Source organism: Lissotriton helveticus, chromosome 4_1 (genome assembly GCF_964261635.1).
Source record: "Lissotriton helveticus chromosome 4_1, aLisHel1.1, whole genome shotgun sequence".
Lineage (NCBI taxonomy): Eukaryota > Metazoa > Chordata > Amphibia > Caudata > Salamandridae > Lissotriton > Lissotriton helveticus.
The window spans coordinates 937,154,837-937,443,194 of NC_136063.1; positions in this window are offsets into that span (position 1 = coordinate 937,154,837).

Below are 288,358 nucleotides of genomic sequence, written 5' to 3' on the forward strand. Positions count from 1 at the left end.
AAATCAAGACAAAAATAATAGAGCGCGATCAGAGAGGCAGCTATCCAAACGGCAAAGAAGCAGTGGCAGCGGTCACCGCGGCGCGAACTCGAGCTGCAGCTTTCTCAACGCAGACTGGTAGTTTCTCATCTCGAGCTGTCGCGAGCATACGTGACAACGCTCAATGAGAAACCTAACCTCCCCGCGTTGAGAATCTTGCCGGGAGGTTTATTTTCCACCCTCACGATCGGCAACTTGATGTTGTGTTATGTTATGTTAAATTGCTTTTGTAAGGCGCGCAGCTACCCAACAAGGGTTTCCCGGCGCCAGCCAGGCAGGGAGTAAGCGTTGAAATTATTGGTTAAATAGCCATGCTTTTAGGTTCTTACAAAAACTTGCGAAATTTGTTTCAAGCTGAAAAGATGCAGGCAAAGTATTCCACATAGTAGGACCGACAAAGGAAAAAGAACGACCTCCCATCCGAGTCTAATCCTGGGTACCGCAAATTTTCCCTGAGTAGTGGACCGCATGTTGCTGATCATGAGCAAGGAAAAAGTCTTGCCGGGATGTCATTTTGCTCGCTCGCGTTAGCCAACTTGACTTTGAGGACCGCGAGCAAGTGAAAAATTACCCCTATGCGTTTGCACTGTGCTACGTGCAATTCGTGAAGTGCGAAGTAGCACAAACTCCGCAAACTACGCAAGCGTAGCGTAGTACTTTGCCAAGGGTTAGTTCTTCCTGTATGTCGTGGCGGGGCTTGGTACGCATTTCAGTTACATCTAAGCAATTATGTTTTGCTTCATCTTTCACTTCCTCATAATGTGAGTCTGGTAATAGAGTAGCAGGGTTCACCATAGTACATCTGATCACTGTTACATGTTCTGCTCCCAAAATGATTCTTTCATACTTCATCCAACTAGGAGTAAGATGCTGTGTTCGAGTGCTTGTTAACAGAATCTCGACTGAATGTGGAACATAAACTTTCACTGGATGTCCCATCACAACTTACTCACTTTGTTCTAGGCTCATACAAGTAGCAACTACTGCTTAAAGCGACCAGGTAATGCTGAAGATACAGGATCTAAAGTAGCAGAAAAATATGTGACTGAGCGTCTGCTCAATCCGTGTCTGCGGGTTAGGACTGAAAACGCACAACCTTCTCTTTCACAACAGAACAGTGCAAACTATTTTGAATAATCAGGCATACCTAATGCTGGGGCCTCACATTGATAATTTCACAATTTTACAAATGCTTCCACACTTTCATCATCCCAAACTATTGGATCCTTCACTTTTTTCCATCTCATCTGAATCAATGGTTTAGCTAGTAATGAAAAAAAATCGCTTGTAGACAATACCCCACCACTCCGAGAAACATTCTGGTTAATCTTTGTGTCTGTGGTAACTGCATTTGCATGATTATTTTAATGCTCTCAGTGGTCACTTTCCTCGCTCCTCTTTCCATTTGGTGACCCAAGTATTTGACTCGTGTTCTGCAAAATTTTAATTTTTCTGGGAACACTTTGTGTCCTCCCTCAGCCAAATGATTTAGTAATGCAATTGAATCAGTAACACAGTCGTGTCTGGATTATGATGCTACAAGTAAGTCATCGATATATTGCACTAAAACTGAATCTCTGGGCATAACTAACTTCTCTAAACACTTTTTTAGTATTTGAAAAATTGAGGGACTTTCTGTATACCCTTGAGGAACTCGGTCCCATGCCAAGATACAATTCTAAAATTTAAACGCAAATAAATACTGGCTGTCTGGATGTAAGGGAATTGAGAAGAAGACTTGGCACAAATCAATTACGGTATACCGGCCTGCGTTCCAAGGGATTTGATGAAGAATAACTGCTAGATTTGGCACCAAAGGACAACAAGGCACTACAATTTTATAAATTTTTCTCAAATCCTGCACTATTCTATACTTTCCACTATGCTTTTTGAGTCCTATTAAAGGCGAATTACAAGGACTATTCATTATTTCTCAATTTTAGAAGCCCCTCCTGCTTTCACTTCTGGACTCATTTTGTATTGTCTGGTGTTGGGGTAAACTGCACCTTCTTTCACTGTCACTTTCACTGGGTCTACGTTTGCCATTAACCCTATTTCTTTTTCCGTGAAATCCCAGGCTTCTGGATTCACAGTTGTTTTCGGTTCTTCTGGTAAGTCATATTTTGTCATCAATGAATACATGTCATCTATTTCTGTGCCTTGTTTAGCTAACATTATCTTGTATACCATATCTTAATAAGGGGTTTGAAGAGCAACACCATCTGGTGTACAATACATTGTGCAGTTCATTTTGCACAACAGATTTCTTCCTAGTAAATTCACTGGACTAGAATAACAGACCATTAATCTGTGCATTTTTTTAAAATTTCCAATATGAACCTCCATAAGTTCTGTAATTGGGGTTCTAATCTGTTGATTTAACACTTCGACTACTTGGATCACTTCTCCCAAAAGGGGTAGGTTTGGGATGCCTGCTGTTCTCATAGTAAAACGGGTAGCACCAGTATCCAACAGAAAAGTGATATCATTGCCTTTCACTTTCCCATCAATAAATGGACCTGACTGATCTACCGGCAAAGATGTGCCAAGTACTCACTCCTCTTCCTCCCCCCCCCAGGCACCGTCTTTACTCTTCTTCACTTTCATGGTTTCAGTAAAAGGTATTGTGAAATCACAGAATTTTTCTTACCACTTCCTCCCTGAAATCCTTTGTCCGCACTGTACTTTGGCTGGTTCACAACATTTAGCATAGGGGCTGGTGGCACCTGACACACACACTGCTGATTAACTACCTGCTGGGGCTGAGTCATAAGCAGCTCATTCTGCGTCTGTGGATTTAAATTTTGGGTTGGCCCATTATTATTCTGAATATTCATACACTCGTATTTCATATGTCCAAGCTTTCCGCAACCATGACACGGAAACTTCTTTTTTGCATCCTCTCTATTCATTTGTCCTCTTGATTTACCACCATTCACCGCATGTTCACTCTGACTCTGTTCTTTCATTTGACCTTCTGCCTGACTATTTAATTTAATCGCCTGTTCTTCTGCCAATTTCACTTGTGCCCACATAATTTTCTCTTTTAACTTTTTATGCCTTGCCACAATATCATCCCCACAATATTTAGCGTATTTTAGAATGTCATCAATGGATATTTCCTGTCAACACAACATGTGCTGTTGAATCATCTGACTAATTTCTGGCTTCAAACCGTTCACAAACCGATACACAAAATTACCCATATCCTTATCTCCAATGTTTTCCAAGCCACTATACTTTTTAAACCCTTGCAGTAATCGTTCATAATGTGCATGAACAGATTCATTTGGCTCTTGGGTGGCTCTGTCTATTTTTACCCAATCTGTTTCTTTAGAAGACATTTTGCCTTTCAGGAAAGATTACTGGGTGATATTTATTCATCATATCATCTGAGGGGGCTCCTGTTTTCACATCTCTTGGATACTCTTCACTTGACCAATAAATTGTGATATTACATTCTGTCCATAAATCAGCAGATACCACTATATCAAACAGACCATCCAAGTCTTTCAACAAAACCTTTGAAACCTTCACAAAAATGTTAACCTTTTTGTACCATTCAACAGGTTTCTCTCTCCATTTAGGAAAGTTGTTTGTAAATGACAAAATATCTTGTTGACTCCATGGAACATGAACATATCCACCTCCAGGTACCTCTATCATTCAACACAATCTTTCTACTTTTCCTGACTCTCCTAACATATATGCAGTAGATAATTCTTTCGCCTGCACATCCTCCTTTTTCCTTGTCCACCTCATTCCCCACCTGTCAATGTCTCCCCACATTTGCAAAATATTCAACAACTCCTTTACCAGTAACTTCTTCCCAGACACATTCATGTTTTTTAAATCTTTGTCAGTAAACTCCACTCGATACGGTTTCTGTAGCACTTTTGATCTCCCTATCTCTGTTCCCATCTCAGAGGCCAGTTCCGTCAACTTCTCATGAAATACTCTTGCATTCCTGGTTATACTCTTACAGATGAACAAACTACTCTTCCTCATTGTAAGTGTTTAATCTTTCTATTCCCACATTTCCAGCTATCATCTCATCCAATTCTACTTTCAATTTGTACATATCTAATATTTAATGGGGCTTACTCTGTTTTTCTATTCCCTGCACCCATCTCTCCAAATCTTCTGGAGTTACTGCTGTTGCACTTTTAGCTCCAGAGGATACCACTGATCTTCCTTCTTTTGAACTACTGGTTGTAACTCTTTTTGGGGTTTCACTTACTGAATCTCTTATCGGTAGGTCCATTAATGAAATTACTGAATTGCACTCAATGGATTGATCGTCTATAATCACAGTTTCTTTTCTGGGGTTACTCAAGGGAGCTGTTACAGCTGGTGGTTTAGGGTGGTTTAGGGCAATTAGCTTTGTCTCCCTACAATGTAACAACAGAACCTATAGTTACTGGTATTGTCAATGCTTCAGGGTTCAAACAACGCCTTTAGGTAGGGTCAGAGGCTATTTAGAGACCAGAAAAGGATAAAATGCCCCTAATATGTAAACTTGACAAACAAAGAATATCCTATGGTCTATGAGCTACTTATGAATTTGAGATATTACTCCTGAGTAGTGCCGCCGAAAAAAACTCCTTAAAAAATATCCATTCTTTTTTCGGATTCCCATCACTCACCCAAGTGGGTGACATGCTTCATCATCTGGGTCTCCTCTGAAAGCCAACCTGGTGGCTTTTGGGGCTACAGATTCATCATAGTGGTGAAGGAGCCCGAGGATGTTTTATTATGAGGGTAGTTTATCTAAGTGCCAGAAGTGAGCAGTTAAGTAAGTGAGAAAAAAATGCAGTGCAATGGTGAAAAAGTGATATTAGAAATGAAACGCGGTGGACCCAAACTTTTTATTCTTGTACACCGCGAACCAAGGCTAAACACAGTGCAATTAGACAGTTTCAACAAATAACATGTTTCAGCACATTAACAGCAAAAATTAGCCTTGTGCATTCGTCAGGACCTCTCAAAAATAATTCGCTACTGCAATAAAGTGGAAAAATTATAAGAAAAATATCTTAAAACGTAATTGTCGGTAACCATACAACCTGTTTGCTAGTTGAGCAATGTATACAAATTTCTCCTCAATGATACTCAAGTCTCCTCGAGAAATCTGGAAAAATACAAACATAAAGCAACATTCTGTCAGGAGGAAAACTCTAATTTCTATTTACAATCAGTACAAGTGACACAACGTTGCCACCTAGCACACTTCCTTTGGGGAACCAAGTTCATCTTTCTTACCTCGAATATCTGAGGGAACTACCTCACCCCACCTGGCAACAGCTCAGGTAAACAGGAGGCACCGCTCTAAACGGGAGAAAAGCAGAGCAACATACCATATTAACTGATGCTCTGTCCTACCCTTATATATTCTCTTCTCATTACAATATCATATACAACCCATAAATTCCTGATCACATAGACACATAGCAGACAACTAGCGCTCTACATCATGTAGTGCACTCATGTATATTCCATCATACTCTTGATGTAGCATAAAGAATCTATAAGTTCTTCCATGTCTTATCAGTCATCGTGTAAATGAGTCATTCTATTTCTTATAAGTATGACTAACTGGTACAAGAGCATACAAGAGCATGGTTGTGTAGTCAAATGCTCTTTATTCGCAAAACAAACATACCAGGAAGTGTATATAGATCTTTACATCCTAATATTCCAATAGCTAAAATTCTTAATATTAACAAACACTCCTAATGCGTACTCCTCCACGGGTAAGAAGCTGGCATCATTCTAATAGCGTAACAATGGGACTTTTATTCATGTCACAAATCAGTCAAGTAGCGCTAATCGTGTCATCGCGCCACCTGTAGTAATGTAACAAAAACCGCCATACTAACGAAAATAAACCCACTCAGGGTAAAGCAAGCTCTACATCCAAGTGAGCGCGCGCCTATCTTATTAACTCACCTAACCGTCGGGACCTCGCCGCGGTCGTCCGGGCTGTCGGGGAGGTACCGGGACTAGGTGGAAGCTAGCTAATATGCTGTAAAGACGCTCTGGAGAAGCTATCTCAGTTCCGGGTGCGCGTCACGCCAGCGTGCGTGATGACGTCATCCCGGTACGTTTTCAGTGTAGGGAGTTGTAGTTTTTTAGGGAAACGTTTTGGAATGATACGTCTCAATGTATAAGATGTCAATATTGATACATACATTAAAGAATACATCGCGAATCGCTCATATGTCACCAGAGGATTCAGAAATGGCTACTAATATCCCATCACTGTCTTCATATCGATACAAGAACACAGTGTGGATACAGTTAATAATGAAATTACCGAATATCTTCTTGTATCAAAAGATTTTTATCTCTCTCTAGCGTGAGGCCTGATTGTGGAATCTTATATAAGGCTTCTCTTCTATAGAGTAATTATAAATGGCGAAATACCATAACATTCGTTTTAGACATGACATCAGGTAGTGTATCGTACAGAAAGGCTGGTCAAGGCCAAATATGACGTAATCACAGAAGAGCCCTCTTGTGTGCCATCACATACAATCATATTGTGGAGTAATGAAATAGCTCGCAAGGATGATGGCTCTCAGGGCTAGATTCAGACATACTACTGTCAAGATCCATCTTGTGTTAGGACCAATTATGTGAGACCTTATAGGCAGATTGTTTTTAAAGAAAAGACAATCTACTATTTCATAGCATCACCCAGGGTATAACATCGTTCAATCCTATTTTGTCACTTTTCAGTTTAAAGACCCATTTCTGTTCTTTGCGTAACAAAAATTTGGAAATATCAGTGATGTGTCCTGGGATATATGGTTGGTCTAGCACTGTCCATACAAAGTCATCATGACGATGATTGGCCTCTAGAAAATGACTAGTTAGTTTGGTAGCTTATTTCTTGCACCTCACGGTGCTCATGTGCTACATTATTCTTAATTTGACTTTACGTATGGTCATGCCCACATAGTTCTGCTTGCATGGGCATGTGATTAGGTATAGCACCTTTTCGCTGTTACAATTAGTAAATTTGGTCTGAATCCAGGGTTTGTTAGTACCTATATCCACTGACTTAGATTTCTTTGTTTGTGGACCTACTTTACATGAACCACCCGGGTAATGCCCTTGTACTGCTGGAAGGCTCCATAAGGTGTCAATAGCCTGGGCCTTAGCAGTCCAAGGTCTGGCGTGTACCAGTTTATCCCGTAAATTGGTGGTTCTTTCAAAAGCAAACAGTGATTCCTGAGTGGGTTCTCCTCCAACATTTAATAATTTCCAATGTTTGCACACAGCTTTTTTGATTGCATTTGACGCTGTGCTGAAAGTGTTCACAAACGTTAGTCTGGGTGTTACTTCTTTGGAGGTTGTGTGTTCTAGCAAAGCTTCTCGGTTGTTGTTGAATGCTCGCTTTGCAGAACGTCGTACCAATTTAGGAGGATATTTCCTTTGTACTAGTTGTGATGTTAAATTGTCTGCATGTTTCTGTAAACTTTGTGCAGTAGAACAGTTCCTGCGAATACGCAGGAACTGACCGTAAGGGAGATTGTCTTTCAATGCCCTTGGGTGGTGGCTCTCAAAACTTAACAGGGAGTTCCTTGCCATAGGTTTAGTAAATCAAATCAAATCAAAATAAGCTTTATTCGGTTCCTTTTGTTTAAAACCATAAAAGCAGCAAGTGAAAATACATACATGTATAAATGACTCAGCAGAACATATACAAAATAAGAAGGATCCAACTATTAAAAACAACTAAAAGTCAATTTGACAATGTGCTTGCAAAATCAAAAAGGGTAGATGGTTAGTGGCACAAAATTCTTAGAAACGCCTTTCACCAAGAATTGTGGTTCAATGTCATTTGCGTTTTGGGCAGATTGAGTCGAGGGCCAGGATAGAAATCATGCAGGTCCCAGATGCAAATGGGGCCATCTCCCTCTTTGGGCAGAGAAGATCGCAAATAGGGGACAATGTTCACACTCTTGAATTTAATTAAAATCAAGTCGCCCGGGATGTCTTTGGGCGACGTGCCTAGCCACCCCACCCTCCTGACACTCAGGATTCCATCATCTAAACCAGATGGCAATGGTCTGTTTTGTTGTAGCCAGGAAATGGTTTTGTGTAACAAGTCTTGGTGAGTTTCCAATTTATTCTGCCTAGGTGCAGGGACCCCAGAGAGAACAGCCACATAGGGTGCGGCTTCCGGAGGTAAATTAATCCGGAGTGCGGTCCTGGGAACTCTATGGGGTACAGGTACAGAGTTAAAAGTAATATTCCGGCTTCTTGGATTGGGTATAGGCATAAGGGGTTCAAGAGTTTGAGCTTTCGTACTTGTCGTACATGTCGTAAGCTTAAGCTTTTCATTATTGCTGGGGAAAATGGGGTGGATGGGTGTAGCAGTTTTTTCAGTTGGAGTATAGCTCCTTAATATTGTTTTTTCAATAATGGTCAGCCTGTCTCCCAGGGCGTCGATTTTTGTGACCAGGGGTGATAAAGCAGATACTAACAGTTGCTCTATCTGGGCCAGTATGGTCAAATGAAGTGGTGATACAGAGTCAGGTATTGTGTTCACGGTCTCAATCGGCAATATTAAAGGTGGATTGGAAGGAGATAATGAGGGGCTGGTGCACATTATATCGGCATTAGGTGAATTCCCAGTGTCATTGTCTTTTTCCGCATCAGGATCTCTACCCACTATAGGGGGGTAGACACATCCTGGGCGTAGTTCGTACCACACAAGGCATTCAACTCCTCCCAGATGGACATGTTGAGAGGAAAACAAAGAAAGAGTGCAATGAGAGTTCAAAAACAAGGATTAATAAAAGACAACCCGATACCTCCTCCTTCGTTAGAGCCAAATGGGGAGGCCCGTCCCGGCCTCTTCGTGCCTCTGAGGGCCACAGAGGGCCCGCCCTTTGCCCGGGCTTAGCCCCGGGCGCTGACCCGCGCGCGATCCCGCGACACGGGGGCTCGCGCTGTCCTTAAGCGCACCTCCGGGAGCGGGACAGGAAACACGCCTTCCTAGGCGCTAGTGGTGCTGGGGGATGTAGTCCCCGATCTGCCGCCTCGCCGTGATTGTTTGGGCAGCAGGGAGCCTGGTGAGTGTTGCTGCAGAGCAGCGCTGAGGCTGCGGTGGTCGGGAGCCCAGAGAAAAGAATACCTCCCAGGTCAGTGTCAGCCCGTAGTCCCCCCATAGGTTTAGTATAGAGTTCTGTCTCTAAACCTTTTGGAGAGGCTATAATCTGCAGATCAAGAAATGCAAACCTCTGTTTGTCTATTTCAACCGTGAACTTGAGGAAGTCATTTCTACTGTTCAGCCAGTTAAGGAAGCTGTCAAAAGTTGTTGTATCTCTCCGCCAGACAACAAAAAGGTTGTCTATATATCGCCTCCAAAGGCGTATAGACTCAAGAAAAGGATTGGTGGTACTAAGCACATGTTCCTGCTCGAAACCATGCACGTAGAGATTCGCCAAGTTGGGAGCGAAAAAACTTCCCATGCTGGTACCAGAGTTCTGAAGGTAAATGGTGTTCTCAAATTTGAAGACATTTTCTTTCATAGCGATCTGTGCACAGGCCATAATGAAATGTACCGGTGTTATGGTGCACAGATCTCTCTCTGTTAATAGTGTGGCAATAGCATCCAGGGTCTCATTCTGTGGAATGGAGGTATAAAGGGATTCTACGTCAAAAGAAACAAGCACATCTGTTTCTGCATTGAACTCAACCTCTGGTAGTAGTCTTAGAACATCTTTCGTGTCCTGTAAAAAAGTGGGCATCTCTTTTACCATCGGTCTGAGGAAGTGATCTACAAATGTAGATAGAGGCTCTAGAAGGGATCCGATGCCAGAAATAATCGGGCGTCCCACTGGTGGTCTAGTAGGTTTGTGTACCTTTGGTAAAACATAGAAATAGGACTGCTGGAAGGGGAAACATGGCGGCCGTAGGCTAACGCGGCTCGCGCGCCTAGAAGCAGTCTCCTGAGACCCTCGTCGCTACCCTTACGGATGACGGCTGTCACCGAATATTGAGCGTACCTTTTCACACGGAGCCTCGATAAGGGGAGTCCTGCAGTAATTCCTGAAATGGCGAAGCCTCTGTGAATGTGCCCGCCGTTAGCCTCACCGGTCACCGCCTCTCTCCTGTTCTGGGGGCGGGCAGCCGTGGAGATCAGGCGCGGCCGAGCGGCCGCTGCTCGTAGCACGCATACGGCGGCAGCATTTGGTGGAGGAAAAGGAGAGGAGTCATGGAGAGCTGTGGTATCAACCGGCTTGGCTGTGGAGGAGACGAATGATATAACAACAACTGCAGCAGAGGCTGGGTTTGACGAGCTGAGTGATTGGAACATTTTCTCTCACGACTCAAGTAAGGTCTTTGAATTATCTAAGGGGGGGGCAAAGACAGACAGCGATTTGAATAAAGTCTCACAAGTAAGAATAACCAGGAGTAAAACTAAAAACAGAGGGAAGGAGACAGGGCAAGTTGGGAACGGACTACAGGTCCCAGAAGGCACCTTGGGGGAGTTTAAAAAAAAAAGCCCAGGTTAAAAAAAAGCCAGAATTAGCGAAAGATAGGCATATCACTCAAAAACAGCTCCAAAGCAAAAATAAGAGTAAAAAAATAAAAGCTCCAGGTGACATAACCCCGTCTCTGCGCTCATACTTTAAAGCTCTGCCACAAGTACTGCAGATTACACAAGATATGGCTGCTGCTTTGGAAAACAAAAAATTACGGCAGGGCGAACAGGATAACCTGGATAACCAAACAGGGCACGTTTCATCTACCCCGAGATCAGGCTTACCCCTGGATCCTTCATTAGAGGAGGCATCGCTTGAAGCCGCGGAAAGATCCACTCTGTCTGCTCTGCCTGTCACAGAAATACATTCAGAGAGTTCCACATATAACATAGCCCCTGCCCGACAAAAGGAGACCTTGGAAAATGAGACTCTGATAACTGAAGTGGGGAAGAAGAAAAATGCAACGGGTCAAAACTCAGATTTAGGTTTTGGTAACGCGCTCGAGGCGATAGTCTCCTCTATTGCAGCAATGAGAGAGGAGATAAGACAAGACTTTGTGGTCTCTAAAACTAACCAGGCAGAGATTAGAGTAACCTGTGAGGAATTGGGTCAAAAGGTTGATAGCCTCTGTGGGAGAACGGAAGCACTAGAAAGCTCGGTAGGCCTACTGACCACAAATTTCGAGTCAGTTAGATCAAAAGTACATACTCTCCAAAGTGAGGGCGAAAACATGAGAGAAAGAATTGAAGTCTTAGAAAATTATTCTAGGCGTAACAACATCCGACTCCTAAAAATTCCAGAAGGGAAAGAAGGTGGGGATCTTAAAGGCTTCATAGTACAATTATTAAAAAGTTCACTCACCTTGGAAGAGACTGCTGAAGAACTAGACAAAGACATTCAGCGAATACACAGAGACCCATTTCGCATGAATCCGGCAAGGACCAAACCAAGGAAAGTGCTAATCAACTTTCTGACCTATGCTCTCAAAGAAAAAATATTAAATCTTGCTCTGAAAGCAGGTACAATAAAGGGCCTTGATTTCTCTTTTGAGATACGATCAGATCTCTCGAAAACCACGCTTGATAGGCAGTGGGAGCTGGGGCAGCGTATGGACAAATTTAGATCATTTGGTGCGACAGTACAGATGAGATTTCCCGCATTTCTCCGAGTCATGTATAACAATAAGATGCATAATGTTCGCTCTATACATGACGCAGATGACCTATTAGGCTCCATCAGAGATCACGCCCAAGCTCAGGCTCATAAAACAAGTTAATATAGGTATCGGCAAAAGTAAACAGATCTTATCAAAAGACAAAAGAAAAAGTAAAAAAAAAGAAAGGGAAGAAAGTAAGGAAGAAAAAAAAAGGAACAACTTAGATAAAAGGAGAGGGGAGGAAAATGAAAAAAAAGAAAAGATATATAATATAATAATAAAAAAATAATATAAAAAAAGAGCTACAAAAAACCCAAGCAGCAAAACAATAAAAAACTACTAAATACATTGAAAATAGATGTTTTTTATTCAATAGCACAATAGGGTCACATACATATATATTTTTTTTAAAACACAGAAGAGGTTTAAAAAAAAAAAGGTAATGATAAAACCTTCAGATTAACTTTTAGATTAATCTCAAATATCCCCTCTTGGTATGATAGTCATTGGTGATATCTTTACCTTTATTGGCTCAGTCACAGCTGTTTTTTTTTTTGTTTTTTTTTCTCTCGAGGAAAATGTAGCGGTAGAGGGTCAAAGAAAGGCTGCTGACGGGCGTTCACCTGCCTTAACACCAAGCCAGCATAAATAAGGGAGGGTTTCCAAGGGGGTGGGTGAGGGGGTGGGGTGGTAAAAAAGCAAAAAATCCTCATTTGTCAGTTCAATTATGTGTTCCAGCCTTCAACTTTTCTCAAAATCACATTTTTGACAGGTTAAAACCAAAAAACAATAATCTAACAAAAAATACAAGTAAAAGAATGAAGATGCAAGGGAATGAAATTAAAACATGACAATAACTAATTACATGTCCTGGAACGTGAATGGTCTGCGCGTGAGAGGAAGAAGAGATCGTATCTTACAGTATCTGAGAGACTCACAGGCGCAGATCATTGCGTTGCAGGAAACTCATCTTCTTAAATCAGAGGCTATCACTATATTAAGAAAACAAAGGTGGATAGATGAATTCTGCTCCACAGATCATAACGCGAACATAAGAGGGGTAATATTCATCTTCAAAAAATCGGTAAGAGAGCAAATACAGGAATGTAAGGAAGATAATACAGGGAGATGGTTAATAGTCAGAGTCTCTCTCGATGGTCAAATGAGGACATTGGTAGGTTACTACGGTCCCAACTCAGATGATCCATCGCACCTGGACGCTGTAAGAAATCAATTAATATCAGTCCAGGAACCAATAATCTGGATGGGAGATTTTAATATTGTTCTAGACCCCAGATTAGATAAATCAACAAAATCCAGAATTTGTAGTTCCGTTAAATCTAGAGATACCCTTAAAACCATCATGACACATCTGGGACTGGCAGATTTCTGGAGAGAAAGAGTCGGCAATAAACCAGGTGTGTCCTTTAGGAACAGTAGCTTCAAACACAAATCTAGAATTAACTATGCCTTTTTTAGTTACTGTCTAAAGGACACTCTTCTTTCAATAGATTATATACCATCACATCTTTCAGACCACTCTGCAATAAAATTTACTTTAAAATCTGAAAATCTGGTTAATCACCCATCCTGGTCTTTCGACCGTACATTGCTGCTTGAGGAGGAAGAGATCAAATTTCTGTCGGACGAATCTCTAGCCTTTTTTGAGATAAATAGAAATTCTGCAGGCCCAACAGTCATTTGGGAGGCCTTTAAAGCCTTCCTAAGGGGACAGATCACTTGCAGAGCCTCTTATAGGCGGAAACTATATACTGAAAAAATAAAAAGACTAGAACAAGATATGAAACTCTTAGAATCAAAGATTGACCCGTGTTTAGTAACATCCAAAGAACATGAGAAAAGGACTGAGTTAAAAACCCAACTGGAAAATATTTTACAAGAGAGAATAAACAAAAGATGGGAAGTGAGCAAATCCTCCCAATTTGAATTCGGAGAAGCCGCAGGGAAGGTACTTGCGTGGAAAATAAAAGCGGACAAAGCCCTGAACTATATCAGGGAAATTAGGATACTTGGAGAGTCAGAGACAATATCTACTAACCCAGAAATAGGGAGAGCTTTCTTTGACTTTTTTGAGGAGATTTATAAAGAGGACCTTCCCAATGACCAGCAAGCAAGGGACAGTTGGCTGGATGCCATTACCCTCCCAACTTTATCAACAAGCCAGAGCAAACTCTTGGAGGATAAGATCACTGAAGACGAGGTTAAGAAAGCAATCCGCCAATCAAAAAAAGGAAAGGCGGCAGGTCCGGACGGTCTGCCTGGAGAAATTGATAGATCTCTTGAGGATATTATTGCCCCTGTGCTTATGGCACTTTTTAACGGCATCCTAATAGATGGTGACCTGCCGCCTAAAACTTGGGGAGAAGCTACAATCGTACTCATCCCGAAACCGGGAAAATCACCATTAGAGTGCGGGTCATACAGACCAATATCATTACTCAACAACGACTATAAACTTTTTACAACTATTATCTCTACAAGACTGGCTAGTGTCATCAGCAATATTGTACATTCAGACCAAAAAGGATTCATCAAGGGTAGACAATTAGCGGAGTTAACATATGAAGCTGTGGGGGCTATAGACATCGCTACTGCCTTTTTTTTACCCTTGGCTACTCTGACTTTAGATGCAACCAAAGCGTTTGATAGAGTCAATTGGCTTTATCTTAACGAAGTATTACAAAAATTCAACTGTGGGGAGGGGTTCTGTAGGACTATTAAACAGCTATATAGTGCACCCTCAGCTAGGTTACTGGTCAACGGGTCTCTGGCCGAAGCCTTTAATATATCTAGAGGTACTAGGCAGGGCTGCCCGCTTTCCCCTCTCCTATTCAATTTATACATCGAACCGTTCGCCCAGCTTTTAAGGGACGAGGCTAATATTCCATCTTTTAGCTTTGGAGAGTGGGAAAGGCGGGTAGCACTGTATGCAGACGATATTTTGGTCTTTACATCTGACCCAGTAAAGGCATACCCAGTCGTTATTCAACGGGCTGAAGAATTCGGTCATATATCGGGCTACGACATTAACTCCAGTAAAAGTGAGATAATGGCATGGAACTTACCAAACATACAGCTGGGGGTAAAAATATCTACATCGATGCGCTACTTATGAATAAGAATAACCCAAGAAGTGGGCAGCATTGGGCAAACTAATTTGGACAGGATACACACTGAGAGCAAAAAACTTTTAAAATCTTGGTCACATCTACCACTTTCAACAATCGGTAGAGTGAATTTAGTTAAAATGTGTATCCTCTCAAAATTCACCTTTATTTTTAACACTATTCCAACTGCCTTTGATCCGAAAATGATTGAAAAATGTCAAAGGGAAATCAATTCTTTTATATAGAACTATAAAACCACAAGAATCGCATGGAAAAAGCTAAGAAGAAGAAGAGAAAAAGGTGGCCTTGCACTGCCGGACTTGTTGTATTACTCATGGGCCTTCCAGTTGTCACATTCAAGAATGCTCCTAAAAATGCCATCTAATCTTACAACTGATTCTATGTATAAGGTCATGTTAATGGGGGCTAATCTAGCACTGGATGGCTTTATGTTTAAAATTGGATGTCAGAAATTCTTTAAAAACATCAAACTTAAAATAGCACAATCATGTGCTAAAAACTGGTTTAACATCAGAAAGAAACTGGGCTTGTCATATTACTCCAACTACTCCCCAATCTGGGACTCACCCGGGTTGCCACCATGCTTGCGAGATAGTCTTTCTACAATAATAGAACAATCAGGTATTACAAGATGGGGCCAACTATTTAAAGATGGTAATTTTATAGCTTGGGACAAGCTGTATGAACTAGTTGGCTCAGGGTTGTTCAGATTCAAATACATTCAATTAAACAGCTGGGTGAGATCTCAGACTCGTATTGATGCCAATTTAGGGAAAACAAGCATAACGGAACAATAGTTGGTAGAACAAGCTATAGGAGGGAAAGAAGTAGCTACATGGTACTGGCAGCTGTTGGAGGAAATTGATGGGGAATTCCAACTCCCAGATGAGCTATGGGGAACGGCGATGGATATTCCATGTGAGGAGAGGTGGCAAAACTCTTTCGGACTATTATATAAAACTGTAAAGCCTTCATGGCTAAGACGAAACCACCTCTTCTCTGCACATCGGGCATATATAACTCCTTTGAAACTATCTAAATTTCTACCACATAAAAAATGTAACAAATGCAACTTGATAGGTGCTTGTGATATACATATGTTCTTGGAATGTCCTGACATCTTAAATTTCTGGGAAGATGTGAAGAAAACTTTAAACTCTATCCTAAACATATTTTTGGAAATAACCCTTCCACTTGTCATCTTTGGGTTGGAAGACAACATTAAAGGCAAGGCGAAATCCTTTCTCTTCTACGCAATCTTATTGGCGAGAAGACAAATTTGCATACATTGGGTAGAGAAAACACCCCCATTACACTCTCGGTGGCTTTCATCCTTATATGAAACATCTAAAATGGACCTCAAAAGAACAGCTAGTAAGCGTAACTTGGCTTTCTGGGATCTCCTAATGAACTGGAGATGAACCCGGGGTTTTATTTTTTTTTTTTCACCGCGGGTCCAATGATTATGCCTCGAACACTCCTGGACCAGGGCCAGTCAAGTTTCGATAAAGGTCCTACACGTTGAAATACACCTTGATGGAGCTAAAAGAAAGCACCCTTACTTCTTCTTCTGGGACATCTCTACTACCAAAATATCAAATCACGCCTATAAGCCGTGCAAGGTGGTTGGTATGGTCCTTTTTTTGAAGAAAAGGCAAATGAGGACAAAAAAAACCCATAGAAATAGGGCATCACAGGATGTTTTAGCTGTAGAAAGGCTGCTTCCTGTCCTGTGATCCAGCCCTCACTCACTGCTTCTTCAACCATAATGGCAATATGATTGTCTGTCTCCCAAGTGTCTCAAGCACTCTGCGCGATAAACTTCTGTATCTAAAATGACAAAGGCACCGCCCTTATCGGCAGGTTTGATAGTAATTTTGTCATTGATTGTTAGACTGCGTAGTTCTGCCTGTTCTCTATTTGAGAAATTAGAGAATTTCTTACGGTCTCTTTCAAGTATAAACGTAACATCATCACTCACAGCTTGTTCAAATGTAAGTACCTGTGGTGGAACCTGATGGACCGAAGGGGTAAATGTAGATTTTTTCTTAAGCCCAGTATTGGTTTCCATTCCTTCTGATGAGTCTTCTTTTCCTCTAAAGAAGAAATGTAGCCGAATCTTACTAGAGAAATTGGCTAATTCCCAATTAGTCTGGAAAGCATCCCCCTGAGATGTGGAGACAAAGCCAAGGCCCTTATTCAATACAGTTTCCTCATCTGTGGTTAGTATTCTGGAGCTCAAATTCATAATCAATCCTTCTCGGCACTCGTCCCTGCTTCTCCTGGTGGTTTCTTTTTGTTGCTGCAAAGATTCCGAGGTGATGGAGGTGGGCTCCAATGAACCTGCGCTCTTTGATTTCTTCGTCTGCCTCTCGGGTGTCCTCGGCCAAACCCTAAAAAAGGTTTGTTGTTAAAATTGCCTTGAAAACCCGGTGGTTGAAAGGGGCCCATGGGTCCCATTGGGCCCATTTGGGCTGGAAATGGTGGACATTGCCAAGGATTTGGTTGCCACCAATGTTGGTATTTATTTCGAGGGCCTCCACACCATTTATTTGATAATTCCTTCCTCGTCCTCTTCCTTGTGGCCCTCTCTTAACTGAAGTTCTGGGTCACTTGTATTAGACCCTTCATCTGAACTAGATGTACCATATGAAGAACCTATTCTTCGTCCTCTGTTGTTAAATTCGGGAGGCACGAAGCTGTCACTTGTGTACGGGTACACTTTCTCATGTAAAAATTTGGCAAGATCTTTTTTGAATTTTTCAATCTTTGTGAATAAGATGTTGTTTTTGAATTCATTATTTGTTTTGTTTGATTCTTCTTGATTTTTATTGAAGACTTTAGTGGTGATAGTAGTTTTGATTTGTGCCTCTAGTACTTGGATTTCTATTAAGATGGTATCTGCCATTCGTTTAGCTGTTTTTATAATTAAGATAAGCCAATCTCGCGAGCAGCGCCAAGCAATCATAGACCAATCTTTTAAAAACTCCTTATCTTTCAAAAAAAGTCTAGGAGCATTAGTCACCAATAGTCCTGTGGGGGCACAATTCTCTCTTAAGTATTCAGCCATGGCCATTCCATGGACAATTGTGCGAGAATGTGATTTCTTCAATAGTAATACTTTATTCCAATCGTCTTCATTATTACTACTAATAGATGGAAGGCTATCTAGAATACTAGGGTTTAGAGACAAAATGGATTGTAGTTATTCCTCATCATATGCCAACCCCCACTTGTCTGCCATGTTGGACAATCAGGTAAAACTATGTGTGTGCACAAACATGTAACAAGACAAACAAAACAGAGCTAAATCACACTTCTGATGTGATTTATATAGGTCTAGAACTCTTGCTAAACCAATCAATAGGACCCACAGCCGTAGCTGCTCAAGAACATCACAACAACACCTTTAGGTAGGGTCAGAGGCTATGTAGAAACCAGAAAAGGATAAAATGCCCCTAATATGTAAACTTGACAAACAAAGAATATCCTATGGTCTATGAACTACTTATGAATTTGAGATATTACTCCTGAGCAGTGCCGCCGAAAAAAACTCCTGAAAAAATATGCATTCTTTTTTCGGATTCCCATCACTCACCCAAGTGGGTGACATGCTTCATCATCATCATCATCATCAAAGAGCATTTGACTACACAACCATGCTCTTGTATGCTCTTGTACCAGTTAGGCATACTTATAAGAAATAGAATGACTCATTTACACGATGATTGATAAGACATGGAAGAACTTATAGATTCTTTATGTTACATCCAGAGTATGATCGAATATGCATGAGTGCACTACATGATGTAGAGTGCTAGTTGTCTGCTATGTGTCTATGTGATCAGGTATTTATGGGTTGTATATGATATTGTAATGAGAAGAGAAGATATAAGGGTAGGACACAGCATCATTTAATATGGTATGTTGCTCTGCTTTTCTCCCGTTTAGAGCGGTGCCTCCTGTTTACCTGAGCTGTTGCCAGGTGGGGTGAGGTAGTTCCCTCAGATATTCGAGGTAAGAAAGATGAACTTGTTTCCCCAAAGGAAGTGTGCTAGGTGGCAACGTTGTGTCACTTGTACTGATTGTAAATAGAAAATGAGAGCTTTCCTCCTGACAGAATGTCGCTTTATGTTTGTATTTTTCCAGATTTCTCGTGGAGACTTGAGTATCATTGAGGAGAAATTTGTATACATTGCTCAACTAGCAAACAGGTTGTATGGTTACCGACAATCACGTTTTAAGATATTTTTCTTATAATTTTTTCACTTTATAGCAGTAGCAAATTAATTTTGAGAGGTCCTGACGAATGCACAAGGCTCATTTTTGCTGTTAATGTGCTGAAACATGTTGACCATTTAAAATACCGTATAGACAGCTATTTGTTGAAACTGTCTAATTGCACTGTTTTTAGCCTTGGTTTGCGGTGTACAAGAATAAAAGGTTGGGTCCACAGCATTCCAATTTTAATATCACTTTTTCACCATTGCACTGCATTTTTTCCCACTTACTTAACTGCTCATTTCTGGCACTTAGATAAACTACCCTCATAATAAAACATCCTCGGGCTCCTTCACCACTATGATGAAGTTGTAGCCCCAAAAGCTACCAGGTTGGCTTTCAGAGGAGACCCTGATGATGAAGCATGTCACCCACTTGGGTGAGTGATGGGAATCCGAAAAAATAATGCATATTTTTTCAGGAGTTTTTTTCGGCGGCACTACTCAGGAGTAATATCTCAAATTCATAAGTAGTTCATAGACCATAGGATATTCTTTGTTTGTCAAGTTCAAATTCAGTTGACCTATCTTCTGTATTAATTCTTCTCTATTTTTATTTAACACTTTTTTTCCCTATCTTGAAGTACTCTATTAACTGTTGGATCATGTAAAATTTGTGGAATCAATGTTGTTCCCAATAAAGGTGCACTTGGGGTAACTCTGCTTGGTCCTTCTTGGTATGGGGGAGGGTTTTTAGTTAAAATATCCTCTAGCAACTCATCTTCTGATTCACAATATCCTGTTGTGTTCATGTGTTTCAATGTTTCTTTACACTTACTCTCTGACTTTTCCTCAGCAACTAATATTGGGTGTAATCCTTCTGATGCCATTGCTTTTCTCCATTGTTTCATCTGTCCTTCACGTGCCTCTCACAAGTACCTAGGAAAATGACCCATATATCTTCCACTCCGATTTTTCTCTCGCTCATATGACTCAGTCTCCCATTCTTCTAATGCCTCATACTGCATTAACCTAGGTCTCGGAACTAAATCATTCATACGCATCCTCAAATTCGACACCATTTTTCCATTAAAGGTACTATGCTCAGGAAAAGCTAAAACACCATCATCTTTGGTGTATTTCATCCAATTCTCCATCCATACACATGTATGATATCCACTCTCCATCCTCATAAATGAAGCAGGCGTTTTAGGTGGCGGTATAGGAATTCCCTCTCTAGTCAATACAGGTTTATCTATCTTAAAGAAATTCTTAATTCTTTTTATAAGTGATTTTTCTCTTTTCTCCATACATACTAAACACTTGATACATGAAACAATAATCCACAAATCCTCAAGCTTTTCTGTCAGGACGACTCGTACACAAAGGCATATGGGAATCAAGCATACAAATTTCCATTAACCAATCCAAAAGCAGCTTTCACTCAATTATCCAGGCTCATGCTTGTGATCTGGCTAATGCCAGCACGGCCTTTTCCAATGTTGTCAGTTCTGCTCTTTACTACTGACCCCTCCTTCACAATTCGTGTCAGTCACACGTCTGCTGTTTCAACCTATCCCAGGGCTGCTCTCTATGACGTCAGTGCAACTCTGGTAACTGACCCTCCCTTCACAAGGTAATATGAAAACGTATTTCTTTTACTCTTGCTTTAACTAAATTCTGTTAGTAACAACGTTAAAACATTTGCTACTCTGCCTATTCCACTAAACAAAGGATAGATTTCGACTTATTCTGGGGACTCCGAATTGCTCCTCATACACTGCGAGTAAAACCTTCCGTTTACCATTTATTCAAGCTCAAGAGAACCTGTTACTCCTTCAGTGTTACCCTTTCTAGGTGATATAAGACCAAAGTTTCACCACCGTACCCCTTTGCATTCACTCAGTCCCTGATTTAGCACTAGCAGCCCTGCGTAGCTTCTCAGTGCTATTCCAACAGATGAGTAACCTCATTGCAGTATTGCTTCTATCACCACCCGCTATTCATTTTCCCCCGGGGAATTTTTCCAGACAACATAAAACAGGACACTAACTCTTTTGTTAAAATATAAATCAATAATCGAAAATCAAGATCTATCACCAAACTAGTCAATAATAACCATAGCTCTGCTACCAGAAAACTGATCCAGTGGCTCACCAGCAACAGTTACTCCAATACCATATACTCACCTGGGCCCAAAAAACACACTCATACGACCTGGCAATAAACCGCTGGAGTCAAAGTTTATGGTTTTCTACCATTTCAAGATTAGTCACCTCTTTTTCTCGACTAATCTTTCACTGATCAAAAAGTTCTCTCCTCTAGTCAATGGGCCATTAGTTGAACTAGTTGATGGTGAAATGACATAAAATAATCTTCTTACATTTATGACCACAGACTCAGGAAATATTTTAAATCTTTATCTAAATTAATTTCATGTGAACCATCTGCAAAGTACAGTACAGTCTCCATCACCCATAGGAAGGAAGATTCAATTATTCAATAATTAAACTCATACTTTATATCTTGCAATGACTTATGCTCAGAAAGGAGAGGATAGAGAGAAAAGAACATTGGGACTTTACACAGAAATGTAGTTACCTACGATGGTGTTAATACCAACTCCCTGGCCAAGGAGCTGGGAAAAGATCAGGCGACAAAGGCTTCAGGACAGGAATCAGTACAGGATAGATGACCTCTCTACCACTGACGCTTGCATAGCACCCCTCTCTAACATTCTCTTCCTCCTCGAGATTCTTCCGCGATCTTTTTCTAAGTAAATTAATTTAAGATAAATTGTTCTGCATTCGATTCTTCATCAGCATCTCTCGTCACTCTGACTGCATCCTGAGCTCTGCAGCATTCAGCAAATCTTCGTCTCTGGTACACTCAGACAGCATCTCCATCTTATGCTCTCTAGCTAGCTAAAAACTACTTTAATTATACTCTTTGGTATTCATGTACCACCCATTAATGTTTCAATATCATGAAATTGCTAACTCTGATTGGTCAGGCAAGGAGGGATGATCATCACAACATACTTATTTTTCAATTTAGTCTTTCAGTCTATTATTAAAATATCCCACCCCTTAATTTGTATTCACAAATCTTTATTCCCACCCATATTCACGTCATATTAGAAACAAGTGTATATTTTCTCATGCTTTTCTATTTATCCAAAGGACTTCGGTACTGGTTCCGAGGGTATGTATCTTTTGCTTCCTTGGACTGTGTTCAAGAGTTTATTTATTTATTTATTTAAGGAGTTTTATATAGCGCTGGCTAGACCCGGGGGTATCAGAGCGCTTTACATGAGAATAACAATGTAGCAGAAAAAGATCAACAATTATACAATACGTCAAAAAATAGGCAATACATTAGGAGAGGAAAGAAAAGTAGTGGAGGGGGCAGGGGAGGTCAGAAAGGGAGGATAAGGGAAGAGAAAACAGGGAGAGAGGAAAGGAAGTCTGTCTAAAGTCCAACTGGGTAGGTGACGACAAGGGAGGGAATCCACGGCCCATCTCCCCTATAGCTAAACCAGGTAGCTCCATCGGGCATCAGACAAAATAATTCAGTCTCAATACATTGAGAGAGGAGAGAAAGGAGAGACATAAATAGAGGGAGGATGCGGGAAGAGACCACAGGAGAGACAAAAGGAAGTCTGTCTAAAGACTGACTGGGTAGGTGACGTCCAAGGAGGGAATCTCGAGCTGCCTCCCCTAAAGCTAAACCAGGTAGCTCCATCGGGCATCGGACAAAATAGTTCAGTCTCAATACATTGAGAGAGGAGAGAAAGAGAGACATAAATAGAGGGAAGATGCGGGAAGAGATGACAGGAGAGATGAAAGGAAGTCTGTCTAAAGATCAACTGGGTAGGTGACGTCAAGGAGGGAATCCCTGAACTATCTCCCCTATAGCTAAACCAGGTAGCTCCATCGGGCGTCAGACAAAATAGCTAGATCACAGTTGACTAGGGAAAATTCACAGATACACCGGGTGGGGACCAAGGGCCAGGACAGGTGAGGGCAAAGGTCAGTAGCAGGAAAGTGGAGAAGAGTAGAGTGGGGAGGGGTAGGGGGTAGGGGGAGGAGTGAGATAAGGTCAAGAGAGATGCAGGAGGGTTTGTTGCGGCTGTCATTTTAGGCAGGTACATGCAGTATTTCAGGAGCGATCACTGTGTGAGGTGACGGTATCGGAGAGCACCCAAGGGTGACTGCGGGCCACTGTAAGAGTGTCAGGCTTGGCATGCTAGGCGTAGCATCACAGCTTTTGTTTGTTTCACCCTGGTACCAATGGAAAGCATAGCTGTTCTCGGGAAGCCTCATGTGAGCCTCAGCCCAGACGCCTCAGAGGGTAGAACCGCCGTACGGGAGAAAGGTCCGTTGTCCCCACCTCCGCTTTCACCGCTTCTCACTGCTCATAGCTGTAAAGGGAGAGCAGCCCCAGGAGTAGTGCCATAATCAACGTATCAGGCATAAGCCCCGGCGGTCATCTTAAAGTCAGGCATTCCCAAATAGTCTTCTGGTGGACAAGGATGCAAGGAATATCACTGTGGCTCCCCAGCTCCATTAAGTCATTCACGCCTACAGATGCCCCCCAACGGCCCCCTGGAATCGCTCACCTGTAGTGGGAGGAGGGGGGGTCCCAAACTCCATGCTATGCATCCTCTCTGTGCCAGTCTTAGAATGGGTAAGGTTTCTGGGCTGCCATCACACCTTAAGCCCGCTCCTCCCTCGGAATCAGTATACCAGTGGGGGGGCCGTGGGGAGATTGTGGATATCATTCCGCAGGTAGAGCACAGTCACAGGAAGCGAGTAGGGACACTTCTCGCATTACGGTGGGCAGCGCAGTGGGAGCCGCCATTTTGAGTCTTGCGGGGTGAGGGGGGTTCATCTCACCTCACTCTTCGGTACCAGGAGCCATCCTGGTCAAAATATCCGGTGCGTCCACTGCAGCCAGGAATGTATAACACACGCAGCGGCCGGGTCACACAAGCGCACACGGGTAGAAGGAAGCAAGTAGGGACACTATTCGCATTACGGTGGGCAGCGCACGCTGTCAAATTACGGGACGTTGCAGAGCATTTACCACAGCAGCAGTATATATTTAGTTACGTCTCTGTGCTCTGCTGCCATCTTCCGGCAATGCTGTCTGATAGTGCGCACACTGTTATTTTAATTAAATCACACCCTGAAGCAGAACGAGGGGGTGCACATTTGGGCTCCTTTTGCAGCCTGGTTTCACTTTGGCTGATTACGAGTTGCTCCTCGCCACCATTTTGTTACAGATTGAGGGTTTGTTACGCAGCCGCTTCAGAGTTGTTTTTGCATCGAAGGCACAATATCCTGCCCACTCAATGCCAGCATATTGTAGTGTAGGCGTTCCGCTGCAATATTCTGTGCTTTTTACACCAATTACTATCCAGATTATGTCCCCGACCCGGCTCCCACTTCCGCCTCCTCCGCCCAGCCTCCGCTCACGGAATGCAGGGCGAAGTCCAGGGAAGTAGCCCACGAGCCTGCCTTGGAATCCTTGTCTCGGAGCAAGAGGGGGGGACCCACCTGCCGATACACAAGTCTCCCGTCCAAATCCAGGGAGTTCGGGAACGACGAGCAAAGAAGGGAAGGTCTCAGAGCCCCGGGAGCCCTGCACCAAGGTCCAGAGGGAAGCACCAGGGACTTCTTAGGTCAGGTGGTTAACAGACTCTAGACTCATACGAGAGGCCCAAAATACACACTAATAAAAGCGTCAAAAAGAAAAATGTAAATTTAAAAAATAAATTGTTTCACTGTATACCATCTATCTCTACTCTAATCCCATACATTATTAATGCCTTCCCCGCATTAGCATTAGTAAAATAGCTTGTGTTAGTTTCAGCAAAGCAGATGCTAAGCATGTGAGCTTCCAAGCAGGCATCTTAATAGCCTCTGCGCATGTGCAATAAATTCCCTCCAAGCGACAGCTCGTCATACTGCGTAGGTACACTTGATGCCTGGCAATAAAGATTTGCCGCTAGCAGCAATTTTAGAATTTCGCTTGAGTTACTTATTAGTAAAACACGTAGGCAAGCTTCTCTGTCTTTTATATTCAATGTAGTGCATATTAATTTACACAATACGTGGTTAATGCAATATTGAAGTTAAATGAGAGGATTGATTCCAAGCAAGTCTCTTTTCTATGAGTCTTTGCTCAGTTTTAGGCCTCTGGCTGGGTGAGGGGCTGGGTCGGGGTTCTTCACGTAAAAGGGGGACAGTTTATTAGGGCTCAGGGCAGGGGGCAGGGGTTGGGGTCGTTGTTGGCTATGGGGTTAATTTTTAGGGCTCAAGGCAGGCAGAAAAGGGAAAGTTTACAGGGCAGGGAGCAGGGTTGGACTAGTGCAAGGATGAATGGGATCACTTTTAGGGCTCATGGCAGGAGGGCTGGTGTTGGGGTCGTTTTGTGGGCTGGGCTTTATTTTTAGGGCTCAGGGCAGGGGGACAATGGACAGTTTACAGGGCGGGGTCGGGGGTAGTTTAGGGATGTAGGGGACAGTTTAGGGCTCAGGGTGGGGGGATGGGTTCAGGGTAGTTTTGGGGTGTGGGTTTAATTTTTAGAGGGCAGGGGAAAATGGGACCATTTACAGAGCAGGGGTATGATCTTTACCCGCATGCCCCTTTACACATCATGTCTTTATCACAAAAATGCGTGGTAAAGGCATGCGTGCTAATGATGCAGTCGTGGTAGAGACAGCATGGTATAGGTATGCTTTGTTCAGGCATGCGTTGTACCATCATACAACCATTCAGATCACAAAGTGCCTATAGTTTAAATAGGTCAGTGGGTTACTGCTTTTGTCTCAGAGATCCTTTTGTTACTTGTAGTTAAAATCCTAACATAGAGCAGTGAGCTATTAACAGTTATCAAAGAGCTGTATGGAAACTGCAAGGTACAGATTAGAGGATTATGATTTTTCCCCCAGTCTTTCATTATCCCAATTTTGGAAACAGGGTTCATTTGGATAGAAATCAATTCCAATTATTAGAGAGAACCCCTAATCATGGTGATACGTTTTAAATTCTGAGTTTGTGCTTCTCCAGACCAAGCATTATTAAACTACACTGTCTACCAGTATGGAGGGCATGTGACTCTTACCCCTTATAGTCCTCCGTCTAACATTTCATACTCTGATTTACTCACCTATGATTGTCTCTGTGTAATGTGGTTGATGTAAAGTGCTCTGACACACTACACTGGTATGAGTGGCGGTGGCAGTGCTATAGAACTAATTAAACGTATCTGAGAGAGTGATCATTGAGACTTGAGGGGCACTGTTAAAGGGAGGTAGTGAGGGAATCTGTGGTGGAGGTTGTCACAGGGGGCGCAACCAAACATTGTCGTACTGGGCCCCACCAGCACTAACGTCGGCCCTGCCGCGCCCCTCGCTCTCCATACAGCTGCAATATCTGCAGTCAATGATGTGAGAGTCGGTTTGCATTTAGCTGTGCTCTAGATAGAAAACCAAAGGCAGAGAACATGTTTGAGAGTGGCAGGGGTGAGTCAGATGAGATGTGGTTGACAGTTGTTTATAATAGCTACACCTACACACCACCCAAATGCTGGTCCAATTTGGGAAACAGTTGAAGATGCATCTTTTTAAAGAACACTTCATCACAGTGCATTAAGTCTACAAACCAGCTACATTTTCCATTATTCATTTTATGCTTGTCTTTTTGTACACTTCTTCGCTGCCTATTGGCTAGTTTCTCGCTATTGAAATACCTCATACACATACACCTGTGAAATGCAGGATCCCAGTTTAACCAATATACACGAGGAACAGTTGAGACACATAGATGAGGTGGTAGACGGCGCACAAAATCGAATAACAAAAAAATGCAGCCGCCATATTGACAGTTTCCCCATATTAACCCACAGCAAGAGCAAAGAAAGGCTCGAGCTACAAAATGTTAAGGTCATGGAGGCTTGCCAATTATCTATTTTCCTCTCTTATTTACAGGTTGAACAACAGATATCAATTTCTGCCCTCAGGCGCCCGAAGTAATTTCCCTTCACAGGTTCCTCCTGCTGTGAAACAGCGAGCCCTGAACGGCATCCAATTCCTGCAGCTGCTGCTCCTAGATACCTGCTTCAAGCACAGCAGCGCGCGCGTCTGCCATGACAGCGTCGATGAGGTAAACACAGTTCACGCGTTCATTTCTCAGCACCGCAGAAAGCATTAGAAAGATGAGCGGCGGGCTGCTACGCTAAAGTAAGACATGGCCCTGAGGCATTCGAACACAAACTGATCCAAACGTCAGCTGACTGCCTGCATGCATGGCCTGGCCAGAGTCGATGGCTGAAATCTAAGGCTGCACCTGCGCTTGGGAGCTTATTAAACAAAGGTTGTGCTGCTAATCAGACTTCCGGTTTCTACGATGACAGTGGGCAGTGCGCTCTGCGTCTAATTACAATAGAAAAGGTCCACATACATCGTTGGATTTACACAGATTGGTTATCTTTTGTTATGCGTGATAAAGGCCTTAGGTTGCAACTGCGTTGCATCGGGTTACCCGTCTTATTGAGTTCCTATGGTTCTGGTTTTTTTTTAAAAAAAGAAGAAAACGACAACTATGCCGCACAGATAAAGTATTATTATGCTATATACACGGGATTCCGTAATAATTGTACACGCATCTAAGCATCAGTGTCTAATTTCTTTATAGTCGACGACGTGTCACCGGTTATAAAGAAAAAAGTTAGAATTTGACTACATACATTATGGGGATATTGCAAGTCACTGAGAAGATCCATAACCATATAGATGAATGAGGCCAAAGGCAGAGGTCCTTTTTAAGATTATGGAACTCCCAGGGGACTTGCAATATCCTTATCACGTATGCCAAGGGATTCTTTATTTATTTATTTATTTAAGAGTTTTATATAGCGCTACTAGACCCGGAGGTATCAGAGCGCTTTACATGAGGAATTTAGCATTTAGCATATTACAAACTTTACAGAATTTACATGAAAGATCGTTGTGAGGAAGAGGAAAAACAAGGTTATAAAAATACATCTAATGATTAGATCATTACAAAAACAGAAGATATTAAGGAGCAATGGGAGCGAGGGAAAATAGGGGTAGGGAAAAGAGGGAGCAGGGAAACGTGGGAATGAGTGGGAGCAGGGAGAAAGGAACTGACAAAGGACGGAACAAGACGGCAGGTCAGGATCAGAGAAGAGGGTGAGAAGGAAGATGGGGACAAGAAAAGGGGTTCTGAGAGAGGGAGAGGAGGTCATCGGAGGAAGATATAAAGAGACAGCAGCAAAAGGACGAGGAGTGCCATGCACCAATGTCCGGCTGGGTAGGTGACGGCCGCGGGCGCCAGACTCCTCTATAGCCGAACCAAGCGGCTCCACCGGGCATCGGCCATGTCGTCTCAACGTCTTTACATAAGTTTCCACAAAATTATAGAATTACACCAGTTACAAGTAACATGAGGAATTTAGCATTTAGCATATTACAAACGTTACAAAATTTACATGAAAGATCATATGGGGGGTGCCCAGACCACGATCCTTTTCTGATATAGAATATCCTATGTTGATTGATTATCTGTATGCCTTGACTAAAGATCTCCGTTCTATTCATCAGCAGGTAGCATCTGTACTGCATCCGCTGCCGGAGGGCCCCGGACATCGACTACAGCCCGGCCAGTGGGTGTTGGTCAAGAAGTTCGAACGAGACTCCAGCCTGGCTCCAAGGTGGTCCGAGCCATGCCAAATTCTGCTCGCAACCCGGACGGCTGTAAAAGTGGATGGGAGAAAGCACTGGATACATGTCTCCCATCTGAAAAAGCTGCCGCTCCTACTTCCATATGATCGGCAACGCCCAGGGGGAATTCTGACACAGGAAACTGAGAGAGCTACTGCATTCGTACCCTTCTCCGACGCCTACGAGATCGAACAAAGGCAAGAGGAGGGAGTGACAAGATCGGGTGAACCAGTCTCTGCTGAATCCGCAAATGCTTTAAATCCTGTTTTGAGTACCCCGGCAAGCGAAAGTTCTAATGAGAGAAAGGTACCTACAGTGCTGTTTTCTGATCAGGAAGTTCCGGGTCATGTTTGATACAACCTGCGGCCGAGAAAGCATAACGGTGCCTTAGACCCCACCACGAGGAGATAAGGAGAGACTCGATTGAATAGATAGGGTTTGCTAGTTCGCAGGTCTGAGGTACTGATCAAGACACTGGACTGAACACGTTGAGAGCTGGAACTTTGATCACTGTGCTCTGTTCAGAAAGAAAGAATGACTCCGGTGAACGGCCAGGTTGTACAACGGGATCCTTCAAAATCAAAATTCTTTTTGTTTTCTTGAGATGGACGATAGGAGTCTGCCTGTGAGACTCTGACGGACACAGGGAGAAGAACCCTCTGGGAGGACGGACTGCTAGGCCCGAGTTTATTTTTGGACTTTTAGCTAGGAATGTACCCTTTTGGTCGTATTGTACTTGAAGAAGAACTTCCCATTGCACCTCGGCACGTGCTGTTCTATGAGCCAATGTTTTCTACCTGGACCACGAGGGTCAAGGTAGCCTTTGTGTTGGTTATAACAGTTATAATAGCTATTTTCATGGGCTTGTTCGTATATCTAGAGCATGAATACCCTTTGCAAACTCTTTTACCCTCCACTGTTGAACCGCCTGAGCATTTTATGTATACCTTAGCACCCAACAAAGAACGACATCGCCAGACCTATGCGAAAAATGTATTTGTAGAAATGCTTCACCAAACGCACAGCGCTACCAACACCACTGACTGCTGGGTTTGTGGGCTTCTGCCTTCTGTTGTGCACAATCATGATCTGTTCCTCTCGCTACCTCTCTCCTATTTAGGGAGTTGTGAAGCCTGGTTCAAAATGTTTTCCGCCATGTACAATCATTATATAGAAATTCATAGCATTATCTTTCCCACAGCCAACTTAAAACCTTGATGTATAACTCTTTCATATGAAAGAGATGGCATGTTTACAAATATGAATAATAATAAAACTTTTAGGGGCAGATTTATAAGCCCCTTGTGACATATTTATGACACCGTTGCATCACTTCTGTGACTCAGCAGCGTCGTAAACAATGCGCCACTATGTGACATGTTTACAACGTGACTTGTTGTAAAGCCCTGCGCTACATTATACCTGCGTCATGTACAATGTATGCAGGGTAAGCATTTCATCGCAAGGAAGCCTTGTAAAAGTGACACAGTGAAATCAACAAGATTTCACTGAGTCACTTTTACTACCCTGCTGAGTCAAAACCTTATGCCTGCTTGTAGCAGGCATAAGGAGTGATGAGGCACAGCAAGTGTAGGCCGCCCCTAAGCAGTGCTGATGTTGTGTCGCGCTTGCGACAAGACTCCAGTACTGCGTCACCTTTACGCTGACATGCGTCACACATCTGTCTATCCTTACTCCACGGTGCGCCACATTGTAAATGCAGCGGATCCATGGTGGCGCAAGGCTATTTTTCCGTCCCGCACAATAACTGGTGCATCCCTGCTAATATACAGGGATGCTCCAGTTATTGTAAATCTGCCCCTGAGTGCAAAAATTAAATGCATTAACCTGTAAGATATTTGTTGCAAAAAGATACTCATTTTCAAGTGGAAAGCGTGCATGTGGCGGCGCTTTCCGAGCCTTTAACAGGCCCTAGGGGCCCCATAACCTGAAGCAACATTTACTTTTAAGGGTGGGTGGGGAGGTATGCAGCCCCCCTCCCTGAGCATTTTACTGGCTCCAGAGACCCCCACCTCTTACTTACTTCAGGGCACATGTTATAGTTACTCGAGGGAACTATAAATGATGAATTTCAGTGGTTTTTGCATTTAAAATGGCAAGTTTTCACAGACATTTTCACCTAACTATAACGTTCATTTAACCATAGATTTGTCCTAGGGTTGGGCATAACTCGTCTTAGTTCACTTAGAATATTTACGCAAAATCAAACACAAAATTACACAAATTTACACTTAATTATTCAAAACGCATCCCGATCTCAAAATATTACCCAATTGGGGAAAAATTCAACTAAAAAATGTAATTTCAAATAGATTTCCATTCCTTGCAATTGTAGGTGTAAGTTTGTGCTTAAAAAACACAAGAAAGGTTTGCTTAGGTAAAAAATCTAGGTGTAATCTGTGTTGATTGGCAAAGTGCAGATCGCATTCAAAACACTGCCATTTGCATTCTAATTTGTTAGTTTTTGATATAAAATTACCTAAACAGTCCGCTTGGGTAAAAAACTCAAACAGAAATGCCAGTCACGTATAAACAGTATATCTTGCATGAAAATTTCCACCTGAAATTACGCGACGTGGAGCGATGGCATAACTTTCATAATTTTTCCTAACTTTTGTTACATAAAATTATCAAAATTACGCCAATGATTCTGAAGGGGGGGCGCATGTCCCCCTTCCTTTATAAAAAATAAAATATATATATAAATATATGGCCATGCCTCGGGGGATGGGGTCACATGGACCGAAATTGGCCTAGCGGCCCCTTCGCGTTTAAAAAAAAACATGGGTCAGGCAGGCCCTAGGGGATGGGGGTCACCAGGGCCCACAAAACTTTAAGAGAAAGGGGGCCACTCAGTCCCCTTCTAACAAAAAAAGGGAAAAAAAGAAAAGCCGGCATCTCGCCGAAGGCCCTGCCCCCCCTCTCAGCACCACTCTCCAAACTCGCATTCTGGCACGTTCTAAGTTGAGGAATTAAGTCTCCTTGAATCCTGAGGGTCCCTGGGGCCAGCTAGGCCACCAGACACCTCCAGTAAGCCCCACACAGTGGGATTGCTGAGAGGTGGACTGAGGCCATCTCTCTGTTTACACCACTCTGCAAACTCACCTCTTGGTGCATTGCTGGTTGGACGAAGAGGTCCTCTTGCATCCATATATATATATATTACCTACTGGTGGTCGCCAGTAGGTAGTTATAGTCAGGACCTACTTTCCATAGGAAAAGCACAACATTCTATTTGGAATACCTTTGGCGCTGGTGGACGAATCTTCGCGAATCTCTTCAAGAAAATGGCCTGCTCGGTTTCGCTCCTTCCCTGAAAGTTTGGGGGTGATTCGTCAAGTGGGGGCTGAGAAAAAAGGGGGGTCCCAAAACGTGTTTTCCCATTGCAATTTTCCATAGGAACCTTTAGCCAGGGCTACAGCCCGAACGGCTGAACGGAATTACACCAAATTTGGCAGAGAGGTAGAATTCGTTTAGCAGATTGTGCTTTTCATTAAATGGTGTAAATCCGTTCATTAGTTCCTGAGAAAATCAAAAGTAAAATCATAGTGATATCTATAGACGAAGGGCTGCACGCGTACAGAAATCCTTTCAATTACGAGCACGAGCTGCATGCTAATTGGATCTCACTGTCTGTAAACACTTGAAACCAGGGAGTGTTGGCGGCCATCTTGTGACTCGGTAGAACCGAGTCACAAGAAAACAGTAAAAAAAAGTTGAAAAATAAGGAAAGGGGGCAGGGTAGAGACATCCTGACCCTCTATACCTGCTCAGGGGGTCCCACATGGATTTTTAGGTCCAAAGTTTTTTTTTTTTTTAAATGTAGAAATCGGGGGGTACGTGTATCGTATGCGTACGCGGTGGAAAAGGAAAAAAAACTAGCAGTTCGTTTTATTCCTAATTAGCTCCCTGGGGGGCCAAATCCCGGGGGCAATTTTTTTCCATAATGGGGGGCTTGTAAGGTCTTCCGAGTTCCGGGAAAAAGCACTCCCCGGGGTTTTATTTTGAAGTATGCGGGGGGGCTTACAGCTGCTCTCCCCGCAGCCCCGGGGACCGCTACCATACAATTACCATACAAAACCATACAATTACGAGCACGAGCTGCATGTTGATTGGATGTCAGCTGTTTGTCAATACTCCAAACCAGGAAGTGTTGGCAGCCATCTTGTGCCTCTGTAGAACCGAGTCACAAGAAAACAGTAAAAGAAAGTTGAAGAATAAGGAAAGGGGGCAGGGTAGAAACATCCTGACCCTCTAGGCCTGCTCTCGGGGTCCTAAATGGATCTTTAGGCCCCAATTTGGTTTTTTAAAAATAAGAAATCGCAGGGTACGTGTATTGTACGCGTACGCGGTGGAAAAGGAAAAAAAACTAGAAGTCTGTTTTATTCTTCATTAGCCCCCAGGGGGGGCCAAATCCCGGGGGCTATTTTTTTCCATAATGGGGGCTTGTAAGGCCCCGGAGAACGTCACCCACCCGGGGTTTTATTTTGAAGTATGCGGGGGGGGCTCACGGCCCCACCTTGTAGCTCCGGGGACCGCTACTCCCCCAAGATTCTCTAGGGGCCTCGTCCTGCCATCGTCCTGTGTAGGCTCCTACCAGCTGCCCACACAGTTTCATGGGCCTGACAATGAGTTCCACAGCGTAGCGTCCGTTGCAGTGTTCTTAGCCTTTTTGTTTTTTGGCTGACTTACCAGTTATTCTTTAGAGGGAGATTTAATTCCTGAAGAACCTAAAAAGAAGAAGAAAAAAGCTCTAATTTGGAAGTTTTTCTACTTTTCCTGAAGGGCAAAAAAGGTTAATGCTCCAAAAGTAACCTGTAAAATTTGCCAAACAACTCTTTCAAGGGGTGATCCATCTACAAAATACTCCTTTGGCACAGCAAATATGGTGCGACACGTGAAGAACTTGCACCCCAACAACTTTGCTAGAGCTGCAAGACGGAGGTTGCAGGACAACCCACCTGCTACTGCACCAAGCACATCAACTGCTGCAGCACCATTTTCAGCAAGCAGTCCATATCCACAAATTGATCCTGACTTTGGTGAAGTTAAAATTGTATGCATTTATTGCGATAAACTTTTTGTGTTATGGGGAACAGTCTATCGACCTGATAAGACGCAGAAAGCAGGAGCATTGGTGTCCTCGGCATTAGTTCTTTTTTTCATTCTTTTGTTCCTGTTGGACACTTTTTGGGTTTCAGACCCATTTTTTTGGTTTAAAAAAAACTTTGTGACAAAACACAAAAAAAACAGAAAACTAAAAACACAAAAAAAACCTGTTATTTTTAGAACTACCTTCAGAGGTCAACGAAAGAACTATATTTCTATGTTAGTGTATAAAAGTTTCTCACATTGAATGTGTATATTTCATAAATGAATAAATGAATACAGTACTAGTGTATGGAGAATGTGAAAGTGCAGAACTATAAAGAACTGCTACAGCATACATCTATAAGCAGTTTACCTATAGTATACTGTAGTACCTCCGAAGCGCTTGAATGTAACATATGCACATAAATATGTTACAAGTTAATAGTTATGTTACAAGTCTATGCTTCAATTTGCACTGCTGGTGAAAATGCCTGGATGAATTCCTATGTGTTATGGGTGGATTTACAATCCCCTTGTGCCTCTTTTAACACAGATGTTGCGTCACTTTTGTGATGCACTGGTGGTGCAAAAGATGTATAAATTATGCAAAAAAGAAAGAGAGACCTCTGGGTAGTTCTCGAGTTTAGGTGGAAAGCAGTTCTTGTTAGAACACTCTCAACACCACTGTGTCAGGGGTTGCTTTACTCATTTCAGGTTGGCTTGAGTTGGTATTTTATCATTTCAAAGCTGTAATACTGTGCCTGGAGTGATACATGGCTTTTGTCATTTTACAGCTAAGCATGGACAGCAGTGTGCTAGTCCTATGCTTAAAGACTTTGCTGTAGAAATGGCAAAAGACTTTGGGGCAGATTTATGAGGCCCTTGCGGCACGTTTACGCCGCTGTTGCGTCACGCAAGGCGGCGTAAACGTGGCGCATCCCTACGAGGCATTTACAACGTGACGCATCTATGGAGATGCGTCACGGTGTAAGGCCCTGCGCCACATGAAACCAGCGTCAGGTTTCATGTAGGCGTTATGGTGCAGGGGTGGGCGTTCCGTCGCAGGAACGCCCCTGGAAAGTGACTCAGTGAAATCTACAAAATTTCACTGAGTCACTTTCTACGTCAATTCCTTACGCCTGCTTGAAGCAGGCCTAAGGGTGATGCACCATGCAATGTAGGGGTGGCCCCTGTGCATTGCAGGAGTCATGTCGCACTTGCGACATGACTCCAGCAATGCGCCACCCGTACGCCGAAAATGCGTCACGCATCTTCCCTGCCTTGCACCATGGGTGGCAGAGCTGTGGCGCACTGTGGCGCACATTAACTGGCGCATCCCTGGGGATGCGCCAGTTAACGTAAATCTGCCCCTATGTCTTTTTCTCTCGCGACGTGGATGACACTTTGCTAATCCTATGCTTAAAGACTTTGATAGAAAAAAAACATTTGAGGTGAGCAGATCTAGAGTGTCGCTGGTGTTGAGAGTGCTCTAACAAGAGCTGCTTTCCACCTAAACTTCAGAACTACCCAGAGTTCTCTCCTTTTTTGGTGCAAAAAGATGTGCCACGGTGTGTAGTATGTGACACATCTGGAAGGTGCATCACATTATAAAGCCCTGCACCAGAAGGAGGTCCTAGCACAGTACACAATAACTGGCATATCTCTGGGGATGTACCACTTATTGTAGATCTGCTGATTAGTGTTTTAATGTAGTGAATGGATTCTTTTAGAACAGTGTATAGATAAACACATAGTGCTGTATGGTCAGTACAAAACTGAAACCGAAGTGTAATAGTGTTCACTGGAAGTGTAAGAATACAGATTGGGGAATTGAAGATATAAAAGACAACTTTCCCGGTGCATAGAACACTACATGCATAATCTATAGGGGTTTTCTCAGAAAGTACTGAACGGATTGATACCATTTAACAAAAAGCACATCTGCGAACTGAACTCTACCTCTCTGCCAAATTTGGTGTAATTCCGTTATCGTACGCGTATGGTACAGTTACCAAAATAAACAAAGAAAAAGGAATTATATAGAATTCAATTTTAATATATTGGAAAAAAAATAATTAATCAAAAAAATATTTTGCAATTTAGTTTTGTTATTATTTTACAATAAGAATATGAAATATAACTTAAAAAATAAAATAAATATAAATATTTATAATAAAAATGTAGGAAATTGGTATAAAAATAAAGAAATATAATAATTAATACATTTAATAAATATCGTTTACAAAACCTTTGAAATTCACTGAAAAAACCATAGGTTTCACACACGTTATAGTTAGGAATTAGCATTTAAAAAACCTTTGAAATTAACTGAAAAAAACCATAGGTTTCACACACGTTATAGTTAGGAATTAGCATTTAAAAAACCTTGCAAATTCATTAAAAAACCATAGGTTTCACACATGTTATAGTTAGCTGGACATTTCACTCATACAAAAGCTTTGAAAGTCCCCCGTTATAGTTAGTTCAGACTAGAGTATTTAAGGCCCATGAGGATCTCACAAAAGTGGCGGCACTACATCTAACTAGTAGTCCACGTAAGACCAGAGCAGGGCCCAGAGGTAAAGCACTGTGGTACAATCGAGTATGTAGACAGGCTAAATCAGAACTCCTCAAAGTAGTCAAGGAGGGGGTAGGAGGAGATGGCCTGAAATACAGCAGGCAAGCATACAAAAGGCTCCTTAATCAGGCTAAACTAGAATGGGAACAAAATCAGTGGGAAGAGCTCACAAAGGCTTTGGCACTCCAAAATCAACGGCTATTTTGGAGGGTAGTAAATGGGGGGTCAGGGAATTTACAATCGGCACTGGAGCCAAACATAGCGCCTGGGGTTTGGCAGGCCCATTTCCAGTCGCTCTATAGTTCTGAGCCAGGAGAACTCCCTGCTCCTATTGAGGTGGAGGGGTCGGGCCACCAAGGGGAGGCAATTACACTGGGCGAGGTCATTGTTGCTATCTCGGGCCTGGCTTCTGCGAAGGCGCCGGGACTAGATAGCCTACCGGGGGACTTGTTCAAGCAGGAGCCCATTGTTTGGGCACCTTATTTCGTGGCCCTTTTCAACAGTGTTCTTGGTGGGATGGAAATCCCCGGTACTTGGCTGGGGGCAGAGGTGGTCCCTATCTTTAAAAAGGGATCCCCTCTTCTCCCAGCCAACTACAGGCCAATCAGTTTGATTGATGTCCCCCAGAAACTGTTTGGCAGGGTCTTGCTGAACAGGCTTCAGGACTGGATAGAGGAGGTGGGAGCCCTCAGTCCTTATCAGGCGGGGTTTAGGAAGGGGGTATCCACAGTGGACCAAGTATTTAGATTGAATTTAATCTATTGGAAGACAGCAAAGTTCGACGGCGGCAGTCTGTACACAATTTTTGTGGACTTACGGGCCGCTTTCGACCTGGTCCCCAGGGGGAAACTCTGGAGCGTCCTGGCAGAGATGGGCGTCCCCCCAGACATCCTGTTAATCTTGCAGAGGCTCCATCATGGCAACTTTGCCCGAGTGAGGTGCGGGAGGTCGGGGGAGTTGACTGACAGGTTCCCCGTTGGCCGAGGGGTAAGACAGGGCTGTGTGCTGGCGCCGACCCTGTTTTGCCTTTTTGTCAACGGGGTAATCGCCCATCTCAATGCCACTGATTATACCGACGCCCCCAAACTTAATGGCCGCAGGGTGCCCGCAATTATGTTTGCGGATGACACCCTGCTGCTTTCGAAAACCCCTATGGGTATCCAAAGGATACTTGACTCCTTCACTGCATTCTGCCTTGAAAGAGGGTTAGAAATTAATGCCACTAAAACCAAATTTATGGTTCTAAACCCGAGCCATACATTGGGCCAGAATCCGCAACTGGGAACTGCGCGGTTGGAAAGAGTGGCCACCTTCGAATATCTGGGTGTGACCCTCAATGAAACTATGACCTGAGGATCCCACCAGAGCAGGGCAAATCTTAAACTCGTGCAATCTACGGGAGGTATTGCACGAATAATGATCGGCTCGTCATATCGGCCATTGGGCCCCTTAATTCAGATATATAAGGCCCAGGCGAGGGGAGCAATTATGTATGGGGCCGAACTGTGGGGGCACACGCCCTGTCATAGCCTCTCTCTCACAGAAAATAAATTCATAAGAAAGGTGGCTGCTCTCCCCCAGAGCACGCCGCTTCTTCCATTGAGGCTTGACTTAGGATTACGACCACTAGCGGATGAGATAGGTCTGAGACCCATAGCCTTTTGGCGTAGGCTATGGAGCAGTACTGATCTCACGGACTACAGGGCAGAATTGGTCGAACTATTGAAACACCCGAAGGTGCTTAGTGTCCCTTGGGTCAAAAACATTCAAGCCACTTGTATGGACTTGGGGCTCCCCGATCTATGGACAGATCCGGCCACGGCAGCACTTAATATTTCCAAGAAGTCCCTGTCGACTCTATATCATGAACGCAAATTGGCAGGGGCCATAGCTGCCCAGTCAGATGGGTCCCTATCAGCTGTGTTCCTACAGAGTAAGGACACTTATAGGCTTGAAAAGGCCCTGGACCCCATTTATCCCATACTTGCCAGAAAATTGTACCTCCAGTGGCGGTATGGCACATTACCCCTCCGGTCTTTCACCAGTCGATGGCCGTCGGCTGCCCCTGTAAAGCATTGCCCTGTGTGCGAGGATAGGGACGAAAATGATTTGCATGTTGTTTTTTTTTGCCCAGCCTATAGGGCAGCCAGAAAGTATTGGCTGCTTCCATTGATAAGGAACATGGGTGGCAGGGAATACGCACCAATGTACAGGATTTTAAAAACTGATGTTACTGGCCCAACAGTTTTCGCACTTTCTAAGTTTCTCTCTAATGTGTGGTATATACGAAATCGTCTTTTAAAAAATGTTGGGTAGTGTTTAAATATTTTTTAAATTCATTGTAAAGTTGTTTAACCCTGTACAGACTTTTTTTATATATATTCAATATTTTACCCGTAATGAGATTTGTATATGTGTATTGTGCATCTTTTATGACCAAATGGTCGAAATAAAGATTGGAAAGACAAAGTTAGTTCAGCTAACTATAACTCGCGCGCGCAATGCACTGGTCAGTGACATCACTCATGACATCACTGATGACATCTCAAATGACATCACTGATGACATCACTGATGACATCACCCTTGTGAAAGAGTGTCAGACCTCCTCTCACCCTAATATAACCTTTGATACACACATTCAAAAATAGAACCTACAATTTTTCAAAAAATGGAGATACCAATACCAGTTAGAACAACCTATTCAGTAATTCCAAAATCTACATACACATCCACTCATTCACCAATAGTTCTATATAGTCACTCATACATGTAATCACTCATCGTATGTACTCATACACCTATACATCCTGTTACACTGACACACATACATAGAGTTACTCACACATGAAAATAAACTATCAAACATCCATTTACTTGCATATACAGCTATACACACACCACTACAGTTACTTCTACAGAAACGTACACATACTTACTCTCTTAAACAATCACTTATAGAAACAAATACTTATTTATACAGGAACTCTTCCAATCTTTCACTCTCATATATACTCACTTATATACACCAATACTCACATATACTAGTTTAAAACATATGTAGTTACTCATAAAGATACTATTGAGACAGTAATTCACTCAATAACACACCCATGCACACACTCATCTACCCATACAGTCCTGCACACATGCTGTCTTGAAAACACATACAAACAGTGAGTCATTCATTCAAGCATCTGTGCCCTAAGTAATACCCCCAGCAAACCATACAGACACTCATTCTGATACTCAAAAAACCAACTAATAACCCATATAGACACTCATGTAGCTACTCACTAACCCATGCAGCCACTTATACACAAAGTGAGACACTGATACAGATATTTACATATTTAAACATTACTCGCTAATACATGTATTCACTAAGATATGCTTAATAAGTCAATGATACAATAAATACAACAAATATTTACCCATTCATTCTTCCATTAACCTTTAGATATACATATACAAAAAATATTAATTTTTCAGAAAGACACACATTCACTGGATGATGTCATCAGTGATGTCATTTGAGATGTCATCAGTGATGTCATGAGTGATGTCACTGACCATGTCATGAGTGATGTAATATGTGATGTCTTCAGCAGTGCATTGCGGGCGTGCGAGTTATAGTTAGCTGAACTAACTATACCGGGGGAATTTCAAAGGTTTTGTATGAGTGAAATGTCCAGCTAACTATAACTTGTGAAACCTATGTTTTTTTAATGAATATACATATATATATATATATATATATATATATTACCTACTGGCGGTCGCCAGTAGGTATATATAGTTAGGATTTTTTTCCTATGGGATTTTTGAAAATTCTATATCGAATAACTTTGGCGTTTGAGGACGGAATTGGCTGAAATTTTCAGGAATATGGAACATTTTGTTTCTGAGCAGCCCCTGAAAATTTGGGGGGGGTTTGTCAAGGGGGGGCCGAGAAAAAAGGGGGGTCCCAAAATGCGTTTTTCCCATGCAATTTTCCATAGGGCGGTTGGACTCACTTTTAGCTCGAAAGGCTAAATGGATTTCCACGAAACTTGGCAAAATTGTAGGGACTGGTAGCCCGATGTGCCTTTGCTAGGTCTCAATATATGCGGTCCAGCGGATTTTGAGAAATTAAGGTTAAAAAAAATATATATATCTGTAACAGCGCTCCGGGCAGCGCCCCGGTTCGCGTACCTGACGCGTAACGGAACTTCGCGAAGCGAAGCTGATTGGCTCTCCGGTGTCTGTCAACATTCTAAACAGTCCGGAGCGGCCGCCATCTTGTCTCTCGGTAGGATCGAGAGACAAGAGGAGGCCAAAACAAAGGGGTAAATGACCATAAGGGGGCATAGCAGATACTCCCTGACCCCCTAGGTTTGATGTGGAGGCTTTAAAAGGGCCCCGCGGGGGGGGGGAATCGTTTTTTTTGCGTGGGGAGCGCCCAGTACGCGCACCGGGAAGCGGTCTGGGGAGCGTACTGTAAGGAAAAAAGAATGATAGACTTTTCAAATATTGTATGTTTATTGATTGTTCATTTTGTTGTTTTTTTTTTTGCTTTTTTTTATTAAATATAAATTTATTTTTGTGATTCTTTTTCCAAATTTAACAGAACATTTAACAACACATTGTCGGAAATGTCCTCATTTTCAATCAGCGAATCTACTGCATCTAACACATTGAACTAATTCATGGTCCCGTGATTCATCCATGAAATCTGAGTCATCATTCTCCTCAATAACTTTTTCTGTGTTGTTCTCCAGAACAATTTTGAAGGAAATAATCTGCTCTCCTTCCATTTCCTTGCTGTAATTTGCATAAAAAATCAATATATCAGTAGAGATAGGGCACTGTTGGGTTAAGTTCAGACAGGTACTTGTGAGTTTATAACAGAGAAGTAATCTATGGGCACTGTATGGTTTCAGGCGTGAAGTAGTACTATTAAAAAAGTGCCTGTGAAGAAGCCTAAGTAAATTCATAATTATACCACAGAAACCTAAATCAATCCATAATTATAATAAACAAGCCTTTCTCAATCTCTAACTCTTACAGAGGGACAGTATATAACTATCTGAAAATGTTTTCCCAAAAGTGCATGACATAGTTCTCCTTTCAAATTTACAAAATAACATCTTACCTTTTAAAAACAAGTTTAAGTTGTCAGTGAAAATGCTCTTGCAATGTACGTCAGGAAGTAGTAGTTAAAATGGCTGTGTTTCTCTCTCTTTCTTTATATATATTCAGGTACATAACCAATCAAATGTCAGGTAAAAAAAGTAGAAAATGAAAGTAACATTTTAATTGGTTGTAAATTCCAACACTTCAGATGTGTTTTGTGAAGTAATTTACCTCAGGGTATTTAGAGAGGTCTACAGGCTAAATGGCTAAATGGAATTCCAACCAAATTTGTGAAAATGGTAGGGATTGGTATGTAGTATGAGCTAATCTATATTTGGTGAAAGTGTCTCCAGTAGTTTTTCTGTAAATTACTTTCCCACCTTTTTTAAGCGAGCGCTTCCCAGTGCGCGCCCCGGTACGCGAACCGGCAGCGTTACGGGAGTCCTCCATTTTGTGTTTCGGTAGAATTGAGATACAAGATGGAGGGCATATAATGTTCAGAATGGGTAGAAGGGGGCAAGGTAGACGTATCCTGACCCCCTAGGTTTTCTGAGGGTGGCTGAGGAGGCCCATATGTGCGGAAAAAAAAATAATTGTAAAACTTTTTGCGCGGTTAGCGTCCGGTGCGCGTACCGGGTAGCGCTCCGGAAAGCGTAAATTGTGAAAATTAGTAAAAAAAAAGTTACATTTAAAATTTGTTTATAGTGATCATAGTTAGGGTAGCTCTGAGAAGAGCTTTTGGGTCTGTGGTAGATTTAGGTACTTATAAGTAGGTACCAATACATAGTCTTAAATTCAGGATGAAAACTCTGTTCCCCTCATCTGAGAATTGAACTAGTCAAGTCAAGTCAAGTCAGAATTTATATAGCGCACTACATACCCATAGGGTCTCAAGGCGCTTGAGGAAGGGGGGGGAGGTTTACTTATCGAATATCCATGTTTTAAGTTGTTTTCTGAAGGCTAGGTGGTTTTAAATAAGGCGGAGGTGGGTGGGAAGGGAATTCCAGGTCTTGGCCGCTAAGTAGGAGAAGGATCTTCCTCCCATGGTGGCTTTGTGGATGCGCGGAACAGCGGCGAGGGCTTGGTTGGACGAACGCAGCTGGCGGGTGGGGGTGTAAAAGGAAAGGCGCGTGTTGAGACAATCAGGTCCAAGTTCGTATAGGGCTTTGTGTGCGTGGGTGAGGAGACGGAACGTTATTCTCTTGTTGACGGGGAGCCAGTGAAGGTCTTTCAGGTGAGCGGAAATGTGGTCTGTGCGGGGGATGTCTAGTATGAGTCTGGCTGAAGCATTTTGGATGCGTTGGAGTTTTTTCTGTAGTTTCGCGGTGGAACCGGCGTAAAGGGTGTTTCCGTAGTCCAGACGGCTTGTAACCAGAGCGTGGGTGACCGTTTTTCTTGTTTCGGTGGGGATCCAGTGAAATGTTTTTTTGAGCATGCGTAGGATGTTGAAGCATGAAGATGAGACGGCGTTGACTTGTCTGGTCATCGAGAGTGAGGAGTCCAGGATGATGCCCAGGTTCCGTGCGTGGTCCGTCGGTATGGGGGCTTTTCCTAGGGCCGTTGGCCACCAAGAGTCGTCCCAGGCGGAAGGGGATGAGCCTAAGATGAGGACTTCCGTTTTGTCAGAGTTCAGTTTTAGACGGCTGTGCTTCATCCACTCGGCTACTTCTTTCATCCCTTCGTGTAGATTGGTTTTGGCGGTGGTTGGGTCTTTGGTGAGTGAGAGGATCAGCTGAGTGTCATCAGCGTAGGAGATGATGTTGAGGTTGTGTTGACGTGCGATGGTTGCGAGGGGGCTCATGTAGACGTTGAAGAGGGTGGGGCTGAGTGATGATCCTTGCGGGACGCCGCAGATGACTTCGGTGGCCTCTGACTTAAAAGGGGGGAGGCGGACTCTCTGAGTTCTTCCAGCGAGGAACGAAATGATCCAGTCCAATGCTTTTCCTTGAATTCCGATGTTTCTGAGGCGTTGTATCAGGGTGCTATGGCAGACTGTGTCGAAGGCTGCGGAGAGGTCAAGGAGGATAAGGGCGACTGTGTCTCCGTTGTCCAGTAGTGTTCGAATGTCGTCTGTTGCTGCGATGAGGGCGGTCTCGGTGCTGTGTTTGGCTCGGAAGCCAGACTGTGAGGAGTCGAGTGATTTGTTAGTTTCGAGGAAGGTGGCGAGCTGATTGTTAATGGCTTTCTCAATGACTTTGGCAGGGAATGGGAGGAGCGAGATGGGGCGGTAGTTTTTGAGTTCGGTGGGGTCAGCTGTGGGTTTCTTCAGAAGGGCGCTGAGTTCGGCGTGTTTCCAGCTATCTGGGAATGTGGTGGAGTTTAGGGAGTAGTTGATGACATCTCGGAGATGGGGTGCGATAATGGAGTCTGCTTTGTTGAAGATGTGATGGGGGCATGGGTCTGTAGGGGATCCTGAGTGGATGGAGTTCATCAGGCGAATGGTCTCTTCTGTGGTGATTGTGTTCCATTCGAGAAGGATATTCGGAGGAGGTAACGGTTCGGAGGTGAGTGGGGTGGATTGGTTTACAGGTGTGTTGTCAAAGCTGTTATGGATGTCGGTGATTTTGTCATGAAAGAATGAGGCAAGGGAGTCGCAGAGGACTTGAGAGGGGGTGATGTCGTTAGAGCTGGCGGTGGGGTTGGTGAATTCTTTGATGATGTTGAAAAGTTCCTTGCTGTTGTGGGCGTTGTTGTCTAGTCAGTCTTTGAGTGCTGATTTCTTGGCTGTCCGGATTAGTTGGTGGTGTTTGCGGGTGGCGTTTTTGAAGGCGGCTTGGGTGATAGTGTTTGGGTCTGATTTCCAAGTTTTCTCAAGGGAACGACAGAGCTTCTTGGATTTCTTAAGGTCATCGTTGAACCAGGGGGCGTTCTTGCTACCTTGTTTGGTTTGATGTTTTTTCAAGGGTGCTAATTTGTCGGCGGTTTGGGTTAACTATTGTGTGAGGTTGATGGCGGCTTGGTTAGGGTTGGTTGAATAGACAGGGGGTTTTTGAAGAAGCGATGTTGAGATCTGGTCGATGGTGATTTTGTTCCAATTTCTTCGCAGAGTTGGTTGAGGGTGGTTGTGGGTCGAGGTCTTATTGTAAATAAAGTGGATGCAGCTGTGGTCCGTCCAGTGGAGGGGTGTGGTATGAGTAAAGGAGATATGCTTGCTGGAAGTGAAGATAGGGTCGAGTGTGTGTCCTGCGTAATGTGTGGGGGTGTTGACAAGTTGTTTGAGTCCGAGATTGGTGAGATTGTCCAGAAGGGTGGTGGATGTTGCTGTCGTTGCTCTTTTCCAGATGGAAATTGAGGTCTCCCAGTAGAATGTATTCTTCTGAAGGGAGGGCGTGTGGGGTGATAAAGTCAGTGATGTCTTCGCTGAATTTTGTACGGGGTCCTGGTGGCCTGTAGAGGAGGGTGCCCCTAAGTGCTGTCTTGGGGTCGGTGTGGATCTGGAAGTGAAGGTGTTCGGCGATAGCGAGGTTGTCATCTGAGCTGGTTGAGACGCGGATGGTGTTCTTGTGGACGATGGCGATGCCTCCTCCTGTTTGGATGGGGCGGTCCTTACAGATGATCTTGTAGCCGTCCGGGATGGCTATGGTGATGTCTGGAGCTGAAGAGGCATTCATCCAGGTTTCTGTTAGGAAGGCGATGTCCGGAGAAATGGTGTCGAGTAGATTCCAAAGGTCGATGACGTGTTTGTGAACCGAGCGGGTGTTGAGAAGGATGCAATTTAGGTGGTTGGTGTTGGCTCTCTGTTTGGTGTTTGTGGATTTGGTTTGGGACTTGACGCAGGTAAATTTGCAGGAGTGGCAGGTGAAGGGTCCATGGGTGTGTCCTGGTGCTGCTTGGGCGCAGTTAGTGAGTCGGCCGGGGTTGAGTGCAAAGAGGGAGGAGGCGTCGTATGTAATGCGGGGTGGATGGGTGAAGCGGGGACCAGGGGGTCTGGCTCTGGGCGCGGTCCAGGCGCGGACGGGCGTAGACGGGCTTACCTTTGGCGCACCTTCGGCGCGCATGGGGCACGTCCGCTGCGCTTGACCGCTGCGCGAGAATGCATCTGTCATAAATGGATGGAGGAGGGGGAGGGGCGAGGGAGGGTCAGCAGGGAGGCGGGGCGGGCTGTGGGGGCCGGTCTCTGGGGCACCAACAACAACAACAACAACAAGCGTAAGATGGCGGCAGCTATGTAGAAAACGCTACTTGCGTTATGCTGAGGCTCAGGTAACTGACTACACTTGCAGCTGAAGCGTCCTGTTTAAATTAGTGTTCAAAGAGAAAGCGCCGATAGTACAATGCCCCCAAGCGTTCTTATTTCTATTAATAGGTCAATGAGCGCCGAGTCAGCACTCCCCAGAAGTTATTTAAAAGTCCCAATTACGTGTGGCAGCACTCGCGCTGCAGCGCTATGCAGGCAAATCAAATAATAATGCAGGCAGATGATTAAGCAATGCACTTCCAAATAACGATACCACACAGGAGCAGGCAGCAGGGCAAAGGGAGCGACCGCTTCTGAACTCGTCAGGACGGTCACAGCGTGAACGGGTTCAAAGCAGGCAATATAGTTCGTGGGAGGGAGGGTCAGCAGGGAGGCAGGGCGGGCTGTGGGGGCCGGTCTCTGGGGCACCAACAACAACAACAACAAGCGTAAGATGGCGGCAGCTATGTAGAAAACGCTACTTGCGTTATGCTGAGGCTCAGGTAACTGACTACGCTTGCAGCTGAAGCGTCCTGTTTAAATTAGTGTTCAAAGAGAAAGCGCCGATAGTACAATGCCCCCAAGCGTTCTTATTTCTATTAATAGGTCAATGAGCGCCGAGTCAGCACTCCCCAGAAGTTATTTAAAAGTCCCAATTACGTGTGGCAGCACTCGCGCTGCAGCGCTATGCAGGCAAATCAAATAATAATGCAGGCAGATGATTAAGCAATGCACTTCCAAATAACGATACCACACAGGAGCAGGCAGCAGGGCAAAGGGAGCGACCGCTTCTGAACTCGTCAGGACGGTCACAGCGCGAACGGGTTCAAAGCAGGCAATATAGTTCGTGGGAGGGAGGGTCAGCAGGGAGGCAGGGCGGGCTGTGGGGGCCGGTCTCTGGGGCACCAACAACAACAACAACAAGCGTAAGATGGCGGCAGCTATGTAGAAAACGCTACTTGCGTTATGCTGAGGCTCAGGTAACTGACTACGCTTGCAGCTGAAGCGTCCTGTTTAAATTAGTGTTCAAAGAGAAAGCGCCAATAGTACAATGCCCCCAAGCGTTCTTATTTCTATTAATAGGTCAATGAGCGCCGAGTCAGCACTCCCCAGAAGTTATTTAAAAGTCCCAATTACGTGTGGCAGCACTCGCGCTGCAGCGCTATGCAGGCAAATCAAATAATAATGCAGGCAGATGATTAAGCAATGCACTTCCAAATAACGATACCACACAGGAGCAGGCAGCAGGGTAAAGGGAGCGACCGCTTCTGAACTCGTCAGGAAGGTCACAGCGCGAACGGGTTCAAAGCAGGCAATATAGTTCGTGGGAGGGAGGGTCAGCAGGGAGGCGGGGCGGGCTGTGGGGGCCGGTCTCTGGGGCACCAACAACAACAACAACAAGCGTAAGATGGCGGCAGCTATGTAGAAAACGCTACTTGTGTTATGCTGAGGCTCAGGTAACTGACTACGCTTGCAGCTGAAGCGTCCTGTTTAAATTAGTGTTCAAAGAGAAAGCGCCGATAGTACAATGCCCCCAAGCGTTCTTATTTCTATTAATAGGTCAATGAGCGCCGAGTCAGCACTCCCCAGAAGTTATTTAAAAGTCCCAATTACGTGTGGCAGCACTCGCGCTGCAGCGCTATGCAGGCAAATCAAATAATAATGCAGGCAGATGATTAAGCAATGCACTTCCAAATAACGATACCACACAAGAGCAGGCAGCAGGGCAAAGGGAGCAACCGCTTCTGAACTCGTCAGGACGGTCACCAACTCCATCTCCTCTGTAGATATCTTGCATGTAGTAACGCAAGTTATTGTTGTACATGGAGCCCATTCCATGGTCTCTCATGTAAGCTGAAACAGACTTATTTACATGCTTCCCTGATTTCTCAATTTGTGGACAAAATTGGTTCGACCACCTCCATTTCTGTCTTTGGCATATATTTGAATATACCAAGGTAGTTTGAGGAAAAAGTGCCATCAATTGGTCAAACGTGTCTTTTAAAAGCATTTCCAGACCTACCCCAGTCAAAGTGCCCAAGTCATTTCCTCCACAGTGCACAATTAACAGGTCAGGTTTTGGCAAATGCAAAAAGGTTTTCACCAATGGTATCAATTGGTGACATCTTAATCCTCTGTGGCCAATCCAGTTGATTTCCACATTTTGTAAATTGAGGTTGTGTACATTTCTGTTATCAGCATACCTTTGAGCCCAATGGATGTAACTATGTCCAACAATCCAGACAGAAAACATAGTGAGAGGAGGTTCTGCTGCAGTCAGATGAAGTGTGGTAATGAAATGGCAGTTGAAACAGTAGGAGTATGTAATGAAAAAAACTGTGGAGTTTCTGTGCTAATGAATCAGTAGCAGTGATTGGTGGATTTTGATTGCTGGAAACAGAAAGTTAGGGTGCATGGATGAGTTCTTTGAAAGATGTAATTTGAATGGTCAATAAAAAATCATTTTATGAAAGATTGCACTGGATACGCAGGTGTACTGAGAGTTCAGAGTTCAATTGAAACATTGTTGTGTGAAGTTGCAAACATCTGAAGTCTTTCAGGAGGTGGTTGCTATGGAAAAAAGGCAGAAAGGTCAGAAGGGGGAAGGGTGTTGATTTGAAAAAAGTGAGGGAAGAGTTTTGATTGGGTGACATGAGAGATATGTGTGATGAATTACAGCATTTCTGTGCCATTGTTGGTTGCAGCCTCTGGAGTGCATACCCTTTGTTCTGCTGAAGACAAATTGGTGTGTGTCTGAGACTGTTTTGAAACTCAAAAAGTATTTGCTAAGGTGAGAAAAGATTCATTTAATTTAAATAGAGAATAGTATGCTTTAAGGAGAAAATTATGAAGAAAGTTGTGTATTTAAAATGTTGGTTTGTGTCAAGTGTTTTACAAATAGATTTTGTTTCTTTGAGTTACATAGCCATGTTACATAGCCATGTTAAAAGTGACGCAAAAATGGTGCTAGGGCCTTAAAAATACGTTTTCATGTGTGTTAGGGTATTTTAAGTCACTTCCCCATGAATGTGGGTAAATAATTGCTTTACTTGATGTTTTTAAAAACGTTATTTGAAATCAATTAGGTTTCTTGATATGTACTGCTAGAGTTTCATAGGTTGCTTGGGGCATATTTACAAGGCCTTTGAGTCACTTTGATGTTATTTTCCCCATTTTAATTTAGGTCATTTCCCCGTGGTGCAAGGTCCTTGTAAATACGCCCCCATGTGTGCATGGCAAATTTAGATTTTGTTTCTTTGAGTTACATAGCCATGTTAAAAGTGACGCAAAAATGGTGCAAGGGCCTTACAAATACGCTTTCATATGTGTTAGGGCATTTTAAGTCACTTCCCTATGAATGTGGGTAAATAATTGCTTTACTTCATGTGTTTAAAAACGTTTTTTGAAATCAATTAGGTTTCTTGATATGTACTGCTAGAGTTTCATAGGCTGTTTGGGGCATATATAGAAGGACTTTGAGTTACTTTGATGATATTTTTCCCATTTTAATTTAAGACATTTCCCTGTGGTGCAAGGTCCTTGTAAATACGCCCCCATGTGTGCTTGGCAAATTTAGATTTTGTTTCTTTGAGTTACATAGCCATGTTAAAAGTGACACAAAAATGGTGCAAGGGCCTTACAAATACGCTTTCATGTGTGTTAGGGCATTTTAAGTGACTTCCCCATGAATGTGGTTGAATAATTGTTTTACTTCATGTGTTTAAAAACGTTTCTTAAAGTCATTTAGGTTTCTTGATATGTACTGCTAGAGTTTCATAGGCTGCTTGGGGCATATTTACAAGGCCTTTGAGCCACTTTGACGTTATTTTCCCCATTTTAATTTAAGTCATTTCCCCGTGGTGCAAGGTCCTTGTAAATACGACCCCATGTGTGCTTGGTAAATTTAAGTACTGACAGGGTGTGCTTCTACATAGGACCTGTGTTGTGTTTTCAAATTATGACCAGAAAATCGCTTAAAAAAAAAAAAACCTTTTCACATTCATGATAAGGTCATAATGTTTTTTTAAGTCAATTAGATTTCACAATATGTACTGCTAAAGTTTCATAGTCACTATGATGATAATGATATATATTTAGAACTGTGTAGGAGGCATGGAGAAACTGAGGCTTCTGTAAGTGTCAAGGGAGGTGAGTAATGTACATTGCTCTGTTGCATAAAGTCCTCATCTTCAGCGTACTCTTGGATATGCTAGACTACATCTGCACAATGAGATACCTAAGCTGAGGAAACACAGGTGATGTGATTGTGAATTGAGCAAAAATATTTGCACGTTTTTCAATTACATCACCTGTGTTTCCTAACATTACGAATCACATTGTGCAGATGAGGTTTAGGCCTGTCCAGGGAGATAGAGGAGGTCTGGCCTTTGTTCAAGAGTGCAGTGGACATGACTCACTTCATTGGTAGGCCTGCACATGTATTATCTCCTCTGTACTCTTCAATAAGCCTAAATTTCATCTGCAACCCTGAGTAGGCCTCACCTCAAACAAACCTCTGGATAGGCCACACCTTATCGTCATCTTGAATCAATCATTTAAAATGTTAGGGGCAGATTTATGATGGCTGTGCGCCTCTTTTGTGCCGCTGTTGCGTCACTTTTGTGATGCAAAAGATGCACCATGTTGCAAGATTGGCCTCACTTCATCTGCAACAAGATACCGTCAGTTTAAACTGTAAACATTTAGGACTGTGTAGGGGGCATGGAGAAGCTGAATCTTCTGTAAGTGTCAAAATTGTTGCATACAGTGCTCACCTTCTGCGTACTATTTGATACGCTTGACTACATCTGCACAATGAGATACCTAAGCAAAGGAAACACAAGTGATGTGATTGTGAAATGAGCAAAAGAAATTGCACATTTTTCAATTACATCACTTGTGTTTCCTAACATTACGAATCACATTGTGCAGATGAGGTTTAGGCCTGTCCAGGGACACAGAGGAGGTGTGGCCTTTGTTCAAGAGTGCAGTGGACATGACTCACTTCATTGGTAGGCCTGCACATGTATTATCTCCTCTGTACTCTTCAATAAGCCTAAATTTCATCTGCAACCCTGAGTAGGCCTCACTTCAAACAAACCTCTGGATACGCCACACCTTATCGTCATCTTGAATCAATCATTTAAAATGTTAGGGGCAGATTTATGATGGCCGTGCGCCTCTTTTGTGCCGCCATTGCGTCACTTTTGTGACGCAGCAGCAGTGCAAAAGATGCACCATGTTGCAAGATAGGCCTCACTTCATCTGCAACAAGATACCGTCAGTTTAAACTGTATACATTTAGGACTGTGTAGTGGGCATGGAGAAGATGAGCAAAAGATGCGCTATGTTGCGACATATTTACAAATTGATGCATCTAGGCTGATGTGTCATGCTGTAAAGTCCTGTGCCACATGAAACCTGCGTCAGGTTTCATGTGGGCGTTTTGTTGCAGGGTGGGTATTCACTTGCATGAAAGCCCTGTAAAACTAACACAGTGAAATTTACAAGATTTCACTGAGTCAGCTTTATGGCATTGGTGAATCAAAACCTTACGTCTGTTTGAAACAGGCATAAGGAGTGAAGCACCATGCAATGTGTGGCTTGCCCCTGTGCATTGCAGGAGTCATGTCGCGCTTGCGACGTGATTCCTGCAATGTGCCGCTTTTGCGGCACAGATGCGTGACGCATCTGTGCTGTTTTTGCCCCAATGGTGATCTGCATTGTGAATGCGGTAAAAAGGTGGCAGAGCAGCGGCGCACGTTAACTGGTGCATCCCTGGGGATGCGCCAGTTAACATAAATCTGCACCTTTACATTTAAGTATGAGCAGGGGATACAGAGTTGGTGAGGCTTATCCAAGGTTAAGAAAAGATGAGTCCTGTTCACTGAAAACTTGGACATAGGCCTCACTTCCTCAGCATCGCTGGACATGGTTAAATAATATCTGCAAAATGTTATTCTTGTTAAACAATTTTACTATTATAGTGTCTGAGATTTGTCTCTTACTCTGCAACATCTCATTGTTGTTCTCTTTTTTTAAAGATAACGACAACATCAAGCATGAGTGATAATGAGCAATCTGTTGATCTCGATCTTATCATTGAACTTGTCATTGAAACGTCAGTGGAAGTAGATCCCTTGGATGATTTATATCCTGTGGATGATGAAGAACATGATGAGGATGCTGATTTGTCAGAATTGTATGACATAGGGTGGGCAGCTGACCTGCTCGAGCCTATTAACCTATAAAGACTTTTAAAAATAAATTTAAGTTACTCGAAATGAAAAGTAACCATGTAAACCGTTTCATTTAAAATTAAATACAACTTCAAAAACAGCTTGTGTGAAGTGTCTTTAATAAAATAATGAAATATGCTAATAAAATTAGTTCAGATTCACATATAAAAGAGCACAGGTCAAATGTAGAAGCATTCCATTTCTTTGCTACTATTTGTGACTTTTAAATTTGCCAATGCACTACAAATTATTGTATGTAGAATTGACAACTAGTGTGTTAATTTTTTGACGACTGTTATTGATTTACTGTTTGGTAATAGTGGTTAATAACATTTTTTATTATATTTTACCACAGATTCAAGTGCAGATCATTTCAAAAATACAGTATGCCATCGAAGGAAAGAATCCGAAAGGCTACAAAACGTCAAAGACAGCAGATTACTAAATGCTTGCAGCAGTCCTCTACAATAAAAACTCGTCAAGTCACCAAGAAAGCTCCTGGTAAGACAACGAAATCATTCATAAGAAATATTTACAGGAAAAAAAGTATCACTACAGAACATGTTTTAGTCCAGAAAAAGAGAGCCAATTGAAACGGAAAGGAAAGGCCAATCAAAAATGTTACTGCTAGAGCAGGAGATAACTCTGTGCATGGTAGTAGAAGGACAAATCAGTTTACGGACATTCGTAGACGAATGTTCCGCAACAGGATAATTGGCAATTTGTTAAAAAAATATTAAGAAAGGTCAACAGAAAGTGTTTTTTTATAAAAGAAAAAAAAATATTGAGAAAATTATTGATCAGGCATTCGAAATTAAGCGAAAGTTATTTATTTTGATAATCAATAGAATTAGGAAACTAAACAAGGTAATTTATGATTTCAAATCAAATAGTAGTAATTTTTGTGAAGTTTTTTCAGGAGAATGGATGCATAGTTCAAGTTGTGAGGCATTTTTTAATGAGGAGAGTTATTTCCAGGATAATGATTTGGTGCATGCAGTTGACACCAGTGGTCGAGCATATGAGGTGAAAGATGGATGTGTGGTTGAAAAAGAAAAACTTGTGACAACAGAGGCAGAAGAGGTGTTAGGTGATGAAGTTTTAGGGAGACGTCCTAAGGGTCCAGTGTACACCTGGAAGTGTAGTAGTATTTGCAGTGTGCGACAGGAATCAATTGATTTGTTTTGTAATTTCTTACGTACATATAGTAAGAAAAGTCTGAAACAAAAAATTAAGTTGTTGCAAGACTTAGATCCTTGCAGATTGAGAGAACTGACAGGTTTGCATAGTCATTCATTGGCTTGTCTTTCCAGGAGAGTATGCCAGGGTGTTTTTCATCATTTCAGGATGCTAGCAGTGCATCATAATAAAGTGAGGAAATTAGTTAGAATGTTGTATTATGCTAAGAGTCCAGCAATTATGCTTAAACAATTATGCACTGCTCTTTTGCATGGTTCAGAAGTAGATGTGAAGAATATTTGTGCAGAAATTGAGTTTTGTTACTTTGCAAGTAAAGAGGAGAATGTTGAAATTGACCTAGAAGAAGAAGGTAATGTGGAAGAGAGTGTACAGATTTCCAGTACAGATAATTTTCAGAAGGAAATTGCCACGTTTCAGGTGAAATCAAGTGAGAGGCCTAATTTTACTTGTGTGTGTTGTCGACGCACTTATTATAAGAATCAGACTAAGTTAGTGGATTTATATGCAAAAAGTGAAAAAGAAAAAATTAGTGAATGGAAGGATTTCGCAACATACTTGATGGTAGAAAATTGTTTTGATTTGGGATCGGATCAACGTGTGTGTACTTATTGTTGTAACAAATTAAATCAAAACCGGATGCCTGCTAGAGCGGTTCATAATAATCTGGAATTGGTTGAGATTCCTTCTGAATTGAAGGATTTAAATACTTATGAATCTATTTTGATTCATAGTGTCCATCCCTTTCAGGCTATTGTACGAATGGAGCCAAAGACAGGGAAATTGCCTCCATCAGATTTACAGAGAGGATTAAAGGGAAGAGTTGTTTATTTGCCTCTGGATTTGAAGAAAAACATTAATACAATTGGAGTAGAGAAAGTGGAAGAGGAACCTCTGGTTATCTTAGTTAATGGGGTTCCGACAAAGAGTAAGAATATATGGCAAGATTTAGTGGATGTTAGGAAAGTCAAAAAGGCAACATTGTATTTGAAGAAAAAAAATAAGTACTATAAGAATGTATATGTTGCAGAAGAGGAAGTAAGTGAAGAAGAGGATAGCGATTTGTGTGCTGGTCAAATTGAGAAAGTAGAAGCCTCTAAAAATGAAGGAATATATGAACATTATAGTGTTCAGCCTTTGCATTCCAAGGAAGTCATGGGGAATGCTATTGAGGTGTTTCAAATGAAACAAGCCAAAGGGAGTCCTATTAGTGTTTGGGAGGAAAGTTTGGAAGCTCGGTGTTTCCCACAGCTATTTCCAACAGGTGAAGGAGGAAGATATGATAAGCGACCTGATCAAATTCCTGCTTCTGAATACCGTACTTTACGATTGTATGCAGAAGATCCTAGGTTTCGTCAATGCATTCCCTATTTGTTTCATCTCCTGTTTGAAAGCGATCTGTCTGGACTGTCATATGCAGTGAACCACATCTTGAAAAGTGGTGTACAGATGCAAAATATCTCGGCAAGGGACTTTATGGATAAAGTCAATGTGCAAGACAGTATTTTGGATTCTCACCTGATTAATCTCATGGCGTGTCAGCGTGGTACTAATGAGTACTGGTACCGTCGTCATGGTGATTTAAAATGTATGCTGAGGAACTTAGGAACTCCCACATGGTTCCTCACTCTCAGCTGTGCCGAGTATGGCTGGGAAGACTTACTTGAATTTCTACGAGAGGCAAATGGAAACATTGAAAATATCGAATTCAAGACACCCGGAGAACTGTGCTCTTTGGATCCAGTGAATGTATGCAGGTACTTCAATCATAGATTTGAAGCTATGATGTCTTTCATCATGAACAAGAAAAATCTACCTCTTGGAGAGGTGTTGGATTTCTTCTGGAGAAAGGAGTACCAAGCAAGAGGTGCTCCTCATATACATATGCTGCTATGGATCAAAGATGCACCCAAATTTTGAACAGATCCGGATGACATAGTGATGAGTTTCATAGAACAGTATTCTACATGTGCTGTTCTAAAGACAAAGGAAGACAAAAGCCTAAGAGAACAAGTTTTACGCTTCCAAAGCCATCATTGTGGAAAGTACTGTCGTCGTAAATTCAGAAACAAGGAGAAGTTCTACACAAAATGTCGTTTCGGCTTTCCACGACCGGTGATTTCTAAAGGAAGAGTGAACAGTTTGATGTCTTCGCTGCGACATAATGTGACGAGGAAATCACCCAAAAATACATACAATTTGAAAAGGAACGAAGAGTCCAAGTACATCAACGACTACAACCCAGTGATTTTGTCCATGTGGAATGCTAACATGGATATACAGTTTGTGGCTGATAACTGTATGGCTGTGGCTCGGTATGTGACATCTTACATCACCAAAAAAGAAAAGACAGAATTGAAGGATATGAGGGAGGACATTTCCCATGAAAAGAGCCTCAGTAAGAAGTTGTACAGTTTCAGTCTGAAGATGTTGTCGCATCGAGAAATTGGAGCTTACGAATGTTCTGACCGGTTATCTTCAGCAAGTCTCTATGCCAAATCTAGGAGTATCATTTGGGCGAGTCTTGGTCTTGCTGCAACGCGTAATCGAGTTCTGAAACCTGTGCGGGAAATTGAGTATTTGGCGGAAAAGGAGCCAAACAGTACCGATATTTTGAAGACCAACATGTTGGATACATATTATCCAAATAGAAGCAGTCACCTCGAGAATGTTTGTCTGTATGAGGTTCTACAAAATTACATATTCAAGAGGAACATCAAAGAAGATATTGATAAAAGAGTGTATGCTGTAATTGGAAGTGAGGGATGTCTGGTCAAGCAAAGAAAATGCCAATTGGTAAACCATCGAAAATTGAGTGGCGAATCTCCTGAAAGAAAAGAGTTTTTCTATTTAGCTCTTTTGCAACTTTTCAAGCCTTGGCGTGCAGAAGAGGAACTGCTTGGAGATTTCCTCTGTTACGAAGACTCTTTCAATGCTGCCAAGGAGACCATAGAATGTCCTGTTTTTCCCAAATATCTAGAAATGTTGAATGCGGAAATCAAGCATGAAGCAATGATTGCAGCCGAGATTGCTAGAGACAGTTCTCAGGACAGTCAGAGTTCTGTTTCATTGAGTCAGGATCCACTAGGAGGACCAATTATCGAAAATGAAGCTGCCACTGCCATGATTGAAGTGGAAAGAGCCATGGCACATGCTCAGGAGGATGCGGTTAACTTAGAAGACTTGGAAAGACAACTCAACGTTGAGCAGAGGAAAATATATGATGAAGTTACCAAACAAATTGATCATGGATTAAGTCATGAGAAGAAAGAGTGCTCATGTACGTCGTTGAAGCCTGTCCGACTGTACGTGAGTGGAGAAGCGGGAACTGGAAAAAGTTTCCTCATTAAAGCAATTTCATGTTATTTGCAGAAAAGGACTGAGTCATCGCTGTCTTGTGTTGTCACCGCTCCAACTGGACTGGCAGCACATAACATTAAAGGTATTACTTTGCATCGTCTACTGATGCTGCCAGTGGAGCATGATAACAAATTACAATACCACGAGTTATCTGGAGATGCTTGTTGTGAAGTTTCAAGAGTCTTGAGGAAAATGAAACTTCTTATCATTGATGAAGTAAGCATGGTTTCCAATGTCATGCTTGCCTTTGTGCATTTGAGAATGCAAGAAGTTCTCAAAACAGATTATGATGTGTTATTTGGTGGCAAACACATCATTGTTTTCGGTGATCTTCTGCAGCTGACACCAGTGAAAGGACAACCTTTGTTCAAAATGCTCACGCATGAAGATACCAGGAAGTGCCTAGGGAGCATTGGCAACGTCAATATATGGTTAAAGTTCAATTATGCTGAACTGCGTGAAAATATGCGTCAAGCGAAGGATGAAGATTATAAGAATATTCTACAAGATGTTAGAATCGGAAAAGTGACCGAGCATGGGAAAGAAGCTTTACATGCACGATTACTGTCAAATTTGTATCCAGAAGAAGACGTTGAGCCAGAGAATATTTTTCGGAAAATTACTGAGAAGAAATCTGGAATATGTTTGATGCCAACTCTTGCAGAATGTGCCATCTTCAACAACAAAATGTTGAATTTAGAAAACCAAGAGATTGTGAAACTGGAAGCTATTGACAGAATAGAGCATATGGGAGCAACAATTATTTTGTCTGAGAATTTGAAATCTAAATTGGATTCATTAGAGAAGACTATATCTAAAACTGCTGGTTTTGAAAAGACTCTGAATGTGTGCTTAAATTGCCGTATAATTTTAAGAAGGAATTTACATGTTGAAAGAGGTCTGGTAAATGGATCAATGGGTAATGTTGTTGATTTTGAAAAATACAGAAATAGAGATGGAATTGAATTTTTAAAAATTAAATTTGATGGCATTGAGGAAGTACAGCTAATTGGTCGTTGCTCTGCTAGGTTTTTGCTTGTAAAAGACTTATATGTTCGCCGTAAGCAGTTTCCTGTTTGCTTGGCAATGCGGTGACAATCCATAAATCGCAAGGTTTAAGTGTAGACAGTGCATTGGTGAATATTGGCAGTTCTGTGTTCAAGGAGGGTATGGCATATGTGGCATTGTCACGAGTCAGAAGTTTATCGGGATTGTACTTGATTGAGTGTGATGTCACAAACATTTGTGCGGATCTAGATTGTGTTAAGGAATACAATAGGTTAAGAAGAGAGTATGCGCCACATTTGCCTCAATATCCTTTGTTTGAGAAACGTGTGGTAGGCCGGAAACGAAGAAATGTGACCAATAGTAGGGAGGTTGTAGCAAAAAGACAAAAAGTCGATGAACCTGAAATTATAAGCAGAAAAAAATGGATTCTGTTGAAGATGTTGTTGGTTTTCAATTTGAAAATAGTTCTGGTGTCAACTGCTATGCTAATGTAGTGGTTAATGTTGTCTTTTCTCTAGAAACTTTAAAAGAAGAGATTGTGGTCAATTCGGATCAAAGATTTTGCAGTTTGTTGAATTCTGTGTTAGAGAAATGTAGCACTGATAGAACAAAAATAGAAAGTGTGTCTGAAATTCGAAATCTGTTAGACAAATGTTCAGGTCAAATGCAATTCTCTCAAAATATTCAGCAAGATTGTCAGGAGTTTTTAATGTATATGCTTGATGTATTGCAAGATGAAGGTGTAGATGTAGATCATCTGTTTGGCCTTTCTTATCAATGGCAGCATGACTGCGAGAACTGTAGGGTATCAAGTACTACTAGTGTAGAGTCTGAAAGATTTATATATTTAACTTTGCCAGACAGTAAATCAGTGTCCTTTAGTAAGCTAGTAAAAGCAGCTGATCACAACATGGAGTGTAGCCAATGTAAGTCTGCAATGTTCTCCACATTATTTATACGAACATATGGCCAGTATGTCATTTTAATGTTCCAACGATGTAGGCCTGATGGAACAAAATTGACAACTTTAATAAAAAAATTTGTGGCTTCGCAGTTGTCAATATCAGGAAGGACTTTCGTAACTGCAGCAATTATATATCATGACGGTCCTTCAACAACATCAGGACATTACACAGCTTATTTGAAGTCTAGACACGGCTGGTCATTCTGCAATGATTCTGTTTTAACTTTTAAAAAAAAATTGCCTTTTGACCTTAAAAATTCTTACCTGGTGTTTTTACAACCAAAATTTTAGGGAAAGAATCTCGGGATTTGCTCTGAGGAATTTCAAGAGGTTCTAATGGCTTCTACACTATTTGGCCTTGAGGATAAGTGTAGTACAGAGTAAAACGTTATTTTTGAGTTTTAAGTAGTTCCTGAAAAAAAATAAGGTTTTCTTACAGAAAGTGGTGGGCACGGATTAGTTAAAGGACAACAGAGTATTTCCCAAAGCAAACGGTATTCTTACCATAACACTTGACGTCATGGAAAAATAACTGCACTTTGAATGAGTTCAGAAAAACTGTTTCTTTTAATAAGCTAATTCAAGCAGGCAATCAAAACATGGAGTAGAGGTAATGTAAGTCTGCAACGCTGTCTACATTTTTTGAACAAACTTTTGGTTATAATGTCATTTGAAAATTCCAACTATATAAACCTGATGAAAGTAAGTTTTCAACTTTAATTACAAATGTTGTGGCTACACAGTCGTTGATTTTAGGAAGAACATTTCTAACTACAGCTATTATATGACATGAGGGTCCTTTGACAACATCCACTTATTACACAGCTTATTGAAAATGTAAAAAAAGCTGGTGTTTCGGAAATAATTCACATTTGACTATGAAACAATGTTGCCTTTTGACTTAAAAATATTCTTACTTTCTGTTTTCAGAAGAAAGAATTTTGGGTAGGTAACTGGCCTATAATGATTCTAGGAGTTGATATAATTTTATGTACTGTTTTAAATTGCTTTGTGATTAAAAGTGATGTAGAGAATTAAATAATTGTAATAGTCATAGAGGTAGTATAAGTGTGCCTCATAGTAAGCAGTATCAGTGTCATAGGAAATGTGGAACATGAGTGAGCAAGAAGGGTAAAATATTACTAGTACAGGATTGTGAAAGTGATCTTGAACGTTTTCTTTCTGAAAGTTACGGAAAAAGAAAATGACGGGATTTGCTTGGAAGAATTCCAAGAGTTATAAATGGCTCTTACACGATTTGGCCTTGAGGAGAAGTGCGGTAGAGAGCGAGAAATCATTTATTGTATGTAACATATTTGTCAAAACGATGGAGCTTTTCTTTCAGAAAGTGGCGGGCTGAAAATAATAACAGCACAACAGAGTATAAGCTGTTCATAGGACATCCTTCGACGTCATGGAAAGTAAGTTACTTTTAAGGAGTTCTGATTTCTGATTGGTTATGTTATATGTTTTTTTTTAAACACAATCATTTTGATTGTGTTTTTTTTCCCCGCTGTTATATGATGAATACCTTCAAGTCACTGTTTTAAGTGAAATTTGATATATTCTGAGAACAGCAAAAATAAACCATTTAATATGTATAATTAATTCTGTACTTTTTGTATTTATGATATACATTTAGAACTGTGTAGGAGACATGGAGAAACTGAGGCTTCTGTAAGTGTCAAGGGAGGTGAGTAATGTACATTGCTCTGTTGCATACAGTCCTCACCTTCTGCGTACTCTTGGATATGCTAGACTACATCTGTACAATGAGATACCTAAGCTGAGGAAATACAGGTGATGTGATTGTTAAATGAGCAAAAATATTTGCATGTTTTTCAATTATATCACCTGTGTTTCCTAACATTACGAATCACATTGTGCAGATGAGGTTTAGGTCTGTCCAGGGAGACAGAGGAGGTCTGGCCTTTGTTCAAGAGTGCAGTGGACATGACTCACTTCGTTGGTAGGCCTGCACATGTATTATCTCCTCTGTACTCTTCAACAAGCCTAAATTTAATCTGTAACTCTGAGTAGGCCTCACCTCAAACAAATCTCTGGATAGGCCACACCTTATCGACATCCTGAAACAATCATTTAAAATGTTAGGGGCAGATTTATGATGGCCGTGCGCCTCTTTTGCGCCGCCGTTGCGTCACTTTTGTGACGCAGCAGCAGTGCAAAAGATGCACCATGTTGCAAGATACGCCTCACTTCATCTGCAACAAGATACCGTCAGTTTAAACTGTATATATTTAGGACTGTGTAGGGGGCATGGAGAAGCTGAGGCTTCTGTAAGAGTCAAAGTTGTTGCATACAGTGCTCACCTTCTGCGTACTCTTTCATATGCTAGACTACTTCTGCACAATGAGATACCTAAGCAAAGGAAACACAAGTGATGTGATTGTGGAATGAGCAAAAAAAATTGCAAGTTTTTCAATCACATTACCTGTGTTTCCTAACATTACGAATCACATTGTGTAGATGCCTCACTCAGTCTGTATCTGACACTCTTTCCTTCACTTCCTCTGTCTCCTCTCTCCCTCACTCTGTTTTCCTTATTCACCCTTTCCTTATATAGTTTACCTTACTCACTTTCTTTTACTAGCTTACACAACTTCAATTTAGTTTTCTCTTCTATCCTTCTTTTCTGTCACTGAAAATATCTTCCTTTTTTTTCTCTTAGTAATTTACTCTATTTCATTTTCTTTTTGTCTCTGACTGTCTATCTCCGTTTCTTTCTCTTTTTTTCTGCATGTTTATCTCTAACTTTATTTCTTTGTAAAATTGGATGATTGTCAATCTTTTCCCTTGTCTTTTCTAATTTTTAAATACATGTTTTAATATTTTTCAAATTTGTGTTGTTTCTTTCACAGATTGAAAGTATAAAAATAACAAGTGACTAAGTTAACGACAATTATAAGGTAAGTGTTTTGTACTCTTTTCGTTACATTTCTATCACATTTAACTTCTATTAGTTCCACTGCTTCATTTCTTTAACCGTCAGTTTCCTGCCTTTGCTACTTCCCTCATTCCTTTTTCTATTACTTACTTACTCTACTCCTTCCACTCCTTTTCTCAGTCCCTCTGTTCTCATAGTTCCTCACTCCTGTTCACTCACTCCGTCTCTATTACTCTCACTATCTCTGACTCATCACTCTTTCACTACTTGTTCATTATGCTTCTCCCTGTAGTTCAAACACACTAAGGGGCATATTATCAACACAGGCAATAAAATTATCACTGCTTTTATCGGCAGAAAACTGCCGCAAAAGAGGCTTTAGCGGCTGTTTTCTTCCGCAAAAGCGGCTTTAGCGGCAGTTTTCTGCCGATAAAAGCAGCGATAATTTTATCGCCTGTGTTGATAATATGCCCCTATGTTATTTACATTTCTTTGCTGTTTTAATCATTCCTTTTATGTCACTTCTTCTTTTCTGCTTTCTGTTTTTTCTTTCTGTTATTCGACATGTTTTAACCTTAGTCACTGTCATACATCTTGTTTTATTCCTATTTACTTTTGCTCACTGTTTTCTCAACACTTTCCCTCAGGGTTGTTCTTTTAGTCCGGTTCTATGCCTACCTCTCAATCCACATCCTTTACTGTTTTTCTTCTTAATTTAAACATTCACTCACATTCTCTAAGAAACTCTTGTTTATTATTCTTCTACTCTCCTTTTTTTCTTTCACTTCCTTATCTATTTTGTTTTTCACAATTATACCCTCTTACATCTTTTCTTTGGTAAATAGATCTATTAAACAGTATCTCTGTGTTACTCCCTCTAGCTGTCTTTCTTTTAATATTACTCTCTGTTTCCTTCCCTTATACTTTCTTTTCTTTTTAAAAAATAATTCTGGTTCGCTACCGGTTCGCGTACCGGCGCGCGAACCGGGAAGCGAATCAAAAGAAATAGAGGTTGCCAGAGTGCTAAACATTCTAGCAATTTTTTATAAAGGGGAGGTAGTTCTGAAAAGAACTTTTTTTAAAATTATTTTTGTTGTTTTATATTTTTTTTATTATTTTTCTAAACATTTTTTTACTTTTTTTGTATTTTTTGAACGGTTTTATATTTTTTTTGTTTTTTTTTGGGGGGGGGGAGAAACGAAAATGATTCATTATAAAGGGCTCAACAGGAGCAACAAAAAAAAAAGATAATTTATTGTCTGGGGCGTTTTGGACAATTATGATTGTCAATAGCAGCATTGATTAAATTTATGCTACTCTCCCTGTAGCAAATCAATTGTCCGCAATAAATAATAAATGCATACTTGTTTCACTTCCCCAAACTTCAGCTGAATATTTGGGACCGTCTCCCTCGCCTCTGGTCCCGTCAGTGCCTCTTGATATGATGTACTGGCCACAGGACGGGGGTTATCCTGCAGGTCACGTACCTGTGCAGCACTATAATTGAATGGGTGCCACCTTTCCATATGGCGATGCATGGTATAATTGCCATAACTATATTTTTTATCTGTCCCTCTGGACAGATCTTTTTTGCAAATAAGGCAAGTTACATAGCGGGCATTCACTTTTTTTTGGCCCCGGGGATATTTGAAAAATTGCCAAATGAAACTCTCTTTGACACGGGACCTCCTAGGCTCTTCAGGCAAAAACTCTCTCTCCTCCTCTTCCTCTTCTTCCTCTTCTTCCTCCTCTTGCTGAACGATAACCTGAGGAGGTGGTCCACTCTTCCTAGGAAGTGGTGGTGGTGGTGGTGGGGGTGCACCAGCTGCAGCTACAACACTTGCCATTGCTAAGTAATAAAAAAAGGTCTTCCTCTCACAAAGATGAAAGTCAGAGTGAGGAAACAAGGAGGGGTTTTCATCATTTGGGAAAAAAAATTGTTCTAAACCAATGAAAAGTGTTATTTTTAGGTCACATGACTTAGCCTTACATCATTAAGAAACCAAAAGTGAAATGAACCAATGAAAAGTGTTATTAACAAGTCACATAACCTGTTATGCTTACGTTACGCGCTCCGTGCCGCGCCCCGGATCGCTTCCGGGAAGCTGCGCTTCGCGCCTCGCTTCGCGTACCGGAGCACTTCCGGGTGCGCTAACGCGGCGCGTCATATGACGCATTACACGACAACGCGATACGTCGCGCTTACGCGACGCGTCACAATGTTGTTTTCTAACGCGGCAGTTGTGCAAACGGAACGTTTACCGGTTCGCGGACCGAGTTGCGGCAACAAATTGAGCTAACGGGGAGCTACCCGGTTCGCGGACCGGGAGCGAAACAAAAAAAAGAATTAAAAAAAAATACATAAAAAAATTGTATTAAAAACATATAAAATATCTTTTTCGATTTAATGAAGAATATTTTTTTTAAATCTTTTGATATTTGCTATTAAAAAACCATTGAAATTCACTGAAAAAACCATAGGTTATAGACCATATATAGTTAGGAATTAGCATTTACAAAACCTTGAAAATTCACTGAAAAAACCATAGGTTATAGACCATATATAGTTAGGAATTAGCATTTACAAAACCTTATTTTACTCACACAAAACCATTGAAATTCGCATATATAGTTAGCTGCACTAACTATATATCGCGCACCCGCAATCCACTGCTGATCATGTCACATATTACATCATTCATGACATGGTCAGTGACATCACTGATGACATCACTGATGACATCTCAAATGACATCACTGATGACATCACTGATGACTACATCCAGTGACTGTATTTTTCTGTAAAATTAAAATATGTCTTACATATTGAAGAATGAGTGGATGTATAAGTGTCTGGATGAAGGATTTAGTAGGTGCATGACTGACTGTATAAGTGAGTGATTAAATGTGTCTCACTGAGTGCATGGGTTAGTGACTAAACTGTCTTAATTTGTGCATCATTATGTCTATTGTTCTGAAAACTGCTGCATGTGTTGTTCAGTAGCTATATGAGTAACTATATGGGTTATTGATTGGTTGCCCAAGTATTTGTATGGAAGACTGAGTGTGTGTGTGGGTGGCTGGGAGGTGTATGACTCTGTGCATAGATGTGTGAACAGTTGATTGACTAGATGTATGGGTTCAAAAGTGCATGTGGAAATAGCTGTATGGGCGGTTGACTGTGTGCATGAGTGTATTGGTGAGTGAATGGATATCTCAGTGCTACATGTCAAAGTAAGTACATATGTAAAACACAGTACATGTGAGACTTGACATATATAAATAACTGTGCATAAGAGCCAGTGAATGTGTGAGTGGCTGTATAGATCATTGTGAACTTGTATCTAGGATTGTATAAGAGAGTAAATATGTTTTAGTATATGTTTGAATAAGTAAGGTGTGTGTAACTGTATAGTTGAGAAAATGGAGGTGTGATTGATTGTTTGCATGACTGACTAAGTGTGTGTGTAACTTCATAGATGAGTGACAATCTGTGAGTCTGTGTTTACACTGAGTATATCTAAGGTTATATTAGAGTCTGAAGAGGTTCATCGTATTATCACATGAATGATGTCATCAGTGATGTGATCAGTAATGTCAAATGAGATGTCATCAGTGATGTCATCAGTGATGTCATTTGAGATGTCATCAGTGATGTCATTAGTAATGTCATTTGAGTTGTCATCAGTGATGTCATCAGTGATGTCATTTGAGATGTCATCAGTGATGTCATCAGTGATGTCACTGACCATGTCATGAATGATGTAATATGTGACATGATCAGCAGTGGATTGCGGGTGCGGGATATATAGTTAGTGCAGCTAAATATATATGCGAATTTCAATGGTTTTGTGTGAGTAAAATAAGGTTTTGTAAATGCTAATTCCTAACTATATATGGTCCATAACCTATGGTTTTTTCAGTGAATTTTCAAGGTTTTGTAAATGCTAATTCCTAACTATATATGGTCTATAACCTATGGTTTTTTCAGTGAATATATATATATATATATATATATTACCTACTGGCGGTCGCCAGTAGGTATATATAGTTAGGATTTTTTCTCTATGGGTTTTTTGAAAATTCTATGTCTAATAACTTTGGCGTTTGTGGACGGAATTGGCTGAAATTTTCTGGAAAATGGCACATTTTGTTTCTGAGCAGCCCCTGAAAATTGGGGGGGGGTTCGTCCAGGGGGGGTCGAGAAAAAAGGGGGGTCCCAAAACGTGTTTTTAACATTGAGTTTTCCATAGGGCGGTTGGCCTCACTTTTAGCCCGAACGGCTGAATGGATTTGCACGAAACTTGGCAAAATTGTAGAGACTGGTAGCCCGATGTGCCTTTTGTAGGTCTCAATATATGTGCTCCAGTGGATTTTGATAAATTAACGTTTAAAAAAAGATATATATCTGTAACAGCGGACCGGGCAGCGCTCCAGTTCGCGTACTTTTCGCGCAACGGAGCTTTGTGAAGCGAAGCTGATTGGTTCTCCGGCGTCTGTAAACATTCCAAACAGTCCGTAGCGGCCGCCATCTTGTCTCTCGGTAGGATCGAGAGACAAGCGGAGGCCAAACCGAAGGGGCAAATGACCATAAGGGGGCATAGTAGATCCTCCCTGACCATTTAGGTTTGATGTGGAGGTTTTAAAAGGGCCCCGCGGGGCAAAAAAAAAATAATAATAATAATCCAACAGCTGAATGGATTTGCACGAAACTTGGCAAAATTGTAGGGACTGGTAGCCCGATGTGCCTTTGCTAGATCTCAATATATGTGCTCCAGTGGATTTTGAGAAATTAACGTTCAAAAAAAGATATATATCTGTAACAGCGCACCGCTTCGCGTACTTTTCGCGTTACGGAGCTTTGCGAAGCGAAGCTGATTGGCTCTCCGGTGTCTGTAAACATTCCAAACAGTCCGTAGCGGCCGCCATCTTGTCTCTCGGTAGGATCGAGAGACAAGAGGAGGCCAGAGCGAAGGGGCAAATGACCATAAGGGGGCATAGTAGATCCTCGCTGACCCCCTAGGTTTGATGTGGAGGTTTTAAAAGGGCCCCGCGGGGCAAAAAAAAGAAAATTATAATAATAATCGAACGGCTGAATGGATTTGCACGAAACTTGGTAAAATATTAGGGACTGGTAGCCCGATGTGCCTTTGCTAGGTCTCAATATATGTGCTTCAGTGCATTTTGAGAAATTAACGTTCAAAAACAAGATATATATCTGTAACAGCGCTCCGCTTTGCGGAGATAAAATTATATCTGTATTACCTAGCTGTTGCTAACACCAGTTAGCGACGGCTAGTAGGAGATAGCGACCATCTTGGGCCCCACTTTGCATGTGAGTGATATTTATCACTAATGACATGCAAAGTGGGCATGCCAAGATGTTAGCGACTGGAAACAGTCGCTATCATCGCTATCTCCTATTATCAACTTTTGGAAATATTCGAGATAAGCGCGAATATCTCCAAAAAGTAACAGCTGCCCTGAGCAGTTCTTAGCCATGTTATCCAATGGGAGGTGGATAACATGGCTAAGAGCATTAGCTCGGTAATGCATGAATATCGCTGAGTTTTCAGCGATATTAATGCATTGCGGTCATTTTTTATCGTATTTGCGATAAACCTTGATAATAGCAAGGTTTATCTGCGATAATTTCTGACGGTAAAAAAATCGTTGCTAAGCATCGTTAGGGATAAATATCGCTTAACTTTGGTAATATGCCCCAACGTCTGTTAACGTTCGATTCGAAGGAAATCAGGAAGTGTTGAAAAACATTGTCTGCGCCATCTTGTCTTTTTTCAAATGCCACACTTTTGTCGTGCACGGCAGCCATTTTAGATGCCTTGACCAGACCCACTTTGTGCACGCTGTCGATCCTTAGCATGGCTCCCCACCCTCGCAAGCATCTCCCCCAGGCAGTGGTCACCCCCGCTCTCTGTCTTATGCATGGGTAATAAACCTCCCCCCATCTGCGCTGCTCTTCCCTGAGAATCACACCCTGTGCCTGCCCGACACCTCCCTTTCGCCCTATTCACTACCGCACCCTCTGACACTCCTTTTCCTCTGTGTCCGATTGTCCAGGCTGGTCCTAGGGTATCAGCTAGCCCTGCAGATGTAGTTTATGGCCACAGCTGTAAAGAATCACCCCTCTTCAAAGGAGTTATAGTAGATCAAGGCCCACACTCGATGAGATCCGTCACAGCAGAAGCGTTGCTATTATCTGAAAACCATCCTGTATTGTGATTGGGGAGGGGACCGAGCCTGAAGCGGAAGATTCCAGGGATGACTCTTTGTACATCAAAGTTTTTACAATTATGTGTCACATTAAAAATATATAGCACTCCGACAAAGTAGTAAGATTATAAAACTTTAATAATTTATAAATATATACAAGAAAACAAAAATAGTAATAACATATAAACATTTTTAGGGAAAAACAACGAAGTAGCGGTCGGCTGTGCGAATAGTCCCAACGCAGCACAACGTCCAGATTTCCGGCGTGGGGCGTCGCGGGGGGTGGGTCATCAGTAGCAAACTGTTGTGCGAATAGTTCCAAGGCAGCAGAACGTGCTGAAATCTAGATGACACGAAAGTGATGTCTAGTAAGTTGCCACCCAGCAAATAACGGCGTGGGGCGTCGCGGGGGGTGGGTCATCAGTAGCAAACTGTTGTGCGAATAGTTCCAAGGCAGCAGAACGATGGCACCAAGGTGATGTCCAGTAAGTTGCCGCACTGGTTTTGGTATCCTACAATGCTGCTCCGAATAACGGCGTGGGGCGCCCCGGGGGAGGCGGCGTGAACGGGCCTCTCCAGGTGGAGTGTCATCTGTTGTAGTGGGGCGCCCCTTTACCGTTTCAGTTGCCATTCCGTCCGTTTTTGGTCCACTGTGTCAAAAGCCGCAATTCAGCTGAGTTGCGCCCACTCTTGCGGTGCAGCGATAGGCGGCTGTCACAGGACTCTCAAAATGGCGGCAGGCTCTTTCCTTTTTGGGCCTGGTCCACTGAAATGGCCCTGGGACACCTTGGAAATCGGACGCTTGTCTGCTAGGTCTTGGACCCCATTCTCGAAAGCGTCCCCTCCGCCTTGAGAATTCATCAAAAGTTTTGGGGGCCCCGACTCCTGCAGGCTTCTGGTGGGGAGCGGCTGCCATGATTGCTCGCGGAATGACCACGACTGAGCTACGAGATGGTGGTGCTCTCATGCTGACGCCAGCTTCAGTCTGAAACATCCAGAAACAAGGTGGGGCTTTCATCGTTTGGGAAAAAAAAAAGTTTTCATCCAATGAAAAGTGTTGTTTTTAGGTCATATGATCAAGCCTTCCATCATTAGGAAACCAAAAGTAAAATGAACCAATGAAAAGTTTTATAAACAAGTCACATGACCTGTTATGCGGCATAGGGTATAAAATGCGGAGAAAATACGTTGGCACGTGAGGCGGCGTCAGTAGCGGACCGATGTGCGAATAGGCCGAAGGCAACACAACGCGCCAAGATCCGGATGGCACCGAGGTGGTGTCCAGCAAGTTGCAGCACTGGTGTGGCCATCCTACAATGCTGAAAGTCGGCGTGGGGCGCCCCGTTGGCCTGTGAGTTTGCGTCAGTAGCGGACCGATGTGCGAATAGGCCGAAGGCAGCACAACGCGCCAAGATCCGGATGGCACCGAGGTGGTGTCTAGTAAGTTGCCGCACTGGTGTGGCCATCCTACAATGCTGAAAGTCGGCGTGGGGCGCCCCGTTGGCCTGTGAGATGGCGTCAGTAGCGGACCGATGTGTGAATGGGGCCGAAGGCAGCGCAACAATATTTTCGGAATAGAAGACACCACTAGGTGCTGAGATGCCAAGATCCGGATGGCACCGAGGTGGTGTGTAGCAAGTTGCCGCACTGGTGTGGCCATCCTACAATGCTGAAAGTCGGCGTGGGGCGCCCCGTTGGCCTGTGAGTTTGCGTCAGTAGCGGACTGATGTGCGAATAGGCCAAAGGCAGCACAACGCGCCAAGATCCGGATGGCACCGAGGTGGTGTCTAGTAAGTTGTCGCACTTCTGTGGCCATCCTACAATGTTGAAAGTCGGCGTGGGGCGCCCCGTTGGCCTGTGAGATGGCGTCAGTAGCGGACCGATGTGCGAATGGGGCCAAAGGCAGCGCTACAATATTTTCTGATTTGAAGACACCACAAGGCGCTGAGATGCCAAGATCCGGATGGCACCGGGGTGGTGTCTAGCAAGTTGTGGCACTGGTGTGGCCATCGTACAATGGTAAAAGTCGGCGTGGGGCGCCCTGTTGGCCTGTGAGATGGTGTCAGTAGCGGACTGATGTGCGAATGGGGCCAAAGGCAGCGCAACAATATTTTCTGACTGACACCACAAGGCGCTGAGATGCCAAGATCCGGATGGCACCGAGGTGATGTCTAAGTTGCGGACTGATGTGCGAATGGGGCCAAAGGCAGCGTAACAATATTTTCTGTATGGAAGATACCACTAGGCGTTGAGATGCCAAGATTCGGATGGCACCGAGGTGATGTCTAGCAAGTTGCTGTACTGGTGTGGTCATCCTACAATGCTGAAACTCGGCGTGGGTCGCCCCATTAGCCTGTGAGATGGCGTCAGTAGCGGACCGATGTGCGAATGGGGCCAAAGGCAGCGCAACAATATTTTCTGACTGACACCACAAGGTGCTGAGATGCCAAGATCCGGATGGCACCGAGGTGATGTCTAAGTTGCGGACTGATGTGCGAATGGGGCCAAAGGCAGCGTAACAATATTTTCTGTATGGAAGATACCACTAGGCGTTGAGATGCCAAGATTCGGATGGCACCGAGGTGATGTCTAGCAAGTTGCTGTACTGGTGTGGTCATCCTACAATGCTGAAACTCGGCGTGGGTCGCCCCATTAGCCTGTGAGATGGCGTCAGTAGCGGACCGATGTGCGAATAGGCCGAAGGCAGCACAACGCGCCAAGATCCGGATGTCACCGTGGTGATTTCATAGTTGAGAGGCACTTCATCTGCAGTGGGGCGCCGAGATCCGGATGGCACCGAGGTGATGTCTAGCAAGTTGCTGTACTGGTGTGGTCATCCTACAATGCTGAAAGTCGGCGTGAGGGCGCCCCACTAGCCAGTGAGATGTTGTCAGTAACGGACTGATGTGCTAATTGGACCAATAACAGCGCAACAATATTTTCTGAAGAGAAGACACCAAAAGGCGCTGACATTCCAAGATCCGGATGGCACCGAGGTGGTGTCTAGCAAGCTATGCAGTTGAGTTGTGTGCGCACTTGCGGCGAATAGGTCGAAGGCAGCATAACAATGTTTTCTGAATAGAAGACACCACAAGGCGTTGAGATTCGGTTACCACCGAGGTGATATCTAGCAAGTTGCCGCACTGGTGTGGCCATCCTACAATACTGCTCCGAATAACGGCGTGGGGTGCCCGAAGGGGGGGGGGGGGAGGCGGCGTGAATGGGCCTTCCTAGGTGGAGGCTCGTCTGCTGTAGTGGGGCGCCCCTTTACCGTTTCAGTTGCCATTCAGCTGAGTTTCGGCTGCTCTTGATGCTACAGCGACAGGCGGCTGCAAGAGGACTCTCAAAATGGCGGCCTGTTCTTTGGATTTGGGCCTGGTCCACTAAAATGGCCCTGGGACACCTTAGAACTCGGACGCTCGATTTTTTTTTCCTTTCCTGTACATGCAAAAAAAGGTAAATGCCCGGTACGTTACACGCTTCATCTGCCACGATGAACTCTCCAGAGGAACCGAAAAAAAATATAGTTGTGGTAACTATACCATGCATCGTCATATGGAGAGGTGGCACCAATTAATTATAGTGCTGCATAAAAGAGAGATTTGGAGGAGAACCCCTGACCTGCTAGTACATTCATCAAAGAAGTGGCACTGAGAGCTTCAGAGGCAAGGGAAACGGTCCCAAATATTTAGAAGAACTTTGGAAAGATTAAAATGACATGTTTAGATTGTGGCAAATTAATTTCATGTGGACAGATGAGTGTTACTCTAATAAATACAGCATATGAACATCATCATAGTCGATGGTTGGTAGAGACATTTTGACCGTCCTCGCCCAAAATGGCGCCGGAATAAATGGGACTCGTAACTCCTTGTTGTGTACTGGTTGCAGAACCTTGAAATCACGAGATACGTATGCAGTTTTGAAGCACATGGCGGGCGGGGACGAGAATTGATTGAATATTTCGACATCCCTATTGATATTAAGTTCTGATGTGTTATTGATTACTGTACTGTTGAAAGTTCGAATTAACGTCACCCATGGTACTTGCCCGCAAATGTATATCTAGATAATTTTATTGTAACTGGCCCTGTCGTATTTTAATTATAAAATGTACGTCCACCGATTCCGTAACTGTTAGACACCTTAGTTCTTGCAACCTAATGGCCCGCCCGTTACGTTCCTCTACAATGTAAATGTCTATTCATCATATACGATTACAGTTTGCTCCGTGGCAGGCCCACGTGGTTATAGGCTCGTATTTGTATAATGAAATTTTCACAATAAAGGTTTTTAAAAGAAAACATGGTAGTAGTATATACATTGGTAAAGTTTTTAATAATAGTCACTGTTTTAGAATCATTAAAAGGCAAGTGAAATAAAGCAGACCAATTACATGAAGGGTAAAAGGTATAATACGAAGGAACGCAGTAAAGATAAATGGTCAAGGGCTGTTGTGTTTTCTATTCCTGCAACATAAAGTGATCGATAAGAATCTCATATTCAGGCGTATCGGCGACTAAGACAGCAGGTCGACCCTCTTTTGCTCAACGGCTCCGTCATGGGACGAAGAAACGCTCTTTTTCTCGAAAGAAGAATATATTTTACTTGCAGGACAGTTGTAAAATTTCCGGGAAAGTACATTAGCCTGGAACATTATAACATATATTTAAGAAAAAATAATGTTCGGAAGTAATGAAAAGCGTAATTTTTAGGTCATATGACCAAGCCTTTCATCATTGCAATAAGAAAAGTAAAATGAACCAATGAAAAGTTTTATTAACAAGTCACATGACTTGTTATGCTTACGTTACGCGCTGCGCGCCCCGGATGAGTTCCGGATGCGCTAACGCGGCGCGTCATATGATGCATTACGCGACAACGCAGGTCCAGAATATAGTCAAAATGTCTCCACCAACCAGCGGTCGAAACACAACCCCTTTCAGCAGGCTAAATAGTTCTGTTAAATGACAACAGAAGGGACAGGCAACAAGAACCATCAGTCAAAGAGGGGAGGGCTAGTTCTTCTCTACCGGGTTACATTGGGGCGCTACCGGAACTGATCGAATTGGTAGTCTACAGTGTTTCTGGATGTTTCAGACTGAAGCTGGGGTTAGCATGAGAGCAGCACCATTTCGTAGCTCCGTCGTGGCCATTCCGCAACCAATCATGGCAGCCGCTCTTTATCGTTATTTTGGGCGGGGTGGGTGGCGGAGCCGAGCTGTTTTGCAGCCATCATTGTGTGGAGTTCAGTTCATCTCACTAGTTTTGTATTTGTCATGAGGGGTTGTTCCGAATGTTTCTATTTTAGCGAGGTCAAAAAGAGATCCCATTAGTGGCCTACTGATTTTGCTCGATTCCTTTTCTTTTTTTTCTACACGATTTTCCGTTATCTGCAAAGACTAAACAGAGTATTGCGACTCTGTGTTTGTTTGTAAATAGAGAATGAACCAAAGAGAACTAATTCTAAAACAGTAAATACTTGGATAACAATCAATCAAATGGAGAGAGAAGCAGGCACGACGGATTACAATGGGGGCAAAGGCCTGCGTTAACTACCTTTCACTATCTGCAAAGAGAGAGTACTCCTAATAGAAATGAGGGGGGGGGGGCACCATTCAAAGCAGATCAGTGTGCATAAACACGAAAATGTTTTCACTTACCACGTACTTGACATTCGACAGCTTATGATATTTGCTATTAAAAAACCATTGAAATTCACTGAAAAAACCATAGGTTATAGACCATATATAGTTAGGAATTAGCATTTACAAAACCTTGAAAATTCACTGAAAAAACAATAGGTTATAGACCATATATAGTTAGGAATTAGCATTTAAAAAACCTTATTTTACTCACACAAAACCATTGAAATTCCATATATAGTTAGTTGCACTAACTATATATCGCGCACCCGCAATCCACTGCTGATCATGTCACATATTACATCATTCATGACATGGTCAGTGACATCACTGATGACATCACTGATGACATATCAAATGACATCACTGATGACATCACTGATGACATCTCAAATGACATCACTGATGACATCACTGATGACATCTCATTTGACATTACTGATCACATCACTGATGACATCATTCATGTGATAATACGATGAACCTCTTCAGACTCTAATATAACCTTAGATACACTCAGTGTAAACAGACACTCATAGACTGTCACTCATCCATGGAGTTACTCAGACACTTAGTCAGTCATGCAAAGAATCAATCACACCTCCATTTCCTCAACTATACAGTTATACACACCTTACTCATTCAAACATATACTAACACATATTTACTCTCTTATACAATCCCGGATACAAGTTCACAATGATCCATACAGCCACTCACACATTCACTGGCTCTTATACACAGTTATTTATATATGTCAACTCTCACATGTACTGTGTTTTACATATGTACTTACTTTGACACGTAGCACTGAGATATCCATTCACTCACCAAAACACTCATGCACACAGTCAACCGCCCATACAGCTGTTTCCACGTGCACTTTTGAACCCATACATCTAGTGAATGAACTGCTCACACATCTATGCACAGAGTCATACACCTCCCAGCCACCCACACACACACTCAGTCTCCCATACAAATACTTGGGCAACCAATCAATAACCCATATAGTTACTCATATAGCTACTGATCAACACATGCAGCAGTTTACAGAACAACAGACATAATGATGCACAAATTAAGACAGTTTAGTCACTAACCCATGCACTCAGTGAGACACATTTAATCACTCACTCATACAGTCAGTCATGCACCTACTAAATCCTTCATCCAGACACTTATACATCCACTCATTCTTCAATATGTAAGACATATTTTAACTTTACAGAAACATACAGTCTCTGGATGTTGTCATCAGTGATGTCATCAGTGATGTCATTTGAGATGTCATCAGTGATGTCATCAGTGATTTCACTGACCATGTCATGAATGATGTAATATGTGACATGATCAGCAGTGGATTGCGGGTGCGCGATATATAGTTAGTGCAACTAACTATATATGGAATTTCAATGGTTTTGTGTGAGTAAAATAAGGTTTTTTAAATGCTAATTCCTAACTATATATGGTCTATAACCTATGGTTTTTTCAGTGAATATATATATATATATTGTTAGAACTGGCTATTTCTGGTAGGCTAAGGCTGACGCCAAAGCCAGGCAGAAACCACCATTCTAGTCAGGGTAAGAAAGTCACACACCAAGATAACCCCTGCTCACCCCCTTGGTAGCTTGGCACGAGCAGTCAGGCTAAACTCGGAGGCGATGTGTAAAGCATTTGCGCCAGCACACAACAGCAACAACATCCTAGGCACACCACAAAAGGAACTCCACACAAGGTTATATTAAAATAACTTTTGTATTGTAAACACACATCAGATAAAAATCACACATGTACATTGTGCCAACTGGCACAGGCAACATTCATAAGGGATTATGTACAGGACAGGGCCACATGAGCCACTGTCAGAATCAACACTTTTAGAAATAGAAATACTTGTCAGAAATTAGAATAAAAGTATATAAAATCACTGTAACACAAAGTAACAGTTATAGATCACATCCAGTAACTACTGGGGACAGGTGAGTACCACCTACGCAACCCTAAACACCTTAGGAGAATGTCACGCAGGGGACCAGGACCTCACTAGGACCACCTGTACTAAAAAGAACAACCACCTAAATATCACACAGCATTTAGGGGTCTAAGAAAGAACACATTACCCATGATGCATAAAACACATTCAGAGGAGTAGTAATGGAAAACCACCTAATGTATAAACCTACACATTCAGCGGTGTTAAGAATAAAGCACATGATGCAATAAAAATACATTCAGAGGTACCAGAACAATGCAGTAGCGCAAAAGTCACATGATGTCTAAAAACATTCAGAGGTGCAGGAATAACACATGATGTAAGAAATCACATTCAGAGGTGCAATAACCATACAATTGCGCCAAACCTACATAAGCCACCACCTGTGGCAGTCCCTAGGCCAACTGGCCTTGTTGGGGCTAGGACGCCCTGAGTCTCAATGTCAGGGGCCTAAACGGTGCAGGTGCCCACTACTTGCTGGGCACCTGGGAACATCCCAAGACCTAAACGGTGCAGCTGCCCACTAATTGCTGGGCAGCTGGGAATCATCAAAACTGCGCCGGGGCCCTCACTGGCCCGTAGGCGCAAACTGCGCCACTGTGGGAGCCACACAGGCTCTAAAAACACTCTACACCCGTTGGAGCCACACAGGCTCTGGCATAACACGTGCCCAATGTTGGAGCCACCCAGGCTCTGCCACCACACTGCGCAGAACGTTGGAGCCTTCTGGGGCTCTTAAAACGACAATGGTGCTTCCGCTGGCACCAGAACTACACTAGCCCAGGAGGGGACGGGCATCAACAATATGCCCCGAGGTGTCCCGGGAGCCATCTAGACTCCTTAAACAAATATGGCCTGCGTTGGAGCCACACGGGGCTCAAAAAGAAAATATGCCCCACTGTTGGAGTCCCTCATGGACTAAAAACCAGAGATGCCGCCTCGAGCCATGCAGGCTCGTAAACACAAGTGCGGGGTCGTTGGAGCCTCTCAGGCTCAACAGAGAATTGCGAGGAGACCGGAGGAGCGACCCGCTGCCAAACGGGGCCGCTCGAGTACTGCCACTGCAGCCTCTGGGTCTCATGTGGCCTTCCCCCCGCCCCGGCCGTCTGGACTTACCGGCTCTAGACGGGGGAAGGCTGGCTCTTTTTCTTTTCGGCAGCTTCACTGGCGGTGGGGGCGGGCACCGACTATGTGCCCCGCGCCCCATCCGCTCTCTCCTCACGGCTGGCTGGTGCCTGCGGGGCTCTCCCACAGCAATGGGAGCACCGCGCCGGCGGCACCGGCCGCCATCTCTCGGGCGCCTTCTTCCCTCGTGCCGCGGCCTCGGGGGCTGGACTTCCAGCCGGCCGTGCTGCAATTGGCCGGCCGGCCAACCACTTCCGGGTCGCTGTGGGCAGCACAGCTGCCCCGCTTAGGTAGGCAGGCGGGCAATCACTTCACCGAGGGGTGGGCTCCCTCGATACTAAATATAAACATAGCAGCGAGGTGGGCACTCGCTAAGGGCACCAAAACAAGGGGTGGCACCCTTTAGTTTAAAAATAGCGCTACTCGGGCATAACGCAGGGTGGCACCTGCAAAACCTCACGCAAAGTGCGTGATAGCGACATGCTCGCTACGGTGCAAAAATAAAGCGCTCTCAAGCGCTAGGAGGCAAAATAAAGCGCTTCCATCGCGCTGGGGGCACTGGTTGCACCCACAAGCCCCTAGAAATGACCCCCATACAATGAGGGTCCACAGAAGCTCTTCAGGGGATGCAGCAAGTCCTTCCAGGCATTCTAGGCTATAACAAGCCTTGGCAAAAGCAAGAGAAAGTTCCCAGAAGTCCGCAGCAGGGGACCACAGGCAAAGGTCCCCAGGGAAAGTCCATCAGGTGTCCAGGGGCTGGGCAGGACCCAGGGATTCCCCTGGGCCCAAGCAGCAGCACGCCCCTGGCAGATTCAAGTTAGAAACAAGAACATTTTGGAAGGGGACGCAGCCCCTTCTTATACAGTGAAAAGTCTTTGAAGTCTTTGTGTAGGCAGTGTGAGAACCAGCTAGACTGGTTTAGAGGAAAGTCCCTTCAGTATCAGGGACAGAGGTGACAGTCGCCCAGCGGGGGGGTGGAGCCAGCATTGTGGCAGGCAGGCACAGCCCTTCACTATCAGGTGCTAATCTCCTCCCACTTCCCTGGCAGCAGATGCTGCCTTTCATCCACGGGCTGACTCAGACAACCTCCCGGGGCTCTGCAGGCCCTGTCACACTCAAACCAGACAGTCAATCCACAAGCAGGCCCAGGCACTCCTGGGCCAGGCTCACCAGCCAATCACGTGCCAGCAGACTCACTACACAAATATACCAACTTCTAAAAGTGGTACTTCTAGACTAGACACAACCATGCCGCATACACCATTACGCAGCATTCAATTTCACGAGTTCACACATATCAAACTTGACCCTGCACTCCCCACACATCAGGAACTACCATGGGCATACATATTCCCCATTCATTCCTATGGGAGGGCAGGTCACTCACCACACATACACAGAGAGCACACGCACTTTACACTGTACCACAGTGAAAAAGTGCGCAAAGGCCTAAAACCATCAACACTAGGTTCCAGAAACAGGCTAGGAAAAATCAAAAAGTCTAGGGGTGAACCTGCCAAAAGGGCCAGGTCCAACATATATATATATATATATTCACTGAAAAAACCATAGGTTTCAGGCCTTATATAGTTAGGAATCAGCATTTAAAAAACCTTTGAAATTCACTGAAAAAACCATAGGTTTCAGGCCTTATATAGTTAGGATTTAGCATTTAAAAAAAACTTTGAAATTCACTGAAAAAACCATAGGTTTCAGGAGTTATATAGTTAGGAATTCGTTTTTAAAAAACCTTTGAAATTCACTCAAAAACCTATAAGTTTTAGTGGTGTTATAGTTAGCTGGACATTTTACTCAAACAAAAGCAATGAAATTGCTCCTATATAGTTAGTTGTACTAACTATATTTCGCGCACCCGCAATCCACTGCTGATGATGTCACATATTAGATCATTCCTGACATGGTCAGTGACATCACTGATGACATCTCAAATGACATCACTGATGACATCACTGATGACATCATCCAGTGAATGTGGTTTGCTTCGTTATTTAAATATGCATTCTATATATAGCAATTTACATTGAAGAATGAGTGGATATATATATAAATAAATATTTGGATGGAGGATTTAGTAGCAGTGTAATTGACTGTTTACTTGACCAATTTATAATGTCTCACTAAATATAGTGGATAGTGACTAAACTGTGTGAATATCTGTATCACTTTGTCAGTTGTGTGTAAACTGATTCTACAGTTGGTTACTAGCTATGTGAAAGTCTATATTAGTTATTGATTAGTTAACTGAGTATTTGTATGGGAGTGTGAAAGTGTGTGTGGTTCGGTGGGGGGGTGTGACTGTCCAAAGATGTGTGAATAGTTGATTCAGTAGATATATGAAGTTAAAACTACATGTTCTAACAGTTTGGGTGAGGGAATATCTTTATGGGTGTGGTGATGAGCAAATATATTTCTCAAAGGTACAGGTCCAACAAACTAGAAAAATAAAAGGCAGTGTATGTGTCAGTTGTTGTATATAAATAAGTATACATAAGACACAATGATTGTGTGAGTGACTGTATGGATAACTGTATACTTGTAATAATGATTTTATAATTCACTAAGTATGACTTACTATCTAAATGATTAGAAGAAGTGGTGTTTGTATAAGTGGTTTGCTAAGTAAATATGTAAGTATGATCCATTGTTTGCATAAGTGAGTAGGATGACTTCATATGTGAATAGGATGCGTGCTGTTGTTTAATGTCCATATAGATGGTATTTTTGATAGTGTTCTATTGTTCATTGACAGCAAGTATGAGTGAATCCATAGGTAAGTGACTAGATGTGTGTATACATCTATGAATCACTGAGTGGATTTTTAGATACTTGTATTGCTGTGACAATGGATTTAAATATGATACTCTGTATTTTACAAACAGTGATGAAAAATTGTAATAGTGTATGAAAAGGTGTATGTGATTGTCACGTGGATGATGTCATCAGTGATGTCATCAGTGATGTCATTTGAGATGTCATCAGTGATGTCACTGACCATGTCATGAATGATCTAATATTTGACATCATCAGCAGTGGATTGTGGGTGCGCGAAATATAGTTAGTACAACTAACTATATAGGAGCAATTTCATTGGTTTTGTATGAGTAAAATGTCCAGCTAACTATATCACCCCTAAAACTTATAGTTTTTTGAGTGAATTTCAAAGGTTTTTAAAAAACTAATTCCTAACTATATAACTCCTGAAACCTATGGTTTTTTCAGTGAATTTCAAAGGTTTTTTTAAATGCTAATTCCTAACTATTTAGGGCCTGAAACCTATGGTTTTTTCAGTGAATTTCAAAGGTTTTTTAAATGCTGATTCCTAACTATATAAGGCCTGAAACCTATGGTTTTTTCAGTGAATTTCAAAGATTTTTTAAATGCTAATTCCTAACTATATAAGGCCTGAAACCACGTTTTTTTCAGTGAATTTCAAAGGTTTTTTAAATGCTAATTCCTAACTATATAAGGCCTGAAACCTATGGTTTTTTCAGTGTTTTTAAAAAAAAAATTGATTGGTTAACTGGCTTATTAAATGTATCTTAGTGAATACATATATTAGCGAGTAATGTTTAAATATTTAAATATATGCATGAGTGATGTAATATGTGACATCATCAGCAGTGCATTGCAGACGTGCAAGTTATAGTGAGTCCAACTAACTATAACGTGGGAATTTCAATGGTTTTATGCAAGTAAAATTTCCAGCTAACTGTAACTGGTGTGAAACCTATGGTTTTTCAGTGAATTTCAAAGGTTTTTTAAATGCTAATTCCTAACTATAACTGGTGTGTAACCTATGGTTTTTTCAGTGAATATATATATATATATAAAATTTCTATGGCAAAATGAAACCCCTCATTTTGTTCCTTTTCAAATTAAATGTATTAAGTGTTACCACTTTATTCCAATCAAGATGACTTCAGGTGTGCCATACTTTTGTCATAAGTAAGACTGTTAGCGTTCTAGTTGTTCTTTAGAACACTCTGGGACATTCTGTCATTGGGCTATAGTTGGGCTACATCTGGCTGATATTTGGGCTACATTTGGGCTCTTTTGTCTCTGGTGGCCATCTTGGGAGACTGCATATCAGAATTTTTTTAATGAAAGATAAGAGGATTTGAGAAGTCACTCAAAATGTGCCCTAATTTTTCTTTCTTCAGCTCTAATCATAATTTCTATGGCAAAATGAACCCCCTCATTTTGTTCCTTTGCAAATTAAATGTTTTAAGTGTTAACACTTTATTCCAATCAAGATGACTTCAGGTGTGCCATACTTTTGTCATAAGTAAGACTGTGAGCGCTCTAGTTGTTCTTTAGAACACTCAGGGACATTCTGTCATTGGGCTATAGTTGGACTACATCTGGCTGATATTTGGGCTACATTTGTTTTTTTTTGTCTCTGGTGGCCATCTTTGGGCTACATTGGGCTACATTTGGGCTCTAACATATATATAGCCCAATGTAGCCCAATATATATTTTTTCAAAGTTAATTTTCGTAAAAACCACTGGAGCACATATCTTGAGACATAGCAAAGGCACATCGGGCTACCAGTCCCTACAATTTTGCCAAGTTTGGTGGAAAACCATTCAGCCGTTCGGGCTAAAAGTGAGTCCAACCGCCCTATGGAAATGAACATGGGGAAAACACGTTTTGGGACCCCCCTTTTATCTCGGCCCCCGCTTGACAAATCCCCCCCAAACTTTCAGAGAAGGAGCAGAGCGCCGCGAGGCAAAGTTAAGGAAAATTTCAGGAAGATTCCTCAACCGGCGCCAAAATTATTCCCAATAGAATGTTGCGATTTCCCTATGGAAAACATTCCTAACTATATATACCTACTGGCTATCGCCAGTAGGTAATATACATATATATATATATATATATATATATATATATATATATATATATCAAAGGAATCCCGACCGCCGATGGCTGCGGTCATAAACAGGCACGGACCTCCTTCTCTTCGTCACCTTTCCTCTCACTTATGGATCAAGTAAGAGACGCCAAAACACCATATAGTGTAGCAGTGCAGAAATTTATTACAGTATTACCAGAGCAAGTCCTCTCCCTATATATATATATACTGAAAAAAACACAGGTTTCAGGGACGTTATAGTTAGTTGGACATTTCACTCATACAAAACCTGTGAAATTCGGCAGTATAGTTTAAGTATGGGCCAAAAATCTGTTCCGCTCGTGAAATTTGCGGATTTTTGGCAATTTCGCGATCCGTGAATCTCGTGAAATTGCCGCAAAATTCGCGCGCAGGTGTTTTTTTTGGTTTTTTGATGACCAGCTCACTCAAGGGACCAAAGTTACAGGCACACACGGTCACTGGAGGCAAATCTTCTGGCGCTTTACGCAGCTGCAGTGTAGGAAAAGCACTATACATTTACCCAACGAGGTAGCACTTACTGATTGATTAGCCAGTAGAAAGTACTCCAGTTGAGTAGAGCTATTTCACAAAATGGTGGCATCTTCGTGAATAACTATGCAGGGCAGGATTCATTCTGGCACGAGGCTCCTGTCACAAAAATTAAACCTCAACAGGAAGCACTTAGATATAAATAAAGCAGGTGCCCGAGTTGAAGCTCAAATTCAGTAACGTTTTAATCAGCCCAAAACATTAGTGAGCACGATCGAGGCTGGGCAAGTGTGCTTTAACCCCATATCTGCCGTCGAAAATTAGCTGTAATACTCGAGGGAGGACTTTGAATCCATGAGTTGCTCGCGCGCAATCCCGTGTAGTTCCTGTGACCAGGAGGCTGCGTTCTCCTCACCTGCTGCCCTGCTCACTCTCTGACCCTTTATACACAAGAGGCATGTTGACACGCATAGAAGCCCCGCTCGTTTGGCCCGGCACCACACACTAGCGGTATCAAACGTCTTCCCACCCTTTCCCAACTATGATGGACAGCTCACTCAAGGGACCTCGGCGCCTTTTGGCGCGGTGGCAAAGTTACAGGCACACATGGTCAGTGGAGACAAATCTTTTGGCCCTTTACGTAGCTGAAGTGTAGGAAAAGCACTATACATTTACCCAACGAGGTAGCACTTACTGGAGTAGCCAGTAGAAAGTACTACAGTGCAAATCGCAAACAAATCCGCGAGTTCGCGGGAAAATCCACAAATTCTCAGATTTTTTTGCGATTTCATGCGAATTTGCGGACCGCAGATCCGCAAAATTCGCCCATACTTAGTATAGTTAGTTGAGCTAACTATAACTCGCGCCCCCCGCAATGCACTGCTGATGTCGTCACATATTACATCATTCATGACATGGTCAGTGACATGATGACATCACTGATATCTCAAATGACATCACTGATGACATCGCTGATGACATCATCCAGTGACTGTGTGTTTCTTTAAATTTTAAATATGTATTATATATATGCCAAGGTGTTTTGAAGAATGAGTGGGTGTATAAGTGTCTGGATGGAGGATTTACTAGGTGTGTGACTGACTGTATAAGTGAGTGATTAAATGTGTCAAACTGAATGCATGGGTTGGTGACTAAACTGTGTGAATGTCTGTTTCAGTCTGTCTGTTGTTGTTCAAGCTGCTGCATGGGTTGGTCAGTAGCTACATGAGTAGTTAACCCTGGGTGTTTTTAAGCCGCTCCGCTTGCGGAGTTTGCACATTTTTGGCAACTTTACGTTCCGCGTAGAAAGCGGAGTTACCAAAAACTGGAGTTTTTTCTTATTTGTGCTTTAAAATGCAGTTTTGCATGCACTGTAGCGACTTACCAGGATTCCTGCATTCGCCAACGAGATTTCCTATCTGTTCACATGTGCCATGAGATTTGGTAGGCGGCTGCATGGTACCGCAAGAGTGTGTGATCATGAACACGTCATTCGGACGCGTCATCGGACATCCAGTGGAAGTTCCGTGAAGATCGCAATGCCGAACACGCAGAATTTGCAATCTGGAGAAGAATATCTCTCAAGCAGCATAAAACCTTCTCGAAAATGATGATTTGGATAAAAAAAAACTCATTAGATTGACATTTGGCTGTACTTTTTTGTGCAAGGAGTCCTTTTTCTTTTTGTACTCTTTTTTTAAGAGGAAGGAAGTACCCCAGAGTCTCGAACTTCCAGTTCTTGTCCAGCAGGCTCCTCCCAGTGATTTGTCCATGTCCTGTTCACTTTTCATTTGGATTTGGAGCTGAAAGGATCACTCTTTGTGCCTGCTGCATCATATATCATTGGATTCGATGACTTTTGGATTTGAGATTTTACAAGTGAGTTAGACACTTGGTGTTGTTTGTTTGATTGGGGCATTGCACCTAAATTGTTTGTACTTTTCATCGGTTTTTAAATGTATTGGTGTGGGTGGCCTGTAGTTTCAGTGGGGGCCTAGTTGTTTTTCTTTGTATGAAATGTTTCTACTAGTTTTGTTTTATGAAGGAAACATGTTGCAAAGTTCACTACATTTTCTCCAGCTTTTGCAATCAATTTGCAACCTTTATTTAATTCACTAGCCCAGTAGTCTGGCCCAATAGGCCTTTCAGCCAGTAGGCCCAGAGCTATTCATTGGTACATGAAACAACTGTTCATGTGGTGTCAGTTGAATTTAAACATCATTTAGGGCATGGATGGCATTGGATTGAATTGCAAAATGTTTTTTTGTGGAATTTCACTTTTTTGGTGTGGGTTAAATAAATGCCTTTGTTGGATGTGTATGTGTGTGATGTGGTTGTTGTGTAACTTGCAAATCTTTTTTAGCCCTGTGGATTTTCGTTTTTGCAATTTTGCATTAAATCTATGTTGTTCAACATGCCTCCTTTTTCTGGCCATATAGGCCAGCTTGAGTTCATTGTTTTCCAGGCCTCCTGCTTGTTGTGACTGTGAGTGACCATGTGGCTGGTGGCCATTTCATGGTGGTAGGTTAGTAGTGTGCTGCTTTTGCAGTATAGGCCTGCATGTCTTGCCTTTGTTCCTCTTGGCTTATGCTTCTTCTTGTTGTGGCCTGGCCATGTGGCTGGTGGCCATTTTGTGAAGCCAGGCAGTGTGCTTTTGCTATTGGCCTTCACTGTCGATCTTCCCTTTCTTGTTGTTGTGGGTGTCCTGGCCTTGTGGCTGTCGGCAATTTTGTGGAGCCAGCCAGTGTACTTTTGCCATAGGCTTGCAAGCTTGTGGCCTAGTCTGCCAATAGGCCTTTCAGCCAGTAGGCCCAGAGCTACTCATGGGTGCATGAAACAACTGTTCCTGTGGTGTCTGTTGAATTTAAACATCATTTAGGGCATGGATGGCATTGGATTGAATTGCAACATGTGTTTTTGGGGGGTATTTAATTTTTTTGGGTGTGTGTTAAATAAATGCCTTTGGTTGATGTGTGTGTGGCGTGTTTGTACTTGTGTTGTGTAACTTTCCAACCTTTTTTAGCCCTGTGGATTTTCGCTTTTGCATTTTGGCATTAAAGCTGTGTTGTTTAGCATGCCTCCTTTGTCTGGCCATATTATAGGCCTGCTTAAGTTCATGGTTTTCCAGGCCTCCTGTTTGGTGTGACTGTGAGTGACCATGTGACTGGTGGCCATGTTGTGGTGGTAATTTAGTAGTGTGCTGGTTTTGCCATATAGGCCTGCATGTCTTTCCTTTGTTCATCTTGGCTTATGCTTCTTTTTGTTGTGGCCTGGCCTTGTGGCTGGTGGCCATTTTGTGAAGCCAGGCAGTGTGATTTTGCCATAGGCCTGCATTGTCTGTCTTACCTTTCTTGTTGTTGTGGGTGGCCTGGCCATGTGGCTGGCGGCCATTTTGTGGAGCAAGTCAGTGTGCTTTTGCCATAGGCCTGCAAGCTTGTAGCCTAGTCTGCCAATAGGCCTTTCAGCCAGTAGGACCAGAGCTACTCATGGGTGCATGAAAAAACTGTTTCTGTGATGTCTGTTGAATTGAAACATCATTTAGGGCATGGATGGCATTGGATTGAATTGCAAAATGTATTTTTGGGGGTATTTCACTTTTTTGGGTGTGTGTTAAATAAATGCCTTTGTTGGATGTGTGTGGTGTGGTTGTACTTGTGTTGTGTAACTTTTCAACCTTTTTTAGCCCTGTGGATTTTTGTCCTTGCAATTTTGCATTAAAGCTGTGTTGTTTAGCATGCCTCTCTTGTCTGGCCATATTATAGGCCTGCTTGAGTTCATGGTTTTCCAGGCCTCCTGCTTGTTGTGACTGTGAGTGACCATGTGGCTGGTGACCATTTTGTGATGGTAGTTTAGTAGTGCACTGCTTTTGCCGTATATGCCTGCGTGAATTTCCTTAGTTCCTCTTGGCTTACCGCTTCCATCCCCTTTGCCAGCTGCAGCTCCCTGAATGAATGAATGAATTGTTTTTGTTCTTCCTCTTTGCTATCCTTCCTGAGTGTAAACAGTACATCATGAAAGTCCTTGTTGCCAAAGTCTCACAAATGGCTACACTGTTGCTATGTTTTTTAAATAACTGAGTTAATAAAATTCAATGATATAACACTAACAAGTGTGACCACCACACACAAAGTTATATATTATATTTGTTTGTTGGTACTTGCAGTAATTGAAACTCAACAACAAATACCACTTTTCACTTATGTTCTTTTGGCTTCTTTGCTTTTAGGTGCAAAAAAGACTGAGGACGAGGTATCATCATCACCCGTTGCACTGCCAGACAGAAGTCCTGCTGCACCCGACGTCACGTGATGTGTGACCACAGACATCTCTGCAACCTGTGAAACTGCGTCCTGCTGACATCTGAAGAAGATGGCCCCAAAGAAAGGTACCAGGCCCTCCAGTACCAAGAAAGTTGCCAGTGAGAAGAGGACACAGAAGAAAAAGGAAGAAGTGGCACTTACCAAGACTGGTGTGCCGGCCAGGATGTTTTTTGGGAAACAAAAAATTAAGCCTGCAGCAGCGTTGTCCGGGGAGCAAACTGGGAGCAGCACCTCCGCATCAGTGGGCCTACCCCACCAACCTAGGCCTAAGCCCATGAATGTCACAGTTGCAGCCAGTCTAATCGCAAAAACGCCAATGAGCAGTGATGTTGAAATTGACTTATCGTTATCGCAAAGGAGTACCCAATCAACGCAGGAGGAAACTCAGCAGATAAGTGGGCAATACTAGCCGTAACAACAGCCACAACCACTGCCCACAATAGTAGTTCTTCCTCCCAAAGTAGAGGCAGTTCATGAAATCGAGCTTCCTGCAGAGGAAGAAGAGCAATCCACTCTTTCAGAAGATCCATTGTCTTCCAGATCTCCAGCAAGGAAAAAGAGGGTTAGTCCATCAACTTCTTCTTCAAGCCCCTCTACTGATGATCTAGATGCCACTTAGAAGCCACCAGCTCAGTCTGAGAATGAGACATGCCACAAGACAAGGCTAGGGAAAATGAATGTTCCAGAAATCCTTAGAGTTATGAAGGTAGATGTGGAAGAGGAGGATGATGACCAGCCAGTCATCATGAACATCACTCCCGACCCAGTGGAGATGGAGACTGTTATTACCCCATCCCAAATTGCTGTGAGGGATGTGGCACAGATACCACCAACACAGGTAACACCAACACCACCTCCGGCTTCCATATTTGCATTTGCAAAGGCACGGCAGGGACCTTCATCTAGCACACCCACGACCTAAGTAGGTAGTGGTACTGCACAGAGTCAAATTCCACACACACCCTCCAGTTCATCCGGCATTGCAAATGGCACCTCCAGCAGCGCAAGAAAGTTCACCTCCCCAGTTTTGGACTTCTTTTCAGTTAGCAGTAAGGAGGAGAACGTTTCTATATGCTCAATTTGTTGACAAGGTATTAGTCAGGGTAAGCCTGGTGCAAACTATGGTACTGGAGGCCAAACAACCCATCTGATAAAACACCACCTGATCCAGTGGGAGGCACACCTTAGCAGCCAAAAATCTGCACCCACTGCTGTTGGTGGGGATGAAGAAGTAGAAGAAGATACGATCGCTGTGGAAGGTGAACAAGAGGGAGACATTTTCTCTGGTACACAAAGTAGCCCTGTCCTCAGCAGTGCAGTGGTACCACTACTGCCCACATCGGCATGAGCCACAGCAACATCTCAGTGGCACTGTAGTAAGAGACAGGCTGAGACACCAAAGCAACAGACTACAGCAATGGAAAAAATACGCCATTGAGCCTAACAACATCTGGGTTCAAGAAGTCACCTGCATAAGCGCCACCAGATAGGAAAAGAATCCAGCCTACCATTCTCAGCATGCTTAGGTCGGAGGGGCAGTATGAACACAACCACCCAATGGCACATTTGCACAATGCAAAGCTGGTTAAATATTAGCCCTGGACCTACTCCCTTTTTCTTTTGTGGAAGGGGTGGGTTTTCTGGAATTAGTGACAGCCATCTGCCCAAAATGGTACCCAGCGAGGTGTGGTAAATAAATAAATAATACCCTATTTTTGAATGAATAAATGAATAACAGATAGCTCAATAAATAAGAGTCAAGATTCGAGGTAGTAGGAGTTTTGCAGGTTTAATACAGCATAAGGACAGGAACAGGACGACCTGCACGGGAATAGGATGGCAGCTGCCGGGGACAGGATCGGGAATGACGGCGTAACGGCTAACTTTTAATAACAGTACATGAGCATATATACATAACGCAAACACATAGCATTACATTGCAATAGGCGTAGCGGTGGGTGGAGCAATAGGCGTGACGCGTAGCAGTCGCGAAAGATAAGGGTGAAAAGAGGTGTAACAGGGCGTATACATAGACATGTGATGCAAACGTAACAGAATATGTCATGAATGGGGCGGAAACCATGGAGGGGGCTACCTGAGGAGCCGGGACCTCTAACCTGATGGTGCGCGCAAGCTGGCAATGACGTATCACTAGGAGAAGCTGGGGGCTTCGAACTCTGTGCTAGGAGCAGAGACTGAAGTCTGGAGAGTCAGGGCGACATGTACCTAAGCAGTATCTAGTATCTGATGTTTAGAGAACATGTTGATATAAACTAGAAGTCAGGAGGGGAAAGGCTAACAGACACTAAGACTGGACCATGCATTATTCTACATGTAGTGCGTGATGAAGAATATTAAATGACCATTAATACAGTATTTCTCTAACGTGGGGCCGTAAAGGCTAGACCATGACGGAAACTATTGATGCAGTTCAGTAGCTTTAGGAATGCAGGGAAGGAGGGCTGAACTGATAACTGGAATCATAACATAGTCTTGGCAGACTCAGAGGCAGAGCCAGGGTGAGCCGGGCACTGCGAGGCAGGAAGTAAGTGAAGGGTCGAGGATACAGGTGGGGGCTGTATCGCTCCTCAGTGAGGGTTCAGGAGACAGAAGCCAGATCTGGTGTCCGGGCCCTTTTGAGGCCTAGAAACGGGGACTTTTCAATAGAATAACGTGCACACTGAGAAACGTGGCAACGTAGTGTTACATAGGCCTGATATTCGTAGTATTCACGAGAACTGGAAACTGGCATACTAGAGATGGACACAACTGTAATTGCGTCTTGAATCGAACATGGGGAATACATATGCATATTTAATCATGCACACATAACATATGATGGATGACGCGTAGGGACACAGAACATGGCAAAATTTACTTTTCCACATTCCCTCCTTGTCACTACGTTTCCATCAGGAAACATCAATATTCATGATACCATCTATCATTTCATACAGTATCATTTGCTCGTCTCGAATTCCTTTTGAACGGGATTTAGAACGGGGCTTGGGACTGGGAATACATGAGGTAGCACAAATGCCGCAAATCGCAGGGCCACATTGTATACAGAGGCAGCAGCTGAATATGATCGCTACTGCAATACCTAGAAAGGACAAGACTTTCCATCCCCAGGCGGAAATTATATTCCAGAACCAACCGGACCATGTCCAGGTGCCTGGATCTTGGTGTAACAGATGGGCAATTTTATGGAGTCTGGTTATAGCTGAATAAACAGACGGCGCGTTATTTGGAATGAAAATGCAGCAACTAGATCCGATGACTCTACAGGCCCCGCCCCTATCGGCCAGTATGACGTCAAGGACGAGACGATTTTGTAAAACTACAAATCTCATAGCAGATTGCTCTTCGGTTAAGTTACCTAGAGCAGAGGCAGTCTCATTTACTACAGCTTCAAGGGTTCTGGTTAACCTGCGGATTAGTTTACTATTCTGGATAGGTCCTATAAAGAAAAAGAAACCTCTGTTGAAATCTGTATACTGTTCTAGAGCAGTTTCAGTATAATCGACAATTGGGGACTCCCTTTTATGTCTAATGTGTACTAGATGTGTGTTTCTATGATAATCAGATGGGGCTAGGAAAACTGGTGGCAGTAGGAAGGCAATGTAACAGGTTCCCTCCCAATCGAGGGGCAGACGAACATATGCAGTTTGACCACAAATAAAATAATTATTTCGGACACATAATTCGCCTTTGACTGGTAGTACTGAAATAGCAGGTAAGTCTGGAGTGGAATCAGACTGAACATTCAGGACCATGAAATTCGAAGAATAATTACCTAAATTGTAAACTTCATTTTCTAGATCTAACCCGGTTCTGTGGGGGAGACCTTGCTTGTCTGGAAAACATGTACTGTTAAGAAAAGACATATCTGTTGAGGATGACGTTAACGTGGACCATGCTCCACACGAACCATTATGTGAAAAAGGATAAGGAAAGAGTGGCAGAACTCCCTTCGGTGTCTGGAAAGGGGGGAGTCGACCACACACCCAACAATTAGTGGCATTGCTGGTCTGGTGTGAATAATGTAGCATGCGGATAAAAGAATTATTTCGCATAGCGAGGCGGTAAGAGAGTTCATGAGGAGGCAGATCACTAAACGTGTGTTCTACTATAGCATTAGAAGACGTATTTACATGAGAAACTGGGAAACACAGGTAAAATGCATAACTGGTGCAGGAAATCATAATGCTGAGAAATAATATGAAACATAGAAAAACGATACATCGAATTGAGTTTTGACTAACTCTCTCACTATGGGGGTCTATTTTATACATGTCAGAAACAGTCTAACCGTTTCACCTAGGGGAGGACTTAGACAATCAAACTGGCTGACTTATTTTACTAGACCTTAACTTGAGTTTATACTCCTGTTGCGGAGTTTTCTCTAACAGGGGAGGGTTTGTAGCAATGTCTTTTGCGGGACAGTCCTTGAGAACAATATTTTGGCAATCCTTCAAATCCTGGGAAATGTTCTTTGAGACCGGTTTCAGTCCATAAAACTTCTTCACGTGCGAAAGGTGCACCCAGCCTTTGCGACCTTCCAACTTCACGGCTGTACGGGTGGCGAGGAGGACCTGTCGGGGCTCCTTCCAGCGTGGCTCCAGCGGACTTGAGCGGTCAAAATTGCGGACAAGGACCATGGATCCTGGAACGATTTCATGCGGTGCCACCTCGGTATTGTCTGGAAATGCGGCGGCAACCTGTGAACGATAAGAGTTGAGGGCAGACATCAAGGAAGCTAGGTAATCTGTCAGCATATTACTTGAAACATCGGTAATACTTCGGGGTCTAGGAGTACCCCACATGTTAGGGGGGCGGCCGAAAACGACCTCATACGGGGACAGACCTGATCTGGAATGTGCGACCATGCGCATATAGAACAAGGCAACTGGCAGAGCTACTAGCCAGTCCACACCTTTCTCTTTGCATACTTTGGCGATGCGGATTTTCAGGGTCTGGTTATGTCTCTCTACGAGACCGGCTGCTTCAGGATGGCGTACACAATGGAACTTCCACTGGTACCCTAACAATAGGGAAACGTGCTTCATTAACTCAGATGAGAATGGCTGGCCGTTATCAGAATATACGACCCTAGGGAGTCCATAACGGGGGAAGAACTCACGAACCAACTGCTTGGCAGTGGTCGCAGCTGTGTAATCTGGGACTGGATATGCTTCTGTCCACCTGGACAAAGCGCATACAACTACAAGGACATACTTGAAACCTCGACATCGCTCCATCTGAATATAATCCATCTGGAGGACTTCAAAAGGGTGGTCAGGAGGCTGGAATCCCCCTTGTTCCACCGGGACACTTTTACCTGGATTAAACTGACAACATATCATACAGGTACGGACTTTCTGCTTGGCTGCAGCTCGTAAATGCTTGTTGAACCAGATGTTCTGGATACTGTCTAACATAGCTTTTTCTCCTAAATGTGCTGGACTATGTGCGGTATTGATAATGACTTGAACCATAGAGTCGGGGAGAAACCATGTGGCTCTACCCTTCGTTAACCATCCTTGATCTGTCTGGACCCCTCCTTGTTCGGACCATTTCTTGATTTCATCGGGAGTAGCATGTAACTGGATATCTATGACATCTTGTGTAGGGTCCTTAACTGTCATGCATGTAGTCGGATCTGGAGTGTGTGTCATGTTAACTGGAATGTCTAGAGTCTGTGCTGTAAGCTTGGCTGTGCGATCTGCTAGATCGTTACCCTGGGAAATAATGTCAGTAACTTTCGTATGTGCTTTGCACTTCATGATAGCAATGGATGTCGGTAAATGTATGGCATCTAACAGAGCTTGAATAAGGAGACCATGCTGAATCTTGGTTCCATGAGAAGTCATGAAACCTCTCTCCTGCCAGAGCACTCCAAAGTCGTGTACAACTCCGAATGCGTAGCGTGAATCTGTGTAAACATTAACTTTCCGGTTCTTAGCGTGTATGCAGGCTTGTGTCAGAGCAACTAGCTCTGCTGCTTGAGCGGACAGGGTGTCAATACGGTGTGTCTCAATAACTTCGGTGTCGGTAGTCACTGCATACGCGGCGACTAGTTCTCCTGTACTTGTTCTCATACATGAACCATCCACATAAAGTGTCTGGTCGGGATCTGGTAACGGAGTATCTGTCAGATCTTGTCTTGGCTTTGTCGTAATGTTAACTACTTCCACACAGTCGTGTGTGTCAGAATTTGAATTAACTGATGGTAACAGTGTAGCAGGGTTCAGGATGTTGCAGCGTCTGATTTCTATGTGTGGCTGAAACAGTGTCAATTCATAACCTGTTAAACGTGCAATTGTCAAATGCTGAGTCTGTGTTCGGTTTAAAAGAACTTCCACGGAGTGTGGAACTTGTACTGTCAAAGAATGTCCTAATACTATGGAATCACTTTGTCTGATAGCTAGTGCTGTGGCTGCAACTGACTTGAGGCACGCAGGCAGAGCCTGGGCTACAGGATCTAATGTGCTCGAAAAATAAGCACATGGCTTGTATTGTCCTGCTTGATCTTGTGTGAGAACAGATAATGCTGTACCTTCACGTTCTGTGACGAAAAGTGTAAAAGGCTTACTGTAGTTTGGTGTAGCTAGAACTGGAGCTTGACATAGGGCTTTCTTTAACTCATTGAAACTGAGTGTATGTTCAGATGTCCAAGGGAGGACAGTCGATACGGCTGCCTCCTGTGTCGTTAACTGTATCAGTGGTTTGGCTAGGAATGCATACTGAGGAATCCATTGTCTACAATAAGAAGTAAGGCCGATAAAAGCACGTACCTCCTTCTGGGTCTTGGGCTGAGGAAGACTCGCTATTAACTGGATACGGTCTGGTGTCAACTGCCTACCCCTCTTGGACAGTAAGTGTCCTAAGTAGACCACTTGCTGGACACAGAATTGAAGCTTCGAAGGGGACACCTTGTGCCCCATCTCGGCTAGAAAATACAGAACTGTCAGTGATGCTCGCTCGCAGTCACGTTCAGAACGGGCTGTGATCAGTAGATCATCGACATACTGGAGTAGGGCAGTGTCAGTTGGCATGTGAACATTATCAAGTTGTCTCTTAAGTGCTTGACTGTAAATACTAGGACTTTCTGTGAAACCTTGAGGAGCTCGTGTGAACATATAGCTTCTTCCATTTAAACAGAATCCGAAAAGGAACTGGCTGTCTGGATGAATAGGAACACTGAAAAATGCGTTCTTGAGGTCTATGACAGTGAAAAATGAAGCTTCGGAATCAATGGCTGTTAATAGGGAAGAGATATCTGGGACAACTGGATACTGGGGAATGATACATTTATTAAGTTCTCGTAGGTCAATCACTAATCGATATACTGGGGGTGCATTTGGATCAGTACGTTTCATGACTGGAATGATCGGAGAATTGCATACATTGGAGTCAGTTTCTACAACTACTCCTTGAGCGATGAGCTCGTCAATAATTTTGAATAAGGCTGCTACAGCCTCAGGTGGCAATCTGTACTGTCTGATTCGTGGTAACACTACACCTGGCTTGAGAGTCACACGATGGGGTGTGATTTGCATGTAACCTACATCAGTTGGACCTTGCGCCCATAAATGCTGCGGAACATTGGACAATCTGGGATCAAAATCTCGTAATACATAGTGACCCTTAAAGTCACGTAGGAACAGACGTATTCCCTCTGGGGAACAGCATATAACTGCACCTAACTCTTTCAGTGTTTTAATGCCTAATAGGTTTTCTGGACATGACTTAGTAAGTAACAGATCAGTGGTACGGGACAATGGACCTACTTCTAGAGTAACTGGCTTTGAAATTTCATTTACGATAGGTTTTCCTGAAAATCCAAGGGAAACATTTCTTGAGCCTGAGAGCGGAGCCCCTGGAACTTCGGCGTGACTAATTGTGGTCCTACTTGCCCCTGTATCAATCAAAAACTTTCTGTCTTTCCCTAATACTTGACTATGAACATAGGGACCTTCTTGATCTACAGGTATCTCGATGAGAGGCAAGCCTACCTCCCTCTCTAGGCTGTTTCATGAATACTGTTGGTACTCTGGATACTCAGACTGTGCATACTGGTACATCTGCTGTGTGACGTGCTGTGTTGCAGCGATGGGCTGCGGAGCTGTAACTGTCTGTGGCGCATTCTGTGGCTGAGGAGTCTGTGAAACTTGTTCTTGTCTAGGCGGACGTGGTCTTTCTTTAGTCTTACCGGTAGCTATGTTATGTTTCAGAACTGCACACTCGTTTATAAAATGACCTGGCTGTTTACAATAATTGCAGTTCCCTTTAACGGGAGCTGCAGGATGACTGGCTTGATTTGGACCCCTCTTCTGACTGTCTTGAGGAACAGATTGTGCAACTAGTACTTTCATTTTCGTGTCTTTCATACGTTTTCTCTCGTGTTCTTGCTCTTCCCTGATTCTATTCTGGTGGTATTGGAGCATCTGCAACATCTGGGACGGGGTATTAGCTTGCCAGGTACTTTCGACTTTCAAAACTCGATTTTTAATTTGTGGACTTGAATTCTCGACTAATTTAGTAACAAAAAGATGAGGGTATGACTCACTACTTGTCTTGAGGCCACTGTTGATGCTAAAACATTTCTCAAATCTAGAATAAAAATCACTAATATCTTCGTCTTGTTTCTGTTTACAGGCTGAGATTGCATCCCAGTCTTCTTTTCTAGTTGTCAATAATCTGGGTAAAACTTGTATTAATAATTCTGGTAATTCTTTACATTTCGCTCCAAGACCGGTACCTGGTACTCGTGCCTTGTCTTCAGCTTCTAGAACTTCCCAATCGATCTTTTTCTCTCCCACCTCCCATTCTTTTTCCTTGAGCTTTTCATACACCCCTGCGGGCAGTAGAACCTTTAACATTTTAATTATATCTGGATACGTGTATTCTCCCATACGGAGCATGTCTTTTAATTCTCGGTGGAACCCTGCTGGATCTTTATCATGACAGGGGATTAATTTCTTCATCTCGAGGAGTTCCATCTTTGTAATCGGAGTGTAAACAAACACTCGTTCTAGTTCGCCACCCGTTCCTCTAACTGGGTGGACTTCTCGTAACGGATTCTGTCGCTCTATGTAAAATGGTTTACTTTCTGGGGGTGAGACATGAACAAAATGCGGGTTCAAAAACGTTCTATATTTGTGACGTTGTTCTAGAATGACACTAATTAAATCGGTACCTAAACCTTTCCATCTATACTGGAGTAACTCGTTCAGGATATCATGTAACGGGCCTGGATCAGAGTGCTGACCCTCATACAATGTAATGAGGTGCTGAATCATATACATACCCGCCAGTCGTTGCTCGGCTGGGGGCATTTTCAGAAACATTTGTGCCACTATTTCGTCTGGAAAAGTGGTAGAATCAGTAATCCATCGGACTGCTGATCGGACTAGTTCTTGTTCATGCATGGTACTCAACTCACTGTAACCGATTCGTGATTTCAGAATGTGATCGGTAGCTTGGAATACTTGTTCTAGAGAACCTTGTTCTGGTGCTGGATGATGAAAAATAGACTTGTGTTCTAGGCGTAAATGGCGATCTGGAAATCTAGATTTTCCTACATACGCTATTCTGTCAGGATTCTCGTCGTCTAACTCTTCAGGATCAGAGTTACTTTCTTTCTCGCTTACTTGTGCTGCTTTACGCTGTTCGTGTAACTTTATTATTTCTTTACGGATTTTCTTGTACATACTCTCCATAGCACTGATAGTCTTGTGCTTACCCTCGGCTATACTATTACTCCACCTTGTCAGGGTTCTCATTTCAGCCGGATCTTTAGACGGGTAATCTTGTTCTCTTATTAGACAATTGATCAGAAACTTTAATATCATGAGCTGGGTCTCAGCTTTCCTTTGAGACATGGCCTCGCCAATGCTTTCTGGATCATCCCCTGTACGGATGAAACGATATATTCTGTCTAGATCTTCTTTCATATTCGGTAAGGTGACTAGATACTCGGCCACATTTCTTACGCATAATGAATATAAAACCATATCATCCTCGCCTGGGACTGGGTCATAGCAGCATTCGGCAAGGGATTTTCTTATTTCTGCAACAGACTGATGTCTTGGCGTACGTTGTGACGCCTGCATATGTAATTCGGCTGTCGTTAAACGCTTATGTGGCGGCGGGGTTCGAGGAGGACCTCCTCCTGCGGCCCCTAAACTAGAATCATCAACTGATGCTTTTCGTCTTTGCACGGCAGGAAGTTGAAATGCGGGCTGGACCTGTATGGCGGGCTGGACCGGGGGTACCGTAACAGGTACTCCGGTGTCTGGAGGAGCGGGAAGTGCCTGATTTACAGGGACTGGCGGAGCGCGAACAGGATTTGCATATTCTGGGACTGTGTCGTCCAAATAGGACGAAATAAAAATATCAGCTGCGGTCTGTTTGTGACGTAGCTTGGTCGGAACTAATGGTGGCGGGAAATTACTGGATGCCTCTGGGGTCGCTTTTGGCAAGCCCTCGGCAAGAAGAGGATACATACCCTTAATAAGGGCATGCCTCTGTCTGTCTGACTGTTCGGCTTTGACTTGTTCACCTATCTCGATTAGTTCTTTTTCTTGTGCTCGTTCTAAGGATTCTCTACTTAATTCTGACTTTCTGATTTCTTTTTCGGTTCTTTTATGAGCTTCTTTGCGCCATAACTCGATGGCATCTTTCTGTGACTGTCTGGCTTTCTTTTTCCATAATGCTTCTTCTACTCGCATGATGCACTCGGCATCCCATGTGCCCGATACGGGCCATCTATACTTTTCTTCTAACTGTTTGGTATAATCTACCCATAAATCTAGATATAATATGGCACTTATGCCATGCTTCTGATACATAAAATGACCTGGACTGTCCCTAGGCGGAACTGGAACTGCTGCTTCCAGCAGACCCTTTCTAGTTTTTAACTGACGTAACTTGGAAAACAAGGGCATGACTGGACTGTAATCTAGACACAATACAATACACAATGAACACGATACTTATTCCCCATTCATACCACGACATTAAAATACATGAAGAACATTTAAAATAACAGTTCGAACAGAATACTACCTGGAATACGGAACACAGAATACATGAATTTTCCCGAGAACAGAACTGACTAGAACAGAAACCAGATGCACTGCTGAAACAGTACGAAACTTACCGGTCTCATAAAGAGACACGTCAGGACCCGCATCCACCGAAGTGGACACTTCGTTTGTGAGTCTGTGTACCACCAACCCACAGACCAGAGTCAATTAAATTGACCCTGTCTAGATACTACCCCAGTAATGGTACTCACCGGGCAGCAAGAACGGAAGGCCTCGGACTGGACTGGACTGGTACGACGACGGACGACGAACTTCGGACTTCAGTTACGGGTGGACCTCCGGATACCTCGGACCTTGGACTCTCGGCTTGGGCTCTGGTCGGGACTCGCCGCGTTCCTCCACCGTCTCGTCTGGATGCTGGACCGCCTCCTCCGTCTCCTCCGTGGGCCTGAGGGATACTTGAAGCAGAAATATCTGCCGGTGCGCAGAAGAGTTCCGTCACGACTGCAGAGGGTCAGGGGGTCGGCGTGGCTTCACCGACGCGTGGGGAAAGGGCAAGTCCCTGTTCGGGCGCCATTATGTGGTAAATAAATAAATAATACCCTATTTTTGAATGAATAAATGAATAACAGATAGCTCAATAAATAAGAGTCAAGATTCGAGGTAGTAGGAGTTTTGCAGGTTTAATACAGCATAAGGACAGGAACAGGACGACCTGCACGGGAATAGGATGGCAGCTGCCGGGGACAGGATCGGGAATGACGGCGTAACGGCTAACTTTTAATAACAGTACATGAGCATATATACATAACGCAAACACATAGCATTACATTGCAATAGGCGTAGCGGTGGGTGGAGCAATAGGCGTGACGCGTAGCAGTCGCGAAAGATAAGGGTGAAAAGAGGTGTAACAGGGCGTATACATAGACATGTGATGCAAACGTAACAGAATATGTCATGAATGGGGCGGAAACCATGGAGGGGGCTACCTGAGGAGCCGGGACCTCTAACCTGATGGTGCGTGCAAGCTGGCAATGACGTATCACTAGGAGAAGCTGGGGGCTTCGAACTCTGTGCTAGGAGCAGAGACTGAAGTCTGGAGAGTCAGGGCGACATGTACCTAAGCAGTATCTAGTATCTGATGTTTAGAGAACATGTTGATATAAACTAGAAGTCAGGAGGGGAAAGGCTAACAGACACTAAGACTGGACCATGCATTATTCTACATGTAGTGCGTGATGAAGAATATTAAATGACCATTAATACAGTATTTCTCTAACGTGGGGCCGTAAAGGCTAGACCATGACGGAAACTATTGATGCAGTTCAGTAGCTTTAGGAATGCAGGGAAGGAGGGCTGAACTGATAACTGGAATCATAACATAGTCTTGGCAGACTCAGAGGCAGAGCCAGGGTGAGCCGGGCACTGCGAGGCAGGAAGTAAGTGAAGGGTCGAGGATACAGGTGGGGGCTGTATCGCTCCTCAGCGAGGGTTCAGGAGACAGAAGCCGGATCTGGTGTCCGGGCCCTTTTGAGGCCTAGAAACGGGGACTTTTCAATAGAATAACGTGCACACTGAGAAACGTGGCAACGTAGTGTTACATAGGCCTGATATTCGTAGTATTCACGAGAACTGGAAACTGGCATACTAGAGATGGACACAACTGTAATTGCGTCTTGAATCGAACATGGGGAATACATATGCATATTTAATCATGCACACATAACATATGATGGATGACGCGTAGGGACACAGAACATGGCAAAATTTACTTTTCCACAGAGGGAGAATGGGTTTGGATAGGAGTAAGGAAGTAATGGCGCTCTGCGTGTTCCTTAGGTTTTGGTTGTTGCTGTGAGCGTAAAAGTCCGGTGCATACAGGTCAGGGGAAAAAACCCAACAGAAAACCAGCCCCTGCAATGATAAGGAGATACGTCCACTGTACCAAGAATCATAGGCAGAATCCTGTGCACACGAAAAAGTGTAGTGGTTCCCTGGTGGAGACCTTGAGTTAAATTAAAGGAGAACTGTATTGTAGAGTTCAAAAACCTACTTGCTGCAAAACTTTCCCTCATCCTTGCTCGCAATTGAAAATGGGCATAGGGTCTTTAAGCCAGGCCAGTTCCATGCTTCGCAGGCCCAAAGCTCTGTTCCTAGAGATATCCAATACACTGTACCACCCATTCTGCATCTCTTTAGCCCCTGTGGTCCCTGCTGCAACAGTTCGTGTGACAGGGAAAAGCTCCCTATCTGTCCCTTCTTCCACACAAGGCACATACAGGCACATGCATCAAAGCATTTTGCGATCGCAAACGGTGCGATTCGCAAAAATCGCCCGTTTGCGATCGCAAAATTAGCTTTTGCGATGCATCAAGGGTCAAGGCTCTCGCAATTTGAGAAGTCGAAATTAATTGCGAGTTCTCAAATTGTGATTGCATTTAAGGAATCGCATTTTGCGATTCCTTAAATGCAATGCATGAAAGTAAAAAAAATTGCGATTTCGCTATTTGGGGAAGCAAATTACCATGAAGTTGAACTTCATGATAATTTGCAAAAACTTTGAAAAATGCACTTTTGTGCATTTTTCAAAGTTTATTGTTGTGCACACACAAGCTCTTAGGCATGTGTGTGTGCAACATATGTGCACGGATCAATTTCAGGGGTGCAACAGGGTGTCCTTTTGACACCCTGGCACCCGTGAAATTGCATTCTCAATTTGCGATTCTCTAATTGAGATTCGCAAATTGAGAATGTCTTCTCATTCATTCCAATGGGCCTTTAGGCCCATAGGAATGAATGGGGAGGGATTCCTTAATTGCGACTCGCAAATTGTGAGCCGCAATTAACCCCTTCCATGCTGCCGTCGGCCATTGGCCTGCTCAGTGCTGCCGTCGGGAAATGGCCGACGCGGCCCTTCCCGTTTTGCGGAAGTGCTGCACTTCCGCAAAATCGGGGGCGCATGAAACGGGTTAAGGAATGTTTAGAAATCGCTATTTTTTATGCGATTTCTACATGCATAGGGTTTTGTGATTCCTTAATTGCGATTCCTTAAAAATCGCAATTAAGGAATTGCAAAAGCCAACAATGATGCATGTGCCTGATAGCCCCTAGTCCCTACTATGCCCTCTAGCTCAAGTTGGAATTTTAGTTTTCAGGGGGCTACTGTTAGTCGCAACGGTGAAAAAATAAGGTATTTACCGCCCTTGATAGGAGCCCCTGCCTTACCTCAGATATTCCCGGAGATTGATCTGATGTCAGGTTCCTGCCCATATGTTGTGGTTCGTACATGAGTTCCACATTTGCATGAGGGTCAGGGGGAAGCCCAGGGCAAGCTTACCAATAAAGCACTGGATTTGCTGTTCCGATATAGAGACGTCCCTATCTCCCAGTTGAACAACATCTCGTTAACACGTAGGGTAAGATGACTGGGCCCAGGGAAGGCTGATTGCCTTGATGACTGCATGGTCATTCATTTCAGGTCTCCCCTGGTTTGTGGAGAGCTTACTGTTGGGCAATTTAAGCATACTGGTGGGTTTCTCAGGCATTGATATGCTCCCATTGGGATACTGCTACAAACCTTACTATCTCTTTAGGGCAACCGCCCCTCAACACCTCCAACTTACACAGATCACTCCTGCAATGACTTGCATACCTAACGACTCTACCCGCATGTGGGAGCTGTCAGTTATTCTACCTTTAATCGATTTGTCGTCCTCACTGATGTCGATTGACATACTCTCCCAGTGGGCTCTCATGGGTATGCTCCTTCTGTGTCAATTCATGCAGGGAGTAGGGGTGGAGAGAACGCGCTGTTGGGTACCCACATGCAACCCTGGAGTAATACCTTACCTTCAGGTTGCAGGACATTCAGCCCACTTACAAATGGACCACCAGAGAAATTTGTATGTGGCGATTCCCTCTCGAGTATTTCTCATGAATCATTGAGACTTCAGGCCGAGGGCCTTGTCCAAACTAGAGTTAATCAAAGCGACGGCCACAGGGAACCCAAATAATCCTTCTCTCATAGTCTTACTCTTCCAAACCAGCCTAGGCTCAATCCTGTTAGCAGTAAATCGGTCCTCTCATGTAGTTCATCTGCTTTCTAAAGTCCTTGCATAGACAGAAGGGGGGAGGGAAGGGTTCAGCTCTGCAGTTGCACCATCCTTAACTAGTCTAGCCCCTGCTTCCAAACTGATCTCCTGGAATATTGCTGGGCTAACTTCTAAGCTGGATTGCCCTAGTTGGGCCCAGTTTATTGATTTACATGATTTTTGCCTATTTCATGAGACGTGGTGCACCAAGATGCGGCTTCCGATGGGATATGTCAACTTTAGCAAATTAACTCTATCCACTGGCAGAGGGAGACAATCGGGGGTTTGTACAGTCTTCACCTGCAAGGTGAAGGAACTTTTAATTCCCTCCATGGATATACTGTGTATTTCCTTGACTTCCTCACAATTCACTTCACATAATAGGGCCTCATCGACCTTAGAGTTTGTGTGCATGCACTTGGAATCTGCCCCCGCTGGAGTCAGGAAACTAGTGGCTGGGGATTTTTTAAATTGCCAATTTGAACATCTAGAAGGCAACTTAGAGGCCTTGACCTAGGAGGAAGATAGTGCGTGGTCTATCCCTAAATGAGCTATTCCGCCAATTAAAAAATGGTCCTCTCTTGCAATACAAATCTATGCTCTAACACTGACCCAGGGTCTGCATGCCTGCATTAGCAGTACTGTATCTGCCAGGGAAGGCAAAAGATAGTTTTAACAGTTTCCGTAGGACTAGCCTAATTGATTACATCCTGGGGGACGTGCCGGATTGGCCTTATTTAGTAGACATGGCAGACCTTTCAAGAAAAGATAGTGAGCACAATGCACTCACCAGTGACAGAGCTCTCCCCCTCCGTAGTACGGCAGCTACCTCCATTGAACATTTTGACAGGAGGATGAGGCCTACTAATAATATGCGTATTGTGAACGCACACATGGTCAACTCCTAAGAGCTGGTGGGGGAAGTGTTCAAAATTATAGTTGAACATTTGGAAAGCCTTCTGCCCCTTGCCGGATCTGATGACTCTAGTGAGATCATGAGAAGATTTGTGTATCACAAGTTAGAATGTTTGATAAGCTCTGTAAGCTCTTTCTTGAGGAAACCAACAAGTCTATCAGGAGGCAGTCCCCTTCAATGGGGTTTCATTCCTCTTGCAGGCGGTCAAGGGCTGCTTTGATGCAAGTCATCAAGCAACATGACAGGAATTCGATTAAAACCCTGAGGGCTGCATACATAAGGGCCATTCATCTGGCCAAAAGGGTGTGGGAGGCTGGGAAGTCGGATGGACTTTTAGATGCTGTGAGAAAGGGAGTTCAGTGATCCTTTTGGAATCTAGTGTCAATGGGCTCTCTAGATGGTTTTTGCATGGTGGAGACACGTATCTGCTGCCAATTGGGTCACACATTTCTATTGCTTATACTCTGCAAATGGTGAAGCTAGATCCCCTTCAATAGTCCCCAGTTGCAATCTACCAATGGACCTTGGACAGGTGTGTGTCAGTGAGGAGTTTCCCCATGTTATACCCCAAGGAGTTAGTTCTGCGATCGCCAAGATCCTCTCTAAAAAAGCTTGATTCCCTGATAAAATCCCAGGAGAACTCTTCTGTAATAAGATGGATGTTTGGGCTTCCTACTTAACAATTCTTTTCAACACTACACTGAAGGGGGCTCCCATTCTACCTATTTGTTTGGGTGCTGAAATAGTTCCTGTATGGAAAAAAGCTCCTCTTCACTCTCGTCCAATTACAGGAGCATGAGCCTTATTGACTGCTCTCAAAATCTATTCAACAGAATCCTCATAGAAAGGCTACATGAATGGTAGGCTAACAAAGAAGTGCTCACCCCACTAGAGCATGCTTTGCAAAAAGTACCAGCACATTGGATCAAGCCTTCATCCTCCAACTGCTTTTTTGGAAGACGGTCTCCCTGCGCAGCGGGAGGTTTTCATCCAGCATTTGATTTGGTACTGAGACCCACACTTTGGCAGGAGCTGGCTGATATAAGTGTCCCTAAATACTTATTGGCCAACATCATAAGGCTGCACAAGTATGCCTAGGTAAGGTGAGCCAATCTAGGTGACCTGACAGATCGCTCCCCTATCACAAGAGGGATCAGACAAGATTGTGTTTTGGCTCCTACTCTTTTTGCAGTCTCTGTTAATGATTTGGTCGACCATTTGAACAGTTGTAAGGGAGATGCCCCAATTCTGGCAGGCATCAGGGGTCCTTCACGATGTTTGCGGACAACACTTTACTTATATCCAATGGGGTAGCAGAGGATTTTAGACAGCTTTGATATCTTTTGCACAAAGAGGGACTGGAAGTCAATGTGGCAAAGACAAAATACATGGTGCTCAATCCCTGCCACACCACCAAACCGACCCCAAGGCTCAAAGGCTCCTTATTAGAATATGTGCATACCTTTGAGTATTTAGGATTGACCCTCACAGAACAGCTGGATTGGCGACATAACATCGATAGGTGCAGCCTCAAACGTGAGCAACACACTGTGGGGTTGAGTAAAGGGCTGCTTGGCTCCTAATTTTACCAGTGCTGCAAATTTATAAACAATAGGCCAGGGGGGCAGCCCTTTATGGTGTAGAGCTTTGGGGTCAAAGGAATGCAGCGGCTCTCAATATACACAAAAATAGATTCCTGCCTCAGGACTTACCTGTTAGCAACACTTTACTTCCCTTCAGGCTTGACATAGGCCTCTGGCCCATCTCAGAAGGGACCAATACTGGGACCAATACTATAATGGAGGAGACTGTGGGCTACCCCAGAGCTACTATCATACCACCAGGGTTTGGAAGAGATTTTGGGTCAGCCTGGCATTCTTAAAATCCCTTGGATAAGGCATATTAGAGATACCCTCGGAAAGTAGGGCAATTGGATTTCGTGGGAAGAGCCAACAACTGCTGAGTTTTTTAGTAAGGCTACCATCAAAGCCAACAATGACAGGCACATAATGAGTTTAATGCAGTCACAGCCCCCCTTTGGTAATCTGTACGACTTTTTTCTTTTGGGGAAGGATGAGGTTATGATGGAGGAGTTCCTTGATGTTATTGAACCTGTGACTGCACAGAAGCTCTATCTCCATTTTTGTTATGGTACCCTCCCCCCTGCTCTCCTCTTCAGGTTGGGGTTGGTCACATGAGAAGGAGAAGCAGGAGTATCCTTCCTGTGGTGATAAGGAAACAGTGAACAATGCACTGTTCTTCTGTCCTGCCTATATGAAGGGGAGGAAAAAATGGATACTTCCAGTATGCCGGCATATAGGGGTTAGGAAACACACAGGGGCTTTGCGTGTGTTGAAATACAACATGAGACAAAGTATTGTCTTTGCTGTATCCCGCTACTTGCTGATTATGGAGCGGACCAGGCAGATCATATGCTGGCTTAATGCGGGCCCTGACATAACAAACACAGATATCCTCACTGATGCCGACCCCCTTCATGCATCAGCACTTTGGTAAAATTGCTGTGTAATATTTTTTATGTCCCCTTTTCTGACCTAACGTATTGAGACTATGACATTTTTTATGTGTATTGTTTATATCTAATCATTTTATTATGGTGCTTGCATGTTATAACCTTGTACTATTGCTCTTGTGATTGTACGCTTGCTCCAATTTAAATGTTAAACATATTTTATACAATGTTTTTATTTGTACTTTTATGGCTTGACGCCGAAAAAACATGTTGACTGAGTGATTATTTCTCTCATTCTAGATAAGTCTGTTGTGCTGTAATGTGCATTTGTGTCTGTAACAGTATTTTGTCTGTAACACAATTTCCCCAAATGTTAATCCAATTACCAGTGGAAGAACTTTTTACCACCAATGGTAACCCAGAATAGTGCATTTTACAGAAGGTACGTTATATCTATTGGGGCAGCTCAGTGTGCCTCCATATTAGAATGATAAGAAGTTCCCTCTCTTATTTTGTTGCCCAGAATGACACAAAAAAGAATAGATTACATACATAGCAATTTCAAAAGTACATAAGTTACATACTTTATACATTAATACATAAATATATAAATAGCTTCCTTGAACCCCTAAGTTAGTAATGAAGACAAGTGTAGGGAGTGGGAAAGCCTGTGGAAACATATGGTTGGTTAAACATGCAATGCCCTCTGGTTCTCTCTCACTCAACTTATAAACTTCCAAGTCCAACTAGCTAGATCACTATGTGTCCATATTGGAGGGGGCCTGTCGTGCCACATTTAAAAGATACTGCTTAGGCATGGAACACAAAGAAATAGAGCTGGGTTCCCTCCGTAGAGCATATGCCAAGGCTCTAAGGGCCAGATGTAGGTAATCCCAATTTACCTATTCTTAAATACCGAATTTTACCGAATAGGTAAATGGGATGTAGATACATTTCTGGTAAAAATTACAGAATCGGTAAAATTCGGTATTTATCGATTCGGTAATTGCCATTCATTCCTATGAATTACAATTACCGAATCTGTAAACACTGATTCGGTAAAATGGGGGAAACATTCAAGGGTGCCAGGGTGTCACTTTGACACCCTGTTGGACCCCTGAATCGTGCCATGTATGTCGGCCACATGGCACAGTTGAAAATGCACAGATTTGCATTTTCTATGGTATTCCTTATTTACCACCAACTTATAGTTGGTGGTAAATAACGAATCCTAAAATGGGAAAAGCACTCATTTGAGGGCTCCCTACATTGCAAATTCGGTAATTTACTGATTCAGTATCTTAAGGAATCGGTAATTTACCGATTCCTTAAAATACCGAATCGGTAAATTAACGAATTTGCAATTTAGGCCACCTACATCCCAAATGCCCAATACCGGTCGGTAACAGCCGAAATTCGGTAATTTCGGCCGTTACCGACCGGTATTGGCCACCTACATCTGTAAATCCCTTAATTTTTTAACTCACAGCTACCCCTTTTATCCCGACCTAATATTAAGCAATGTCATCAGGGGTGCCCAGATCTTTCAGCCCCTATTCGTTGCCCATCAGCCTTTGCAATTATACAAAGATGTTTCTTGTGCATAAATACTCGAGGTGTTTAATACAAGCCTGATATGTAGGGGGGTTTGTGTCTTTCCATGCCGTAGCAATCAATTAGCGGGCCATAGCAACTGAAATACATTTAAAATTCCTTTATGTTACATCAAGGTCAGCCTGGCAATCATATCCCAGTAACATCAAGAGTGGGCTGATAGAGATTGCCTTGTAAATTGTTTGTTGCCACATGGCCTCTATGCCTGTTCTTAAAGACATCAGTTTGCTACATGAAAAGAACATATGTATCCTTTCAGCAGACCCTACTTGACACTTTGGGCACTTATCATTTTCCCTCTTCCCCCAGTCATATAGCTTCACAGGTGTGTAATATAAATTAAAATTTGTTTTGTAATGCAGTGCTTTCAAGTTGGCAGATAGGAAGATCTTCTTCCCCATTGCAATTGACCTATCTAGGTCTACATCACCATCCCCTACCTACACTGCACATTTTGCTTCCATTTTTTCTAAGTCATCTGGGATGGTTTCAATTAAGATTTTGTAGACACCCCTGATCCTGCAGTCCCCTCGCCTGATAATTTTCTGAATTGGGATTTTATCTAAATTGAAGCACCCAGCAGGTAATCGCATGAGACCTTCCTTAATCTGTATATACTTAAATTGTGTTCTATTATCTATCCCGTAGCATTGCACCAAGTCTACAAATGAGGAGACCTCTGTGGCATTGTACAGATCTGCTATCCTGCCAATCCCCGGCTGGTTCCCAGTCCTCCCCATTGCATCATAGAGTGCAGCTAGAAAAAGCGACGAGTGCCACAAAGGCGTGTACCTATTATAGTTTGAAACTTTCAGCAATTTACCAACCTTCGTCCAGATCTTCCCCTATACACTTGAAGTGTGTCATTTTATAGTAACTAGGTTCAAGTTGTCTAAGGAGAGCCCCAGGTGACTCATTTCCAATAGCCAGCTGGTAGTTGGAGGATAGATCAAAATCACTTGTAGTCAATCTATCAACTGAAAGCAAAATTCCCATCTGTTGTAGTGCAGCAGCCCAGTAGTATAAAAGCAAATTTCCGATGCCCCAACCACATCTTTCCTGAGGTAGTTTCAGAGTTTTTAGCACCCTGCAGGTTTTCTGGTAATGCCATATAAAATTTGTAAACACAGAATTCTGTTTTTTTAATGGTTGAATCTGCTACCTAGAGGAGAAAAAAGCAAAATAATATCAGCAGTTTAGGAAAAAATATCATTTTTAGTATGTTGGATCTCCCTAATTGATAAATCTAGCTTATCTAAGCGTCTTCAGTGCTTATGCTGTCAAGTAGTGAATCTATATTAATGGGCCAAATAGTATCCATTGTATTACTTATCTTGACACCCTGATAGGTAGCAGATTAAACTTTTCGAGGATCTTAAAAATTGATTCTCCTAGAGCAGATTATCTTCGTCTTCCCTTTGTTTAGGAGGTACCCAGATTCCCTCCCAAATTCCCCTGCCATGCTTTCAATTGCTTTAATTGACTTCTCTGGATCTGATGTAATAGCAATATCATCCACGTAAGCCAAGAGCTTGCTATCATACCCGTTGGTTGTTACCAGTTTTATTGCTTGATTTTGTAAGATCTGGTTACTCACATCCCACATAGTAAAAAGGACTAGGGGTATGAGATGGTAACTTTCTCAACTCAGACCTATATGATAAGGGGGTTAGCTTTACATATCAAACATAATACAGGAGAAGTAAAGCGAGCACTAGTGGATAAGTGGGGGCGATGGGCACTAGTTTCTTCATCCACCAGACTGACAATGGGAACCATATATGGGTCTAACCAGGATGATCAGAAAGTATGGGAGGATTTGAATTGAAGCAAGCTTGCTGGCCAGACCCTCTGCTCTGATTATATGTGGGGACTTCAATATACACTTGGAAGTGGATAATACTGGATCCAAAAGGTATAGTGGGAGGAAACCCAAAGCCTATAGGGCACTGACCTCCTTTAAGGATAGCCACGGCTGAGCTGATGTGTGGGTAGCTAAGAACTTTCCGAAACCTGGCTATACTTATTCCTCCCACCCCCACATGAAGTATGTCTGTTTGGATTACTTTTTGGTTTCTACTAACATGCTAAATAAGACAGAGAATGGAAAGCTCCCAAACTATTTCTGGCCAGAACCTGCTACTCCTGTAAATAGCAGGACTGGGAGTAGATGCAAGGCAGAACAACTGGTCCTTTGACAGAAAGCTGTTAACCAATGAAGAATTCATTGTATATTTTAGGCACTAGGTAAAAATCTTTTTATATGAATCGATATAGTTTCTCACGAAGGGTATTTTGGGATGCTGGTTGAGGGGAGAGGTCATCAGTTACGTGGTCCAGAGATGGAATCAACAGAGGGTTGAGGTTAACTTACATATAGAAAGGCTGCCACGTCTAGAGACAGAACATTTAAAGCTGATCAATAAGGGGCGGGAGGATAAACAAAGAGAGTTCATTCACCCGGAGATAAACTGTAATAACAGCTGAGATAAATAGTTATTTCATGGAGAAAATGGCCCAAACTTTTCAAGCACACAAACAAGTGATGTATGAGTTGTCAGCAGGAAGGATGCTGGCCCTACACACAAGACAGAAAGCCACCAGAAATAATATTATCAAAATTGAAAAGAACAATGGCCAATGTGAGACTAGGCCTACTGAGAATATTTGCGTCTTTGATCGTTTTTATATAAATGTCTACTAGGCTGATCCTTCCAGCTCTAAGACAATGGTTGAGGGCGAGAGAAGGGAGAAACTAAAAGGCATTGACGAAGCAGTATATCAGGAGATGGAGGAAGAGCTCGCATTAAGAGAGATTACTGATACTCTTTGCCCTCGGGGAAGACGGCCGACCCAGACAAAATTCCCCTTGAGCTGTATAAACTACTCCAACATGAGCTTGCTCCTATAATGCATGATCTTTTTTTAGATGTGCAGAAAAATGGGATTCCTCCTTCCTCGTCGCAGGGCACGGATATAATTATATTTGTTAAAAATGGGAAGCCACCAGAATAACCTGCCTCTTATGCCCTATTTTGTTGATCAATTCTGATGCTTAACTATATTCAAAAGTCATAGCCAACCGGAGGATTATAGCCACACTAGCCTTACTATGGCAGCATTGCTTTATACTGGGTAGGGGGACCATAGACCATACCTGGCGAGTTATCACTCTGTTGGATGTAGCTGAATTTATGGGGGCGGTGAGATGGCTGTCATCCTCCCAGATGCAGAGAAAGCCTTTGATTGGGTCTCGTGGCAATACCTGTGGGGGGTTTTGACGGCGAGAGGTTTTGCACCCAACTTATCACCACCATTCGAGCAATGTATTATAAACCTTTCGCTCGAATGCAAATGATGGGTGCTACATTGGGGGGAAAATGGAGTTGGCCAGAGGGATGAGGCAGAGCTGCCCCTGCTCCCAATTCTCTTTGCTATGTATATAGACCAATTTATCAATCAGATCTAACAGAAGTGCCCTCTCTTTGTTTAGTGATTTCTCCCAGGAGAAATGTCATCGTAATAGTAAAAGGGTTTGGAAGGTTTAAGCGAACAGTGTCAGAACACAATCAGTTTTTGTATGCCAGTTTGGGTTATTGTGGGAACAAAGGGCAGATGCAACGTCCAGGACCCAACAGAGTAATGATGACAAGGTGGGTGTCCTGTGGCCACTCTCTCTGCTCCAGGGTACCCTGCCAATACTTGTTCTAGTAGCTTGACTTCCTCAGAGTGTTATGGAGCATCCAGTGTGGTCTGAAAAGGTGCTTGTACTCCTACACTCCCACTAATTCCACAGTGAAACAGGTCAGCAGCATCATTTCTCATGCCATATGCATCCTGCTGCCCTAGATGTGGGTGATCATGGAGTGGTCTACAGCAAAGTTTAGCAAAAAATACTTGTGGTCCTATTTGCCTCTTCTGTGGGGTAGACTTTCCACACTTTTTGAAATATGTTGAATGTTGATTAGTACACATCAGTATGGATGGGGATAAGATGCAGGTCAAGTCCTGGGAGAAGGGGTAGTGAGGGCTGCATTATTATAAGGCAGTTTATTCGGATACTCCATGTTGTCTTTTGTGAGCGTAGATATCTCATTAAAATTAATAGGTAACTCAACTTTGAACTGATTCAGCGAACCTCCAATTTCCACACCTCTTCTGGTCGATTAATCTTTGCCACCGAATTAGAACGGAGCACAACCTAAATACATTTCTAAAAAAAATAAGCTTACAGCATTTAATGTTCAGTCGCGGATAAGAGGTTTGAAGAAGTTGTAAAAGCTGTATTTCTCATTAAGAGAATAGTCTGTATTTTTGTCTTTTTATTTAGATTAATCGAATGAATACATTTACAGAAATATCAGGAAAATTTAGTTGGAACAAGCATAGAAAATAACAGTGTGTTCCATGTAGGAATTAGTCCCTATCCTAAACTGAAAGGCATAACCTATCCCAGCTAGAACACATAAAGAATGCTTTTTTTGAAAAGAGCAAGTATGAATTTTAGAGCAAAAGACTGATAACTATGAAAAGGTCGAACTCCACATAAAGAGCAGTTCTGGAAACTCAGCCGAGTCTCCTAGCGGCTGCATTAGCAACCATTATAACAAGTAGAAGGAATGAATCACAGCAGTAGCTATGATCAGCATAAATATAGAAAGTCTCCTCACAAAGAGTAAGGGGAACCAAAAAAAATCGATGCTAGCAGTAACTTATAGCAATTTGGGCTAGAGACATGGCAGGTTAGAGGTGCATAGAATGCCTTAACTCTCTGTAGCTATTAACACTTACTATATGGAAAGTACAAAACATGTTGCAAAAACAGATAGTTATGTCAGCTATAGCCAAAGAGGAAGGATCTTCCTATGGTCCATCTTCTTTTCCCTTGATTCCCATGGTAAACGTCCATGTTGACATGTTGTTTTTTGAATGTGGCTACAGCATATTACAAAAAGATACATCTAGGAAGGCTCTCATGAGAACCTTTTGCAAACCTAAACTGCAGGCTGTTCAGTGTCTCAATGTATAACAATGAGCTGCTCTATGAAATGAAACATTAATTTCTGACATGGCCTGGGTAGAGCATGGAATTTAAACCTGCAACAAGCATTTTTTTTAAAATGTATATACTTGTTCATTATAAGTATGTGTCAGCCGAAACAATGTAAAATATAATGAAGTCATATGGTGGGGGAAGGAAAGAAATACATTTTTGCAGCAAACGCCGCATTTCACGAGAATATCAAGCTCTACAGTCCAGTTATGACTTTAGATCATCATTTACAAAAAGGCATTTCTTTTTCTTAAAGGGATAGGAATGAATCAGGAAAACTTTGAAGGAACAATAGAAATGTAGGCTTTTTGCAGAAATAGGCAGAATATTCACTTCATGCGCGTTTAATAAAAGCAAATTCTCTAACAGCTTATTTTGATATGCATTTTCTATTGATACATTAAAGCACATTTCTATATCATTAGGAGGTTAAAATTTACATTAAAATGTTCAACTTTCACATTGCTGAGGGACAATCTAATCTGCCTGGTGTTTATCATCTTACAAGAAGCAGATACAGCCCCAATAAAGCACTTTTATGAGGTGCCCTCCACACCCGTTATTGCACAAGATAATGTTTAAGGATGGGAATGCAAGAGGACTATCAATCTTCAGTTAAAGAAAAAGACATAGCTATGAAACCGATGTCTTTTTGGAGAACATGTACCTTAGTTTTACTTAACACTCTGCCACAGGACAAGTGGATGATTATTGTAAGAAAGATGTTTACTAGTTGGAATTGATTGGTATCCGCCACAAGTAATAAAGTCACCCTCCTATTACGACCTGTCACACATTTCAGTAATTTAAATGTGAGCTCATCCTATGGTAGCTGTGGCACAGAGCAGACAGGGGTAACTTAACAAAAGTGTGCAAAGGTCTTAGAAGTACAAAAACAGTAAAAAAGAAAAAACACTAAAAAATCCTCTCCAATTTAGAGGTCAAGGAATAAATTGTCATAAACAAACAAAATCACAAAACTCCAATAAGGGCAACCGGAGATATGAATTTTGTAAAGAATTAAGGTGAAATGGTGCCATAAAGCATCAATATGAGTCAACGGTTGTGGTAGACTGGAACCTCAGCCCAATGTGGGGCGAACATGATGGAGCACAGGTCAGATACACCAAGTAGATTGATCCCACTGGAGCCTGGAAGTGGAAAAATTCAAAACAAATTTTAATTCCTAATGCAAAAAATGACTTTTTGTTTTTCTGAAGAAAAGCTCTTCTCCACATGGAACACGATTGAAATTGTATCCACCACCAAGGAGCTGAAGGTCACATTTGCAAAAGCTGAAGCTCTAGAACTTCTGAGGTTTTTGACTGAAAACGTGTTTTAGTCCCTAAGCAGAAAGAGACTAATGTTTTATGTTGCAGAGAGCTGCACACAGGAAACACCTACAATTGAATTCAACACTGTGGAACTACAGTTTGATACTTTTTGTGGCAGGACCCCAGACCTGTCAGGTATTGATTTAAACCTAGGGATGCCAAATAGGTTTACAGACCCTCCCCACTTTTCTGCTGAGCTGCAAGGAGCCACCCCAGCCCAATCAGATTGACCCACCCATTATAATGAGCTTTTGTGTAGCTCCTGGTACACATTTTACATCTCATATTAGCTAAGTACAGGCTGAGTGTTACTTGGGAGCCAATCCAAATTAGCCTGCAGGAACTTCAGGCAGGGAAAAGGTGACTTTTTCAAAGTTATCTTTCCTTAAAGTGTATTAATCATCCAAATTCACATTTGAATTAGATGCTAAATACCTATAAAAAATAGTGGTATAATTATTTTTCTAGCTGGTCCTGTTCCTGAAATGCAGTATTGAGGTAACAACCCGACTCATCAAAAGCAGGCTGAGACTACATTTTCTCTATTTTTGCACAATCAACAAGTCTGCCTTTGATGCTGATGTTGTTTGTCCTTATCTTTCCAAGAACCTGTGAAAGTTTCAAGAACTCAGACAATGACATTGATAACACGTGATGCAACATCAGACTGGGACAAGTGCCTTGTTATCTCTATTTGAAGGTCAGACAAGAACAATAGCCAACACAGTGTAGTGTAGAATGCATCCAAGACTAGCATCTTTATGCACATAGCTTATAACTTTTGTTGGCATTCCTAAAGTTATGTTGAAATTCCCATTTAGATTAGATACAGAATATAAGGGCTGCCAGTTGACTGCTTCTTCAACTCTCCTCATAAGCCTTAGAAGATCTTGACTGCCAGAGATACTACCACATCCACTTTCTACTGAACGCTGATATCAAGCCAGGTTGAAGGTACAGTGGAGAAGACGTGACACGTTTGCCTTTTCACAGGGAACACAGCCTCCCCAACTTTTGACAACTACAGTGCTCCTAGAGTAGTGCACATAATTGGTTTTAGATTACATTTTAACTATGGTTGAGAAAAGTTAATTTTATGCTAGTCGTTTGTGACAATCATTTGTGCTTGTATGTCATTTGTGTGGTGATTTTAGATGTGCTAAGAAACAGATTATAATGGTTAAAATAAAAGGCTTTTGGTTAAAGTGTCTTTTTCTTAGTGCAATTTGTGTGTGTGACAGTGCAGGCAACAAAATAGGTTTGTTCCTACTCACCACAGTGTCCTTGGATCCCTATCTAGGGGCTGATTTTAACCTAAAAGCATTGCCTGCACTTCAACTATGCATTGAGTGGGATTCTGCGGTGCTACAATAACCTGTTTTTCACATTAAAGTGTTGGTGCATTTAACTAAGTGCACTTATGTCACCCCTGGGTGTGAAAATGAACCTAGTAGAGCTAAACCAAAGTCTTAGTTTACAAAACAGTATTAGTATTTTAATCTGTACTCTGTATTTTAATCTGTACTCTGTAGGCCTGCTGCCACCCTGAAAATAGGATTAGGAGTCTTGTCACTATAAGGACATGGTAACAATTTTAAACCTGTGCCACTTTTAAATACCATTCACCCGTCCTTGGGGCTACAAGGCCTACATAGGGGGACTTGGTATTTAAAAGGATTTTTTTTCACCAGTCAAATGTATTCTTTTAACAGGTTACACAGCAGGTTTTGCACTGCAGCTGTCAGGCTATAATGTTAGACCTGAAGCCATGCTTTCCATTGTCACGTTAGTGAATGGCACAATAAGTGCTGGTGTTTATAGGTCACATTTAACTTTCCATGCCTTATGTGTGGTTTCTACACCATCTACTATGCTAGGGGTTTTCGGGCAGTGAGAGGATGAGTTGGGTATAGGTGCTGGAGATAATGTGAAGTTAATGTGATCAACTATGTTGGCAAGAGGAGCTTCGCGCGTTTCCAAGATGGACGTGTGAGCTTAGGGCTCCCGAGACCCTTTCCGCCTCCCGCGACTATCCTGTGAATAATCCTGATTTGGACGACGGGTACTTATCACTACCCTGATGCCCTGCTGATGCTCACATTCTTTTCAGAAATCGATTTGGCCGCCGGACACCGGACTTACTGCGCTTTGAACTTTGAGGCCTACATCGTATGCCAACCGGGGGCTTGAGTCCCCGAGGTACCCAGGTGGCAATTGAACAACAACGGCTGATACGCCACGCCCTCTGCCCTTGGGGTACTTTCGGTTTCGTTTCTGGTCGTTGTGATCGGCGACCTGCAGCCACTCGGCGCACCGGCTCTGTTATTGCTGCCAACCTTCAGCCAGCGTTGGATCCCTGCCCTCTCGCCTTTACGAGCTTGCCGCGTCGGTAATCACTCTGACCTGATCCTAAAGGTCCCGTCGGAGTTTGTTGCCCATCATGGCGGGCAGGGCGGTTGTCGAGAAGCGCACCACTAGAGGCCCGTCCCGAGGAGGGGTTGCCCAATCCCAGACTATTGATCGCTTTACTCGTCCTAAGGGCTCCCCGGGCGGGTCGAGTGGGGCCCTCGACGGAACTGGCGACGTTGCTCCTGAAATTGAGGAGCCAACTTTGAAGGACGTTATGGGCGCTATTGCGAGTGTCCGCACCACCATGGGCCAGCAATATGAAACATTGGCAGCTAAGATAGACACGGTGGCGATCGAGGTCACTCTCATCAGGGCGGACTTGGGGAAAACTAATGAACGGGTCAAGTCCCTTGATCTCAAGACTGCGAGTCTGACCACGGATGTCTCGGATCTCCAGGCCACAGTCCGCAATCTCCGGACGACCAATGATCTGTTTGCCCGTCGGCTGGAGGATTTCGAGGGCCGGGCCAGACGCAACAATGTTCGCATCGTGGGTGTTCCGGAGGACTCCGCCGACTTGCCCGTGGACGTCCTGGTGGAGGACCTTGTGCTGAAACACCTGGCACCGAAGGGCCTTAGTAAATTTTTTGCTGTGGAGAGGGCTCATCGAGTCGCTGGTGGGAAGCCGAAGTTGGGAGCCACTCCGCGGCCCATAATTGCCAGAATTTTTAATTTTCGGGACAGGGACGCTATCCTGCAAGCCTCACGCACGAATGGACCCACCAAATTCGAGAATGTATCGATCAGTTTTTACCCGGACTTTACTCAGGTGGTGCAGAAACAACGGATGGGTTTCACGGGAGTGAAAAGACGCCTTAGAGATATGGGACTGAAATATGCTATGCTTTTCCCGGCCCGACTGAGGATAGAGCATGAAGATTGTGCATTTTTCTTCGACTGCCCTGAGGTGGCCAGTGACTGGTTGGACACTTTGTCAACGCGCCATGATGGACCGGAGAGCTCGAGGGGTGCTGAAGGCGGCCTGGAAGAACAGGAGTAGTGAGTCTACATCGGCGAGCCTGATTTCACGGCAGTGGCTCAGAGACTGTGTTTTATAGTGTGAATACCCGGGGGTGGGGGGGAATGGGGAATCTTCCTTCTCTGGGGACTTTTTCTCTCTTTTTGTAGCTTAGTTTAATGGGGCGACAGGCACACTGCAAGTTGGGGTGGCTCTTTAGTCTACCGCAGGGGTGCAGGGAGGGGGGTTTGTGTTTTGCGGGTTCACTGGGGGTGGTGGGGGGTTCTTACTTTCTTGTTTGCATCGAGGCTGCGCTTTGTTTTATATTTGTTGTTATGTGCCTGTTCCGTGGTGGGGGGGGGGGCGGACTGTTTACTTCTGGGATGGGGGGTAGGGGGCTCAGGGTATTGAGCTGGAACGTTAACGGTCTTGGTGACAGAATAAAGCGGGGGATAGTACTGCAATACTTGAAGCTATGCTCCCCAGATGTAGTTTTGCTCCAGGAGACACACTTGGTGGGAAATACGTGTCATGCATTGAATAGACGAGGTTACCGTTTGGTGGCCCATTCCGGCTTTACCACTGGATCGAGAGGGGCGGGCATCCTGGTTAGGAATTCCCTCCCCCTGGAGATAGATAGCACGGTGTTGGACGACAGAGGCCGTTATGCGGCTATTTCGGGGAGGTGGGAGGGAAAGTCGATCTCCATACTGTCTGTGTATGTTCCACCTGGTCTGCAGTCTACTACATTCACCGATTTGGGTGGGGTGGTTCTAGGGCTCCCTGATGGTTTGTTGGTAGTGGGTGGCGATTTTAATTCTGTGGTTAATGGAGAGAGTGACTGTAACCCCCCCAGGCTCCTTCCCGCAACGCAGTTATGGTTGGGGAAATTTTTGGATGCTTTTGGGTTGGCGGACTGTTGGAGACAACTGCACGCTGGACAGCTCCAGTACACCTTCCACTCGGGAGCTCATGGGAGTCTCTCGAGACTCGACTATATCCTCGTGCCGGTGGTGCAGTTGGTCTCGGTACGGAAATCAAACACTTGGCTAGAGGGATCTCTGACCACTCGCCGCTTTGGCTCCACATCGATGTACAGTTGGGGGCTGAGGGTCGGATTGCCCCGATCAATCCATGGCATTTTCAAAACCCCAAAATTAGATCGGAGGTGGTCAAGTGTGTGGACTTCTACTTTGCTGAAAATGAGGGATCAGTGTCCTCCCCGGTCTCCCTGTGGGAGGCCTATAAAACTGTGATTCGTGCACAGATTCTATCTTTGATCGCTAGTGAAAGGAGGCGCAAAAATGAGGAGGTGGTGAGCTTGGAAACTGAAATTGCTGGTCTGGAGGAACGGTTGGAGTCTGGGGTTACACCCGAGCGATTGTACTTGTTGGCTCTTAAGCAATCTGAATACAGGACTTTGGTAACTGATGCGGCCGAGGCGATGAACCGTGTGCAACAGGGGCGTTTGTACGATGTGGGTGATAAAGCGGGAAAGTTGCTTGCTTGGCTGGACAAACGTGATAGATTGAATTGTGTGGTGCCTGAGGTTGAGAAAGTTGACGGAACGCGAGTGGTGGACCCGATCGAGATAGTCGAGGTGTTTGTCCAACACTTTCGAGTTGTTTACGCGGCGGTGTCGAATAGGCCGGAAGAGGACTCGCACTTGTTGCTTCGTGATCTCGCTTTGCCTAGTCTCTCAGAGTCGGACAGGGTGCTTATGGAGGCGGACTTTTCCACTGATGAGGTTGCGCTCGCTATACGCTCCCTTCGCTCGGGGAAGGCCTCTGGTCCGAACGGTATACCAGTCGAATTATACAAGCTATGCCCGGACAAAATGGCACCGTATCTTTGTCAGATGTTTGCGGCGTCGCGAGACCTTGGGTCCCTTCCTAGGGACCAGCGGCTGGCGTCCATTGTGGTTATCCACAAAGATGGCAAGCCCCGCGAGTGCTGTTCATCGTATCGACCGATTTCGCTTTTGAACGCGGAACCCAAGATATTGGCGAAGCTTTTGGCAAACCAACTGATCACGGTGATTAGCGATTTGATACACCGGAACCAGTCTGGTTTTATTCCCCATCGTAATACTGCGCTCAATCTCCGCCGCCTTCACGGTGTCCTTGCGAGGGGGGGGTCTCTCTCGATGAACCGGCCATCTTGGTTTCCCTTGATGCCTCAATGGCCTTTGACACGGTCGAGTGGCCATATTTGTGGGCTGCTCTCGCTAAATTTGGTTTTGGCCCGAAGTTCATTGCAGGGTTCAAGCGTCTGTATGAGCAGCCGTTGGCTCAGGTTGTGGTTAATGGTAGAGCCTCGGAGCCCTTTGTTCTTGGACGGGGCACGAGGCAGGGGTGCCCTTTGTCGCCGCTTCTATTTGCGCTTGCGCTTGAACCCCTTGCCGCGTGGCTCCGCTGGGAGCCCTCACTCAAGGGTATTCGATGGGCCCCTGGCTTTGAAGATCGCATATCACTGTATGCTGACGACATATTACTGTACCTTACCTCCCCCCGTAAGTCACTAGGAGTCCTCTTCGACGTTTTGGGTTCCTTCGGACGTAACTCTGGTTTAGTCATTAATTGGGCCAAGTCTTGTATTTTCCCATTGACTGGGGACTCACCCTCTCTGCCCCGCACTTGCCCGATCCCGGTTTCTACAGGTGGCTTTAAGTATTTGGGGATCTATATTTCACTCGACCCCATGGTACGCTACGAGCGGAATTTGCTACCTCCGCTTGCCCGGCTTCGGTCGGACGTTGCGGCGTGGTGCAGTTTACCATTGTCCCCCTTGGGTAGAGCAGCCCTGTTTAAGATGATGTCTCTCCCTCGTTTTCTGTATGCCGTCCAGAACACACTCGATTTAGTGCCGGACAGTTATTTTCGTGAAATCGAGGGCCTCCAGAGGAGACTAGTGTGGGCAGGTCGGCCCCGCATTGCGCTGGCAAAGTTGACGTTGCCCTGGTACGATGGTGGGATAGCATTGCCTGATGTTAAAAGATACTACTGGGCATCTCAGCTGAGCGCTGTTAACCATACTATGTACAGTCCAGTTCCTAATCCTGCATTTGAGATGGATCGGTGGCTGCTGCCGGGGGCAATTATTACAGGGCGCTCTATTCTCGAGGCGCCAGAAGGAACCTGACGGGTCCCACTGGAGTGGCGGTGCGGGTATGGGGTAGCGCGACCACGGCTACGGGGTGGTCGGATAAGCTGACCAGAGCGACCCCCTTGTTTGCCGCGGAGAGACTGGGTGACCTGTGGACGTCGAAGGGTTTCGATCGATGGGACCTCATTGGTATTAGTAAAGTGGGCGACCTCTGATCTAAAAATAGAGTTAAGACCTTTGCTGAATTGAAACAGGAATGTAACTTGAAGGATACGGAATATTTTCGCTATCTTCAGGTCCGTCATGCCATTGCATCGGTTTTTCCCGCCGGATCTACTATCCCGGAGTGTTCTCCCCTGGAGGACAGGGTGCTGGACGGACATGTTCCAGACAGCACTATTTCTCTTATCTATAAAAAGCTCATAAATGATCGTTCAGACCTGCTTGTTCAGCTTCGTTGTGCTTGGACTGACGATGGGCTGGAGTTGGATGATGAGGACTGGCAGGCTGCGATATCCTCTCCTAAAGAGGTTGCGATCCCGGCGCGTTTGCGACTCGTTCAGCTGAAGATTCTGCACCGAGTCTATGTCACGGGTCCACGATTGTTGCATATGGGTTTTTCTGCGGATGGGCTGTGTAGGCGTGGATGTGGTGTGCTTGCTACCTTCCTACACATCATATGGGAATGTCCGGAAGTGGTGTCTATTTGGACTGGAGTGCATGCGGTGATGGGTGAGGTGACGGGCGTTGAGCTGTTGCCTGAGGCCAGGCGCTGTTTATTGAACATCTGGGAGCCGAATGACTGCACTGTTGCCCAGACTCAATGGGTCACGCTGGGAAACATGGTAGCGAAAAGGGACATAGCTCAAATGTGGGGATCTCAGAGAGCTCCATCATTTCATACCTGGGAGGAGAATATGGACTGGTGCATGTTCAGAGAAAAAATTGTATACGTCTCCCGTGGCAGGCCCAAGAAATGGGGTAGGATATGGGACCAATGGAACTCATACCGAGGGGAGATTTGTGATCCCCCCCTTGCTGAACCTCCCGACACTCCTTGTTCTCCTTGACTGTACGTTTCGGTTTTCTACTTTACCGTGTTCTACGATATGTTTCTTGCTCTGTGTCCCCCCCCCCTTCATCCGGACTCTCTCCTGTTTATTAACACTGTTCTTTGTTCGCCTCTCCCCATGCCATATGGAACGGACATTGCATCGTTGGGTACAGCCTCGACTCTTTCTTTCTCTTGGTTACGTCTTGTTGTTTAATTGTATAAAATGTGAAACCTTTTCAATATCCTTTCACTGTAGATTTTTGAGTACTATCGTGCACTATCGCTGCCGGACCTTCGGTTGTCGGCTGATGAGCTGTGTCTTACTGCGTTACTGTTATTGTCTGTGAATGGCCGGCCCTGGCGGTTGTAGGCCGATAACTGTATTCCTTTCTTGCTAATAAAGGTTTAAAAAAAAAAAAAAAAACTATGTTGGCCAGGGGGGTGTCTGAAGAGGGTGGGGCATAGGCACAATCCTTTGGGAACACTGCAGATCTTCTTGGGTTCCAAGGTGAACTGTGAGAGACAGATTTTCTGGGTTCTTCTGGTGAGGTGTGAGATGATTGATTTGAGGACATCTCCCTGGATACCAATGTGGTCTAATTTGTTGATTAAGATATGATGCAAGACTGTGTTGAAGGTAGCTGAAGAATTGATGAGGACTGCCATTTCATCCTGATGTCATCGGTGGCTGCGATCAGGGCTATCTCAATGCTGTAGTTGGCTCGGCATCTAAACTGAAAGGGGTCCAGGAGATTGTTGTGTTCCAGGTGTTCAGTGAGTTTCTGGTTATTGCCTTCTCAAGAACCTTTGCTGAAAAAGATAATAGGTAGATAGGCTGGTAGTTCTGCTGGGTCTTCAAGAAAGGCCTCACTTCAGCAGGTTTCCAGTCTTCAGGGGAGGAGGCCAAGGTGATGGAGGTGTTCAGGACTTTCTTGAGCTTGTCACCAATCATCTTGCTCCCAATGTTGAAGATGTGGTGGGGACAGAGGTCAGTGGGTACTCCCGAGTGCAGGGAGTTAATGGTGGATAGTGTGAGTTGAGTGGGTGAGCAGCTGTTCGGGGTTTGTGTACGTGGGTGTGAGTAGGCTGAAGCTGTCGGCGGCGGGTGTTGGGGTTTTAATGTTTTGTAGATGGCTAAGATCTTGTCATGGAAGAAGTCCGCCAGGGTGTCACATAGTTCTTGGGAGGGGGGAAGCCTCGGTGGCTCATGGGTTGGAGAACTTTTTCATGATGGCGAAGAGCTCCTTGCTGCAGTTTGTGCTGGCTTCTATGCAGTCTGCTAGGGGAGTGGTCTTTGCTTCTTTAGTGGAGAAGTGTGGCTCAGGGGTTAGAGGCAGCAGACCCGGAAGCTGAGATCGGTCCTGGACCAGGGTTCAATTCCCCGCCTCGGCGGGTCTTGGGCTAAAAATTCCACGGACTCGATAATTCTCGCCCCGGTGCCTCCTCGACTCTCGGGTTCACACTCTGCGACTCTGGGCAATAGCTTGCTTAATCTCCACAACGGCCCCTCGCGGCGGGATGCCTGACTTTCACCTTGTGGATACCCTGATATCTCACAGGGGAATACCAGGACGGGTTCCCTAAGCAAGCGCCGGGAAACCCACTGCGGGTAGCTGTGCGCTATATAAGCTCAACTACATTTACATTTACATTTACATTTACATTTAAGGAGGCGGAAATACTGGTTAAGTGCTGTCTTGAAGTTTGTTTTGGCTCCTGTCTCTTTGCTAGTGTGCCACTTCCTTCTAGTTGCTGCAGTTGCTTTGGGGGATTTCAGCTCCGTGGTGAACCAGAAGGCTCTCCCAGCAGGTCCTTTGGATTTATGTAGGAAAGTGGGGTTGTGTTGCTGTACCCCTCCAATTTTTGCCTTGTTTTTTGGTGCAACTTTGAATGATGAGTACTGGGTCCCTGCTAACCAGGTTCCCAGTACTAGTGTTCTTTCTCTAAAACCGAACCTCAATAGGCACATCTGGGGCATTGGGACTGAAGAGGGCCCACTAGGGCTGCGGCACAAACTGTGCCACCCTAGCAACCCTCACCAAGATCATGAAAAAAATGCCATTTCAGGCTTTTGTCATGGTAGAGAGAAAACTGAAGATTGACATGGCACACACCCCTGTGTGCCATGCACATACACACTCCATGAGGTATAGGTAAGCCACCCCTACTGCAGACCTTACAGCCCTAAGGCAAGGTGCACTATATCCTATGTGTGGACATATATGGATTGAGCAGATATGGCCCTACCCTATCTAAGATAATTATTGGATATTATAAGTGCACAAGGAAGCCATCGAGAGTACATGGACTGGGCACCCGTCCTTTATTATTATTATTAATATTATATTTATTTTTGTAGAGCGCAACAGCTACCCTAAGGTTTCCCGGCGCTAGGAAAGAAACTGAAACAAAGTAACAAGGGAGAGAAAAATAATGAGCAGATGAAATCTGATTATTGGTTAAACAACCATGTCTTCAGGTTCTTACGGAATTGCAGATAGCATTCATTTTTGCGGAGTTGAAGTGGGAGCGAGATCCATAATGAGGGGGCCAAATAGGAAAAAGAGCGACCTCCCTGTCTAACTCGCTTGATCCTAGGTACCTGGAACTTATGTTGAGTCGAGGAAAGTAGGATTCTGGGGGGGACGTATTTCTTAACCAAGGAGCTCAGATAGGCAGGAGCCTTATCAGCCTTGATTCTATGCATGAAACACAGAGCTTTAAATTTTGCTCGTTGTTCGATCCGGAGCCAATGGAGATTCCGGAGACCAGATGACGTAGAGGATCTTTTTGGTAACATGCATATCAGTCTCACAGCTTCATTTTGCACTGTTTGTAGTTTCTTAGTAACATCCTTGCAAGCTCCCAGATATAGGATGTTACCGTAGTCCAGCCTAGATGTGATTAGAGCTTGGACCGCGGTTTTTAATGTGTCCTGGGGGAGCATCCACCTGATTTTCCTAAGCCACTTGAGTATGTTAAAACACGTGGCTGCCACTCTAACCGTCTGTTGTTTCATGGACAGGTCTTCATCAAAAATTATGCCCAGGTTGCGAGCAGTGCTAGAGGGGGGGGGGGGGGTGGGCCCCATCTGAGAGGGCCAATTTTGTGGGCCCCACAAGGAGGTTTGTTTTCCAAACAGAAGTAGTTCCGTCTTTCCTCCATTGAGTTTTAACTTATTCTCATGCATCCAACTGGCAATGTTGGTAAGGCCCAAATGGAGGGAGGACGGGTTAGAATGTGCATTTTCTGAGAGAGAGTACACAATCTGGGTATCGTCAGCATATGAGTAGATTGTCAACCCAGATTGTTCGGCTAGGAAGGCAAGGGGACTGATGTATAAATTAAATACCAAATGGCTAAGTATTGAGCCCTGAGGCACCCCATAAGGTTGATTGTGGGGTTTAGATGAGGATGTGGCAGAAAAGACTTGAAAAGTTCTATCAGAGAGAAAGCTTTTAAGCCATGCCAGTGCCGGTCCTGTGATGCCACAGGCTTGCAAGATGTTAAGGAGGATGGTGTGGGAGACCGTGTCAAATGCGGCACTTAGATCGAGTAATATAAGTGCCAGGGTCTCCCCATCATCAACTTGCCGGCGTATGGTTTCAGAAACCCCAAGTAGGGTGGATTCCGTTGAGAATCCTGTCCTAAAACCAGATTGGGATGTGTGAAGGAGATGGTTGGATTCTGTAAAGTGTGTAAGTTGGGAGACAATATGTTTCACCAAAATTTTGGAGAATAAGGGTAGCAATGAAATTGGACGGAAACTAGATGGATCCTGTGGATCTGCAGTGGATTTCTTTAAAAGGGGCGAGACCATGGCATGTTTCCATGATTTTGGGACAACAGCCTCTCTCAAAGAGGTATTTAGCAGCTCTAAAATGAGCGTTAGTGAGGGAGTGTCAAGTGAAGGGAGGATTTGGGGAGGAAAGGGGTCGAGGGGAGAGCCAGATTTGATGGTTGTTATAATTTTGTGTAATGAAAGCAGGTTGAGGGGGACCCAGTTGGTTAGAAGCTGGGGATGGGTATCTAGGACGGAGATTGTTATAACTTTTTCAGATTTGGACAGGCATACCGGGGAGTTCGAAGCTGATGGAAAGATAGTTGGATCTTTGAATTCCTCACAGATTTTGTCAATTTTATTCCTAAAGAATTCCGCCAGAACATCGCACTGTGCAGAGTCCAGGGAAGGTGCTTTTGGTTGACAGGATGAACCAGAGAGTTCCTGGACTATTTTGAAAAGTGCTTTTGGCCGATTTTGAGCATTTTCAATAGTTGTTTTAGCAAATTCAGCTCTAGCTGATGCACAGTTAGCATGATAGTTCAGAAGGGCTGCTTTATATAATGATTTTTGTACGGAATCATAATGGACACGCCATCTGCGCTCTAAATTTTTACAGGCCGTTTTTCCAAGTCTGAGGGCATCTGTAAACCAAGGAGCGGGAGGGTGAAGAGGAGTTTGTTTTTTATTTTTCAGTGGAAGGCATGTGTTGATGGCAGAACTAAGCCAATTTTGAATAACTGTAGCTTCACCTATATTTGTTATATTAGTGAGGGGCCTAGTGTCCCTAAGACAGGTGTTAAGCTTGGTAGAATCCAACTTTTTCCAATTTCCTAAAACTCTGGGACCAGATGGAGCTCTACAAGAAATGGTCAGTTGCGGCATTGCTATTGTAAATTCCACTAAATGGTGGTCAGAACACGGGATAGGTTTCGATGGTTTGCAGGAGATGTTATCTTGATTGAAAAAGATTGGATCAAGGAAATTGCCTGCCTTGTGGGTTGGACCTTCATTATGAAGGGTGAGATTTAAGGCCAGTAGATCTGCTATAAAATTGGTGCTGGTGTGACTAGAGATGTCATTTAGATGAATATTTAGGTCACCAACTATCAAAAAGTTAGTTGCCTCTAGTAAAAATGGTGCAATGAGCTCGGGAAAAGAGGCTTCCCACATGCTGGCAGTGCCAGGGGCTCGATATATTAAGGCACCAGATAGTGTAAAGTTTGGAGATAAATTAAGCTTAAAGGATCCAGCTTCACAATTAGGGATGTCAAGATCTATCCATTGACATATATAGCAGTTTCGAAAAATAATGGCGATACTGCCCCCTTCTTTATGTGTTCTGTTTTTGCTAATATAGCTGTAGTTAATAGGCAATGCAGCTGCTATATCTGGACCTGAGCTATTGGTCAGCCAGGTCTCAGTAAGAAAAGGTGCAGTTGGTTGTGAATCTGTAAGTAGATCATAAATATCCCTTTTATGTTTAGGTAATGATCTACAATTTAGACTAATAAAAGAGTGGTTGACTAAAGGTTGAGTGGAAGTTGGTATATGGCGTATTGGTGGAAAGTCGGCAGTTTCCAAGTCAATTTCAGAGGGTATGGAAAGGAGACAAAGGTTACATTCAGAACATGCAAAAGGAGTATGTGTACAATTTATAAGTTTACCTTCGGAGCAGGTAGGAGGGATGAATGCCAGAAGGGCCTCTTTCGAGTAGGTAATATGAGAGTGACTAATAGGGCCAAGGGTCGTGGCCGCTGGCCGCGTCTGGTCGCGGACGGGCGCAGACGGGCAGTCCTTAAACAATCCCCAGCACTCTGGGATGTTTAGTACCAAATATTTCATCTTAATAAGCACCCACTGATGGCAGTGTTAGATTTATTAATAAATGCACACAGGGGACACCTTAGAGGGTCCCCCGAAAACCTAAAACACTGATGTGGTTTCTGACTAGTCCTAGCCAGCCAGCCACCACCAGATAGGTTTCTGAACTCATGGGGTGAGAGCCTGCTCTCTCAGAGGCCAGAAACAAACCTGCTCTGGTTAGAGGTGCCCCATACCTCCTCCAGCCCAGAATGGCATTCCAAGGCAGGATGCAGCCTTTGAAATGCAAACCAGGCATCTCCAGATAGTGGAAGATGCCAACACCCCTGTCCAGCTCCACATTTGGCAGGCGGACAGGTGAGGAAGTACGTTAAATTAGGAGGTGGGTCCACATTAACATAATATAACATGAGTATTTGTAAAGTTCACCCATAGGCCTCTTGGTGCTGAATAACAGATGTTTGTTACCCAACTCAATGGTACTTTTATCAACCTGAGAAGGCGGAAAGGCTGAGTGGACCCACCAGGATTTGAACCTGTGACCATAAAGTCTAACACAGCCTCTTGATGTGGACACATTAGTCCACTAAGCCACCAGATTTCGACATTCAGCCAGCATCACCCCTAAGGTGAGGTAGGTAATGTGGAGCCCACTTTTCAGTTTCCTCCATCGTGTTTTGAGAGGGAATTAGCCAATTAGGGTCAGTGTTGTGACCACTCCCCAAAGGAAGTGGTCATAGAGAGGGTGTAGACACCCTAAAGGTTGGTAGCCTATTGGCTACTGTCAGTCTCCTCCTGTAACACCCCAATTGTAGTATTTGGGTGGCAACCCTGGACCCTGAACTTTAGGTTTGATGGACCTAAGAAGAAAACAGACAAAGAAGTGCTGCTGACACGAAAACAGAGTACCTGAATTTTTGCCCAAAACCCTGCCTATGTCTCCAAGGAGTCGACCATCCTGCTGCTGTGAGGCAGCTAAAACCCCCAGAGCACCCACAGCCCTTCGAAAATTGCCAGAGAACTCCCTTAGACTAGAATCACTACTCAAGTCAAATCTAGTCAAATGAGCTTTAAATATATAAATCATAAAAGCACAATATATCACATGTTATTAAGAACAAGTCGATACCAAAGGGGATGATGGAGAGAGCGCTTGAGCAAATCAAACACTCACCCCCAGTCAACTGATCTGGGATTAATCCATCATCATTCTTTAGCTCACCCCTCCACCCCAGTTCAGACATGGCCATATGCAAATCAGTCTGACCCTGTGCCTCATGGGAACAGTCCATCCCGAACTGCCACGCCATGTCTTCTCTGGACCAGAAACAAGCCTCCTGGGACCGGTTTCGGGTTCATAACCCTCATCAGCCGGGCTATTGTTCTGCATTCTGTCCATCAACAGTTCTTTTTGCATTTGTCACCCCAAGTGGGACGGGTATGCTCAGATGTGAGCCCCATGCTCTCCATGCCACTGGAATCAAGCTATGCTGGCTGAAGAGGGATGAAACCCCGAAACCGGTCCTAGGATGCTTGTTTCCAGCTCAGGGAGAACCTGGCCTGGCAGTTCAGGCTGGACTGTTCCCATTGGGTGCAGGGTCAACCATTGGATAAACCACCATTCACGATTTTGTCTCGCAATTTCTCCCCTCAGCAACAGTAAGCTTTTGTAGTATGTCCTCCTGTAAATGGAGCCATCACTTCGAATTCTTGTTCTATTTTATACTAAAAAAACATAAAACACAGTTTTTTGGTTGGCTAGTTCATTTTGGCATGGCTCAGCAGCACCCCAGACTGCCGAGCCATTCCTTCACATATCATAAGCCATTGACATTCTTCCTGTTCTACTTTTCTCACAAAACAAAACCATCAAGGGAGAGCAGCACATGAAGCCATTATTCTCTTTATAACCAATTCCAAAAATCTACTGGAAACTTAAAAAACAGTGCCTGCTCTGAAGCATCAATAGGCATGGCTATTCTTGTCCTGAAACTGTATCCCTAACAGCTAGATATCATGTGTGCATAGGTTAATTGCAGGAAAATGTACCATATGTCTGTATTTACTCAAGTTGTTTTGCTTTTTTCTTGACCCTTTATTTTTGTTGGCAGTAGAACTTTGCACACTTTACCCCACAAACAAGTAGTAAAATGACTGTGCACTCCCTTTTCACATGGTTGAATTGGTATACTTATAATTGGTATATTTAACTTGCCTATAAGTAAATAGTATATGGTACAAAGTGCAACTAGGGCCTGTAAGTTAAATGTCACTAGTGGACTGCACCACTTATTTTGCCATTCCCTACAGTTCCATTGTAAACACGTCTTCAGGCCTACCACTGACTTTAGCAGTGTAAAAACTGCAATTCGACCTGTCAAAATAAACCCTTTTGACTGATTAATACCTGACTTTTAAATAAATATCAATATGTCATCACTATGCGGGCCTTGTAGGCAACGAAACAGGGTATTTCTAAATTGGGAAATGCAAAAATTTGAAGTTAACGTCCATACTGTGACTCGCATCCAAAAATGATTTTCACTGTAAGAAGGCTTGATGGCCCATAGGGAAACCCAGAGTGCAGATTAAAATCCTAATTGAATCTCAGGAATGGGACTAGCTTTAAAAATAATTAAACAACTATGTAATGCACTATTTTTGTTGAGTAGACTCCAAGTACTAGAATTGCCTGCAGCACGCTTGAAGAGGAGGTGGAGGAGGAGGGCCCTGCATGCTACCTAAGCGCTATAAAGCGCATCATCAATACCCGCTAAATGGACAGTATCTTTGTTGAGAGAACTTCAGGTACCATAATTGCCTGCTGCACACTTTGGGGAGGGGGTGTGGTAACCTGCTTATGATTTCCTGTACATGAAATGTTAAAGTAGAATCTCATATATGTCATATTAGAATGTACATAGTGTCATAGTGTGATGTCAGAATTTCTAGATGACTTTGGAAGTAAACTTGGACAGTTAGTTCCAGGTTGACCTGCTGGTGGTTGGATAAGATTCTTCTTACAATAAATCTTACAAGAAATTATTTCTGTTTTCAACTCATTATTGGACCTGCTTCACTGGCGTAGTCGGCAGAGAAAGAAGGAAAGAATCTCAACAAAGGAAGATTGGTGAGGAGCATAATATTTTCTTTAAAATTGGCATTTGCTACTTGGAAACCTTAATTAAGAAAAAAGAGAAAGACATCTACAGTTAACCTTTCTTGGATGTGGATAGATCTCTTTGATAACGCCTTAGGATCGGGAGCTTTTCGCCGCATTTACTTAACCTACATATTTAAATTTGTGCCTGGTGGTTTCTCGATGCAGGCTCATCCTGAACATTTATATTGCCAATAAGAATAAGAATTATTTTAGTGCTCCGTTATTTAATACCTATCTACTGTGCCAGCAGTGTCTTCAAACAAGCATCTACTACTGTGGAAGGAGACTGTTTAAAATCCCTTATGTGCTTGTAGTGTTCGCATGCTTAATAAGGATAAAAAGTATTTAAGCCTGCTAAAGCATTGCGCATCATTTTGTTTTATAACATGCCAAAAGTTAGAAGATTGTTTTATAATCTTGCAATGGAACTCTTGTAAGTCTGCCTATGCTTTTAACGAAGTTGTGAATTTTTTGAAACTCACCGCGAGTGGGCATTTTTTTTCAAATTCACCACGAGTGAGTCTCAACTCGTGTGACGAGGAGAGATCAGAACGCCATCATCCATTCAACAAAGGAGGCTCCGTAGATTAGTGAGGCGATACGCAATCACGTCCCGACGCGCTGTTCTTGGAATGCGGTCATGGAGAGCGGACTGAACAAAGAAGGCTCCGTAGTTTAGTGACGCTTTACGCTGCCACGTCGGTACGTCACAGGTGTCAGCCATTTTGCATGTTTCAAAGGTAGTTTACATCGGACTTCGTGTGTTTTCTTCGCATTTGGATCAACATTGCCTAAGTGATCTTAGTTTTCATCGTATTGCCTCAACATCAACCACAACAACGTCTCAGTGATTTGTATGTTTTGCATTATTTTGAACATCGAAGTGGATTTTGATTTTAGTGAACATTGATTTTGTAAACGTTTTTTTTTCTCTTCTCCATATTAGGGACTCAAGGTATTGTGACATTCCGATTATAAAAGGAAGTTATGCAACAGCGCCATCTAATAGATTTTAGTAGAAATTACTCACACGTGTAATGTTAATTTCATTTAAGGCATATTTCATTGTCCACATTATTATACTTTTGTGCTTTCATCATTATTTCATTTTTAAAATACTCAGCATCTAGTAGAAACATTTTTGATGATTTATTTAGTGACAAATTGCTAATAGTATTAGTATTGTGGCACATTATAGTACACATTTACTATATCTCAATCTGCTAGTACACTTATATTATAGTTCAATCTGTAGCGGTGAGAGGTATATACTAATCTATCCAGTAACTAATAATTTTTTTAAAGAAAAAAAATGCAAAATGTCACTGCTGCATCCTTCTTCTTAAGTGAGCCTGCGATCCTCCAATTCCATGGAAGAAGTGAAAAGTAGTATTCAAGGGTTTGTGGTTCCTCGCTCAGTGCTGAAAGAAGATCATCCTTACTGTTACATTGTTTGGGGTCAGAAGGCCAGGATGTCTTCGACCATTTACCTGAATTGTCTGGGGAAGAAGCAAATGGTCTCAATTACTACAAAATATGCATAAAAAGTTGGATAGGCATTTCTTACCTAAAATAAGAACAATTTATCAATTTGCAAAGATATTGCAAGGTGCTGAGGAAACAGTGGAAGGATACATTACATATTTAAGGAATGAAATAAAGAGCAGAACTGATCTTCCTTTTAAGGAGAAACAAAAAGGTACAGCGGTACATAATGAAAGAGCTAATGAGAAATGGGTAAGTGTTAAATGCTTCAGGTGTGGTAAAACGGGACACTTGGCGAATGATGAGCAGTGTCCAGCCTTACATCAGACGTGTGCGAAGTGCAACAAGAAAAGACGTTTGACTTCCTTGTTTAAAAGTAAACCAACACGCAAGGTGAAGGAGGTTGAAGTGTATGACAATGAATGTGAGGAGTCAGAAATTGATGACTATGAGTGCGGACAAATTCTCGTACAAATGGTGAATGGGGACAAAAAGAAGGGTAGTCCCTGTGATAGCATCTTAGTTGAAGGAGCTAGCACGAGACTTTTATTTGACTCTGGTGCTAAGATAACAATTATCTCGGGTGAATTTTATTTAAAAAATTTGAAAGGAAGAGTGAATCTGTTAAACCAGATATTAAGCCTTGGCTTATGGTGGGGAACCTATCAAGCTACATGGGTACTTCATAGGTCTCATTGAGTTCAGAGGAAGATTAGTTTCGGGTAAGATTATACAGCCTGATTCATGAAGCGAAATAGCGCCCGCAATGGCTGCGAAAACGCAATTGCGGGTGCAAAACACGGAATCGGCATTCAAGTACGAAATAGCGAAATCGCTAAAAAATAATAGCGAGCGGAATAGCGATTACGCTGTAAAAGTCGCAGACTCCGGGAAGTCGAGCATTAGCGATACTGAAATAGCGACCAACCACGGAATCTGCGAATTGAATAGCGAAACGCAATATTGTCTCAATCGGCATTCATGAAAGAAATACATTAGCGAAAAAGCGCTAAATCGCACATTTGCGCGGCGCAATTTAAGGACAACTCAAAGCAGGTGGTAACCATAAAAGCCATGATTAACCAAAATTTGAAAAACTGTTAGCCAATCACCAACAGGTCCAGGCCTGACCAATCACACATAAGGACATTCAGCAGCAGCAATAGGCGTTCCACATAGCCTGGGATGTACATGGTGGTGAGGCGGCGAAGGCTACAGCGAGCAGCACGGAGGAGACGCATGAGGCAGGCAAGGATTTACCGGCAGCGGGTCACCTTGCTGGGGCAAACCAGAGAACAGATTTATGCGAAATACAGGCTGAATGGGGAAATGATCACCTGGCTGATACAAGAACTCGACCCCATCATGCAGCACCCAACGCGGCGAAACAATTCTGTGCCCACACATGTGCAGGTATTGTGCAGCCTGCACCTCCTGGCATCCGGCAGTTTCCAGGGCATAGTAGCCGCTGCTGGGGGGATATCCCAGCCCACCATGTCACGCTGCCTCCACACTTTTGTTGTGCCATGCTCACCCAGCTCCACTGGCACATCACATTTCCCACGAGCCAACAGGATTTGGACCTCACAAAACTACAATTTTATAATGTTGCCCATTTTCCCCATGTCCTTGGCTGCATAGACTGTACCCACGTCGCCATCTGCCCACCAGCTGGCACGGAGTATATGTACCGCAACAGGAAGTCGTACCACTCCCTCAACATACAGATGGTCTGCAATGCCAAGACCATCATCACTGACATTGTGGCCCAGTACCCAGGGAGTACCCATGACTCCTTTATCTTCAGGCACAACGGACTCCACACACGACTGATCAGGGGAGAGTTTGGGGAAGGACACCTACTTGGTAAGTACACTTTGTCGACAATGTCACATTGCTATGAAGTAACTGCGCTGCACAGGCAATCAACATCTGCTCCTCTCATTCAGGTGACAGTGGCTACGCCCTACGGGAATACCTCCTGACCCCTTACCTCAACCCTGCCACACCTCAGCAACGGCGCTACAATGTTGCGCACATCCGGACAAGGAACTGTATTGAAAGGACATTTGGCCTGCTCAAGAGCAGGTTCCGTATACTGCACAAGACAGGTGGGGCCATGTATTACAGTCCTGCAGCGTGCTGCCGCATTGTGGCTGTCTGTGCAATGCTTCATAACATTGCAACCAAGCGCCGGATACCAGTTGACATCTCAGGCAGTGAATCTGAGGGGGACGACCGGCCACCAGCACATGCGCACCATGCACGCGGGGAGAACCCAGCAGAAGGCCACAGACGTCGCAACCACATCACAGCTAACAATTTCTAGCCCACCCCCTTCCCCCACCCCACATATCACAATTGCATGCAAACTGTAATGATTACACAAGGCGTATGTGTGCACCAAAATAAATGTATTTGTTTGAATCACAAAAAATAAAGGGTCTTGGTAACAACTATTTACAAAATGCAGTATTCATGCATACTGCATGAGACGGTTCATGGCAGGCTTAACTTCAGCCTGCGCCTGTGTCCCTGACACAATGTCATTGGCGCCTCCGGCGCACAATTCCCAGGCGCCTGTGAGGCTCTTCCTCATCCTGGGCAGCTGTAGCAGGCGTAGCCCTGGTGCTGCGCCTAGGTGGGGGGGCCTGCGTGGCAGAGTGGCTGCTGACACTGGAGGCACCCTCACTAGCATCATCACCCCCCACAATTGCCGGTAGCACAGGTGCGTGCAGTGCGGTGACGGCGGTGGTCAAGTGCTCCAGCACCCGGGTAGTATCCTCGCAGCACTGGACCAGTTGGTGCTGCTGGGTCAACGAGCGCCGCGCAAGCAGGGTGGTGGCATTTGCCGAGACATAATTGGAGCGGCTATAGGTGGACAGCCGGCTCAGCAGCTGGTGGTGGCGCCTGCTTGCAACACTGCGGTGCTTCACCAGCGCTGCAGTGTTGTCTTCCATAGCCGCCGTCATGCGGTCCATGGCCGCCGTCATGCGGTCCATCCTCTCGCTGACTCCAGCCACATTGCGGCCTATCTTATGAAGCTGGAGCTGGATGGCTCCTTGCTGCTGGGACTGGCGCTGGTGTATGCGGAGCATGCGCCGCTCCACGCTCATGCAGGCATGGAGATGCCCATTGCCCCGCCTGCTGTTGGGCCGCTGTGTAGCGGAAGTGGCTGGCCCAGATCTTATTGGACGTGCTGCAGGTGTTGTAGCAGCTGGTGTTGCAGGTGCGGCAGCCACTGGAGGCACATTGGTGGGGTGCCTGGCTCTGGCAGCCGGTGGGCCTGCAGGTGTTGTAGCAGCAGAGGCGGGGGGCCTGGCCTTGGCAGCCGGTGGGCCTGCAGGTGTTGTAGCAGCAGAGGCGGGGGGCCTGGCCTTGGCAGCCGGTGGGCCTGCAGGTGTTGTAGCAGCAGAGGCGGGGGGCCTGGCCTTGGCAGCCGGTGGGCCTGCAGGTGTTGCAGCAGGTAAGGTGGGGGGCCTGGCTGCTGGTGTTGGCGCTGCTGCAGGGGCTGGTGGCTGGGTCTCAGGTAGGGATTCCTCCTCCTGGGCCTCCTCATCGATCAGCAGCCTCTCACAGTCACTGCTATCACCCGCACCTGTGAGGGTAAGTGGATACTCATTAGGTGCATGTGACTGTCAGACGTGCAGATGTTACATGCATGCTGGGTGTCATTCCCTGGGTGGCTGTGTATTTGCGCACTTTGGAACCTTTCTGGCCGCATTGTGGTACTACTACATTGTGGACATACTACGTCTCCCACAATGCTTCAGGGCATTTCCTGATGCACAACATAGGCATGACTAAGGGCCAATGAGTGAGCCTATTTGGTCAGGGGCGGTCATAGGGGACAGGGTCGCAGTCGCATGCCACTTACCTTGGGTGTCTTGGGTGGGGCGGGAGGAGTCCAGAGGGGTCACGCCAACACACGCCTCCCTCTCCAAGGTGTCCTCTACCTGGTCCTCCAGGGGGGTGTTGGGTGGGACAGTCGGTCCACCACCTCCGGTGCCTGATGCCTCACCAAGGCGCTCCGCCACCCTCTCCTTGGCACGCCCTCGGAGGTCGTACCACCGCTTTTTAAGCTCCTCCAGAGACCTGTCCGCAACGCCCACAGAGTTGACACTGGAGGCAATCCCCACCCAGATCCTCCTCTTCTCCTGCTCTGGGACCCTCCGGGAGTTGGCACCAAACAGCTGGTCGTGGTTGGCCACCACCCCTTCTATGAGGTTCTCCAGCTCCTGTTCGGAGAATTTCAGTTTGCGCTTGCGGCCAGCGCTGTTGCTGGGGCCTGGCTGGGGTTCGTCTGACATGGCGGTCGCTATTTCGGCGGGGTTGTGAGTCGCTAACGGCGGTTTAGCGGCAGCTTTCGGTCTTGAACACTCGACTGATAGCGTCACTGTGTTGTTTGGGGGTGGGATTTGGCTGCTTCCTGGTTGTGATGTCATCACGGTGCTCGTAATGCGTCTTCCTGTTTTCCAGATCCCGCGAGATTGCGACTCGCATTCCCGATCCCACGGGATTGCGAGTCGCTATCCCGTGCGATCAGGATTGCGAGTCGCTATCCCGTGCGATCGGGATTGCGAGTCGCTATCCCGATCGCAGGTAGCCGGAAATAGCGATTTTTCTGCGTTTTTTGTCGGTCGCTAACGGCTCTAGCGCCCGCGTGCGAGTCGCTATTTTTTCCCCGAAAAGTACATGAATGCCGTTTTGCGTTTCCTCAATAGCGAGTCGCTATTAATCGCTATTAGGGACACGCAAAACGGCCCGTACATGAATCAGGCTGTATGTTGCAAAGAAGGGGGACTGTGTAATAAGTTGGATCCATCAGGGTGATCTTGGGGTATATTTAGATCCCAATGCTTACCCTCCCATACAGTTGCGAGAGCTATCCCAAAGATTTCAGGAATAAATTAGGTTGTCTGTTGGACTTGGCCCTTCTGGCAGGTTCACCCCTAATCTTTCTGCTTTTAGTATGTGATCTGTGTTGGAGATTTTTGGTCTCTGCGTACTTTTTCCCTGTGTCCCAGGGTAAAGTGTGTGCGTGTGGTGAGGCTGACCTGCCCTCCCATAGGAATGCATAGGGAATGTGTGTGTCCATGTTAATTCCTGATATGTGGGGAGTGCAGGCTCGAGTTTGGTATGTGCGAACTCGTGAGATTGTATGCTGCGCAATGATATGCGGCGTGTATGTGTCTAGTGGGGAAGTGCCACTTCTAGACATTGGTGTGTGTGTGCAGTAAGTGTGCTGGCGTGTGATTGGCTGGAGCTGGCTGGGGAGCCTGGCTCCAGGAGTCTGGATGGGTCTGCCCGGTGGTGAGTGGAGAGATTAGCATGAGTGATGTGAGGGAGGGGTGCACCTGGGTCCTGAATAGGGCTGGGCTTTCCCCACACAATGCTGGCTCCGCCCCCTGTGGTGCGACTGATGACCCTAGCCTGCCTGGTGAATGGAAAGGGTGGCTGGGGAAAACAAAGTACTCCAAAACCAACTGCGACTGGTTTCTCCCCCACCCTACACCTACAAACAAAGGATTTAGCTGTATAAAAAGGGGCGTGTCCCCATGAATGTTGTTCTCTTCCAGGATCCTATCTGAGGGGGGCTGCTGCTGCTGCTGGATGCCAGGAGGACCACCACTTGGACTGCCTCCCTGCCTGGAGGCCCAGTGAGCTGGCTCTGGCCCAGCCTTGACCCTCTGCCTGCCTACAGAACTTTTCCGGAGCTTTATTTTACTTATAACGCTTAAGAGCGCTGTGATCCTGTACTATAGCGCCTGGGAGCGCTTCCTTCTGCCTAGCACCTGGGAGCGCTATTTCCTGAGTGCTGGGAGCACTCCCACTCTTATCTGCAGCCCGGAGCTGCTTTCGCCTACCTCGAGGGATTCCCCGGCATGGGGATCCCCCTTTGTGCCTCTTGTTTTAAAGCAGGTGTCCACCCTGCATTTCGCTGTTTTTTCGCGGCTGCCATGCCGCATTTACCCCACCAGGGACTCCTGCACCCAAGCCGGTGCCCACCCGGCATTTTCCCTGTTTTATTCCCAATACGAGAGCCCACCTCGCTTCATATTTAAATTACCGAGTTTGTCAACCCTCCAATTCACCGCCGCAGCCCAGGAGTGTGCGAAGAGCCCGCTGGGCTACCGTGCTGCCTGTGATGACCCGGAAGTGGGTGGCCGGCCGGCCAATTGCAGCGCGGCCTAGCCGGAAGTCCCGCCCCGCAGCCTCGGAGCGAGAAGGAACCTGCAGCAGCCGTCCGGAGCCTAGCGAGGTTCCCCTGAGGAAGGAGCCCCGCCCGCGGCACCAGGAGAAGCAGAGCTGCCAGCGCACAGGGAAGCCGGTGAGTGCGAGGGCAGCTTAGAGAGAGGGGGGACATCGGGGCACATTGCCGGTGCCCGCCCCCCCTCCAGTGTGTAGAGCCTGTTGAGGGTCCAGGGGCAGTTGGTTTCGAGTCCCCTAGAGAGGGACTCCAAGGGCGGCAATTCTTTATTTAGAGCCTGCGAGGCTCAACAGGGCATTCTTTCTTAGAGCCCAAGAGGCTCCAACGCAAAAGGGGCATTCTTTGTTTTGAGAGCCCACGAGGCTCTTGGGGGCATATTTGTAATTAGGAGCCCCGAGTCTCCAGGGCACCATTGTTGTTTTAGAGCCCAGAGAGGCTCACAGCCCAAATTTGTTATGTAGAGCCCGAGAGGCTCCTGAGGCCCCAGTAGTTGTTGCTAGAGCCACGAGGCTCCCACGTTGTGGTTGACCCCATTGTTGTTCTTGAGCCCACGAGGCTCCAACGCATGTGTTCATATTGCCTTTCAGCTACCCAGCACTTAGTGGGCAGCTGCCACTTTTAGGCTTGTTCTTGTTGGCCTGCGCAGCCTGCCCTGACATTTTGGGACTAAGGGCATTTGAGCCCTTGCGAGGCCAGTTGGCCTGAGGGACAGTTCTAGTGTTGTGCCTATGTGCACCTTGCGCAATTTGTGATTTACCTGCTAATGTGATTTCTGCGCAATCGTTATTACCTGCACCTCTGAATGTTTTATGCATCATGGGTTTTGCTTCTTTCCCTTTGTTATGTGTTTGATGCTTAGGTGATTGTTTTTCCTTCTATAGGTCCTACTAGTAAGGTCCTGGTTCCCTGCGTGATTTTCCTAAGGTGGTATGAGTTGCGTCTGAGTTATTTACCCTTTACCAGTGATTACTGGTTGTGTGCTACATGTACTATTTTGGTGCTACAGTCATTATATGTTCTATGTGCTAAGTGTTATACCTACAAGAATTATTATTCCTACAAAGGGCTAATTACAACAAGTGCTAGTTCTAAAAGTGCATACCCCTGACAGTGGTCCAGGTGGCCCTGTCCTGTACATAATCCCCTGTAAATTCTGCCCGTGTCTGTTGGCACATTGTAAAGTGTGTGGTTTTATCTAATGTGTTTTACTATAATACAAAGGCTATTTTTTATATAACCTTGTGTGGAGTTTCCTTCGTGGTAGGCCTTGGGTGTTGTTGCTGGGGGTGCGTGCGCAAACACTTAACTCACATTGCCTCCGAGTTTAGCCTTACTGCTCGTGCTACGTCACCAAGAGGGTGAGCAGGGGTTATCTTGGCGTGTAACTCCCTTGCCCTGACGTGGAAGTGGTGGTCTCTGACTGACTTTGGCGCAAGCCCTGGCCAGCCAGGGATCCCGTTTCTAACATTGGCTGGCAGCGGAAGGGATCCGGATTTGTGTTTGTGCTGTACCGCAGTGGCAACAGGCCGCACTACAAAACTCTGTAGTTTTAACCAGATTTTGGGGATTATTGTTTTTTGGTGAAGTCCAGTATTTCTTCTCCTGAAAGGTGTCATTTTGTAATTGTGTCCAGTACATTTGTTCCCCGCCCTGCTCCCAGAGTTGGTACCTATGTCGCTTATGGTCAGGTTGAGAAATCAGGGGTGGTAGAAACTGCCTTACCGAGGGGGGGTGTGTGTGAATGAGTGGTGTGTTACACTGGACAGAGGAGTGCGAGTTCTCTGAGATAGAGAGCTTGCTGAATATTTTTTAATTGTATACTCCTGTTAAGCTCAGACCCCTAGGTTCCCTGTGTCAAACTCTTCTTTAGAACGTCCGCCAAAATGGAGCCTGCTTTTGATCTCTGTGGTCTTTTTAGATACAGTAGGTTAGAGCTGGTCAGATTCTGTGAAGAGGGAGGCATGGAGGTGAGTGAGTCGGATACTCAGTCCCAGCTTAGGGACAGCCTGATCCAATGGCAAAAGGGTCAATGGGATCTTGAGTGCAGTGAGGAAGATAGACAGTGAATGGGCACCAGCAGATAGTGAGGACTCCATAGATAGGGAGTCCCTTGCTGTGTCCAGTGTGAGTACCAGCGCCCCATCCCTTGTCCTGTCCCCAGAGGAGTGGGAAGATAGGATGCAAGAAAGGGAGCATCAGCTAGCTATGGAAAAACTCCAGTTAGAGCATGCCCAGGCTATGGCGCAGCTGGGTGTTAAGAAGCAACAGCTAGAGACCGAGAGGGTCTTAGCGCAGGAGAGGATAGAGGAAGAGAAGAGGGCCCTCGCCAGAGAGAAATTAGCTCTAGAGGGTAGGTTATCCCCTGCGCACAGTTTTAATTTTCTGGATTCCCCAGGGAGGGTTGAGTCCAGTGGTGGCAGCTATTTAAATTTCAGTGTAGAAAGTCCCACTCTCAGTTCTCGAAGTATGGTACCCGTTTCCCCAGAAGAGGAGTTCAGGTTAAAGTTCAGGAACCTTACGAAACCACCTCACCAGTCTTGGGAAGATTTTGAGGGTGACTGTTGTGGGGCACTGTGTGATTGGGTACGGGTTCCCACGAAATGTGATTTGGGCGTATTGTTCGACATGATTATCAAGGAGCACCTGCTCAGTTATTGTTCACCAGAGTTGCGGCGACACCTGTCGAGGTATGACTACGTTTGTCCGGGGGACGTTGCAAGGGAAGCAGACCGCTGGGAAAGTGCGAGAGGTTCTTTAGAGTCATTAGTGAGTGATTCCAACAATAGTGGGTCAGGTGTCCTCCAGCCCAGTGTGGTGGAGGAGGGTGTGTGTAGCCCAGCTAGGTCCCAGTATAGTGAAGAGGGTGTAGGGGCTTACTACCTGTCTCAGTGGAGCGGGGGTGAGTGTGTGACCGAGAGTCCCCAGACGCCCGAAGCCCTGCCTCAGAGCCTGGATGGTTTCTTTAGGGAACAACAGGTTGGGGACCTAAGCTTTCCTGTTAGTCCACTTGAGGGAGATCTCCTAGTGTATAGAGGACCTGGAGCATCTGTAAGCGGAGCTGCTATGGTTCCAGAGTCTGGCAGTACCGCTCCGGTAGGGAGGGTACAGGAGTCCAGCAAAAGGAGTGATTGGGGAATAGTATGCGAGTCCCCAGAAGACCTGGAGTGCCAGGCAATTATTCCACCGAAGGTTTTAGACAGGAGGTTGGGAGGCCAGGTTCAGGTTCAGCCTGACCTGAAGGGTGGGACTACTGTAATCAGTGTCCTGAGCGGTTCTTCTTCCAAAAGTACTGCCCCGATTGGGAGAAGGCAGGACTCTGGAAGGGGGTGCAGAGGGTGGGAGAGCCCACCTCTGACCCCGGTGCAACCTGAGGGGTTAAACCCTAGGTTGGGAGAATGGCGTTCTGAGGGTACCCCTCGCAGGAGGAGGAGGAACCTTAGAAGAAGAGGTAGGGGGAGGATAGCCTTCCCTGAGACTCCTGGTCCACCTGAGGTTGTAGACCCTAGGCCGGAGAACCAGTGGCAGTCTAGCCTTGTCTTGCAGACAGGAAGAGTGGAGAATGGCTACTATGTGCCAGGGGTTACTACCCCCCACTCTGTGAGAAGGCAGGAACCAGTGGCCCCTGGGTGGCCTAGGGCCTGGTCCTGGCAGAGGAAAGCTGGGGAGTACCAGTGGGGTAGCACAGTTAGTCCCTACAGTAGTTTTAGAAGGAACCCCAGGGGTTCACCGTGGCGTAGAACAGGAGGGTGTCCCCGCAGTTGTGGCCCGCGTCCGTGTTTTATTGCCCCAAGCAGGGAAGCCCATCACAGTGGTGATTGGTCTACCCTGCGTTTTGGCTAGAAGGGGGTTGTGTTGGACTTGGCCCTTCTGGCAGGTTCACCCCTAATCTTTTTTGCTTTTAGTATGTGATCTGTGTTAGTGATTTTTGGTCTCTGCGCACTTTTTCCCTGTGTCCTAGGGTAAAGTGTGTGCGTGTAGTGAGGCTGGCCTGCCCTCCCATAGGAATGCGTGGGGAATGTGTGTGTCCATGTTAATTCCTGATGTGTGGGGAGTGCAGGCTCGAGTTTGGTATGTGCAAACTCGTGAGATTGAATGCTGCACAATGACATATGTGGCGTGTATGTGTCTAGTGGGGAAGTGCCACTTCTAGACATTGGTGTGTGTGCAGTAAGTGTGCTGGCGTGTGATTGGCTGGAGCTGGCTGGGGAGCCTGGCTCAAGGAGTATGGATGGATCTGCCTGGTGGCGAGTGGAGAGATTAGCATGAGTGATGTGAGGGAGGGGTGCACCTGGGTCCTGAATAGGGCTGGGCTTTCCCCACACAATGGGTGTGCGATACGACTGATGACCCTAGCCTGCCTGGTGAATGGAAAGGGTGGCTGGGGAAAACAAAGTACTCCAAAACCACCTGCGACTGGTTTCTCCCCCATCCTGCACCTACAAACAAAGGATTTACCTGTATGAAAAGGGGCTGTGTCCCCATGAATGTTGTTCTCTTCCAGGATCCTATCTGAGGGGGGCTGCTGCTGCTGCTGGGTGCCAGGAGGACCGCCACTTGGACTGCCTCCCTGCCTGGAGGCCCAGTGAGCTGGCTCTGGGCCCAGCCTTGCCCCCTGCCTGCCTCCAGTACTTTACTGGTGCTTTATTTTACTTATAGCGCTTGAGAGCGCTGTGATCCGGTACTATAGCGACTGGGAGTGCTTCCTTCTGCCTAGCGCCTGGGAGCGCTATTTCCTGAGTGCTGGGAGCACTCCCACTCTTATCTGCAGCCGGGAGCTGCTTTCGCCTACCTCGAGGGATTTCCCGGCGTGGGGATCCCCCTTTGTGCCTCTTGTTTTAAAGCGGGTGCACACCCTGCATTTCGCTGCTTTTTCGCGGCTCCCACGCCACATCTACCCCACCAGGGACTCCTGCACCCAAGCCGGTGCCCACCCGGCATTTTCCCTGCTTTATTCCCAATACGAGTGCCCACCTCGCTTCATATTTAAATTACCGAGTTTGTCAACCCTCCAATTCACTGCCACAGCCCAGGAGTGTGCGAAGAGCCCGCTGGGCCGCCGCGCTGCCTGCGACGACCCGGAAGTGGTTGACCGGCCAGCCAATTGCAGCGCGGCCTGGCCGGAAGTCCCGCCCCACAGCCTCGGAGCGAGAAGGAGCCTGCAGCTGCCGTCCGGAGCCTAGTGAGGCTCCCCTGAGGAAGGAGCCCCGCCCGCGGCACCAGGAGAAGCAGAGCCGCCGCCACACAGGGAAGCCGGTGAGTGCAAGGGCAGCTTAGAGAGAGGGGGGACGTCGAGGCACATTGCCGGTGCCCGCCCCCCCTCCAGTGTGTAGAGCCTGTTGAGGCTCCAGGGGCAGTTGATTTCGAGTCCCCTAGAGAGGGACTCCAAGGGCGGCAATTCTTTATTTAGAGCCTGCGAGGCTCAATGGGGCATTCTTTCTTAGAGCCCAAGAGGCTCCAATGCAAAGGGGGCATTCTTTGTTTTGAGAGCCCACGAGGTTCGTTGGGGCATATTTGTAATTAGGAGCCCCGAGGCTCCAGGGCCCCATTGTTGTTTTAGAGCCCAGAGAGGCTCACAGCTCAAACTTGTTATGTAGGGCCCGAGAGGCTCCTGAGGCCCCAGTAGTTGTTGCTAGAGCCACGAGGCTCCCACGTTGTGGTTGGCCCCATTGTTGTTCTTGAGCCCACGAGGCTCCAACGCGTGTGTTCATATTGCCTTTCAGCTGCCCAGCACTTAGTGGGCAGCTGACACGTTTAGGCTTGTTCTTGGCTGCCTGCGCAGCCTGCTCTGACATTTTGGGACTAAGGGCATTTGAGCCCTTGCGAGGCCAGTTGGCCTAAGGGACAGTTCTTGTGTTGTGCCTATGTGCACCTTGCGCAATTTGTGATTTACTTGTTAATGTGATTTCTGCGCAATCGTTATTTCCTGCACCTCTGAATGTTTTATGCATCATGTGTTTTGCTTCTTTCCCTTTGCTATGTTTTTGATGCTTTAGGTGATTGTTTTTCCTTCTATAAGTCCTACTAGTAAGGTCCTGGTTCCCTGCGTGATTTTCCTAAGGTGGTTAGGGTTGCGTAGGAGGTATTTACCCTTTACCAGTAATTACTGGTTGTGTGCTACATGAACTATTTTGGTGCTACAGTCATTATATGTTCTATGTGCTAAGTGTTAAACCTACAAAAGTTATTATTCCTACAAAGTGCTAATTACAACAAGTGCTAGTTCTAAAAGTGCATACCCCTGACAGTGGTCCAGGTGGCCCTGTCCTGTACATAATCCCCTGTAAATTCTGCCCGTGTCTGTTGGCACATTGTAAAGTGTGTGTTTTTATCTAATGTGTTTTACTATCATACAAAGGCTATTTTTTATATAACCTTGTGTGGAGTGTCCTTTGTGGGGGCCTTGGGTGTTGTTGCTGGGGGTGCGTGCGCAAACACTTAACTCACATTGCCTCCGAGTTTAGCCTTACTGCTCGTGCTACGTTACCAAGGGGGTGAGCAGGGGTTATCTTGGCGTGTAACTCCCTTGCCCTGACGTGGAAGTGGTGGTCTCTGACTGACTTTGGCGCAAGCCCGGGCCAGCCAGGGATCTCGTTTCTAACATTGTCTAAAAGGGTACCAACATAAGATCGTACTTAAGGAAAATTCCTTACCTGTTAGTTGCAAAGTGAGGAATGTACCCATTGCGGTAAGAGATGACATGAGAAAGGAATTGGAAAAATTGAAAGATGGGGATATAATTGAGGATGTAGAAGGGACCGAATGGTTGGCTCCGGTCGTAGCAGCTAGAAAATCGAATGGAGATTTAAGAATATGCATCGACTTGCGCCAATTAAATGTATGTAAATGTAAATGTATAGGCATTTATATAGCGCACTACTTACCCGTAGGGTCCCAAGGCGCTTCGACCGCTGCGAAACCCTTCCTGGCTTCCCTGAGAGATGGTCCCTTAATGGGTATCTCCAGGGTGAGACCAGGCATCCCCGGCGGTCTGGTGGGGCCGTTAGTGAAGATGAGGCAAGCTAATGCCCAGAGTTGCAGAGTGTGATCGCTGATCAGAGTGGGCACCGAGGCGAGAGAATTATCGAGTCCGCTGACCCTGGTCCAGAAACCTGCCGCGCCGGGAATCGAACCCTGGTCCCGGGCCGTCCTCTGCTCTCGGGTCTGCCGCCTCTAACCAGTGAGCCACACTACTTCACTAAATAATAAATGCGTAGTGGTTGATAAGTATCCTTTACCCAACATAAATGAGATATTAATGCTGTTAGGTGGTGCTAAGATCTTTAGCACTATAGATCTTACCTCAGCATATCACCAAATTGAACTTGAAGATTCATATAAGGACTTCACCTCTTTTATAACTCCTTTTGGTACTTATGGATTTAAGCATATGCCTTTTGGTTTTGTGTCAGCCTCTTCTGTTTTCCAGAGAGTTATGGAAAGGGTCTTACATGGTCTTTAAAGTACTTATGTCTATCAAGATGACATTTTGATATATGGTGATGATGAAACTCAACATGATGGAAGACTTAGAAAGGCTTTGGAAAGATTGTCCGAACACAATTTAACTATTAAAGCTGAAAAGTGTAGATTTAAGACGAATTCCATAAATTATTTAGGCCATAACATTACCAGTGAAGGTGTGAAATCTAAGTCTGAATTGATTAACACCATTCAAGAGATGAGTCCGCCTTCGTGCAAAAGTGATCTCATGAAATTTTTAGGTGTTGTCAAGTATTATTCAAAGTTTGTGAGGAATTTTGCTGATTGCGCTGTCAACATGAGACATTTGTTAAAGAAGGGGGTTGATTTTGTATTGTCTGAGGAGTGTGAGGATGAATTTCTGAAGATTAAACAACAACTAAAATCTGCTCCTTCTCTCAGTAGTTTTAACCCGGAACTTAGACCAGTACTCATCACTGATGCTAGTGAGAAACGCTCTGCTGCAATTCTACTGCCAACGCTGGGACCCTGTGTTTTTTAACTTTGATATCCAGCCTACCTCTTGCGGAACCCGATTCGCGGGTCCCGCTGCGTGGGGGGTTCTTTGTTGTCATCTACGGACCCTGTCTGTGATTGTGGGAGTAGGTGAACTGGTCAAGCAGGGCTGCGAGCGAGTGCGAGCGCGGGACTGGGACTACCATTCCCAGGAGCGCCCGCCAGCCCGGATTCACAGCACCTGGGCCGCTCTCCCTGCATGCTCCTCCCCACCTTCGTGCTCTTAAGCCCCAGCCTCCGGATCCTAATTGGGATGCTCTGCTGCAATTCTACTGCCAACGCTGGGACCCTGTGTTTTTTAACTTTGATATCCAGCCTACCTCTTGCGGAACCCGCTTCGCGGGTCCCGCTGCATGGGGGGTTCTTTGTTGTCATCTACGGACCCTGCCTGTGATTGTGGGAGTAGGTGAACTGGTCAAGCAGGGCTGCGAGCGAGCGCGGGACTGGGACTACCATTCCCAGGAGCGCCCGCCAGCCCGGATTCACAGCACCTGGGCCGCTCTCCCTGCCTGCTCCTCCCCACCTTCGTGCTCTTAAGCCCCAGCCTCCGGATCTTAATTGGGACGCTCTGCTGCAATTCTACTGCCAACGCTGGGACCCTGTGTTTTTAACTTTGATATCCAGCCTACCTCTTGCGGAACCCGCTTTGCGGGTCCCGCTGCGTGGGGGGTTCTTTGTTGTCATCTACGGACCCTGCCTGTGATTGTGGGAGTAGGTGAACTGGTCAAGCAGGGCTGCGAGCGAGGGACTGGGACTACCATTCCCAGGAGCGCCCGCCAGCCCGGATTCACAGCACCTGGGCCGCTCTCCCTGCCTGCTCCTCCCCACTTTCGTGCTCTTAAGCCCCAGCCTCCGGATCTTAATTGGGACGCTCTGCTGCAATTCTACTGCCAACGCTGGGACCCTGTGTTTTTCAACTTTGATATCCAGCCTACCTCTTGCGGAACCCGCTTCGCGGGTCCCGCTGCGTGGGGGGTTTTTTGTTGTCATATGCGGACCCTGCCTGTGATTGTGGGAGTAGGTGAACTGGTCAAGCAGGGCTGCGAGCGCGGGACTGGGACTAACATTCCCAGGAGCGCCCACCAGCCCGGATTCACAGCACCTGGGCCGCTCTCCCTGCCTGCTCCTCCCCTCAATCTACAGTCATATTAATTGGTCTCCCTAGTTCCGCTGCGCGGAAGCGCGCGGGAGCGTCCCGGGAGAAGCCCGGGACAAGGGCGGGACCGTCTGTGGCCGTCAGGGGCTGAAGGTGGCTGGGCTGGGCCCGCCCTCTGACATTGTGCTATTTACGACTTGATACAGTACGCTCCTTGTCTTGAGAGATCCCTGGTGTTTGCTCATATATTATTGTTTATTGTTTGCTGGTTGCAAAGTATGTCCTCTCCTTTAAATACCTGTAAATAGCAAGGACCCCCTGGGTAGTAACAATCTATAGACTCCTAGGGCAGGGTAACAACATATGCGAAAAAATCCTAGGACGTCTAGGTATATAGGTGTACAGATAAGACAGGCCAGTTATCAAGAAGGAACAGTAGGGGAGGATGAACGAAGTTGTATAAAAAGTATATTTTTATTTTGTATACTTAAAAATCATATTAGAAATGACTGGGGGTCAAACCAATATGACGGGTATTAAAATAGCTTTGTCAAAATTCCATACAATAATCATAACGAGTTAACATAAAATTCATAGTACAAAAAATAGAGAAATATATTAACAAAAGCATACAGATAATCACATCAATAATAAAACAAGCATAGGAACTCGACGCGCGTTTCGGCAGGGGACCGCCTTCTTCAGGAGACACAATTTTAATTCCTGAAACACAGTTTAAAAGAAAATCTATGTTATCTAAACATCCATAGGATGTATAGTGACAACATATACAGGTATCATTACAAATAAATTTAAAAGCCTCCATTCCTGACTTGAGGACTGACCTTGACTATTGTTATGTACACTTAAAGCCTTTGATGGGCAATATATTTTGTCAATTGTACAGTATCTGACTCATTCAAAGCTCCCGTACCTTGGTTTATTACAATAACGATTACAATAACGAAAAATAACCTTAGGTCTCATTCTAAAACACTAAAGTAGAATCACTTCTAGGTTTTTGTATATCGGAATGAGTCTTTGTAGTTCATAGCATCTGGTAAATTTATAACATGGTGTTCCAAAATAACTGATTATTGCGAGAATAAAACAACATTACAGATCTAAAGCAATAATGCTCAATTCACAGGGTATACTCACAAAGGTAGATTTCTATCCGTACAGCAAGAACACCCAAGGGGAGTCTTCATACAAACGTGATGCGTATATGGAATAGGTATTGGTAGAGGGATTCCTAATGATGAAATTCGCATTTTTAAAGGGTGCTCGTATCGACTTATTACTCTTAGTAGCAAACACATATGGCATACCAAATTGCTCTTGACATGTGGAAGGCCCTACAGGACTAATTTTTCACATGATGATGGAACAGAGTATTGTGCCTATTCATACACATAGCACCCACTAGATAACTCGGTCTTATAGTACTAATCATATCACATGTACCAGGTAGCATCTCAGGTGGTTACAGGAAACTTTCAGGTACGATCTATTTACTACTAGGAAAACAGGGGGGAGCGATGGTGAAGGAAGAAGGGACAGGTATTGACTACATAACACTGTTAAATAATATAGTGCACCATAAAGCGAAAGAAATGGTAGTGTCAACTATGTACCTTATGATTCCATGAACGATGGATGAAAATTGCTGACGAAGTTATTCATTAAATAAACACTTGATGGCCATATTCGAGGTGTCCTAGAACAATGGGTACCGGAAAAACACTATGGGTAAAAAGCGGAGACAAAAATAGGATAGACTCATTCCTCATATATTATGACCATGGTCCCTGCAATGGTAACTGCAGTGGTCTAGAAATGAATGTATAAAAATAAAGGAAGATATAGTAGTTACCTATAGCTAGAGCCTACATTAGATGGTAGACTTGACGCTTGAAACAAGGTCGCTGTTGATGGCACCTTATCTCGTTGTTAGTTAAACAGGCTCTAAAGAAACGAATTTCAGATTTGTAAGTTATGTTTTAAAACGTCTTGGAATTAGTAGCATACTGAGGTACTACTCTACACATCTGTGTAGTATTGGCTATACTAACTAGTCACCAATTGATTTTTGGTTAAGATTACCTTGGTGTATCTTAAAACGAAGTAGTGCCTGTGTTCGACGCAATTCTGAGTGGTGGCTTTAAAATCGCGCGGTCCCGCTGCGTGGGGGGTTTTTTGTTGTCATATGCGGACCCTGCCTGTGATTGTGGGAGTAGGTGAACTGGTCAAGCAGGGCTGCGAGCGCGGGACTGGGACTAACATTCCCAGGAGCGCCCGCCAGCCCGGATTCACAGCACCTGGGCCGCTCTCCCTGCCTGCTCCTCCCCTCAATCTACAGTCATATTAATTGGTCTCCCTAGTTCCGCTGCGCGGAAGCACGCGGGAGCGTCCCGGGAGAAGCCCGGGACAAGGGCGGGACCGTCTGTGGCCGTCAGGGGCTGAAGGTGGCTGGGCTGGGCCCGCCCTCTGACATTGTGCTATTTACGACTTGATACAGTACGCTCCTTGTCTTGAGAGATCCCTGGTGTTTGCTCATATATTATTGTTTATTGTTTGCTGGTTGCAAAGTATGTCCTCTCCTTTAAATACCACTGCCCAGATCCCTACCCAGGCTGAAGTGGGGTTAGCTATTTTGGGTCCTCTAGACAAATACTTCAGTCGGGTAACCCAAGATATTGATAAAGAAATCGCTTTGGCGGAGAGGCGCGCCGAGCGTAGGTTATCTATTGAACTCCTAAAAATTCCCTTGGAGAAACGGCCACCTCAGGGTTTCCCGGCATTAGCATTGGTTCCTCCCCTGTCATCTTTAACCCTGCCCGTTGTACTGGAATCGCCCTATGCCTTTCCCCCCTCATCAGAGCTGTTGGCTGGCTCGCCTGTGGGTCTTGATGTGCCCATTCTGTCTTGCACCTTGCCCCCAATACCAACCAGCTTATCTACAGGGCAGGTGACCACTGTCGAACCGAGCATGTCAACTCACGTAGATAAAATAAAACCAAGTACCAAAAGGAAAAGTAGTGCTGCCACGAAGAAGTGCAATCTTCCCAAACATCCCAAAAAAATAAGGAAGGTTGGAATATCTCAGCGCTCTTCTTGCAAGCCCATTGGGGCTGGCTCTGGTGGGGTTGAGACTATTAAGGAGGGAGTCGTTCCGGCTAGTCCTGTATCCAACGCGAACGACCATTCAGCGATGGGACCGGCTGAGACATTATCTTCTGCTCCAGCCCTGCTCCTCGAGTTGGAGAGGCTGATGAGGTCTCTCCTGATTCCTATCGAGGAGCGAGTTAAAAAATTAGCTGATCGGTTAGATCATTTTGAGCAGGCTACTTTAGATAACTTTTTTTCCACCAAAGCCTTAATTAAGTCCCACCCTAGGACGGGGGATAGCATTAATTTTTTGAAACGAAAAGGCCAGGCAAATGGCGTGTCCATCGCTGTGCCCCCTCCCCCCATAGCCAGCATTGCAAGTAAACCTCAGTCGAAGGGACAAATCCCCAAGACCAACTTAGATTTGTCGGACCGCCTAAGTACTAATACCATTAAACTAACCAAGCTGCCTGATACTGTGGCGATGGGTAACAAAGAGAGTTCCAAAAGTGGCAACCCTGTACCTAATGGTTCCCAACCCTCACCAAGCAGTTTAAAACCCTGTCTTGGCGTTCCTGCTAGGGGTAACAAAGACAGTTCCAAAACTAACAACACTGCATTGAATAGTTCCCAACCACTATCAAGTATTCCAACATCCTGTCCTGCTGCTTCTGCCATTGGCCTGCCCAACACCCTCCCAATGAAGGCACCCCGTAGGATACCTCCAATGAATCTCACCCCAGATTCTTATCCTTTCGTGGTTGTCCTCACTAATGTACCTCCTTTGTTGGCCGGGCAAAGAGAATCTTTCCAGATGCTAAAAAACAAGGTAATGCACTGGTTGAAGGCAAATAGACCACTGCCCGGGGAAGTGGATGGGCTGATTATTGGAGTGAGAAGGACAGACTGGATAGGTTGTACTCCTAAGAACTTGGGGGGGGGAGTGTATAGTTGTTAATTTTCAAGATCCCAGGGTGGCACGTATAATTACGAAACAATATTGGGGCACAAGCAGCGGTGGGATTGGTGTGGTTGATCTTACATTTTTTTAATCCAAGACCAACAGGTGTTCAATTTGGTATGACCAGTGAATTGGGTTACTGTAACAATTTCCCCTCCCAAGGGTTTGTTCCTTTCACTGTACCATTACAACGGAGCAACTTTTATAATGGACCAATGTATAATCGTTTCGATGTAATGAAAGATCTAGGGTGGGTTCATTGACAAAATTTTGATTATTGCCTGAACAATAGGGAAGGTATGACCCGTTGGGATATATGTGAGAAGTCTGTGTCAACTGTTTTGTCTAAAAATGTGGAAATTAACGAATTGAGAACTGGTTGGGTGACTGTGATTTTGGAGGAAACTTGTGGGGAGTGTATCCCAATTTCTGGGGTTTCTGAAAACGAGGAACCAATTATACTTAGCACTATTGGCATCCAGGAGGTTGACCATAACACAGAGGATACTACCCGAGAGAGGGAGGGGTATGATGGATTTTCAGCAAACAACTCTGGGATGTCCTGTCTGGGAGCAGTACCCAAGGACGGCCCCAGTTTGGGGAAGTTTTTCTCATGGAACATCGCGGGGTTGAGTAGCAAGCTGACTTCCCTAAACTGGATAGATTTTGTTAACGGCTTTGAAGTCTGTTTATTCCAGGAGACATGGGCTTGTGACCCTATATTTCTTCCTGGCTACCTACATTTTTCAATTCCGGCCAGCAGAGGTTCAAGGGGTCGACCGATGGGAGGCCTAACTATTTGGGTAAGACAATGTCTTCAGATAACAATTAAAGTGGTGGATTTGGGTTGTAAAGACATCCAAATGCTAAGAATAACCTCTGAAAAGTGGCGAGGGATAGATATATACAATATCTATGCCAGGGGTAGCACCACTGGGAGTTCACCCATCCTAGAGGCCTTGTCCACCTTCTTGGAATCACAGTCCTTGGGTAATAAAGTTGTAGTAGCTGGTGACCTAAATAGGACTTTCGAACCATTGGATAGTTCGTACGATCCCATAGGGCAAGAAGAGGATACACAATGGGGTGTACCGACTTTACATCTGGCTCCTGTTAAGCGGTGGACGAAAGATATATTACAACTGAACGGAATCTGCTTGGAACATGGGTTGAGAGCCTTAAATGGGAGGACGAAGGGCGATAGGGAAGGTGCCTGTACATTCGACAATGGTTATAACCAAAGTCGGATAGACTATGTCCTTTGCAGCCTTAATCTGTGGCAGTTGGTATGCGACATGAAAATCGAGGGCAGACTGGAAAGTGACCATAATCCCCTCTGTGTGACCCATGATTGGTGGATGGCCATATCAGGGAACCCTCAATCAAGCGATGGTCCAATGCCTACCATGGCTAATGACATGCGCAGACTCAACTGGCCGAGTGTACTGGCGAATGCAGAGTCTGGATACTGCAATCGCTGCTATGGAGGCTGTAAATTCTCTAATTCCAGGCTCAAGAGAAATAACGGACATACACAACAAACTCTTTTCCCTTTTAAAACCGCATTTTTTGAGGTCCAGCAATACAAATAGGAAAAAACCACCCAAACCAAATAGGTGGTTTAACCATCAGTGCAGGGAAGCCAGGTTAAGCTTGGGAAGAGCAATCAGGAATAGGGATAAAGCAGCGATTGGCGAGGCTAGGAAGCACTATAAGGTCAGCGTATCACTAGCAAAAAAAACATGGGATGAAAAGTATTGGGCAGAACTAAAGGAGGCCTCAGGGGCTAAGGATTCCAGGTTATTCTGGAATATTGTCAAGTGGGGCAGAGGTGGATCTCCAAATAAACCCGACAATAATGTCGCTGAGGGTGCCTGGGTGGAGTATTTCAAACCCCAATATGCTGAGACTACCAAGTTTAATGATGTGGAGGTAATTCCAGCTGTATTCCCCACTGGGAATTTATTTTCCCCTAAAGAAACTGAAGTTGCAATATGCGCTGCCAAAGGGGGAAGGGCCCCGGGTTTAGATGGGATACCCTCTGATGTTTTTATAAACGATAAGGCGAGGTGGGTTAGGTATGTATTCCTTCTAGGAAATGCAATTGCAAAGGGAACGGCAGTCCCAGAGTTATGGAAGGGAGCAACTATTATACCCATATATAAAAAAGGGGATCGGTCCCTCCCGGCCAATTATAGGCCAATAAGTTTGATTGCCACTATCCAAAAAGTGGTGGGTAGGATGGTGGTAAACAAGCTAATGGATTGGGTAGACGAGAACAACGCCCTGTCCCCATATCAGGCTGGATTCCGGCGGGCTACAAGCACAGTCGATCAGGTGTTTCGCTTTGCTCTGCTGCAGTGGGGGACGGTGGTGCTTGGCGAGGGCAGCCTGTATGTTGCCTTTGTCGACTTGCCTTCGACCTGGACCCAAGGAGAAAGCTCTGGGCAGTTCTGAGCGAAATAGGCCTTCCGGCTGAGTTACTTACTCTGATAATGAGGTTGCACGAGTGTAACTTTGCCAAAGTCCAGTGGGGTACGACTGGTGAATCATCTGCTGACTTTCCAATTGGACGTGGAGTACGACAGGGGTGTGCTATGGCCCCCCTGCTTTTTTCCCTATTCATTAACGGAATTGTGGCTCGGATGCTGGATGCCAGTGTCGATGCACCTTCGTTGGCGGGCCTCAGGGTCCCGATCCTGATGTTCGCCGACGATACACTGATTTTATCTAAAACACCGTCCGGCTTACAACGAGCTTTAAACATCTTTGATCTCTTCTGTGGCCTGGAAGTTAACGTGGGCAAGACCAAGTTGATGGCCTTCTCACCGAATCGTAGACCCCGGCCTAAAATACTTTTGAACAATTGTGTGCTAGAGGTTGTTACTGTATTTACCTATCTTGGTGTGCAGATAGCAAACAATCTAAAATGGTCCCAACATATAGAAAGGGCGGTTCTGAGGCACCAACAGATTTCGGGGGCACTCCGGGTGGAACACAAAAAGTCAAAATCAAAGCCTATAAAACCAGTCCTGGCAGTGTAGGATGCCAAGGCTATTGGGTCTGCCCTATATGGGGCTGAGCTGTGGGGCTTCGATAGGCTTCTCCCCTTGCAAATATCGGAGAATAGGTTCCTTAGGGGAATCACGGGTCTCCCCCAGAGTACACCACTAATCCCGCTTGGCCTTGATCTAGGGAGAAGATCAGTTAGTGACCGAGCGCGATTGCGCCCGATTCTCTATTGGAGACGCCTCTGGACTACCCCAGAGATAGGGCACTATGCAGAGGGGTTCCTTGCCATAATTAAAGCTGACACCTTTCATAAAATAGTATGGTTAAAAAATCTTCGGACTGCTCTAGGTGACCTCGGCCTCTCCCACCTATGGGATAATCCATCTGGGGAACCCTTTCCAAGTAAAAACATAATTAAAAGTTTATATTGGGATTGGATAGATGGCAGACTCTGGAATAGAACGAGACCAGATACAATGGCGGGGCGCTTCCTAGAAATCAAATTGTGTCCTATATTGGAACAATACTGGGATATCATTACTAACCCTGCGGATAGGAAGCTTTTCTTCAAGTTAAGATCAGGTGCCCTTCCTCTGAGATCACTGACGGGTAGGTGGAGGAGTACAACTACCTCGTTCTGCCCGGTTTGTGGTGCAACCGAGGAAAGTATAGGTCACTTTTTATTCTTGTGCAAAGCTTACGCCACCCCGAGAAGAGTTTGGTTAGCTCCCGTTTGTAGAAACCTAGGGACATCCAGGGGTGTTGAGGCGTTACGAATTATTTGCACAGCCACTGATATGCCTATTGTTCTAGGAACAGCAAAGTATTTGGGGTGGGCATGGTCCATTAGACGGAGGGCAATTTCTAATAATGTAATTTAATTAGGGTCTAAGTGATCACTGTGTAAATGTACACGAAAGATTTCTTTTTTATTGCTTATGCATGTATAAATGTTTCAAAAGTATGTATAAACAAGAAAAAAAAATTAATGGGATATATTTTAAATGTATGTTTGTGCTTTTATGAGTCTATCCCTCGAATAAAGCTTTTGAATCGCTAGTGAGAAAGGATTGGATGCGGTTTTGCAGCAGATGTTTTTATCTCGCACTCTTAGGGATCCTGAGACTAGATACTCAGTGGTTGAGAAGGAATCCTTGGCAGTTTTCTGGGCGGTAAAAAAATAAAAATAAATTCTTTGGGGTGTTGAGTTTGAGGTACGAACTGATCACAAACCTTTAATTGAAATATTTAGTAAAAAAGGACTTGATCTAATATCTAGTAGAATTACAAAATGGGTGATTGGTTTACAAGAGTATAATTTCGTGATTCGTTATATTCCAGGATTAGAAAATAAAGTTGCAGATGTCTTGTCTCGTTTAAACCCTGAGTCTGAGGTATTGGTTGAAGAAACAGAAGATAGCGATGAGTGGGTTTGTGCAATTGAACAGAGTATCATTTCTGAGGAAAAATGGTGTGATGAGATGGGTCGGGATGAAATCTTGAATGAAGTTGTGAGATTGATCAACAAAGGTTGGGTGAGTAATAAAGAGGGATCAGATGGCTGCAAGAAATTTTGGCTGTTGCGAAATGAGCTCTCCATTGACAAAGGGTTGTTATTTCGTGGTACACGTGTCATTCCTCACACTACGCTTAGGAAGGAACTCATTGATATGGTGCATTCTACACATGATGGCTTATCTAAATGTAAAGAGAGATTACGTATGACATATTGGTGGCCAGGTATGGATAATCAGGTTGAGCGTGTGGTACGTGACTGTGTTGCGTGTTCATTAAGTGATAAATCGAAATGTCCTCGTGTTCAGCCCATGGTGTTGAGGAGACGACCCTCCGGGCCTTGGCAGGATGTTGCCTTGGATATCTTAGGCCCCATTACTAGCAATGGTACGCAAACTTATGTGTTAGCCGTTATAGACATGTTCTCACGGTGGCCGGAAGTGTTCTTTTTATCAAGCATTGATTCTAAGCATGTTATTAAATGCTAGAAAGATTTATTCTCAAGAGAAGGGATTCCTGGTTCATTGCTGTCAGACAATGGGGTTCAGCTTGTTTCCGAGGAGATGAGGAAGTTTCTTTCTTCTAAAGGGATCATTCACAAAACTTGCTCTCTTCATCATCCCGAGGGAAACGGCATGATTGAGAGATTCAATCGAGTAATTAAAGACACTATATCCATTGCTAAGTCTGCTTCTCTTGACTGGAAATCTGAAGTATTGAGGAAAGTTGAGGAGTATAGATTGTTTCCACACTCTACAACAGGGAAAACACCATTTGTATTGTTTAGAGGAAGAGTTCCTAACACTAATGTAGAACCAGGATTGATAAATAAGTATGAAATAAGTAGAGGGAAAGAAAACAAATGTGATGGTGTTGAAATCAAAAGAAAGGAAGAAGAGAAAGCTAGAGCATGAAAATGTTATTTTGATGCAAAGAAATGTGTGAAAACAACCAAGGTAATGGTTGGGGATCTGGTTATGATAAAACGTTCTGGTCTAATGGGTAGTGCTAATTTTAATTTCATGAAACCTATTAGGGTTATAAAAGTCTTTAGAAATGCTATTACAACTCAGGATTACCGCATCAGGAACTTGAATAGAGTGGTTGTTGTTAAAGGCAAGTTGGGTCACAGCTCTAGGGGTCATGTGGATGCAAATCATTCACAAGTTGGGAACAAAGATGGAATTCGATCCCATGATGGTGTGAAAGATGGAACACGGAGTTCATCCAGAGTTGGTAAACGACCACTGTATCTCTCTGACTATGTATAAATTATTTGGTTACGTATAGTAGCTTAACATATTTAGTTCAAGTAAGGATCGGAGGTGTGTGGTAACCTGCTTATGATTTCCTGTACATGAAATGATAATGTAGAATCTTATATATGTCATATTAGAATCTACATAGTGTCATAGCGTGATGTCAGAATTTCTAGATGACTTTGGAAGTAAACTTGGACAGTCAGTTCCAGGTTGACCTGCTGGTGGTTGGATGAGATTCTTCTTACAATAAATCTTACAAGAAATTATTTCAGTTTTCAACTCATTACTGGACCTGCTTCAGGGGGTGGAGGAGGAAGGCCCTGCATGCTGCCAATTGCTATAAAGTGCATCATCAACATCCACTGCACAGATCATGCACAGGACGCAACGGGGCAAAGTCCCTGGCCAAGGGAGAGTCCTTCATCACCCGGAGGAGGCCGAAGTGGCCCTGCATAGCCAGAGATAACTGCCCTGAGGTGTAATTATTGTATTAAGACTTTCCCTTTGATCATTTTCTAGAGATGTGAGAGTAGGAACTATATGAAGGAGTACAATAGTTTTGGCTAATGTTTGTTGGAGCCTTCTGTTGGAGATCTGTTGTTTCGTGTCCATCTGACTTTGCATTGTGAAGCCTTATATTGTTGTTGCATTGGGAGATTGAATGCTTCCTTTGCAGTTAGTATCTTAAATGGGGAAAATGAAAGCAGCTGAGCCCCTGCAGGGGATGTCTAAATTGAAAACATCTGCCCAAATAAAGAGGGATAATTGCACATCGGATGAAATTGAAGGTTTAATTGATTCCGTTAAAACCTTGAGTGACCTCATCCAAGTGGTCCAGAAACAATCAAGGAAAATAAAATACTCTAATGCAAAACAGTTTGAAACAAAAAGCCCCACAAGAGCAACACTAGAATACACAAGCTATTCAAACTCCAAATACTCCAACTGCCCCCGATGCTTTGGGGAGAGGCAGGGTGCACCCAGGACCCCCAAACCACAGGTCTTTCTTGAAGTAACTGTGCTTGGTCAGAACAGATTTACTCCATTAGAAATGATGGGTGAATGTGTGGGGAACAGAATTAAGAATTCGTCCAAGGTGGTGGAGGCTAGTAAATGATTCACAGAAGAAAAGCTAGGAGATGGCTCCTTACTGATTTTCATACGAGAGCTATAGGAGGAGATTAATGTCCTAAGGCCAACAGCAGCCAACAGCAGCCACCCTGGGTGATAATGACCGCCAGATATTGAAAGTCATTTGCTGCCTCACTAGTGGAAAAGAAAAGGTTGCAGTGGCACCTCACCTGAAATGAGTTCATCTATGAAGATTGAAGACCCTTTAATGCCAGATGGGGGCAACAGCTATGATAAGAAGCACTGGACACCCTGCACTGGCTCCCGATTCATATGTGCATTCTGTTTAAGGTCCTGACTATTACCTATAGGGCTTTTCATCATCAGGGTCCGTTGTATCTGCGTAAATATTTTACGTAATACCATCCATCTCGGGAACTTAGGTCAACCACAGCCAACTTGCTCACTGTCCCCAAATTCAGGCTAACGACAAAGGGAGGTAAATCCTTGGCAGTGATTGGGGCAAAGGCCTGGAACAAGCTACCTCACCAGCTTCCTGAGATCAATACTGAGCAAAGATTCAGAAAATCTCTAAAAACGTCGGTCTATACCGTGTCAGACACAGGATGCAAAGCACTAATCTAAATTTCACTTCTAGTAGGGATAGTCTAGACATTATCATCTGTTGGATTTCCCTTCTAGTGGGGACAGTATAGCCGCATACATCTGCTGGCACATATGGAGTTTAAGCGCCAAGATGCTCCTTGGAGTGGTAGTGCGCTATATAAATGTTGCATCACATCACATCACATCACTCTCGCCTGCTCAAGAAACCCTCCAGCAGCCTCTCCAGCCAGAAAGCCACCTGGTTCACTGAAGAGATCCAGACCGCCAAACGCATGTGCCGGAAACTGGAGAAGAGATGGCTCCACGACCGTACACAGAACAACCACGCAGCCCACAAGAACGCCACCCGCAGATATCACCAACTCATCAGAACAGCCAAGAGATCTTCCTTCAAAATCCGCTTGGAAAACAACGCACACAACAGCAAAGAGCTATTCAGCATAGTGAAGGGACTCTCCAACCCCAGCGCCAGCACCAACGACGTCCCACGCTCGCAAGATCTGTGCGACTCACTGGCCACCTTCTTCCATCGCAAGATCGCTGACATACATGACAGCTTCAACACCTTGACCTCCCCGACTATGACAGCCCCAACCCCAGCACGCCACCTGCACTAACCAGCTTACCTCCTGGTCCCACATCAATGATGACAAGACCCGCAAGGTGATGAACTCCATCCACTCAGGCTCACCAACAGACCCCTGCCCACACCACGTATTCAACAAAGCAGACACAACCATCACACCCCAACTACGAAAGGTCATCGACATCTACTTCGAGACAGCGACATTCCCGGAAAGCTGGAAGCACGCCGAAATCAACACCCTCCTCAAGAAACCCAAGGCAGACCCCAAGGACCTCAAGAACTTCCGGTCCATCTCCCTGCTCCCTTTCCCAGCAAAGCTCATCGAGAAAATCACCAACATGCAACTGACCCGCCACCTCGAGGACAACAACATCTCAGACCCATCCCAGTCCGGTTTCAGATGGAACCACAGCACCGAGACAGCCCTCATCGCCGCCACAGACGACATCAGATGCCAACTAGATAACGGCGAAACATCAGCCCTCATCCTCCTGGACCTGTCACCCGCCTTCGACAGGGTCTGCCACCGCACACTAAGGACACACTGATGAAAAAGGGTTCAGGCAGATCAGGTCGTTTTTACCCCTTTTCTAGGTTTGCCCGGCGTTAGCAGCTTCTCACCCAACTCACGATTACCAAACAAAGAGGCAGGCGCTGGAGACTGGAAAGCGGGAAACAGGAGTTTATTTCCGAAGGAACAGAACACGTCAAATCAGACAACAGGGTATCTTCTCGAGGTGCTCTCTCGATATCTCTGAGGCCTGGCCTCTTATACACTGGTTTATTACTTTATTACACGCAACACATTCTTGGTAATGCTTTGAAGTACGGAAAAGGCGTCTTTGGAATCCCCGGTTCAGGCCCGTTCCCACACATAACTACATTCGGAGTCCCCACCCCAATCTCAGCATGATGGCTATCGCGCAGCTGGATATTCCGCTGGGAACAGGAATGTGGGAGATCGATCGGATCTAGGGGTGTGAGGGCATCGATTAATCCCCGTTCCTTTGATGTGAGGCGAGGTCCTACTGTAGGGACAATAAACCGCATCTGTTGGGCTAAGTGATGGCCTGGGGTCGGGCCGGACAATCGGGCAAGGAGGAAGAGGTTATCAAAGGACCCGTTTTATGGATGAGATGAAAGAGTGTGGGGGTTTCGGCACGGGATGTGGCTCGGAGGCAGGGTCGCGCTGGAGGTGCGTTATGGCCCAGGCAGGAGAGATCGGGGGCTGTCCGAGCGCGGGGGATGTTTAAGAGGCGAGAGGGCGTGAGGGGGAGAGAGAGAGAGACGCTGGCTATCGGGAGTGGGCTGAGAGGCCAGGGCAATCAAAATGGTTGCTGCTTACGCGCACTTATGGATCTGGAAAGGACAAGATGGCGCCGATAATGTTTACGCTGCAATCCAGATTTTAACAGTCCTCCCTTTTCAACATATCTAGCCAGCTTGTCAATTTATGTCTATCCCCATTATATTATGTATTTCGATATCATACAAAGCTTTCATACGTTCAGCTTCGAAATTCGGAGTCTTAGGGCATATGCAGTTAGCAATGAGTGAACACAAAGGTGGCAAGCATTGAATACCTAGGCAACACCCACACAGTACCACGGCCGGTATCAAAATAAATGTAAACAACTTCCATCCCCAGTCCTTCAAAGTACCCCAAAACCAGCTCCCAAGTGACCATCCTTCTTGCTCCTGGTGAACCTCTGAGGAAAGTCTGTGGAGGTGTTCGATTGCTTTATAGACTGAGGGCGAGTTATCTGGCACGTAGGTGCAACAGCTGGACCCGATGATGCGGCATGCTCCTCCACGGTCGGCTAGAACCACATCTAGAACAAGGCGGTTCTGAAGAGCCACCAGGCGGACTGCCTGAAGCTCAGCCGTATTGTTAGTGAGGATGCCAGCCGTGATGTTCATGGTCGTTTCTACTGCCTGGGTCAGGTGTCGGATTGCGCGGCTGTTTGCCATTGGGCCCCACAGAGGAACAAGTCCCTTCACTGCATCCAGGAACTGTGCTCCGGTGGAGTCGGCTTGTTCAATGTCTCTTGCGCGCTTCTGCCGATGATGGTTTGCTGGGGCCACGTACGTTGGAGGGAGAACGAAGGCGATGTAGCAAGTACCCCCCCAACTTTTTGGAAGCCAAGTGTAAGCTTTGGTGCCACAAACAAAGTACATATTCGGAGAAGCAACAAAGGAGGGGGGATCAATGGAGTCCAATGTTCTGGTGATGTGGCAGGAACTTTGACCCACCGGCTGTGTTCCCAAGCCTTCGAGGCACACGAGGCCCGTGACATTGATAACAGACAGAGCCACCGTCAGAGTGGCAGCAGTTCGTTTCCGTAAATAGGAGAAGGTGGGTCTGGCTGGATTATGGAACACCTGCATTTCGACTCGCTCCTTGGCAGGGATGTCCATCTGGAAGCAGGAGCCAGAGGTCAAAGGACAAAAGGGAGCAGAAGTCCTTCCGGTTTTGTTCAGCCAGAACCCGTGGTAGAAGTGCGACACTGTTTGACCAGAAGTGGCATTGTCCTTGTAGCTCTCTTGCAAGAGGGTCAACCAGGCAAGGCAAGAACCGTGAACTGAGAAAGGGGAAGGGATGAAAGGGATGGAGTGTCCAGTGGCATGCGGGAGCAACCCGCAGATCCAGCAGTTTGTGGCGTTGGCGGCAAGGTTGTGCTGGTGCAACAGTTGTACGAAGGAATTGTTCCAGAACTCCTTACGCCTTTCTCGGAGCTGCGGGGAAAGGGAGATCAGGTGATGTTCTTTCATAGTGGTTGGCTGTGCAGTGGTCAGCAATATCTGATGAGCGGGTGCGCTCTCTTCCATGATCCAGAAGGAAGTCATGAGGAGGAGGCAAAAGAGGAGGACAATAAAAAGAACAATTGTCTTCGATTTGTGTATACTGTCAGTCTTTGGGTTTCGATAACGGGTATTTCCTGTTGCTTCCGTCGTCTTCTTATCTGGCTCTTCCATCATCTTCAAGGTGCTCGGTAGTGGGCAGAACCGCTGACTTCGTTTAGCCTCTCTTTGGGTAACCCTTGGTTGTGTTTAGGCTACCGTTCTGAGATTCAACTTAGTCTGTGGTTCTACTTAGCCGAAGCTCCCTCCTTTCGACGCAGGAAATACCCTTCCCTGGATGGCACAGTGGGGTCAGAGAATTTTGCAAGTTCGAGTGCCTCGGTATCAGGATAACAGTTCAATGATGGCCGGTCTTTGTTCAGCAGTTCTTCTTGGGTGCTGACGTTTTCTGTCGTGGTCAGGGTCGAGGAGACCTTCTTACAGTGGTGTGCATGCAGCCAGTGTCTCTTCCCCTCCACTCGAAGAGCCGTTCGGGTGGTGATCAGTACTTGCCAGGGGCCCGTCCACCGGGGTTCCAGACTCTTCGTCCGTTGGAAATTCCGGATCAACACATAATCTCCAGGTTGGATATCGTGACCCGGACCCTTGGAAGCATCGGGGATGGCCTGCTGCACCTGCTGATGAATGACAGACAATGTTTTAGTCAATTTGCACAAGTAATCGGACAGTAGGATAGGCTTCTACCCATTTGCTGAGAGCACACACAATGACTAGTGCATACTTCAGGCTTTGGCATCTTTCTAGTTGGATTTAGTCCATTTGGAGGACTTCAAAAGGGTGGTCTGGGACCCCAAACCCTCCCGGGGTACTACAGTTCCTTTCCCAGGGTTATGTTGCAGGCAGATAAGGCATTGTTGGACCAGGCGTCTGGCTGAGTCGGGGATTTTGTCGTTGTGCCAGACCTTGGAGATGAGTTCGATCATGGGGGCAGAACTATGTGTGCAGGGGAGTGAGCCATAGTCAGTATGGGGATCAGGTATGAGTTGGGTAGCAACCATTTGTTAGTGTCCTTTGTCCGCCAGCAGCCTTCATCGTCTTTCAATCCCACCCGTTCAGTCAATTCGTGTGGTGAGCTGGCCATCTGGATGTCCCTAATCGTTTCCCTTGCGTCAGTCCATCTTTCTGCTTGCGACCTGGTCACATACATGTGTGTCGTTGTCCTATTCTCAGCTGTGGTTCGGGCAGTGATGTCGGCCAGCGCGTTTCCCTGTCCGACTAAGTCTGTCACCTTCTTATGTGCCTGACATTTGATTACCGCTAATCGTCTGGGAAGGAGAACTGCTTCAATCAAGGCGGAGACTAGATCTCCGTGGAGGATGGGCATGCCGTGGGACGTCAAGAATCCCCTTTCTCTCCACAAGAGTCCAAAATGATGAACCACCCCAAAGGCGTACTGACTGTCTGTGTAAATGTTTGCCGTCGTCCCTGTTGCTATAATACATGCTCGTGTGAGGGCAATCAGTTCTGCCGCCTGTGCGGATCGTTGCGTGATGCGGGCGGTTTCAACTACAGTTCGGGCTGTGGTAACTGCATAGGCAGCTGAGGTGGTGCCGTCGGGGAGTTTTATGCAAGAACCGTCTACCCATAGCTCTCCGTCAGGGTCTGTGAAGGCGGTGTCCCGGAGGTCAACTCTACTCCTAGTCTGTTTGTCTGTGAGGGTCACACAGTCGTGTATAGGGGGGACATTTGGGTCGTTATCGGGCAGAGGCAACAGGGTGGCTGGGTTCAGTGTGGTGCATCTTCTCAGCGTGATGTGGGGTGCAAGTAGAGTCAGTTCGTATCCGGTCAGTCGTGCGCTAGTCAGGTGTTGCGTCTTAGTCTGGTTTAGGAGGGTGTCAACAGCATGGGGCGCCAATACCGTGAGGGAATTCGAGAGTACGATCCCCTCACTTTTTTGGATAGAGACAGCAGCGGCGGCTACGGCTCGAAGGCAGGCAGGCAAGGCTCTCGCTACGGGGTCAAGGGTGGCAAAGAAATAGGCACATGGTCGTTGCTTGGGGCCGATAGTTTGAGTCAAGACAGACAAAGCGCACCCCTCCCTTTCGTGGGTGTAGAGAGAGAAGGGTTTGGTGTAATCGGGGGTTCCTAGGACTGGTGCAGAACAAAGGGCGTCTCGGAGTTCTTTGAAGGAGGATTGGCATTCGGGGGTCCAAGGGAGTGGGAAGGGGACGTCTTTGGCTAGTAGGGAGAGTAGTGGCTTTACAATGAGACTGAAGTTTGGTAACCACTGCCGACAGAAGGAGGTGAGGCCTACCAGGGAGCGGACTTGCTTCTGGGTCTTTGGGACAGGGGTGTCTAGAATGGCCTGGATTTGATCGGGTGTAAGCTTTCTCCCGTCTTTGGACAAGAGGTGGCCTAGGTAGGTGACCTGGGTTTGGCAGAATTGCAACTTCTTCTTGGAGACCTTGTGGCCATTTTCCGCAAGGAAGTGCAAGAGTTGGATGGTGGCTGTGACTGCAAGTGGAGTGGTGTCGGCCGCCAAAAGGATGTCATCGACGTACTGTATCAACACCACTCCCTCTGGTAGCTGAACGGCGTCCAGCTGCCTCTTGAGGGCCTGGCTATAGATGCTGGGACTTTCTGTGTAACCTTGGGGAGCTCTACAAAATCTATATGAGCGGGATTTTAATGTGAAGCCGAAAAGGTAGCGGCTATCCGGGTGGATGGGGATGGAGAAGAAAGCGTTTTTGAGGTCTATTACAGTGAAGGTGGTGGCTGTGGAAGGAATCAGGGTCAGAATGGTGGCGATATCTGAGAGTACAGGGTACTGAGGTACAACTACCTTGTTGACCTCTCGAAGGTCGATGATGAAGCGGTACGCTTTCTCATCTCCTTCGCCCTTCTTCTTCACAATGGGTAGGATAGGGCTGTTGCAAATATTGCTGACTACTTCCTCTACCACTCCTGCCTCTACCAGGGACTGGATTATCATCACCAATGCCTTCTCACCTTCGGGCGATATCCGATATTGTGGGAGTTTTGGGAGTATCGCATCTTGGCGGACAGTTATGCGCACAGTTATGCGCACGGGGTCGATCATCATTTGTCCTACATCAGCGTCAGTCTTAGCCCGTAGATACAGAGGCAGAGAGTCAAGTAAGGATGCGTCAGTGTCAAAGATGGAGAGCATGTGTCGTGCATGATGATGTCTGATCAGAGTCGGGTTATCGTACAGAATGACTCGGACCCCGTCCTGTGAACACCTGATAGTAGCTCGGAAATGCTTCAGTAAGTCAAGTCCCATAATGGCATCAGGGGTGTTGGAGGAAAGCAGAAACGTCGTGTCAGTGGGGTTACTGTCCAAGTCGAAGGAAACCGGTGCTGATAAGGGGTTAGTGGAGGGCGTTCCATCAAAGCCTATTGATGTTATTTGTGAGCCAGACAAAGGTGCCCTTGGAATCAGTCGTTTAGATAACGCACTACGTGTCGCGCCAGTGTCTACCAGGAACGGAGATTTCGTACCTAGGACCTTAGCGGTGACATAAGGACCTTGCTGGTCAACATAGAGCTCGACTGGATCCCTTCCTTGCCCTTGGCAGTCCTATGCAAAGTCGCGGGCATTGTCGCAGTCAGACTGTTGGCACTGATTCTGCCGGGGACGGTCAAACGTGTTTGGTTTGCCAGGTCTGTCATTGCTGGTGTCGTGGGTGTGCCCTTGTCCCTGCCCTTTAGACCTGGGGCCATTCGTCATGTCTCTCGTTTCTTTATTTTTAATCATTTCCTGAAGAACCGGACATTGGGACTTCCAATGGCCAAATCCTTTGCAAAACGCACACTGGTTCTCATCGAGGTCTGTTCGTGGAGCGCCGGGTGTGCGGTCTCTAGGGGGTGTATTCCTAGGGGCATTTGACTGGTAGTTTCCTCTATACCGTTCCCTCCCTGTCGTCACTCCTTGTAATTGAGCAATCATCACTCGTTCTTTCAAGTCCTTTTTCTTTTTCTCAGTCGCCCTATCATTCTCGTTCTTTTGGTGTTCGTAGTACTGAGCCATCTGAAGGATAGCTGCAGGTTTGGAGGCCCCCCAACTACTCTCGCTCGTCTGTAACTTTTGGGAGACCTCTTGCGATAGCCCTTTTACGTAGTTTTGCACAAATAGGTGTTGCCCGGTTGCAGTGGTCATGTCTTGGCCACTGTAGTCGGAGAACACAGTCTCAAATCGGGAGAAGTATTCTGATACGTCTTCCTGGGGTTTCTGACGGCATGCCGTGACTACCGACCAGTCTACCTTCTTCTCTGGGATCAGTGTATTTAGCTTTTGAACTATTTTGTCCGGGAGTTCCAGTATGTCTTTTACAGGTTTCTTTCCGGGTTCTCGCTGCCTATCTAGTTGACTGAGTTGATTCCAGGTATGTCCGAACAGGTCTGTGTGGTCGGCTTTTCGGATTTGCTTCCACACATCAGCCGGCAGACATAACCCGAAAAACAAGTCAATGTCCGCTAGAGTCATTATGGTTGAGCCCAAGGCTGTACCTAGTTCGGTATAAAATGCTGTTGGGTTCTTTCTTAAATTGGGCAGGGTTTGCCTAAAGGTTAAAATATCTTGCCGATCCCATGGTTGATAAACCCAGTTATACACCACCCTCCCTTTTGCATCTGCATGGTTGATATCGTCGTTCGTTCCCTGACCTCGTGGGGGAACCCAGTAGGGGGCGGCTTCTCTGATAGGCATCATAGTGTTGCCTACTTCTGATGAGGACCCAGTCGTCTCGGGAACTGTAATCTTAACTTCTGGTTTCTGTTCCGTGAGGTGGCGGAAAACCTCAAGCGTTTGCATGAAGAGGTCCGCCGCGTCATGCTCGGCCTCGTCTCCAATATCGACTTTTCTATATAACGCTGTCAGTTTAGCAGGACCCCTATTCTGATACCTATCCTCATATGCGTTCAGGGTGTGGTAACTAAACCGTAAAATGAAATGCCGTCTGTGGCTACCGGCATGCAAATTGTGCATATCCATTGTGTATTCTTCGCTCTCCTTCCGTTCTACCAGTGCCTTTGCTATCTTGTCAATTCCCTCTCGCTCATCTTTGCTCAATCTATTCAGTCTACTCGGTGGCTGCTTGCTAGTCTTGGGTTCATCTGATGTCGTTACTAATGCGGCCGGAGTGGAGGCCGTGAGGGCTAGGGCACTAGCTTCAAGGTTATTCTCATTTGCACTCGGAGCTGGCAAGCGCTGTACTAGGGGCTGGGAGGGGGCATATGGGGGGGCATATAGATGATCGGAGGACCTAGCAGCAGCTCATCGTTCGCCCGTTGTTTGGAGGTCAGCTCAGGGTAGAGCGTAGAGGGGGTCCTAACAGGACACTGGCCTGTTGACTCAGATTCCTGTTTTTGTCTGCTTTCTGCTCTTTCTTTTATCTCTTCTTCTAGTTTCTTAGCAGCCAGGTGGGCTGCCTTTCGCAATTCTTTTCCTATTCTCGCTTCTTCTCTTTTCTTTCGTTGCTCTGCTTCTTTGCGCCACATGCCGAAACTATCAAGCATAGTGGGCGTGGTTTTATTGTTACAAAGGGCTGTTTCCAGCACGCTTATTTTTGTGTCATCGAAGGATCCTATCAGTGGCCACTGATTTTCCTGATCCTTTTTAGTATATTTATTCCATAACTTACTATAAGCTACGGCGACTAGTCCATACTTTAAAAACATATCCTTATTAGGGGTGCCCTCCAGAGGAGCCGGATGATCCACCTCTAATAAGCGGTCCGGGCTGAACCAACTACTGACCAATGGGGAGAAGATAGGCATGACGGGTTACTACGGGGACAAAAGTCTGCACTACCTATCCTTCACTACTTTGTGAAGACTGGGCAGAATATTTCTATTCTGCAATATTCGCAATTAGGGAATACCCAAAGAGAGAACCAATATCGAACAATTAATGTCCGTTCAATCAAACAATCAGTGGCGAGAAAGAAATAGGCACGACGGGTTACAACGGGGGCAAAAGCCTGCGTTACCTATTCTTCACTATCTGCAAAAGGAGGACAGACTACTTTTATCCTTCCCCGTTTGTAGACAGAGAATTCTCGAGAAAACAATCCTCGAACAAACAATGTTCGGGCAAACAATCAATCACTGGGGGAGAAAAATAGGCACGACGGATTACAACGGGGGCAAAGGTCTGCGTTACCTACCCTTCACTACCTGCAAAGGAAGAGAGAATGCTTTCTATTCCTCTCCGTTTGCAGGCAGAGAATCTCCAAGAGAACCAACAATTCGGAGAGTAATACTAGTATTTTCCAATCGATCAATCAAATATTTTACAGTTTGTCGTGTTACACGACCTTACCCGGACCGTATGGACAGTTTCTCGTTTTCCGCTTCCAGCGCCCGATCGTCCTCTATTCTCCGTAATTGCTGTGGCACTCCTGATGGTTCCCAGTCAGGACCGTAGATCACTCGAGAGAGGTATGCTCGGAACCAGTGAAGTTCGGATGATCGGCTGCCAGACGAGGGTCTATCGGGCAGGTGCACTTCCCGATCGTTGCAGTCGTTCACTCAGTCGTCGGGACCTCTCCCACTGGATCCACGTGTCGCTGATGGGCTCCACGTTGGGCGCCAATTGATGAAAAAGGGTTCAGGCAGATCAGGTCGTTTTTACCCCTTTTCTAGGTTTGCCCGGCGTTAGCCGCTTCTCACCCAACTCACGATTACCAAACAAAGAGGCAGGCGCTGGAGACTGGAAAGCGGGAAACAGGAGTTTATTTCCGACGGAACAGAACACGTCAAATCAGACAACATGGTATCTTCTCGAGGTGCTCTCTCGACATCTCTGAGGCCTGGCCTCTTATACACTGGTTTATTACTTTATTACATGCAACACATTCTTGGTAATGCTTTGAAGTACGGAAAAGGCGTCTTTGGAATCCCCGGTTCAGGCCCGTTCCCACACATAACTACAGTCGGAGTCCCCACCCCAATCTCAGCATGATGGCTATTGCGCAGCTGGATATTCCGCTGGGAACAGGAATGTGGGAGATCGATCGGATCTAGGGGTGTGAGGGCATCGATTACTCCCTGTTCCTTTGATGTGAGGCGAGGTCCTACTGTAGGGACAATAAACCACATCTGTTGGGCTAAGTGATGGCCTGGGGTCGGGCCGGACAATCGGGCAAGGAGGAAGAGGTTATCAAAGGACCCGTTTTATGGATGAGATGAAAGAGTGTGGGGGTTTCGGCACGGGATGTGGCTCAGAGGCAGGGTCGCGCTGGAGGTGCGTTATGGCCCAGGCAGGAGAGATCGGGGGCTGTCCGAGCACGGGGGATGTTTAAGAGGCGAGAGGGCGTGAGGGGGAGAGAGAGAGACGCTGGCTATCGGGAGTGGGCAGAGAGGCCAGGGCAATCAAAATGGTTGCTGCTTACGCGCACGTATGGATCTGGAAAGGACAAGATGGCGCCGATAATGTTTACGCTACAATCCAGATTTTAACAACACTTCCAAGAAGCCGGAATTCCAGAGAAGGCCCTGGACTGGACCACATCCTTCCTCTCCGACAGAACCCAGAGAGTCCGCCTCCCACCCTTCTGATCCGAAGCCACAGGCATCATCTGCGGCGTACCCCAGGGATCATCCCTCATCCCGACCCTGTTCAACGTCTACATGGCCCCCTCACACAAGTGGCCCGACAGCACGACCTGAACATCATCTCCTACACCGATGACACCCAGCTCATCTTCTCTCTCACCAAGGACCCGCACACCACCAAAACCAACCTCCACGAGGGAATGAAGGCCGTCGCCTAGTGGATGAGGAGCAGTCGAAACTGAACTCAGACAAAACGAAGGTCCTCATCCTCGGCCCCACCCCCTCTGCTTGGGATGACTCCTGGTGGCCGACCTCACTGGGAACAGCTCCAACACCTATGGACCACGCTCGCAACCTAGGATTCATCCTCGACTCCTCCCTATCGATGTCGAAGCAGGTCAACCCCATCTCCTCCTCCTGCTACAACACCCTCCACATGCTCTGCAGAATCTACAAGTGGATCCCGACCGAAACCAGAAGAACAGTGACCCAGGCCCTCGTCAGCAGCAGACTGGACTACGGCAATGCACTCTATGCAGGAATCCCGGCCAAACACCTACGACGGCTACAACGCATCCAAAATGCCTGCGCCCGCCTGATCCTCAAAATCCCTCGTTCCAGCCACATCACCCCCACCTAAGAGACCTGCACTGGCTCCCCGTCAACAAGAGGATCACCTTCAAGCTCCTCACCCACGCACACAAGGCACTCCACAAAACCGGACCTGCCTACCTGAACAGCAGACTCAACTTCTACACACCCGCCCGCCAGCTCCGCTCCGCCAGCCTCGCCCTCGCTGCCATCCCGCGCATCCAACTAACAACCTCCGGTGGCAGAGCCTTCTACCTCCTCTCCGCCAAGACCTGGAACACCCTCCCCACCCATCTGTGGCAGACCCAAGACCTGCTCACCTTCAGAAGACTCCTCAAAACCTGGCTCTTCGAGCAGTAGCAGCAACCCCTCCCCTCAGCGCCTTGAGACCCTCACGGGTTAGTAGTGCGCTCTACAAGTTCACTGATTGATTGAGCATGTTAGGTATAATTGCTGTAGTATAACCTAATCCAAATAGATCTCAGATGTTGATAACCACAGGTCTCAATATGACCAACAAAGTAGTCACGCCTACTGCTTACTCAGGGACATATAAGGTTGTAAAAACTATACCCTCAGCAGCCACAAGTGTGATGTTCTGAGAAAAGGGTCTGAGATCAAACCAAGCTTAAGGAGTAGGCCGATATTTTTTTGTTAATGATGTCCCCTAGGGTTCTCAGTTGATATGAGTAGATGAGATCTCATTAGTTAATAAACCCAATATTATATTTGGAGCATACAACTGCTACTCTATGATACACTCTGATAATATTAAAGCAAAATCACATTCCCCTAACAAAAACAAATTTTACTGCAAAGAACTACTATTGTTAGATTGGAAGTTGGTAGATGGTTCAGTGAGGTTATATCTTCAAACTTCCAGACCTGGAAACAGTGGGATACAGTTTGAATATAATCATCCCTGTGGGGAGACTGTGTCAACTTTGCTCAGACCACCCTTGAGCTCTGATACGGAAAATGTGAGGACTATCTAAAGCACATGTGACCTCTGGTAGACAGCAGTTAGGGGTGGGGATTCTGTTTTTAGTAAAGTGGAACAACTGAGTTCAGTTGGTTTGTACGGATCCAGGGCATCCTTAGCAGATAGTGACAGTGAGGGACCTTTTAGTCTTGGGGCCTAATTACAGTCTTGGCAATGGGATATCCTGTCTGTTGTATTACAAGTAAACTCACGCTCCTCACGAGGGTACACGCGCTCTCAGGTGGCTGATTCGGGGCTCCTGGACCGCGGGATCAGGCAACCGAGCATTTCCTGCACAGGCGCCATCTTGGGGGAGGAACGGTCGGCGCTCTAGTGTTGCGGGCGATTTGGCCCTCACACTACATATAGGGCCGGCGAAAGCGTATGCTCATCGATAGAGCTTGCGACTCTTGAGGCAGAAGCCGGGAGTCAGGGGCTGAATATTTTTAAACTCTTGAAATTTGCTTTTGTGACACTTAGTTGCTTTTAAAAATGTATTTGTAGAACATTGTGTGATTTTGGACACATGCTTTAAATTCCACCGTACTTACTCCTACCCTCCATGCGCTCCTCACGAGGGTCCACGCGCTTTCAGGTGGCCGATTCGGGGCTCCTTGACCACGGGATCAGGCAACCGAGCATTTCCTGCACAGGCGCCATCTAGGGGGAGGAACGGTCGGTGCTCTAGTGTTGCGGGCGATTTGGCCCTCACACTACAAAATGCCCTCTATACCTCGGATGCGCAGCGGACGAGCGCAGCGGGCGTGACGATGGCGCGCCGGAGGTGCTCCAGAGGTAAGTCACACCATGCCGGGCCCAGGGCCCAGTACCCTGGTCCCACTCCTCTACAAGACTGTAACATACTCCAGGAAACACCTACGCCAACTGAACAAGCCCCCATGCCCCTCTGTGCCCACTCCATTCTAGTCGATGTCTCTCGTAACCATTGTCTCCACTGTACATATACACTATCCTCCCCTAAGACCGGCCATCCCGCCCAGACTGACATTAATATGGCCATGTTAAATTGTCGATCCCTGCTGGAAATCCATATGCTCTTAGAGGAGCAACAATTAGAGATTTTGTTTTTAACAGAGACATGGCTCTCATTAGACTCCGATCCGGACATTGTTCAGGCGCTGCCTCAAGGCTTCCTCATACAACATTTGGACCGAGTGAAGGGAAGGGGAGGAGGGATAGCCATATCCATAGAGACCACCTCTCTTGCCGGCTCCACGGCAGCCCCCTCTCTGACTGCGAAAATGTTTACTTCACCATCCAAGTGTCCCCATGTAAATCCCTCTCGGGAGTTCTTATTTACCGTCCCCAGGCACTATGGGACAGTTCTGCAGCTCTCTCTTGGAAACTTCCATGGCCCTGGCTAGTACCCTTCCTAATTTTATGATTCTAGGGTACCTAAATATTCACTTCGACAATAGTAGTGACAGCACAGCTTCGGAATTGCTATTAGACCTAGCAACTCACCAGCTTCATCTGGGAAACTACCAACCCACGCATGCACTAGGGCATCTGTTGGATCCCATCATTTTTTTTAACATTCTGGACCATAAAGTGAGGGTACCAATCCCGATACCGTGGACTGACCACCTGCTTATCCCGTTTAGCTGGTGGATCCCGACCACTCCGTGCCCTACGCAAGCTCCCGGTAGACCCTCACGCCCTTGGTCTAAATTAGACACTGTCAAATGGAAGCATGCCCTGGAGCTCTCCTCTCCAATCTATGAGGCAGACCCCGCAGTTGCGGATGTCAAGTTTTCCTCGTGGATCGAAAACTCCCTGAACACCGTCCTTCCCAAAAAAAACACGGAAAAAAAACACCTTGCCCCGGTTTACTCAGGAGGTTTGCCTCCTAAAAAACTTTGTAAAAAGTCTGAAAGATTGTGGAGGAAGGACTACGATCTTAATAGTAAGAAGGATTATAAACTCACAATTCTCAACTACAAAAAGCCCTTAAAGCTGCGCAAGCAGTCTTCTTCGAAGAAAGAATCAGAACTGCTTCTAGCTCGTCAAGAGAAACTTTTCAAATTGTGAAAAAACTTTTAAAAACCCCAGAGCCTACACGCCCTGGTGATCTCTCGGACAACCACTGTAACGAGCTAGCAACTTTTTTTGATAAAAAAATCCAAAATATCCTGAAACAACTCCCCCCTCACAATCCCGCTGACCTACCCGACCCGCTTCCGACACAGTCGCAGAACCTCAATATAGGACTGGACACGTTTATCCCTATTAGCGAGGACACCCTGTCTCCGATTCTACAGTCAATTAAGAGTGGCTCCCCGCTTGACCCAGCCCCTGTCAAGATTTTAAAACTTGCTGCACCTACCATTCTTGCTCCGATGGTGAATGTGATCAACTCCTCTCTATCGCAAGGAATGGTTCCCCCAAGTTGGAAGAAGGCTGTGGTTAAGGCCCTAGTAAAAAAACCTAACCTCGATCCCCTAAATTTGACCAACTTTAGGTCGATCTCTCTTCTGCCAAGCATCAGCAAGGTGGCAGAAAAATTCATCAACGGCCAGCTGTCCAACTATCTCGAATCCAGTGAACTGCTCAAACCCTCACAGACTGGCTTTCGTCCGGGCCAGGGCACGGAGACTGCGATGGTGGCGGGAGTTGAAGAGGCCAGGAAGATCATCGATGCAGGAGGATCAGTGGCAGTGATCCTCCTGGATCTAAGTGCGGCCTTTGACACCGTCAACCATCGTACGTTGGTCCAACGGCTCAGGGATCTGGGTATCTCAGGACTTGCCCTGTCCTGGCTGAGATCCTTCCTTCACTGCCGCTCCTTCTAGGTGGCTGAGGGTAACCACGTCTCTAAAGTGACCCCAATACACTGCGGAGTCCCGCAGGGCTCTTCCCTGAGCCCTACACTCTTTAACGTGTACATATCTCCCCTCGAAAAAATTGTCACCCCTTATGGAATCAAACTGCTGACATATGCTGATGACACCCAGCTTGTAGTATCACTAAGCCATCAGGACAATCCTACCATCGATTTGCATTCCTGTCTTGGAGATATAGTCAGCTGGATGGACAGGTCCCACCTAAAACTGAACAGTGATAAGACGGAGATACTGGTGATGGACAACCAGTCCCACTTTCGTCCAGAGACCTTGTGGCCTCCCTGTATGGGTCTGCCCGCAACTCCTAAATCTGAAATCAAAAGCCTTGGGATCTGGTTGGACCAGGAGCTTACTCTGAACACCCAAGCAAGGAAAACGGCCGGAGCCTGTTTGAATCGCCTGGCAGTCTGAAATCCCCCAAATACCTGCCCCGTATACTGCAGTTGATATACATTTTGCTTTATAAATATCCTGCAGAATGCGTACAGGCCTTCTCCCTAACTTGTTGGCGAACTGTCTGACTGCCCCAATAGCACGAGTAAAGGCTAAGTTCCTAGTATTAATCGCGGTACTCCAGGTACCCCTACCCCTATTATTAAAAACAATTCCCAGGTATGAAAAGGTGCTAGTTAACCCCTTCCATGCTCATGACAAGGTCAGCTCGTCACGAGGCACACTGGAGCTGTGCTAATGACGAGCTGACCTTGTCATGAACAATGGGAATTGAAAAATATCAGCACCCAGCGGGAATTGCCTTAGCACCAATGTGGTTAAACCTATCTTTGACTGTTCTATAATGGTGTTGCATGGTACCATTTTTTTAGATGAGCAGCGCATGGTAAAAGTCTTCCCATTGTTGATCTTTAATCCCTTTGAGCCCATATAGTCTGAGAAGCTGGTTAATGCTTTCCTAGACCAACTTGGGTTCTTGCCATTATAACCGCATCATCTGCGTATAATAAAATTGGTATTGCAGTACCATCAATTTGGGGGTAGTCCACCTTTAAATTTGTCAGATAATCAGCCACGTTATTAAAATACAAATTAAAAAGAAAGGGTGCCAGTATACAACCCTGGTGAACACCTTTCTTTATTAAAAATGTAGTTGTACATTCGCCTCTCTTACCCAAACGAACCTTGGCCCCTGCCCCTCTGTACAGTTCTTTAAGGAAGTTTAAGATACAGAGATCGATACCAAGGTCAGCTAAAGTGCCCCATAATACTTCATGACTTAAACAGTCGAAAGCTGAACTAAGATCTACAAATGTCATAAACAAATTCCCCTTTTTTGCTATCATATATTTACCTACTAGCATCGCCAAATTTAAGCTTTGTTCAACCGTGCCTATACCTGCCTTGAACCCATACTGAAATTTGGAAAGAGCACCCTCTTCCTCTGTCCATGTTTGTAATCTGTTTAAGACAATTCTGCCTGCCACTTTCATCATGGAGTCAAGTAAGGAAATAGGCCTGTAGCATTTGGGGTCATTTCAATCGCCTTTTTTAAATATTGGCACTACTACTGCTTCCTGCCAAGTTGATGGAAATCCTAAAATATTGTAGCTATTAAGCACATTTGTCAGGAGCGGGGCCCATAAAGTACTGTTATCCTTAAATATGTCTACTGGGACTCCATCCAGGCCAGGAGCCTTATTAGTTGAGCTTTCAGCATTTGCCAGTTCAATTTCTGTTAAGGAAAAGGCTATCTCCAGAGGGAAGGGGTCCACGGTAGTAGGTTTCGTGGGTAACGGATGACGTAGGCTCTCTGCTCTGACTAACGCATCTTCCTTGTACAGTTCAGTAAAATAACTAACCCAAACTGTCTTGTCTATAGCAACCTCTACTTGGTCCGTTTTCCTTTTAATAAAAAAGGGGGCATTGACCGCTTGCCAAAAGGTGGTATTATCTTTCAAGGAACATGCCTTATATAAAACTTCCCAGGCGGCCACCTTTAGTTAATTTTTTCGCCTTTTTACAGCAGTTTTATAAAAAGCCCTAGTTGATCTGACTTCCAACATATTTTTGGGCACTCTTTTCAGGGCTTGCAATAATAAGGAGTTGGCTTTGCTACACTCAGAATTAAACCAGCCCTCTAACATGTGTCTCTCCCCTTCCCGTATGGTGCCCATTAACTTACTGCTAATCTGTTCACTAATCTTGTGGAAAGCTACTATGACCAGACTTGGGTCGGAGTTTTCCTCAAGACAGATCATAAATTCTTTTAGCTGGTCCGTGACCAGATTTTGCAGAAAGTCAGTGGGGTTAACCTTATTCCATTTAATTCTATAGCCATTAGTTCTGGAAGGGGTGATCCCATGATGATATAGGTTTTCTGCCACATCAGAGGTCTGTTTGTTACTCAACCCAGTATCATAGGTTGAGCTAATCGGAAAATGGTCACTTAATGCAATGTCTTCTGTTTTAAACGATAAGACACTGCTATAGTTACTGGCCGTAACTAGAGTATAGTCTATGACAGATGATAGGCCCGACCATTAAACGTCAGGCTAAAATCGACCTGAGGATTGCAAAGCTCGTTTGAAAATCCCAGATCCCACTCATATAGTAAATTATTAAATACTTTTCCGAGCACAGAATGCTCAACGTGGGTACAGGGATCACCCTTAAGGTTGACCATTCCACATAAGTGAAGGTTACTAAAAGGACAAAGGTGACAATTAAAGTCACCCGTTATTAGTATGCATCTCACCCTAAGTTCTGGTCCCGTTCCATTGCGTAGAAGATTAAATAATTCTTCCATTACGTTTTTTTGATCGGCCCTTGGAATATTGTTATACAGATTAATAAGAATAAAGACCTGATCACATCCCGCCTTGAGTAAAAAAAGCCTGGTAGAAACTATTTACCCCAACTGTTAAGCACGTAGTAGTCAGATTTGTTGTATTAGATATGTAGGTGCACAGCCCTCCAGAGCACCTTCCCCTATTAGTTTGCTGTGCTGCAGTAAAAGAGGTTCTAAAACCATTTATATGGTGTTCATTCAGGTCCCAACATTCCTGAAGACAAATTATATTAAAATTATCAATAAAAGTTAGGAAAGTAGGGTCCTTTACTTTACTTGACAAACCCGCTATGTTCCAGGATAGCAGGGTCATTTTACCCCTTACTTCGACATTTTGCATCAATGAGTCAGTTTTCCTGAGATCTACAGTATCTTTTACCCATAAGGCAGATTCCAATGTATCACCTCCACTCCTATTTAACTCACTTACACTCAACGACTGATTTGATAAGCTTTCTACTTCTCCTACAGTACTTATACAGTCTATAACCTCCAGTTCATCTCTCTCCAGTGCTATTGGACATTTTAAACTAGGTGAGGTAACGGCATCTTTGTCACTGTTCATGGGTGATGTTTTAATATTTTGGCGGACCATTGGGTTAGTTTTCCTAATTTGTTTACGAGGCCCCTTCCGACATCCTTTCATGGTGTTATTAAACGGTGTCTGTCAGTCCACCATCTCCAAACAACTGAATCTGTTTGCAGTTGGGGCACCCCTCCAGGTGTCCCTATATGCTTGGTCCCTGGTAGTACCAACTCCCCAGGTTCCCCAAGTGCCACCCCAATCCTGCTGTCCTACTTTCCGCCAATTCCCCCCATAGTCTGGGGCCAGACGGCTATTTGATGGCTAGAAGAATGAAAGTCTTCTAGTTTCTTTTCCTTCACAATTCTGATAGGGACTCCACGAACAAATGTGATCAACCATACGGGGTCCTCAAAATTGACCAAGATACAGTCTCCTTGAGTGGGTTTTCTTTCATGCCCTACCCAAGGTGCCCTGTGCACCGTTAAAATCCTACTTGACCTATGTAGGGGTAATGGACGATTTATATTTAGCCAGTGTTGAACTTTATTCATTAATGACCAGTTAGCTTCTTCAAAAGAATCTGCCAGCTCAGGGACCCCAGTCATAACTACCACAAATGGGCCCGCCTCAGGAGGCAAATTGGCGGAATGTCTGCCCTCTGCAGTACCCTTGTTACAGTCCCTATTTGGGTGTGGTGTGGGGGCATTAGGTTTGTTCTCCTCTCGCCTTGTGTATACCGCTGGACCCAAACGTTTATCTGAAATCTTTTTCGCTATGGCGGTTGGTGTTTTCAGGCTCACAGCAGGCGCTGGAGTCGTAGTTCTTGTTACTGTCGCGCCTGCTGGTTTAGTGTTACTCGATTTATTGCCCCCTATCTGGGATACTGCAGAGTTTGATGCAATTCTTTTGGTAGCATTTAAATCTTTGAGCTGTTTTTCTATAAGTGTCAGTCTAGTCTCCATTGGAGCAAGATGTGTTCTTAAAACCTCCCCCATTTTCATTAGAAATCGATCAACAACAGCATCGTTCAAATCCCCAGCCATTCTATCCGGGGCCTCTGCACTGCCTAAGTTGTCTACATCGGTATGTATTTGTTCTTGCCCTCCTGAACAGATTGTGTTGGTCCCCTCCCTTTTTTTTGCTGGGACTTTACCCTCCTTAGCTTTAGTTGGTTTAGATTTGTTCCCGTCTAACATAATAGTATTAACACATTTCGTCTTGGGTAATGCTCCCTCCTTTACTGCCCTGGTCTGTCTAGTACTGGTTTCCTCCGGTGTAAGATTTAAAACCAGATCTGGGGACCTTTCTATGGACAAATTTAGTTGGGAGTCAGATAGTGATTTGGAGACCGACAAATCTACTACCTGTGGTATACTGTGCACATCAGCATGTGCTTCTATGATGCCACCTCCCTTATCGTGCTCGAGAGTTCGGGCCATCGCAAACTGGCCCAAAGATGACCTTTTCGCCAGCATTCAGTCCTGAGACACTCTTCTTTCCATTAGGCTAATCCCTTGATCAATTACAGAATTCGCCCTAGTTATGAAATTATCTAACGGGCCTATTATCTGTACCCTACCTGCGGCTGTTTTACTCCTGCTCTCTCGGGTCGACATTATACGTAATTAGTCACTAGATACAGGCACAGTTTAGATCTCAATATGTAATACAGAAAATATAATACATACAGTCCGTTTACTATAGAGGGAGGGTAAGAGGGGGGGCCCGGTCCGGTCTCATACGGTCTCTAACGGGATTAAACGGGCCCGCCCTTGGCCCCGGCTTCGCCCGGCGCCCACCCACGCGCGTCCCGTGTCGCGGGGGCTGACGCTGGAATTTATGTGCCCCTGGCGCGGTTTCCGGGCGCTAGGGCTGCTGGGAGATGGAGTCCCGCAGGCCCGCACTCCGCTCGGCGGCCGCTCCTGTGTGGCGTTGTTTGCGGCAGCGGGAGGCGAGCTTCTGTGGCAGCCCAGGTGGCGTGACGGTGAATAGAAAGCACAGGTATGTCCCAAAGTGAATAGTGCCAGGCCAAAGGATCGGTAAAAATGTTCCCCGTTCTGCCGGGGCTGATGCTGGAATTTATGCGCCCCTGGCGCGGTTTCCGGGCGCTAGGGCTTCTGGGAGATTGAGTACCGGAGGCCCGCACTCCGCTCGGCGGCCACTCCTGTGTGGCGTTGTTTGCGGCAGCGGGAGGCGAGCTTCTGTGGCAGCCCAGGTGGCGTGAAGGTGAATAGAAAGCACAGGTATGTCCCAAAGTGAATAGTGCCTGGCCAAAGGATCGGTAAAAATGTTCCGGAAGGTCAAATTCATGGCCTTAAGGCTAGGCAAATGGCCCTTTTTAAAACATCTACCACAATGGTGACGCCTTAATTATAAAATCGAATGCAGGGAATGTGGATACCACTCTGAAAGCCTGGAACATATAGCCTGTGCATGTCCCGCTCGGTTAGATGACAGAAGGACCTTATTGAGAGCAGAGTGGATTAAATTAGGCGCTCGCACATGTCGCCAGGCAATAATGGCAACTATGAAGCAGAAAAATATAAAGCTGAACATTCGGTTTACCAAATTTGTTGCCAGAGCTGCAAACATGTTGGGGAAAGAAAAGGCAGCTATCCTTTCACTGGTTGGTCCAGATATCATTCTGGAATAAAAACTCAAGCAGCCGCCGGCCCCCTCCAGCAAAGTCCACATGGACACCGAGTTCAGAATTCTAAAATTTTAAAATCACCTGTCCCCTCTTTTAAACCTTTTTAAAACCATTCCGTGACTGCCATGTTACTTAATGAGCTTGATCTGTAAAAGATAAATGCACATCCAGACAATTTTTAAATGTTATCCAATTTTTTCGTAGATCTATTGCACTACGGTTGTACTAATCAAAGTTCCTCTTTGCTCCTTTTTAAATTAATACATGTATAGGTGAGTTATACGGTCTTAACATTTTTGTTATGATTTTAAGTAATCAAACAATAAACTTGAATTTGAATTTGGGTATTAAATCAGTCTCCTATAGGACTAATTTAAGACTAACTGGTAATTGGAGAAGAATGTTGCCAACTTAGGAACTGGTCATGTACAGAAATATAGAGAAAGAGATATTAAGTTTTGAAGATCATGCCGGTATTCCTTGGTTGAAATATGAGCATACCAATTTGCATCAGCTTGGTTTAAATACCCTTTGGAATACCCGAAGCAAAGACACGTCTAGCACAAAAGAGGTTAGTATGCAGACATTCTGGCCTGCTTTAGAGAAACTGGTTGTGGTCAATATGGGACTCGGTAGGCTCACCAGTGTTTTTTTTTATTTGATATGTATTTCAATTTTGAACCATTTTTAGATATCATCATTTCACCACATGTGAAACATCTTTATTTGAAGTTTAGATATGTAATTTAGGGTCTGAATGTATTTTGCAGGAAATCGAAACATGAATTCTGCTTTTCTTACTTCTACAATTCATCTTTATGTGGATTGTAAAGTTAAATGTGAAACTGTAGAACATATTTCCATATTTCCTTTCTCTGTAGCGCATTTGGTTTTGCGCAAGAAATTGATTATTTCAAAATGGCGGTTGATAGCATCCCAATAGATTTTTAGAACTGATACACTGGAACCCATTGTATATAGTATGGCAAAGTATTTACTATCAATGTGTCATACAAGTCTTTTGTTCTTAATGGAAACAGTATGTAAATAGTATTTACTATATAAATGTGTTTATACTGCTGTTTTTATATATGTGGTTTAATGGGGTAAGCACACTCAAACTGATTTTGACTGACTATTTTTAATAGTCATTCAAATTAAAATTCAATGGAGAAGTCAGATTTCTAATAAATGTTAGCATCAAGTAACTTTTAGAACATTACCTTTTCTCTGCCTATAGTTGCTAGTGGTTTATTTGCATTTGCTCTCCAACTTCTCTAGGGCTGTGATTAGCATTTGAATAAATATGCTATACAATCCAAGAGCAAACAATAGGCAGATTTAAATGGGCAGAGATGACTCTCTGAACCTTGGTAGGCTGCCTTTTAACAGCACAGTGTCAAATCCTGCTTGACATGTCTGCTGAGGGATGTATCACTTGAAAGGTAGAAAACAAGATTCCAAGAGAATACTTGTGTATTCACTGTCTGGATGGCGAAGGACCCTGATGTGTCCTAACAGGCCTCTGTTTTTGTGTTTATTGTGGATACTGTGGCAGCTTCAAATAACATTTTAATTTTAGGTGTTGGGGAGCACTAGGATTAGCATAGTACACTCACCAACACACACCCCAAGCCCTCAGAGCCCAAGTTTAGTGTGGCTAAAGACCTTAACCATCTTGAAAATACCTAAAGGGTGTGGGGTTGGCCCTGAGAAAGTTTACCCAAGAAATTCTGCAAATCAATATGTATAGCTCAGAGGGAATACATGGCAAAGCAAATTTCTTCGGAGCAGGTCGTTTTTACACGGAGAGGAGTGTTGGGACAGAAGAGAACAATTATTGGACACATTTAACAGACATCGAACAATGCTGGAATAACAGGTTAATTTTGAAGACTCGAGATCTGTGGACATAAGAATTCAGCAACACAAGAACAGATCCGCCCCTGATGAAGGCACCTTGGTAGTGCCGAAATGCATTGGGCACCGGTCATTTGACAGAAACTGTACAGCATATTATATTGTTAAATGTAACAGGAAATGTAATAATAATGTATTGGCTTTATGAATTAAATGTAATTCATGAAAATACAATGTTCTAATGTGGAAATACACAGATGAAAAGAAGATAAAAAAAGTTTAAAAATAAATAGAAACAAATAAATTAAATAGAGAATTTTATTGTTTGTTAAATAAACATAAACTGTTCAGGTGCATAGCACCAAGTGGATAGTGCACGGTTCGTTGGGCCAACATACCCAACATAACAAGCGTTCAAACTTTAGGGACTGACAACCCCTCAGAACCGTAGCACCAATTATTAAAGCGTAAAGATAATTGGAGAACTGGAGTGCTCCCTAACACAGAATTAAACCAAAGCAAATTTCTTCAGCATCACATTTGCTTCATGAAATTTCAAAAAATGATTTGTACTTGTTTTATCTCCCGAGGACATTGAAAACAAAATTACTCCTTCAGAAAGACTGTGAGGATCTTTCAGATTTCTTTCATAAGAAAGTTCAAGCTAAATGTGGTCAAATGTACAGGAGAAGGCCCACTTGTTAATTCTATTGCTGTGAACTCTATCCCTGGACATTCTTGACCAAGTTGTGATCCCATATCCCTGGAGGACCTGACTTGCCGGACTTGCCACATTTACCGACCTGGGAGCCCTGGGAGGCCATTGCTTGGGCCACTGCCGGTCACCGGGTTCTCTGTTGTCCTGTTGCCTCTGTTTGCCTGCCGCCTCCCGGCCATCGCGGCGAGGCGGCGTTTCGGGGACTACATCCCCCAGCATCACTTGCGCCAAGGAGGGCGCGCATCCTGTCCCGCCCCCGGAGGTGCGCATAAGGCCAGCGCGAGCCCCGGGGGAGCGGGGGACTTGCCACATTTACCGACCTGGGAGCCCTGGGAGGCCATTGCTTGGGCCACTGCCGGTCACCGGGTTCTCTGTTGTCCTGTTGCCTCTGTTTGCCTGCCGCCTCCCGGCCATCGCGGCGAGGCGGCGTTTCGGGGACTACATCCCCCAGCATCACTTGCGCCAAGGAGGGCGTGCATCCTGTCCCGCCCCCGGAGGTGCGCATAAGGCCAGCGCGAGCCCCGGGGGAGCGGGGGACTTGCCACATTTACCGACCTGGGAGCCCTGGGAGGCCATTGCTTGGGCCACTGCCGGTCACCGGGTTCTCTGTTGTCCTGTTGCCTCTGTTTGCCTGCCGCCTCCCGGCCATCGCGGCGAGGCGGCGTTTCGGGGACTACATCCCCCAGCATCACTTGCGCCAAGGAGGGCGCGCATCCTGTCCTGCCCCCGGAGGTGCGCATAAGGCCAGCGCGAGCCCCGTGGGAGCGGGGGACTTGCCACATTTACCGACCTGGGAGCCCTGGGAGGCCATTGCTTGGGCCACTGCCGGTCACCGGGTTCTCTGTTGTCCTGTTGCCTCTGTTTGCCTGCCGCCTCCCGGCCATCGCGGCGAGGCGGCGTTTCGGGGACTACATCCCCCAGCATCACTTGCGCCAAGGAGGGCGCGCATCCTGTCCCGCCCCCGGAGGTGCGCATAAGGCCAGCGCGAGCCCCCGCGTCGCGGGATCGCGCGCGGGTCAGCGCCCGGGGCTAAGCCCGGGCAAAGGGCGGGCCCTCTGTGGCTCTCAGAGGACCTGAGGAGGACGGGGCGGGCCACCCCTCTTGGCCCCATCAATAGAGGAGGTACAGACACGTTTCATCCTTTTAATCATTACTGTTGTTTCCGGGGTTTTGCTTCCAAACTAATATGTCCATCTGGGAAGAGCTGAATGCCCTGTGTGGCACAAATTATGTCCCGGATGCAACAACCCCCCCCATAGCGGCCAGAGACACTGATCAAACAATCTGTACGCCCCTGGATGTACCTTCATCCCCCGAGACAATCCTTTCTCAAGCGAACACTGATCAAATGTGCTGTAGCCCCTTATTATCCCCCCCTAACCAAACCTCATTAGCGTCGGATAAGGCTGGAACTCTCACTAATGATTTTGCATCCCCACTCCAATCGACCCTACTAGCCCAAATCGAGCGATTGCTAAATGCTGTTTTATCACCGCTGGTTGTAAAAATGAATGAGTTGGGGGACAGGCTGATCAGGATTGAAAATATTGTAACAAGGACCTATCCACCTACTGAAAATACTGTCACTAACATCCATGAAAAGCCGATGAACAATGCTCCCAGGAAAGTTCAAACTCCTGTCTCCCCCATTACAACTCGCATACCTAGTGGCCGCAATGCTACTTTTAATCCCGGACATACCCCTCACAGAGTTCCTAGGATTTCTCTAGAAAGAAGGCCCCGAATTGATCTACCCCCTGAAGCCGCCCCATTTGTCACCGTTCTCTCTGGGGTCCCTGCACTCAGTCCAGGCAAATGTGAATTACATCAGGACCTGCTGAATAAAGCCATCTTCTGGCTCAATAACAACAGACCGTTACCACCTGCCCTAGATGGCGGGATCCTGAGTGTCAGGAGGGTGGGGTGGCTAGGTTTGCTGCCCAAGGACATTCCGGGGGACTTGATTCTAATAAAATTCAAAAACAGGAATATTGCCACTTACTTACGATCTACCCAGGCCACAGTTGGAGACGGTCCTATCTGTATCTGGGACCTGTATGATTTTTACCCTGGCCCCCGAGCACCGAATCAAAATATCCGGTGAAAAAGGGGACTGTGTATCTTGGGTTATTACTTTGAACAGTCGATTTGTTATAATATCTTAGCTTGTTTTAAATAGTTACTTCTCTTTTAATTTTGTAATGAACTGTTGAGTTATTTTTGCATGTATGTATTTTTTCTGTTGCTTGTATGGTTTAAATTCAAACCGAATAAAGCTTACTTGATCTTGATCTTGACTTATTAACTAGCTAATTTCAAATCAGGCTTCCGTCTTGACCCTTGTCCTCCTCACATTCTAAAGCTTGCATTCACTGCCATTAACCCGGCAACGAAATAACATCCTGAATAATTCTATTGAGGTTGCTATAGTCTCTAGGAAGTGGAAACAAGCTTTACTCTTTCCCCTGTTAAAGAAACCAAAAGCAGATCCAACAATTTTAAGCAATTTTAGACCTGTCATACTCCTGTCAGCTATTGCCAAGATTTTGGAGACAATAAGTATACAAAAAAATGATGGATGGAATGCTTGAACTAAAATCCGCCACTGGTAAGCACTCAGGCCGCATCCCAATCCTTTGTATTTTACACACCTTGCCACCTCAGTTTGTACCCCGCTACATGCAAATAAGTCTTTACCCTGCTATAATTGGAACAGTCCAACCTGAACTGCGAGGCCAGGTCCTCCCTGAACCACAACGCAAGCAACCCAGGACTGGTTTGGCCCTAGTTATGGGCTCATCAGCCGAGTAGAGCCTGGTTCTAGTGACACAGTGTGCACGGGACACTTGTCTGGGTATACCCGTCCAAATTAGGGCGACACAATACGCATACAAAACAGTGTTGGATGGAATGCTTAATTTGATCCCAGCCACTGGTAATCACTCGGACCCCATCACAATCCATCACTATTTTTCACACCATGCCACCCCAGTTTGGACCCAGCTATAAGATTTTGGAGAAGCTAGTCAATGAACAACTAATTATTATTTTTTTTAATCAATTACTGTTAGACCTGGCACAATTGGCATGGGTCTCCCGTGCATTTTTTGCCTTTGCCTTCTCTGTTTTTGCTGTGTGTTGGACTCCCTTTTGCTGGTCTAGATGCCTTGGGCAATTTGCCACTGCTGTTCAGTGGCAAAGTGCAAGTGCTACTGTTGTAAATTACTGTTATGGATTGGCGTTTCCATGATTGGCTATTTGATTTACTAGACAGTCCCTATTACAGTGCCCGGTGTGTGCCCGGGGCCTGTAAATCAAATTCTGCTAGTGGGCTTGCAGCACTTATTGTGCCACCCACATAATAGCCTGTAAATGTAACTCTGGCCTGCCATTGCAGAGCCTGTGTGCAGTCTGGTACTGCCATGTCCACTTGGCAAGTGCACCTACTTGCCAGGCCCTAACCTTCCCTTTTCGTACATGTCAGTCACCCCTAAGGTAGGCCCAAGGCACCCCTATGGGCAGGGTGCAATGTATGTGAAAGGTAGGACATGCCTTGATGTGTGTGGCATGTCCTGATAGTGAATTACTACCAATTTCGTTTTTCACTATTGCAAGGCTCCCTGTTCCCATAGGACAGAATGGGGAGTTTGTTTATAACATCTTATAACCATAACTACCCCTGGGAACAAAGTAGGAAAATAAAGTTTAGTATGCCTTAACTCAGAATGTTAAAATGTATCTTTCAGTGAGGGTGATTTTTACATTCTGTGTCTGAAAATACCACTTTTAGAAAGAAGGTATTTTCTAACTTAACCATTCAGTGTGCCTCTGCTAGGTTTGTGTATTGCATGTCTGGCTTTTGGATGACAGGGGCTGCAGAGGGGCAGTAGCTGTAGAGAGCCTGATGAGCCAGGGCTGGGCTGAATAGACCTGGGCTGCATTTTGAGTAGGAGGAGGAGATTTACTTTCCCCTGAATTGGCCTGGTTTGCCAAGGACAATGCGGATTCCACCTCCTGCCAGGAAGCTGCACCAGAGAGGTCCGGACCGGTTTGGACTGAGCACAGGGCTCCTATGCCACCAGAGAACAAAGGATTTTCAGATATAAATATTGGGCTCCGACCACAGAACTTTAGATCATTTCTGGGAATCAAGAGGAACCTTTGCCAAGGAGAAGAGCCAGAGAAGCCGAGGAGGAATCCTGCCCCTGTGCTGTTTTCTGTCTGGGATTGACCTGCAGTGACTGCTTGCTGCCAAGGAAAGGAGAAAGGAATTTTCTGTTTGCTTTGTCCTCTGCTCGAAGAAGATCTCCAAGGGCTTGAATCTGAGCTTGCCTCCTGTTCTAAAGTCTCAGGGACACAAAGACTTCGCCCATTCTGTCTTCCTGCATCTGGAACTGCTGTTTCAGCTGCCACAGAAGGAAATTGAAACACCGATGCTGGCGTGCAGAGCTGTAACCTGCACCGAAGCCGTGGGCACCACTTGTGAAAAGCACGATACACCGCCTGACTTGCAGCGTAAGTCCAACGCCTGCTGCTGGTTTGCGGCATCGACTCTGAAGCCATCACCGAGGACGCTGCATGCACCGGAGACAAGGACACAGCTTGTGACGTCCACGACGCACCTTCCCAACTTGCACGGCAACCCTGACTTCACCGATGCTGGTGCTTCATTAACGTGGAGCTAATACTCGATGTGGGGGACTCCGGAGTCAATCAGCAATGCACCATTGTAAGAAACCACCACCTCGCCGCTACTGTGACGTCTCACCTCCCCTGCAACGCAGTAAGGAACCGAGACTTCACCTCACCTTGGGTCGGAAGGAGCAGACGCCGCCCGGTGCCAACGAAGCATCATCCCTCCTACACCGTGAACCATCTTTGCTTTCTTTGTTTCCAAGGTACTGTTCTTTGTGGGTCTGCTTGATTCTGCACCAGACACCGCGCAACTCGTGGTTGACTCCGTACTTTGGGATTGTTATCTGTTACGACGTCGTAATAACTCCAGGTGGAGTTATTTGTTGCTACAAACTTTGAGTGAATCATCTATTTTTCAGAATATCTTGATAACTGTATTGTGGATTTTTGTCATTTGGTCTTGTTTTGGGTTAGATAAAGATTATTACTTTCTCTAAACCAGTGTTGTGTTCATTTGTAGTGTTTTCACTGTATCACTGCATGTGTTCACAAATGCTTTACACACTGCCTCTGAGATAAGAATCATCTGGTCATGCAAAGCTACCAAGGGGGTGAGCAGGGGTTATTTTAGAAGTGTATCCTCCTTACCCTGACTAGAAGCAAGGGTCCTTATTTGGAAAAAGGCACCTACCTCTGCCAACTAGTAACCCCCATTTCTAACAATAACCTTTTGCCTGATTCTCAATCTGGCTTTCGTCAGGATTTTCGCACAGAATCTGCCCAGTTATAAGTCACTGAATATGTTCAAAATAATCTAGATCAGGGCCTCTCTGATGACAGTTTTATTTGATCTGACTTCTGCATTTGATATAGTATCTCATCTGATTTTAGTAGATAGATTAAAATAAAGTGAGATCTAAGTACAAGCTTTGGCCTGGCTGAAATCGTTCCTGGATGATTTGGCGGTTTATCTCCTGACGTTCACAGCTACCAAAACATCTCTTTGTTATGGTGTACCACAGGGCTCTGCTCGAAGACTAAATGAACCTGAGCTTGTAATCAAATTCTGCTGCTTGAGTAAACTATACATATACTTGGAGCCTTTGGCCAGCCGTATTGAATCCTGGAGTGTAAAAGTGAATTCATATGCAGACAACTCCCAATTAGTTATGTTGTTTTAGGAGAACAACAAGGAGTCTTTAAACATTGTTTTAGAGGTGTAGCTGAGTGGATGGATAATATTTGTCTTAAATTAAAATCAGATAAAACGAAAATCCTTTTCCTTGGGACAAAATACTCTCCAGATCCTAGATATTGGTGGCCGGGCAAGCTTGGCCTGTCCCCTACACCTGTCTCTCCAGTAAGAAATTTGGGTATCAAATTTGATGCCAATTTTTTTAATTGAATGCCAAATCCAGAATATCTCCCCCTTTGTTTTGCAAAACTAAAGGTTTTACAAAGAATGCTGCATTTTTTTCTGGAGTGTACCCGTTAGATCATTGTCCACTCTATTGTAACCTCTAGACTGCACTATGCTTGGAGCATAAATGTGGTCCTCCCGGGCCCGGCCGATTTGATCCAGCAGATCCAGGTTATTCGAAATGCAACTGTTTGGTTAATTCTGAGAAGACCTCTTCTGCAATTGGTCTCCTCTTTCTTGAAGATCTTGCACTGGTTGCCAGTATCTAAGCGTATCCAATTCAATAATCCTTAGCTATCCAAGAGAGCTCTAGTCCAGAAAGGCCCTCTATATTTAAGAAACAGACTTAAACCTCATTATTAACCCAGAGCTCTCAGATCTAAGTAACCTAGGATGCTGCAAATCCCCAAAGTTTGTAAAGCCAGAAGAGGGGGGCTGATCCTTCTCATATCTCATATCTAAATGGTAGAATACTCTTCCTATCAGTCTACATTTAGCCCACTCTGAATCCATCCTCAGAAAACATTGAAAGATTTTTTTTATCTAATGGTCATGCTTCTGATACTCCTACTTGATATTACCAGACGATCCATATGCGTCGAACACCGGGGGATCTCCTTGGGAAGTAGCTGTGCACTGTACAATGGATTATTATTAGGGCCGTTCACAGGAGTCATTCTCATCCACTAGCTCATGCTAGTAATAAATGTGGCATGTTTAGAAGTGTACTCCAATTGTGGATTGGGACATAAACGACAAAAGTCAGAAGGTAAAATCTTTGGCCAGGATAAACCTAATTGGTGTATCCGAACCACGCTCCATTGGCGTCATCAAGTTGTGCCTAAGTCTCAGTCTACCAAAGCCATTAACTATCATTGGCCTTTGGTGCTTCTTGGCGCTATTCATACTAACAATTTTAAAAGCCATTTCTTCAGTTACCCTTTTTTGATTTTTGTCAATGTGGTGTCATTGTGTTTATTGAACTGTTTATTGTCTAATGAGGTTTTATAATTATTAAAATTAACTTTATTCATGGTTATTGCATAAATACTATACAGATTGCCTTAGATTAAGCATGTCTGTTCTATGCCAGAGCTACCAGGGGGTAGAGCTCACGTTCATTTAGTGACAATAAAGATTCATCTTGACAAGGGCTGGGATATTTGCCTGAGGTGGGTAGTCACACACCCCAATTAATAACCCAATTCCTTACAATAATCTTCAAAAATACAACTTTATGTAACACTTGCACAGCACAGCACCCCTGACACATTCCACAACCAATCTCCCTGGTTCATGTATACTACTGTAACTGACTGATCACAGTTTTTTGTCAATACAGTCATTAGCTAGGCCCCGTTCTGGTAATGAAATATGTCAATGGGCCTAATTTTAACCTCCATTTTCTTAGGCACCAACCCCTGTGGGTTTAGTATCAAGTCTGGGATTGAAATATTCACAAAAAGTAGTCTCCCTTTCCTTCCCGTATTGGTCTCTAGTTTGTTTCTGGGCCACTCCCATATTACCTATAACCGATACATTGTTTGCCTAGTGCACACTCTCTCTTGGCCCTTCACAACGGATTAAAAACCCTTTTAACATCCTTGAAAAATCAGTCACTGTCATTATCATTTCAGGTAGTTATGTAAACATTCCCCCATCACCTAAAATGTAATCACCACTGTCTAACTGTGCCACTCAAGGTCATCAGAGTTTAATTGTAGCAGTTGCACCATGGGATTCCCCCCCACATTTTGAACAGCCATGCCTAACTTGCATTATTCTCCAAAACATGTCTGTTTATTGAAAGCCCTGTAGGTTCTTGTGTTCCCACTGTGTTCTGACCCCTCACTCTGCCTTGGGTGGGGCCCTCAGAAACTGGGCAGGGCTGGACTGGGAACACAAACCAGGCCTGACAATTCTGCTTGACATGCCCCGGGAAGAAGGGGTGGAGGGGTGCTAGTGAGAAGCAGCACATTGCCACTTTATCACTGCTGCCGCTTTTGTTACAAGGGGACAATAATGCAGCACTGCTGCAAAACCAGCGCACCAGGAAAATGCCCGGTGCTCGCTACGGCCAGTCCAGCCCTGCTTAGAAAGGGATGTGTACAGCAGCAGCACATTTCCAACCCTATGTACCCTCAGCGGCCTTGTGTGTATCCTCCACTGCCAGAGATCAGTGCCGAACTGCACCATTATGACAACTTCTTAGTGCAGCCCGGACTAAAACTTCATTAGAGTGCATCCAGGCAACACCCCCTAAGTTAATATGTGCTTTTCCTATGCTGTCCATGTAGTTAAATAAATCTAGATGTGCTGCAATTCAGGCACTGGGAGTAATATATGCTCATACAAAACATGAATTTGGCAGTCCAAGTGTCAATATTACTAGGAACTTCGTGCCATTAAGAAATTTCTTTCGTCTTTCTTACATTGCTCCTTGACGTTTGTCTCTATGTGTAGAAGTTGATTTCCATGTACTCGCCTGGCCAAATCACTTTCTTTCTTTGCATGAAATAGAACCCAGGGCAATTCTTTTTATATCTCCCACCTTCTGACTGTCATTCCCATAACTTTATTTGAGGCTTCCATCCCTGATTTCCCATGATACATTCTCGCTCCCTGCTATCCACAGTCCTAGGCGGGTTTGTAACCACTGTCTACAACTCGTTTATTAGTCACACACTCTTTCCTTTTAATCTCTTTGCTGTCCTTCTCCCCAGATCATTATTTTCCATGCATTGATTCATTCTGAAAAACGTACAAGTACCACTTCTTTCTCATGAACCTTATCTCTCCCCTACTATCGTTCCTCAAGTCCTCAGGATTTCTCCTCTTGTCACTACAGTCTTCCCAAGCCCCCTATCAACAATACTCACCATTGGTTGTCGTCCTTCCCTCCTACAAAATACCCAGCCATTTCACTCTCTTCTCACTCACTCTCCTTCCATCCCCTTCTCTTTTCCAAGAATCTTGTCCCTCAAGCAGCCCGCACGTCCTCCAAAGATCTAGCACTCGTGACCTTTAAATCTGCTTTGTTTTTATAGTTCCAACCATGAGTTAGCTCTGCGCTCTCACTCTTATCTCGGTAGCGGTGCTTATTCCATGGCAAGGGTTTTTCATAAGAGTGTTTCTTTCTTTGCGGTTATACCTTTCACCTGTACACCTAAATAAACCTTCCTAGTTCCCCTTCTGCCATGCGGCTGTAACCAGAGGAACCCACTTCTAGCTCGTCATTCACTCACTGATCTTTGGCCACACAGCTTCCTCGCAGTTCCACTTCATTTCACTTCTGTTTGCTTTCTTCAGCGACTAATCATATTCCGCATACACCTCCGCAAGCATCATGATCCCACTCGCATACCACCCTGCTGCCCTTTTTGTTTATTGTCTTTATTGCTTGCCTGTTGAAATGACCTTGACACACCATCTGACTTAGTGTGCTATCACTGGTTGCAGTTGGTACTCAAGCCATTTCTTATATTCACGTAGGAGCATTTTACATGTGTAAATGCTTACAGGATGCAGTTAGATATGCCTGGCACATTGTGCTGCTGTTTTCTCCCCTTTGTACCCCTTCGCAGAGCCATCAAACCAACTTCGCCTTCTGCTCCCCAACCATAAGGCACTACTGTGGTTGTATTCATATTCATCTCCTATATCCATTTTTCCTTGGGTGGGGGCTTGGCGAGCTCTCCTCCTAAAGTCCTGTTCTCTTTTCATGCTGCCATTAATGCCATTTGCCACTGCATTTCCCTTCCTTAAAATTCAGCTTTGTGCACAAGACAACTGACTTTCTCCCTATTGGTTCACTGCTCTTTTTTGCCTACACATTGTAAAAACCAGGTCAGGGACAATCAATATTTGCCCGGCGGTATCGCCTCTTTAACCCACAAAATATTAATCAATGAAGAGGCAGGCGCTGGAGACTGGAAAGCAGGAAACAAGGTTTATTCTCTCCGGAGGAGAACACATCAGTTCAGACAGCCAGTATCGTCACAAGGTGCTCTAACCGCATCTCTGAGGCCTGGCCTCTTATACACATTTTCATCATCTTTATTGCAGGTAACACATCTTTGTAATGCTTTGAAGTATGAAAGGACATCCTCTGAATCTCCCCTCCAGGCCCGTTCCCACACACATTTACAGTTGAAGTCCCCACCCCGGTCACAACAGGTGATGATTATCGCGCAGCTGGACATTCCGCCGATTCACGGAATGTGGGGGTTTGATCGGATCTCATAGGGTGGGGGCTTTGATCAACTCGGGGGTCCTTTGATGAGGGAAGCTTCCTACTGTACGGGGGGCGGCAATAAACAGTATCTGCAGAGCTAGGTGTCGGCCTGGGAACGAGGAAGACAAACGGGCACACAGGAAAGGGGGTTTGTATCAAAGGGCCTGGGACCATGAAAGGAATGAAGGGAGGTGTCGCGCTGGGAACAGGATGGGGTTCTGAGGCAGAGCCGCGCTGAAGAGGGGTTTATGACTCAAGGCATGTGAGAGCGGGGGGGGGTTGTCAGCGTGCGGGCTTTGTGAGGGCGAAGGGCTATGCTGGGGGCCAGTGGCGTGTAGAGGGTGGTTCTGATCGAGGCACCTAAAATGGCGGGTGCGTACGACAAAAAGTGTGGCATCAGGGGAAAAGGCAAGATGGCGCAGATAATGTTTACCAAACCGTACTAATTTTCCACAGTCCTCCCTTTAACATATCCAAGACATCTTGCTGGCCTATTTCCTATCCATGTCTACTGTGGTGAAAGAAGTAGGAACCCAGGTGAAGGAGCTATAAACATTACATTTAAAATTTTTCGTCTTAGGAGGCGGGTCTGTCGATAAACTCGTTTGCAGGAAAGTCATAGTAATGCAATATCGGACAAAAATGATTCTGTAGTTAGAGCATTGAGTACATTTCGCAGATACTTATAGTCATTCGGAAAGTGAACTGATAGGTTATTACATATGTAAGTTCTGTTCATATTTGGTTGGAGCATAATCAATACAATGGTGGCTGGGAGAGAAATGAGACATAGTAAAAACGATAATCAAGGGTGCCGTTGTTGGAAGTTAGTGAGTTCTCAGCATTCTTTGTCGTCTTCTGTTGGCACTGTGGAGCACCGGCGGTGGAGCTATGGGTCCAGCTCTATTCTAGGTCTCGCGTTGCAGGGCATGACCTTTTCCTCGCTTTTCTGGTCAAAAAGGTCCTTTTCGCCCTGTGTCCTTTTGAGTCGATTGTCAAAAAGTTCAGGTAGAAGAAGTGTTCGTGTGAGTAGTCCTTAGGGTAGGTCGGAGAAAAAGGGGGATGGAGCAGGGCCAGATCGGGAACAGACCAGGGGGACGGAAAATTTCAGGTAGGCGGGCTCATGACCGAGTTCAGAGAGCGGGGACTTTTCGGCACACGTTGAACATCGAGCAGGGGCATCAGGTCAGCCCTTTCCTCTCATTTTGTCGGAAACAGTGCCTCGTCCTGCAACTCCTTACTGTCGCGGTGTCGCCTTGGCCAATGTCGCAGATGTTCCACGGTCTGTAGTCAGGCCGCGTGCTCCCACATCCGGTCTCTCTTTCCTCCGACAGTGGTACCCTTAAATGAGTTTGAAAAGACAGTCTTTAGAGAATTGGCAGAGGAAGGTAATCACATAAGTCTATTTCTCTCCCAGCTCCAAGCAAATGAGAAACATCCGTTACATTGGGGTTCACAACCAACATATAAATAATTGATGATGGGCTTGTTGGATTTCCTATAACTTTCCTTCGTCACTATTTCTTTGGTGTTTGTTGGTGTTACATTCATTGTCGTGGTGCGAGATCTGGTACCTTTTTATTGCATTTTGTTTATTACAGTTACGTCAGTTCTTCTGACAGAGACCCACCTTCCTAGTACGAGCCTTACAAAGTTATACCGTTCTCCAGGGCTTTATATTTTGCGAAGAAGTGCAACGTGCTATCACCATGGTCTGATAGGTATCTTTCTGAGGAATGAACATAGGCTAAACAATTTTCCATTCTATCAATGCATCCTACCTCTCAGCTAAACATTTTACTTTCAACAGGGTTCATTGCAACAATTTCTTCATTTCGGTCTAATCTTAACTTTGCAAACATCATTCTAGTTCCTACATAGCCTCTTACAACCTGACTACTTAATTAAAAACCGGGGTCTCATGGAAAACAACTAGGGACATAGCAAACTGTGGTGAGGGACTATCGTCTTGCTTTGTGTCATAAGGGCGTTATCTAGCAGAAGGCCACGGTTCAGTTGGTAAGCGTTCAGTGACATTTCTCGAATTCTAAACTCTGTAGTTTGCTTATCAACAAATCATTTCTAGGAACAACGGCTGGCCTGTGTTAGTCGTAAGTCGACCCATCTCTTACAACCGGGGGTGAGGGACATTTTAAAAAAAATCTCGTCTGGGGCAGCTGATACAAAACTAGGGGCGTTCCGGGAAGATGGGGATGTTTCGATCACTTTTACTGTTTGGGTATTGCGACAATTCGGGACGGGGAAGGTCGCGTTATCTGAGGCATTTTTTTATCATAGAAGCCGCTGACATGTAGTTCCCTTATTACGGGTCAGATTAGGGAACCTCAGTCGTCTTACCTGTCCTTTCCCTTTTGGCCAATTCTCGGTTTCATCAATTTTTAGCAGAAAGGAGAGGTAGTGACACGGCATCAGGGTGATTTTATTTAAGACAAATTTTGTGCAAATACTTGCGGTATTTGGAGCCAATTGGGGGGTGCACTAGGGGTGGCGGTTTGCCAATTTAGGTGCTAGTCGTTCGGAAGAGTGGGAGTGCGGAGGAGGGAGAACGAGAGAGAGAGAGAGAGAGAGAGAGAGAGAGAGAGAGAGAGAGAGAGAGAGAGAGAGAGAGAGAGAGAGAGAGAGATGTGCAACAACAGGCTAAATAGTACAAGTGCGACATGGGGAGTGGCCGTGTATTAAGATAGGCTATTCAGCGCATTGCACAACCTGAGACATTACGGGTCTGTGTTAGAATTTCGAAAGCATGCAGTTTGGGACGGACGAGCATTAGGCCGGGTACAGGGGACATGCATTGAGTAAAAAGGGCACCATTGTGTCGCACTTCTTGCATTCTCGGTCCTTTGACCAGTTAAGTCAACGCTTCAGTCACACAAAAACATTTTCTCGTAGTTTCAGACATGCGTGACACGTGCCCATTCACGCAACACGGCATAGTTTCAGACATACGTGACACGTGCCCATTCACGCAACACGGATTAGGGGTGACCGTGTTTTATCATATCATACAACTTATTGGCTCTTTCGTTACAAGAGCAGTTTGTGGGTGTGCTTAGGTGCCATCTGGCAGCGTTGGTCCGCTTTGTGTATCAGACATGGCGAGGCTTCAGATCTTCACCATACCTCGGTCGTGATTTCCAATGTGACCTGTAGAGGGAGGAAAAGAGGGGAAGGGAGGGGGACAACATTCGAGCATATCAAATGCATGGGTACGAAAGTCCTTTACTTACCTCATACTCGTCTTATCTCCTCGGGGTAGAATCCCTGGGGTTTTGGTTTCTGAAGCCAGGGGGGGGCAGTGTGTCCTTATAGGTCGTGTGTAGGGAAACGTTAAAAATCAGAAGCACTTAGTGCGAGGCATCTAGTTGGTAAGTGTATCTAGCTATCGGGGTCCTTAAATCTCTTTCAACGTTGTGATGTTCTAAGGCATATCAGTTCTTCGGCCAACTTGTTTCCTAGTACCTTTGAGTGCCGTACCTTTATAACATTCTATCATTTACACCGCTTCACTTTACCCATCCTCAGAAGTCGAGGTCCTTCTCCATGCGTTAGTTCCTAAGCCAGTCGCATACTTGGAGGCAGAGTATCGTGTCTTAGATTCGATCCTCCATCCGGGGCTGGGCAACCATCTTCTAATAACCTTAAAGAGAGAGCAAAGCAGGGTGCACAGAAAAACTCTCCCGCTGATCCCACATTTTAAAAAAGGATGCAATACCTGTTCATAGTTTGGAAAACCTTTATTTGCACAATCGTTCAGCATGTAGATATGAGGGTGTAATCTTATTTGGCCGGACATGGTGACGGCTGAAGTACGTACAGTAAGGGGGGGTATTTTGCAGCATTAAAAACATTAAAAAAGGTTTATTTAGTCAGTTGCAGGAAACTAAAAAAGGTCTATCAATAGGTGAGGGATCAAGGAGCATTCATTTCATAATTGGAAGCACGGTCAGGCTAGTTGCAATCAAATTTCCTATATGCATACCGTGGGCGTGTGTCACCAGCGAGGTGATGTATCGGCTACAATAATATCATAATAAATCGTACATTGAAAACAACATTTTTCACGGGGTTCTTTTACATGTTCGTCGAGTGAACCCTCCCTCGTTTTCGTCAAGTGTACAAAGGATCACATATATATATATATATCTCAGAACATCGAGTCTTTTTAGCAAAAAAAAAACACCACGAGGCGTTCGTAAGTTCTCATTGATACCGGCGCCATTTTGGGCGGGGCCGGGTTAGTCCGGAAGTAGCATCAGGGACAAATGTTTCCTACAATCGGCGGTTGGACCAGAGTCCTTTTCGGCAGTTCAAAAAACTCGTGCTAACAGAAGGGGTGGCTATATCGTGGTTATTTCGTTAGCGACCAAGGCAGTTGTCCCTCACCGGAAGCCTGCAGGGGCCGAGGGCTCCGGGGACTTTTGTAGAATCTTCAAGGCTGTGGAGATGCTGTCGGAGGTGGGGGCTCGTGCCCCGGTGGGCAAGCGTCCGAGTTACATTGCTGGTCAAAGTTACTCTAGCGGCCTAGACCCGCCTTCCAGGGGGCCCAGACGCCATTTTGAGGCCCTGCAGCAGCCGCCCTTCGTCGAGTCCGCAAGAGTGGAAGAGACCTTTTGGGGTGAAAGAAATGGAACTCCGTGTCGTGGGAGCAGGACATTCGGCTAGGGTGCAGCTGTGGTGCCCCCACCGGGGGGGGCGAGGGAGACTCGTTCGCGCCGTCTCCCTCTCCCAGTGCACCCCACGCCGCCCCTTCTTACATACATGATGGCCACTCTACATCCCGTGCTCCACAAGTCCCATGTCCTGTGCTGCGGAAGTATGGCCGCCTGCAGTGCATGTCCCGTGCTGCGGAAGTATGGCCACCTGCGGCGTATGTCCTGTACTGCGGACGTATGGCCACCATTGCATGTTCGGTGCTGCGCAAATATGGGCGCCACCGTTGCATGTTCTGTGCTGCGCAAGTATGGGCGCCGCTGTTGTATGTTCGGTGCTGCGCAAGTATGGGTGCCGCCTGGCTGGAGGAGTTCGGCGCCGGGCCGGGGGCTGGGAAACCTCCTATCCGGGGAGGTGGGAGAGGCCCGTTCGCGTCGCCTCTCCCTCCCAGCCCACCCTGCACCAATTTCAGCAGAGGTATTTGTGATGGCCGGACTGGGGCTGGGAAGCCTCCTATCCGAGGAGGTGGGAGAGGCCCGTCCGCGTCGCCTCTCCCTCCCAGCCCAACCTGGACTAATTTCAGCGGAGGTATTTGTGATGGCCGGACTGGGGCTGGGAAGCCTCCTATCCGAGGAGGTGGGAGAGGCCCGTCCGCGTCGCCTCTCCCTCCCAGCCCACTCCGCGAAGAAGAGGATGGGACAGCCATTTCATGCCGGACCCGTGGTGCCTCCTGGACATCCCACTGGCGATTCGATCGACGGTTGTCAGCAGGCCCCGCCCCACACGTGCTGTGTGGTTCACCTTCCGGATGGGCGTGACCGGTGACCTGCGGCATTTCGGGAACTTCCGGAGTGGGGGTAGGTATTTTGTTTGGACAGGCATGTCTGGGTAATGGGGGGGTTGTCTATGCATGCCTGTAATTGCTCCTTTCGTTTTACAGAGTGGGGGGGCAGCAGAGAGTAATCAGTCCCATTGCACTCGAAGTTTGAGTTCATTAATGGAATGTACACTAATCTGTCCGAGACTACTCTGTGTATTGTTTCTATAGGTTATCCGAAAAGGGTGGCTTTTTTTTTTGTGATAGGGAACAGTAGTGGTAGTACGGGGTTCGTCGCCGGGTAATTTAGAGCTAGACTGGGTTTCTTGTCTTAGCGTTGTTCGATCTATGAGGATTCGAACATGTCGCTGAAATCGGCCTGGCGAAATCTGTGCCATCGGGCATAATCAAACGTGGTGGTTCTATCTGGCCTGTCCATGTCAGTCTGATTCATCTTTGTCTCGCGCCTTTTCCCTTTCTGCCGGCCTGTTATTCCTGTCGGCCCTCTGCTCCTACTCTCGTTCAGTAGAGTCGGGCATTGGGCTTTCCAGTGCCCGGCATATTTACAAAAAGCACATTGGTTTTGCCCTAAGTCTGGTCGTCCTGTGCGTAGTGTCGGGGGATTACTTTCGGGTCGTTGTGTCCTGGGGTTGTCCTGTCGATATATTCCTTTACCTACTCTGTCCTCGTCTCTTTTCTTTCGTTGCATTGCTTCTTTGCGCCACATACCGAGACTGTCGAGCATAATAGGCGTTGTCTTATTATTACGAAGGGCTATTTCTAACGTTTCTATTTTATCAAGATCGAAGGATCCTATCAGTGGCCACTGTTTCTCTTGATTTTCTTTGGTATACCTATGCCACAGCTTACTATAGGCTATGGTAACTAATCCATAGTTTATGAACATGTCTTTATTAGGGGTGCCTTCCAGTGGAGCTAGATGGTCCACCTCTAATAAACGGTCCGGGCTGAACCAACTACCAACCAGTGGGGAGAAGACAGACATGACGGCTCACAACGAGGGACAAAAAGTCAGCACTGCCTATCTTATCACTGCGTGCAAAGACTAGACAGAATATTTCTATTCTACGTTGTTTGCAGGCAGTGAATACCTCATGAACCAATATCAAATAAACAATAAACGACCAGTGGGGAGAATAAGTAGGCCCGCAAAAGGTCTGCGTCCTCTACCCTTTCACTATCTGCAAAGGGGAACCTGTTCTTTCCTGTTTGCAGACAGAGAATCTCCAGAAAACAATCCGCGAACAGTAGTTCGGGGTGAAAAACAATTAATCAGTGTGGGAGAGGGGAGTCTCCCGAAAACAATTAGTGAACAAATAATCAATATCAGTGGGGGAGAAAGATAGGCACGCTGGCTGCGTTACCTATCCTTCACTGTTTGCAAAGAGAAAAGAGCCTATTGTTTCTCCGTGTGCAGACAATGAATCTCCAAATAAGTTAACAAAGAGTAATACTAGTATTTTCCGGTCAATTAAACAATCGTTTCGCAATTCGTCGTGTTTACACGACCTTACCCGGACCGTATGGACAGTTTCTTATCTTCCGAATCCAGCGCCCGATCGTCCTCTTTTCCTCGTATTCCTCGCGGCACTCCTGATGGTTCCCAGTCAGGACCGTAGATCACTCGAGAGAGGTCTGTTCGGAACTAGTGAAGTTCAGATGATCGGCTGCCAGACGAGGGTCTATTGGGCAAGAGCTCTCCCGATCGTTGCAGTCGTTCACTCTGTCGTCAGGACCTCTCCCACTGGATCCACGTGTCGCTGATGGGCCCCACGCTTGGGACGCCAATTGTAAAAACCAGGTCAGGGACAATCAATATTTGCCCGGCGGTATCGCCTCTTTAACCCACAAAATATTAATCAATGAAGAGGCAGGTGCTGGAGACTGGAAAGCAGGAAACAAGGTTTATTCTCTCCGGAGGAGAACACATCAGTTCAGACAGCCAGTATCGTCACGAGGTGCTCTAACCGCATCTCTGAGGCCTGGCCTCTTATACACATTTTCATCATCTCTATTGCAGGTAACACATCTTTGTAATGCTTTGAAGTATGAAAGGACATCCTCTGAATCTCCCCTTCAGGCCCGTTCCCACACACATTTACAGTTGAAGTCCCCACCCCGGTCACAACAGGTGATGATTATCGCGCAGCTGGACATTCCGCCGATTCACGGAATGTGGGGGTTTGATCGGATCTCATAGGGTGGGGGCTTTGATCAACTCGGGGGTCCTTTGATGAGGGAAGCTTCCTACTGTACGGGGGGGGCAATAAACAGTATCTGCAGAGCTAGGTGTCGGCCTGGGAACGAGGAAGACAAACGGGCACACAGGAAAGGGGGTTTGTATCAAAGGGCCTGGGACCATGAAAGGAATGAAGGGAGGTGTCGCGCTGGGAACAGGATGGGGTTCTGAGGCAGAGCCGCGCTGAAGAGGGGTTTAGGACTCAAGGCATGTGAGAGCGGGGGGGGTTGTCAGCGTGCGGGCTTTGTGAGGGCGAAGGGCTATGCTGGGGGCCAGTGGCGTGCAGAGGGTGGTTCTGATCGAGGCACCTAAAATGGCGGGTGCGTACGACAAAAAGTGTGGCATCAGGGGAAAAGGCAAGATGGCGCAGATAATGTTTACCAAACCGTACTAATTTTCCACAACCCTCATCAAATGTCCTGCTCTTCTTCCTCATCTTCTAATAGCCTTTGTGGTCGGCCACAAGGTGGTTGCCTTTTACACCGTTTGATCAGTGGCAGCCAGGACGAAACGGGGTGGCAGAGAAGGAGCGGAAAGCAAAACAAAGAATAATTCACTTACCTTGGCATGCCGTCTCTCTCATGTCGTCTCACATCTGCTCCTCTTCCAGGAAGCCCCCAGGCTCCCCTAAGCCAATCACGATGCTGTTGTCACCATGACGTAATATACAATAGAAAAATGCCAATGCTGCCATTAACACTTAACCACAAATTTATACATCTCACAATTGACTGAAACATAAAGTGAGGGGATCTGATTATCTTGAATGAATCTATAGTTTTATTCACTTTTTACTTCTGTTTGATTGTTTGATCATTTTTTTAGCAACATTTTTTTTCCCAATTCAAAAACAACATATACCATACTGTTAAAATCTAGATTGCGGCATCAACATTATCGGCGCCACCTTGTCCCTTTTCCAACTTATGTGTGCGCGTAAGCAGCAGCCATTTTGTGTGCCATGGCCTCTCTGCCCACTGCCGATAGCCAGCGCGTCTCTCCCCCTCACTCCCCGGCCTCGCACGCATCCCCCGCGCCCTGACAGCCCCCGGTCTCTCCTGCATGGGCCATAAACGCACCTCCAGCGCAACCCTGCCTCCGAGCCACATCCCGTGTTGAACCCCCACACTCCTTCATCTCATTCATAAAACAGGGCCTTTGATAACCTCTTCCTCCTTGCCCGATTGTCCGGCCTGATCCCAGGCCATTACCTAGCCCAACAGATGCAGTTTATTGCCCCCTACAGTAGGACCTCACCTCACATCAAAGGAGCGGGGATTAATCAATGCCCTCACACCCCTAGATCCGACCGATCGCCCGCATTTCTGTTCCCAGCGGAATGTCCAGCTGCGCGATAGCCATCATGCTGAGATTGGGGTGGGGACTCCTACTGTAGATATGTGTGGGAACGGGCCTGAACCGGGGATTCCAAAGATGCCTTTTCCGTACTTCAAAGCAATACCACGGATGTCACAAATGTAATAAAGCCATAAAACTGTGTATAAGAGGCCAGGCCTCAGAGATGCGGGGAGAGCACCTCGAAACGATACCTCGTTGTCCGATCTGATGTGTTCTGCTCCGTCGGAAATAAACTCCTGTTTCCTGCCTTCCAGTCTCCAGCGCCTGCCTCTTTATTTGGTAACCGTGAGTTGGGTGAGAAGCGGCTAACGCCGGGCAAACCTTGAAAAGGGGTAATCGACCTGATCTGCCTGAACCCTTTTTCTACAATTGGCGTCCTAAACGTGGGGCCTATCAGCGACATGTGGATCCAGTGGGAGAGGTCCTGACGACGGAGTGAACGACTGCAACGATCGGGAAGTGCACCTGCCCGATAGACCCTCGTCTGGCAGCCGATCATCCGAACTTCACTGGTTCCGAGCAGACCTCTCTCGAGTGATCTACGGTCCTGACTGGGAACCATCAGGAGTGCCACGACAGAAGATAGAGGACGATTGGGCGCTGGAATCGGAAGACAGGAAACTGTCCATGCGGTCCGGGTAAGGTCGTGTAACACGACAAACTGTGAAATATTTGATTGATTGATTGGAAAATATTAGTATTACTCTCCGAATTGTTGGTTCTCTTGGAGATTCTCTGTCTGCAAACGGAGAGGAATAGAAAGTATTCTCTCTTCCTTTGCAGGTAGTGAAGGGTAGGTAACGCAGGCCTTTGCCCCCGTTGTAATCCGTCGTGCCTATCTTTCTCCCCCACTGATTGATTGTTTGCCCGAACATTGTTTGTTCGAGGATTGTTTTCTCGAGAATTCTCTGTCTACAAACGGGGAAGGATAAAAGTATTCTGTCCTCCTTTGCAGATAGTGAAGAATAGGTAACGCAGGCCTTTGCCCCCGTTGTAACCCGTCGTGCCTATTTCTTTCTCGCCACTGATTGTTTGATTGAACGGACATTAATTGTTCGATATTGGTTCTTTGGAGGTATTCCCTGCTTACAAATAACGTGGAATAGAGATATTCTGTCTAGTCTTTGTAAGCAGTGAAAGGGTAGGTAGCGCAGGCTTTTGCCCCCGTTGTAACCCGTGGCGCCTATTTTATTCCTCATTTGATTGATTGATTGTTTGTCCGAACATTGACTGTTTGGAATTGGTTCTCTCTTTGGGTATTCCCTATTTGCGAATACTGTAGAATAGAAATATTCTGTCTAGTCTTCGCAAAGTAGTGAAGGATAGGTAGTGCAGACTTTTGTCCCCATTGTAACCCGTCATGCCTATCTTCTCCCCATTGTTCAGTAGTTGGTTCAGCCCGGACCGCTTATTAGAGGTGGATCATCCGGCTCCTCTGGAGGGCACCCCTAATAAGGATATGTTTTTAAAGTATGGACTAGTCGCCGTAGCTTATAGTAAGTTATGGCATAAATATACTAAAAAGGATCAGGAAAGTCAGTGGCCACTGATAGGATCCTTCGATGACGCAAAAATAAGCGTGCTGGAAACAGCCCTTTGTAACAATAAAACAACGCCCACTATGCTTGATAGTTTCGGCATGTGGCGCAAGGAGACGGAACAACGAAACAAAAGAAACGAAGTCAGACTAGAGAAAGAATTGCGAAAAGCAGCTCATTTAGCCGCGAGCAAGTTGAAAGAAGAGATAAAGGAAAGAGAGGGAGCTAGACTGAAGCAAGAATCCAAGATATCGAGCCAATGTCCCGTTAGAACACCCTCTACGCTTTACCCTGAGCTACCTTCGAAGCAGCGAGCGAACGATGATCTACTGCTAGGTCCCCTGATCATCTACATGCCCCCTCCATACGCCCCTTCCCAACCTCTAGTGCAACGCACGCAACCCCCTAGCGCAGATGAGAGCAGTGCCAGAGCCTCGGTCCTCACGGCCTCCGTGCCGGCCGAGCCCCTTGTACTCAGCGCAGCGCAAGCAGCAACATTAGACGAGCCCGAAACTGAGAGGAAAGACTCTGTTAGACTCAATCGATTGAGTAAGAATGAACGAGCAGGGATTGATAAGATTGTAAAGACGCTAGTAGAACGGAAAGAAAACGAAGATTACGTGACAGATATATGCAATACATATGCTGATAACCACAAACGACACTTTGTTGCACGTTTCTGTTACCACACCCTTAACGCCTATGAAGACCGGTATTGGAACAAAGGTCCTGAAAGCCTAACGGCTCTGTATAGAAAAGTCGACATTGGAGACGAGGGCGAGGGTGATGTGACGGACCTCTTCACGCGCACGCTTCAAGTCTTCCGCCACCTCACTGAACAAAGATTAGAAGCCGACACCACGACCCAGGTAGCGACTGAACCTCAAACCGAGAGAACTGACACCATGATGCCAATAAGAGAAGCGGCACCTTATTGGGTCCCCTCACGAGGACAGGGAACACGCGACGATATTAACCACCAAGATGCGAGAGGGAGGGTAGTGTACAACTGGGTCTACCAACCCTGGGATCGGCAAGACATCCTGACTTTCCGAAAGTACTTGCCCGATCTACGAAAGAACCCCACTGCCTTCTACACAGAATTAGGTACCGCCTTGGGTTCGACGATTATGACCCTAGTGGACATCGACTTGTTTTTCGGGCTATGTCTGCCAGCTGATGTGTGGAAGCAAATCCGGAAAGTCGATCACCTTGAGCTGTTCGGACATACCTGGTCACAACTCGATGGCATGGACAAACAGCGAGAGCCCGGACAGAAACCCTTGAAATCGATTCTAGACCTGCCAGACAAAATAGTACTAAAACTGAAAACCATAGTACCAGAAAAGAAGGTGGACTGGTCGACAGTAACGGCCTGCTGCCAGAAACCACAGGAAGATGCCTCAGAATATTTCTCCCGGTTCGAAACGGTGTTCTCCGATTACAGTGGCCAGGACATGACCTCTGCGACCGGACATCACTTGTTCGTCCAGAACTTTGTAAAAGGCCTGACACCAGAAGTCTCGCAAAAACTGCAGACTAGTGAAAGTAGTTGGGCTGCCTCCAAACCCGCGGCTATCCTTCAGATGGCTCAATACTACGAACGGCAAAAGAACGAGAACGATAGGGCGACTGAGAAAAAGAAAAAGGACTTGAAAGAACGAGTAATGATTGCTCAATTGCAAGGAGTGACGACAGGAAGGGAACAGTATAGAGGAAACTACCAGTCGAATGCTTCTAGAAATCCACCCCCTAGAGACCGCACACCCGCGCCCGGCGCTCCACGAACAGACCTCGATGAGAACCAGTGTGCGTTTTGCAAAGGATTTGGCCATTGGAAGTCTCAATGTCCGGTTCTTCTGGAAATGATTAAAAATAAAGAGACGAGGGACATGACGAATGGCGCCAGGACAAAAGGGCAGGGACGAGGGCACGCAAACAACGCCAGCAATGACAGATCAGGCAGACCGAACACTTTTGACCACCCCCGACAGAACCAATGCCAGCAGACTGACTGTGACGATGCCCGCGACTTTGCATAGGACTGCCTAGGGCAAGGGAGGGATCCAGTCGAGCTCTATGTTGACCAGCAAGGTCCTTATGTCACCGCTAAGGTCCTAGGTACGAAGTCTCCATTTCTGGTAGACACTGGCGCGACACGTAGTGCGTTATCTAAACGACTGATTCCAAGGGCACCCTTGTCTGGCTCACACATAACATCAATAGGCTTTGATGGAACGCCCTCCACTAACCCCTTATCCGCACCGGTTTCCTTCGACTTGGACAGTAACCCCACTGACACGAAATTTTTGCTCTCCTCCAACACCCCCGACGCCATTATGGGACTTGACTTGTTGAAACATTTTCGAGCCACTATTAGGTGTTCACAAGACGGAGTTCGAGTCATTCTGTACGATAACCCGACTCTGCTCAGACCTCATCCCGCACGACACATGTTCTCCATCTCTGACGCTGACGCATCCTTACTTGACTCTCTACCTCTGTATCTGTGGGCTAAAACTGACGCTGACGTAGGACGAATGATGATCGACCCCGTGCGCATAACTGTTCGCCAAGATGCGATACTCCCAAAACTCCCACAGTATCAGATATCGCCCGAAGGTGAGAAGGCATTGGTAATGATAATCCAGTCCCTGGTAGAGGCAGGAGTGGTAGAGGAAGTAGTCAGCAATATTTGCAACAGCCCTATCCTACCCATTGTGAAGAAGCAGGGCGAGGGAGATGAGAAAGCGTACCGCTTCATCATCGACCTTCGAGAGGTCAACAAGGTAGTTGTACCTCAGTACCCCGTAGTCTCAGATATCGCCACCATTCTGACCCTGATTCCTTCCACAGCCACCACCTTCACTGTAATAGACCTCAAGAACGCTTTCTTCTCCATCCCCATCCACCCAGACAGCCGCTACCTTTTCGGCTTCATGTTAAAATCCCGCTCATATAGATTTTGTAGAGCTCCCCAAGGTTACACAGAAAGTCCCAGCATCTATAGCCAGACTCTCAAGCGACAACTGGACGCCGTTCAGCTTCCGGATGGAGTGGTGTTGATACAGTACGTCGATGACATCCTTTTGGCGGCCGACACCACTCCACTTGGAGTCACAGCCACCATCCAACTCTTGCACTTCCTTGCGGAAAATGGCCACAAGGTCTCCAAGAAGAAGTTGCAATTCTGCCAACCCCAGGTCACCTACCTAGGCCACCTCTTGTCCAAAGACGGGAGAAAGCTTACACCCGATCGAATTCAGGCCATTCTAGAAACCCCTGTCCCAAAGACCCAGAAACAAGTCCGCTCCCTGGTAGGCCTCACCTCCTTCTGCCGGCAGTGGTTGCCAAATTTCAGCCTCATTGTAAAGCCACTACTTTCCCTACTAGCCAAAGATGTCCCCTTCCCACTCCCTTGGACCCCAGAATGCCAATCTTCCTTCAAAGAACTTCGAGACGCCCTTTGTTCTGCACCAGTCCTAGGAACCCCCGATTACACCAAGCCCTTCTCCCTCTACACCCACGAAAGGGAGGGGTGCGCTTTGTCTGTCCTGACTCAAACCATTGGCCCCAAGCAACGACCATGTGCCTATTTCTCCGCCACCCTTGACCCCGTAGCGAGAGCCTTGCCTGCCTGCCTGCCTTCGAGCCGTAGCTGCTGCTGCTGTCTCTATCCGACAAAGTGAGGGGATTGTACTCTCGAATTCCCTCACGGTATTAGTGCCCCATGCTGTTGACACCCTCCTGAACCAGACTAAGACGCAACACCTGACTAGCGCACGACTGACTGGATACGAACTGACTCTGCTTGCACCCCACATCACGCTGAAAAGATGCACCACACTGAACCCAGCCACCTTGTTGCCTCTGCCCGAAAACGACCCCGATGTGCCCCCTATACATGACTGTGTGACCCTCACAGACGAACAGACTAGGAGTAGAGTTGACCTCCGAGACACCGCCTTCCCAAACCCTGACGGAGAGCTATGGATAGACGGCTCTTGCATAAAACTCCCCGACGGCACCACCTCAGCTGCCTATGCAGTTACCACAGCCCGAACTGTAGTTGAAACCGCCCGCATCACGCAACGATCCGCACAGGCGGCAGAACTGATTGCCCTCACACGAGCATGCATCCTAGCAAAGGGGACGACTGCAAACATTTACATGGACAGCCAGTATGCCTTCGGGGTGGTTCATCATTTTGGGCTCCTATGGAAGGAGAGGGGGTTTCTGACATCTCATGGCACACCCATCCTACACGGAGATTTAGTCTCCGCTCTGACTGAAGCAGTTCTCCTCCCCAAGCAACTGGCCGTAATCAAATGCCAAGCACACAGAAAGGTGACGGACATCATAGGACAAGGAAACGCACTGGCCGACATCACTGCTCGAACCACAGCCGAAAATAGGACGACGACTCACATGTACGTGACTAGGTCACAAGCTGAAAAATGGACGGACGCTAGGGAGACTATTAGGGACATCCAGATGGCCAGCTCACCACATGAATTGACTGAATGGGCACGGGTGGGATTGAAAGACAATGAAGGCTGCTGGCGGACAAAGGACACTAACAAGTGGTTGCTACCCAACTCATACCTGATCCCCATACTGACTATGGCTCACTCCCCTGCACACATAGGATCTGCCCCCATGATCGAACTCATCTCCAAGGTCTGGCACAATGACAAAATCCCCGACTCAGCCAGACGACTGGTCCAGCAATGCCTTATCTGCCTGCAACACAACCCTGGGAAAGGAACTGTGGTATCCCGGGGAGGGTTTGGGGTCCCCGACCATCCCTTTGAAGTCCTCCAGATGGACTACATCCAACTAGAAAGATGCCAAAGCCTGAAGTATGTATTAGTCATTGTGTGTGCCTTCAGCAAATGGGTAGAAGCCTATCCAACCCGTGATAACACTGCCATGACCACTGCCAAGGTACTACTGAAAGAGTTTTTCCCTCGCTACGGTCTTTGTCGAATTCTATGGAGCGACAACGGCCCCCACTTCATAGCTGAAGTTATCCAACTAATCTTGAAAGGGTTGGGTGTAAAACAGAGGTTTCATGCAGTCTTTCACCCCCAATCTGCTGGCTTAGTTGAGCGACACAACGCCACACTGAAACTAAAACTGTCGAAGATAGTGGCCACCACAGGACTTAAATGGCCAGATGCCCTCCCACTGGCATTGCTATCGATGTGCTCCACTCCCACTAAGCACCATTTGACCTCCTACGAGGTTGTATTTGGGCGACCGATGAACCTCTGGACTGCCCCTAAACCGACCTCCATTCACGACGTCCCGGACGTCCTACTGTCTGATTACTTGTGCAATTTGACTAAAACGTTGTCTGTCATTCATCAGCAGGTGCAGCAGGCCATCCCCGATGCTTCCAGGGGTCCGGGTCACGATATCCAACCGGGGGATTATGTGCTGATCCGAAATTTCCAACGGGCGAAGAGTCTGGAACCCCGGTGGACGGGCCCCTGGCAAGTACTGATCACCACCCGGACGGCTCTTCGAGTGGAGGGGAAACGGCACTGGCTGCATGCACACCATTGCAAGAAGGTCTCCTCGACCCTGGCCACGACAGAAAACGTCAGCACCCAAGAAGAGCTCCTGAACAAAGACCGGCCATCACTGAACTGTTATCCTGATACCGAGGCACTCGAACTTGCAAAATTCTCTGATCCCACTGCGCCATCCAGGGAAGGGTATTTCCTGCGTCGAAAGGAGGGAGCTTCGGCTAAGTAGACCACGGACTAAGTTGAATCTCAGAACGGTAGCCTAAACACAACCAAGGGTTACCCGGAGAGAAGCTAAACGAAGTCTGCGGTTCTGCCCACTACCAAGCACCTCGAAGATGATGGAAGCGCCAGATAAGAAGATGATGGAAGCAACCGGAAATACCCACTACCGCAAGCCAAAGACTGACAAAATGCACAGCTCAAAGACTATTGCCTTCTTCATTACCCTTCTCTTCTGCCTCCTCCTCATGACCACCCTCTGGATCTTGGAAGAAGGTTCGCCAGCACATAAGACACTTCTAGCCACTGTACTACCTGTCACTGTGAAAGAACACCACTTGATCTCTCTTTCGCCTCAACTCCGAGAAAGACGTAAGGAGTTCTGGAACAATTCCTTCGTGCAACTGTTGCACCAACACAACCTTGCCACCAACGCCACAAACTGCTGGATCTGCGGGTTGCTCCCGCATGCCACCGGACACTCCATCCCTTTCATCCCTTGTATGATGTGGAAATCCGCAATATCATGGGGATTGACGTGAATTAAACAAGCTGGCTAGATATGTTGAAAAGGGAGGACTGTTAAAATCTAGATTGCGGCATCAACATTATCGGCGCCACCTTGTCCCTTTTCCAACTTATGTGTGCGCGTAAGCAGTAGCCATTTTGTGTACCATGGCCTCTCTGCCCACTGCCGATAGCCAGCGCGTCTCTCCCCCTCACTCCCCGGCCTCGCACGCATCCCCTGCGCCCTGACAGCCCCCGGTCTCTCCTGCATGGGCCATAAACGCACCTCCAGCGCAACCCTGCCTCCGAGCCACATCCCGTGCTGAACCCCCACACTCTTTCATCTCATTCATAAAACAGGCCCTTTGATAACCTCTTCCTCCTTGCCCGATTGTCCGGCCTGATCCCAGGCCATCACCTAGCCCAACAGATGCAGTTTATTGCCCCCTACAGTAGGACCTCGCCTCACATCAAAGGAGCGGGGATTAATCAATGCCCTCACACCCCTAGATCCGACCGATCGCCCGCATTTCTGTTCCCAGCGGAATGTCCAGCTGCGCGATAGCCATGCTGAGATTGGGGTGGGGACTCCTACTGTAGATATGTGTGGGAAAGGGCCTGAACCGGGGATTCCAAAGATGCCTTTTCCGTACTTCAAAGCAATACCACGGATGTCACAAATGTAATAAAGCCATAAAACTGTGTATAAGAGGCCAGGCCTCAGAGATGCGGGGAGAGCACCTCGAAACAATACCTCGTTGTCCGATCTGATGTGTTCTGCTCCGTCGGAAATAAACTCCTGTTTCCTGCCTTCCAGTCTCCAGCGCCTGCCTCTTTATTTGGTAACCGTGAGTTGGGTGAGAAGCGGCTAACGCCGGGCAAACCTTGAAAAGGGGTAATCGACCTGATCTGCCTGAACCCTTTTTCTACAATACAATATTTGAAAAACATTCTGTACATTAAAACACTCCCCTTTCGACACTCACACATCCACTCACCTGTGAATCACTATCAAACACTCTCATAAACACTCAGCATTATCACATTAATATTTACAATTGTTCAAAATCCACTGTTTCATAAATGATGCCATAGATTTATATTTAACACCTATTTGTAATTCTTTTTACAGAAAACTCATGTATTGAATGATGTTCTTATGTCATAATAAAATAAGGTCTACGCGTTTCGAACTCTTTTCAGTATCGAGTTCTCATCAGGACCACACTCAGTTTTTTACAACAATTCAATTCGTCATCAAGATCACGGCGCCGGACCACCAATGTGTCTTGGTATATGCAACATATCCCTATTATAATTCTTATTTTCTTTTTGTATTGGAGGATTGTCTCAATGTAGTCCCTTAAATAAGGGGAACCATTGTGGAAGCCGACTCAGAGTCCTTGATTTTGGACTGCCATCGCCGTACGTCGGCTCCTGGGGATCTGTTTAAACGCGACCAGTCGCGTTTAAACAGATCCCCAGGAGCCGAATAAGAATTATAATAGGGATATGTTGCATATACCAAGACACATTGGTGGTCCGGCGCCGTGATCTTGATGACGAATTGAATTATTGTAAAAAACTGAGTGTGGTCCTGATGAGAACTCGATACTGAAAAGAGTTCGAAACGCGTAGACCTTATTTTGTTATGCCATAAGAACATCATTCAATACATGAGTTTTCCGTAAAAAGAATTACAAATAGGTGTTAAATATAAATCTATGGCATCATTTATGAAACAGTGGATTTTGAACAATTGTAAATATTAATGTGATAATGCTGAGTGTTTATGAGAGTGTTGGATAGTGATTCACAAGTGAGTGGATGTGTGAGTGTCGAAAGGGGAGTGTTTTAATGTACAGAATGTTTTTCAAATATTGTATGGTATATGTTGTTTTTGAATTGGGAAAAAAAAAATTGCTAAAAAAATGATCAAACAATCAAACAGAAGTAAAAAGTGAATAAAACTATAGATTCATTCAAGATAATCAGATCCCCTCACTTTATGTTTTAGTCAATTGTGAGATGTATAAATTTGTGGCGAAGTGTTAATGGCAGCATTGGCGTTTTTCTATTGTATATTACATTAGGCTGTGGCTTGGCCTTGCTGCTTGGGAGCACGTACCCAGTGGTGTTTTTTTGCGTTGTCACCATGACAGCAGCCTTGTGATTTGTCTGAGAGCTGTGGTTTGATGTTCAGGCGGGGACTGACAGCCTGTGTATGTACTCCACCCAGGCTGTGCATTACAGCCCGGTGGAGAACATGCTAAGTGCGCATGACTGTTTGTCTGACCCAAGACATCCAGCCAAACCGTCATGTGCACTTAAGGTGCAGCGACCACTTTTCCTTCCCACACTCATGGGAGCTCAGCCCTGCTCTAACCTGGCTGTAAGATACTAGAAATAAAATGATGATAACTTCTGTTATTATCATTTTAATTTTCCTTTTTACACTGCTCCAAGAGCAGTGGGACAATGCTCCTCAGCATTAGTGAAAGAGCCGCCACTGCTTTTGATGAGTCCTGCCCCTAGAGATCTCACCTCCGGGATGCCCTCTCTGCCCTCACATTACTCCTTCTTTATGGGAGAGAACAGAATGTGATAAATGCAACGTGACCAGCACGGACACCGTCCCTTGTAGCTTGTGTCATTGTTCATAAGGTGCTGCAATGAGGTCTTCTTTGGCCTCGTCGAATCTGCCACCCTGCACATCACCCTCAAGGGCTGCTCATTGCTGCCTCCAAGCCAGCTACTTCTTGGGCATCAGAAGGAACAGTGTGTTTGAAATAAATACAGATATCTATGTGGCAGCCAACTAACACCGTGAACATACCTCACTTTTCCCAAACATCTGGCTCCTAAATCTACTCGGGCATAAAAGGCAGTTCTGCACCGCCACCCTCCCCCTCCCCCGTCCTCTGCATGTGGACTATGTTCTCACAAGTATCACTAAACCTACTTTTTAAGAGGAGACTAGAAAGTACTTGCACTGTCAGGATGATCTGGTGTACGTACTTTGTGGAGTTGGACTCCGCCAATCGCTTGTCATTTGTGTAATTGCTTGTCTTTTAAAATTCCTTTCTTACCAGTGGGAAATACCTCTTCGTGGTCCCTCCTTTCTGAAACTCGTTCACTCCCCTGGAGTATCACCCCAGGATTTGTTGGATTCTGCTTTTTTAGGTCCCGCCTAGGCAGCGCGCATACGCTGTCTCTCAAAGACATCAAGTAATCGCTATCTGGGGTGAAACTCCGCCTTTTGCCGGGGAATTTTTCCTGCAGCTTGCCATGTGTAAACACTGGCATTGATTTTGTTACAGGGCGTATTGTTGGCTGTAGAGGTGATGCGTCACTTCCGTTTAATCCGGAAGCAGCACCGCCTCACTACAGTTTTTGTCCGCTTTCTTGGCCAGTTTCGTTTCTGCAGGGCCGTATCTGTTAATTTATGGACTACTTCATTGGTCAACACAGCACAACGGTAATGGTGCCTGTTCATCAGCTGCTGTACACTCATCAAATTAAAATGGAGGTGAACCGCAAATATTCACGCACCGTGGGTCAAAGTAGATGGTAATCCTTCCAAGTTGTGTACACACTGTGCAATATCACACCTGGTTTATTTGCTGCTTTCCTCGGTGTGGTCACCCCCCACCACAACCCGCCCCTTGCTCCTTGTTCTGCATTGGTAATGGTTTTCGGGAGGATGAGTGGGTATGCAGTGTGAGAATCGATGGCTTTAGCAATGCTTGATTCTTTTTCCTTGTTTGGCGTATAGGGCTAAACGTACTCAGAAAACGGCATGAATGTTTTGCATTCGTAATAGTTTTCGGTAGAATGCGTGGGGGAAGCAGCTAAATATGAATTTGTGTTTTGAGTCATTCTGACAGCCATCCAGGAAACAGCATTACATATCTGTTAAAAACATCATTAAATGCACCCTTGCACAGTGAGAGCAGCTGAAACAAGTACAAGTAAAAAATGTCATTAGCACATGTAAATCAGTTGCACCCTTAAGAGGCACTGACGGATGTATGTCGTTACAACGCATGCTTTTTCCACGCATGCCTTTACAACGAAGGTTTTACAACGCAAGTCATTACAACGACTTGCGTTGGGGGCGCTGGATAGTGAATAGTTTAATTTACTATTCCAACTCCAGTCCCCGTGGATAGTAGGGAAGGTGTTGGATAGTAAATTAAACTATTACCTATCCTACAGCGCCCCCCAGCGCAATTCGTTGTAACGAATTGCATTGTAAAAGTTGCGTGGTAAAGGAGTGTGTGGTAAAAGTTGCGTTGTAAACACTGTTTACCGGTGCTGACAGCACACCCTGCGAGCGAGGGACTTCCAGGCACTTGGCTCCCTCTGAGCTGGCAGAACAACCATGTTCTCACATGCCTCACAAACTACCCTTTCTATAGCGCTTAAACTTTAAATGTCCATAAGACAGCTAAGTTGGTTCAAATGAACAGCTGCTGTACACTCACCAAATTCAAGTGAAGGTGAACCTCAAATATTCACGCACCATGGGTCAAAGTAGATGCAATCCTTCCAAGTTGTGCACACACTGTGCAATATGACACCTGCTTTATTTGCCATTAATTTATCACACATGTTTAAAGGCACATTCCTGTCACAATGGCAACATGCCATACTTCTGTTTCAAAGGTGGAGCGTGTAGCAGTCCAATGTCCGCAAGTTAAATTTATCGAAGCGTCCCAAACAATCAGCACCCTATTGACTCATGATTAAGTGCACCCTTATACAGAGAGCGCAGCTGAAACGAGTACTAGTAAAAAATGTAATTAGCACATGCAAATCAGCTGCACCCTTAGGAGGCTAGCCATGCTACTGAATTGGACTAATAAACCAAATAACAATTTGTAATAAAAAGGCCAGACTCGAGACCTGGAAACCAGATAACAAAACCCTCTGGTGAGACCATAGACATCAGCAGCGATAAACAAAGGCTCATCCACACATTAAACAAACTAAAGACACACCTATTCTTTTTTAAGCTCCCAAGCTTTCCAGAACTGCCTAGTAATTGCTATCAAGTGTGTAACAAAGAAGAGTGTTGGCAAAAGAATTCTGCAGCGCCATATTTATAACACACCGCATGCTGACGACATAATTTAAAAGGCTGCTATTTTTACACAAGCCAAATCTGATTCGCACAATATTGTTACTTTTTCAGAAATTACATGTATTGGGTGAAAATCACTCGATTTTTCTTCAGCATATTGTGTCAACCTGTTTTCATTTAGGGCTAGGATTTCATAGAATACGTTAAGTGACTTTAATTAATCCGGCTCTACGTTTAATTCCAGGGTGTTTTTCAGTGTTCTGCCCCTCTTACATCCACTTTGCATGAAATATTAGGGCATTTGCGCTATGTGACACAAAGCCACGCAAGCTGCGCTTGATTCGGCTTTGGGCGCAAAAATCAATTTTTGAGTGTAATTTAAGCCAGGCTGCCATTTGTACCACATTGTGTCACACGCGTGCTCTAAACATTAGTAAATGCAAGATACAAGATGTCTAACCAATATTTTAATCCCAATGCGTACGTGTTTACATGAATGAAAGGCATAAACATTTACAATGCTAATAGCTCAAACTCTCCCAAATGCGAGACCTATTACATTGCAAATGCTTGTTCTCTTTTACTACTGACTCAGGAACTATTTTGCCATTGAGAACAGCTTTTTACATACGCGAATGCTTGCTTGCTCCCTCTCCTCATGCTGCAGCTGCCTCGGCATCCCTCCTGCTTGTTTACTTTAGCTGTTCTCATATCAGCAATCTGTCTAGTCTCTTACCCCTCCCCATTCCACCCACTATTCTTTCCGCCCTGCGCGTTTCTCCAGCTTCATGATTGTCTGTGCGCCCTCCCTCTTGCAGCCCTCTTGTAGCTTCACCTTCCCTTCCTGGTGTGTACATGCACTTGTTGCAGATCACCAGCTAATACAAAGTAATTTGTACAACGACAGCAAAATTGAAAACTCGCAGTGCAGTACATATTAGAGTTCAGACATTTTGTCTATGTCAGGGGCGGCTGTGAGACCTCTGGCTCCCCTCACAGTTCTTTATTGAAGTCTACACCCCTGTGAAGTTTTCCAGGAAACCCAGCTCAGATCCCCATCCAGGAGGAGGTGGCTGAACTGTGCACACTATTTCCGCTGCGTGTCTTACATTGCAGGAGGATGGAGATGGCAACATGCATCAGAAGAGGGCTGCACTGCAGCAACATCACTGCAGTTTGTAGTGGTCCCTGCCTGCCAGGCTCGGAGAATGCCGGGTTCCTGCATCACTGGGACATCACTGCAGGATGTGCACACTCCTGCAGGATGCACTGGTGAGCTTCTAGAGGGGGTCAGGAAACAGCAACAGCTATGTAGGGCAGCCCATATTATCAGCTAGCGGTGCTGTGTGGTGAGTGCAGACCCACCCTCATTTAAGAGAGGTGGAAATGTGCTCATCATGAAAAAGGTTACATAAAAACAGTGATGTTTTGCCCATTTTAGCTGTGCTGCCTGCATTGCAATTAACTAGCAATTTCTTAAAGCCAAATGGGAATCACACGCACTCATAGACAACTTCCATGTATTTAAATATATTGGCGTTTTTATAAGCATACTCTGTAGTGTTGTGGGCCCTAGGCCCACATGCTACTAAAGATGAACACAGACACGCAGTAGTTGGGTGCTGGAACTGGCCCAGGGCATGTGCTCCTGGCCTCTTATTTGCAGGGTCACTTGACTGTTGACACCTGTGATGGGTGGTTGTTCAGACTAGAGTGCGTACAACAGGAAGCTGAACACTAGAACATATCCAACCTATGAAGAAAACAACCAAACAATAAACAGCACCAATGAGTCACTTCAGGCCATCTGCCGGGCAGTGCTGGAGCTCTGGACCGCATGCTCTGGTGGACTGCCAAATTGCAAATACGGAGGATGATCTTTGTGAATGAGGGCTTTCCTTTGAGGCGATGATGCTTTCCAGTTCCCACTGGCTGAGCAGCTTCAGACTTTCCCCCCCTGCCTGGACTCCCCCCTCACAGGAGACTGCCAGAGGGCTTTCCTACAGGGTTGCCATGGGACCGTGTGGACCTCCTGTAGGCTGCACCAAGTCATCGCTGAGGAACTGCCAACAGAACCACAGCCAATTCGCTCATGCAGCCGCACGGGTTGGTGTCTCAGAGTCTGTGTGCTCTCACCATCAGAACCCAGATTCTATGCCTTCCTCAAATGGTCTTTAGGTTACCAGTCTTTGTATGTGAGCCCCAAGCTTCCTGGTGCCTGTCGTGGTGCAGCTATTCAGATTCCCCTCTCTAAGGAACTCCATTGAGGCCCTTGCCCCTGCATTCCCACGTGACCACATGGGCTGTGTGGGCCTTTCGTAGGCCATGCTGAGGAGTCGCTGCAGAACTATCAACAGGGCCACGGCCAAGCCTTGTGTTATCCCAAGGGTGGATAGTCCAATGGTCGGGTATGCTCTTCGTTGGCAGGCTTCAGTTTTACGGGGGCACACAGAAGGTTCCTGGGTGGCTAGCCTCCCACAACACCAGGAGTGCCTCATTGAACTCCAGATGTCTTGAGTGCTTGGATCCACTCTGGTGGTCTGATGCTTCTTAGATGTTCTTGGTGATAATGCACCTGGATGAGGAATACAATGATTTTTGTTTATTTTATACTTGGGCAACAGGCGGCGATCTCTTGCTGTAAGTGATTTCATGGAGTGAGGAGGGCTGGAGGGACTTTGCGGCCAAATACAGTTATCTTCTGGCAGGTGCACTTGCTAGATGGGGCACCATTTAAGCCAAGCAGCTGGTGACAGGTGAGTGGACGGCCGCCCTGTTAAGTGTGGGGCCTGGACGAAGATCCCACTTGCTAGAGGTTTATGGTTGGTTCTCCCGTGAAGCTGTCTCGAGTGATGTCTCTGTACCCTGGTGGCTGGCTTGTGCTGATGCACACCTTCTCCAGTGGTGGCATGAGTCCTCTGTCTTTTCGCTCTTCTCCTTTTCCCTTTTACGCCCTGAGGTTCTGTAAATTACGAATTTGTTCGTGCTCAGCCTCCATTTTGTAGCCGCCGCCATTTTTGTTGCCCTCACTCAGGCAGCGCGGCGAACACGATGTTTTTGTCGTTTCTGCATTTACGTGTCAGGTGGCTTCTTTGCCTATGTTTACTAACAAGTGTCAGGGTCTGGCCGAGTACACTAATTCCTGTCTGAGCTGATTAATCCCCGTCCGGACTATTTGTTGGTTCACACCATTCTTTCCTCCAAGTTATCTTATCTGCTGTCCTTCGCAACTTGTCTCATGCATTCTCTTGTTTCACGACTGTCCTTCTACGATATGCAGCTGTGTTTTCTCTACTTGTAAATCGAATTGTGTGGATTCACTTGTAATTTACTTAAGGGGTCGAGTTACAAACAGAACCGGGAAACTTGAGTTGTTTTAGGCTTAAAGCATTTTGTATAACGTTTGCCTATGTCTCATGCTCTTGTGTGATTGCATTTTGCATTGTATTGTACCGTATATAAACCTGTGCGCCACGGAGTTAAGTGGCAGTCTCTTTTGAACCTCGTTATACAGACGACTTCTAAGACCACTGTACTAGCTGCAGCTAATAAATACTATCTTCTACGCCAGACGAAGAGTCCGTGTCTCTGTTTCTGACAAGGCAGGTGAATCGCGGGGATTTCAGGCGTACCCTGCGCCGGCGGGCCTTAAGGCTACGGTTCTCCAACTGGCGCCCAACGTGGTGCGACTTCAGTGGTAGCGGTTGAGCCCGAGGGTCGTGAGGAGCCCCGCAAGAAAATTCCAGAGGAAGCGCACCACGTGATCGACCCCTGTATGTTGAAAGTGGACCGAAGGTCTTTGAAAGCGCGGCTATTCCTCTCCGACGGCTGCTGTCGACTGCTGCCCTGACTGTCGCCCTGCCTTGGACCCTTCTGATGATGTTTGGTAAAGCGAGACGATAATCGGACCTTCGCTGGTGTAGGACGATCCTTAGTTAAGTATTTGGTGAGTCGCTCCCACAAAACTTTGTTTTGTTTTGGTTCTTGGGTTTTTATTCAGTTATTGCAATACCTGAAGCCAAGGGGTAAGTACGTTTGTACTGTTTCATTGACTTACACCCCTTGTCATTTGTGAGCAGTCTAGAGAAATAACAATGCCTGGACTGAGTACGTTTAAAAGAATTTGTTGCTTAGGTTGCACGAGGGATTTCCCAGTTGGAGGACTCATGTCCGATCCCTCCAGTTGGAACTCCCACTTATGAGCTCTATTCAAAACATGGTATTGGTCCCATTACCTTTAATGGGACATGGGTCCGATACACGAAAAACAGTGGCGTTTTGAAATGGCCCCAAAATGGTAGTTTTGATCCCGCCATACCAGACAATTTGGAAACGATTCTGTTAAGAAGAAAAGCCCGGCCGGCAATGTTTGACTCTTTTCGCCTTTGGCGTAAGGAAGCCAAACAGAAGGAAATTAAACAAGCAAAAAAGGATAAGAAAGCACAAAACATGTCAATTATAGAGGCTGCTCAGCAGTTTAAAAATAATGAAGTAGATGGTGCGAATGAGATACTGTAGTGTAGTTCCTATTATCCCAATAGGCTCTGCGCATTGGAATAATACCTTCAATAGTATAGGCCTAGACCAGACGTTAACTAGGTCTTCTACTGTCGATATTAGACTTAAAGTTTTGGGTTTGCCAGCTAGCTCAGAGTTCACTAGAAACTTTCTCGAATAGGCAAGGAGGAGTTGAACCTCCCTGGATAGACAAGAAGGGATTTAGTTTCTGACAACCATAGAACATGACAACTTTGCTCTCCCCTAATCAAGAGTGTATCTCTAGAGTCGTGTGAAAACAAAAGACGACTTATTTTACTCAGTCAGTACGTGCATTCTTAGTCTCACCAGATTGTAGAGAAAAGGAAGAGACGGGCGTGTTCAATAAAAGATGGTATTTATTGATCAGTCTCTTTTCTCATACAAGAGAAATGGATCGATATTATTGCAATACTTATGGTTAAGTAAAGTGCATACATTAAAAGCAGAAGTATAAAATAATACTGTAAAAACAATGATATGGTTTCTAAGCCATATGAAGGTTTAAAATGGATAAAATAGATACATACACATATACATTTGACTAATCGTACTCAACTGGTGTTTCTAACTACGCCTACCCCAGTGTACCTGACCTAAGCCTAATACGTGGGCGGGAATAGAAAGTAGCAGTTTAAGTTAAGTTTGTTTTTGCCAAGTGACTGACTCAAGAATTCTCTGCGAGGGGTTATTCAGTTCTGTACCTGGAATTTAGGATGAATGAGGGATGGTATCTCTCGTCTCTGGTCTCGATATTCCAGGCTGCCTGCGAGGGCTACCCGGAAGCGCCGGAGCTAGATTTCTCGGCAGGAGAAAGCAGCGTCTCGTTCTCAGCGCGTCAGGAAGGCGGGGCTGCGCCAGCGGGGTCTGCTCTGCTCTGGGCTTCGGCAAGTCTGGCTGCTCCGATCTCGTCACCATCGCGTGTGTTTGCATAGGGCAATATCGGTAATATTTATAACCTTTAAGGTGCCGAGATTGACGTAAGGATGGACATAGATATGTCAATAAGGATGTCATACGACTTGGTCGTTAGCACATTCTTTTGCTGAAGTTCTCGATGAAATCAAAACAATGGCCGCAGGGTTTTTCCCAGGTTGTCACAGGTTTGATTTGTTTTGAGAACTCCGTATGCCTTATCAGGGGCTGGAGGAATATCGCTTGTCTAATTAGATGGCAAGCGTTATGACCTAATCAGATAACACGTTCCTGTGCCGTAGTGTGGCTTAATCAGATAACGGTTTCTGCATCATGGGGGTTTTCTGCATCATGGGATGGCTGCTAGTTAACTTGTTAACCAGAATAGGGTCAGGAATAGGGGGATCGATACAGAACCTATAGGAATACATCACAATACTAGAGAGACAACATCGCATGGCGATAGATAGATGCTATCCGATGTTGCCTACTTCCTCGTCAGATAAAAGTAAGGAATTGGAAGAAGATCCCCTAATGTCTTGTTTATTGGATTCACCTCTGCCCTATGCCCAAAATCCTAATGCACCTCTGTTACCCCCTCCTATTGCTCAACCAATAATTGCTCAATTGCCGATTGTCCAACAGCCGGCTCCGCCTATTAATGTTTCCTTGTCTGCCTCTGCTCCACCTTTACAGTCTGTAATTAAGCCCGCACCTCCTCTTCAATATCCCGCTCTTGTTCCTCAGTTGACTGCATTCCAGTCCCCGTTGCCTTCTATGTCTGAAAGGCCTCCTGTTCTCCCAAGGGATTCCCCTACCTCACATAGGAGACTAGCAGACGCTGTCTCGAATTTCTTTTCTCCTCTTCTTGGGTCTTTGAGCCTGTCTCCAGCTTTCTCTAGATGACAATCTTGTTGTCAACTTCCTCTCACGGATGAGAGAGTAGTTTTGGGTTCCCTGGCTCGTAAATGGATTGAGAACGGACTAGAATATAGTACAGGGGACATTATGAGTTCCTTTCATCAATGGGCAGAGCCCACACAAAGATATGTTTTTAATGTCATGTGTCAGACTCTTATCAGAGGTTGAGAATATATGGAGTTGGATACCGTTCCTTTGGAGTTGCTGAAATTACAAGCTGATTTTGATAACGGTTTTATTGCAGGACCATGAGTTGAAGAGGCGGTGAATAAACTCGTTGCGTTCCGAAACATGTTTCTGTCTCTGTCCTTTTCCGAGACTGATCCTGCAAAAAACAAAGGCATCAAGAATTATCCGATGCATGAAGTTCCTCCAGTATGGCGAGAACCGGTGGTTGGTCCACCTCCTGTCCCTGCTCATTTTCAGCGTATATGGGTTCATGAACCCTGGAAAAGGTCTGAAGTATTGGCACTAAAACAAACTCTTCCGGACCCTCGTAAAAATCCGGCTGGATATTACAAGGAATTGTCTCAAACAGTTGAGGCCTTTATTATGATTTTGGCCGATATTGATATGTTATTCGGAAACGTTGTTCAGCAAGCATTATGGGCACGGATTCGTAGGGAGAATCACGTTGGTGAATTAGGTGGTGATTGGGCTGCTATTAGAGCCGCCGATGCAGGTCAAGTGGGTGGTGCGAAACCCGATGATCTGATTACGGCCCTACCAGGCAGAATATTAGAATTGATGAAGACTATGATGCCCGCGGTGCGAGTTAATTGGGATAAGCTGACTGCATGCAAGCAGAAGAAAGATGAAAGCGTCTCGGATTTCTTCACTCGTTTTGAAGAAACGTTTATTGATCATAGTGGTCAGGATTTGAGTGTAGAGGGTGGTCAGTGGTTGTTTGTGGATAAATTTGTATATAACTTGCTCCCTGAATTGTCAAATAAATTAAAGAGTTCTGAAAGTGCATGGGCTGTCTCCTCCCCCGCTAAAATACTGGCTACTGCACAGTATTATGAGAATAGAGATAAGGAGGAGAGGGAGAAGCAAGAGAAGAAAAATAGAGATTTGAAAATGAAGGTTCTTTTACAGCAGGCTTATCCTCCGCGTTCTGTACAGCCTCAGTTTTCTCAACCCCCACAGTTTCAGAAAGTGCTCGAGAAACCTGAGCACTTCGCGCCACGTCTTCCGTTGGGTCCTAATTAGTGTGCGTATTGTAAGGAAGAGGGGCATTTCAAGAATAGTTGTTCGATTTTATTACAGCGTAATAATGGGATGTCTGCTCCACGAGGTCGTGGTAATTTTCAGACAGGATCTAGAGGTAGAGGACGAGGTGTGTCCTCTCAGGAGCAGCGTTCTATTCCTCAATCTACTACGAATTACTTTGATCAGCAGAGAGTTCAGTCTACGCAATATTATAATGACGATTATTGTGAGGAAGGGGCTGACACTTTTCAGACCGAATAGGACAGCCATAGACGAAGTGAGGGAGTTGTATCGATTCCAGTAGATCAAAATGGGCCATATGTCACCATCAATACTATGGGTGTTTCAGAACCGTTTCTTTTGGATACTGGTGCGATGAGAAGTTCTATTATGCATACTAAACTCCCTGGAGCACCTTTGTCTGGCTTAATAAATACTTCTGTAGGATTCTCTGGCGCCCCAGTTCGTAATCCGGTTTCTTGTCCCTTGCCCGTTTCGATTGGTCCCTATGATTTGAATGCTCCACTTATTTTAACAACTGGTTGTGGTGAGAACCTGCTGGGTCTGGATTTGTTGAAAAGACTACATGCCACATTGTATTGTTCCCCTTCTGGTGTGCATCTTATGTTGGGGAGGAAATTGACGTCTTCCATGTATTTGTCTCGAGACCAGTTCCCACCTGAGTTTCTTTCTCTTCCTGAAAGTCTTTGGGCTACAGGCCCAAATGACGTGGGTTGTCTTGCGATCCCACCGTATGTTGTCACAATTAAAGAGAATGTTAGAATGCCTCTCATTCCCCAATACCGTATCTCTACTGATGCAGAGAGAGCACTCTTGACCATTGTCAATGATTTTATTCAGAAGGGTGTGGTTGAAGAAACGAGAGGCAATGTTTGTAACAGTCCTGTTCTTCCGATCCTTAAGAGAACTGATTCTTCACAGCCTCCTGTTTATAGATTTGTTATTGACCTTAGAGAGGTCAATAAAATTGTTGTGGCACAGTTTCCTGTTGTTCCGGACATTACAGCTTTATTGACGATGATTCCTGCTTCGGCAGCTTGGTTTTCAGTCATAGACCTTAAGAACGCTTTCTTCAGCATTCCTATTGCCGAAGAAAGTAGGGACATCTTTGGTTTCTCTTTAGGTGGCTGAAGCTTTAGATTTAAGAGAGCACCACAAGGCTATTGTGAAAGTCCCTTTATCTATAGCAAAGCTCTTAAGTCACAACTTGATGCCTTTTCTTTGCCTCCAGGTGCTACGCTTATTCAGTATGTGGATGATTTGTTGGTGGCTGCTGACACGGAAGATGTGCGTAAGAATGTGACTGTTGCATTGTTGCATCATTTGTCTGCTCTACATCATAAAGTGTCTCCTACTAAGTTGCAATATACCCGCCAAGAGGTTACCTATTTAGGTCATCTCTTGTCGAAGGAGGGAAGGCGATTGACCCCAGAACGTATTCACGCTATTTCACAGTTGTCTGTACCCACCACGCAGAGAGAAGTACGTGCCTTTTTGGGTATCACTTCCTACTGTAGACAATGGATTCCCAATTTTTCACTTTTGGCTAAACCACTGTTGGCACTAACGTTGAAAGATACGCCCCATCCGCTCCCTTGGACGGATGAATGTCAGAAAAGCTTTGCTGACCTACGTACTGCCCTTTGTTCTGCTCCAGTGTTGGGTACCCCAGATTATAGCAAGTCCTTTACACTGTACGTTCATGAGAGAGAGAGTTGCGCATTATCAGTTTTGACACAGCAATTTGGAGATAAGCAGAGGCCATGTGCCTATTTCTCCGCTACACTAGACCCAGTAGCAAAAGCTTTGCCCAGTTGTCTCAGAGCTACGGCAGCTGCGGCGATTTCTATTAGACAATCTGCTGGATTAGTGTTGGATAACACTCTCATTGTTATGGTTCCACATGCAGTGGATACCCTGTTGAATAGGACAAGAACACAGCACCTTACCAGTGCTCGTTTGTCTGGATATGAGCTGACACTTCTAGCGAGTCATGTACATATGAAAAGATGTAACACGTTAAATCCAGCTACGTTGTTGCCACTCCCAGATGAGAAAGACGCTCAGGAAAAACATGATTGTTTTCTTCGAACGGAAGAGGAAACGAAGGGTAGGATTGATTTAAAGGACACTCCGCTCAAGGACCCAGATGGGATCCTATGGGTGGATGGTTCTTGTTTCAAGCTTCCGAACGGGGAGACTGTTTCTGCCTATGCTGTTACCACCTTATGTACAATTGTTGAGACGGCACGTATCGGACATAATTCAGCTCAAGCAGCTGAATTAATAGCCTTGACTAGAGCGCTTGTGTTGTCAAAGGGAAAGAGAGTGCATGTGTACACAGATAGTCAGTATGCTTTTGGCGTCGCACATAGTTTTGGTAAGTTATGGAGGGAGAGAGGATTCTTTACCTCTCATGGGACAAAGATCCAGCATGGTCAATTAGTGACTGATCTTCTTGAGTCACTTACTTTACCTACACAGATAGCGATCATAAAGTGCAGCGCACATAAGAAAATCACAGATGATGTGGGTCGTGGAAATGCATTTGCAGACGAGGTAGCAAAAACCACAGCTAGAAACACCGCTAGTCGAATGTATGTGGCAGGTCCTGCAAACTGGGTTAGGGAAATTGGAATGTGTGAAGACACGATTGAAAGTGTGAAAACGATTCAGGGAGAGGCTACTGAGAAGGAATTGAGAACGTGGAAAGAAAGTAGGGGAATGTTAGACTCGACGGGTTGTTGGACGGAATTGTCGGAACATCAGCGATGGTTATTACCGGATGCTTATGTGTTGCCGGTTGTAACTATGGCTCATGGTCCAGCTCACATTAGTGCAAAAGGCATCTGTAAGCTTTTGGCTCCTGTGTGGCAGAATGAAGGAATTCCGAAATGTGCAGAGAATGTGGTTAAGCATTGTATTGTTTGTCTAATGCATAACCCAGGAAAGGGTACCCCAACTCTAGCAGGTCATTTTGCTCCCCCATCATATCCTTTTGAGGTGTTGCAGATCGATTACATTCATATGGATCGATGCAACAACCTTAAGTATGTTCTGGTGGTGGTATGTGCCTTTTCCCGCTGGATAGAGGCCTACCCCTTGAGAGATAACACTGCTTTGTCAACGGCTAAAGTGTTGCTTAAAGAGTTCTTCCCCAGGTTTGGTTTGTCGCGAATTGTCTGGAGTGACAATGGAAGTGAATTTGGGGGTCAAATTATGCAGAAAGTGTGTTCTGGTCTTGGTAAAGTTCCATGCGGCAAACCATCCACAGTCAGCGGGTTTGGTTGAGTGTTATAATGGTACACTCAAGCTTAAACTAGCTAAGATTCAAGCCAGTACGGGTCTTGCTTGGCCTGATGCCTTGCCCCTAGCTCTTTTATCAACCAGCACTACTGTGCACTCTCGTATGGGACTTAGCCCATATGAAGTGGTATTCGGACGCCCATCTAATGTTTGGGGTGTCCCTCGTCCCAAGAAATACTCTGACATCCCATATCCTCTGTTAATTGATTACTTGCATGACTTGACTACTAAATTGAGCATTATTCGTCAACAGGTACAAAGTGCTTTGCCAGAGGCCTCCACAGACCCAGGTCACACCATTTTCCCCGGTGATTGGGTCTGCATCAAGAATTTTCGACGGACTAGGAATCTGGAGCCTCGTTGGTCCACTCCTACGCAAGTTTTGCTCGTCACCCGCACAGCCGTGAAGGTGGTCGGTAAACGAAACTGGAGGCATGGCGTGCACTGCAAGAAGGTGCCACTGCCATTACCCTTCGACCAGTGGATTCGCAGTGGCGTAAGGGAATCGGACACTGCAGCTGTTCCTTGTTTTGTGCCTTTCAGTGATGCTCAAATTTATGGAACTCAGTCTGAGAAAGCAGATGATGACATCCTTCAAGCCGCAGTGCCTGCGTATCTTCGAATAGACACTACAAATCCAAAAACTTTGTTCAAGGTTCAGACAGTGCCGAGCAAAACACGCTACAACCTGAGGCCGAGGACTGACCGGAGGAATTGAACACTTTGAACACTTTTTATATTGATTAAAGACGTTTTTCTTTGTATTTTTTATTCAGTATTAGATGTGCCATCTGTCTCCGTCGCAGGGTCACGGTAGGAGACTCAGACTGTAACCTGGTTTTTGTTCCTTTATTAAGTGGCTAGTGCCTCAGGAGATACAGAAGTACGTAGCTGAGTGATTGAGGAAGATTGCCGTGAGCGACATTTTTTTTTAGATAAAGATGGATGGTACAACAACCATAGGTAGGGAAAATAGGAAACAGGAAATGAGATTGAAATATTGTAAATTATTGCGTAGTCGATTTGGCGTAACTTTGTGTATTTTCATGTTTCTGTGTATTTTATTAGCCTGCACAGGTTGGATTGTTCATGTTCTGCAACAGAAAAATAGTGTTAACTCTACAACTTCTTTGCCCTCTTGTCTTTCTGTCTTTTCACATAAAATGCATGCTCTACCCCCTCATGAACAGATACGGAGAGCTGAATATCTGAATAATACATTTATTCAATTGTTACACCAACACCAGTTGGCTATTAATATGACTGACTGTTGGGTGTGCGGACTTATGCCACACAATACACAAAAGGGAATGCCGTATTTGGTTCTTCCCTTCTCACATGAAGGTTCAGCGTGGGCTTACCTGACTATGTTTTCAGCCGCATACCACAACAGACTTCGAAGCCCCGTAAAAACTTCTGGGAATGGATTGAATTTCAGCCACAGCTCTTTGATAAAGGGTATAGTGGCGATGGCTAGGATTGTAGAGAAGAGCAAGATTCCGTTAGATGAAAAGAAAGCTTATGAAGGATGGAATGTCACTCACTATGTTTATAGCCTTGGTGACAAAACTAGAAAGGGTGAGTCTTCTCCTGTATGGACTGTACCCAATCAAGGTAATTTTTGTCTCCAAATCAATAGTAAAATAATTGACATTAAGCAGAATTGTTTGCACAACTACATTTTCTCGTCCCCTGATTTTCCTCCGTTGGATCCGTCTCAAGGAACCTATTTTGTTTGTAATGATAGGGCTTACACCTGGCTCCCTTCCAATTTTTCTGGAACCGGTTATATAGCTTTCCTTCTTCCCCCTACATATACGGCTCCGTCAGACTGCCACCGAGTTAGATATAGCCGAGGTATATTTGATGCCAAGGACACGGCAGAACAAGAGGGAGGAGACTTCCTTAAAGGATTCCTTCCCTTTTGGGGCCCGATGGTCAACAGCAGAAACATCAGGCAATTGGTTCGTGTGGTTGAGACCACTATTAATGTTACTGCAGGTGCATTAAGTAACATTACAGCAGAGCTTCAGGCTGACCGTCTTATGACGTTGCAAAATCGAATTGCGCTTGATTTGATCCTAGCAGACCGACGAGGCGTCTGTAGATTGATCGGATCTAGCTGCTGCATTTATATTCCAGACGATGCTCCGGCAGTATACCAAGCCATTTCCAAATTGCATACCATCTCTGAGTCGATTCATCAAGACGAAGGGGATTGGTCCTTTATGGGATGGTTTTGGGGAATAATGTCGACTTGGGGATGGAAGATTTTAACGTTCCTTGGAGCAATTTTGGCCATCATATTCTCTTTTTTTTGTTGTTGTCCTCATTAGCCACAAAATCGATCCAGAGACGCTCCAACCACGAGATCCAGTCTCCACTATAACATCCGGAAGCCAATAAATGGTCTTCTAGTACCCAGAAGGGCAGACAAGGAATCTCAGGCAATGGAGGGCCTCGCACGATCTATCTCCATTCAAGCCATTTACTGGCAGGTAGTCCAACAACGGTATGTATTGCGGTGCCTCCCACTGGACAAGGAGATTTAGGCCCAATCATCGGACCCGGGGAAAAAAAAAAAAACCCGGGTTGACTAATTACACCTTCTCCACTCAATCAAGAAGTCCCAGAATCTCACAGCACGAGGGCTGCATCTTCTAGTTAAGTCTACCTTCGATGTTACAAATAGTGATGACAGCCACCCTGCGTGCGTTGGAGAGTTCATACTGACCCAATTCTTACAGATTTCTCTTCTCGCTAATAGAATAGCAAAAAATAAAAATTCTCTTTCTAGCCCCTTGATGTTCTCGTTTAGTCCGAAGATGACTAAAGACCATGACAGTGGAATAGGAATTCTGAGGATTGATTCGAGCGATGCCTTGATTTCTTGCCAATAGATAGCGATGTTCGGACACTCCCAGAACATGTGTAGGTCTGAAGCTTCTGGGAAAGAGCACTTGCTACAGCACTTCCCGGGTTGGAATTTCGAGAGCCTCTTGGGGGAGTAGTACGACCGGTGTAATGTATAAAAATGATTACGCCTCAGCCATGCTGGCTTAATGATTTTGTAAAGGAGGGAAAAAGATTCCTCCCATGTGATCTCAACCTGGGGTTCTCCCTCTTCTCCCCACAATTTTGCCGGCAGATTGAGGCCGCCCTCTCCATCCTCTATGATATTCCAATAGAAGAGTGCGACCTCCTTCCTTCCCACGGGTTTCTCCACTAAGTTGTTTTCTAGAAGGCTACATTCGCCCATTATTGCCTTATTCTTTGTTTGAGTTCGAAGCCAGCTAGCCAGTTGTATATATGCTAGCCAGGAGGATGGTGTTATTACCCTGAGCTTGAATATTTCCCAATTCACGAGAGATCCTTCTACCACTAATTCTCCCCACCGTGTTATACCTGCGTCCAATAGGACCTTTTTGACTGTGTTGGAGTGCTGTGGTGAGAACCCAGGTAATTCCCAAATTGGTGCATGGTTAGAGAGATACCATATCCCTGCCTTAGATTTAATTTTAGTCCATTCTTTTATGGGGCCCAGTAATGACTTTAGTCTGACCATCTTGAAAAATTTCTGGTGGCCGAACTTAAATAAAAGGCCATTCAATGGGAGGTCAGAACCCAATATCATTGCCTTATACATATTGCCTTTTGCGTTGTCCAAGGGGATCTTAAGTAGCATCCTGAAATGAGTCAAGTGGAACGCCCAGGCGTAGTATTCTAAGTCTGGCAAGGCAAGCCCCCCTTTCTCCCTTCTCCTCCTCAGTTTCCTCCACGCTAATCTACTTGACTTATAGCCCCAGATAAATGAGTTAATATTTTGTTGGCATTTTACAAGTTGTTTGGTTTCAAAAGCTAGTGGGATGGTATTAAAAATGAATGTATATTTGAGGAGAATACTCATTTTTACCAGATTGGTTCTCTCGAAGATGGTAAGCGGGAGAAAGGACCAGGATTTCATCAAGATTTTTGATTCACGTGAGATCCGGTCTAGGTTATTTTGAGCCAGGAGATCCAAGTCTTTGGTAACTGTTATTCCCAGGTATCTCATTGAGACTTTTACCGGAAGTTGGAGATTTGTAATATTCCAGGCCATTATTTCCATCTTCCCAGCATTTATTTCATACCCAGAGAATTTCCCGAATTCCTCCGCCTTCTTTATGACCGTTGGAAATGCCAGGGCCGGATCTGTTGTATAGATGAGGATATCGTCGGCATATAGCCCGACTTTCTTCTCCCATCCAAAAAAAGAGAAGTGCGGGATGTTAATATCCTCTCTTATGGACTGCGCAAATGGCTCTACATACAGATTAAAAAGGAGGGGGGAAAGGGGACACCCCTGCCTTGTCCCTCTACTGATTTTAAAAGGGTGTGTTCGCGTACCATTAACTAACAGACAGGCTCTGGGATTGTTATATAGTAGTCCTATGACTCTACAAAATTTTTGGCCAAGTTGAAATTTAACCATTGTGGTGTTTAAATATGCCCAGTTGACCCTGTCAAAGGCTTTTGTGGCATCAAGTGTCATAATAGCAAGGGGCAAAGAAAAGGTTGAGGCGATGTCAGCGGCACCTATTAAATCATATGTTAGGTCAGCCAGTTGTCGACCTCTAATAAACCCCTTTTGGTCGCAATGGATAATTGATCCAATCTCGCTACCCAATCGTGCGGCCAAAATTGACGTAAAGATTTTATAGTCATTATTGAGAAGCAAGATTGGACGGTATGATCCACACTCAGCTGGGTCTTTACCTGCTTTTAATATTAGGGCTATATTTGCTTCCCCCCAGGAACTAGGTGGTGTCTCGCCTTTGATTAATGTATTGTTAAATAGGGTCGTGAGGACTGGGGTAAGAGTAGAATTAAGTACCCGAAATAGTTCTCCTGGGAGACCATCCGGCCCCGCAGCCTTCCCGTGTTTTAATTGTTTAATAACCTTTTCTACCTCCATTTCTGTTATTTCTTTATCAAGGTTTTCTCCCTGTGACCGGTTTAGATTTGGTAAAGTTACTTTATCAAGCCATTCAGAACTTTCCTCAAGATTCGTGTTAATCTCTTCTGTGTAGATATTTCGAAAGAAGTCCCTAAAGGCTTCCCCGATGTCAACATCCTTCGTCCTATTGACCACTTCTCCAGCTACTCTCACTTCTTTAATATGATTTCTAGTCTGGTCAGCTTTTATTTTCCAGGCTAGCAGTTTCCCAGCAGATTCGCCGTATTCAAAGTTCGAGAGTTTGCTGGCCTGCCATCTTTTATTCAGTCTTTCCTGCAGCAAGGTATCTAGTTTACTTTTTAATTCATTTTTCTCCTCTTGATTATCTGAGGGAACTTGATCTGCCGACTCCAAACGAGTCAGATCTTGCTCTATTGTTAGTATTGCTTCTCTATATTTCCTTTTCCTATAAGAAGCCCTATTAGTAATACAGCCCCTTATATAAGCCTTCCTGGCCTCCCATACATTAACCAGAGAAGTAGAGCCTATATTCCACTCTAAGAAGGAGGCGGTTTCCCGTATAAGATGTTCTCTCTCCTCTTCCTCCAATAGTAAAGTTCGGTCAAAAGACCAAGATGCATGAGTAATTTCCTGCTCTGATTTCAGCGAGAAGAAAATAGCAGAGTGATCTGATAGGTGCAAAGGTAAGTATGTTAAGTTTTTAATCTGATCTTTAAGAGACAGGCTAAACAAGGCATAATCAATTCGTGATTTATGCTGATACTTATAGTTGTGAAAGGAAACTCCCATGGTTTCCCCAGCCCTTTGTCTCCAAAGATCTTGTAGCCCAAGGTTTGACATGCAGCACCGGAGCGTGTCCCTCATGTTACTTTGCACTACAGCTCTGGAGCTGGGAGATTTGTCTAGTTTCGGGTCTAACACTAGATTGAAGTCACCCATCCATATTATGGGGTCAGAGCAAGTGATCAGATGGTTCTGTAATATGTTTAGGTAAGAGGAGTCGTCCTGATTGGGGCCATAATAACTAACAATATTGAGATGCCTTGAGTACAGTTGGACATTGACTATCAGCCATCTACCACTCGCGTCTGTTTTCCAGCCTGTTATCTGAGCCCTTACTCCTTTTTAAAAAATAATGGCAGTCCCGCGAATACTGGCATTATGATCAGTACTTACGAACTTATCAACCCACTTTGAATTCTTTAATATATCCGTAATTTCCTGTTTGTTTAGATGTGTCTCCTGGATCGCCATGATCTGCGCGGGCGAGTCTCTAAGGTACTGTATTATTCTATGCCTTCTCGCCCTTACTCGCAGACCATTGACGTTCCAGGATAAAAAATTTATATCCATCCTCTTATTTTATCATCCCACTGCTCTAGTGCCAGACTGTGGTTATACTGTGACCTTGGATCTGTGATTGTTAGAATTATAAAAATTGGCTTTTGAGAACTTTTTTTTGGTGCCTTCCCCCCCCACCCACCCCTGGAAACCCCCCCCCCAACTCACTCTGGCTTGGTGTCTTGCCAGATTGTCGTTCCCCGACGTGCTTCCGTCTAGTGCCCTCGCTTTCACCTTATTCGGTCAAATTAGTCCAGATTTGTATTTGTTTTTTTTATTTTCATAGGTACTGAGAGTACGATTTTGTTATATTCTAGCTATGTTACATATTTTATATATCTAGGACCCTCCTTAAATTGCGAAAGTATGATGAGGCATAGGTAATGGGAAGGATTGGTCTTGCACGGATCTTGCACGGGATACCTTATCGAAAGGGGTAACGCAATAATAGAATTTCATTAATTTTCTCCCCTTTTTTTTTTCCCCCTTATCCTCCCTGTGCCCAAAAATGTTTGCCCCCCCCTTCCCATCTTTTATCTAACCCCTATATTGAAAAAGAAAAAAAGGAAAGGAGTTTTTTTCCAAGTTGCTCACTGCTTCTTCCCCCGTTTTTTTTTTTTGGCTTTACTTCTTATTTCTGTCCCTTATATTTTCCTTCCCTCAATTGCTAGCTACTGCTGCTCCTGGGCGTCAATGGGACTTTGCAGCTTCCCCGATGGAAACTAATAGCTCATCCGCTTCAAAGGGAGTCTTAATGTTATGCATTTTATTATTGTACATAACCCTTAAGAAAGCGGGAAATCGCATCTGCACGGTAGCTCCTAAACCTCTAAATTTCTTCATCCGCTGGCCCAGTTCCCATTGCCTATCCAAAGTAGTTTTGGATAAGTCAGATCTAACTTCAAAAGGGAAGTCTGAGGTTTTTAAGGTCTTGATTTTGAGTGCTGAATTTAGTATCTTTTCTTTCAATGAGTAAGTTAGGAAGTTCACCAAAATTTTTCTAGGTTTGGTTCTGCTTGGGTTGAGGCGAAAGGGGTCACGGTGAACTCTCTGTATGTCAGACTCCACATCGGACAGAGATTCTTCCAGGTTAAGGGAGTTTTTAAGTATGGTTGCCACAAAGTTCCTGATCTCTCCTCCCTCTTTCCCCTCCGGGATTTTTAGCAGTCTCAGGTTGTTCCTTCTTGAAAAATTTTCAAGGGACTCTACCCTTTCTTTAACAGCCTCGCCCTCTTTTCGCAGGGTCTGGATCTTAATTTCTGCATGGTCCAATTTTGCTTTGAGTTCGCCAACCGTGTCCTCTAGGCTTCCGGTTCTCAAAAAGAGCCCATCTACCTTGATCTCTAGGTTCTCACACATTGAACGAATCTCTGACTGATTCAGTCTTGATTCTTCAAAGCATTTTTAGACTCCTCAAACCCATTCCTGATCTCCTTCCTCATACTGATAAGTATATGTTGAAGGGAGTCTTCACTCTCTCCACTCCCCCCAGCACACAAATCCGGATCTTTAGCTGCTCCTTCTGTCTCAGTTAAGTTATCTGCTTGATGATCTGCAGGAGCCGCCGTGGTTACAGTCTGCTCCGCTGAGTCTCCCATCACTTCGCCACCAGCCTGTGCCTGTACCTCCAACCCAGATACCTCCTCCTCTACTGCCCCCCCCCCGAGGTTACTGTATACGTGTGTAGTGTCAAGAACTTCCACTTGGGTAGGTGCGTTTTGCGTATTAATGGGTCTTTGAAGCTCTTGATTTATATTAAGAACCTGGGGCAGGACCTTAAAGTAGGACTTTAGTGAGGGTGTAATCCGTGGGGCCTTAATCTTTTTGGAATTACCCTTATTCTGACTCTCCTTATGGGGTAGTTCCTTAGGGCTGATATATAGTGGCTGATGTCTCTTACCCCTTTTCAGTGTCCTTTGGGACAAAGCTTGTGCTCCTTCAAGCTCAACTTCTGTGTCTGATTCTGTAGCTTTTTGATTCTCTAAACTTCTTTGGGGTTCTTGTGGCTGTCCTATACCCCCAAGTTTCCCAGATACACCTAAGTCTTTATCTTTGTTGCAACTTTTCCCTTTCCCCTTCGCCTTTCGCTTCCCCAGGGTCACAGCGTTTACTACCTCCGAGATCTCTACCTGAGGAGGTACTTTGCTGATTATCTGATCAGGAGCTAAATAGAGAGGGGCTTGTAAATTTCCCTTAAAGCTGAACAAATTAGGTGTAAAAGCTGGGTAAAACCCCTTCTCAATATCCTGCCCAGAGCTAGAGCCTTGGTTATCTATGGAGCCCGAGTCTGATGTAGACTGCACTTCTCCCTTTAGCAAGCACCCTTCCCGCTGACCCCCCTTACCGCACCGTGTATTCGCTGCCAGCGAAATTGCTCTCCTCGAGAAGACGCTATGTGTGGCAGCCCTTCGAGTTTTCCGCAGCTCCACGGCTGCGTCTCTCCAGCGGTAGGGCGCGGGAAGGAGAGCCCGCCCCCAACACATCGACGGCTCCGACCGCGACTGCAGTGCTCTATGGACGCCGGCGTCTCCGAGGTTAGGCTCGACTCAGCCTGCAGCCGCCGCTCTGCTCCCAATCCGCTGCCGCTCAGCTTCAGCTCCCAATCCGTCTAACCATGCAGGTCCTAACTCGGATTCCGACCTCAAACCTCCGCCTTACCGAATAACCAGCGACCGATATGCTGTGCTTTGTCAGTCAAACCGGGGCATCTAAACTGGAGCTCCGTCGGGAACGAGCGCACCGCGTTAACAAGCGGCCGCCATGTTTCCCGCTTTCAGCAACTCCGTAGAATTCCGCAGTGAATCTCCGCCATCATATTCTCTTGTTGTTTATGTGTTCAATGTGGTCCCGCAGTGTGTGGCCTGTTGGCTACTTTATGCGTTCCACGCCCTGCAACTCAGAGGACAGAGAATATTAGGATGATGGTGAAGCAACAGCTTGAGGATTTTATGAACATCGATGTTGACTCCGATTCAGATTAACATGAGTTGGTTTGTTTTTGCCTGAGTAATGGCAAAAGGAGGGGCTGAGGTTCTGTAAATTACGAATTAGTTCGTGCTCAGCCTCCATTTTGTAGCCGCCGCCATTTTTGTTGCCCTCACTCAGGCAGCGCGGCGAACACGATGTTTTTGTCGTTTCTGCATTTACGTGTCAGGTGGCTTCTTTGCCTATGTTTACTAACAAGTGTCAGGGTCTGGCCGAGTACAGTAATTCCTGTCTGAGCTGATTAATCCCCGTCCGGACTATTTGTTGGTTCACACCATTCTTTCCTCCAAGTTATCTTATCTGCTGTCCTTCGCAACTTGTCTCATGCATTCTCTTGTTTCACGACTGTCCTTCTACGATATGCAGCTGTGTTTTCTCTACTTGTAAATCGAATTGTGTGGATTCACTTGTAATTTACTTAAGGGGTTGAGTTACGAACAGAACCGGGAAACTTGAGTTGTTTTAGGCTTAAAGCATTGTGTATAACGTTTGCCTATGTCTCATGCTCTTGTTTGATTGCATTTTGCATTGTATTGTACCGTATATAAACCTGTGCGCCACGGAGTTAAGTGGCAGTCTCTTTTGAACCTCGTTATACAGACGACTTCTAAGACCACTGTACTAGCTGCAGCTAATAAATACTATCTTCTACGCCAGACGAAGAGTCCGTGTCTCTGTTTCTGACAAGGCAGGTGAATCCCGGGGATTTCAGGCGTACCCTGCGCCGCTGGGCCTTAAGGCTACGGTTCTCCAGCCCTTATGCCTTCACTATATGGTGTCTAGCCATACTCTTCTCCTCCTTCCGACCAGGTCCTTCACTCAAATGTGGCGTCCTGCCACAGGTCTCATTTTTGTTCCACAAGGACATCTCGCTGGTCGTGTCCGGTTCAAGGACCGTGTCTTTTCTTCAATCAATCAATCATAGCATTTATATAGCGCACTACTCACCCCGAGGGTCTAAAGGCGCTAGGGGAGGGGGGTCCGCTACTGTTCGAACAGCCAGGTCTTGAGTTGCTTCCTGAAGGCGAGGTGGTCCTGGGTCAGGCGGAGGTGGGTCGGGAGGGAGTTCCAAGTCTTGGCGGCGAGGTAGGAGAAGGACCGTCCCCCTGTGGTGGCTCTTCGGATGCGGGGGACAGCGGCGAGGGCGTGGCTGGTCGATCGGAGCTGGCGTTTGGGAGCGTAGAAGTTGAGGCGGCTGTTGAGGTATCCTGGGCCTTGGTTGTGTAGGGCTTTGTGTGCGTGGGTGAGGAGACGGAAGGTGATTCTCTTGTTGACCGGGAGCCAGTGCAGGTCTCTCAGGTGTCCGGAGATGTGGCTGCGACGGGGGATGTCCAGGATGAGTCGTGCTGAGGCGTTCTGGATCCGCTGGAGTCTTTTCTGGAGTTTGGCGGTGGTACCGGCGTAGAGGGAGTTGCCGTAGTCCAGACGGCTGGTGACGAGGGCCTGGGTGACCGTCTTCCTGGTCTCGGTGGGGATCCACCGGAAGATCTTACGTAGCATGCGCAGGATGTTGAAGCACGACGAGGAGATGGCGTTGACTTGTCTGGTCATGGAGAGGGAGGAGTCCAGGATGAAGCCCAGGTTGCGTGCGTGGTCTGTTGGTTTGGGTGCGCTGCCTAGGGCGGGGGGCCACCAGGAGTCGTCCCAGGCGGAGGGTGAGGATCCCAGGATGAGGACTTCCGTCTTGTCCGAGTTCAGCTTCAGGCAGCTGTTCTTCATCCATTCGGCTACCTCTTTCATCATTTCTTTGCTGTGGACCTGTCACAGGTCTATCCTGTTGGTAGGACTTGCTTAGACTCCTCGATCCCCTACTCAGGGATTTTCGCAGCGCTCCTCTCCCGGGATGTCAGACCGTCTTCTTCTTTTGAGGGCGTTGTGCTTCTGCCTTTAGCCTGCGCCATTGTGGTGTGTGATCCTTCCTCTGTTCGGGCATGTTTGGCAGGGTTCATCACTTCGTGTGACATGCTCATTGCTTGCAGTGCGAATATGGCATTCGGCCACGTGTTGCCTGTTGTCAGAGCACACGTTGCGGTGGCAGCTTGTCACGTGGAGTGTGCGACTCTCCTCTTGCCAGTCTGGGGCCACTGGCGACTCTGTCTTGAGGCAGTGTGAGGCATGACACTCGGGTGTCTATGGACCACTGCGGGGTTTCGCTGGTGCAGTGGAGATGTAGAAGTGGTCCCTGCTGCCTTCAGCATTGATTCTTCCAGTGGAGAGGTCGGTCTTTCCTGGGTGCCTGCCCGTGCTGTCAGGTTCGCTGGGTGCCGGAGCACCTTGGACTCCGTGCTATTGGTCCTCCTTCAAGGTGCCTTTTCTTAGCACGTGGTGTGCCTGATCTGTAGCTTGCGTGGGTGTACATCCACCACTGAGGGTGGGTGGTGAAATCTTCTTGCTTGCGGGGGAGCCAGAGCCACTGGGGGTTGCACGCTTTTTACATGTACCCATCCCTTTGTGGGGAATGCTACATGACTCCAGGCAGCTTTGGGCTACTTGATTGCTCTGTGCTGGGGTTTAGTGTCTCCTGCTGACTGCCTCACAGTCTCTTGCTGCAGTGACTTGCAGGGACTGAAATGACTCTTCATGTCCTGTGGTTGCACTGTCAGCACCTGCCTGCAAGGTGGCGCTACTGCCACCTCTCCTCTCCAGTTGTGACCGCTTTAGGGTTCTCAGGGCTCTTCCTCTGCAGGGGTGTATAGTCTTCCCCTCTTGGTCAGTGTGGCTTGTGTGGCTGACATCTTCATCAAGCAGATTTGCAGCGTCGCTGGCAGTGTTACCTTTGTTCATTTGCTCATGCAGGTTTGCAGATGTGGGTCTTCCCTGGGATACAATCCCTCGTTGGTCTGCCATGAAATTAGCTGCCTGCTGATATTCCTCTGGGCTGCAGCACGTTGGATGCGATGGGGCAGCTGGCCTCCGGGTGGCGCTGCAGTTGCTGTCCTCAAGCTGTAGCACAAGTTGGTAGCATGACTGACGAAGATATCTGCAGGCAAGGACATGCCGTGCTGCTGGGTAGCAAAGAGCACCGCTGCTCCTACCACCTATCTTCTCGGATCACTGACATAATATCGAATACACAAATATAGAATTACCAAAATATCGAGGAAAAAATATAGAATGCAAAAATATCGAATTCCTATCTCCAAACAGGTAGTAAAAAATATCAAATCAAAAATATAGTTTTAAAAAATATAGTTAGTCAAAATATATAATTTTTTTAAATGTCTTAAAAGTACTTTAAAATTAATAAAATAATAAATATTATTAACTAAAACATACTTAAATAACCTTAAAATTAATAAATAATTAATTTAAGTTATAAAAAAACATACAATTTTATTTTTTAATATATATATATATATATATATTAACATAATATTAATAAATATACAATATTTTTACCGTGGGATAACGGGAGGGTAACATTTACTATTACCACTCCAGTGAGTGGAACAGTAGGGAAAACGTTGGACAGCGTAGGGGTAAGAATGACTATACCCACTCCAGTGAGTACAACAGTAGGGAAAGCGTTGGATAGCATAGGGGTAAAAATTACTATTACCACTCCAGTGAGTGCAACAGTAGGAAAAACGTTGGATAGCGTTGGGGTAAAAATTACTATTCCCACTCCAGTGAGTGCAACAGTAGGGAAAGCGTTGGATAGCGTAGGGGTAAAAATTACTATTCCCACTCCAGAGAGTGCAACAGTAGGGAAAGCGTTGGATAGTGTAGGGGTAAAAAATACTATTCCCACTCCAGTGAGTACAACAGTAGGGAAAGCGTTGGATAGCGGGAGGGTAAAAATGAGTATTCCCACTCCAGTGAGTGCAACAGTAGGGAAAGCGTTTGATACCAGGAGGGTAAAAATTACTATTCCCACTCCAGAGAGTGCAACAGTAGGGAAAGCGTTGGATAGCGGGAGGGTAAAAATTACTAATCCCAGGGTAAAAATTACTATTCCCACTCCAGAGTGCGCAACAGTAGGGAAAGCGTTGGATAGCGTAGGGGTAAAAATTACTATTCCCACTCCAGTGAGTGCAACAGTAGGGAAAGCCTTGGATAGCATAGGGGTAAAAATCACTATTCCAACTCCAGAGAGTACAACAGCAGGGAAAGCGTTGGATAGCGGGAGGGTAAAAATTACTATTCCCACTCCAGCGAGTGCAACAGTAGGGAAAGCGTTGGATAGTGGGAGGGTAAGAATTACTAGTACCACTCCAGAGAGTGCAACAGTAGGGAGAACGTTGGATAGCAGGAGGGTAAAAATTACTAGTCCCACTCCAGAGAGTGCAACAGTAGGGAAAGCGTTGGATAGCATAGGGGTAAAAATTACTATTCCCACTCTAGTGAATTTAACAGTAGGGAAAGTAATGATTTAATATATTAATAAAAATAAATTAAATATCAATACCAATAAAACATTAATTAAAATTAATTGCCAATTTATTATTATGTAATAATTAATCAATTATAAATACAAATAAATATTAGTTATTAAAAGTAATTACCTATACATAATTAACAACTAATTAATTTTCAATAAAAACTAATTCATAATAAAAATTAATACCAAGTATTAATTAATTAACAGTAAATTAATTATCAATACACAAATAATTTTTAAATGGAATTAATAACAATTAAATTATTTCCCACCCTATTCCCCTATAAAACCACAATCCCCTACAGAAAATAAATTAATACAATTATCGTAATTATCAATTAAAAAAGGTATACAAATTAATTAGCAATTAACAATTAATTAGCAATAAATAAAAATCAATACCAATAAATAAATAAAAATGACTTACTTAATTACAATTACATTACTTCCCACCCTATTCCCCTATAAACCCACAACCCCCTACAGAAAATAAATTAATACAATTAACATAATTATCAATTTATCAATTAATACAAATGAATTACCAATTAAAAATTAATTAACAATTCAAAATGAATACCAATAAATACAAATATTTAATTAATTACAATTAAATTACTTCCCACCCTATTCCCCTATAAACCCACAACCCTCTACGTAATTAAATTACGCAAAAATTAAATACATAAAATTAATTACTTAAAATACATTACAAAAATAATATACATTTTTCACAAATATTAACATACAAAACACTTTAAAAAAATCGATATTATTAAAAATTAGATATATTTTAATACCTGTATTATATACTTCGATATTTTGATTTTCTATATTTAAAAAAAAAATCGATATTACATTACTTACCTTCAAATCGATATTTTTGGCCACTATATTCTGTCCATTTGATATTTTGTCCATTCTATATTTTGACTTTGATATTTTGGTAATTCTATATTTTGAATTTGATATTTTGTCTTGTTACCATCTTCTCAGCCCTCGCATACTGTTCAGTGCTCACAGGATGGGCAGACGGGGGATGTACGCATGCCTCTCGTTCTCATATTTGGTTCCCCCCGGGCCCAAATGGGGCTGCTCGCACTGGTGGGGAGTGCTAAGGCCTCAGCAGGTGGGTGAGATGGCGTCATGGCATTGCAGGCTTTATTCTTTTGGGCGGCTGGGCTAGAGTACTCTGTGCCACTTGTCTGTTCAGGCTACAGCAGCTTTTTGCTGCTGGACAGCGGTGTGGACAGCTTCAGGAAGGGGCACACACAGGCTAATTTTAAGGGGCGGCTTGTCTGACTTTACACTTGGCCGTGTCGGGTCACCTCATGTTCACCACTCCTGGGTGTGGTGCAATTGTACGCGCTAGATAGCACGGTAACACCTCACCAGGCCGGGGCAGACTTCTTGATGCTGCGGGCCTTGCAACTTTGTGGGGCCGGTGAAGCAGTGTTTACAGGGAGGACTCCTTATCTTGCTGGCATAAGGGCAGGCCTACATCAGTTTCTTCATGTCTTGGCAGACTGGAACCGGTATGGGCGCACCGCTTGGTATGGGGCATAACATAGCAAGGGCCCTGGCATACCTTCATGAGCGCGGCCCTTGTGGGCATCTTGTCAATAGCGCTACTGTTCACCGCCCCCCACTGTCTACCTCGCACCGTTACTCAGCAGGCGGATGGCAGCGGTTACGACTTCCACTTTCCTTCCAGCAACGAAAGGTCTGTACATCCTCCTCTGGGGTTCACAGACTCGCTATTTGCCCATAGGTCTGCCCTGCTCAGGCTGGGTTGCCCTTGTGGTGTCAGCCGATGCAGGGGTGCCTTAAGACCTGGTCACTCTCCCACCACGATAAACTGAACGACCACTGCCGGCCGACTTATGGGGTCAGACCCCCTCGTCGCCATTGTGGTGTTGTGGGCCCTAGGCCCACATGCTACTTAAGATGTACAGAGACACAACACAGTTGGGAACTGGCCCAGGGCACTTGTGCCCAGCCTCTTATTTGCAGGGTCACCTGACTGGTGACTCCTGTGATGGGTGGGTGTTCAGAGTGGGTACAACAGGAAGCTGATCACTAGAACGTGTCCAGCAAGACACTACATACTCAACCACAAGGCATCAGCACTCTGTAGGTTTCAACATGACAGTTTTACAAGCATATACAGACAAAAATATGTAATATAATTATTCTTCATTCACTTATGCTTTGCAGGCCAGCACTTCTCTTCTTTGATCCCATTTTAAATAGTGTTCTGTTAGTGTGCAGGGTCTAGAGGCTCTGTGTCACGTGTATCACCAATAGTTTAGCAGTCTTACAGAAAGACTGCATAGGCAGTCATAATTTGGGGGCATATTACCAACAACTAGCGATAATTTTTGTCTCTAACTTGTTTAGAGACAAAAATTATCGCCGCACATCGGCGATTTTTATCGCAGATAAACCTTGCTATTAGCAAGGTTTATCGCAAATGCGATAAAAAACGGCCGCAATGCATGAATATCGCTGAAAAGTCAGCGATATTCATGCATTATCGAGCAAATGCTCTTAGCCATGTTATCCACCTCCCATTGGATAACATGGTGAAGAACTGCTCAGGGCAGGTGTTAGCTTTTGGAGATATTCGCGCTTAGCGCGAATATCTCCAAAAGTTGGTAATAGGAGATAGCGATGTTAGCGACTGTTTCCAGTCGCTAACATCTTGGCACGCCCACTTTGCATGTCATTAGTGATAAATATCACTGACATGCAAAGCGGGGCCCAAGATGGTCGCTATCTCCTATTAGCTGTCACTAACTGGTGTTAACGACAGCTTGGTGATAGGGAGATAATTTTATCTCCGCTTTCTTGGCTTTTAAAGCCAAAAAAGCGGAGATAAACCCCCTTGATAATATGCCCCGTGGTTATTAAAATGGTCTCTGGAGCAGAACTGCCAAACGCAAGATTGCCATCTGCTTCACAACTGGGCTACTTATACCCCAAAAAGCAGTCAGGATAGCACGCAAGAACCCTTACCGGCTGGACAATTGCGCCGATCCCGCTCTGGGTCACTTAAGACTGCCAGCAATGTGTACAGTCCTTCACCTCCACCTTTAGAAACTTTCGCCATACAGGAAACACCGCCGGCTAACAACCAATAGATGTAAAGGAAACTATTCACTGTAGTGACGTCTGCTACTACGCAGGGTACAAGTCCTGTAAAAAGAAGTGGGGGGACTTACAATATGCAAATGAACTCAAGACGTCACGTGCTGAACATGTCCCGGGATCTGAAAATTACACTGGGACACGTTCAGCATATTTCTGTGGGGCCCAGCTTCTTGGCAGGGGGACGGCGTCCACCCCGTGAAAAGAGTGGGGGGATGCTGTGTACCTGCGGGTACCCCAGACTCGAGCTGTGCTACTGCGCCTCTCTATGGAATATCTTTCACAATGCTTCAGTTGATTTCAATTAGCCATTCAAATAAACACAAAGAAAAAAACTGAAAAACTGGAGGCAATAACCTCAAAAAGTGATTTGCTTTCTTCCCTTGGACGCGCAACGGCCTCTGAACGAAGTAGCCATCTTGGACAGGTGAATTACTCAGAGGTACAGGAAAGAAAGCATTTGCACTGCATTTTTAGGTCTGTGTGTTCCTGTCCTTCCCAGCTGCCCCGGAGTATATGATGACATCACGACGCTCTACGTTGGTGGCATATTGCAGATCACTGCTCTGCTGTCCATGCGTGTCCAGGGTATTACCGGAATGTCACACAAAGTTCTAATAAGTGTTTTTTAAGAGCCCAGTGAGAGCCCTTGTAAACCATCAAGCCGAAAAGTCCGAGTAAATATTTTGTCAAGTTGTGCTCTGTTTATTTGGTTGGTTTCTAATGCACTGCATTTGGCCAACAAACCGTTCATGTTTTGTGTGGTTGCCTACTAGTTGAATTACATTTACCAAAAAGGGTTTCTTCTGCAAAAACGGAAAAATATTTCATAGGTGAATAGAGTTGTTTTGTTTCATGCATTTTGTAGTTAGTATTCGTTCATTGCTCGTGTGCAACAGCTGTTGATATTTTCACAAACTATGAAATGTTAAATGCCTCATGTTTGATCATAGTGTGGTACCTTCGTTGGTAAAGGTATACCCTGTGCTGTAAATGGGCAGGTACTGTCCGGTACTGAGTACCCGCACTTCTTTAATTTGAAAGGGAGTGTACCTGTACTTCTCTGCACTGTTGCACTGCATTTAATGAGAGAGTATACGCACTTACAACAGCAAAGAGGTTCTCTAAATAGTGAGTTCTTGCACTTCTATATTATCATTTAAAGCACTAGATACGCACTGCCAAAGGATGTGTGGGGCAGCATACCTCGGTATACTTCTATAGGTTTCCGAACAATATAGCACTTTCCATTCTGCTTGCGAGGCCTAAAGCACAATGTGAAAATGCGACGGAAACTTAGCAAGGCTCCACAACTGAAACTCAAATTCCATATGCTAGCAGGCACGCAACGCCCATTGGGCTCAAAGGGCTTCAGCTCCCCCACCTCCGTCGTGTGTGTAAGCCCAGGCTGAGACAGGTTCCCGGGCACACACACATAGCTGCACCGGATTACTTCACAGGTTTTTAAAAGACCATTTACTTGCTAACGAGGCTACGCCACCCGAGTTTGGACCCTACCATATGCAAATCAGTCTTGACCCTCTGCCTCATGGGAACAGTCCAGACAGAACTGCCAAGCCAGGGGTGAATGTGTGACATTGTTCTGCATTCTGTCCATCAATTGTTATTTTTGCATTAGTCACCACGAGTGTGATGGGCATGCCCAGACGTGGGTCCCATGCTTTCCATGCCACTGGAGTCAAGCTATCCTGGCTGAAGAGGGGTGAAATCCCAAAAAACGGTCCTAGGATGCTTGTTTCCAGTCCAGGGAGGACCTGGCATGGCAGTTTGGGCTGGACTGTTCCCACTGGGCGCTGGGTCAAGACTGATTTGCATATGGCTGGGTCCAAACTGGAATGGCATGGGGAGCAAAAAAACGATGGATTTAGGCCCAGATCTCTGTACTGGGGTGAATGTGTGACATTGTTCTGCATTCTGTCCATCAATTGTTCTTTTTTCATTTGTCACCCCGAATGGGTGGGTTTGCCCAGGCGTGGGTCCCATGCTTTCCATGCCACTGGAGTCAAGCTATCCTGGATGAAGAGGGGTGAAATCCCAAAAAACGGTCTTAGGATGCTTGTTTCCAGTCCAGGGAGGACCCGGCCTGGCAGTTCGGACTGGACTGTTCCTATTGGGCGCAGGGTCAAGACTGATTTGCATATGGCTGAGTCCAAACTGGAATGGCATGGTGAGCAAAAGAAACTATGGATTAAGTATTAAATGATTAATATTGAAGGCATGACATGCAATAAACATACACAAAATATCAGCGACAGACGCCAAGACTGCTGAAGCTACCAAAAATACACCAGCTGTAAGGCATCCAAACCTCGATCGAGGACCATAATCGCCTCCATACAATGAGTATACATCCCCCACATTAAGGAAACATGTAACAAGGAAAACTAAAGAGAACCTAACCAAAGAAGAGCCCATCTCCTAACCCCCCTCTCTTATCCCTTACCCCTACCCCCCCACCCCAGGTCCCTGTCCACCAATGAAACCCACATCTAACGCGCTAGCTCTATTCGCCATCAGGCGCCTCAGAGAGACGCAACAATCTCAGGTATCTTGGGCAGGTGACCTCCCGAAACTCAGAAGACAATAGGGACAAAAAGGGCTGCCACAATTCCGTATATCTAGCTCCCTCCCCCTTCGCTGTTAGAGAGAGTTTTTCCATACCAAGCACCATCCACAGACGATGGAGCCAACCCTGCAAGGTGGGAACAATCGCAGACCTCCAGTGTACCACAATATTTTGCAATTCTGAGCCTAGCGCAATCGCAATCAAGCGACCTCTACGGGAACGTAACGGATCCATCAGGGGGTTCCGAAGCCCCAAAAGGATGTATGAGGGGAGACGGTGAATCTCTGTGTCCAAGTGTGTCCCCACTTCATCGAGAACCTGTTTCCAGTAGCCCTGAAGATGTGTACAGTCCCGGAGCAAATGCACCAGAGTCCCCACTTGCCCAAACCCCTGCCAGCAAAGCGTATCCCTGGTATGGTCCATTTCGTGAAGTCGTTCCGGAGTGTAGCACCAATAGGTTACAATTTTCGTTAGAGTGTCTGTAAGTCCCATATGGTAAGCGGAATGACGCGCCCTATAATAAATGCCTTGCGGGCAAAAGTCCTATCTAATTACCTCTCCCACCGCGTTCTGCTAGCACTATAGACATGTGCATATTTATTTTATTCAGTAGCGTCTTATAAAGGTCTGAAATAAGTTTCTTATCCGTCTTACGCGTAATTAGCCAATATTCATAGGGGGTAAGCTGCCTGTCCGCCTCGGGCCGGACCGGCTCGCTAAGAGCCCAGTGTCGTGCCTGCAGATAACGGAGTCTTTCCCCCTCCGGCAACCCAAACTCCTGACGAAATTGAGAAAAAGGAAGTACACCGTCCGCCGCATATAGGTGGTATAGGAATCTGCAGCCAGCTGGGCGCCAGCCTGCAAAAGCCACCACGTCCAACCCTGGAGTAAAATCCGGGATACCCACTATAGGGGTAAGCGGGAACGGAAAGGTAGTGAGTTCATGAGTAGTGCTCGTCTTGTCCCAGACCTCTAGGGGCACCCTGCTGATGTGCGAGGCATACAAATTGGGAGGTCTGTGATGCTTGCGTAGAAAGGGGACTTCCTGTAAAGGTCTACCAGCCACAGCCTGGTCTTGAAAAAGCCAGTGCTTGTCAGACTCCCATCTACTCCATTCTACCAGATACCTGAGCTGAGCCGCCTGGAAATATGATAACAAATCTGGGAGGCCAATCCCACCCTGTTCCGGCTGGAGCATTGCTAATCTGAGTTTGAGGCGCGGTTTCCTCCCATTCCAAACAAATTGGGCCAATTCAGATTGCATCTGTTTTATCCACCCTGTGGGAGGTCGTATGGGAATAGCGCGGAACAAATACAAGATTTGCGGAAGAACTGTCATTTTTAAGGCCGCTACCCTGCCCAGCCAGGATAAGGGATAGTGCCTTCACTGCCCCAATTCCCTCCTAATTTTGCTCCGTAACTGCGCATAATTAATATCTACTGTATCCCTCAGGGATGAAGCCAGCTTGATGCCTGAATAGGGAACCGCCTCGGTTGCCCAATGAATGGGGAACTTCGTGGCTAACATATCCCGGGTGGGTTTTTCCAAAGACTAGTCTAGCGCCACAGATTTGCTCATGTTGACCTTAAACCCAGAAATCTGGCCAAATGAGTCCAAGTCCGCAATACAAGCCGGCAAAGCGACCGCGGGCTGCGATAGTGATATCAAAACGTCGTCCGCATACATACTAATTGTGTGTACATAGCCTCCGAATTTCATCCCCTTGACCTCCGGATTACATCGTAGTTTCTGCGCCAATGGCTCCATATAAAGAGCAAAAAGAAGGGGCGATAACGGGCAGCCTTGCCGCGTACCTCTCTCTATAGCAAACCTAGGGGAGGTAAATCCGTTAACCCGCAACGTTGCAGTCGGGTACTTATAACAGTTCAAAACATGCGTACCGAACCTTGGCCCAAGACCAGCCTTCTCAAGGACTTTCGCTAGATAGGGCCAATGGACCCTATCAAACGCCTTCTCGGCATCAATAGCGAGCATCATATATTCCCTGGGTGTCCGTGTGGCCTTCTCAATTAAGTGGAGGGCCCTCTTTCTGTTGTCCGAAGTCTGGCGTTCGGGAATAAAGCCAGCCTGGTCTGGGTCAATCAGCCCTCCTATGTGGTTTCTAAGTCGTGCTGCAAGGATCCCCGTGTATAATTTAAGATCCACATTTAAAAGTGTAATAGGGGGGCGTGGCCAAGATGGTGGGGGGGGCGTGGCCAAGATGGCGGGCTGAGAAGACGTGCACTCCGTGAGCTCCCGTAAGCCAGGGCCCTCGGACCGTTGATTAGCGCTGATATCCCCCCCAAATGCCTGGGGACTGGCGCCAGTAGCGAAGAGTATACGGCGGCTCAATTTGGGGCACCGAGAGTCCCGGCGGATGCTGATACGGGGCTCCGAGGGAAGCCGGAGGAGAGGGCCGCCTGAGCGCTGCGAAGGCCGAAGCCGAGCGTGTCGGTGCTGGAGAGGAGCGGACTTGGGGACGCACGGGCTGCCCTGGGGCGACAGGTGAGCCCTGCCCGGCCCGCTGATACCCGGAGGGAGGCGCCGGCTCTCCTGAAGCCTGAGACCGGCACTACAGCGGAGAGTGCGCCACGTTGGTTCGCAGAGCCCGGCTGCGGTCCGGCCTGTTGGCGGTCCCGCAATTGGCACGGAGGAGGAAGGTGAGCGGGCAACCACGAGGCGCAGCCGAGCAGGAGGCACACCGCTCGGGGCTGACCTGACGCACGCATTAGCTGGGGACCCCATGATGGCGGTGCCGGGCCACAGAGGGAACGCAACGCAAGACCCCGGCTGCAACCGGAAGTAGGCCTCTGATCGTGAGGCCTCCCGGCGCACAACAAACAGACGGCCCCGGGTGAGCGGGGGGCCCTGGCTGTACCGCCAGTGCGGTGAAGATCCCGCAAACCTGCAATAGCGGAATCGGAGGGGAAGCTGTGACCTCCGAGTAGACGGGAGCTCCGCCGCCCCCTGGGAAATCGGGGTTCGGGGTGTCTCTGAGGGGCCCGAAGACAAGGGAGTGAGCCGGCTGGGATCCAGATTGCTGTGCCTGCGGGCCCGACCTCCCGGGGAGCACCACCACTGGAGGGGGGACGCCCCTGGCTTGCAGCGGGACACTCCGACGCCACGAGGGTGGCCCCCCAATAGACGCTTGGAACGCGGGGAACTTGACCCGCCCCTGGGCCCGGATTGCTTGGAGCCCGCCACCGTAAAGACCCCAGGATATCGCAGTAAAAGCCGGTGAGCAATCAGTGCTTGCTTCCCTCGGGCCGGCACCCTTGGGGTCTGGGGATATTTACAAAGCAGGGGAGTGGAGGGACTTGGCGGCACTACCCATTGCTGACCTGGAAATCCTCGGCCCGGCCCTGCCCTGAGACTGAGGACTCAGAAGCAATACCCGGCCTGAAAGTTGAGGTGAGCGGGACACGGTGCATGTAGCTGAGGGGCTGCACGACCTGGTGAGCGGCGACGGCTGGCCTGGTAGGGCCCAGGGAGCAAGGGGAGTGGCAGTGCCTGACTGGCGGCACCAAAGACGGCACGGGAGTACGCTTTCTCACGCAGGATGGCCGGCAACAAGAGGACCAAGAAGGGGGACCGAACCTTACCAGAAATGTTGAACAAAAGCACTGCGAGGCAAGATCGTGGGCAGCCATCTTCGAGCCCGCCGGGTGGCTCCCAGGGAGCGAATGGAGGGGAACTTACAGGAGGACTTTCAGACACTGAAGCAAGAGGTGGCTGGAGAGGTGCGAGAGGTACGGAGGGAGGTCGACGGCCTGGGTGAGAGGATGGCCACAATGGAGGAGGCCGGACACGCCAGGGACGAGCAGATCTCACAGCTGCAGCAGGAGGTGGTACGGCTGCGGGACCAGCAAATCGATCTTCAAGCACATGCCGAGGACCTTGAGAACCGGTCCCGGAGAAACAAAATTCGAGTCCGGGGAATTCCTTCCGGAGCAGAGGAAGAAGACGTGGCTGGTTACTTGAAAGACTTGTTCAGAGAGGTCCTGGGGGAGCCGGCCGACTTCCCCATTCGGATAGATAGGACGCATAGAGTGGGCCTGCGGCGCCGATCTTCGGCACCTCCTCCGGATATCCTAGCGTTCCTGCCGGACTACCCTCTGAAGGAAAGGATCCTCCGGGAAGCGCGATTGAAGCCATCCTTGGATTTCCGAGGTCATCGGGTGGCCCTCTTCCAGGATCTGTCGGCGATCACGTTGCAGAAACGCTGGGCCTTGAAGATCGCAACTGACTTTCTACGGGAGCATGATACTCGGTACTCGTGGGGCCACCCCTTCTGCATCATCTTACGTTGGAACGGGACCTTGCATCAGTTACGCTCTCTCCAGGACACCTGTGGAGTGCTGGGAATCACGGCGACGGACGAAGAAGCACCCACTCCGAGCCGCTGGCGCGTCACTAGAGATGGCTGGCAGGCGGTCCCTGGTCGCCGATCCTCTGCCTCTTCTGCGCAACCGGATTCACCCACTATTCGAGCTGAGATGGACGGCGCAGTGCGGGGAATGGCCAGGGACACGGCGTCCGGAGATGTTGCACTGACAACTTGAGAAGAACTCCGGGGGGAGATCGACGTCGCTTCCACTGTAATGCAGGTTTGAGGGTCCGGGGGAGGGGGGGGCGGGTTGATGCGTAGTGGCTGGACGTCCACTTTTGTACTTTTCCACAGACTTGTCCGTTGAGGACCGGACAGGGACTATGGGATTTTGGGGACAGTTGGGGGACCAGGGAAGGGGGGGCGGGGTTGTTGGGGTGGTTTCGGTTGCGGGTTGGGGTGGGGGGCGGTCAGGGAGTTGGGAGAGGGGGAAGGGATCCGGGAGTTGGGAGGGGGGGGGTCGTCCAGTGCACAGTGCGGTTGTTGAAGGTTCTAGAGACAGTCACACACCTTAGTTTGCCTACACCAGGAAGCTGCGCGTACACATACCTTTCCTTCTTTGCTTTGCTGCTTTTGGTACCGTTTTGGGCACCCATGCGCCCCGCCTTCTCCGGGCGGGTCCTCCACGCCTCCTACCTTACTTTTTTCTATGCCCCCTGACACTTTTAAGGTAGTTACCCTGAATGTCAGGGGTCTGAACAATCCTCTCAAAAGGCGAGCGGTGCTCTCTCTCCTTGAAAATACACACGCGGACATATGTCTCCTTCAGGAGACGCACCTGCTGCCGCAAGACACGCATAGGCTGCGTTCCCGTAAGTTCCCGTCACAGTTCTTCTCATCCAGCACCACTAAGACGGCGGGGGTGGCAATACTGGTAGCCAGTCACTTTAAAGGGGAGGTCCTCCACAAGCTCACCGAACAGAAGGGTAGACTGTTAGCGTACTGGTTTAGGATAGGGGGTCTTATTTTTACAATTGGGTCCCTGTATAGCCCTAATGAACGACAGGAACGTTTCCTACGATCGGCGGTTGAGGATATCACTGCCTCGCAAGACAGACACGTTATTATCGGAGGAGACTTTAATATGGTCTTTGATTCTGCTATGGACAGGTCGGCTCAACGCTTTCCGCAGGTCGGGGCGTTCTCGGCCGAATGTAAAGAGTGGTTGGCGGAGGTGGGTCTCCTTGACCTCTGGCGTCACCTGCACCCCGCAGACAGAGACTATTCGTACTACTCTCACACGCACAAGACGTACGCGAGGCTAGACCACCTGCAGGTCACGTGTCCGGTGCAGGCGCTAGTCTCGGGCTCGGACATGGGAGTGTTGTCCCTATCAGATCATGCTCCGGTCGATGTCACGTTGTGTTTGCCCCCGGCGGCTCTTCCCCCCCGGATGTGGCGCCTACGTGACACCCTGCTGCACAAGTCAAAAACCACTTTATTCGATTTTGTTAAAAATCATAAAAGCATGCTACAAACAGTTAAAAGCCATTCCAAAATTCATATAAAAAATTTCATACAATACAATTTCAGTAAAAAATTATTAAAACACGAAATTAAAAATCATCATGTGCAAATAGGTAAGGCAAAACAACAATCATCACAAACCCCAATATTACACTTGTAAATTCCTCTTCCTAATTCTAACAGCAGCGACAAGATAATTTGCTACACTGAACATCACCAAGGGGGATTCGAGCATTTGTAAATACAGGAGTGCTGGTTTTGCCTGTAAAAAAGCTTTCTCTTTCAGTAAGGGTACCAAATACTTCTGTCTTGGAGCATTATAAAAAGGACAGAACAGCATTAAGTGCATGTTGTTTTGGAGGGAAAAGTCATCACATTTACATACAGGTGCATCCTCTGGCTTAAACCAACCTTCACTATCACAAAGTACCGTATAAATCTGGTTAAATCGAAATTTAACCAGAAGCCACCTGTGAAATGGGATATTAACTAAAGTGAGGTACGGTTGAATAGCTATACATGTTATTGTCATAAAATGAGCTCTAACAGTGGGTTTTATTAATTGATGTTCCTCTCTCTTCAGGGTCTTGAGTTTGAAGAAATTGAGCTTAACCCAGTCTAGGTCTGCTTTTTTCAAGCCAAACGGGGCGGAAAATATCTCGGGGCGGCCTAGTTCCACTGAACACTTATGAATGTAGGACAGCCAAGCAATATCTTTATACTTATCAAGTTTTAAACAATCCATCAGTATTTTGTGATTAAGACCCAAGTTGTTATTGGTCCAAACCCTAATCCATAGTAGGATAGGTGCCATAGCGAGGATGTCAGTAATGTAATCTGCCCCAAGCTCCTGATGGACTGAGAAAGTGGCTGTCGACGGAGGGAGCCCTAACATCGAGCGAAGACACTTGTTAACCTCCTTTTGTATAGTTTCAGTTTTCACATAACCCCACAGACCTGCTCCATACCGTGCAATAGCTAATGTTTTTGCCCTATACAAAGCTAGTAATGCACCACTTGGTTTCCCCCCAAGTCTCCTTGAGAAGCTTAAGATAGCATTTACAGAGCTCCTCACTGCTTTAGTTTTAGCTGTTATTTGCGGAATCCAGTTGCCCTTGGAGTCAAAAACTACACCTAGGTAAGTGAAAACTTTAACATTGGTAATCACTTCCCCTTTACAATAAAAAGATTTAATATTATTTTTAGCAGTCCCAAAAACCATTACGTGTGATTTAGCATTATTCACCACTAGGTCAAGAGAGGACATGAAATCACTAAATGTATTTAAAAGTCTCTGTAAACCTAAGTGTGTCCTAGCTATCAATGCGGCATCATCCGCGTACAGAAGCACCGGAATATGAGTGTCTCCTGCACGCGGTGTATCCGCAGAGACAGCCAGAAGGTTATTTTCCAGAGCATTTATATATAAAGTGAACAGCATGGGGGCAAGGATGCAGCCTTGCCGCACACCCCTGCCAGATTTGAACCATGCTGTACGATGTCCTACCTGATCCATTCTAATGGAAGCCTTTAAATCTTTGTGGAGTTCAGCTAAAAAATGGACCAGAGGAGGGTCCAATCCCAGACTTAACAACATGGCCCACAGCTTTGATCTATTGACTAGATCAAAGGCTGTTGATAAATCCATGTAAGCAACAAAGATTGCCCCCTTTTTAGCCTTTGTATATTTTGAGATAATCATATGGAGATTTAAGCATTGGTCCTCTGTCCCTCTTCCTGAGCGAAATCCATATTGGGCATTGGACAAAATGTCATTTTCTAGTGTCCACTTATTAATTTTAGCCAACAGAACTTTTCCCAGGATCTTCATAGAAGAGTCCAACAAGGATATAGGGCGATAGTATTTAGGATCACTTCTTTGGCCTTTTTTAAAAATTGGGACTATGATTGAGCATGCCCATGTTTTTGGGAAACCCCCTATGAGTACATGGTTAAAAACATTCATTAATAACGTTGCCCACATCTCAGGGTTTGATTTATATAAATCCAGGGGAACCCCATCAGGTCCTGGAGCTTTATTCTTCGCGGAACCAATTATTGCAACCTTAACTTCAGTTTCACTAAAATTTAGATTTGGCTGGGAAGCAGAATAACAAGGGATATGAAATGTTTCATAGGAATCATTACTCCCATAAATTGCAGAAAAATGATTTAGCCACTCTACTTCTGGAATATTTGCCTCAAGATCTATATTACGGGTTTGGGCAAATAAGGGTTATTTATTATTGACCAGAACTTAGAACTATGTTTAAGGGTGGCCGAATCCATTAGAGAGTCCCAAGCTTCTTCCTTAATGACTTTTTTACGTGACTTCATCGCCTCTGCATATTTCTTCCTCAACTGCGCTACCAAAGACTTATTTCGAGGGGAATGTTTAAGCGCTGCCAACAATGCAGCATGTGCTTTGGAGCAAGCATGGTCAAACCAGCCAAAAACTGGAGCAGGTCCCTTCTTTGGTCTAAGTGTAAGCTCTTCTTCCACCCTGGAGCATATAGCCTCAAAAGCGGCAACTACTTCTTTTCCCTCCATGTCTGGGTCCCTACAAGTCTCAAAATCTACTATCATATCTTCTTCGATACGACCTAATAAATCCTCTGGGCAGACTTTGCACCATTTCAAATGCCTCCCTTGATCTGCACTCTTAACATTCTTCCCAGCGGTGGCCAACAAAGCCCCTTTGAGTAAACCAAGCGACCCATCCATAACCAATGACACCGGGTTGTGGTCACTAAAACTGCTTACGATGGCGTTGTAAAACAAAACATAGCGGAGGAGTCCAGGGGACAGGAAAATGTAATCAATAATTGATTCACTACCCCTCGCATTATAAGTGACCACTCGGTCATTTCGATCTGAGAAGCCTGGTTCATATAAATCATTAGCTGATAACAGCTCTTCCATAGCTGAACCTTTCAAACTATGCTCAAAATGAGGAATAATCGCAAGATCGGGCCCGTTAGGATCTTTGATCTGACAGTATGACCCACACAAATGAACGTTAAAATCACCCATTAATATGAGTTGCACAAAAGTGGTTTGTTTTGACAGATAATCAGTTAAAAACAAAGATAAACTATCTAAAACAAAATTTGGGGGTCCCCCCTGCATTGAATTATAACAGTTAATTAAGACTGTCTTAATTTTGTCCGGATGGAGGATTTCTAGTAGCTGAAAATAGTGCGAGTGACTGGGAATTTCTCTAACGCTACCAGCTATGTTGACCGACACCAATAGCAACAAGCCCCCTTTATCTCTTCCTGCCGGGGTACACTGTGCTTTAACAAAGAAAGAAGAATAACCATCCAGCCAAAAAGAATTTTCCCTTGACCATGTTTCCTGCATGGCAACTATGTCATGTTCTTTTAACATTTGTAGCCAAATCGGGTCATCCTGTTTAACACGTAAACCCGCAATGTTCCAGGACAAGACCTTAACATTCCCCCTACCATGTTCTATTGGAGCCTCCCCGTCAGTCGTTGGTGTAAGACAGGGTGATAAAATGTTAGTATTATTATCCACGCTATTTGGTATCATATTTATTTTATGTATCAGATTGGGCTCTAGTCAATCCATGTCAGCCTGGTTTGTAAGAACTGAAAATCTATTTGACAGGGTTAGGTCAGCTACGTGCGTATTTCTTGCAGGAGTATCTGACCCACCACCCCTAGATTTCATTGTCACCCATTCATTCCCTTGTGGAGGCGGGATATATCTACCCTCTGCCCCGACATTCTTATTATGCTGCGCCCTACTATACCCACCGCCCGTTGTCATATTTGCAGGTGGATAGAAAAAACCCAAAGGCATGGCGCGCACACCCTTGCCCGAAGTATCCAAGGGCGAGGAATCCCAAAATAGGCGACTAGTGACATTGCGTGATTTGAAATTTACTATAACACAGTCCCCTGCCACACATTTCTTAGTTTTTCCCACCCAATTAACCCTTCTGCACATAAGTATGTTGTCTGCAATATCACCTTCACCCGTACAATTCGCATTGCACCATTTTTTAGTGTGGTTAAGAAGTGTTTCATATTGTTCTCCTTCCCCATCAATAAGTTTAGGCACATTTACCAGTACCGCTACAAAAGGAGTTGCATCTGGGGGTAATTGTACCGGGGGCACTCCACGCGCCCATACGCCCTGCACACCTTGTTGCCCTTCCAAAAAAACTGGGTTGGTCGCTGGTTGAGAAATTGGCGTGTATCTGCCATTTACAACTTTCCCTTTGTAGTGCACAGGATTTTCAGCTGGCAAATTCATTGCTGTATTAATCGGGGGGTCGATTACAGCAGGTGTAGAAACCTGTAAGACTGGGGGGCATGTGGGTATTAAAGATGGTGGTGAATGTACCTGATTATTCAAAAAATCGTTAATGCGATCACATATTTTCAACAGGTCTTTAACAAAATCCTTCAGAGTCTCCGTTATATCCGTCGCAATCTGGATTAGGGCAGATTCAAGTTTCTCTGAAAAAAGTTTTTCCAGTAGGCAAGACAGTCCCTCCTCAGTAATGTAGGTGGCAGGCTGATCCCCATGCTGGAGACTTGTCATGTTTTCTGTAATATCCAGATCCGCAGATGTGGGAGGTATGACTATAACTGGCAGCTCTGGGAAGGGGAGAACTGTGGGAGACTGAGCCATATTGGGTCTACATGATTCAATAATGACCCTCGGTTCCAGTGGTACGCAACTAATAGGGGTAGTGTTAAGAGTAGTGTTAATGACACTTGAACCCACAGGAGTCTTTTCCAGTCCTAGTGCACGTTCTGAAACAGCAATCTGTGTGGATAGTTCGTCCACTTTGGTGGTCAAATAGGTAATGATGCTAGTGGTGTATTTAGGAACCTTAGCCTTAACCTCGCCAGGTACCGCTGTAACAAGTTTCCGCTTACCCATGATGTTAGGGGTATGGCCCGTCCCGTTCCTGGTCGACCCTGGACGGCCTTAGACGGCCCGCCCTCTGCCCGGCGCCGCCCGCGCGCGTCCGCGAGGCGGAGGTAGCCGTCTCCTTTTGTGCGCCTCCTGGCGCTGTCAGCAGGAAGTGGGCGGTGCAGTAGCCCGGGCAAGCTGGGAGTTGTGGTCCGCTCCTCTCCGCGGCCGTGTGATGGAACTACACGGCGGAGTGGGCGACCACAACGCCAGGGACCCAGCAGCGTGGTCTGAAGGTACAGCGCAGCGTCTGGTCGCTGTCTGGTCACTGAGAGCAGCGTGACCCCTCCTGCAGTCGGTGACAAAGATTAGGTGAGACCCCCTGCTGCACAGGAAAGTGGTGGTGGACCGTATTGAGGGCGCAATCCGGGAATATCTGATGCACAATGACAACTCTGACACCGCCTGGGCTACACAGTGGGCGGCCCTGAGGGCGGTCCTTAGGGGGGAATTCTTAGCCATCTCCTCGGCCGAAAATAAAGAGAGGCAGGCTAAGAGGGAGGAACTCACCGATAAGGTCCGCGAGCTTGAACAGATCCATCGTAAAACAGGGGCCCCTAGAATATGGCGGCAGCTCAAAGGGGCGAGAAAGGCCCTAGCGGCTCTGGATTTGGACCGAGCAGAGTACGCCGCACTCCGGCTGCGCCACGCCTTTTACACTGGGGGGGACCGTTGGGGCAAGTTACTGGCCAACAGACTCTGAGTGGCGCGCCAGAGTCAGCTAGTGAAGGAGATCTCTAGCCCTACGGGGACGGTGGAGACGGAGGATGCTCACATCGCGGCCGTTTTCCGAGGGTTTTACGAAGATCTCTACGCTGGAGAGCCGCCGGATGAACCGGTCATAGCCGCATATTTAGTCTCGGTCACCTTGCCCTCCCTGGACCCTCTGCAGGCAGAACACTTGGACCGGGATGTCAGGATAGAAGAGGTGATCTCTGCCATCGCCAGGCATAAACATGGCAAAGCGCCAGGCCCGGATGGGTATACCACGCTCTTCTACAAAACTTTTTGCACGTCGCTGGCCCCTATCCTTACTCGTCTTTTCAACTTGTTTGCTGCACCGGGGGCCATTCTGCCTGATCTTTTACGGGCTTCCATTACAGTAATTCCCAAACCCAGGAAAGACCCGAAGCACTGTGGATCTTACAGACCGATATCTCTTCTGAACGTTGATCCAAAATTGTACACGGGGATCCTAGCCGCTCGCTTAGCCCCTCACTTATCCGGTCTTATAGATCCTGATCAGGCCGGTTTTGTACCGGGGAGGCAGACGGTTGACAACACAAAACGGATCGTCCACCTGCTTGAGAAAGCCTCCCGGATCCCGGGGGAACGAATGATGTTAGCGGTGGATGCGGAGAAGGCGTTCGACCGAGTACACTGGCCTTACTTGGAACAAGTACTGGTGAAGGCGGGCATAGGGGACAAATTCCGCTCCATGATCTTCAACTGCTACAGACGGCCGTCTGCAGTGGTTCGCGTGAATGGGTATGCCTCTCGGGACTTTAACATCGAAAGGGGCACTAGGCAGGGATGTCCACTTTCCCCCCTGCTCTTTGCTCTTTATATGGAGCCGTTTGCCCAACGGGTGCGGGACAACCCGGCGGTGGAAGGGGTACGGATGGGAGGTTTCACACATGCTATAAGCCTCTACGCTGACGATGTCATCCTGTCGCTTGACGAGCCCCGGACAGCCCTACCGGACTGCATCAAGGAGCTGGCCTCCTTTGGCGCGGTCGCGGGGTTTAAACTGAATATAGGGAAGTCGGTGGCTCTAGATGTCTCCCTTGAACCAGCCACTAGGGCCTACCTGCAGGGCCGATTTCCCTTGATTTGGTCATCGGCGGCGATACCCTATCTGGGGATCCAGATATCCCCCACCTTACCGGCCATGGTGTCGGCCAATTACACCGCACTGGGTGCTAAAATCAAGGAGGAACTGGGCCATTGGAATCGCGGCACCCTCTCCTGGTTGGGCAGGATAGCCGCTGTTAAAATGACGGTTCTGCCGCTGGTGCTTTATTTGTTTCGGGCCCTACTGCTCCAGCCGCCGGTTGGGTGGATCCCACAGCTCCAAGCGGACGTCTCGCGCTTTATCTGGCACGGGAAGAAACCCAGAATGCGTAGAACCCTCTCCTTACTGGCCCCTGAGGCGGGAGGGCTGGGGATACCTGACTTTCGTAGATATTTCCGGGCGGCGCAGTTACGTTACCTCGTAGAATGGAGTAGGTGGGAATCCGACAAGCACTGGCTTTTCCAGGATCAAGGGGTGGCGGGGCGGCCCTTGCAGGAAGGCCCGTTTCTGCGCCGGATTCACCGCCCCAAAAATCTGTACCCCTCCTTTGTTACGAGAGTGCCGCTGCGGGTCTGGGATGCCACGGCCACCACGCGCGGCCTCACCTCTTTCCCGTCGCTGCTCACGCCTCTGGCGGACAACCCAGACTTCACCCCAGGTATGGAACGGGAGCATTCACACACTGGAGACAGGCAGGATGTAGAGCCCTGTGTCATATGTACGACCAGGAGGGGGTGATCGGTCCTAGGCCTTCTGAGGCCCTGGGCGAAAGGGAAGATGTGAGGCCCCCCTAAGTGACATCACAGAAAGTGACTTCGCAAATTAATTGGTGAGAACGTACGGCAAATCACCAACTACCACTCAATTAACTATACTCTCGACCAACAGATTGTGAGAGTCTGGTTTCCACAAACGAAACATTTTAAATATCATGATAAAGAAACTAAGAATTGACAAACCAAGTAGGCTTGCATATTGGCACATGCACACATAAAGCACGCAAATATTGGCACATGCACACATAAAACATGAAAAATATTGGCACAAGCACACATAAAGCACTCAGTTATTGGCACATGCACACATAAAGCACACACATATGCACAGACACGCCAAAACACACACACACAGAATTTTTCTCAAGAGCCTAAAGACACACATTCACTAATCCACACACCCCAACAGTCACACATAACACTATACAGCTGAAGGCTCAGGGTGATGTGCTTCGGGGTGGTACTGAGTGATGCAACTCAGGCCACCACTAATTGATACGCCTCCATAGGACACTCGCTGCCTACAATGATGCGAACCAGAGGGCAAAGAGTTATGTAAAGTAGTGGCTTATGGAAATGTACTATAAGGGCACACTGATGTAAGAAGCAGGTGGGTTCATGTTGGTGTCAGAGTCCTCCCATGTCAGGGAAGAACAGCTCCTCCAAACTTCTTTTAGGTGAGACACCGCGAAGCCCTTTTGTTTGTGACAAATGACACAGAGATGGCTTTTGGGTCAGCCTTCTTCGGGTATTGGTTGCTTTGGACCTTTTTTTAAGACAGTGTCATTCACATCTTGGAGGTTTTGGACTGATCGGCACTGTGCATGATTTTCATTTGCACCTAAATTGGATACCACACTTCTGCATCTTTTGTGTCTAAACGTGCTTCTGTTCCTAGAAGTGATTTTTGCTCCTAATTGTGCTTTCCCCCCTAAATATTATAGCACGATTCTGCTAATTTTGCATGCACATGTGTCTGTGTACCTGTATTGATTTTTTACTCCTGTATATGTTTTTGTACCTTAAAGTGTCCCCACATTCTAGTTGATGAAGTACCAAAGGTGACTAGTCTCCTAACTCTGTTTTTTGCACCTAAATGCATTTTTGCACTTAATGTCTCCAGGTTCCTGCTAATGTTGTGCCAAAGGTGACTAAGCATCTTGAATCGTATGTCTGAAACATTCTAAGTATTATAATATAAATACGAATCAGGTCTCTTACCTTAACTGCTTAACGACGACTCAACGAGGAGGCAGGGGCCCGACCGACTCCTGCCTGCAGCCAAGCCCACGTGGCCCGATCCGAGTAGTGACTGACTGCTCACGAATGGCGTGTGCGCATGCTGAGTGTGTCACACTGAGTGGGGGCTGGCCATAAAATCATGTCCAGGGCCGTCATTGGTAGCGCTTTCGGGCACTACCAGATTTACGGGCTTGGGACCCACTGTCACCCGCATCATGAGCAAGGCCGGCGTCACGTCACCACCACTAATGCACCACCACCACCACCAAGCTAGGTGGTGGGGTGCGTGCGTCACGGTGCGTGCGGTGCTTGTGCAGACAGTGTTTAGTTCCCGGCCTCCTTCCCTGCCTTACTGGGCCCCTGCGCGAGCGCGACGAGAGTGCTGTGCGCACTGCACAGCGCGTTTCCAATGATTATAATTTATGTATTCCCGCTGCCCGCAACTGCGGGGCCGGCGGCGGGGCCCCCCTGAGCGCGAGGCCCTGGGCAGCTGCCCATACTGCCCATGGCTAGGACCGGCCCCGGGTGATCCCCTTCACACAGTTTTGCCAGGAGTTTTCACTTCCTGAGACTGAAAGGCACCGATATATGCAGGCACGCCACTGGGCTCTTCAACCGCAGGTGAGGGAGACGGCGGATAGGCGCTTTCTACCTTATGAACAGTGGCTGCTAACGCGTACTTCGGACTCAAAATTGATTACAAATCTCTATAAGTTACTACAACCGCCGTCCACACATTTCTATAATCCGGGGAGAGAACGTTGGGAACAGGAGTTGGGGAGGACACTGAGCCCTAAGGAATGGGAGAACATATCCTACAGAGCACGGCATTCGGCGTACCGTATGGGTCTCACTGGCACATTGACTATGGTCTCCACCTATTGGTACTACACACCAGAACGGGTTCACGAATTTGACCGTAGCAAGGAGGACACATGTTGGAGGGGGTGAGGGCACCGAGGTACACTTACACACATTCTATGGGATTGCCCACTCCTGGAAACATACTGGAGGGATGTGCTGGACGACATTGATACACACTTTGGCATTGAACTGCCGCGCTTCCCCGCTTACACCTTGCTAGGGCTCCCAAATGGACTAATGTACCCCCTCAGATCCCGTAGGGGCAGGCAGATTGCCATTGCGCTGGGCTCAGCAGTTCAAAATATCCTGATACACTGGCGCACCGCCACGATACCCTCTGTCACGGGTTGGCTCCATAGATTGTGGCATGTGTTGGGCATGGAGAAGTTGTCGCTAACGGTGGCGGGGGATATAACGCAATTTTCTGAGCTTTGGCAGCCATTTCATTCCTTGCTGTTAACAGAATTTAAAGAAATTACTTGTCCCAAGTACCTCCGCCTCATGCGGCTCACGAGCCCGGTAGCGCAGGTCCCGTGATTTGATGGGAGACCCACTTCTCCGGCAGGGGGTAACTTTGGTGTCCACTTTGGATAGTATCGGTGCACTGGACGTAGAGTGGGGAGGGGGAGGGGGGGCTGGGATCCGGGAGTTGGGTTGTTGGGGGATCTGGGGGGGGAGTTTGAAATGGAAATGTTATCTCATACTGCGACACTGCATTCCAGGTACAGCTATGGGGGACTGGTACACATACGCTGCACCTAACAGTTCCAGCTGGAGCTAGGGCTCTACCCGCCTGAACAGAATGTCCCATGATGATGTATGTTGGTCCTTGTATGTTGTGCTGAATAAAATACTTTAAACCTAAAAGTGTAAAAGGCCTATATGCTTCGCAGTGTGTCCAATCTTTCCCTGGCTTCGGGATAACCGCAACTGAGGCTTCCAGGAGATCACTGGAAAGCGCACCCTCCTCCGAAAAAGAATTAAAAAGGGGCACCAGTATGGGCACAAGCTGCGCACAGAATGTTTTGTTAAAACTCGCCGGAAACCCATCCGGTCCCGGGGTTTTGGCCACTTTCAAGCGGGAAATAGCCGCAAGAATCACTTCTGGTCTAATTGCACTGTCTAGGAGGTCTGCCTGCTTGCGCGTAAGTGTCAGTAGGGAAATAGAGTCCAAAAAGGCCCCCTCCATCGCATCATCTGTAGGTTCGCCTGCATAAAGAGCGGCATAAAAATCCCTAAACGCCTCAGCTATGTCGTGATCTGCAGTGACCCGGCTCCCATCCCCCCTAACTATCTCTCGCACTGCCTGCCATTGTCTGGTCTGCCTCAACTTGTGCACCAACAGTTTCCCACATCTCTCCCACCTTTGTAGAAGGCGTGACGCAAGCGCAGGGCTGCGAACTCCGCCCTATCCTGATCCAATGCCCCTAGTTATTGCCTCACCGCTTTCAACTGCTGCCAAATCCTGGGGGGCCCGTACGCTGATGCATTTGCCCTAGCTCCCTAACTTGCTGCGTAAGGTCATCCCGCTTGCGCTGCCGCTCAGCATTGTTCACCGCCGAGATAGCTATAAATTCGCCTCTAAGGACCGCCTTCAAAGCCGCCCACTGTGTTGCCAGAGTGGTGTCCGTATTGCTATTATGGGAGAGGTAGTCTGAAAGGGCTCGCTGGATTCGGGAGACCACATCTTTCCGATGCTATAAAGGCTCACGAAGACGCCAATAGCGCTGTGCACACCGAAGCGGGGGAAGAGCTAAGCTAACAATTACCGGAGCATGATCCGATAAGGAGGCAACCCCCATCTCCACATTCGCAGCTATGGCCTGTGTGGGTAGCGTCGCGAGCATGTAATCAAGGTGGGCATATGTTTTGTGCGCGTGTGAGAAATATGAGTATTCGCGCTCCCCTGGGTGCAGAGTACGCCAAAGATCCCTAAAGCCTAAATCCTGCAGACTAGCTAGGCCCTCGCCCGACAATGCCCCTACTGTGGTACGTTGGCAAGATCTATCTAAAAAAATATCGAAAACCAAGTTAAGGTCCTCACCCTAACAACATATGGCGGTCCGATGATGAAGTGGCTTCAGTAAGCACCGTTTGGAGAAACCTCTCCTGCCCCTCATTCGGGGAATACACCAAGCCAATAGAGAAGATAGTGGAGCCCAGTGAAAATCTATAAAAAAGAAAACGCCCCTTAATCTCTGCTAACTTGTCCTGGACCTGACCCTTAAATCTCTGTGACACGAGTATAGCCACCCCAGCCTTCTTATTGGAGCTAGAGGAAAAAAATTGAAGGGGAAATTTCTTGGATCTAAGACCGCAGCAGTCGTGCTGTAAAAGATGTGTTTCCTGAAGGAGGCAGATGTCCGCATGTGTTTGGTCTAGACAAAGTAGCACGGCCCTACGCTTGACTGGGTTATTTAAACCTCTCACATTAAGGGTGAGAATTTTCAGATACTCTACTGCAGGGGTACTCATAGTAAGACCCGCGGGCCGCCAGCAGCCCGGCAAGCCTTCATTGACGGCCCGCGGACCTTAGCTTGCACTTTGCATTTCCTGACCTACAGGTAAAAACAGAAGATGGCCGCAGGAGCATACTTAGTGAATACGTATTCACTACGTATGCTCCTGCGGCCATCTTCTCGGTTTACTTCTGGCCTCTGATTGTGCCCGCCTCTGTGACGTCACGCACGGCATCAGCGGGAAGCACAGGCCCTTTGAAAGTCAGCTGTAAGCGCAGCACTTTTACAGCTATCTTAAAGGGCATTTTGGGGAGCTTCCTGTGCCCGTGGTGCCGACGTCCTCTCCGCCCGCAGCCTCTTCTCTTCTGTAGGCAGCCTCTTCTCTTCGGAAGGCAGTCTCTTCTCTTCGGAAGTCAGCCTCTTCTCCTCGGTAGGCAGCCTCTTCTCTTTGGCCCGCAGCCTCTACTCGGGGAGACAAAAAGAGGGAGGAGGGAGACAAAGAGAGGGAGACAGAGAGAGAGGGAGACAGAGAGAGAGGGAGATAGAGGGAGGGAGACAGACAGATGGAGATAGACAGAGGGAGACAGACAGGGAGACAGAGGGAGACAGACAGGAAGACAGAGGGAGTCAGGGGAGACAGAGGAAGGGAGGGGGAGACAGAGGAGACAGTGTAGTGTAGTTCCAATTTTCCCAATAGGCTCTGCGCATTGGAATAATATCTTCAATAGTATAGATGTAGGACAGAGGTTAACTAGGTCTTCTACTGACGATCTTAGACTTAAAGTTTTGTGTGCCAGCTAGCTCAGAGTTCACTAGAAACTTTCTCGAATAGGCAAGGAGGAGTTTAACCTCCCTGGATAGACAAGAAGGGATTTGGTTTCTGACAACCATAGAACATGACAACTTTGCTCTCCCTAATCAAGAGTATATCTCTAGAGTCGTGTGAAAACAAAAGACAACTATTTTACTCAGTCAATACGTGCATACTTAGTTTCACCAGATTGTAGAGAAAAGAAGAGACGGGCGTGTTCAATAAAAAGGTGTTATTTATTGATCAGTCTCTTTTCTCATACAAGAGAAATGAATCGCTACAAATGCAATACTTATGGTTAAGTAAAGTGGATACAATAAAAGCAGGATTATAAAATAATACTGTAAAAGCATTGATATGGTTTCTTAGCCATATGATACTTTAAAATGGATAAAAGATATATATACATATATACATTGACTAATCGTACTCAACTGGTGCTTCTAACTACGCCTACCCCGGTGTACCTGACCTGAGCCTAATACGTGGGAGGGAGTAAGTAAGTAGCAGTTTAAGTTAAGTTTGGTTTGCCAAGAATCTGACTCAAGAATTCTCTGTAAGGGGTTAGTCAGTTCAGTACCTGGGATTTAGAAGGCTGGAGGGCTGGTATCTCTGTCTCAGGACTCGGTATCCCAGTTACCCGCGAGGGCAAGCCGGAAATGCCGGAGGCTGGATTTCTCGGCAGGAGAAAAGGCAGCGTCTCTCTCAGCGCGTCAAAAGGGAGGGGCAGCGTCCGTGGGCTTCCTGCATCAGCTGGGCTCTTCGGCAAGTAGCGCTGCTCCAAGCTCATCACCACCGTGTCTTTGCTTAGGGCAGCGTCGGTATATTTATACCTGAAAGGTGCCGAGTTTGACGTAAGGATGGACATAAGACGTCATTAAGGATGTCATAAGAACTGGTCGTTCTTGCATTCTTTACAGGAGTTCTCGAACAAAATCAAAACAATAGCTGCGGGGGATTTCCCAGGTCTGCTGGAGGTTTGGTTTGTTTTGAGAACTCAGTGTGCTTTCTAGGGGGCTGGAGGAATAGTGCTTGCCTAATGTGATAGCATGCGCTATGACTTAATCTGAAAACGGGTTTCTGTGCCGCTGTATGGCTATTAGTGATTTATTAACCGGACAAGGGTCAGAAATAGGAGTATCGATACAGGTCCCTATATAAACACACTACACCCACTCCACGATTTTATGTACATATTTACTAACCTAAGCAATAGTAAACAGTGCATGTGTATACCGAACCACCCCAAAATACATTTTTTTTGCATTTAAAAATGGTGTTGTGAAATACACGAAAATGAGTATAGGTACTGTATGCATTCAAGCAGTGTAATCATTCAAAAAAAGATGCACATTGTAAATCAGCATGAATGATTTGCGAAAATTACACATGAAATGGCTCTTAATACAGAAGAAAAAGTGCGAGACCACTTCATCACATATAAATACAATTTCTTGTAAATAAGCTAGAGGTTGAGGTAACGTAACGTCTCTAGAGTTTCCTAAAAATAGAAGCTCTGTTCTCTAGGAATAGTTTTACTTTAAGCAGAAGATAAGTGCCAAAAAGGTAAATATATTGGAGTTGGAGAAAAGTTTTCGGTTTCAGGGGAAGACGGAAAAAAGTTCTCAGTAGCTTTGTTTTTTAAAAGCTGAAGGCCAAATGCAGAGTTCAGGGAACGCTGTGTGCACGTTGCTTAAAGTCACTCTCTCTGTTCTGGTGAGAACATCATTTCAGACAGAGTCTCGAAAAAACAGTCTACAGCCTCTGGTGAAAGTTCGACTAGGTTTGAAAATGTCGCTACCATGCAGTCATGCGCATGTTCGCTTTCAGTGATGTTTCGATCAGCATTGCTTACAGAAGGTCGTACCTGGTTGATGCTGCTTTCATCCTGTACTTCACTACCCTTCAATCGTAGTGGTGAAGTCTCCACGAATGCCGTCATCAGGATAGGTAGCCACTGGGGACAGCACAATGCATGAGCCTTTACTGGACCCAACAAAGTATCTGCATCCAATGGTACTTCTGATTGTAGTGTAAGACAGGTGTCCAACACGCATTCTTCGCCGCATAGCATGCACCTTAGTACAGGCATAACACAATTCTGCCACATGGGTCGGAATGAAAGAAACCAGGTCATATTTAGATCTCTTAGCCGGGCTAGTCCAAGGACTTTAGTTATGCGGTCCCGGTAGCGGATTGCTAGGATCGTTTCTTCCATTGTCGCTGGAGTCTTGTCTGTGACATGGCTTGCCATAACGAAGCAGGAGTAGCAAAAATAAAATGCCTGCTACGAGTCCCAACAGGAGTGGAAGTCCGCCAAAGATGGAATGGACGAAATTAGGAAAAATACCCAGGACTGCTTTGAATGGTGTTAACAGTCCCGAAAAAACTGTCTTAAATACACTTGCGATACCACTTGTATCAGAAATATTTAAGATTTCGTTTAGCATTTCTGCCAAGTGTAGGGGGCAATTTGTTGATAACAATGCATGTATCTCACCCGTTGTCCTTGCAACTTGGAGATCATACGTTTCCTTTGATGACGTCAAATGGGTTGGCGTCTGTAGGAGCACAGTCTTCATTCTGCTTAAAGTATCAATTCGAATAGAAGAGATTTTCAAACTGGGCCATAACCTTCCCTCCCTGTCTGGAGCATCATTCGGGAACAATACTCTTTCACAGCAAATGACCCTGGAAGTCACGCTTACTAGATAAGGTTTTCCTGGCAGCAAGCCACAACATCTGTGATCTACAATTAGAATGTAACTCCCGTTAGAGAGCCTCTTAAAGAATGGTTCTATTTGTGTTGCAGGTGCGCCAAGCTGGTGACATGAAAGGTTATTTGAAGTCCCTTCACAGGCCCCGTGCAAACTTATACCCTGACACAGAAGTATACCACTTAGTGATTTTTCACAATTATTACCACTAAGAAATACACTCTGTCCTTTATTACTGACACATGTGTGTGTATAGGGTAAGTTCCATGTTGACTTAATGTATCCTTTACCCAACCTTTCATACTGGCCTGCCTGTATATATTTCTGGCAGTATCGAAACTGGAAAGTTGTTATCGGAATAGTTATTATCCCATGTATTATCCATTCAATGACAGGTCGTTCTGACATTGTCAATGGTAATCTCTCAAGTTTTTCAAAGCTCAGAATTGTATAATCAGCACCCTTTTGTGCCAAGCTGATTTGTGTATCAGTAAGGTTAAAGATACTGAATAATGACGTTGTGTTGATTGAACGCCAAGGCACGTATCCTGAACGCAGATTTTGTAACGTCAGAGTATTTTCTCTGCTGTCTCAATTTGAGTTTCTTTCCAAGGTTCGTTATAAGCTGCATATATAGAGGCCGCTATGAAACGTTTTTGACGCTGTTTGTGTGGTCCCATAATGAAATCACGCAAGTCAGCACCTTCTTTAAGTAAAGTTAAGTGTTGCTTAATTTCTGCCAGTGTGGATGTATGTAGCCATTCAAGGCAGAGTTTCCCCCACACTATAAGTAGTTACAATCCCTGGATGTTGTCTCTGGGAGTATCTAGGGTCTGGCCTGGTCAATTTAAACCCCTGTATTTTGTTCAGGAATCTGTCTTGACAGTTATTTGTATCTGTGGGCCAGATCAACCATTTTTTCCACTCAGGATGTGTTCTGTTTTGGTTTAAAATATGGGATACGTCTATTTCAACTTCTGTAGTGCTATTACTGTCAGGTGTTGGCTTTGGAATAGACGGTTTGTTTAAGTCTTTAATTTTGGCTAGGCCATGACAAGTTGTCTGTTGAATTGTATCATTCAAGAATATAATTTGCTCTGGGATCATGCAGGCTCTAAATAATGATTCTGTACCTTGTACTTGCCAATCTCTTGTACCCCAGATTGTCTTTTTTTCAATATTTTTGTTCCAGAAATCAAAACCGAATGTTTTCATATTTTCAAAAAATGATTCTGAATATATCAATTTTGTGTTTGTAAGCATGGTTTTCATACCTGTCCTATTTAACAATTTGAAATAAAATGTTTCTGCATTGCTTGTGTTGAACCCTGAAAAATACGAAAAATTTTCATAAAAAGTTTTTCAACTGCCTTTTGGTGGAGTTGCACAATGTTCCCATTGGTTATAATTGAAAACATTTCTAGGTTGAGCGGATTTATGCAGATAATGGTTACCATAGTGGTTAAAACAATACATCTGGTCATAATTAGATGAACCTTGTAAATAATCATGTTCTGTAAATTAAGCTGACATCACTAGATCTGACATCATATCATTAATACTTTCAAAGTCCCAATCATCAGCGAATGTGCTTGGTTTTACAAAGTCACTCAATGAAATCTTGAATTGATGAGGATACTTCAGGAGCTCAACCGGACCATAGATTTCGTAATCAGTTTTGTCCCATGCTACCCCACCGGGTATAGGATTGGCTGTGAAGTTTACTGAAGAAAGTTCTCTTTTCTCGATGTGTGAAGACTTGTGTGGTTTCAGGACCAAGTTGATGTTCTGACTTGCTGTGTCCATTGTAACATATTTTCCCTCAATAAAATGTCCCAAGCATAGTACCATGATGAGCCAAAGTATGAGGACAAATACACCTAGTGCCACCCAAATTTCAATCCAAGGAGAAATCAGATAGGTTTCTTTTAGTTGATGAAAGAGTTCCTTTGCTTTGTCTTTAAAAGTTTTTGTTGTTGGCTGTTCCTCAGGTTCATTTGGATCCTCAGAAAAATCATCGAAGTTGATGAAGTAGCCAGATGCTGTTCTGTTAATTGTTTCAATTGCTTCTGGATTTCTTTTTGCTTTTGGAATTTGCTTTGTTTCATTAGCATAGTCAGTTGTTACATCATTGTAGATTGGTGTTTCTTGATGTAAAATTTTGATTTGGGTTTCAAGAGGTTTAAGTTCCATGGCTTTGTTGCATAGTCCTTGTTGATTCACTGTAGGTTTATCAAATGTGATTAGTCTCTCAGTTTGAACCTCTGCAGTTGTAGCAAACTTTGGTGTTCTACTACTTCTTGGGAGTCCACTTGGCCTACTACTTGTTATCGGCCACATGAGTGTGGTTTAACCAGGTCGATGGATACAACTCGGTTCTCCTTTTTACCAGCAAGGGGCGGTAATACCACTGATCTTGTCCCGTTGATATACAAGACAGGTACTGCTTTTCTGTAAGAAGGCCCAAATTCCTTCTTTACCGCGATCTTCTCTCTGACCAGATCCCCGATTTTTGGAATCCAGACAGGCCTTGCTGGGACAGGTGGTTTCTCTTCAGTGGTTGTTGGCTGCGGTTTCAACTTTATGTTGCTCAGGTCTTTTCTGGTTTCATTTAAGTCCTGTAAAATAGCCAAACGATCTTTGATATCAAAGCATTTTTCTTTCACCACTGAAGTTTGACTATCGAGGTCCTGGATTAACATTCTAGTCCCAAACAACAGTTCGTACGGACTGAGACCTCTCAGAGAATTTCTTGGTAGATTATTAAGACTACGTTGGACACTTATTAAATGTTTGACCCACCCAGCTCCCGAACCTAATACCTTTGCCGTTATAGATTGCTCTATGCCTTGGTTTTTTCTTTACACCATCCCGTTTCCCTTAGGAAGGAAGTGAGAAGAGTCCCGCAATGCAATGCTCATGCTGGCCATGCCCCCCTTATAAGCTCGAGAGCTAAAGGCAAGACATTGGTCAGAACGTAGCATGATCCTAGCGTATATGCCATTATAGACTCGCAAATCTTTATATAACAGTTCAGACGTCAGCCGAGTGCTGGGGTCTACATTTATAAGTGAAAATAGTCTCTACATGTTAATATGACGCATTATTCATACTGGGTTTTTCTTTTTATTGTTTAATCCAATCTGGAGCGAAACGCCATGGTAATATACCGTCTCGGTCGCCACTGCGATCTCTGTTGCAGTCTGGACAGTTTTTTACAAAAATGTAATGATGCAGGCTCATACCTGGCCACCAGTATATTGATTGTAATACTTCCAGAGAATCCTTAAGCTTATTGTGTCTAAGACCCTCACCCATATGTGCGTCTGATATTAACAAGCCTCTCCTGTTCATGTTTGGAATTACTCTATCCCCCACTCCAGGGATTACAGCAAAAGGAACGGAGTTTGCATCGATTATGTATGTATAATTGAGTGGATAGTTGATGGGTAGCGCTGAGCAGTCGCCATTTGATGACGTTTTCACCGCCAGCATTGTTTCCCCGTCAATGTATTTTTTTGAACGCTTTTTTGTAGCTACGGAAGCCGGTTTAGCTGTTTCCGCTGTGGCTGTCTCAGCCAATGAATTCCCTGCAACGTGAACGCCATCACGTTGATGACTCAGTGAGTGTATCACGTGAGTCTTTGGTAGTTCTTTCTGCAAAAGAACTACTTGTTCCCAAAGTGATTTTTGTTTGATTGTGGCACCTGTGTCATCTTTGTAACCGCTTTGAATCCATTTCTGTAAATCGTTATTGTATGATTTGACGCAGTATTACGAATCGCACACTATTAGTGTTGGGAATTCGCGATCGGCATTATCTAGCGCCATTTTTAACGCTATTATTTCAGTTTGTTGTTCTGAATTGTTTTCCACTGAGTGTGTTTTCGTAAACAGAGGTCTCAATTTACCTCCGCGCCACACCTCTTTTATTATCTCGCATGTGGCGTTATAGGCTTGCTCTCCCCAGACTGAGGGTTGAGCATGTCCGTCTGTATATATTACACAGGCGTACTGTCGTATGGGCAGAATGTCGATGGGCAGAGGATATTCTCTTTCATATTCTAGATTTTTTAATTTTTTCATGTTCGGTCCAAAGTAGTACTTTACTTTGTCTTTAGCAAGGGAATTTTCCCATTGTATCCATTTTGGATTTAGTGCCATAGTAGGTAAATTGCATGGGCTTGTTAATGCCTCAAAAGCCGATTCTGCTGTTATAACAGTAATCCATCTGCCTTGGGCCTGGGCTCTTTCCTTTGCTATAGCCGTTTGAACTGCATGTACAATGTTTTCCTTTATACTGAATGTTTTTTCAGCTTCTGTGTATAAATGTGATTTGTATGCTATTGGTACCGTTTCTCCCTCATTAGAGGTTAGGTATGTGAATCCGCATCTTCCTGGGATGACTCGGATCACAAGGTTGCGTGTGTTATCGCGTGTTTCTAGTTTTGTTTTAACTAACATGTCGGTTTGTAAAGATCTCAAAATTTCTGTGTGTTTTTGAGTCCAATTGATTCTTTTAAAATCAGGTTTTATTAGGTCATAGAGAGGTTTAACCCTCTCTGCCTAATTTATAATGTAAATTCTTCCGAAATTCAGGAAACCTAGAATTGATTGTAAGTTTTTCAGCAATCTTGGTGCTTGGATTACAGCACATTTCTCTAGGAAATTGTCAGCCAGGCTCTTGCCTTCACTTGATAGTTCATATCCTAAAAACAGGACAGTTAAATGGGCAATTCTTGACTTTTTTAAGTTGAATTTGTAACCCTCTGCTGCGAACCCGAGTATTATGATGTTCACTCTTTTCAAGTGATTATCCAAGTCGTCATCTGTTAGATAGATGTTATCGACATACGATAATGCCTCATCATCATATATTTGTAGTAGCTCTGTTACTCTCGCTGAGAATAATCCTGGGCTGTTCTTGAACCCTTGTGGCAAACGACAGAATTTTTTTTGCGAGCCATTTATTGAAAACGCGGTCAAATATCTGCTTTCTGGTGCTATATTTTGACAAAAGAATCCATTAGAGATGTCTAATGTTGTTTTATATTTTTTGCGCACTATGTTATTCATTAGTGCTGCACTGTGTGAGTTTTGTACTGCAAAAGTCTTGCAACATGAGTTTAAGTGTCTGTAGTCCAAAACAAGACGATATGTATCATCTGGCTTGGAGACAGGAAACAAAGGATTGTTCATTTGTGAGGTGCATGTTTCAATCACCCCCTGGTATTCAAGTTGATCTAAGATCTCCTTGACCTGTTTTTTAGCTTCTTGCTTAATTGGATACTGTCTCTGTGCCGTTGGTAGAGATTTTAACTGGATTTTGTAAGGAGGAATGTCCTCATCCCATCCCACATGGTTTTTATATAATGCAGGAGCTTGGGCTACTGCCCACTTTCTTGCAAGTGTATATTTTTTATGAATTGGAATATGATTTGAGAAGGCAGGCATAATTATGTGTTCGCCATGAGGGCACTCCCTGACAAACTCTGGTGGCCAATCTTTTTCAGCTAGAAGGATGTCATAGCCCTTGGAGAGATTATGCCAAAATAGACCCCTTATTTTCCTAGTCTTATCTCCCTCTATACGCAATGTTATTTCATATATTTTATGAGGTTTGCTAACTCTGTGTAACGGGGTGCCCCAGGCTTGGGACCCTGTTCGGGGGTCCGTTCGAATGCAAGCACAAGGGCCTCCACACTTTGTCCCTAGTAATCACTCTTCTATCCCTCAGCAGACGGACTATCATGGATCAGGGGAAGACTTTGCTGTCCTACAGGAGGAAGACCGAGACTGGCCCTTTAAGCATCAAGCGGATGTTGTGATCTGTTCCATAATTTTGAAGCAATCCGCACCCATTCACATAAATGAAATTACACTGCACCGTCATACATGGACGGGCTGTGTTTCCAGTATGACACATGAAGTCAGCTCCTTTAATGCAGCTTATTCTGATATATTGGACCAAAAATTGAGATCTAATTATGTGTCACTGTTTGTCTTTGTCTTTGTCTCTTTTTTTCCCACAGGTTGCTATGATTGTTTCTGCAAATGGCATGAGATGACATGGTTAACTGTTGTGTGATGATTTTTTCACACATTTTTATATTTAATTTATTTTTCACATTTAGAGCCTCCCGGGAGGGTACGCCTTAGTGCGCGCACACCACCGGAGGACTAATTATTAGGTCCTGAAGAAAGCTGAGCAAAAAGCAAAAAAACAGCAGAAACATGTCGACCGATTTTTAGGACTCGGGTTCCCTAACTCAGAACCTTGTTTAGTCCACTCACAATTTTTAATCAATGCGGGTTGACCATCATTAAACATTTTTGACCTGGTTACAACCTCTGCATTTTTTAATTTGCACTAACACCACACGTTTAGTCACTTTTTGATTTGGGCACTGTTCCACTCACCACATCCTGCTCCGCTGTAGTCAGGCGTTGTAGCACGCTAGGGTGATACTCGGTCACCCTAGCGGGGACCCGATGATGAAGCATGTCACCAACTAGTGGTGAGTGAGGGTCCTTCTAAATGATTAGAGCTCCTCCATTGCAGATTGCTAGCTCTAGAGGGTGAGAAGCGTACCAGATGGTATACTAACGGAACAGGCAGTACCATTTTATCTTAGATGAAGACAGAGCACATTAAGGGGGGTTAATTTATTTAACCATCACCACACGTTAAGGGAACCGTGGTTGTTGTTGTCGTTTTTCAAGTTCTTGTGCCAAGTCACTCCTTTGTTGTTTTTGTATGAATTAGCCTGGGGTCTAGGAGTGTCTACTCATACCCTCTCTCTCTTGTTGCTGATATATATAATTATGTGTTCGCCATGAGGGCACTCCCTGACAAACTCTGGTGGCCAATCTTTTTCAGCTAGAAGGATGTCATAGCCCTTGGAGAGATTATCCCAAAATAGACCCCTTATTTTCCTAGTCTTATCTCCCTCTATACGCAATGTTATTTCATATATTTTATGAGGTTTGCTAACTCTGTGTAACGGGGTGCCCCAGGCTTGGGACCCTGTTCGGGGGTCCGTTCGAATGCAAGCACAAGGGCCTCCACACTTTGTCCCTAGTAATCACTCTTCTATCCCTCAGCAGACGGACTATCATGGATCAGGGGAAGACTTTGCTGTCCTACAGGAGGAAGACCGAGACTGGCCCTTTAAGCATCAAGCGGATGAGGAGTGGGCGGAGTCGTGGAGCGACTGGACCACGTCAAAAGAGGTTGACCAGAACAAGGCGGGGTGCTTGTACACCCGGAGCGAGTCCGAAGAGAGAGGACGGAGAGACGGAGAGTTGGAGGAGACGGAAGACGCGCTGGGAGGAAGAGGAGCCGGACCGGGAGGAAAGACGCCAGGAGGCCAACGACCCCACGTGTCGCCCAGCCACTCACCCAGGGGAGGTGCGTGGCTCACGCAGGTGCGTAATCGCCTCAGGGGCTTGGTGGGACGGCGGGGAGGTCCTCCGGTTATCTGACGAGCCATCCTTGGGTCCCGGTTACCCTGTCCCGAGCACTAAACCCCACCCCATCACGCCCCGTCAGGAGACTGGAGAAATGGGAGCACGCGTGGTTTGAGTCCTCACCCCCTTTCCCTGTTACGGCTGATATTGCCGGATAACACTCTTACGAGTGCCTTTTGTTTGTTTTGTTTCATACTGGTCCTTGGAAGGAGGAGAGGTCACGACGGACCCCGGAGACCCCACCGCCCGACGGAGCCTGATCGTCGATCGGAGGACGTCTCGCCTTGACACGCGGAGGAGAAGACGATCCCGGAGTAGATCCCCCAGGCGAACCCCAATACTGAGAAGAACTTGTTCGGACCATTTACTTAGCACAATAAAGCCCATTGTCACTAAGACCCGCCTCCTGCCTTTCACTATCGATCCCGTCGCTAACGAAAAGCTCACAGTGGTGGAGAATGCGGGTATAGACGCCGTCTGCACACAGAAGATGGAAACGGTGATAGAACGACTCACGAAGGGACAGGAACGGCTGGAATGGGTGGCCGAACAGCAGCTTACGGCCGCACAAGAGGATAGGAACCTGATAAAGGAGGCCCTGGCTACACGAACCGCCGCACCCTGGGTGGATCCCATACAACACGGCAGCAGTACCGAGAGGGTCATTCCACATGGGTCGGCCGCCATTGCACTACAGAAATTTCAATCAGGGGAGGACCCGGATGCATTCCTCCTTAATTTCGAAAGGGCCGCCAGGGCCTGTGGTTGGCCAGTGGTGAAATGGCCGTTCTTTCTGGCACCTCTCTTGGTGGGGGAGGCCCAGGCCGCCTACCAGGTGGCCAATCCTACCGGGGATAAGCCGTACCATGAGGTAAAAAAAGTTATATTGGAACATCTGGGACTGGATGCTGAGGCATATCGATTGCGCTTCCGGAAGGAGCGGGGTGTCCCCGGGGAGAATCCCCGGACCTTGTTCGTGCACCTCAGAATGGCTGCTGACAAGTGGTTGACTCCCACTACAAGTACCAAAGCCGAAATCATGGACCGCATATACCTAGAACAGTATCTTGAGGCCCTTCCTTATCCCACGCAGAGATGGTTACGCCAACATCACAACCTTACAGCTGCGCAAGCCATCGACATGGCTTCTTCCTTCGCACGGGCACAGCCCCGTGTTCCGGCCGGGGAGCCAGAGAAATCACAGAGACTATTCCATAAAACAGAAAAGAAACCTCATCGACAGGGCGAGACCCCTAAACACCGGCCTTGGCAACCCATGCCTCAGGGAACCACGGGGCCCCAATGCTTCGACTGTGGGACCTGGGGCCATATTGCGAGACACTGCCCCAAGAAAAGACCCCCGGAAGAACCTATGGAAGTCGGATACCTTCCGAAAGCGGTCCTCTTCTCCGCCGAAATGGGAGGCACGTACAGAGTAAGTGTCAGGGTAAACGGGACCTCCATTTCGGCCCTACTAGATTCAGGTTGTCGTCAATCGGTGGTTCAGACTAGGCATGTCACCCTCTCCCAATATATTCCCTGTCAGATGGTAAACATCCGGTGTGTGCATGGGGATGTGCGACCCTACCCAGTGGCCTCCTTGCCCATAAGCATAAAAGGGGATACACAGACGGTGCGGGTCCTTGCTTCATTGCCCGAAGACCTTATAATAGGCACCGACAACCCTCGATTCCTGTCTATGTTTAAATCAAGTACTGATGGTCATCCCTCCACCACAACGCTAGAGAACGGACCCTGTAACCCCTGTCCTGCCATGCTCACCCCTGAACCATGGGTATTGGACCGGAGCTTCCGCTATGCTCAGGCAAACGACCCCTCCCTTTTTAATGCATGGGAACAGGCCCATCAAGGGCAGGGACATGGACCAGACAGGTTTCCCCATTTTGTCATTAAACAGGACCTATTGTACCGGGAGGGGAATGCCAATGAGGAAGCACAGCTACTAGTACCGGTGTCGTTTCGCAGCCAGGTTCTTTTTTTTGCACATAGCCACCTGTTAGCGGGACACACGGGGGGGGGGGAAACGACTCAAAACCTTCTCCGACACTTTTATTGGCCGGGCATATATAAAGACACAACGGATTATTGTCGGGAGTGCAGCATCTGTCAGCGGAAAAATATGACCAAGCCCCCGCAGGTACCCCTACAACCCCTCCCCATCATTGGGAAGCCCTTCGAAAGGGTCGGTATGGATATCATCGGCCCCCTTCCGAAGACCAGAAAAGGGTACCAGTATGTGTTGGTAATGGTCGACTATGCGACCCGGTTTCCAGAAGCCTTCCCGCTAACCACTACAACCACCAAACAAGTGGCGGAAAAGATGGTCGAGGTGTTCAGTCGAGTCGGATTCCCGAAAGAAATACTGATGGACCAAGGCACCCCGTTTGTTTCCAAACTGATGCGGGAAGTCTGTAGGACTCTCGATATAAAGCAAATCCGCACTTCGGTATATCATCCGCAAACGGATGGCCTTGTGGAAAGGTACAACCGTACCCTCAAAACAACACTGCGGAAAATGCTGGAGGTCAGTGGGGCGGAATGGGACCGACTCTTACCCCTGGCTCTATACGTCATCCGAGGCCAGCGCCAGAGCAGCCTAGGAGTGTCTTCCTTTAAATTGTTATACGGGAGGCAACCCAGGTCGTTGATGGAAATGACGAAGGATGCGTGGGAGAACGAACTACCAGAAGAGACAGCCACCACCCTCGAGTATGCCCAGAACCTGAAGGCCAGACTGGGAAAACTACGCGACTTGGCATATACCCATCTGGAAAAGGAACAGAAGCGTCAAAAACACTGTTATGATAAAGGAAAGAAGTGGAGAAGACTTCACATCAATGACTGGGCCTTGATTCTCCTCCCATCATCCTCCCAGAAATTCCGAGCCGAATGGGTAGGGCCTCACAAAGTCATCGGCACCATAGGCAACACCTCCCATCGCCTTCAGTTGGGGCCCCACAAAACACAGGTGTATCATATCAATCTGTTAAAGAAATGGCTGGGACCAGCACCATCCGAAGTCCATGTCGTGGCCCATGGAACCGTCCAATCCACTAGAGATGAACTACAGATCAATGAAGAGCTGTCGCAGAGCCAGAAGGAGGACCTAGCCAAGGTCCTAAGAAGACATGACACGCTCTTCTCCAATCAACCAGGACGTACCACCATGGCCGAACATAGCATCGAAACGCAACCAGGGAAAACGGTAAAAATTAGACCGTACCGAGTCCCTGAGTCCAGGAGAAGAGCGATACAAAAAGAAGTGGAGGACATGTTAGCATTGGGTGTCATCCGACCGTCCAAGAGCGATTGGTCCAGTCCAATCGTCATGGTCCCTAAACCCGATGGCACGCGCAGGTTCTGTATGGACTTCAGGGCGCTTAACGAGATCTCCTGTTTGGATGCCTACCCTCTCCCCAGAGTTGACGAATTGGTCGAGCGCCTGGGAGATGCCCAATACATCACAAAGCTCGATCTCACCAAGGGATATTGGCAAGTGCCCTTGAAAGAAGAAGACCGACGGAAAACCGCCTTCGGTACTCATGAGGGTCATTATGAATTCACGGTCCTTCCCTTCGGGCTGCATGGGGCCCCCGCCACCTTCCAGCGCCTCATGAACACCGTGCTGAAAGACGTGGCTCAGTTCGCTTCGGCTTACCTCGATGACATTGTTATCCATAGTCCTTCCTGGTCTGACCATCTACGCCACGTACATGAAGTATTTGTAGCACTAGAAAAAGCGGTTCTGAGAATCAATGCAAAAAAATCCAGAATCGCCTATCAAAAGGTGAAATACCTGGGTTACGTGTTGGGTCATGGGTTGATTGAGCCCCAGATAGAGAAGATCAGAGCAATATCGGAGACCCTATTTCCTGCCAACCGAAAACAGTTGAGGGCGTTCCTGGGTTTGATAGGGTATTATTGTCGCTTTATTCCACAGTTCTCCCACGTGGCAGCTCCTCTCTCAGACGCCTTAAGTCACCCCGGCAAGGCCAGCATGACCATACAACCCACTGAGGCCATGTTAGCCGCCTTCACCCTCTTGAAGCGGGTCATAACCTCCGCCCCGGTACTGACCTCCCCTGACTTCACGAAGCCCTTCACCCTACATACCGACGCTTCAGAATACGGCATAGGGGCGGTTCTGTCTCAGGAGGGGTCCGATGGGAGGGAGCACCCCATACTATACGTTAGCAGAAAGCTGTTTCCACGCGAGTTGCGCTATGCCACCATAGAGAAGGAGTGTTTGGCAGTAAAATGGGCGGTTGAGAAGCTTGCTTATTATCTAGAGGGGCACCCGTTTACCCTGTACACCGATCATGCCCCCCTCCTCTGGATGGCTAGGAACAAGTCCAATAACGCGCGCGTTATGCGCTGGTTTCTGTCCCTCCAGCCGTACGCCTTCACTGTGCGGCACAAGAGGGGGTCTGATAACGTGGGCGCCGATTTCCTGTCCCGCCATCCGCTCCCCGAGCGTGAGCGTCCTAGGGGGGAGGTGTGTAACGGGGTGCCCCAGGCTTGGGACCCTGTTCGGGGGTCCGTTCGAATGCAAGCACAAGGGCCTCCACACTTTGTCCCTAGTAATCACTCTTCTATCCCTCAGCAGACGGACTATCATGGATCAGGGGAAGACTTTGCTGTCCTACAGGAGGAAGACCGAGACTGGCCCTTTAAGCATCAAGCGGATGAGGAGTGGGCGGAGTCGTGGAGCGACTGGACCACGTCAAAAGAGGTTGACCAGAACAAGGCGGGGTGCTTGTACACCCGGAGCGAGTCCGAAGAGAGAGGACGGAGAGACGGAGAGTTGGAGGAGACGGAAGACGCGCTGGGAGGAAGAGGAGCCGGACCGGGAGGAAAGACGCCAGGAGGCCAACGACCCCACGTGTCGCCCAGCCACTCTCCCAGGGGAGGTGCGTGGCTCACGCAGGTGCGTAATCGCCTCATGGGCTTGGTGGGACGGCGGGGAGGTCCTCCGGTTATCTGACGAGCCATCCTTGGGTCCCGGTTACCCTGTCCCGAGCACTAAACCCCACCCCGTCACGCCCCGTCAGGAGACTGGAGAAATGGGAGCACGCGTGGTTTGAGTCCTCACCCCCTTTCCCTGTTACGGCTGATATTGCCGGATAACACTCTTACGAGTGCCTTTTGTTTGTTTTGTTTCATACTGGTCCTTGGGAGGAGGAGAGGTCACGACGGACCCCGGAGACCCCACCGCCCGACGGAGCCTGATCGACGATCGGAGGACGTCTCGCCTTGACACGCGGAGGAGAAGACGATCCCGGAGTAGATCCCTAGGCGAACCCCAATACTGAGAAGGACTTGTTCGGACCATTTACTTAGCACAATAAAGCCCATTGTCACTAAGACCAGCCTCCTGCCTTTCACTATCGATCCCGTCGCTAACGAAAAGCTCACACTCTGGTATCTGCAGTTTCCACCTGAATGTATTCATTTGTGTCCACTGTCTCCAGATGATTCATCAGGATCTTGCGAGCTATGCTCACTTCTGCTGCGCTGTCTAGCATTGTCTGCGCCCACTCTCAGTTTTTCAGCTGTGTCCTCAGTATCCTCGGCATGTTTGATTACTTTAATACTGGCTACCTTCTTCTTTGGAAATTGTAACTTTTTATTTTGATGAGCAGGTTCCTTGTCTTTGGACTTGACGTGCTCTTCCCTGTGTTCTGACCGTCCTCTTCTTTCCGATTTCTGCGAGGAAGTCTGAAAAGATCGAGAGGGACGTGTATCAATATCTTGATATCTATCAGGTTTCTTCACATTATCCCTATTTCTAAGGTTGTATCTTTTCTCAGAGGGCTCCCTTTGGGGAGACTTGTGTCCTTGGTCCGGAGATCTTTCTCTCCGCCGAGGAGACCTTCCTCTGGACTGGAATCTTTTTTCTTTGGGAGTGGATTGTTTATTTCCATCCCAGCTCTTTTTTTAGAGTATTTAGATTATTTTTAATAAATACCTTTTCAGGATTTTCAATTAGTTGGGGTTTCACTGGTTTCCCACCCAAACTATCTCTTCCTAGTTCTTCATAGGATTTTTCTATGATTCTGGCAAGTTCAAATGGCTGGTCTGCTATATCTGTTTCTTTAAACCTCTGGCGGATTGCCACATTTGCTGCTTCCCCCTTTATGTTGGCTAGTAATATTGCCGAGACCTGCTTGAAGTCTTTCAGTAATTTCATAACCAGAGTTAAGGCAGGTTTTGGACCGTATTCGCTTTGAATCTGTTTTAGCACATCTGGTATTACCGACATGGACGGAACACCATGTGTTTTTGTGTAAATGGAAGCAAAGACTGTACCCCAAGTGTCACAGTCCTCCACATGTGGTGCGATTCCCATTGGAAGACAGATAGTCAGAATTCTGTGTTTCTCAACAGGGGTGGTATCCGGAAACACCGCCTCTATTTGAGTGATTTTTTGTGCTAACCAGAATGGAATTTGTTCCCGTTTAATGGGTACTTTACCTAGACAGGACTGTATGTTCTGTGGTGTAATTTTATTTGTGTTCCCCTGATGAGGGGTCAGCTGTGGAATTTTAATAGCTGTTTGGACTGTTGAGGTCCGCATTACATATTGGACTAATTGTCTGTGTATTTTAATCAGTTGTTTTAGCTGTGCTAAAAGATCTGGTGCAGACATTTCTTCAATGTCTGGATGTGGTGTGTATCCGGCTAGAACCGGCCACGTTGCTCCTGGTCTACCTAGTGGACCGAGCCTAGTGATATGATCATTATGTTTTAGGGCGCCTTTAAACCAGAGCGGGTGCTCTTGGTATTTTAGTGGTATTTCCACTTCCTCGAAAGGAGTGTACTCATCCGGAGGTTCCTCTATCTTGTAACAGTGGAATTCCTTAGTTACAGCGTTTGCTGCTGGAAAATTTATCCATGAATAGAATACCTCTGTCTGCCGATATTCATGTGCCTCAATTACGAATATGACTGTACCACCTCTTGATGTCAGTCCATTTTCTATAAGTTTTAAGGTTATAGTTTTTCTTATGCTGACCGGGATGAGTATTGCTTCCGGGTCAGATTGCAGGACACTATTGTCATCCTGTATGAGACGAGCTGCTATTCTAGCCGTCTCCCTCTCTTCTTCAGTTTCTGACATTTTTTTGTCAGGAAGGGTTTTTGTTGCAGATCAGGTTTCCACGGAAACAAAGATTAGATGCACAATATTTTGGAACAGTGTATCCTTCAACGTTGAATAAACCAAAAAACTATACATAGGAGTCTCCTCCTACTAAGTTTGGCGGATTTAACCTTTTACCCACTCCAGACGTCTTTGGAGTATTTATGGGAGAAAGGGTCTGTGTGAAAAAGCACGACTGAGTTACTCTAATGCCTTGCGTTAGATTTATCGCCTATCCAAACAGTTGGACGCCATGTAGTGTAGTTCCTATTTTCCCAATAGGCTCTGCGCATTGGAATAATATCTTCAATAGTATAGACGTAGGACAGAGGTTAACTAGGTCTTCTACTGATGATATTAGACTTAAAGTTATGTGTGCCAGCTAGCTCAGAGTTCACTAGAAACTTTCTCGAATAGGCAAGGAGGAGTTTAACCTCCCTGGATAGACAAGAAGGGATTTAGTTTCTGACAACCATAGAACATGACAACTTTCCTCTCCCTAATCAAGAGTATATCTCTAGAGTCGTGTGAAAACAAAAGACAACTATTTTACTCAGTCAATACGTGCATACTTAGTTTCACCAGATTGTAGAGAAAAGAAGAGACGGGCGTGTTCAATAAAAAGGTGTTATTTATTGATCAGTCTCTTTTCTCATACAAGAGAAATGAATCGCTACAAATGCAATACTTATGGTTAAGTAAAGTGCATACAATAAAAGCAGGATTATAAAATAATACTGTAAAAGCATTGATATGGTTTCTTAGCCATATGATACTTTAAAATGGATAAAAGATATATATACATTGACTAATCGTACTCAACTGGTGCTTCTAACTACGCCTACCCCGGTGTACCTGACCTGAGCCTAATACGTGGGAGGGAGTAAGTAGGTAGCAGTTTAAGTTAAGTTTGGTTTGCCAAGAATCTGACTCAAGAATTCTCTGTAAGGGGTTAGTCAGTTCAGTACCAGGGATTTAGAAGGCTGGAGGGCTGGTATCTCTGTCTCAGGACTCGGTATCCCAGTTACCCGCGAGGGCAAGCCGGAAACGCCGGAGGCTGGATTTCTCGGCAGGAGAAAAGGCAGCGTCTCTCTCAGCGCGTCAAAAGGGAGGGGCAGCGTCCGTGGGCTTCCTGCATCAGCTGGGCTCTTCTGCAAGTAGCGCTGCTCCAAGCTCATCACCACCGTGTCTTTGCTTAGGGCAGAGTCGGTATATTTATACCTGAAAGGTGCAGAGTTTGACGCAAGGATGGACATAAGACGTCATTAAGGATGTCATAAGAACTGGTCGTTCTTGCATTCTTTACAGGAGTTCTCGAACGAAATCAAAACAATAGCTGCGGGGGATTTCCCAGGTCTGCTGGAGGTTTGGTTTGTTTTGAGAACTCGGTGTGCTTTCTAGGGGGCTGGAGGAATAGTGCTTGCCTAATGTGATAGCATGCGCTATGACTTAATCTGAAAACGGGTTTCTGTGCCGCTGTATGGCTATTAGTGATTTATTAACCGGACAAGGGTCGGAAATAAGAGTATCGATACAGGTCCCTATATAAACACACTACAACAGAGGAAGGGAGGGGGAGACCGAGGAAGGGAGAGGGAGACAGAGGAAGGGAGACAGAGGAAGGGAGGGGAAGACAGAGGAAGGGAGAGGGAGACAGAGGGAGGGAGAGAGGGAGACAGAGAGAGAGAGACAGACAGAGGGAGACAGGGAGAGAGAGAGGGAGAGAGAGGGAGTGAGAGTCAGCGTGAGTGAGATAGAGGGAAACAAGGAGAGAGGGAGGGAGGGAGAGAGAGGTAGAGATAGGGAGGGAGACAGAGAGAGTCAGAGAGAGAAAGCAAGAGAGAGAGAGAGATGTGTGTATGCCGGGTCTGGTGACTCAGTGGACACAGGCGTCCGCTGCAGGGATCTGTGATCAACCTCATGGTCACAGTTTTTTTTGTTGCTCTAGCCCCGCCCCCTCCGCCCCCGCCCCCACCAGTGCGGCCCTCGGACACAAACCACACTGTAAATTTGGCCCCCGAGAGAAAGTTTGTGAGTACCCATGCTCTACTGGCATCCTGTCACAAATGGAGGAAATATCAAAGGATGCCTACTAAGCAGTGGAGCACACCACCCTCCCCCGGTCCAGGGATTCCTGCTATTGCAAACTCGGCTTGCCATAACCCGACCAAATTGCTGGTGGACCAAGGACCATTGCAACCCACCCTTCCCTCCCAACCCCTCCAAACCGCAAAAATTAACAAGAAAAAACACCTCAAGTCCAAACAGTATGTCCATCATCCGAAGATGCATGGTGACGTAGGACTACGGGGAACTCGCAGATTCCCAACCTCTCCCCTCCCACCGCCGGCCATTACCAGAAAAATTTGAAAAACCACATTACAGGCATTATTAATCTAAGTGTCAATGCAATAATTACCACCGCCGGCTAACAACCAATAGATGTAAAGGAAACTATTCCTTGTTATGGGCTTCTCAAGATGCTCCGGAAATTCCTACCTTTGCTCACAGAGGAGCATAGGAAGATCACCATACAGGCCTTAGTGGGGTCTAGATTGGACTATGCCAACGTCCTCTATCTAGGACTCCCAGACTATCTGGTTCAGCGGCTGCAGGTGGTGCAGAATTCCGCGGCCCGCGCGATCTTCGGCCTTCATAGGCGAGCAAGAGCTTCCGCATTGGTGCATGCGCTTCACTGGCTGCCCATCCGAAAGCGGGTTATGTTCAAGGCTCTGACCTTGGCACATAAAGCGCTATTTGGCGCAGGAGCAAAGTATCTGCAGCGCAGGCTGACCTTCTACCGTCCTACTAGATCACTGCGATCGGAGTCTCTGTTCCTGGCCATAGTGCCACGAGTGAGGAAGGGACGCACTGGGGGTCGTTCCTTTAGTTTGAGGGCCCCTCAGTTGTGGAACACCCTGCCTTTGGCATTACGCTCCTCCTCAAACCTGCTCTTGTTTAGGAAAGGCCTGAAGACTTGGCTTTTTAATCTTTAGGAGTCCCTTTTCTTTCTGTTTTTTTCTTTGTTTTTGTTGTTTTCTGCATTGGTGTTATGTTGTTTTATTCTGAGCTGCCTGATAAAGCGCCGGGACACTCCCCTGGAGTAGCCGTGCGCTATAAAAATAAACATATAACATAACATAACATAACATATTCGCTGTAGTGACAACTGCTACTACGCAGGGTACAAGTCCTGTAAAAAGAAGTGGGGTTGACTTACAATATGCAATTGAACTCATGACGTCACGTGCTGAACATGTCCCGGTATCTGAAAATTACACTGGGGCACGTTCAGCATATTTCTGTGGGGCCCATCTTCTTGGCAGGGGACGGCGTCCACCCCGTGAAAAGAGTGGGGGGATGCTGTGTACCTGCGGGTACCCCAGACTCGAGCCCTGCTACTGCGCCTCTCTATGGAACATCTTTCACAATGCTTCAGTTGATTTTAATTAGCTATTCAAATAAACACAAAGAAAAAAACAGAAAAACTGGAGGCAATAACCTCAAAAAGTGATTTGCTTTCTTCCCTTGGACGCGCAACGGCCTCTGAACGAAGTAGCCATCTTGGACAGGTGAATTACTCATAGGTACACGAAAGAAAGCATTTGCACTGCATTTTTTTCTTTTGGTGAAATGTACAATTTTTCATGGGGAATTGTTAAATAATCATGTTCGACAAAATGAAACCCATGTGTTGCAGTAGGGATCAATGAGCCCTTTCATAAGTCTTTAATACACTAGAATGCCTAGTAAGCAAGTGTCAGGGAGAGGATGTGGCTTAACTGTCAGAGATACCGACTTTGGAACTGGGGAACCAGGTTTGAGTCTCCGCATTGGGACAACATCCTGTGATTTTGGATAAATAACTGAGGGGCATAATATCAAGGGGGTTTATCTCCGCTTTTTTGGCTTTAAAAGCCAAGAAAGCGGAGATAAAATTATCTCCCTATTAACTAGCTGTCGCTAACACCAGTTAGCGACAGCTAGTAGGAGATAGCGACCATCTTGGGCCCCAATTTGCATTTCAGTGATATTTATCACTAATCACATGCAAAGTGGGCGTGCCAAGATGTTTGCGACTGGAAACAGTCGCTAACATCGCTATCTCCTATTACCAACTTATGGAGATATTCGCGCTAAGCGCGAATATCTCCAAAAGCTAACACCTGCCCTGAGCAGTTCTTAGCCATGTTATCCAATGGGAGGTGGATAACATGGCTAAGAGCATTAGCTCGGTAATGCATGAATATCGCTGACTTTTCAGCGATATTCATGCATTGCGGCCGTTTTTTATCGCATTTGCGATAAACCTTGGTAATACCAAGGTTTATTTGCGATAAAAATCGCCGAAGCTCAGCGCTAAATTTTTGTCTCTAACCAAGCAATAGCGATAATTATCGCTATTGCTTGATAATATGCCCCTGAATCTCCCTGTGGCTAGCAAAAATGAAAGGACACTAGCCTTGTGTAATGGAACTGGCGCTCTCCCATACCTTCGGGTCAAGTTTGCGCCATCACAGATAACACAGGAGGTTTGTTGTTGTTTGTGAAGTTTTGCTGGGAAGCTGTCTGACCGGCCTTTCAAAGCCCCTGGCCATTTTAGTCCTTCACACTAATACAGTTAAGGCACATTGATACCCATTTTTTTGGCAGATTTGTACAAAGTGAAACCAGAAAACTTGGACACATTGTGGCTTCCTCGCTTCAATCGTGTTATCAAGCAAATTATTTATTTTACTAAAACCTTTTTTTCTTCATTATCGCGTATCATCCAGATTTACGAGTTCAGACTACCAGTTGTAAAAAATGATTTTTTAAGTACCTCTAAATGCAGCACCATCATGTACCCATTAGTGTCAAAGCTTCCAAGTTAAAGAACAGTAGATGTTATATCACCCAGAATAACGTGCTGCATTGCCAAATACTTATAAGGTCCTAAAGGCTAGACCTATTGGCGGGAAGCCCCGTTGCTGGGGCAGCCATGCGCAATACAAGCTCGCTTAACATAACCTATGCCAATGCTTTTTCTTCAAATGTGGATGCAATAATGTACACATTATCATTTGCTCCTATACTTGTTTCTAGAAATCCAAATGCTTTCACTTTATGAAATGGTACTTGCTATTAATTTCTCATTATTCAGCATACAACAGAGGTTTTATTTTTTTTGTAAAAATTTCAATACAGTCCCATTCATTTAACTGAGAGGTAGAGTTACATTCATGCACACCGGTCCGATGTACAGACAAAGCTGGGTATCTACGTCCTTTGGTGCATGCCTACGCTTGGAACAGATTTACATAGGTTTACAAATTTACAAAATATTTCAAGATTTCTCCATGAAAGGGGTGAGAGGTGCGGTTATCCATGCGTAGCTCCAGAATGATTTTGTCAATTCCTAGAAATGTTCGTGTGGCAGCATTTTACATGCGTAGATGCGCATTGCATGTATTTATGTGAATGGGCCTAGTCCACATGTTTCACCTTTCAATGCAAACAGAACATATCCAGCTGGCGCACGTGAAGCTCGACCCACATCAATTTTGGCAGCGTGGCTTCAACATGTACTCATTCAACGCATTTTTACTCCGCCCTCAGAAATAACATATCTCGCATCCAAGGTAGAAATGTGCATTGCTAAAGTTTGTGAGGAATCACATTACACTATTTGGGGCTGTTACCTACCTTTCAAGGAATCTGTTCTGAAGCTTCACACATAAGAGAGAGAAAGAGAGTCAAGGTACATAGAAAAAATAAAGAAAGCGAAATCGTACTTACGGGTGTAGACTGCCATTCACGTTAGAAGTTGTTATTCTGTATCATTTAAAATCCAGTTTTAAAGCCATAAAGCAGATTTGTTTGTATATAAACTAACCTCTTTCCAACCGTGGCTTGCAACTTGTTCAGAAAATAGGCTATCTTTGATCCACAATTATATCAACGTTTCATTTTTTTTTCCACCTGTCTTTTCCATCACATGGCTAACTTGCCATCATGAGCCCATTTTCCAATTTCCTCTTATTCAAGTCTTCCCGGATTCATCCCAGCTCCCCAGATGATATTCATGTGATGTGTTCTAGCCAGGTCATAATGTGCCAATCTCGCTCATATTCGGATATGCCCCTCCTTCTCGTGTAACAGCTGTGCAAGGACGTGGCTCTTTTGTACGTAAAGCCAAAAATCATGTGACGTACCTAATACCGGACCTGCTAACTGACCATGTGGCCCTCTTCACCAATATGGTAGCCATGGTTTTGTTTTTATACCATCTGTAGCATGCTGTATTCAAATTCTGCCATATGCTAGCCAAGCTGTGCCCCGTTTCCCATTTGACAGCCACGCCCACCTACACACACCCAACCACAAACACACAATTACTTGAAATCCGATTAAACAATTCCAGGAAACATGAAGTGGAAACATGCAAGCCTGATCTTAAAATTAAAATAAATAACAGCATGAATTGCACCAGGGAATGGTCAAAAAAATGATTATTTAGAAAACACTGGTTGAGAAGCAGACTGCTTGAGGAGGCCTTCTTTTTAGATTGACTGATTTATAAGCAGATCTTTACTAAGGCACGACCTCCTTCCTCTGCTCTGCATTTTCTGATCTAGTCTGCAAATTTCATACTTAGGAGATCTTAGTAACAGGCGATTTTAACACTCACAATTTAGACTGACCATGAGTCCGGACATTCTCCACTAGGAGAAATATCAGCCTGGTTTAAAACTCATGTACTCTTGTCTCTGCATCATAAAGACGGCACTAAATCTATTAACAGACCTATATATTAATTTAGAGGTATCTACACGCTAGATTGCTCCTTTACAACTATAGGGCTGCTGGCCTAGTGCAAATCGTACACCGTAATGGAACAAAACAAAAGTGGCCACTATCCAGCAATATGACAGTTCGATCTGGTGCTCCCTGCATGTCACTCATTAAACATATTAAGTGGGTCAACTGGTCCAGAAATAACCTCGCTGGCTAGGTACTTAATGTGAGGAAAGATGCAACTGGACACATTGATCAGGTGGAAGATGACAGTGTCAATAATGTACGCCAACTCAGGGAATTTACAACATGACTGGGATCTACTGATTGATGCATTGTTCAGAGATCTGGAGGGCAAGAGAAATCACCAGCGATTATGTATTAAGAAATCCAGCTCGAGGAATACCCACTGGTTTTCCCCCGAGCTAAGATTAATCAAAATTGCCTTGATGGCCGCCACTAGAAGATACAGGAAGGATAAAACCAACCAGGGAGCTTTACAGGAACTATGGAACAAGAGGAACTCTTATTACATCCTGTTGTGGAAGTGAAAAGCAAAACACACGGAATCAGAAAGGATTTATTTGTTCACTTTTATGTCTTGTTAAACCCTAAAAATAAGTATTGGCTCTACATGAATACTTTAAATAACAGACATGCCTCTAGAGAAAAAGGCGTCCCAGCAGTGAACTCGGTAGAATATGTACACAACCTGTCCGTAGACACAGGCTCCACGGTCCGTCAAAGTGTAGCTGACATGAGGAGGGAATCTGATCTGGACAGTGAAGAAGTGGTAGCAGGGTCCATGATATTCAATCGAGAGTCTGGGTCCAAAGCCATCAAGGCGATGAGAATCAATGGGGCCCCTGATCCAAACGCCCCCCCAAGTGGTCTCTGCAGTCTACTGGGCTGACCGCCTCACTCCCCGTGTCGCTGACTGACTTCAAAGTTTTAAGGTCCTGCAACCCTGGAAGGGATCTATCCTTCCTCCAATTTATTAAAAGAGGGGAAATGGTAAACTAGGGAAATCCAGGCTAATCACGCTGCTAGATGTAGAGGCAAAAACGTATGTTAAAATTCTACTCTATGAACTTGAAGTATTGGTGGCTGAAGCAAGCATCATACCCTTCTACCAAAAGGGATTTAGACCGCATTCTTCCACCACTGACAATATTGTCACCCTGCCATATCTAGCATGCAGTGCTTCCATCCCTTCAGGGCCGCCGCTGCTTGCATGCTTTGTGGATTTTTCCGCTGCTTTTGACATTGTTGATCACAATTATCTTTGAGCAAAGATGACAGACCTGGGTATACCTGCCAGCTTGCTCACAGCTATTGCCGCACTGTATTGAGACAAGTGGGTCTGTGTCAAGATCAGCACAGACAGCTCACCGATTAAACACATTTTGAATACACAGGGCCTAAAACAAGGGTGCGTCCTGGCCCCAATGTTTTTTAGCTTTACTCTGCAGACCTAGGCCACTCACTTGCTAGGGCAAAGTAAATTTCACCAAAGAGCAGCTCAGTCAAGCTCCCAAGGATTCAATACACTGGCAATCTTATATT